The sequence below is a fragment of the Sitophilus oryzae genome, unplaced genomic scaffold (genome assembly GCF_002938485.1).
Source record: "Sitophilus oryzae breed Bouriz unplaced genomic scaffold, Soryzae_2.0 scaffold_1063_pilon_pilon, whole genome shotgun sequence".
In the NCBI taxonomy this organism is placed as follows: Eukaryota; Metazoa; Arthropoda; class Insecta; order Coleoptera; family Curculionidae; genus Sitophilus; species Sitophilus oryzae.
Window position 1 is genome coordinate 511,485 of NW_022145686.1, and position 288,358 is coordinate 799,842.

The following is a 288,358-nucleotide window of genomic DNA, read 5'->3' on the forward strand; positions in this document are numbered from 1 at the left end:
AGTTTTTATAGCGGAGAAATTGTGTTGCGAGACTTGGTATTTTTTTACATTCTATGTTTTTGATGGGATCTTACTTCTTTTTGTAAGTTATCCTTCTATTTTTTTTCGGGTTATTCAAAAGAATACTAAAGAAGTTTGACTATAATTCATAAACTTTGAATTATCGTATAATTAAAAGTCAGTATATAAAGTCAGATAATATCAATTGAATTAATTTTAGTTTTGAAAAGTTTAGTTTCGGAGATATAAATTTAACCGGACCTTTTAAAAAAAATAATTTTATTTTTCAAAAACTATTTCAGACAGAGTTTACCAAAATTGTTTTTTTATATCTACTAGTGGGTAAATGAATTTGTAGATATAGTATGACTTTTTTTGAAACTTTAGTTTCGGAGATATAAATTTAATCGGACCTTTTAAAAAAATTAATTTTATTTTTCAGAAACTATTTGAGACAGAGTTTACCAAAAATGTTTTTTATATCTACTAGTGGGTAAATGAATTTGTAGATATAATACGACTTTTTTTGAAGCTTTAGTTTCGGAGATAATCGGACCTTTTACGATTTGTTTCCGATTTTCGTTATAACTCAAATATCAACTTTAAAAATGTTCAATTCATAATTTTACCAATGCTTATTCAAAATTATTTTTTTGTCAATTTTACACATATTTTATTTTTTATCTCGAAAACTATAAGAGATAAATCCTTGAATTATTGTTTAAGATATGTATTTAATATTTTACAATCAGAATATTAACGAAAATAAAATAAAAAAAATTATGCCCCCATGCAGCCTCGAACTCGGGCCTCCCGAGTTCGGCCTTCCGAACTAGCGGAACTTTGCCGCCGCGCTATCAAGCCTTGGTCGAAATATGTTCAAGCCTAGTATTTAACATATTAAACTAAAAAATAAATAGGGACTTCATTACAAGTTAAAGTCCGAGTAGAAAAATTCATAATCCTCGAATTATTGTTGGTACATTGATATATAAATAAAATTAGAAGAGACCGCTCCGATTAATTGTAGTTTTCTATCTTTTTCTCGACTGGAAAGCCAGTTACGGCTAGACAGCTAACTTTTAATCCATATTTATATATTTCGGGATATTTCGAGATTTTTAATTTTTTCCTTTGGTTATAAGCTTAAAGCTACCTAAAATTATAAATTTGGAGTTTGTGACACATCTAGAAGTACCTCAGAATTTTGATGATCTGTCAATGAGTCGAATGTCGAAATTAAAAAAATTTGACAAGCGATAATTCATAAACTATGAGGGATAATTACTAGATATTTTGGTAACCTAGCCAGCTATATATAGTATGTCTTCAAGTGTAGTGAAAATTAATATTCTTGCTTTATCCATAACGAAGTTACAGGGTGGTCAAAAGTGCCGCTAGTACCTTCGAGGAAAGTGTGGTACTTGGCGGGGGACTGCCGTGCCCTCAGATAAATTATTTATTTTAGAAAAGTTATACTTAAACCATTAAATTCTCCTTAAAAAGGTGCTTTGGAAATGTTTACATAAAAATACAAAGTTTTCCTTAGCAAAAAAGGCAAAAACAGCGTTTTGTTAAAAATGCACATTTTTGAAAAATACTCCGATAAGGTAACAGATATCGATGTGCGGTTTTTACCATCACGTTTTTGATAAAAATTGAGCTCCAGACACCGATATTAGTTTTCGTCTATGTCATGTAGAAAATGACGTTTCCCTTTAAAAGCGTCCAATTTGACCCACCCTGTACTATAATGCAAGAACCACCCGGGGGGGTTTCACTTGCAACATATTTCGTATGTATGGGGTATAGACATGGGTAGTTGACGTCTGTATTTTGCAGTATAAAGGAGAAGCAGATGGTATGTTCGATGATTTGGAATATTATTGACTGTATATACTAGGATTTGGAAAATACTTCATATTTGGAGTAATGTTAATGCTTTCTATTTAAAAAATAATTATAAATATTTAGGATTGTCTTCTGTTCTTCTTTACTTGTACCGCTACTGTTATCATCTACATCGCTTATTTCCGAAAATTGATCAGATGCTCAGAACAGATCAATATAAAAGTGTGTGACCTCTGTTTTCTTTCAGGTATTGAGTCAAATCTTCTAGTTTGGCTACTTTTTCCCGAAGGATGTGGATCAAAATGAGCTACATATAAGACTATATTAGCTAATATAGCCTTATATATAGAGCTAATACCGTATGATCGATAAATAACGGCGTCCAGTTGGCTGGGAAATATAATCAATGACTGCCATATTAATTTACATATAAAATGATACCGATTTTCATGTCATAGCCATCGCTGATGCCGTTTTTTTTTCGATCATACGGTATAAGGGCTATACAAATTTAAGAGGTGAAGGGGGAAACCTGCAACAGGTACTCGCCTGGTAAAACCTCCTATGTGCCAGACGAGTTATGTGGGATTTTTACCTCACTAAAACCTAACCTACACCTCTGTCCTCTCTCCAGGAACGTTCTTTCCCCGGCGGCACTCTTTGTAAATACTACTTCGCCGGGGCGTTCTTATTTGGTGTTACTGCTGTCTATTCTTCGTAGGTGGTGCGAAGATCCTAGAGTATGGTCTCAGCATACTCCGCTACCTTGTTCCATGCCGATTGACTCTTCAGCATGCAGTCCACTATATTTTCTGGGCTGATGGACAAGCCTAGATTTCTCTCGAGTTCCGTCCTTATCTCCTCGTATAGAGGGCATCGGAAGAACACGTGCTCCGCATCTTCGGTCACCACGCGGCAATGGTGACAGTTCGGGGAGTCACTTCTCTTGAATCTGTGCAAGTATGCTCGAAAGCATCCATGCCCAGTCAAGAGTTGGGTGATGTAGAATCCAACCTCCCCGAGCACACGGGTGATCCATTTGGTGACATCCGGGATTAGTCGATGTGTCCACCGACCTTTCGTCGAGCTGTCCCATCTCACTTGCCAGAGACGATGACTTTCAGGCCTCTCTTCTTAACAGAAGACCTGTCGCTGCTCGGCTTTCTTATAAGTGTGATTTTTCCCAATTGTCTCTATGTGTCTACCTCGGCAAAACTACTGCAGAGTCTATGTTCATTAAGCAGACTCTATTTCTAGTATGACAGAAATCAGTTATTGTTTTCTGTCATTCTAATTCCTTAGCAAACTGTTTTTCTGCCAGGGTTTTGATGTCGACTCTCGGAATCGTTTTTCGCGCAGGGGCGGTCACAGAAGCAGGTTGACCGTTTGGGAAGTGATGACCCCACGTACCCGAGTTATTGCTAAGCTATACAGACTGGAGACCAGCTTGTACTATCGATGGGTATATGTATCTTTTATATGTATCTTTTTTATATATACCACCATCTTGGGGGTATTAATGTAAAATTTTTACAAACATTGTTACAAATTAAAAAAAAATATCTGTGAGCTATACATATAATTGTTATACTGACTTTTTCCACCTTTCCTTCTCGTCTTGACTGTTATTGGTCATTTATATACCAGGTAACTGCTAATTAGTAACCTGCACATAAAGTATTTTGTATTGGAGTCTCATTCTATTTATTTTTTGGGTAGTCAGTATTTACTTGTTAGGATTGATTTATGTATACTACTATGTTTTTAAAATAACTTAATTTTTTTCTGGTGATTTTCAAGCCATTCCTGATTGTAACTATATTCCATTTCTTTTGTATCTAGAGGAGTTTTACCCATAGTATGCTTTAATTAAAAAAATACATATTTTTTTTTTATTGGGAACCATTTTTATTATTCATACTAATTTTAAGTGTTAACCATTAGCTATACAGACTAGAAGACCTGCGACTATACAATTGATGTAATTCTTAATCTAGGTTCATTAAGCTAGTATGACGTAAATCAATTATTGTTTTCTGTCATTTTAATTCATAAGGATACTGATTTTCGGTCAGTCTTTTGATGTCGATTCTCAGAATCGTACATACTGCAGAGGCGGTAACAGAACCAGATTGACCGTTTGTGCATTGGTGATCCGACGTACCAGAGTTATTGCTAGCTGTACAAACTGAAAGACCAGCTGGTACAATGTGGATGGGTGTAATTCTGGGTCTATCTCTTTTATATATACCATTATCTTTGGGTTGCAGGTTACTGTTTCCAACGTTACTGATCGGATACTGTCGATAGATATCGATAGTTTCCAGCAATAATAACAAACATTTTCAATATTATGTTACGCATGATACAAAAATGTAATATTGTCACAAACATTATTACAAATGTAAAAAAAAATAATTTTATCTGCGGGCTATATAATTGTTATACTGATTTTTCCTACCTTTCCTCTTCCTCTTGACTGTCATTGGTCATTTTTGTACCAGGTAACTGCTAATTAGTAACCTGTACATAAAGCATTTTGCTCATTCTATGTATTTTTGTGGGTAGTCTCTTCTTTTTCTAATTTGTTTACAGCACATTCTGCATTTACTCTCAAATACTGATACTATATTCAACAATCGTTGATGGTCTTTCGTTGACGTTAGTGCATCAACTATGGTTGATGGCATCGTTTTGTTTGAGTTTTAGCCATCGTCGGCCTTTCATTTTCCAATAATTATTTTAGACTTACTTTAAACTTTTGTTTCACCATTTTTTAAGTTTCCATCTACTTCAGCTTTAGGAATATATTTTTAGTTATCTTGCAAAAGTTCCAGCTAAGTGAGTTTAATTTTGATTTAACTCATGAGCAAAGTCAAGGCATCGGATTGTACACAGGTCACCTTACTGGCAAAAGCGTACATTTAATGAAGCGGCTTTATATCAAGCAATAATATATTTAGCAGTCCAATTATGGGAATTTCTACAATTTGGCAACAACTTATAAAACGTACAAATGCAGTTGTTTTCAATGAACAACCTCATGTTGATTGCACTCAACTCCGTCACGGGTGATTGTCTTGCTCTAGTCTATAAGCTTAGTAGTTTTATTTAGGATTAGGTTGATTAGTTCGTACTTGAAAACGGCCAGTGATACAACATTGCGTAAGATGTCCGAATTGAAGATGTAGCACTCCAAGAAGATATTTTATTTCATAACTCATCATTGTCTACAAGTTTCAAACAAGCATTGGTATAAACCTTGTGAGTGTAAAGGAAATAAATAGAATAAATAAATAGAATGTGTCATATATATAATATTCTGATGTATTGGGAATTCTATTGGGAAGATATTTTGAAGGATATATATTATTTATTTAAAATAAAAATTATTAAGATATCATTGCCTCTAGCCTCTACTCATATTAAGAAGTGGTTGCATCTACTCATATTAAGAAGTGGTTGCATAAGTTCCAATACTACCTTGGATGCTATAGATTTACAGATTGGTAGCTCCTTTGCACCATAAATTTTAATTGAGTAGTGTAGCCTTGTATAGCACAAAGCTTGAAAAGTTTTATGCCGCGCCGTATTTGTGGCATTTCCCTCCTCCTCTTGACTGTTATTGGTAATTTTTGTACGAAGTAACTGCTAATCACTAACCCGAGCATAAAGTATTTTGCTTTGGAGTGTCATGCTATGTATTTTTGTGGGTAGTCTATTCTCTTTCTAATTTCTTTAGGTACAGCACATTCTGAGTTTTTATATTTACTTTTTACAACTGATTTATATATTATACAACAATTATGTTTTTTTAAAACAACTCATGTTTTCACTGGAGTTTTTCGGATTATTCCTGATTGTAATTCCATTACTTTAATCCATATTAGAAAATACATCATCTAGATTTTCATTTAAAGTCATTATTTTGATCCTTTATTGGTTCCTCGTTGGGAACCATTTTCGAATTGTTTTTTTTTATTGATGGGTAGTTCTGTACTAATATCCAATCTTTGTCTCTTACCAAAATATTTTTTTACTATATTCCAACTTTTAGTATTTAGAGGAGTTTTACTTATAGTATGATTTAATTAATACTAATTTTAAGTGTTAAGTTTTAGTTATACAGACTAGAAGACCAGCTTGTACAATTGATGTGATTTTATCAAGATCTCTGGCCACAAGAGTAAACGGTAGTGGTCAGATACTGTCGATAGTTTTCAATAATATCATTCTTTATTTGAATATTATGCTACCAGTGGCGGATCTAGGGTAAAATACGTCGTGAGCAAAGACAAAATTTGGCGCCCCCTCAATTGAAAAAATGTGTAGACCCCCCCTCCCCATTATGATGTTTGCATGGTGATTAGAGTTTTTACTACTAGTTTCGGACATACTTATATTTTGCCGCCCCTGTGCCGAAATTTTACTTGTAGGTATGGTGTTTGCAGAAACTACTAACATACCTTATGTGTGAATGCGGTGCGTGATTAGAGTTTTTATCTATTGATTTCGGACACATTTTGGCACCTCTGAGGCGCCCCTGGCGCCTGGCGTCGTGGGCAGGTGCCCACCTTGCCCACGCCTAAATCCGCCACTGATGCTACACATGATACATAAAATGAAGCATTGTTACAAACAATTTAAAAGTAAAAAAACTTTCCTACTCTAGGTATTTTATTTTTATCGGTCATTTTGGTAACTGGTTATTAGGGTGCGTTTATGTTGAAGCTGCGATAAACGATTAAAGCAGTGATAAAAGCGACGACCAGAACTGCGCAAAATTCACTTCTATAATGTGCCGTTCATAGTGGAGCTGTGGTAATAAAAACGATCTCTGCTTTGCAAGTAGACGTTGATACCAAATAAATCGATTGAAAATATATTTGTCTAAAGTTAGTGCTTCCGAAGAGGAATTATTTTTAGCTTCAAATGCTGTTAAATATTATATTGTTAAAACTGCAGATAAAAAACGCAAATGCTGTGCACACCCTATAAATACCAGAAGGTACAAGTTTGGAGAGTTTCACAATTTCAGTATTATGATGGTTTTTATTTGTTTGGTCCCACAAGGCAGGTGTAAGAAATATTTTACTTATTAAACTATCGGTATCCATGTCGATCACCCTTGATATAATAGCAAAGAAAATAGCCAAAACAATTAGCGCTGCTCTTATCGCTGCTCAGCTGCCAAGCGTGTCTCGACGCGTTGCTCCAATATAAACACCTTCATATAAATTAATATAATAATCAGGGGCGGCTCGTAGCACTGGAAGATGGTGAGGCACATTAGAAGAGAATTTTTATTAGTATGTATATAATAGTAGGTAGCCATTAGTGCGAGGAAATCCAATATCGTCGTAGTTGACTATGAAAAAGAAGTTCTATATAAAAAAGTGCATATCCTAAAAAAATATTTTCTTTAAAATTGGAATCGCATTACCATTTTTCTGTACAGAATTGGGTTCAGTATAAAATTCAGCATACATCACACTATTGATTTATAGTTCTTCAAACTATATACAGGGTGCTACAAATTTGAGGTACGAGCATTGGTATCTCGGTAACCGTAATAGATACGAACATGGTTAAATTGGGGCAAAGTTGCGCTATGGGATGTTCACCAAGATGTCATCAAAAAAGTTTTAAAATTTTCAAAGAATGCTGAGTTTTTTGGAAAAAACTGATTTTTTTGAAAATCAATTTTATTTTTTCCTGTTGTTACTTTTTAGAAAATCAAAAAACTAATTGCACATTCTCATAGCCACTCTGTTAGCGCTATCTAATAGTATTTTTAGACTTTCAAATTAGCTTATAAATTTTGAGATACAGAGGCGAACTTAATTTTTCTAAATACGGACCTGCATTTTTTATTTCAGATTTTGAAAGAACTCGGTCTCCTGAGTACAATGATATGCCACACTTAATATTGTTTTTTGTTTAAACACTTGAACACAATTTATTTAAACTAATTTCAAGTCCGGCTCTGTTTTTTTTTAATATTTGATCTATTCATCGTTACAATATTGATAAGCTTTTAAACTTAACAATGACGTGGTGTAAAATATTGAATACGGAAAATCAAATGCAATCAAATAATATAAAATAAATTAATATAATTAATATAATATAATATAAACAATCAAATAATTTTCCCGGAAGATGGATTGGAAATGGTAGAGCAGTATAGTGTCCAGCGAAGTCCATAAACCTATCGCCAAGGGGCTACATTATTTGACGTCATTTGTAAAAGTAAAATACATTCATCTCAACATTTACAATAAAGAGTACAAAATGCAATCGAAAGTATAAGGAGAGGTTCAAAGAGCTATAAATAAAATTGAGCGAAAAATAAATTCGTGCAATTGTAAGTGGTAGCCCTTTCGAACACTTAGAACTATAGAACATTAGAAAATGACATACAACTCGACTTTTTGGAAAATCAACCCTCCATTTCACCCCCTTCACCTTAACGAATTTTTTTCAAAAACAATCTGAAGCAGTGTTTTGTGAATTACACTCTGTATACAAAAATTTCAAGTCGATAGCTCAACTCCTTCAAAAGTTATTGCGTAAACTAACAGACCGACCGACCAACAGACAGACACAAACATTTTTTTTGCTGAAATTGTTTTTATTTTATGTTTTAAGACATTTTAAGTCGATTTAAATAAAAAAAATGCTTTTTTATTGCCGATACTATACTTCCCCATCTGGGAGATGTGGAAGTAATACACTTATATTTTTTTAATATGTAATAAAAATAAATAATTATTAATTATATGTACCTACCTAAATATGAGTTTATAGAGAAAAATGATCCAGTAATTGAGGATTGTCGTGACTTCGACCAGAAGGCGCTGCTATGGGAATGGGCTGTACTTCCCGAAGAATTTGTTTATCTTGCTTTTTCGTCTGATTCTAAATTAAATGTTTCTAAGGAAGCACCACTTGAAGTCGGAGGTAAAAACTGCATTTCATTACCTCTTTCACTGGTGTCGCTCTCGTCCTCATGTGCATTTACCTACATAATATATTATGGTTGTTATATTCATTATTGTCTTTATATTATGGTTTTTTATCCTTTTGCATTTTTTTACTGGGCTATGAAGCATTATTAATAAATAAATATATGTATGTGCATTATATGCATCGATGGGTTCAATTAAATCATATAAAATTACTTCTTCTTCCGAGAGGTTTTTCTCTTTAGACTCATGACATCAGACATGCCTTACATTTTCCCCCTGATCCAGTTTTTATAAAAAAATTCCAAACCTTGCTTCTTTAGGAGGCATAGTGCAAAACAAAAACAGTTAGAAAATAACGCTTGCTCTTGCTAATTGCTAAATAAAATACGAACACAATACGAATGGCCGAATAGCCTAACTAGGGGATTTACAGATTTACAATATTTAGTAGGGAGTTTTCGTTGCATTAAAAAAATTCAACGGTACGATTAACGGATACGTAACCATAACCTCTATTTTGACAGATAAAAAAAACAGTTTTCGGACTTTCGGTTCATCGGTTCGGAGCCGACATACGATAGGATAACCGAAAACTGACAGCTGACTGAGAGCACAGCCCGTAGCGTAGTGTTTTGATTTTTGGTTTTTGTATTGTTGTTTGATTTGAAAGTGCTTTATATGACTTTATTGGGTATCGCTATATATTTTTCAATGTTGCGTTCTTCTGCGCTAGTGCGCATGCGTACCGCTATGTTAACGGCTTTGGCTAACGTCCCTAAAATATCGGCAGTTAGCGGTTACGATATACGATAATCGAAATTGAAATGTCAAAGTTGCCAATTAGCGTTAACCGGAATTGCATTTTGAGACTCTTGACTTTGACAGATAATCAGACAATAACCTCAATTATTTTCCTCGTCGCAAAAGCCGTAAAACCTGCGTAAAACCTAAAAAGGAGGAGCAGAGGAAGAGAGACAGCGTGTGATTAAATAGAAGAAGAGCGATTAAATAATACTGCAGTTAAATACTAGATGCCGCCACTATTCTATAAATTTCCATATTTCTTGGATGATCGTATGGTATCGATACACAGGGTAAAGTATCGATATGTAGAAAATATCGCGTTAAGAATATCGATACAAAATATCGAGTATCGAACAATAAAATATCGATATTCATAACAATCGTATCGGATCGTGCATCCCTAACAAATACACAATATTTACCTTTGAACATTCTTCAGATTCAGAATTATCTTATTTTTGATATTTTCAGAGTATTTTTCATTACTATGTTTTCTTTTAAGATGCAAGATAAGGTTGGTGGCAGAGAGAACACTAATAACTAAAGTGAGAGAGATCGGTCAACGTTAATTTTTGAAGACTCTGTTAGTGGCGCGGCGTCGGGCGTCTAACTCGAACTATGAGCGCATTATCGATATAGTAGGTTGCATTCATACCTATATACTGACGCCAAAAATTTAAAATTTGTATATTTGAACCGAATCTTAATCTTTCAAGTTTATAATAAGAAATCTTCGTAGTTTTTTAGATTATTTTGTTGACAACGAAAATTTATTATTAGACTTTAAAGCATTAAAACCTATAAATAAAATACTGTGTAGGAACATAATAATTTATTTAACTCTAGCAATAAAAAGAAAAAAATATTATCAGTTTTCAAATAAATTTAATTGCAGTAGTGACTATCACACCTTTAAAATGTTTAAGGAATTCAAATACCTACTAGAATAAATAAAAACTACTCTGCATTACGTTCTATTTATGGTTGTAATATGTGTTTTCTTTTGATGATGAGCATGTTGGGTTTTCAGTTTTTGCAGAATTCATTTACCAGGTTTTTGGTGGGTTGTGGATTGTCATGCCTTTTCTTGAACTAAAAATAAATAAGTTAAATTTTTCATTAAGGTTTAATTTTATATGCTTACCAATTTAGGTAATCCATACTCCTTGCCATACTCGATCTCAAGACTGCAATCTTCAATATATTTTTTATCTACCTTGGTTGGGAGTGAACAGGGTAGCACGGTTGGGAGCTCGCACAGAGTATCAGTAGGTATCCCGTAGGTATTCAATGTTTTTGATAGTCTTTATTCTATAACAAGAACCTATCAGTTGAAGAAAATAATTTGTATTACTGGTAATAATATCAGGTATAATACCTAATCGTTCCATAGGTATCAGAAAAGAATGTGATGTTTTACTTTTACAATCGGACTTATCCTATAGGTTATCTATATGTAATATATATTACTATATTACCTATGTAAATTAGCAATGTGCGATTATTATGTGCACTCACTATTACTATTAGGTATGTTAAAATAATTACCGAGATAAAACTGACCTTTAAAGGAAACGTTTTGTCTGGATCTCAACCACAAAACAAAAATTACAAAAATGCCGAATAATCGTGGAATCTCAAATAATCAATAATGACAATAATCTTCTCTTCTCACAAGCAGAACAGGCACATTCAGTTAAAAACAATTTATTACTCCGATTATCAACAGATTTTAGTTATCTCCTTCTAGAGCTAAGAAATAGAAAAAGCTGCTGACAATCCAATTAATCCTGTCAAATGTCTAACTTGCAAAGTTGAAAACTTCCTTTTTGACCGCTTAAACGCTATGCGCGTCTGGAAAGGGCGGTGACAAAATAAACTTGTCAAAATGAACTTTTACTTTGGTCTTTCCATATTGGATAGACTGTATGGAGGTGGCTTTGGGACTAAAATCACGCAGTTTCCAAAGAAGATCGACCATTATTATACAGGGTGGCGCACCTCATTCGCCTCGGTTGATTAAACGGAAAGATGTAAGGTAAGGTGGGGTAAGTGCGAAAGGAAATATCCATAGTTGATATTTGATTAACTGTGAAAATTGCCTTTTTTAAAGTAACGAGTTTCCGTGTTTTTGTCATGTTATTGCGATCATTTACCTAACTATTAATATTATTTTTTCAACAAAAATACATTATATGTGAATTTTACATATTTTTCTTTTTTATTATCACATCTTACGCACTTGCCCCTGTGGTTCGGGGCAAGAGCATAATATGCCATTATTTTGGTTACTATTGCGTTGTTATTTATGCGGGGCTACTGCGGAGTTCTTACATATATGTAGATTGTATATTTCTAATTCAACATTGAGTAATAACTGAAGAAAAAAAGCTACGAAATTTGTTTTAGGAAAAAGTCAAAACAAGCTAGGATATTTTTTTGCAAAAATATTTATTGAAAGTATGAAACATCAGTCATGCGAACAAATATAAACAAATCTTATTAACGTTTATAAATACAAAAAAAACACATAGTTTTTAAGTCTCAAACACTTCAGGAGCTGTCTCAAATATATACTTCTTGTAATCAGCTGTTACTGATATTTTTGGAACGGGCAGTTTTTTTTCTATGTCCGACAGTGGTACGGTGCAGACATCGTCGTGCTTCAAAATAAAATGGCACTTATTTGTGAGCCTTTTTAACCCTGTAACTTCGACTTCATCGTCATTGATAAGTTCTTTTACCAAACAAACATATTTGTACACTTTTCTTTTCCCAGGAAAATTCACTAACACGAAATCCCCAATTTGTATTTTGGTAAATTTAGGTTCGTCGTTAGCTTCGTTCACATCGAACTCGTCTAAATCACTTTTACTTAGATTTTCAAATTCAGTTATTCTTCCTTCACTTGAATCGCTATGCCAAGAATCACCATCATCGTCAGAACTACTTTCAGTTACCTTTCGCTTATAAACACTTTTATTTTTTGTACTTTTATTTACTGGCTTACTTTTTGTTGTTGTATTCTTACTTAAAATTTTGTCAACTTCAGCTCTTGTTACTACCTCAGCTCCTAAGCACACTCGTTTTCTTTTTTTCGATTCAGGATTGTTTTCACGTTTGGTTGACCTCAATAACAGCTCATCAAATGACACATCCGGAATCCTTTCTTGTTCTTGGGATGTTATGGAGATATTTTCTTGCGAGCTTGAACTTGGCCCTGCCTCGATGATGTTTTGTACTTCATTAATGTTTATGGAGGTGCTAGGCATATTTAGGTCTAAGTCAGGTTCCTGAACACTCGCCACTTTATGGTTGTTTTGCCAACGTTGGAAAACTACTGGATCAAAAGAATCTTCTTTGATAACACCCCTATTTAAGGGAACTATTCCTGCTTTGGTAAAACCACTTACTAATATTTCTGGCCTGGTTTCCAACCATATCTCTCCTATCATCTTCGAAAATACACTCTTCGTTACGGCAAGCCCTACATTCTTTCTTTGCCATTGGACGAGTTTGGCATCCCAACGGGTCTTGAGTGATTTAAAAACGCACAAATCTAGGGGTTGGAGTATGTGGCTGGTATGAGGTGGAAGCTTAAGTATGGTAATACCATTTTCGATAGCTATGTTTATAACATCTGCTCCAAGATGACTGGCGTGTCCGTCATAAATGACTAACACTGGTCGGTCTGGACCAATATTCTTAAGAAAACTGTTTTGGAAATAGTTTTTAAATACAGTTGTCTCCATCCACCCTTTAGATGTGGCAGCGTAGGTTGTATGTGGAAACTCTGTCCCCCGTGGAGCAGTCCACTGTTCCCAAACATGTTTACCTTTAAAGATAATGAGCGGAGGAGCTTTTTCGCCACTTGCGCTACAGCACATAAGAACAGTTGTGTTTTGTTTGCCAGGTCCACTAATAGTTCTTGTTGATGGAGCCCCTCGTTGTCCAACAATTTTTGTCTTTGATGGATCCGTGCAAAAACTACTTTCATCCAGGTTCCAAATTTGCGATGGACGTTCTTGCAAACCAAGTTCGTTGATAGTTTTCTCAAGTAGATCAAAATAGTCGTAGATTAAGAAAGGATCAAGATTTTTTTTTCTGGCGTATTCAACACTTTGGGGTATTTTAAGCGAAAGGTTATGTCTACGCTTAAAATTGAGAAACCAATCCTCTCCCGGCTTTCCATCTTTAAATTGTGTTTTTAAGTGGTTTTCTTTCACATAGTCGGCTACAATTTGTAAGACTTCTTTTCGGGACAGACCAAAACCCCATTTCTCCATGGCACGAAGGCCAGTTGCTAGTTTTTCTTCTTCATGTTGAGAAATATCTTGGGGCCTCCCATAGCTTGAACTTTTTTGTCCTCTTCTGCCTTTGAGGTGATCATGAAGGGTAGCTAGCGGAATTTTGTAAACTTTGTTAGCTCGGTATAAAGTGATTTGTCCTGACTTTATTGCCGTCAGGGCAATTTTCAAGCTCTCTTTTGTATATCCTTTTCCTCTGTTACTTTTGCGAACGTATTTTCTCACCATGGTGGAGCTGAAATTAAACAAAAAAATAATTATGGGGCAACTGCCGCTCTTGCCCCATGTTTATATTTCGCACTAGCCCCAACGTCAAAAAACTAGGGGCAAGAGCGGCATAATACAAAAACCTGTCAAAACAGTAAATATTCAAAAATATATTATGTTGAACGTAAACTACTATATCTAACATGTTTACTTACCAAAAATGGTACAAAAATCACTCAGGATTCGATAGATACAAATGGATTAGTTTTTGCCCGTGACCTCGACCCAGAAATTACAAAACACATGTAACACTTGCACGGTCGAAGCAACAGCGAAACCAAATAAATGAACTCTGTTTTGTTTTAGATAGGTGACAGAGGTATTAAGAATGTCAAATAATAGATGGCAGCACTTTATTCAATACCAATAGATTTTAGCACCCATGTTTTGCACTTGCCCCGGAAATGCACTTGCCCCACCTTACCTTAACAGAAACATTTTCAATGTTAAAAATGGTCACTTGGCATTAGCAAGCCTCCAAATAAGTAGTCTTCATCGTTTTGAAAAGCTCTAAAGTGTGAATATACTTTTGAATTGAACATTAATTTTGAATTGAATTGAAAATTAAACAAACTATATTTTGAATTATTTGTGCAACTAGCAGCCGCACATCCCGGAAAACCTTTTCCCATTCCATCAATAAAAATAAAATTGAAATAAAAGCACAAATACCTATGGTTAAATATAAGAAAAAAAATCGAATTAAAATCTTCCGTAATACGGCCCTACGCGCCACCGGTGGAGGCTATGCATCGACTGAATGAGGCTGACTGTCGGTCGGTGACTTTGAAGCCAGAGAAATTAACTTTACTAAAGCAATGTATTGCTTTCTTAAATGTATACAGGGGTATCAAAAATTGCTGGTCTATTTTAAATATTTATTTTACATAAAAACTTCGTTATTTCTATGTATGACATAATTTTTGATACCCCTGTATACATTTAAGGAAGCAATCAAATTTTTTAGTAAGGTTTATTTCTCTGGCTTGAAAGTCAGCACAAAAATTAATTCTGAAAAGTAATGTACAAGATGTTGACAAACTTTTATCATAGCATGCATATTTAAATATCTTTAAATATCTCAAAAACGAAAGCATTTAAACATATTAAACCCTTATAACAAATGCCTTATTTTATGTTCAAAAATCCAAAAATGAAATAAAATACCTGGTGTTCCGTAAGAAAAAATATAATTTTGGTATGGATCTTTGTTCTGACACACCTTGTACATTTCAAAATAATTTTAAATTATTTTGAAATGTACAAGTAATGTATACTGTGTTACTGAGCCGCCACGACACACGGAAATCAAACAAACAAAGTGTCAGACTAATATTTTTATAAAATAGGCGTTTTCTTAACATTTCACGCTGGTCCTAAAAAAACGATCAAATATTAAATAGGATAATTCTGTGGTCATTCCTAAAAATCAAAGATTTTAATAATGGCGTTTATAACATGTTAGTGTAATCTGCATTGTCCTTAAAACATTTGCATGATGCTGGAAAGAATATGGCAGAACGTACCACGTTTTAGTCACGGTTGGCAAAACGCACCAGCAGCGTTTAGTCTCAACCAATGAGAGCAGGGAAAATCACATTATGGACTATATAACGGTACATTTTGCTTAAATGCTTCCCCGAGGTTTTAATTTCTGCTAAACACAGTTTGCATTTACTACTGCTTTTATTCTTTATGAAGTAATTCCAAACATTTGAAACCTTAGGCATATTGCGATATTTTGTATCTTTAATTGATTAATCAAGTTAAAAAGATTGCAAAAACTGGGAACGATTAGAGCCGAGTTTAGGAACATAGAAAATCAAAAATGGAATAAAAAAAAATCGTTAAAAAATTTAGGTTAAGTACACCATTCTTCCTCTTTTTAAAATGTATGGGGCACAGATTGACGGGGGTTTAAAATCAAGGTATGACACAATGGTAGGAATAAAATTATAAAAACATATTTAATATTTCCTTTATCTTTGTTAAATCAAATACGACATAAATTTGATGTTACATTTTTTTTCGAAATAAATAAAATAGCGTATCGTTTAACGATATATCAGTTTTTTTATATATCGATATTATCAAAAAGACAAAGTATCGATACAAAATTGACAGTATCGGTATGTAATGTATCGATATGTATCGGAACAACCCTATTTATGAGTCATTTTTTACCACCAAGGTAAAAGGTTCAAGGTCAAAAAGTGAATAATGAGGTACGCAGAATGTCATTCTATCGAGGTCATTTCCGGTTGAACTGGAAGTGATAACAAAAAACTGAATGTGTTAAACAATCCATCTTTATGCAATATACTTATGTACCAAATTTCGTTTTTTTATATTTATGAATGAAAAAGTTACAAGGGGGAACCACCCCCAGAAACACTCGGTATTTCTTTTAATTTATGACAAAATTATCAGTTTCTACTTATTTCAATAAATTAGCTGTTTTTTTTAACTAAATAGGTTAATTTTAATTATTTTGTATTTGTTGTATTTTTGTTGTTTTTGTTTCAAATAAAAAAGTATGTTCTCTTCATTGAGTTATTATAAACTACCGTTTAAAAGGTCTATGGTTCTATTGTTCTATTATAATATAATTTCTTTATTTTTATTCTTGACAAGTAGGTGAACACAACACATATTCATGAAAAAACGATTACATTTAAATTTACCGCCACCCGCCACCTGGTGGATATTTTCGTTTTCGAGATGATTTGTATTATTCCGTGTTCCGTGGACAAGTGGACATAATTTTAGAAAACATATTACCCGTATTGGGATTCGGCATCACTCTGCGATCGTAATTTGTTAATACAACAATCAAAAAATCATCCGTATTCCGTATTAAAACAAAATATTCGGCATATTACGTATTAATTTAATATTCGGATTATACCGAAATTTTAATACGTATTCTCACATCACTACAGTAAACCGGAAAATTGGAAACAGCTCTGGCGCGATCCTACCCAGGCAGAAAGCATGGCCCAGAGAGAATTAATAACATAATAACTAAAGTGAGAGAGACCGATCAACGTTAATTTTTGAAGACTGTGTTAGTGGCGCGGCCTTTGGCGTCTAACCCGAACTATGAGCGCATTATCGATATAGTAGGTTGTATTCATACCTATATACTGGCGCCAAAAATTTAAAATTTGTATATTTGAACCGAATCTTAATCTTTCAAGTTTATAATAAGAAGTCTTCGTAGTTTTTTAGATTATTTTGTTGACAACCAAAATTTATTATTAGATTTTAAAGCATTAAAACCTATAGATAAAATACTGTGTAGGAACATAATAATTTATTTAACTCCAAGAAATATCTAGCAATAAAAAGAAAAAAACATATTCCCATAACACAAAATAAATTAAAATCTTTGTTAAAAATGTTAATAACAAATAAAAACGAAACGATACATACTAATGTTTTGCCACAGGCTTTTCTTGACCTGTGGGTGAACCGTTTGTCAACCCAGGTTGACGAAATAAAATGATACGGATAAACAGAAAAAACACATTCTATAAATAAACAAAAAATAACAACAATAAATAAAACAAAAAATATAAAACTAAAATAATATATAAAATCTAATAACGTAAAATATGTCTTAATTCAAAAGTCTAAAAATTTCGAAATATAGGAACTACAGGTTATAAAACAAATAATACAGGTAGGTACTACAGGTAAATACAGATTGTTTGTCAATTTGGAGCACTCTCTAATTAGGTTTTGAATTATCATAAATAATAGGTATTTTAAAGGTGTTTCACCTTCCTCAGTCTTTTCAATTCATAAGTTTTCCCTAATTGTCTTGATTTGTAAATATCATTATAATATTTTCTTATTATTAAAGAAACACTAGCCTTATAAAAGAAAAAGGAAAGCTAAAGAAATGTTTGTTTTTATACTCTTGATCCAAAATGGGTGAGTAATAACAATTTTCACAGTGGGTTGCTGCACACTTGTACCTAAATTTGCCTATATTTGAAATTTTTATCAGTTTCCAAATAAATTTAATTGCAGTAGTGACTATCACACCTTTAAAATATTTAAGGAATTCAAATACCTACTAGAATTAATAAAAACTACTCTACATTACGTTCTATTTATGGTTGTAATATGTCTTTTCTTTTGATGATGAGCATGTTTGGTTTTCAGTTTTTGCTTTGGTGGGTTGTGGATTTTCATGCCTTTTCTTGAACTAAAAATAAATAAGTTCAATTTTTCATTAAGGTTTAATTTTACATGCTTACCAGTTTAGGTAATCTGTACATGTCGTAGTGGAGCCCATACTCCTTGCCATACTCCAACTAAGGCTGTAATCTTCAATATCTTTTTTATCTAACTTGGTTGGGAGTGAACAGGTAAGCACGGTAGGGAGCTAGCACAGAGTATCAGTAGGTATCCCGTAGGTATTCAATGATGTAAAAAACAAAAACTTAAAAAAGGAACTGTAAAAAGGACAGTAAATGTTACACATATAGGTATATAAAAATATAAATAACATTAATAACATAACAAAAATATTTTTATAAATTTGCATTTAAAAAAATAAGCATCGAAACTTTATTGCCATAAAGATTACTTCTTTTTTAAGTTAATGTCTGGACTGCATTCGAAAATATTCTTTCACTAGGCACTGAGGTTGCTACTACGCAAAGTCTTTGTCTCAGTCTTTGTATACAGCGTAGGATACACTTTTTTTCGCTCTTCCCACCAAATAAACGGATCTTCTTGTCTTGGTAAGAACCACTTCAATGATGCCTGCCGCTATGGGGTTTGAATTGGAAACAACTGTGGAAAGAGCAAAATCAAAATCTTGCCATAGAATGGATGGGTTCCCTGATTTTTTTTTCAGATTCGCTTACTACTTCAGTTTCAGTATTCTCCATTCTGATGTCGGCAATAGAACTTTTTACATAATTAATTAAATGTTGCTTGATGCTATCAAAAGCAGTTTTATCTGAAAAGTCATACTTTTTGAACCTTGGGTCCAAAATGGTAGATTCAGCAAATATTTTATTTTTCTGTATATTACTGAATCGCTTATGAATATTTGCCTGCAAAGACGCCACCAATACTTGGCACATTTCTGTTAAGTCGGGATTATCGTTAACAAATGTATGGCAAAATTTGGTCAAGGCTGCACTAAAAAGAATAACTTTTGATATTGTTACCTCCTTTTCCGAACTTATTTCTTCGGTCACATCTTTAAACACTTTAAGAACTTCGCAACATTTTTCTAAAATATTAATGTCACTGTTTGTCAAATTATCGATATTTTGATAATGAACTCCTATTACGTACATTAAGGGTTCTTTTATATCTAAAATTCGCCTAAACATGTCGTAGGTAGAGTTCCACGTAGTAACTACATCTTGTTTAATTTTAAGTTGTGCCATTTCTAGTTGTTTTTGCATTTGTTTCAACTTCTCAGCAGCACGTGAACTCCGTCTAAAAAAGTCCACTATCAGTTTTACTTTTTGTCTAATGGGTTTTATGGTATCTAGCGAAGACTGCACAATTAAATTTATTGTATGGGGCGAAACACCGAATGTGTTTCCACCCAGTTTGTCTAATCGCAGCAACATGTTTGCCGCATTGACAATCACCACGGCTACTATTTTGTTTATTATCTGCCAATCACGAACAATTCTTTGTAACTCGTCGCACAAATTGGAAGCAGTGTGACTCTCAGTGTATTTGTAGCAGTCTAATAAGCTCGATTCTAGTTTATTTTGATAAAAATAATGTGCTGTATCCCGCTAACAAAATTGTTCTATAAATGTTTTATTAAAAACATTTATATCCGATTAAAGTTTTATAGTTGTATCTAGGACACTAAATTACTGTATTATAACGTTTTTTTTAAACATTACCACTGCGAACGGCAGCTTTTCGTTGGTAGATCAGTCGTGGATAAGGTATTTCACTGGAAAGAAACTAACTAACAATAATAAATCAAAAATACAAATATTGGGCGCCAGGCATGAACAGAGAAAGAAAACACAGTTGTATATTACTTAAAACTAATGACCATATTTATTCATGATGGACTCTATTGATAGTAAATGACATTGTAGAATTCTAGTAATTATAGTGGTTGTATGTCGAAGAAAGTTGTGTTAAAAATAGTATTTAATATGTTCTATGAAAACGGCTATGATAAAATACAATACATGTAAAGTTATAGAAAATATATGAAAGGTAGCACTACTTTATTTAATTTGTTATATTTCATACGATTAAAATCTGATTAAATCTGAGATGTTGCAACCCGTAGATTCTAGAATCTATGTTTGGTTATTCATCTGTTAAAATAGCGCAATAATAATATCTATAGAAAGTAATACTATTACAAGACGTAATGTAATGAAACCTAAGATCTAAATCATATTTTAAATACTAAATCGACATGAATAAGTTCTTAATGATCTAACCCAGGGGTGGGCAAATATTTTAAAGCGCGGGCAAAAATGAAATTTTCAAAATGTCCCCCGGGCCGGAGGACTATACCGCATATGCTTTGCACAAGCGGATGTTTTGGATGGAGTTTTTTCCCTGCCAATTTTTTTTTGACAAAAACACTAAGTATCATTTCAATTTGAATAAAATATGTCACGTAATTTTTAAAGAAATATTTTTATAAATAAATGGCTATTAGATAAACCAGTCAATGAAACATTTTACTTTGTTACTTATTTATGTCTTAACGATACAAATTATTTTATATTGACACATAGTTATTACAATTTAACATTTATATTGCATTTCGTAAATATAATAGTAAATAGAATTAAAAAAAAAAGAAAACAAAACATCAAACGTTAAAATAAATATTTAAAGTTAATGCGAAACGTGAAATCTCGAATGTTCATCTGACATTATTTCTTCAAAATTGGGTTCCAAATCACTTGTAGCAATCCTTAATACCGAGTGTAGATTTTCGTCAGTAATTTGTGATCGATATTTATTTTTCGTGGAAACCATTAAAGAAAAAGTTCTTTCACAAATATATGACGAACCAAATAAAACAAGGTATTTTTGAACATAGTTCAAAAAATGTTTGAAATGTTCGTTATTCAAAGCGCCATAAAAAGCACTCAATTCGTTTGAGTGAAAATTTTCTTTTAGTAAATTATTTGATTGTAAGTCAATTAGTTCTAGTTGAATTTCAACAGGAGCCTCTTGCACATCGAAATTGAAAGGTTGGCTAATTAATGATAAAGGTTTTTCAATAGCTTTGAAATCTTGAAATCTTCTTTGGAATTCAGAATGCAGGTCTTGTGTTATTGCACTATATTTAAAAAAATCTGTATTTTTCAATGATTCTCGCCGTGCTTGCAATGAGGGGAAATGATTTAATAATTTATTATTAAAGTTTTCAGTAAATAAATTGAGTTTTGTCATAAATGCTTTGACGTTTGAGTGCATATTGAAAGCGAATTGGTTTTTCCCTGTAGATTTATATTTAGTTCATTCAAATATTTTACGATATCTACTGAAAATGAGAAATCGTTTAGCCAAGCTCTATTTTGCAATTCATGAAAATCATGTAGTTTTTCTTTTATCGACAAGAAGGATACTATTTCATCAAGCAAATATTGAAATCTGTCCAAAACTTTACCAATGCTAAGCCATCTCACTTCAGTGTAATAAGGAATTTTGTAGAAGTCACTTTCAATTTCTTTCAAAAATTCAACAAACTGTCGATGGTTTACGGCACGTCCTCGGATAAAATTCACAACTTTGGTCACAACAGTAACGACGTGATTCAATTTTAAAACTTTTCTGCATAGCACTTCTTGATGAATAATGCAGCAAAAAATAATATATCGTGTTCTGTTTGTAACTCTTTTACTTTGTCGCGAATTCGTTTAAGTAAGCCTACATTTTTCCCTGTTAAACTAGGACAACCATCCGTAGTGACGCTTACTATTTTATTCCAAGTTAAACTTACTTTAACTAAACACTCTTCAACAGCGAGAAAGAAGTCTTCACCAGTAGTTGTATCTTTCATTGGATGCACACTAAGAAGATCCTCGCTAATTTCACATTTCTTGTTAATGCCGCGAATAAATATTAATAATTGACTTGTATCAGTAATATCGCAGGACTCATCTAAAGCCAGAGAACAATAGGTAAAATCAGCAATTTTTGTTCTTAGCTGGTGAAGTAAGTTTCCTGAAATATTTTCAATCCGTCGTACTATTGTTCTTCTTGAAAGGCTTACATTTTCAAAAATATGTTTCTTTTCAGGACAACATATCTCCGACACTTGTACCATGCATTGTTTAACAAATTCTGCCTCAGAAAACGGCTTACAGAACTTAGCAATTTTGTGTGCGACAACATAACTTGCTTTTGTGGTAGATTTCTCTATATTACTTTGTTTGGTAAAAATATTTTGTTGCTTATTCAAGTTTTTTGCTAAGTTTTCTGCTACAGTTTGAAGTTCTTTTAAAGAATGTGATGCATATTTTGGATGTTTTGTTGTAAAGTGCCTGTTTAAATTGTATTCTTTAAAAACAGCAATTGTTTCCTGACAAACTAAACAAATTGCTTTCTTATTTATGTTTGTAAAAAGATATTTTACCGTCCAAGCTTCATTGAAGATTCTGCATTCCAAATCAACTTTTCTTTTTTTAGATTGACTCATTTTACAAAGGTCTACAAACCTATAATTTAATTAATACAATAAAATAAAACCAGTGTTTTAAAATTTTACTTACAAAAAGTCCACTTTTTTCAATTTTATATTTGCAAACTAATATTAGACTCGAACAAAAAAGAGTATGCGATCAGTACTAAATCAAAATTAACAATACGCGTGGTGCGACCTGTCGTCCCTCGAAAAGTGAGAGGAGTGCTGAATACCTTTCGTTGCAAATGCAAAGGTCCGCTAAAATCTCTCTCGTCTCAAGATTCCTTAAACTTGGGTGTTTGCGGGGAGTGAGCCGCAAGGAAAAGGAAATCGGCGTTTGCTGGTTGGTCAAAATTCGTCCGGATGAGGCGATATCGGTTTTAGCTGAATAGACCCGAATTGAACCGATGTATTACAACAGGTCTAGTAATGAGAACATTGGGAACTATCGATATCGAAAAATTTTTCCATTCTAAAATTACCAAGCGGTTAGTTTTCTTATTTTTCCGATAATTTAAAAGAAATTAATTTATTACCTATATAAATAATGTACTACTGTCAAATACTATTGTAAAATAATTTGGATTAACTATCTAATCAAATATTTCGATAGTTTTTATTTGAACGTAGACCTTAGTTCCCATTATTAGACAGGTTGAGAGGACTGAATTTCTAGGTTAGGTTCGTTTTAATTTTGTTTCCGTTCGATATCATCGATCTCGTTTTTAAAATCTTGAGTGAAAATCGGGTGGAAATTGAAAAATATGATGTGAGTTGGTATTTTAAAAAGGTGCTTATTTTAATTATGGGTGATGGCCTAGGTAATTCATGTAAATTTGTAAATAGTATTATTATTTTATGTTTCATATTAACAAGAATATAATAACAAATTACTTTGCATGTACATCGGTATGTGTATTTTATATTTTCGCCTCACCTATGACAGCACCCCAGATCCGCCACTGATATGCCGTCCACACATGTATTTCGAACCTAGCGCGATCTCCTTTGTGTTCAACGAAAAAACCACCTTGAGAGCGATCGTCGTGAGCCACCCACGTGAGAATCACACGAGGATTGTTTCAAGATCGCGACATCGTCCACACTAGTGTAGTTAGCCGACCGCCCATTTTATTAAGCCTATTATATATACAGTACGCACACTAATAATGCTGATGTCAACAAAATCTCATAAAAGAGTTTGCGTGCGGAATTTTTCAACGGGCCGGATAAAATTAGCAAAAGGGCCGGATCCGGCCCGCGGGCCGGCTTTTGCCCACCCCTGATCTAACCACTAAACATAGTCTGTACGATATTATTTAAGATGTACGTTATTATGTTAAGACTGAAAATGTTTTAAATGTAAAACGTAAAACCAGAACTTAAATCTACACTTAGCTGTTTGTTCTTTAGGAACAAGTTGCTTCAACCAGTAACAGTAAGGTGGGACTCGTATCTCTGTACTGTCTCTCGGCTATGCTATTGGCCAATACAATAAAAGGGGCCAGGATGAGGACACCATGAACCAATACAGCCGTAACTACTGACTAGGCTTAAAAATAGGAATGAAGCACCATGGGGCTTAAGCTACATCCACGCTGGGGCACTCTATACATAAGATAAACCATCCCTACATGGGACATGTAGGGACTCGTCCACAGGACATCCATACATAGGAGTCACTACCCGTACATAGGGCATCCAACTATAGTCTACTGTCCGTACCTTGGAATACTACCCGTACCTTGGAACACTACTAGGACCTTGGATAATGCCCGTACCTGGGACACAGTCCCTTGGACCCTAAAAACACGAAACTCTCGTTTAAAACCAAACAAGGTCTAATAAACAAAATAAACCTACCTCGAAACACTTCCGAGGGCTCAATAATAAATAAAGAAACTGTCCTTTCTTCCATTTAACATTCTGGAGGACAAAAGAAAACCAATGTGCCAGCAAACACCAAATACAAGTTGAGTTGAGCCAATCCAAAACTCTACCCTAAAAATACTCAATAATAATATCGAATCTACAAAAGATAATATCTCATCTTTACCTGTAGCTTCGAAATAGCAGCCGATTCAAATTATACAGCAAGATAATAGTAATGGGGGTTAACAATAATCACCATTTCTCTAAGCCGGGCTCTGAAGGTGACTAAAAGTGAGGATAAAGCGCAGAGAGGCGCCTTGAAACGATCTTGACAGCCCTAGAAGTGACCTCCACAGTAGCAGTGAAACGATAACAGGGTTGTTGACTAGAGAACGTAAAAATTACGCCAAGCGTTTCAAATAAAATATCAGGCCTGAACGATACGGAGTCCGGTGACAATACGCCAGACATCATATATCATATACAAAAGACATGTAACGAACTAAAAACGTTACAGTATTAATGGAGCATATGAGACTATTTTGTTTTCATGAACTGAATTGTTCTTTAAACTTATTGCAAGAACGTTCTTAGGGCATAAATTATACAACAGTTATAAGACTAGTGTAAAATTTGCTCTATGAGGATGCTCTGTGACATAATTTTACAGCAACATAAAAATACAAACATATATACGTTTATAGTCAACATTTTTTTTTATAGTCAAAATTCTATCTCACATAAGTTTGAAAGCTTTTCTGGCTTTCAAATATATTGCTCTTTTTTTTTGTCTCAACTATTGTAACTGGGAAGTTTGGTCTCCGAAAAAGTCGCAAATTGCTAGAACTTGAGTGTGCTGACAGTAGCTGAAAATTAAATCTCTGGTAAGAACCTCATGAGCAAATATATTATAAGAATATATTGGCCACAGATTAGGTATCCTGTAAGTATACAGATAAAAATTTTGTCCCTAATTCGTGGTACGAAAATTGTTTTTTATGACGATGAGCAAACGAGTAAATTTTCTTGTGCGCAAAAATAAACTCCCATTGAAACAGCGTCATAACTGGGCCGGTCACAAGGCCGGTCAGGCGTTGTGCTCAATTTTAGAGACCATAAGTGGGCGTGCTTGTGCGCAAACTAGTAACCTAACTAGCGCGCGACTCCGAAAATTGGAACCACGAAAAACAATGTTTTTAACTATAAGTTTATAATCTGCATAATCTGTGATATTGCTAGTACCGCATTGGCACAATGAGTGAAAAGTGAGCCAAAGAAAAGAAATAGGAATATCAATCTTGCATAAGTCTATCCTTTTGGTTCAACAGGATTTTCGTGCGCACGCGCCAAGTAAAATGATCTGATTCGTCTACTTCACCGCCGAACGCTGTTACCTGCCCGCGCACCTATTTTTAACTCTAAATATTAATAACGTACCTATAATAAATTATTTTGTTATTGGTAATGGCATTGTTTCAACCTGTTATTTTAGATATTCATCATATCTATCCGTTTCTTGTTTTTGTTTAAATATTTTTTACGTAAAAAAGGTCTCTTGGTAAAAATCGCTATGAGTTATGGTTCTCGAGATATTTGGAATCGAAATTATTAATATTTCTCTTCATTGACATAAATTAAACATACGATGACTAAATAGTTATTAGACTGAAATTATAAATTTGAAATGATTCTGTGCCAAAAATTGAACAGAAACTGTTTTATGATTATTTTTTCGGAGAAAAAATTATGATTAATTTAAAAAATTAAAGTTTCCAAATTTATAATTTCAATAAAATAACTATCTACTCGACGCGACATGCTTTTTTGTTGTCAATAATGACACGTATTAACTATTTCTATTCTAAATATCTTATATGTTGCTCGTGGCGATTTTTACCAAGAGACATTTTTTAGGTAGAAAATCATGGAAATGTATATGTTTTCACTCAGTAGTTTTATACAGGTTCGGACGAAAAGTTATTACTCTTCAAAACAGTTAAAACACATGTTGGTGGCGCCCTCTACAAATGGGAGTCATATTGACTCAAAATAAAATTTCTCATGTCAAAAATCTCCAAGACACCAATTTTTATCCAAATATTGACGTTACTTCAGAAATGATTTCGAAAAAATCGAAATAAAAATGAAACTTCTAGACCCTGTATCTCCGAAACTAAGCATTTTAGGACATACATTTATACGAATTTTTTACTTATTTTTATCTGCAGAATATGCTGCCGAAGTTTCTGGAATACAAATCGGACCACCCTGTATATAATAATAATAATAAACTGGTCTTTATTTGTAATAAAGTTGGACTTATTACATTATTGTGATTTGAGCATTATGGCGAGGTTTAACTTAAGCTACTCTTACACCTAACCATAATACACCACATATAAAATAGTGCAAACTACTTAATACAATGAAGAATTTTGGTTTTTCGGGTTATTAGGCCGTCGTCGGTTAGAATTGCTTCCTAACGTTTCGCTAGCACGAGTGGCTAGCATCTTCAGAGGTGTGTTTGCTCCGATTGCAAACACACCTCTGAAGATGCTAGCCACTCGTGCTAGCGAAACGTTAGGAAGCAATTCTAACCGACGACGGCCTAATAACCCGAAAAACCAAAATTCTTCAAACGATGGCCGCGAAAGCCTAAACTACTATACTTAATACAATAATTTAAAGAAATACAAAATAAGAAAAAAAAACACAACAAAGTAAAAATACAAAAAACAGAAAAAAACACTCTAAATACAATATAAAAATTATAGCCTAGGTATCTAATAACATATCCTTAATCTTCTTTTTAAAGAGGTCTACCGAAAGAATTTTAAAAGCTGATGAGATATTATTATAATGCTTGATGGCATTAAAAGAAAAACTACGCCGAAATAAAGTGGTCCTGTGCTGAGGGATGGAGAGTGTTGATACATGCCTAACATTCCAATTGTGAAGTTCACTCCTAAAAACGAGTTTATCCCCCAAATACTTTGGCTTAGATGTTATCAGCAATTTATGAACAAATAGAAGAAGGTGGTATTCTACTAAACTATTCATTTTCAACCATAATAATTCTTTATATTTAGGCGTAACATGATCAAACTTTCTCATGCAAAATATAAACCTGATACAACTATTCTGCATTATTTGTACTCTATTTTTAGTTCGTGAATCTAAAAAGTTATAATACACTATATCGCAATAATTAACTACAGGTAAAATCAAAGCTTCACATAACTTTTTTCTCATTTTAAAATTGAATAGGAATTTATTGGCATAGAGTACTCTTAGGCGCAAATACATTTTTTGAATTAACCCTTTCATATGTTCAATAAAGTTTAGATTTTCATCAATGGTTAAGCCTAAAATTTTTACAACTTTAGAACACTGCAGCTTGCACTGATTAATCTGCACATTAAATAAGTTCTTAAGAATTGGTCTCTTTTTTTCATGACAGAATAACACAACATTACATTTTTCCAGATTTATTGATAAGTTATGGTTAGCAGAATATTTACAGAGCTCCTCAATATCACTGTTCAGCAATTGAGAAGAAACTTCAGGTTTGTCAGGTTCAAAACTATGGATTATTTGAGTATCATCAGCAAAAGATTGTATATTAGAATATTTTATATAATTAGGCAAGTCGGCAATGTACAATAAGAAAAGTACAGGACCCAAAACGGAGCCCTGTGGAACACCTGAGTGAATCACCTGGCTATCAGAAATTTGACTCTTCATACATGCATGCTGAGACCGCTGTTCTAAATATGAGGAGAAAAACTGTACTGCTCAGTCACTGAAACCATATTATTGTAGCTTTGAACACAGCAAAGCATGGTTTATCTTATCAAAGGCCTTGGAATAGTCAATAGATACCAGAGCCACTGCTAGTTTACGATCAAGATCTCTTAAGATATTATCAGTTAGATTTAATACGGCCGTATTTGTACTATGGACAGCACGAAAACCAGACTGACTGCCAGGTATGATTTGATATTTCTCAGCATAGGCCAAAACTTGGGATTGGACCGCTCTCTCTAATATTTTTGATAAGATGGGTAAAAGGCTAATAGGTCTGAGATCTGAGAATACGTTTGGTTTGTTATGTTCAGCCACTGGTATGACAATGGCTTGCTTCCATTTATCTGGGAAATAATTTAACTCAATACACATATTAACAATGTGCACGTATGCAGCAAGATAGCCGGTAGACATATCTTCAACATGTGAAGACTTAGTCCATCTATACCCTTTGCATTCGATTTTATTCCTCTTATAATACCAATGATGATTCTAGATTCCACTGGCAAAATCTCAAAACAAGGATGACTATGATTAAATTTATTTGAGCAGTAAAAGTTAATTACATTGGTATCAATATTACCAGGATCATATACGGACATAAAATAATCATTTATAAGGAAGGGGTTACATATAGTTTGGGGAAACTCAGGATTTCCAGAAAATTTCACATTAGTTCTACCAATCTCTTTCCACAGGTCTTTTGAATTTTTCTGAGATTCAAGATAAGTAAAATATGCCTTTTTCTCTCTTCTTATTGAAGCCAAAGTAAAATTCCTTAGATCGTGATACCGTCTGTAATTGTCAGGCGATCGATTTAATTTAAAAGCAGAATTAGCACGATTTTTTTCTTTAATTAGCTGCCTTAATGTATAAGTTAGCCATGACGCTTTAGGTTTATTGATACGCACTGTTTTAATAGGAGCATGCATGTCAAACAAATTTATTAATGAATTTGTGAGATAATCCACCTTTTCATCAATGGAATCCATACTATATATTCTATCCAAATCAAATAAAGAGAGGTCAGAGAAAAAATAATTTTCATTAAAATTTGTAAAACATCTATAAGTAATGAATTTTTGTTTCTTACTAATTGCCGGAACAGTCATATCAGTCATGACTAACATATGATCCGATATATTACAAGTGTCTAAAACAGTACAATCCCTGAACAACTCCGGCTTATTTGTAATAATAGGATCGATAAGAGTTGACGTGAAAGGCGTCACTCTAGTTGGTTTCTTTACAATTTCAGAAAATCCAAAAAAATCTATACATTTACTCAATAAATTTTCTTCATATAACAAATTTACATTTACGTCACCAACTATTACTATGTTGTACTTACTTAATAACATCGGCAGTAATTCATCAAGCGCTTGTACACATTCAGGTATACTTTGTGAAGGTGGACGGTATACTATACCCAAGATAAAAGTGAAACTAGAAACTGAAATGTTCACCCACATGTGTTCTAAAGAGGGTGTATTGATTGAGGTAATATTGATTACACTAGCAGATAAATTTGAGCTAATATAAACACCCACCCCACCTCCTCGAGTTTCTCTATCACAACGAAAAAAGTTATATCCAGCAATACTTAATGCATCATTGGAAATGTCTTTGTTAAGCCATGTCTCCGTGACAGCAAATATATCAACCTCCTCCATCCCAACAATATCGACAAATGCATCAAAATCTGATAATGATCGGACATTTAATAACCCCAACTTAAGCGTGTTTAGTGTAACATCAGCCATAATCAATTCGTCTCTTTAAGTTCTCTATTAAATTTATATAAACAGGACAGTCTTTATCTTTAGCGGAATGATTTACAGATAGTTTAGAATTATATTTATCATTAAAGCTACTGCAGTTGATACATTTAAACTGCTCAGAAGTACAAGACCCTTTAGAATGATTTCCGGTACATTTAAAACAAACTAAAGTATTATTACAGTTTTTTTGAATATGTCCAAACGAGGTACATTTGTAGCACTGAACAACAGATAAATAATCGGTTATATTGCACTTTTTCCATCCTAACCAAACAAAGCCAGCTCCAACTAGAGATTTTCTAATTTGCGGAGGTACTTCAATTATTATATTAGATCGGCCATTTACATTAATTTTTTTAATTATTTTTACAGCACTTTTACTTAATACATCCAAGTCATGAAGCAAAAATAAATTCTCAATAATATCATTCTCTGAAAAATTATCGTATAGCATAACATTTTTAATTTCTAATCTAGGATTACGTTTGTTTGGTACACTGGCTTCATACTTGTTCCCTAGTTTAGATTGTAACACATTTTTGAGTTTATTCAAGCTGTCATTATCCTTGTAATAAACTGCAGCTCCATTTCTAATTTTCTTCGTTCCATCAACACATATTCCCTGCTGCGCCAGATCAACAGAATGCATCATAGTTTTAACGACATCTCCATCGGAACATTAAGTCACTATTTGCTTTGATAAGCAAAACATTTTCATTTAGTTTTTTTTTCAGCATTTTACTGTACGAGGGTTTATTGGGTTTATCATCCGGCAAGTTTATCGAGTTCGTTTTTTCTACAATTCCCTTATCACAACTGCATTTTTTTTCTTTCAGTAATGCGTTTGAGCATTCCATTTCTTCCACCAATTTATTTAAAAGATTCTTCTCGCGTTCTAAACATTCATTTTCTTTTTTCAGTACAATATTTTCTACTGCTGCACTCCCAGGGCTAAGCTTCGATGGCACACTTTCGAAAAAATTAGTCTTGCAAGTATCACAAAACCAAATCCTACAGGCAGAAATCTACGCTATCGAGAGATGCGTACAACTTATCTTAGATAGGAACTATCGGAAACAAGAAATAGCCATCTTGTCTGATAGTCAAGCAGCGTTAAAGGCGATCAACTCAGTATCAATCAATTCGAAATTGGTCAAAGAATGCATAGAGAAGCTGAATAAATTAGGCAAAGAAAACAAAGTCCTCCTACACTGGGTGCCTGCTCACCAAGGGATAGAAGGCAATGAAAAAGGAAATAATCTAGCTAGGAAAGGAGCGAACACTCCACTAACTGGACCAGAACCGTTCTGCTTTCCAAGTGGTAACCAACTCAAGGCGGAACTCAAGAACTTGGAAGATTCCATCCGCAACCTGGAATGGAAATCTTGCAACGGTCTAAGACACTCGAAGAAGTTTCTGGGGGCTTATGATCAAGAAAAATCACAGATCTTCCTGGGTTTAAGTAAGAACAACCTTTGGATTGTGACGGGGTTTTTAACAGGACACTGTCTCCTCAATGAACACCTCAGTAGATTGAAACTAAGAAGAAACGGCGAATGCAGATTCTGTGGGGAAGATGGGAAAACACCACTACACCTCATCACTAAGTGCGCCGAGACGACAACCATTCGTGCCATGAATTTTGGTACGACTGATATTGGAGATGGAGAACTACCCTCTATAAAACCGTCCCAGATACTGGCTTTTGTCAAAGCCCTGGGACTGTATGATGAGTTATGATTCAAGAAAGGGGGACACAATGGATCTGTAAGGTCGAAGTGATTAACCCCCTCCCACTCATTCTAAATTCTAAAAAAAAATCACAAAACCAATACACATTATTATTTTTGGGAATTAGTCTACAAAGTTCATCTTTAATATTGACGCAAGTAGGGTGAAATCTCATTTGGCACACAGCGCACTCAATATATTTCGAACTAACGATAAAATTATCCGAGCATCGCCCACAGACGTGTACAGGGACATCATTTTAAGTATCTCACTCGATTTATAATTTTCCTGTTTGGTATTTAAAGATAGTAGAAAGATTTTCTAATGTAATTTTTCGCGAGGATGCCGATTCTCTACACCAAAATTTTTTAAAACGTCAATTTTGACAGATACGACGCCATTTTGATTTTTTTTAAATGGAAACCCCCACATATTTTAGCATGGTCCGGTAGACATATTTTAGCTAATTTCAAAAATATATAGTTTAGTATACTTTGCACTTACCATTTTCGATATACAGTGGATTTAAAAATGAATTGTTCCAGAATCATTTTAAGTGTCTCACCCAATTTAAAATTTTCTTCTTCTCTATTTTAAGATAGTAAAAAGATATTTTAATGTAATTTTTCGCGAGGATGCCGATTTTCTACATTAAAATTTTTTACAACGGCAATTTTGACAGATACGACGCGATCTTGATTTTTTTTAAATGGAAACCCCCACATATTTTAGCATGGTCCGGTAGACATATTTTAGCTAATTTCAAAAATATATAGTTTAGTATACTTTGCACTTACCATTTTCGATATACAGTGGATTTAAAAATGAATTCTTCCAGAATCATTTTAAGTGTCTCACCCAATTTAAAATTTTCCTCTTTTCTATTTTAAGATAGTAAAAAGATATTTTAATGTAATTTTTCGCGAGGATGCCGATTTTCTACATTAAAATTTTTTACAACGTCAATTTTGACAGATACGACGCCATCTTGATTTTTTTTAAATGGAAACCCCCACATATTTTAGCATGATCCGGTAGACATATTTTAGCTAATTTCAAAAATATAAAGTTTAGTATACCTTGCTCTTACCGTTTTCGATATACAGTGGATTTAAAAATGAATTGTTCCAGAATCATTTTAAGTGTCTCACCCAATTTAAAATTTTCCTCTTTTCTATTTTAAGATAGTAAAAAGATATTTTAACGTAATTTTTCGCGAGGATGCCGATTTTCTACATTAAAATTTTTTACAACGTCAATTTTGACAGATACGACGCCATCTTGATTTTTTTTAAATGGAAACCCCCACATATTTTAGCATGGTCCGGTAGACATATTTTAGCTAATTTCAAAAATATATAGTTTAGTATACCTTGCTCTTACCGTTTTCGATATACAGTGGATTTAAAAATGAATTGTTCCAGAATCATTTTAAGTGTCTCACCCAATTTAAAATTTTCCTCTTTTCTATTTTAAGATAGTAAAAAGATATTTTAACGTAATTTTTCGCGAGGATGCCGATTTTCTACATTAAAATTTTTTACAACGTCAATTTTGACAGATACGACGCCATCTTGATTTTTGGAAACCCCACATATTTTAGCATGGTCCGGTAGACATATTTTAGCTAATTTCAAAAATATATAGTTTAGTATACCTTGCTCTTACCGTTTTGGATATACAGTGGATTTAAAAATGAATTGTTCCAGAATCATTTTAAGTGTCTCACCCAATTTAAAATTTTCCTCTTTTCTATTTTAAGATAGTAAAAAGAGATTTTAATGTAATTTTTCGCGAAGATGCCGATTTTCTACATTAAAATTTTTTACTACGTCAATTTTGACAGATACGACGCCGTCTTGATTTTTTTTTAAATGGAAACCACATCAAATTTTAACACCGCCCGGTAGACAAATTTTAGCTAATTTCAAAAATATATAGTTTAGTATACTTTGCATTTACCGTTTTCTATATACAGGGGGTTGAAATCAAGAATTCCACTAATTTTTATATATTTGAATATGAATGCCATTCACTTACAACTGAGTGGCATTTGTATCCAAATGCATGAAATTTACGTAAATTGAGCTATCTTATGATAAATGACTAGCAGTTTAAATTTTCATTTTTTATATACAGGGTGATCCGAACTGTATTCCGAAACTTCGGTAGCATACTCTGCAGATAAAAATAAGTAAAAAGTTCGTATAAATATATGTCCTACAATACTTAGTTTCGGAGATACAGGGTGTAGAAGTTGCATTTTATTTCGATTTTTCCAGTTAATTTCTGAAGTAACGTCAATATTTGGCTGAAAATTCGTGTCTGGGAGTTTTTGACATGAGAAACTTGATTTTATGTCAATATGACTCTTATTTGTAGGGCGCCACCTACATGTGTTTTAACTGTTTTGAAAATTAATAACTTTTCGCCCATACCTGTATAAAACTACTGAGTAAAAAATATACATTTTCTTGACTTTTTTACGTAAAAAATATCTCTCGGTAAAAATCGCTACGAGCAACCATTCTCAAGATATTTCGAATGGAAATAGTCAATACATGTCATTATTGACAAAAAAATAAACACGTTGAGTAGATAGATATTTGGCTGAAATAATAAATGTGGGAAATTTTAATTTTTTTAAATTAATTATAAATTTTTCTGCGGAAAAATGATCATAAAACAGTTTCTGTTGACCTTTTGGCAAAAAAACATTTCAAATTTATGATTTCAGACTAGTAACTATTTAGTCCACATGTTTAATATATGTCAATGATGACAGGTATTGATAATTTCGATTCCCAATATCTCGAGAACCCTTACTCGTAACAATTTTTACCAACAGACCTTTTTTACGTAAAAATCGTTATAAATGAACAATTTTTCACTCAGTAGTTTTATAGTACGTATACTCAGTAGTACGGACGAAAAGTTGTTACTCTTCAAAACATTTAAAACACGTGTATGTGGCGCCCCCTAGAAATTGGATTTATATTGACATCAAAATCAAATTTCTCATATCAAAAATCTCCCAGACACCAATTTTCATCACAGTATTTACGTTACTTCACAAATTATTTGGAAAAAATCGAAATAAAAAAGATACTTCTACACCCTGTATCTCCGAAACTAAGCATGTTAGGACATTTATACGAACTTTTTTACTTATTTTTATCTGCAAAATATGCTGCCAAAGTTTCCGGAATCACCCCGTATGTAAAGGTCATATTGAAGAAGAATCAAAGTATAAAAAAATAAAAAAATTTAAGCGTAGTAATTGTCAAATTTGACATTTTCAAGAATTTTAAAATTCGAAAATTGTAAACTGGATGAGTCACTTAAAATAATTCTAAAGATTTCATTTTTAAATGCACTGTATATCGAAAACGGTAAGTTCAAAGTATACTAAACTATATATTTTTGAAATTAGCTAAAATATGTCTACCGGACCTTCTAAAATATGATGGGCTTTCCATTTAAAAAATCAAGATGGCGTCGTATCTGTCAAAATTGAAGTTGTAAAAAATTTTAATGTAGAAATTCGGCATCCTCGCGAAAATTTACATTGAAATATCTTTTTACTATCTTAAAATAGTGAAGAGGAAAAGTTTAAATTGGGTGAGACACTTAAAATGATTCTGGAACAATTCATTTTTAAATCCACTGTATATCGAAAACGGTAAGTGCAAAGTATACTAAACTATATATTTTTCAAATTAGCTAAAATATGTCTACCGGACCATTCTAAAATATGATGGGCTTTCCATTTAAAAAAAATCAAGATGGCGTCGTATCTGTCAAAATTGAAGTTGTAAAAAATTTTAATGTAGAAATTCGGCATCCTCGCGAAAATTTACATTGAAATATCTTTTTACTATCTTAAAACAGAGAAGAGGAAAAGTTTAAATTGGGTGAGACACTTAAAATGATTCTGGAACAATTCATTTTTAAATCCACTGTATATCGAAAACGGTAAGTGCAAAGTATACTAAACTCAATATTTTTGAAATTAGCTAAAATATGTCTACCGGACCATGCTAAAATATGTGGGGGTTTCCGTTTAAAAAAAATCAAGATGGCGTCGTATCTGTCAAAATTGACGTTGTAAAAAATTTTAATGTAGGAAATCGGCGTCCTCGCGAAAAATTACATTAAATATCTTTTTACTATCTTAAAATAGAGAAGAGGAAAATTTTAAATTGGGTGAGACACTTAAAATGATTCTGGAACAATTCATTTTTAAATCCACTGTATATCGAAAACGGTAAGTGCAAAGTATACTAAACTATATATTTTTGAAATTAGCTAAAATATGTCTACCGGACCATGCTAAAATATGTGGGGGTTTCCATTTAAAAAAAATCAATATGGCGTCGTATCTGTCAAAATTGACGTTGTAAAAAATTTTAATGTAGAAAATCGGCGTCCTCGCGAAAAATTACATTAAAATATCTTTTTACTATCTTAAAATAGAAGAGAGGAAAATTTTAAATTGGGCGAGACACTTAAAATGATTCTGGAACAATTCATTTTTAAATCCACTGTATATCGAAAACGGTAAGTGCAAAGTATACTAAACTATATATTTTTGAAATTAGCTAAAATATGTCTACCGGACCATGCTAAAATATGTGGGGGTTTCCATTTAAAAAAATCAAGATGGCGTCGTATCTGTCAAAATTGACGTTGTAAAAAATTTTAATGTAGAAATTCGGCATCCTCGCGAAAATTTACATTGAAATATCTTTTTACTATCTTAAAATAGAGAAGAGGAAAAGTTTAAATTGGGTGAGACACTTAAAATGATTCTGGAACAATTCATTTTTAAATCCACTGTATATCGAAAACGGTAAGTGCAAAATATACTAAACTCTATATTTTTGAAATTAGCTAAAATATGTCTACCGGACCATGCTAAAATATGTGGGGGTTTCCGTTTAAAAAAAATCAAGATGGCGTCGTATCTGTCAAAATTGACGTTGTAAAAAATTTTAATGTAGAAAATCGGCGTCCTCGCGAAAAATTACATTAAAATATCTTTTTACTATCTTAAAATAGAAAAGAGGAAAATTTTAAATTGGGTGAGACACTTAAAATGATTCTGGAACAATTCATTTTAAATCCACTGTATATCGAAAACGGTAAGTGCAAAGTATACTAAACTATATATTTTTGAAATTAGCTAAAATATGTCTACCGGACCATGCTAAAATATGTGGGGTTTCCATTTAAAAAAAATCAAGATGGCGTCGTATCTGTCAAAATTGACGTTGTAAAAAATTTTAATGTAGAAAATCGGCATCCTCGCGAAAAATTACATTAGGAAATCTTTCTACTATCTTTAAATACCAAACAGGAAAATTATAAATCGAGTGAGACACTTAAAATGATGTCCCTGTACATCACTCGACATCTCGATAACGATCGTTGTCTATGTTGTCTATTGTTAAATTCTCTAGTAAGTACAGGGCCGAGCCTAGGGTATCTGCCGCCTGGGTGCAAGAAGTAAATTTGCCACCCCTATTAATGTAAAAAATTAGGTTGTCGGTAAGGGAAATAGTTCATAATTTATCATTCTCAATAAACAAATTTTATAGTAAGATAACAAAGTATTTATTAACAAATACATAAAAGAATAAAATAAAAATATATTCAGGAAAAAAATAATTAAACGGGTTTAAATACTAAAATCTACTTTTCTCGTTTTTTTAGCAGTAAATTCCCTAATCAAGTCGCCTACATCCAAGTTGTTAGAAATATCTTCTTCAATACTTATAATTGCTAAATTTGAAAGCCTGATTTGATTCATATTGGATCTTAAATAGGTGGTGATTTTTAGAAATTTTTTTGCATTTTGCAAGGTGGCTTTTTTTATTCTTGATAATATGATAAAAAAATTTTGATGATGATATTTTGCCGCCCTGTGTTAGTGCCGCCCGGGTGCCATGCACCCCTTGCACCCCCGGCACGGCTCGGCCTTGAGTAAGTACTAAGCATGGAACACTTACCTAACTTTGTACCCGTACCGTCCCAAAGAGCGAGCAGTACTTTGATTTTATAAAATACCATCTTGTCTACAATAGTCTGGCTGTTTCTAAAAGTTGATAAGAAATTCCATCCCCCATTACCCTCTTGTACACCATCACAATAGAAGCTCACCTACAAATAATGATAGAAAAGCATTTTTTTTCTTATCTTGTTTTGCCATTCCCCAGCCGTCTTTGACGCCGTTTTTTTCGATCCCTTGGTACTACTAACCATCAGTTATTATAAAAAAAAGACGTCAAAGATGGCTTGAAAATTAACTTTTTTACTGTTGTATGTAATAATGTTTGCAGCCTCATTAACACTATGAACCGACGTCTATGACAGTTATGGCAGCCAGGGAGTCAATACACAGTATTGCTAGAGGCTGTTGGAGGATTTTTTACATGTTTTTTGTTTGTTTGTACACTTAGCTAGTACAGTTATTATTTTTAGCCGACCATACCAACAGGTATGGTAGAGTATTAAGATCGGTAAAAAAACGTTTTTTTTTTAATTTCACTCAGAGGGCAATTAAACCAAACAAGGTTGACAAAGGCAACTTTTTAAAAGATAAGGTTTGATATCAAAATATTATAGGAAACACCCTATATATATAAAATATACCTAATTTAAAGATAAAAATTAGAACCCAATGTATGTAGAAAATTAAATATTTCATCCTATTTGAAAATCACGTTCATCACTTGATATCGCGCTAAATACACGCATCAAACAAAGTAAATAAATTTTCATAGTAGGCTTTGGAAAACAATTTTTCGAGCGCTGTCAAACAAAGTATTGACATTTCAAAGCATTGCAGTTTATTTTGCTGTTTTGTATTTTATCCGTATTAGCAAGAGTTAGTAATTATATTCTTAGCTGGTAAGGTAAGTGGCAAAAATTTATTTTATTTTGTTTAGGAAAAAAGAACTTACAGAGTACCCCAAAGTACTATAATAAAATCAGTATTTTTAAATGTATTAATTCCTGTTGATTATAAATCCGAGCCTACTTTGTTGCGATTTTTTGCGATAGAGGGTGTTTTCATGGATTTTTGTGAACTCTGTAGGTAAATATACCCATATATGTAAAACCATCAAACGAACTCCATGGATGTCTTATCTATTTGGCATATTTTTGAATTTAAAAATGTTTTTATATCGAAAGAATTTTCAGCTAATTAAAAGATTATGTTGTCAAAAAAAAATAGCATCTGTCGAATACAGGGTGGGCCAACGAAAAGTTTACACCTCGATTTTCTTGCCTTAGATGTTTTTTTTTGTAAAAAATCCTCGGACCCGTCGATTTTTATTTCCCGGGGGAAAGATTTTTCTCATATAATGAACATTGCCACTTTCATCCCCTCGCGGGAGTGGCACCTCATTTAGAAGGTAGTAAAATTCTCTTTTCACTTCGAAAGTTTGAAATATCTGTCATTTTCCAAAACAAAATGCCGTCATGCCAAAATTTCCAGAATTTTCCTTTTCGATTTTTGGACTTTTAAAAAACAGAAGTGAACAAAGTGAATGTTTGTTATTAAAAATCACTATTTAATCCATTCTATGGATTGTATTGATTTTGTGACAAATAATTGTGTATGGATGGAATATTTCGTAGCGAAAAAATGAGAGCAAAAGTGCGTTCTTTCCAAGTTTTTGATGCTAAAACTTGAAGTTAGGAAACGCCAAGAATCGCAATAAATTAATAGGTATATCTTTAAATATTGACTTTAAAAAGCTACTAATTCATAAAATGATAGAAATAACAATGCTTTAAAGCTTAAAAATGCTACGTACCTACCGCTTTTATCACGGTATCAACTTTTTAATATCCTAATCTAACCCACTCACATAATTTAACAAATAATTATTTCAGATAATATGGGCTCGGTTTCTAGAAAATCATTTTTTTAAATTTGGAGCACTTCTTCAAAAAAGAAAAGGAATGCTGACATTCTAAATCATGTAAAACGTATCCTAGATGCTAATAATATAATTTATCTACAGAAACAGAAGGCAAAGCACGATTAAAATGTTCTCGCAAAAAATTTCGAAAAGATGGGAAAGGTCATCGATCAGGTTGATTTATTATTTGAAACCAAAGATTCGGATTCTGACAACGGGGAAAGAGAAAACGTACCCATACGTCAAGAACCAGGACCATCAAAGGATTTTAAAGACTCTTCGTTTAGAACAAAGAAGAGAAGGGTTCAAAATCTACTAACATCAAACTACGAGGAGTTGACGTTTGCAGCAGAAGTGGTAATAAGAAAGTCGGGAAGAAGAGATGCCGCTAAACTTGTCAAAGAACTCTCTTCAGCATCCCCTCAACGAGCAACTTCGATTAAAAAATTAAGGGCAGAAAACATAAATATAACGAACAATATGCGTGCATACAATAGTGAAGAGGCTTTAGCCTTATATTTAGATTGTAAGCTAACAAAAAATTCATATATTTTAATGCGAAAGCGAGCTATTGAAGCAGGTTATTTACTCTACCCTTCATATTATAATATTCAAAAAGCCAAATTAGAATGCTGCCCTCCTATCGAACAAATCTCGGTTTCTGAGACACGTGCTGAACTTTCACTACAGGGGCTTTTAGACCACACGGCAAAATGTCTAGTGGTAATTCAGCAAGAAGTTATTAATAGGTTAGTTTTAACTGGTATAAATGAATTTAATTTAATTAGTAAATGGGGATGCGATGGAAGTTCTGGTCATAGCAGATATAAGAAAAAATTTGAAAATCCAGATGCCAATGATGAATATCTTTTTTTTTTCTTTAGCTCCCATTAAAATGCACCCTAATAATAATCCTGACATATATGTCTGGCAGAACCCAAAAACTTTGTCAACTAGATTTTGTAGACCCATTAATTTTTTATTTGAAAAAGAAAATGATATAATGGTTAAACGAGAAACTGATGTTATTAAAAATGAAATAGCTAATTTACTACCAACTACAGCAAATTTGGGCCCAACTACTATTAAAATAAATCATCTACTTCTCACAATGGTTGATGGGAAGATATGTAATATACTAACTAATAGCAAATCTTCCCAAACTTGTTATATCTGCGGCGCAACTCCTAAAACTATGAACCTGGAATATCAAGCAAAGAAAGATTTCCAAAACTATGACTTTGGTTTATCTACATTACACTGTTGGATACGAACATTTGAATGTCTTTTGCACATTAGTTATAAATTAACTGTAAAGTCATGGCAAGTAAAAGATGAAGCTTCAAAAAATGAAGTAAAACAACGTAGACAGGAGATTCAAAGAAAAATGAAAGCAGAATTAGGTGTAATTGTAGATATGCCAAAGCCAGGTTTTGGAAATCCAAACGATAGCAATACTGCTAGGATTTTTTTTAAAAATCCTCAAAAAAGTGCAGATATAACAGGTTTGGATCAGAATTTAATAACCAGATTTGGTGTACTTCTTCAGGCATTGGCATCTGGATATCAAATTAATCTTGAAACCTTTAAAGAATATGCAGAAGAAACCAGAAAATTATATTTAGATTTGTATTCTTGGTACTATATGCCAGTAACAGTCCATAAAATTTTAGTTCATAGCGTAGAAATAATTAAAAACTGTATTGTGCCAATTGGACAGTTATCAGAGGAAGCCCAAGAAGCACGCAATAAGCCGAAGATTTAGAGAATTTAATTGCCGAAGAATTTAATTGCCGAAGATTTAGAAAATTTAATACTCAAAAAACTTCTCGGGCTGCCTCTAATAATGACCTAATGAGAATGTTGCTAATATCTTCGGACCCTCTAGTAAATAGTTATAGACAGAAAGCTACAGCAAAAAGTAAAGATTCCTTTTCTCCTGATGTTTTAAAATTATTAATATGCTCCGTTAAAATTCCGTCCTCAGCTATGACCAGAACTTCCCGCAATAATTCTGATGACGATGAAATTTTATCTGGAAGTGAATATGACTAGAATAGCAAAGTTGGTAGGTGGTTGTTATTATAGATAGGATATCCAATTAAGGTCCATTTTCCAATTTAATTCGCATTAAAATATATCGCATCTATAATCTTTAACATTTGATGTTGTATATTTTTGTTACACTCTGTATACTGGATAGCCCAACGAAACCGTACCACAACTCATTACAGAGTGGGCAAGAATTTTTCGAAAATATCGAAACTTTGTTTGAGAGGGACACATTTTGAGACAAAAAGTATGCAAAGTTGACGTATTTGTGGATATTGCCGAAAAATTTTTGCCCACCCTATAATGCCTTACGGTATGTTTTCGACGGGCCACCCCGTATTTTTTTATGTAAGGTTAGATAAATTACAATATTTTCGATAATAATAAAACATTAGATATTGATAAGCAATTTTGAAATCGTATATTATGTGCCCTAAGATGGGATAACACCCTGTATATTATACTAATCGGTCGTTTTGAGTCCTAGTTAAGAATACTAATGGGGTTCATCCCTAACAAGGAGCTGAGTCCTCGGATTTCTCCGGCGCTGACCTTCTCTGCCACAAATGGGTCCTGGATCAGTTTGACGATCTGGGCTAATGTTTTCTCGGAACAAACGAACGATAATTGGATTAAGGCACCAACAGCGATTAACCTCGACTCCAGCGTTTCGGTGAATCACTTTTGAGTTTAGCGAGCTCTCTCCAGAATGCCTCCTGGCAAGAACTCGGATCACAGTCTTCTTAATTCTATTAAACTTACTATTATATCTATATTTTTTCTAGAATGTATAAACGAATTTGATGAACTCGCAGCAGTTCTCAGTCTTCTTGAGGAAATGTCCATGTCTTTCCAAACCTTGTACTTACGAACTATTGGGCCCGTCACAGCTTTCGTAAACGAAATTTTTTCATTTGAAGTGTTAAGTGAAGAATAGTTTTTTTTAATTGTTGCCTCATTGCTTCACTAAACAATAAATTTCTTGTGATTTGCTTTTTAGCCTATTCAGTCGGATTAGCTAAAAGTTGCTTAATGTTTGACAACATTTTCGTATTGGGAGTTATCGGATTGTTCAATTGACGTTTTTATCTTGCGCGCTGTGCACTTTTTCGGTATTTTTCTATTTTCATTTTAAGGCGTTTTATTTCTTCGTCTTTTTTTATTTCTTTATTTCTCTTTTTTCTTATGGCTTCTGAATTTTTTTTCGGAACTATTTTTCTTTGATCCACAGTCACAATCTGATTGTCTGAAGTGTTTGAATTTTGATCAGCATCTGAAGTCGTTGGTGAGTTTTCTCTCATAAACCGTAGAGTTTCTTTTTTGAGACTAGATTGCTTTGCTCGGAAAGTTTTGATATTTTTTCTCCAGCGTTTTCTAGCCTCTCGATTTTCCCTCGGGGTCATATCTTTTGCTGCCTTCACTTTTCTTTCACCTAGCCCTTTCTGCTATTCTTTTCTTTCCTAATCTTTCTTCTCTGCTCTTTTTTGGTTGTCTAGCCATTGTGACATAAATCTGCAATAAGACTGGTATTATATATTTGGTATATTTACAAAATATTCACAGTAGATATTCTCATAATGGGTGAAGTAATTCCCCCGTTAAAGGCGTAATTCCAGGCTTACGCCAGGGGAATTACGGATCTGCAAGAAAGCCCTTATATCTATTTAAAAATTATAATAAAAAATATAGATACTACTCTAATATATCCTACAATGTTCTACGAAATAACATTTAGGTAGTTTTAAAATTTTACTTAATTTTCAAAAAAATATGATGACACAGTGGAATTACAAAGTAAATGGCACCCAAACTGCTTTACTACTTGAAAGCCACGCGGCTACTGATGGTATTCGACCGTTACATTTTCTTTTTCATAGCAACAATTTGATATTGCATTGTTGCCAAAGATATCACATACTTGAAGAAAATATAAATTTTGCATCTAAATTCAGTAAATTTGATTTGGCAGGGGAATTACACGAAAAGTTGAGGATGACATAAATATTTGTTATATTTTCGAAAAAAATATTTTTTTTGTGTCTTCAAGGTCCTTGGTACATGGAAAATACTTAGATAAATCGGTATTATACTGCTGGTGAGATACTTTTACACAACTTTAATATTACGTCCGTTTTTAAAGATATGAATGGCTCAAGGACATGCCAGGGTAATTACAATTTTGTTGTTTGAGCGAAAATTTTTAATAATAATCTTCTTTCTTTCGGAAAAAAAACTTATTGTCCCGTAAAGATAATCATTTCTCATAGTTAATATAATTTTAATGATATGAAATATTTCTTTTTTGAAGAAATTAGGAAGAGATGCGTATGTCGCTTTAATCCACGTATTGTTCAAACAAATCATTTGCCCTTTTTTCTTTGTTTTGTTCAATAAGATCTTCTAATCTTTTAAACCTTTTCTCCTGATTTTCTTCTAGGCGCTTCAATGTCTTGTTGAAATCTTCCAACACCGATTTTGGACGCGCTGATTTTCTCGGTGTAGTGAGAGAGGCTCTATCCTGCTCACTATTTTCATTTCAAACCAAACTGCAACAGTAACTGACTCATTCTACATCTGAGATGTAGATGGAATCTCTTCAGATGGAATTGAGTTTTTTGTTATAAGTGTATCCTTTAAATTAGGTTGTGATACACCTTATGTTTATCTCCCAGTATGTCAAATAAGAGACTGTAAAAAACTGGCTGGTTTATTTTCCCTGAGCCAGTTTTTTTCTTATTTGACTCAAATTTTATAAATGCTTTTTCAAGGTTCCGCCACTTTTGCTGAACCCTGTCTATACCCGTTGTCGTGTTCTCTGCTACATTAAACCCTTCCTTAACCAAACATTCATATACTGACTGAAAAATATCTAGTTTTCTTGTTTTTTTGTCTCTTAATTTAATTTATATTTTTCATCTTTTAAAAAGAGTAGCCTCTTCTCAGTGGCAGTTCTATCCCTCTCTGTAGGTATCTTTGTAGACCAGATAAAACCTATTTTTTTTTAAATTATTAATGGCAATTTTGCAATACTAAAAGTAAACAGTGCGTATATTTTTATATTTACCATTCTTTGAGCCAGATTCTTTATTTATACTTTCATCTTCATCGTTTATGTCATCGGGACTTTGACTAGATAAAAAACCCTCCTCTATGTTGCAAATGTTAGAACCCATTTTATTCTCTTGCAAATGCATTTCTATGGCTAATTTTCTGTTTTGCATCTCCACGGCCCTCATGTAACACTCTTGAATTGTTAATAAATCTAGGAAAACATTTTTATATTAAAAACATAAATTCCAAAATAGATTAAGAAATACTTACTTACTATTATTAGAAATTTCTTGGTATTTCTCATTCGACACTGGGCCTCTACAGATTATGGGGATTTTCGGGGTCTTCAAAATCGACATACAAGATATTTTCGTCACTCATTTTAATAGATATAGATCTTATAAATCTTATATATAAATAATGGAATATATATATATATATATATATATATATATATATATATATATATATATATATATATATAATAATAATAATAATAATAATAAATAGTCTTTATTGTAATCCATAAGTATTACAAAAGGCGAAGTTGAAGCATTGCTTCCTATCTTAACCTATACATTTACAAAAAAAAACATATAATATACAATGCATATTCAATCCTATAAATTCATAGAGAAAGAAACCCTGCTACTTTTTCCAAAAAAAAGAGCTACAATAAATTCAATTACAAAAAAAAAAGAAAACAGTCTATCTTAAAGTTTACAATTAAACCGCTTACATCCAACAAGCACCAACCAAAAAAAAATAATAAAAAATATAGATATGTAATATAATGTACTTATCAAGAAACGTGGCTTATTATCAGTCTTTTAGCTTCCAATCTGAACTTTTCAGGCGGGGCACTTTTTAAATTGATAGGGACATCATTGTAGAGAGCTGCTATGTTATAGCTAAATGACCTTTCAAAAAGGGTCGTTTTATGCTTAGGCGGTGTTAACAAGAATTTATGCCGGAGATCTAGATTGTGCGCCTCAAATCTAAATTTTATTTTTTGGTACAAGTATTCAGGTTGTTTTTTAAAGATGATTTTATTATAAAGGACTAGACTATGTAATCGTCTTCTCTCACTCATATCTAGCCACTTAATTTCTTTCAGTTTTGCGCTAATGCCTGTATCGTATTTTCTCAACCCAGATATCATTCGCACACAATAATTTTGAATATACTGTATTCGCTTTTGGTCACGTGACAGTAAGCATGAACTGTAGAGCACGTCACAAAACGTGAAATGTGACAGAACAAGGCTGTCACAAAGCATTTTCTTCATGTTACTGTTCAGCAGGTGTTTACTCCGATATATTAATTTTAAATTAATGAACGCCTTCTTAATACAATTGTCAATATGCTCTGTAAACCTTAAGCGAACATCCATGAATAACCCTAGGTTTTTTGCCACATGAGTACATTTCAACACTTCATTCTCCAGGCTTATTTTGACAAAATTTTCATGTCTATCTCTGCATTGGGACCGTCCAAAAAGTAGGAGTTGGCATTTTTTTGGATTTAGTTCCAGGGAGTGCGCCTTAGAAATATTACAGAGGAGAGCCAAATCAGAGGATAATTTCTCATTTGCTACTAAAATTTCGGAAGGAGGGAAGGACAGGTACAATTGTGTGTCATCAGCATATAGATGAATAGAAGCATATTTTAAATTGCAGGTGAGCTGAGACGTGTATAGGGTAAATAGCAATGGCCCAAGTATGGAACCTTGAGGCACACCACTTGTAACGCATTTAGAGGTAGATTGTTGTCCTTGGATTTTTACTGCTTGACTTCTTCCAGTGAGATAACTTTTGATAAGTTTACAAGCATCGTTTTTAAATCCCAGGTGTTGCAATATAGCCAGAAGTAATTGGTGGTTTAATCTGTCGAAGGCCTTAGAATAGTCAAGCAAGACAAGTGTTGTGAGTTCACCACGATCCGCTGCTTGCAGTATGTCATCCGTCACCTTTAACAGAGCTGTGGCGCAGCTATAATCTCTGCGAAAACCGGACTGAAAAGAAGGTAATAAATTATATTTATCAACATAATTTCTGATCTGTCCCTCTAGAATTCTTTCAACTATTTTAGACATAGTGGGCAATATGCTTATAGGCCTAAGCTCCGATAGTTGGGTGGGCGATGCAACCTTAGGAATTGGTAATAAAAAGGAACTTTTCCAGATGCTCGGGAAAGAAGCCGTTTCAATGCAGTAGTTTACCAAGTGAACAATAAACGGAATAATGTAAGGACAACAATTTAATATCATAGAGAGACCAATTCCATCCATTCCTATAGCCTCTGATTTAATAGAAAAGAGAGCAGAACAAACCTCATCAGTTGTGGCTAAGGGGAAATGAAAATCTCCGCTACCTTGTTTTATATTATGTTGGTAGAATGCCAACATGTCAGGATCCGGGGCTGAAGAGTTTGAAGAGTTTATGAAGAACATATTTATTTCTTCAGCGTTACCGAGTTGGGGAGGGATAGTAATCCTAGCAGATTTAGTATGAATGTCAAGTTCTTTAACAATTTCCAATTATTTTTAGAATCTCCCAGCTGAAAGTTATTTTCAAGATAAACTTTCTTTACATTTTCTATGGCTATAGACACCTGGTTACGGAGTTGTCTGTAGCATTCCCAGTTATTGGACGTTTTTTGTTTTTTATATTTGGTTAATGCCTTATCTCGAAGACGCATAAGGCATTTTATATTTTGAGTCAGCCATGGTGTGCGTTTTTTGGTGATTCTAGAATTTCTAATAGGGGCATGTTGATCATATAAATTCAATAGATAGTCATTGAGTAATTTTATTTTGTCATTAATATTTTGAAGATAGAAAATATTATTTAAAGGCAAATTCACTAAATCTGAGTAGAAACGGCCACGATCAAAAAGTCTAAAATCCCGATAAGTGACTATGAGAGGCGGTGGTTTTAGTATTCGCAACCGCATACGACATTTAATAAGAAAGTGGTCAGCTATTTGACAGGAGGGATCGACACTACTGTCCAAGAGCAGCCGATCATCAGAGCAAAGAATAAGATCCAAAAGAGAGGCGCAGTTATTGTAACGCCGTGTTGGCTCATCGAGAATTTGAGTGATATTATATACTTGTAATACAGCAAGAAAGCGTTGTGTATATAAACAATCCAATCTCAGCATATCTATGTTAAAGTCGCCCAAGCACATAAGATTATCACATAATAATAAATTTCTTGAGATATTTAGTTCAAATTCATCAATAAAGGCATTAAAGTTAGTATAGTTTGGAGGCCTGTAAAGAACTCCTAAAATATTTTTTATGTTATTAATTTTAAATTCTATCCACAACTGTTCAGAAAAGTTATATCAATGTTATCCAACATAGAATACCTTATAGCGTTGCTGATGTAAATGAGAACTCCCCCGCCCCTACCCTGCTGGCGGTCGCATCTTACTATAGTATACCCGTCAATCTCAAGAACTTCATTGTCAATAGCACTGGAAAGCCACGTTTCCGTAACGGCAAATACATCAAACTTATTTAATATAATACAATACTTAACACTATTCATCTTATGTATAATGGAACGGGCATTAACATGTCCGATATTTAAATTATTGTTTATGCTATTCATAATCATTTAGTCTATTCTTCTTCATACAAAACTATCGACTTCTCCAACTCCACCAATCTGCAGTATATTGGACATTTCTGATTAAAGACGGTATGGCTGGTGTCAAAATTTAGATTGTTCTTAATATCATGTGCTCTAGGGCTTCTGTTGGTGTTGATCTGCAGTAATTTCATTATTGTTGACTTTGTATAGTGCCCTTACAAGCCCGGCTACCAGTTTGATGGCCCTGTTGCTTACACTGCAGACAGAAAGATGGGTTACTGCAGGATCCCGCTTTGTGGCCTTCTTCTCCACATCTCATGCATAGGTGTTCTCGATCGGGGCCTTTACATTCCGTCCTGACGTGTCCCGGCTCCCAGCACTTGTAGCACCTTTCATCTCTCTGGCGTTCGACGATACGGCAGTCTACCCATCCGATTTTCAGGACTTTCATCTCAATCAGCCTATTTGCTTCTAGGTCGTTAGCAATGATGGTGGCGTTCTGTTTGTTCCTGAACGTTGGACGTAGAGCTCTCACTTCTACTTTATCCAGAGTGCAGCCTGTTGCCTTCACTATATCCTCCCTGATCTCCTCCGCCGTTGTCAGCTCATCCATACCTTTGATATGGAGTATTTTCTTAGAGCTAAGCGTTGAAGCTGTTATTCCGGGTAGTCTACCCTTTATCTCGGTCTTGAGGATATCAGTCTTATCAGACCCATTGCTAACCTTAATCATGAGATCTCCCTTCTTAGTTCGCTGAATGTCTTTAATTTCCACTCCAATTTCTCGTGGATTTATCGTCTGCTTGACTGTCTTGAGCAGGTCCGCATAGCTACAGCCTTCCATTTTAAGTAACAAATCGTCCTTTGGTCTTCTAGGCGTAGTGGGGTTTACATTTATCTGGGTCAGGTCCTGTTTCCGCGTCCTGGTATCTCTTTTAAAAGTAGAGGCATAACTTACAATTTCCAGTCCAGAGTCTGCGAAAATAAAGCCGGCCATCCTGTGAAGTATGGTACCAGTTACCCCCTCCAGAAGAGGAATTGCCATCTTTACTCTCCCGGATTTCAATGCACTCTCCTTGACTTGTTTCAGTGAATTGAATATCCCTTCATCTGAAGAGGCTTGATCTGATCCATTCTCACTTATTATAGGATAGTATATTGTCCTCTTTATGGACGTGTAATTTCCCTTGCCATCGGGAAACTCCAGCGCATGTCTCATGGTGGCAATATCCCCAGTACTTCTACACTGTTTTTTGAGAACCTCTACCCCGCCGAATTTATTTACTGCGGCTCTGATATGATTGTCAACGCCCACGATATCTTTATAACAAGGTAGGATCAAATCAAATTCAGCTGGTGCTTCCCATATATTCTCCTGTTGAGTTGGTACCTTGGGGAAAATATCATCAGTCCAGATTTCTTCATGTACCTCCTGGAAGGCTTCATAGGTCTCGTTTCGACGAAGTAACCTTCTCGTCTCGACTTTTTTACAGGCTTCTCTGCATGCTACACATTGGGTCGTATCGTTTATACTACCCTGTTCTCTGGTTTCTTGCGTGAGCTTTATTTGCTCCCGGAGCGCTTTATTTTCCTCCTGAGATTTCTTTAGCCTCTCCTCCATGTTGCCAGTATGACCAGACGACAGCCATTCCTCAAATTTCTTTGAATGGAGTATTTCAGCTTGAAAAGCAAGCTTAGTTACTGCCTCTTTTACTTCCCTTTTTGGGTTGTATGAGTCTCGGATCACTTTGTCTAGTGCCTTAATCTGCTTATATATTCTCTCAATCGTTTCCCTCCCATCGAATGCTTTAGTTCCCGTTATTCTAGTAAATTCAGAAGCTTGATCCATACGTTTACGTTTACTAGGCTGTTCTTGTTCGCTCTGTACATTGCCAGGCACCACTATGCTTCGATAATCCGGCAGAGAGTTTGTTCGAGATCTAGGTGGAGTTCTACTTATTGAGTCTCTTCTTACAAAGGGGTCCACGTTGGTCGCGATTTCAAGTTCAGTCTCCAACTGTGTCGATGGTAGGTTACCATGCCCTTCTGACAAACCACTAACGCCCGATTTTACACTCGGCGATTGACTCTTTACCATGTTTCTATTATCAATATTATCCATGCTTTGAAGTCAACAGCGCATCGTACGCAAAGGGGCGGGCCGAAATTACTGGGAACGGGTATACCCTCGGAGTAAGTTCCTACCCCAGTTCCCTGAGGCCCAGTCTTCGTTTTCCCCGTCCCGGAATCCAGACGGACGGGGACTCGCCCGGAGCGATGTGAGGTCCGATCCTCACATTCAGTGCGTACTTCCTGGTCAGGGTCCGAAGCGGCTGCTCACTGTTCCATACTGCAGCTTACGCCTCGGCAGAGCAAGCTCACATCAACTTTTTCCGTGGAAGGCGGTACTTAGTACTCCCAGCGCAGCCACAGCATGAAACGACCTTTGAGGAAAAGGGTAGGTCAGGGATACCCTTTGCTCAGAGTAAAGGGTTGGATAAAGATGGGAAATTAAGGAAGCTTGGAAAGGATCCCCCTGGGAGTGGGAGAGAGCCTAGCTAGGGCACCTCGGGTTCACCGTACCCGTACCAGCATTGCCGGTCCCTGAACGGAACGCTAAAATTATGTTATGCCAAAACTCTTCATTAGTTTCTTCTGGATCACCAGGTGTCTCTAAATGACGGACCTATTTGTTTTATATCAGTGCCCAATCTATCTCTAATAAATGACATTAATTGTCATGTTTGACATTTTATGTCAGGTTAATAATATATTTTTGAACTTTTGCTTAGGCGTAAAAATGCTTTACTTTTCGTAAAAATGAGTGTTTTATATTGTCAATGACGTCGCAAAAATTAATACTTTAATGACGTTTGAAAAAAATAGTATATTTTATTAGGAGTAAAAATTATACTTTTTGTGGAGATGGCTGTACGCACTTGTGTTTGACGTAAGCATCCACGGCGACGATTTGATGCAATCGAACAGTCCTTTAGAATATATATAGTTCTAGAATAATAGCTCACATAACATTCCAAATTCTGTTGGTGTACCTGGTAAATTTTAAAAGTTTATTCCCACCTACCTTATGTTTAACCAACTGTCGCCCGTAAAGCTCCATACTTGTTCATACTCACTATGCGATGATGTGGTTTGTTAATGCCTCGATGCGATCGGTTGTGCGGCTGTTTGACGGAATTTCGGTTTTTGGACGAACCATCAAAAGAAATATCACGAACACGATCGATGAATTTCCAAACGAACTGACGAATCGCATCGATGAACCACATCATGCTCACTATGGACGCATCAAATATATGAATGAGCGCATAGTGAGTATGGGGTTTAACAACCGCATTATTGTTATCTTTGTCTTACTTGTTATTACTGCAATTTAGAATTCTTCTACGCAATTACAATACAATTTAAAACTGATTTTATTAGGTCAGAGGATGCGCAGAAAACCATTCTAAGATGTTCCATTTGTGGCTACCAAACAATACGTAGTACACGTTTTGAAAAACACCAGAAAATTCACTTGGCACCGGTAGATCGAGAGATGTTTACTTGTGCGCACTGTGACAAACCATATATATCAAAACAGGGCTTAAAACATCACATTGAGGATAATCATATTGATTCCAGGTAAATTTATTGTTAGCTAAGAATTAAAGCGTACGATATTCGACGACACGATGATACAATATTAATTTTATTAGTTGAATTTAAAGATTTCGATTGGTTAGGAAATTCCGTAGTTTCTAAATTTATTTAATTTTCATGCCTCCATTTATCGGATAATATGAATCGCTTGTGATTGGTCAACAATATTTGACAATGGCAATTCAAAATATGTCATTTTTTGTTTTCATTTCTATAACCGTTTCCGTCAGTTTTACTTTTCGGTAATTTTTTGCAACTCCTTAAAATGCAAAATTATACTGTAAAATCAGAACTGAAAAGAGAATTTACCACTTCTCGATACGAAATAAATACCCCAAATTTGTCAACAAAAAAGTATTGTTAGGTTAAATTTGTCAAAAAATTGTCAAAACATCCGTTATCGTACGAAAAGTTAAATTTATTTTAACATTCTTTGTTGACGGGCATGAATTAAAAATTTTCAGATGAAAACTGGCGCGAAAATACTCAATCAGTCCGTCGCGTCGTCGGATGATCGTATCAACGGAGGACGTATGCATGAAAATCCACCTTTATTCCTAAATCATATATGTATACTTCTTGTATAATTACCCTAACATTGTACAAGGTAATACAAGGTGACCCAGTATTCTAAAAAAAGTTCAATACCAGTTTTCTTAATTAATTTTCTTCCAATCCTTTTTATAAAATATGGGACAGGGTAGGTAGAAAAAATTATTTACTCTGCCGTATTTTCTATACGTAGAAAATTAATTTTCTATACCAACTAAATTTCTACACTTTTTACATATGTCCAGACGTAGAAAATTAATTTTGTATATTATAAGCGGTTTTTTGAGTTTATATTTATTTCAAATACTTTAATCACGATTAGTACAAGAAATCCTTCATATACATATACCGTATGATCGAATAAAAACGGCGTCAGCGATGGCTATGAAATGAAGATCGCTGTCATTTTATATGTAAATTTATATAGGAAATGTCATCGATCGTCATTTCCAAGCCAACTGGACGCCGTTTTTATTCGATCATACGGTATAAAAGCTCAAAGGGTTTCTTTGTTACATCCATCCCGCCGACCGCTTCACCAATTTTGATGATTCTTTTTTTAAATAAAAGGTATAAATATCTAGATTTGTTATAAAACATTTTGGTATTGTTTAATCGCCATTTCTTTATATAAAACGAATAAATGTTAAAAAAATACCTGATGAACACCTACACACAATTGCACAATACCTTGAGAGATTATTTGTCATTGTCACTGATGTGTCAGCTGGATAACTTGTAGTTTGGACCAAGTTTGAACTTTTGTTAGTTTTTATTTGTATTAGCGGTCAGTTTACACATATAAATTATAAATGATGTAATTAGTTTATTAGCTGGACAAAGCGATTTTAGGAAATTCCTCCTCAGGCTGTAAAATTGTATTGAAAAGTTTGTTGAATGAAAATTCCTTGCTATCTGGTCTAGAAGTGTGAAACTTTGCACAAAACGATCCTTGAGTGAACTCTTTTTCAAGAAGAGATTTTCGCAATTTGTCCCCTACATAGGTAAAGTTAGTAAAATTTTATATAAAACTTCGTGACCGACAGATTATGAATTTTATGAATTTTAAAAGACATTATTAATTTTAAAATTACAAAATATTTTTGAGGCGAAAATTGATCTGCAAAGAAGATCAATTTCATTTTTATAATTTATCAGAACTATTAAGATTTTGTATTTTAGAGTTTATTTCAGAGCGTTTATTCAAGAATATTATCAAAATTTATACTTTTGATATGTAAAGTTTGATAAAGTCATATAAAGGGTATGAAAAAATAAACAGCGGTTTATACATTTTCAGATTGTTTTGTTAACGTAAAAAGATTCGAGGTGTAACGCAAATGAGGTTCCGAGGAAAAGCTAGTAAACTAATAATGATATATCTAATTGTTATTTATTATTTAACAAATGGATAGTATATAGTATGTCAAAAAAGCTTAACTATTAATATCCATATTTAGGCCACTTGGAAAAAAGTGTTGGAAAGCTAATTATGGTTTTGCTTTGTTCAGTTGACATGAAAGATAAGTATCCTAGTTTTGAACAATTGCTCGACTGCCGCTCGACTCAGGAGGATCAAAAGATGGTAAAATTCTTCGACTTTTTTCAGATTTTCGTATATAATTGCGAAACGTTGCGTTCTAGACAATATTACACTATTACAAAAATTAAAGACCATTAAATTCTGCGTATAATGACTTTCAATTCGTTAAATTCGGTCCAGTAGTATGACAGAAATCGAAAGAGGAAGCATGGTAATATTTACCAATTTTACTGATAAACGCATTAAAGTGACATTGACATTTTCGTCACACGATCGTTCTGAATAATAAACCGTACAATAAAAGTTGCAAAAAAGCATCACATTAGCCTTTTACGTGAAGAAATACATGCGGAGGAATGAACTTTTTCGCGTTCCGGCCAACTCTTTATGTAATTACTTAAGAAGTGGTATTCTGTGAGTTTTTTGAAAAAAAAACGGATTTTTTTGAAAATCAATTTTATTTTTTCCTGTCGTTACTTTTCAGAAAATTAAAAAACTACTTGCGCGTTCTCATAGCCATTTTATTAGAGCTATCTAATGGTATTTTTAGATTTTCAAATTAGCTGATAATTTGTGAGATACAGAGGCCAACATAATTTTTTTAAATACGGACCTGCAATTTTTATTTCAGGTTTTGAAAGAACTCGGTCTCCTGAGTACAATGATATGCCACACTTGATACTTTTTTTTGTTTTGGGTACCTTTACAGTAACAAAAGTATTTAACTGTTATTTAAAATAATTTGAAGTCCGACTCTGGTTTTTTAATTTATTTAATCTGATTATATTCAGCACAACAATATTGATCAGATCTAATTAACATTGAATAAGGAAAATCACGCCAATTGAAAGATTCAAATAATTAATATCCAGGTCAGCAAATCTTACATTATCGATGTTGGTATCGATTTACAAATTTTTGAAGTTGACAATACGGAAAACGGCCACCTTATTTCATTTAATGGTGCCGTTTCGGCGTTAAAGGCGATTTAACCTATTTTAGATGGGTAGAAACTAGAAACGTAAAATCGGTGTGTACAGGGACATCATTTTAAGTGTCTCACTCGATTTATAATTTTCCTGTTTGGTATTTAAAGATAATAGAAAGATTTCCTAATGTAATTTTTCACGAGGATGCCGATCTCTACACCAAAATTTTTTAAAACGTCAATTTTGACAGATACGACGCCATCTTGATTTTTTTTAAATGGAAACCCCCACATATTTTAGCATGGTCTGGTAGACATATTTTAGCTAATTTCTAAAATATATAGTATACTAAACTTTGCACTTACCGTTTTGGATATACAGTGGATTTAAAAATGAATTGTTCCAGAATCATTTTAAGTGTCTCAACCAATTTAAAATTTTCTTCTTCTCTATTTTAAGATAGTAAAAAGATATTTCAATGTAATTTTTCGCGAGGATGCCGATTTTCTGCATTAAAATTTTTTAAAACGTCAATTTTGACAGATACGACGCCATCTTGATTTTTTTTTAAATGGAAACCCTATCATATTTTAGCATGGTCCGGTAGACATATTTTAGCTAATTTCAAATATATATAGTTTAGTATACTTTGCTCTTACCGTTTTCGATATACAGTGGATTTAAATATGAATTGTTCCAGAATCATTTTAAGTGTCTCACCCAATTTAAAATTTTCCTCTTCTCTATTTTAAGATAGTAAAAAGATATTTCAATGTAATTTTTCGCGAGGATGCCGATTTTCTACATTAAAATTTTTTAAAACGTCAATTTTGACAGATACGACGCCATTTTGATTTTTTTTAAATGGAAACCCCATCATATTTTAACTTGGTCCGGTAGACATATTTTAGTTAATTTCAAAAATATATAGTTTAGTATACTTTGCTCTTACCGTTTTCGATATACAGTGGATTTAAATATGAATTGTTCCAGAATCATTTTAAGTGTCTCACCCAATTTAAAATTTTCCTCTTCTCTATTTTAAGATAGTAAAAAGATATTTCAATGTAATTTTTCGCGAGGATGCCGATTTTCTACATTAAAATTTTTTAAAACGTCAATTTTGACAGATACGACGCCATTTTGATTTATTTTTAAATGGAAACCCCATCACATTTTAACTTGGTCCGGTAGACATATTTTAGTTAATTTCAAAAATATATAGTTTAGTATACTTTGCTCTTACCGTTTTCGATATACAGTGGATTTAAATATGAATTGTTCCAGAATCATTTTAAGTGTCTCACCCAATTTAAAATTTTCCTCTTCTCTATTTTAAGATAGTAAAAAGATATTTCAATGTAATTTTTCGCGAGGATGCCGTCCGCGACATTACATTTATTTTCTACATTAAAATTTTTTAAAACGTCAATTTTGACAGATACGACGCCATCTTGATTTTTTTTAAATGTAAACCCTATCATATTTTAGCATGGTCCGGTAGACATATTTTAGCTAATTTCAAAAATATATAGTTTAGTATACTTTGCACTTACGGTTTTCGATATACAGTGGATTTAAATATGAATTGTTCCAGAATCATTTAAAGTGTCTCACCCAATTTAAAATTTTCCTCTTCTCTATTTCAAGATAATAAAAAGATATTTCAATGTAATTTTTCGCGAGGATGCAGATTTTCTACATTAAAATTTTTTAAAACGTCAATTTTGACAGATACGACGCCATTTTGATTTTTTTTAAATGGAAACCCTATCATATTTTAGCATGGTCCGGTAGACATATTTTAGCTAATTTCAAAAATATATTGTTAAGTATACTTTGCACTTGCCGTTTTCGATATACAGTGGATTTAAAAATGAATTGTTCCAGAATCATTTTAAGTGTCTCACCCAATTTAAAATTTTCCTCTTTTCTATTTTAAGATAGTAAAAAGATATTTTAATGTAATTTTTCGCGAGGATGCCGATTTTCTACATTAAAATTTTTTACAACGTCAATTTTGACAGATACGACGCCATCTTGATTTTTTTAAAATGTAAACCCCTACATATTTTAGCATGGTCCGGTAGACATATTTTAGCTAATTTCAAAAATATATAGTTTGGTATACTTTGCTCTTACCGTTTTCGATATACAGTGGATTTAAAAATGAATTGTTCCAGAATCATTTTAAGTGTCTCACCCAATTTAAAATTTTCCTCTTTTCTATTTTAAGATAGTAAAAATATATTTTAATGTAATTTTTCGCGAGGATGCCGATTTTCTACATTAAAATTTTTTACAACGTCAATTTTGACAGATACGACGCCATCTTGATTTTTTTTAAATGGAAACCCCATCATATTTTAACTTGGTCCGGTAGACATATTTTAGCTAATTTCAAATATATATAGTTTAGTATACTTTGCTCTTACCGTTTTCGATATACAGTGGATTTAAATATGAATTGTTCCAGAATCATTTTAAGTGTCTCACCCAATTTAAAATTTTCCTCTTCTCTATTTTAAGATAGTAAAAAGATATTTCAATGTAATTTTTCGCGAGGATGCCGTCCGCGACATTACATTTATTTTCTACATTAAAATTTTTTAAAACGTCAATTTTGACAGATACGACGCCATCTTGATTTTTTTTAAATGGAAACCCTATCATATTTTAGCATGGTCCGGTAGACATATTTTAGCTAATTTCAAAAATATATAGTTTAGTATACTTTGCACTTGCCGTTTTCGATATACAGTGGATTTAAAAATGAATTGTTCCAGAATCATTTTAAGTGTCTCACCCAATTTAAAATTTTCCTCTTCTCTATTTTAAGATAGTAAAAAGATATTTCAATGTAATTTTTCGCGAGGATGCCGATTTTCTACATTAAAATTTTTTAAAACGTCAATTTTGACAGATACGACGCCATCTTGTTTTTTTTAAATGGAAACCCCATCATATTTTAACTTGGTCCGGTAGACATATTTTAGTTAATTTCAAAAATATATAGTTTAGTATACTTTGCACTTACCGTTTTTGATATACAGTGCATTTAAAAATGAAATCTTTAGAATTATTTTAAGTGACTCATCCAGTTTACAATTTTCGAATTTTAAAATTCTTGAAAATGTAAAATTTGACAATTACGACGCTTAAATTTTTTTATTTATTTATACTTTGATTCTTCTTCAATATGACCTTTACATACGGGGTGATTCCGGAAACTTTGGCAGCATATTTTGCAGATAAAAATAAGTAAAAAAGTTCGTATAAATGTCCTAACATGCTTAGTTTCGGAGATAGAGGGAGTAGAAGTATCATTTTTATTTCGATATTTTCCAAATAATTTATGAAGTAACGTTAATACTTTGATGAAAATTGGTGTCTGGGAGATTTTTGATATGAGAAATTTGATTTTGATGTCAATATAAATTCAATTTCTAGGGGGCGCCACATACACGTGTTTTAACTGTTTTGAAGAGTAATAACTTTTCGTCCTTACTACTGAGTGTACGTACTATAAAACTACTGAGTGAAAAAATATTCATTTATAACGATTTTTACCTAAAAAAGGTCTGTTGGTAAAAATTGTTACGAGTAATGGTTCTCGAGATATTGGGAATCGAAATTATCAATACCTGTTATCATTGACAGATACTAAAGATGTGGAGTTACTAGACTGAAATCATAAACTTGAAATGTTTTTTGCCAAAAGTTCAACAGAAACTGTTTTATCATCATTTTTCCGCAGAAAAAATTATAATAAATTTAAAAAAAATAAAATTTCCCACATTTATTATTTCCGCCAAATATCTATCTATTTTTACTACCAAATATCTATCTACTCAACTCAAGAAAATGTATATTTTTTTACTCAGTAGTTTTATACAGGTATGGGCGAAAAGTTATTACTTTTCAAAACAGTTAAAACACATGTAGGTGGCGCCCCCTACAAATAAGAGTCATATTGACATCAGAATCAAGTTTTAACATTGAAAATGTTTCTGTTATCCTATATATGGGAGCCCAAATCGAATTAAAATGCTACATTTGCTACACCATGACGTCATATATACAAGGGTATAGGAAATCTCGGCACAGCGGCGGCAGTCGGCCAGCGCGCGCAAAAACCATTACATCGCTAATTGTTTATTGATATATCTTTATTAGTTTAAAAGCAAAAAATATGGGGTTTGCTTTGATACCTTGTCAAGACATAAGCGAAACTTTTAAATTGTTTCTTTTTTCATTTAGGCCTTCGTTTTTCGTTAAATGAAAGTTATATTAAAAAAGGCTATTTTAAACCAAATTTTCGCATGATTGAAATGAGTTATTCATATTTAAAGTTTTTTGGTCATAAGCGCTAATGGAAATGCTTTTTGTAAATAATTATAAAAATTACTCCCTACGAAGACTTTATTGTGTACTGGATCAAAAAATAAGTATTTGTTTTCTCTATACGGTGGTATTAATATATCGATTTTTGATGATAGTGCCCTTTTACCCGGTCTAATTTTGTACTACTTTCGGAATAAGGGTCCCCATATCATGTACTATACTTCCATCCCTGAAAAATTCAGGTTGTGACACCGAAGTGAGACGTAAAGTCAAAATAAGCTTTAATCTACCTACATCATAGGTAGGTGTAAGTACTCTAAGTATATTCTACCTAGACAGTAGCTGACAGTAGTAATTAATTTGTTATCCGATAAGTAGTTGTCATTATATAAGTTTAATCATCTTATACCTCCTATAACGGTAGGTTTTGGATTTTCTCCTGATTGGTTTGTTAAACAAAAATATACTGGGCCATATAAATGTCTAACACAATACATGTATTGAATGTACTTATTTTAACCAATACATTGTTTTGTTTTTTTAATCTCACAAATAAGAAATGTTTTATAGTTTTTATTATAAAAAACAGTGATTATACAATTTATTTGCACCCCTTACACTGTTTTCTGTAAGGGGTGTAACCAGGAGTATATTTCGTAACCTCTTACGATATAAGAGGGCCACAAAGTGTTTTATTACTTAATGCTTAGATTAAAATTTAATAATATATTTGTACATAAAATAAAATAGACTAGAAAGTCAATTAATTAATATTGACGTAATTACTAAATAATTAAAAAAAAAATTCTAATTATTTTAGTGTATTTTTAGTCACCTAATTATAAAGGAGAGATAACCAACCATTGCATTATTTTACTCACAAATAAATGTTTTATGGTTTTTATTATAAAACAAGGATTAATTTTTTATACACCCCTTAACCCAAACACTCCAAGGAGGATATTTCGTGACCCCTTATTTAAAGTGGACAAGCTATATTAGTCAATGTTTTAATTACCCAGCGTCTTTAATAAAAATCTAATGTAATTTTTCATAGAAATGATTTGACATAAAAAGCAAATTTTATCTAAAAACTTTTTGATTATCTACAAGGAGTAAACCGCTGACAAATGTCTGTATACTAGTGCCAAAGTAATGCCAAAAATACAAATTAAATACCAAAATTTCTCATATAATGCCCCGCTAATGCCAAGCTGATTCCAATATAATACCACTAATGCCACGAATAATATGTAACACATTTGTTTAACGAATTAACCTGTAACAATAGTGGTAGGTACGTGCACAGATTTTTCCTAAGTAACTCAAAAGTCGTTAAAAAGTCTAATTATATTTAAAGAAGATATAATTGCAACTAATTGCATTATAAGGCCAATAATGCACAAGTAATATCATTAAAATTTTAGCGTTTTTAATTTGTGTAACATATTTCTTTAAAAAATTAACCTGTAACAATAGTGGTAGGTACGCGCACAGATTTTTTCGCTAGGTAACTTATTAAGTCGTTAAACAGGCCTATAAAAGCTATAACAACATAGGTAACTAATATTTATAATTTCATTCGAGTTTTAATCGCAAATAATAAATGTTTTTACTGGTGTATTTCTAAAGTGTTCATTATTAAAAGTAGATATTCTTCAAGTTATGTGAAGTAATAAGTAATGTTTCCGGTGAGACCGCGTATATGTCACCGGATTCTGGTTAGTATAAAGACTTTTTTCTATAGATAGAATTTTTTCTATATTTTTCTTTCAAAATAAGACTAATTTCTTCTTATTCTTTTAAATATTACAGTGTTTCTTTTTCCTAAAATGTTATACTTAATTTTCGCTTAAAATTAAAAAATCAAAAATGGAGGAAAATATACGTTATTGAATAAAGTTTATACAAATCACTTTACCATAACAAAAAAGTAAAAACATGTCATGGCGGAAGATATTCAGGTGGCATTTCACATATTTATCTATTAAAATCGAGATTAAAATAATAAACTTGCGTAACATGTTATACATGAGATAGAAAGTTTCAGAATCGATTAATACGCAATACGCTACGCAGTCAACTTGTTCCTATGCGCAGATGAGCGTCTTCAAGACTCTTCCATCGGCCAGGGAGAAGTGTCTAGCCCTAGCAGTCAACTATTAAAAGCTTGCCAATCAGGTTGGTTAGCGTGGTTATTTGAAGGGTGTTAATTCATTTGTGTTTGTCAACAACTCTAACGTGTTTGGTCGGGCTTAATAGTTGCCTGCTAGTGCTAGACACAAGTGGCCAGGGTCACGACACCGCGCGCCGCCGAAGAGGAATCGGCCTACGTTTGGCTAAACAGGCTGGACACGGTGGACTACGATATTGGCGAGTCTGAATATTTATAAAAATTTGCAAAGTAAAATATGTTGGAAAAATAATTAATCCATACATATATAAAAGCTCAAAGGGTTTTTTTGTTGCATCCATCCCGCCGAAACCGCTTCACCAATCTTGATTCTTTTTTTAAATGAAAGGTATATATGTGTAGATTTGTTATGAAGTATTTTTATAGTGCTTAATGGCTATTTCTTTGTATAAAACGACTAAATACTAAAACATACCTGAAAAACACCTACACACAATACCTCTAGAAATAAATTATTTGTCATTGTCAGTGGTGTGTCAGTTAGATTATATATTAAGTTTTTAGATATTTTAGGAGTGAGTTCATACCGCCAGCTATAGATACATAAATATTAACACAAAGGTTCGTATAAACGACATTAGTGAATTAGCTACACAAAGCGATTTTAGGAAATTCATCCTCTTAGAGAGTAAAATTATGTCGGAACAGTTTTTTGTATGAAAATTCCTTACTATTTGGTCTAGAAGAATGAAATCCTACAAAAAGAATTAGAAGAAATTTTTGAAATTCATCAACCAAATGCGTAAAGTTAGTAAAAATTTATATAAAACTTGGTGACCTCTGGATTATACACATAAAAATTGGCCCAAAGATAAAGCGAATTTATGAAATTTATACACTTAGGGAGTAGAATAGGGAATGAAAGTTTGCTGTATGAAAATGCAATACTATAACATTATAAACCAGACAGTATAAAATTTTATACAAGGGTTTATTTAGTGACATCATAACGAAATATATCTTCCTCAATTATCCTTCAAAGAATAAAAAATAACCTATAAAGAGAGTATTAGTGCTCTTAATAAATAAAAAGAAGATGAAAAATAAAAAACATCTATGCTCACTACTAGCTCTCTGTTTATTAGTAATTATTATCATTAGTAAAAAATCATTTAAATCAATGCATGAACGATTCGAGGTGGAACGCGAACGTAGTCGCGGGAAAAAGCTAGTAATTTATTAAATTATTTTATTTAACTGATTAATTTTCATTGAAAAGGATTTTTTGTAATTCGCCATTATATTAGTTAAAAACTAAGAAACTCATATCAAATTTAAGTTTTGCGATTTTGACTTATACTTTTTACAAAATCTGAACACATTTTAAAAGAAAAAAAGCTTTTGATAATATTTGTGTAGATTGACTACAAGTTGTATAACATAAATTTCTACGACCGGTCTACCTAGTGGTCTGCAGCATTGCCGTGTGGTGCAAACGTATGTCTTTTAGATACAGTAGTAGGTATTAAAAAGTTTTGTGTTTAAATGGGGTTTGCCTTTAACAGTTAGAAAAATTATATCGTAAAGTGTAACTTTCCGTAAGAATTCTTTATCTGTCATCGATCATGATCTGTCATCATGTTAACCTGATGTTTTGTATGCTATTTTGTTTTTTTGCTTGTTTGTTTTACGGATAGGTGCGATCGCATAATTATTATATATTTATTATATTTATTATTGATAATGTTTTATTTAATGTTAACATTACTACTTTTTCAGTGAATCTTTACTGTTGTTTTTTGTTAAGTTCGTTATTTAAACATATGTATGTACACTCATATTAACACTAAACATATTTTTACGTTTTTATTCATCATTTTTAATGCCCCCCGGTTGCATCTTTGTAAAGGACTGTGAATTTTTCATGTCAAAAAACTCCCAGACACGAATTTTCAGCCAAATATTGACGTTACTTCAGAAATTAATTCGAAAAAATCGAAATAAAAATGAAACTTCTACACCCAGTATCTCCGAAACTAAGTATTGTAGGACATATATTTATATGAACTTTTTTACTTATTTTTATCTGCAGAGTATGCTGCCGAAGTTTCCGGAATACAGTTCGGACCACCCTGTATATAAAAAAAATGAAAATTTAGTTTTAAACTGCTAGTCATTTATCATAAGATAGCTCAATTTACGTAAATTTCATGCATTTGGATACAAATACCACTCAGTTGTAAGTGAATGGCATTCATATTCAAATACATAAAAATTAGAGGAATTCTTGATTTCAACCCCCTGTATATAGAAAACGGTAAATGCAAAGTATACTAAACTATATATTTTTGAAATTAGCTAAAATTTGTCTACCGGGCGGTGTTAAAATTTGATGTGGTTTCTATTTAAAAAAAATCAAGATGGCGTCGTATCTGTCAAAATTGACTATTTAAAAAAATTTGGTGTAGAAATTCAGCATCCTCGCGAAAAATTACATTAGAATATCTTTTTACTATCTTAAAATTTTAAATTGGGTGAGACACTTAAAATGATTCTGGAACAATTCATTTTTAAATCCACTGTATACCGAAAACGGCAAGTGCAAAGTATACTAAACTATATATTTTTGAAATTAGCTAAAATATGTCTACCGGACCATGCTAAAATATGTGGGGGTTTCCATTTAAAAAAAATCAAGATGGCGTCGTATCTGTCAAAATTGACGATTTAAAAAATTTTGGTGTAGAAATTCAGCATCCTCGCGAAAAATTACATTAAAATATCTTTTTACTATCTTAAAATTTTAAATTGGGTGAGACACTTAAAATGATTCTGGAACAATTCATTTTTAAATCCACTGTATATCGAAAACGGTAAGTGCAAAGTATACTAAACTATATATTTTTGAAATTAGCTAAAGCATGTCTACCGGACCATGCTAAAATATGTGGGGGTTTCCATTTAAAAAAAATCAAGATGGCGTCGTATCTGTCAAAATTGACGTTGTAAAAAATTTTATTGTAGAAAATCGGCATTCTCGCGAAAAATTACATTAAAATATCTTTTTACTATCTTAAAATAGAAAAGAGGAAAATTTTAAATTGGGTGAGACACTTAAATGATTCTGGAACAATTCATTTTTAAATCCACTGTATATCGAAAACGGTAAGAGCAAAGTATACTAAACTATATATTTTTGAAATTAGCTAAAATATGTCTACCGGACCATGCTAAAATATGTGGGGGTTTCCATTTAAAAAAATCAAGATGGCGTCGTATCTGTCAAAATTGACGTTGTAAAAAATTTTAATGTAGAAAATCGGCATCCTTGCGAAAAATTACATTAAAATATCTTTTTACTATCTTAAAATAGAAAAGAGGAAAATTTTAAATTGGGTGAGACACTTAAAATGATTCTGGAACAATTCATTTTTAAATCCACTGTATGTCGAAAACGGTAAGAGCAAAGTATACTAAACTATATATTTTTGAAAGTAGCTAAAATATGTCTACCGGACCATGCTAAAATATGTGAGGGTTTCCATTTAAAAAAAATCAAGATGGCGTCGTATCTGTCAAAATTGACTATTTAAAAAATTTTAATGTAGAAAATCGGCATCCTCGCGAAAATTTACATTAAAATATCTTTTTACTATCTTAAAATAGAAAAGAGGAAAATTTTAAATTGGGTGAGACATTTAAAATGATTCTGGAACAATTCATTTTTAAATCCACTGTATATCGAAAACGGTAAGTGCAAAGTATACTAAACTATATATTTTTGAAATTAGCTAAAATATGTCTACCGGACCATGCTAAAATATGTGGGGGTTTCCATTTAAAAAAATCAAGATGGCGTCGTATCTGTCAAAATTGACGTTGTAAAAAACTTTTTTCTAGAAAATCGGCATCCTCGCGAAAAAATTACATTAAATATCTTTTACTATCTTAAAATAGAAAAGAGGAAAATTTTAAATTGGGTGAGACACTTAAAATGATTCTGAACAATTCATTTTAAATCCACTGTATATCGAAAACGGTAAGTGCAAAGTATACTAAACTATATATTTTTGAAATTAGCTAAAATATGTCTACCGGACCATGCTAAAATATGTGGGGGTTTCCATTTAAAAAAAATCAAGATGGCGTCGTATCTGTCAAAATTGACGTTGTAAAAAATTTTAATGTAGAAAATCGGCATCCTCGCGAAAAATTACATTAAAATATCTTTTTACTATCTTAAAATAGAAAAGAGGAAAATTTTAAATTGGGTCAGACATTTAAAATGATTCTGGAACAATTCATTTTTAAATCCACTGTATATCGAAAACGGTAAGAGAAAATTATACTAAACTATATATATTTGAAATTAGCTAAAATATGTCTACCGGACCATGCTAAAATATGTGGGGGTTTCCATTTAAAAAAAATCAAGATGGCGTCGTATCTGTCAAAATTGACGTTTTAAAAAATTTAGGTGTAGAGAATCGGCATCCTCGCAAAAAATTACATTAGAAAATCTTTCTACTATCTTTAAATACCAAACACGAAAATTATAAATCAAGTGAGACACTTAAAATGATGTCCCTGTACATAAAAGTGTAAATAGTAATTACATTTATTATAATAACATAGTACTTTGGCTTTATTAATTACTTACACAAAAACTTTAACTCAAATTGGATACATCATATCCAAAAAATTATACGTTGCTTACAGATATGCTGCCAAACGATTAGGCAGACTATATTCGCAATGCAGAAAACAAAACAGAGTTATTTCATTATTTGGCAACATGCTCAGGTGACAGAGCAGAATTACAAGTGGTAACCAAATCAAGTGGACTGCACCCACCAACAAGAGGCTGATGGCCGTATTATTTGGCATATGAGGGACATGGCAAATTATGGTGCTAAATCAGTTCTAATCCGATGCTCTGACACAGACGTTTTGGTTTTGGTAGTGTCATTCTACCATCAATTAAATGAAATTAGCCTTGAAGAGTTATGGATATTGTATGGAACTGGAAAATCTTCGCATTATATTCCAGCACATTTAATTGCTCTTGCCATGCAAAAAGAAAAATCAGAGGCACTAAGAGGATTTCATGCCTTCACTGGCTGTGATACGACCTCATTCTTTATAGGGAAGGGCAAACGAACGTGTTGGAAGATCTGGACCGAGGAATTCAATGAAGCTTTTGCTGCAATTTCCGAGCCTTCGAAAAATATCGACAATAGTCTTAAAAGTCTGGAAAAGTTTGTTGTCAAGCTATATGGGATTCAGGAAGTAGACAATGTGAATCAGGCTAGAAAAAAATTATTTATGTCCCAAAGTAAGCCATTGAATTTACTGCCTCCAACTGCAGCTGCTATATACCAACACGCAATGAGGGCAGCATATCAGGCAGGGCAGATTTGGGATAGATTGGCTGATATACCGCAAGCTGAGACCTTAACCTCACCTTCTTCTTGGGGGTGGTTTAAAGAAGGGACAAAGTGGAACACTTTGTGATCTGCGCAATCAAATATATGACAAGCTTGTCGTGCATTGGTTAGGTGTGGATGCACGACCCAATGCGCCACTTTAAGGTGTCTCTGCAAGAGAAGTAACCTGCCTTGTAGGCCTGCATGCAAGAAATGTATATAGAGAGAATTGCAGTAATGTAGGGTAAGTGAACTATCGGCTCTTAATTAGCAACCACACTACCAAAAGACGTAAGAATACTTGTAACTTATTGTTTATACTTTTTTTATGCAGTATTATAAAGGATCCGATTTGCCGAATTGCAGTGATAGCGAGAACGACGACGATTTGGAGTTGTAAACAATAAATAAAATGAGTTAGTAAATTGAAAAAATATTTTTAAAATTTAATATATTTATTTTATTACTTTTTAAATGCCTTGGTTGCAATGCTCGAACGGTGCGCAGGGTTTTAAAAAAGCATGGATATAAGTCCTACAAAATCAGTACCACGCAAGAAAATTTTCCCGCAGATTGTAACAGACGTCTGGAGTTTTGCGAGGCTGTAAGAGAAAGAGCCGATAATACTCCTCCTCTAGAGTGGCAACTTGGAAGAGTGGTAGGAGTGCATCCTGGAGCTGATAACGTTATTAGAGCCGTATCTATTAAAACGTCAAGGGGAACCATACAAAGACCAGTCATGAAAATTTGTGTCCTACCAGAACACTGTCAAGCAGAGAAGGTTGAAGCCTGAGAGGTTTCAAGGCGGGCGGCTATGGTGAAATAAAACGCACAACGGCAACGTCGCTTCATTTCCTTGTGACGCGTGCAGCACCCCTCCACCGTCGGCGACTGGCACCGAAAGACGAAGACGAAGAAGCCGCGGCCATTACATTCGCCTGTACTGTCAGACAGGGCGCATCGTTTCATTTTACTTATTTACGTAATTAGTTGTATATTGTTAAATATATTATTAATAAAACCACACACAAAAATCAGCGTTTTAGTACGTAACAGGTCTCATCCCGCCTCTCTAAAATTTGGAAGCCATGCATTCCTGTCGTCACGTTTGAACCATCAAACTCTTCAGTCATAGGCGTTTACTTAGATAAATGAGAAAAGTTACATGATGAAATATTTGACATAGAACTAGGTATAGTGCCCGATACTAACCAGCCCAAATGAGTTTTTTGAAGTGTTGATTAATTTTTGCCTAATTTAATTTGTCCTACACAAACAAGATCCCAGAAAATTTGAGCACCTAACAAAATATATATCAATCTGACATGGCATGTTGAATGCAGGACCAGCAAGTGCACATTTTTTAGGAATTGGAAGTTCTTCGATATCGAAATAAGTTTGTGGAATTTTATTAGTAATGTTTTTAATAACAAGACATGGAAGTTTTACTTTAAAATTATTTAAACGTGATTGCATATTTACGGAAACTCTATGAATAATTTGAAAAGCAGACTGGCCTATCCCGCTTATAGTGATATCTGTCAGAGTTCTAGGCAAATTTAATATGTTGCACAATTTTTCTGTTATGAAGTTGGATTCTGAACCGCTATCTAACAAAGCTCTGCATTCATGAACTTTACCTTGATTATCTGTGACTTGGACTATAGCAGTCGAAAGTAAAATACTATTTGAATCTTTATGACTATGAAAAGCATGACTTTCATTACCCTGAGGAGGATTTGTGACAGATGATCTATTTTGCTGAAAATTTGCAAAATGCAATAAACTATGATGTCGTATATGACATTTAGGACAAGGTTGACACTTGCAATCTTTTGACAGATGACCTTTACGAAGACAATTAAGACAAAGTTTCAATCGGATTGCTTCAGATAATCTACTATTACCATGATACAAAGAATACAAGGTATGATATTGCGCAGGTTGGTCACTACGTCACAGGTGATAAACGGTACCATTGGTCGGCAAGCTCCGCGCGCCAATTTCAAATTGTCAAACAGATGACAAAAAAAATGTGAAAATAATTTTTCAAATGTCAAGCTCCATGATTTGACATAACTTTTGGGGTTATATCCTAATTCTTCCCTATTTTAGGTCTTTTTTTATTAGTGGCAATTGAACAATACGGATATTTTTTTGTATGGCGTATGACGTCACAGGTGGTATGCGCAAACTTATCGAAATTGGAGCCGCTATCGATCATACCTTGTTTTCTTTGTACCATGTACTATTACCATCAAGTTTAATAAAATCCTTACAGTTATAAATAAGATGTTCGTTTTGACACAAGGAACATTTTAAAGCAGTTACACTGTTGTATGTATTCTTTTTTCCTCCGCGTATCGACTTAGAAGAACTTTCACTTATTGCTTCTAGTAAACGACATTTTTCTTGTAAGAATTCTTTGAACACGCGAAAAGTAGGCAAAACATTAGAACTATTTTGAGCTTCCCAAGCTCTTCTAGAAACACCATCTAATTTTGAAATTAAAATATGAATCAACAAAGTATCCCAAGAGTTCACAGGTTGGCCTAAAACTTCGAGCGCCCTAGTATGTTGTGTGACACCATCTAATAATTGTCTAAGCCCCACGTGAGATTCCTCATTTAGATTAGGTAAATTAAAAATAGCACGTACATGATTTCCGACAAGTAAGGGTATGTTTTCATAACGCTCATTTAATAGAGACCAAGCTGTGTCATAATTATTTGCCGAAACGCCTAACGATTGCACAACTTGTGCAGCTTCGCCCTTAAGTGAAAGTCTTAAGTAGTGAAATTTCTGAATTATATCTAAACTTACATTTTCGTGTATTAGAGATTTAAAACTATCTCGAAAAAATAACCATTCACTATAATCTCCATTGAAAGTAGGTAAGTTTAACTGAGGAAGTCTTACTTGCTGTTAATTATCAAATACTTTATTATCAACCGTACGTATATCATTATCAGTGATCGAATGTTCATGATTTTGTTCAGTTATTCTACATTGATCTGAAATATCAGTAGCTAAACTTATCGTTGAATAAAAGTTACTCTCAAAAGAATCCCGTTCGTTAATATCCTCTAAAACATCGCACGACTCGTTTTCTGTTGATAAAATTTCAATTTTTAATTGTATATCTTCAAATTTCTTTAAATGATCTTGAATTTGAGACAATCTAACGTCTAATTCTGACAGCGCAATTTGTTCTGACGAATTTTGTTTATCTAAAAAGTGTTTAAATCGTGTTAAACTAGATTTAAGCCTTCTTTCAGCTAACAATGCCTTTAGTTCGGCCATGACAGTTATATTCTTAATATAATATGAGATATGACAATATGAAATTAAAGAACGATAGTACTAACATTTCTCTACAATACCCTGACAGGAATTGACATGAAAATGATAAGGAATATTGTGGAAAATAGGAAAAAACCCACCTGATCTTGTCTTCTTTCAGCCAAATATTCGTCAATTGCTCTTGAAATCCCATTCAATCCGGCTCGAAGGACCATATGTTGCGTACTAAAACGCTGATTTTTGTGTGTGGTTTTATTAATAATATAGTTATCAATATACAACTAATTACGTAAATAAGTAAAATGATATGATGCGCCCTGTCTGACAGTAGAGGCGAATGCAATGGCCGCGGCTTCTTCGTCTTCGTCTTTCGAGAAGTATCTAGTCCTAGCAGTCAACTATTAAGCTTGACCAATCAGGTTGGTTAGCGTGGTTATTTGGAGTGTGTTAATTCATTTGTGTTTGTCAAAAACTCTAACGTGATTGGTCGGGCTTAACAGTTGCCTGCTAGGGCTAGACACAAGTGTCTTTCGGTGCCGGTCGCCGACGGAGGAGGGGTGCTGCACGCGTCACAAGGAAATGAAGCGACGTTGCCGTTGTGCGTTTTATTTCACCAAGACCAATTAGCTAAGACAAATCAAGTGGTGGGAAAGAATATGGCCATAGATGCCAGGTCTAGGAAATATTCCCTAACATTAAGGTTTCTATCGAGGAAATACATTTTTAGAAAGCATATTTTTGGACACAATTTAGTGTGTGTATTTAATTTGTTTTCTCAAACTTGGCATTTATAAAAGTATCATCAGATAAATATTTAAAAGAATATTTTTTGTTGGTAGATTGACCGTACCAACCAGGCTTCAGGAAATTTTCAAAACTTCATCTGGCAACAATGACAGTATCGAAGTCGTAGAACGGTAGACATACTTTGACACATTTATCAAATCAGTCGGATTTTGAAAGGGGTTGGGTGTACATCATTCTAGAATATATTTACGATTTTGAAGGTTATCCATACATCTCGAGATGTTTAATCTTTTAACAATAAAAATAATTAAACGTCCGGTTGTATCTACACTGCTCATGTTTTTGTTGCTGTTTCAGCATAATTTAAAACAAGCATTAAAAAAAATACTAAAAATCAACTTTAAAAAAGGACAATTAGCATAATAATTATAAAAAAATTAAATCAAAGGTTCAAAAATACCTCCCTGTTGTGCTTCGCAATAGCCAAGAAGGTTATAAAACTCTGACCTAACTTTAGCTAACATAACAGCGGGGATATTTTCTAACGACTGAACGATTTTTAATCGCAGCTCGACAATATTCATGGGTCATTCATGGTTATGGTCATAAATGGAATTTTTTACATATCCCCACAGAAAGAAGTCATTGGGCGACATATCAGGAGAACGTGGTGGCCAATTAATTGTGCCTTGTGTGGAAATTAGCCAATTGGGAAATGTGGTTTGAAGGAACAGATGTACGTTCCGCGCGTTATGCGCAGGACAGCCATCCTAATGAAACCACACTTCCTCAAAATTGATTGGCAAATTTCGAAGTGCTGGTACAATTTGGTTTTGTAGCATATCCAAATATTTGGCAGCTGTTAACATACCATCAATAAAAAAAGGCCCAATGATATGATTTTGCAGCATGCCAGCTCAAACATTTAGTTTTTGTGGATATTGTGTCCGCAGTGCCATACTAAGGTGCTTATTTTCTCGAGACCAATAACGTACTATCGAAGGATTGTGGTAGCCATGTAAGGGAAACGAGCTTTCATCTGAGAATAATAGAGATATTTTCCAAAAATAAATTATTCCGATCGGCTCTTTCTCTTACAGCCTCGCAAAACTCCAGACGTCTGTTACAATCTGCGGGAAAAATTTCTTGCGTGGTACTGATTTTGTAGGACTTATATCCATGCTTTTTTAAAACCCTGCGCACCGTTCGAGCATTGCAACCAAGGCATTTAAAAAGTAATAAAATAAATATATTACATTTTAAAAATATTTTTTCAATATTTACTAACTCATTTTATTTATTGTTTACAACTCCAAATCGTCGTCGTTCTCGCTATCACTGCAATTCGGCAAATCGGATTCCTTATAATACTGCATAAAAAAAGTATAAACAATAAGTCACAAGTATTCTTACGTCTTTTGGTAGTTTGGTTGCTAATTAGGAGCCGATAGTTCACTTACCCTACATTACTGCAATTCTCTCTATATACATTTCTTGCATGCAGGTCTACAAGGCAGGTTACTTCTCTTGCAGAGACACCTTAAAGTGGCGCATTGGGCCGTGCATCCACACCTAACCAATGCACGACAATGGTGTCTGTCTGTCTGTCCGTCCGTCTGTCCGTCTGTAACACGATAACTCAAAAACCGCTTAACCGATTTTAACCAAATTTGGCACAAAAATACTGTGGCACCCGAGAATCTGGCCATTAGTTTTTGGTGGGGCTGGGCTGGGGGGTTGGTAAGGGGTTATGGGAGGGGGTTAAAAATTTTAAAAAGTCGTAACTCCAAAATTACAGTAGCTAGCGAAACGCGGTTTTCAAATTAAGATTAGGAATAATATTTGCAACAAAATTTGTAATAACATCAAAATCAGTCAAAGTCGCAGTTTTCGAGATATTAACATATTTTAGTATGGGCGGCTATACGTGCCTCCCGGCGACAATTTTTTTAATTACTATAATTTTAGATGTTCATAAAAAATTTAAGCACTAGTTGATTAAAACAAGTATACCATTAATATTGCAAATTATAATTATTTATCCTCTGATAGTATACGCCTCTTTAATTTTTTGATTATGTACCTAATAGGCACTATTACATAATTACTATTAGCCTGTGGTTACATTTGATGCGTGTCCGTTCCTTTTTTTTTGGTCGTACGTGCTCGGACGTGCACGCAGCAAAAAGAATGGTATCTACGACTATCAAGTCAGTTTTGAAAAGTCTTAAGTCTTAAGTCATTTCTAAAATCAAAATGATTTAAGTCTTAGGTGAAATTCAACATAAAGTTCAAATGATTTAAGTCTTAAGTCTTAGAAAAAAGTAGTGGCCTCGGTTTTGACAAACTCGACACACAGGACATCTTGAATGCCCATCTAATGTAACCATTAAAATAAAATAGTCGTGCGAGTAAATTCCGTCAGAGCTCGCACATAAAAAAACGCACGTCCTCGCGTCCAATGTAACGGCGGGTTTGGGCTCCTTGTTTACTCACTTGTTCCGTCGAGCTGCTTGAATCCATTTTTGTCCTATTCAAATCGGTGTAAGAAATTGTGAAGCTATAAAATATTGTTTCGGGAGAGTTGAATATCCGGGAAAGTTGAGTTATTCGGCGTTATTGCACCCAATAACCACGTAATTACGCCCTCATTTACGTGCTAACATTTTTTCGACAATTTTATTAACATTTGAAATAGTTTTCTTAACATTTAGTTTATTTTTAGTAACATTTAAGTTCACTTAATTTTTACTACCCGAAACAGCGTTACATCACACAAACCTCGTACATGAGTGTTTTGTTGTTTTAATAACTGCACTATTAAAAACTAAAATACTTAAATATTATGGCAAAGCCACGGTTTTAATATTATTTCAATGCGGTCAACATCGGAACTGCGTGAAATACAGAGAAACGAAAACTTCTAATTTCTGCCGTCTCGAGCGCTGTGGTTGGATTTTTTAAAATCAACTGAAATGCACCAAGCCTGTAGAATAGGGATTTTAGCAATCTATTTAAAAAAAAATAGAAACGTCGTGTAAATCTATGCAATATTTTTTACTTGAGCGCTCTCTTTGCTCCCATATTTTGTGAAAAAGATTGGACGAACATTTTCTCAGAAATCATGATATGAGGCTTTTTCGGAACAGGCTGTATTATTAAGTATATATTTTATTAGAAAAAAGAAATCGCAGGGAAAGGTCTATAAATGTGCAATATGTGACTATGAAACACTATGTCGCTCAAATCTTGAACGACACAACAACGTTCACTTGGCACCGGAAGAACGACAGATGTTTGCCTGTGAGCTGTGTGATAAGAAATGTAGATCAAAAAAGGGTTTACAATACCACCTCAAGAATGCTCATGTTGATTTCAGGTAAATTAATAGTTAATATAAGAAATATACTGATTATGATAATTCCAATATTTCATATTTGATTTTATTTTAATTGAAACAATGACCTATAATGGAATTCAATAATATATATTCTTTTGACAAATACAAATAGTAAAGAGCCCGATGGATTTAATGTTACCTGTAATTAAATGAGTTGCAAACGCAATAGAAAAAATGACAAACCTTAAAAAATCCTTATCTAAAATGGGCCTAAAAACTATTTTTTTATTCTGTCCGCAGATCTGAGATCTTTTCTATTTGAAAGATTTAAAAGTAAAATAAAGTGGATACCTGATACACATAAACTGTTATTATTATCATATACCATATGATCGAAAAACGCGTTAAAAGCGGGCGGCCACTGCGAGCGAAACTAAACTAGCTAAGAATATACAAAGAAACGGTAAGTATTATTACTTATCGACCACTGGGAACGATTTTTGCTTAGTAGTCAGCTGCGTCTTTGTACTGTGTCTCTGCTAGCATAGAACTGGAACCTGTCACAAACTAAAACGGGCGATACTAATCTACGATTTGAATCTTCGTTCGTATATTTTCGTTTAGTTTCGCTCAAGTGGTCGCTGATGCATTTAAGAGTATGGGAGCTGATTTTTACAAATCTTATCTTCGCTTAGCTTATTAGTTTAGTTCCGCTCGCAGTGTCCCCTTTAAGGCGGGCGGCCACTGCGAGCGAAACTAAACTAAGCGAAGATAAGATTTGTAAAAATCAGCTTCCATACTTTTTAATGCGTCAGCGGCTACTTGACCGAATCAAACGAAAATATATGAACGAAGATTCGAATCGTAGTTTAGTTTCGCTTGTTTTAGTTCGTGACAGGTTCCAGCGAATTTTTCGCAGCGATTAGTTCTATGATAGCAGAGATACAATACGAAAACTTAGCTGACTACTGAGCGAAAATCGTTCCCAGTGGAGTTCCCATTTAATTACCGTTTGTTTTCATATTCTTAGCTTTAGTTTAGTTACGCTCGCAGTGGCCGGTCGCCTTTAGAGTTCGTGTGAAAATGAAGATCGCCATCTTTCTCAAGTAAAAAAATAGATGATGACAACCAAACTCAAACCATAGTTTTAAATATTAAGATGGAACTCTCTTCATATGAGCTTCATGGGCCTCACTGCTTATTTTTCTATAACTAGTTATTTTTCGAATTTTTTCTAATATCTATCACTAATAAAACTTATTGAAATATATTGCTATTAGGACAGAAATGTCCAGGCACATGTTTTGTCATTTTATTTATTTTTTTTATTGTTTCCAGAAATGCTGATTGTATACCAACTGATGAAGTCATATTAGATTCTTTAAAAATTGAAATGGATGAACTTACTTCCCTTTTGGATGATACTAAGTATGTTTTTAAGTGTATTTTTACTAATATAAAATAGAAAACAAATTTCTTGTAGTATAGGTATATAATAAAATTATAATAAGGATTCTTGCCACTTAACTGCTGATATAGAAATTTAATTCTATGCTGTGTTTGTCATAATGTGGAAACTTTCTATTTTATAATTTGGCTTGCCTGAAAAAAAAAGCCTTTTACCATCTTTTTACTATCGATAGTTTCGCCTCGGTGGTACGAAAGTACTACCATTGCACGCAGGCCGATATCTCCCGTTCGGGACTTAATATGTAACCGACACTTTCCGACAAGTCGGAATTAACTATCCCTGCGCTGTGGTTGTCATTTTGTGGATCTGCCCAAACTCACCTGATGATGAAGTAGGGCTCCGAAACCGGTAGTGAGAGCAGGTTGATCCACATTATGACAAACACAGCGTAGAATTAAATTTCTATATCAGCAGTTAAGTGGCAAGAATCCTTATATAATTTTATTATTTACTAATATATTGATAATAATGTAATTCATTAATTCCAAAAGTTCTCAACGTATATCTGTGACTAATGAAATAAAATCGGAAGATTTTATAAAAACAGAACCTGATGATGTCACTCCAATTCTGATTAAAGACATGCACGATGACTTTAAGTATGTTTTTAAATGTATTTTTATTAATTGATACAATATTGTGTTTTAAATATTTTTTATTGTTTTCAGAAATACCGAATATGTAGCGAAGATCGAAGATTTTATAAAAATGGAACCTGACGATGACGTTCTGTTTCTGGATAAAGATACGCATTTTTAAACGAAGAAAATGTTCATGACATTGAAAATTTTGCAAAAGTATAATTAATATATTTGTGGTATAACAACCCAGGGTCGTTCAACAAAATTGAGGAGATAATATTTTAACCAACTGTATAACAAACAATTTAAATTAAATAAAGGAACCTACGTTGTGTTAAATATTTTTTTATTGTGACTTACCTCGCCCGATTGCCCCTGATTCGCCCGACAGAAGCAATATTTTGTGAAATTTGAGAATAGGTTATGTAAATCAAACGCTAAATTTATTTAAATAGCCCTACTTATTTTATTAAATGAAATGAAAGGAATGTAGTCTGCCTGTTACTCACATGTAAAAGAGCATGGCAGAGAAGTAGAGGGAGATGGCCAATTCTGCGCCAGGAGGAGGAGGGACACTGCGCATACGCGAGGAGGAGGGGCTGTCACCTGTTAAACGTCAAATCAGTCACCTGTCAAATGTCAAACCTGTCACCTGTCAAACGTCAAACCTGTCACCTATCAAATGTCGAACGTCAAACCTGTCAAATGTCAAACGCCAAACCTATCTTACGTCATCAGTCAAACTTCTTCAGAAATCTTAATTAAAAGTGTGCGCAAACCTTTAAGTGTTATATATTTTTTGAATCGGTACACTGCAGGGAGTTAGAATTTCGATAAATAATACTGTTTTCATAGATTTCTTAATTACTAAAGCCCTTATGGCTTACTAGGAATATTCTAGATCAATTTTAGCGATAAATATTTAAGTAAAAATAAAATAAATCAAACTTAGTGTTATTACATTGTACTGTAAACTAGTCATCGGTTTGTGGTTTCCGGTAACAGCAATGATATCATACTTTTTCTGGAAATCTTTTGTTATCAATTTAGTGATAAATATTTAAGTAAAAATAAAATAAATCAAACTTGGTGAAAAATATATTGTACTGCGAACTGGTCTTATCACTTTGTGGTTTCCTGTTTGTTGTAGAACATATGTAGCAAAGCGTTTACCAGAAAAGATAATTTGGCAAGACATATGAGGATATGTAATGGTGAGTTTTTTATTTATTGTATATTTTTCAAAAATTTTAAATATATTATTTTCTTAGCTGAACAAATCCATACTGCCACACCCCAAACCAGCTCTAACAATCGTAAGTAAATATTTTTTATTTTATATTCTGCGTTAAAAATGTTTTTTATTTTTTAGTTATATGCAAAAAATGTTTGAAATCCTTTGGCAATTTAACAAGGCATATGAAGATATGTGCTAATGGTGAGTTTTTATTTATTTTATATTGTGTAATATTAAATATTTTTTTCTATTATTTTAGTCGATCATCCCGAGCCTCAAAATATGAAGACAACGCCCCAAACGAGTTCTAACATATTTTTTATTTTATATTCTACGTTATAACTACCTTTTTATTTTAGATACGTGCAACATATGTAGTAAAACCTTTTCAAAAAAAGTAATTTGGCAAGTCATATGAAGATTTGTAATGGTGAGTTTTTATTTATTTTATTTTATTTTGTATTAAATGTTTTTTTATTTTTAGTCAATCAGTCTAAACCCCCAAAAATGAAGACAACGTCCCTGAAAAGGAAGAGCTCGGGCACTAACAGTAAGTGACTATTTTATTTTATATTGTGTAATTGTAATTGTAAATATTTTTTCTATTATTTTAGTTGATCAGTCAGAGACAACGCCTCCGATAGCCAAGAGTACCAGACTTGGTTTCAATAACGGTAAGTTTTTTATTATTGCTCAACACCTTTTAAATTAAACTATATATTTTTTTAGAACACTTGATAATGCAGGAGGAGGGTGTTTACGTAGTAAAAACCTCATAACAAAACCGAATTGCTACATACCGGCTTTTATCGAAAAAAGATCCTACCAGCGTTAATGATTTTTTGAATAATCTGCGCGAAAAAATCATTGCGCTGGTAAGGTTGTTACGGTTATATATTTTAAAGGGGAGTGTCAAAATTTCAAAATAAACTAATTTTAGATGTTTACAGAAAACCCGCAAACACAGATAGATACTTAAATTTCACATCTAATCATAGTATAAGTGTAAAAAAGGTGTTATATGATAGGGTAAAAATAATATGTACAGACGACATTTCACTAAACAAAGATATAAACCACATAAAAAATACATTAATAAAAAACGACTATCCACCATATTTTATTGACAAAACATTAAACGAAATACAAACCCCAAATCATAGACACAAAGATAACAATACACAATATATACAACTTACAATTCCATACATACGAGGCGTTTCTGGAAAAATAATAAGAAGGATAGGAAAACAATATAACATACAAACATCTTTCAAAACACAAAATACACTTAGATCAATTTTATCACATACTAAACCAATGAATACAGAACAACAAACAAAAAATGTAATATACCAAATACCCTGCGAATGCGATAAATTTTACATTGGTGAAACATCTAGACCCTTAAATGTTAGAATTAAAGAACATAACGATTATTTAAGAAAGGGAGATTTTCACAAATCTAAGATTTGATCAGTGGCAAAAAACCCATAAGGATTTTTTTGGATAGATGAATCCGCCACATAGGTATAGACATTTTTCATATACTTACTTTTGGTATTAGTTTACTTCTGTTCAGGTGGAAATATTCATTGCATTTTGTTAGCTGTTTGGTTGCTACAAAGAGAAATCATATTATATTAATTATATTATAAGAAACGATGTACATACCTTTTAATAACAATAATACCTTCAATAATTATTAATAAATAATCTGATTGTGATTTTTGTTAAGATTAATTAATTTGTGGTTAGAGCAAACGTCAAATCGTCTACGCGCCTAACGGTTGCCAGCTTCTTGAAGTTTTCTTAAATCATGCTTCACCTCATTCATATTTAGTCTCTAAATAATTAATTTTAGCATTTAACTTATTTTAATACTTTTATTTATTAATGATCTTAAACTATTATCAATTGTATCTAATTGTAATTGCATTTAACTTATTTTTTTTTGTCACGTTACACGGTAAGTAAATCTATTGTCGGCCCCAAGGGGCAAGACAATAGTTTTTAGCTATCTCCTCAAGTTTAATACTTTTCTCATTATGTTGCATGTTGCGAGAATAACTGACTTCTGATGTTAGTTTAACTCAGAGAATAGGTACATTAAAGAAATGCTAACTTCATGTTAAAAAATGGAAACAGACGCCACCTGGTGTCGCCTGGCAGTACTAGCTAAATTGAGGGGAATTGGAGGGGCGGGGCTTAAAAGAGGGGAAATTTAAAAAAAAATATTTTTATAAGTATCACTGACTTACTGTTTAAAGTTAATAAACATATTTTTTATTACTTTAATATAATTTAATGTATTAAAAAATATGTCTATTAAATTTACACAGCAAATCAATGATATTATTAAAGACTTATTATTTTCAGAGAAAATTCATAGTAAATAAATTACACATTAGTAAACAATATCATTTATTTTTTAGAGCTGCGATTTATATTACAATAATATTGAAATATATATTTTTTTAACAATGAAAAGAATATCCTGGAACCTGAAAAAGAAAGATGATCAATTAATGACTTAAATTAGTTCAAAATACATTTTGCAAATAACTAGTGAATTGGAAAGATAAACATACTATTAAAAAGACATTTTAGTAGTATGTTATCATCTATTTACTGATAATACATTACATAAGTATATAATAGGTAAATAACATGCATAAGGCACTATGATCCAACTACCTGTATCATGCGATAACACACTAATATGACAAAAAATATATGCTAATTTAAATTCCTTTGATGATCTAATGAAACACTATCTAGCCTCAATGCATGCCATTCCAAAGGCAAAAAAACTGTTATACCAAATAAATATAAGTTGAATAAAACATAAACCAAGCCAACGTGCATAAACAACCAAAAAATGCGTCCAAAAATACTTTTATCAGATCATACCCTTGGATATATTATGTATTTTATATATCGCACATCCCGTTCAAAAGTTTACTAACTCAAAATAGAGAATATAGAGAACATTGTCAGGAGAAGTAAAAGAAAATTTAAGTTAAGGCAATATGCTCCTTTTTGCATATTAACGGCCAAATAATATAATGTTGATTTAATAAAATTTTACTGGCATCCTTCTGAGGTATAAATCAGATTAAAAGGACATTGTTTTTTTAATAATTGTTTGTTTTGTAAACATTTTTTGAAGACAATACAGTTTTGAACGGGCTGTGCGATATAAACAAGGATCTTACTATTATTTGAGGTTAGAAAGTATTTAAATAATATAAAACATTTTCATCATAAATTATAGAGGTACTTACGTGTTTTGATATTATTATCAGGAAATAATACGTTTAGTTAAACAGGTACGCTGCCAGGCAAGTTCTATCGGCGGGTCTTTGCAAGAGTTGAAATCTAAAAATACAAAAATACGTTTACATCTTAGTTGTATTTACGAATAAAGTATTTGTGTGTAATTTCTGACTTACCGGTTAACTGAATAATCGCATTAAATACATCCAAATGGTAATTTAATATTGTAAAAAAGCAAAATTGTTTTAAATCACTTGCCAGGACAGCCGGCCAGCTTCTTTGTTGGCAAAATGGCCGCGGTATCATGTTTCATCGGCTCACATTGCTTAAATGTGAGTGACAAAGAAAGCCAATGCCTGGCAGATGTTGCTTTCTTTGTCGTTGGTCCTGGCACGTTTAAATTTGACTGTTGCCTGTTTTCCCATACAAGTGACACCCCCGTGGTTTAACTTATTATTATTGTTTGATTTATTATTAATTTTCTTTGATTATCGGATTAATCCTGGCAACATTGGTACTTAACTGGTTGCGGAAGTACCTAGGGATTTTATAGCTAAATTTATATCAGGAGGGGGTTTCGAGATTAAAATTCCAAGCGCCCAACTGTCTGGTGATTTCCTTTCTTTTCTTTTCGGCACGCTGGCAGTGAAGTCACGTATTGAGTTGAGAAATCCTTTCAGTTGATTTTGGGAAAGGTTAATAATTCTCTACGGTTAATTGATATTAGTTATATCATACAGCTATGGTTGAATTGAGACGAAACTAATAGCTTTGCATCTTTTGTATTATTTCCAAGGAAATCGCCCACAGTAGGTAAGTTAATTTTGGGTTATTAATTATCACGTGGGACAAATTTTTATTGGGTTAATTTTAAATTAGGCACCTTGGTTTGGATTTCCTTTTACACACCGACTTGGTTCCACGAGGGTTTTCACGACTGGCTAGCGAGGTTCCTGTTCAAACCAACTGATAAGCTAAGGGGAAGCCACGTGGTTGGGCGTTTTGTATCTTAGCGTAGGGGATTTTTTGGGACCCTTACGACTAAAAGCTAAGTACCAAACTTTTATTAGCTAACTCGTTCCTGCGTACTTAAAATAAAGATTGTTGTACCTATTTTTTATTGGTTCTGCGTTATAATTAGTTTTAATTAGTAATTATCATTTAATTCGTAATTATAAGTAAGTCATTTAGTGGGTACCCCGTTTTTCTTTTGTATTAAATTTTAGTAGAGTAGGTAATCTTATAGTCTAGGTTACACTAACTGGTAACCAGGATTACCAATTGTTGCAAATATTTAATTTATAATAATAGTCATTTTAATTTCCCCATATTATTATAATAATTATATAAACCTTTTAAATTGTATTGTTTCAAATGATGAGCTACCCTACTCTGAATAAACGTCTGTCTTGTTAATCTGTGTTTTATTGTGTGATTACATTGAACTAAAATTTTGTGTTTTATATAGGTACAATTTGAACCCACCTCCCAGACGGGAAGGTAGCAAGGTGCCAAATCGAAAGGTTTGGTAACGTGAAAGTCGGTCTGGAGCTTTTTGGTCGCTTCCTCCTGCAAACGAAAGAAGTGGAGGAAACCAAGTCCTTTGGCTGTCGGTTCAGGGGAGCAAGCCAGGGCACTGATTTGGAGGAGATGTTTGAACAGTTCACCACTATCATTAAGCGGAGATTCCAGGAATTTAATGAAAAAGATAGTGGTAAGTATATAATTTTTCTGTTTTTCACCGTACTAATTATTTTTTTTGGTGTTTAGGTTGGACTCTTCAGCAACTTCTCCACGTAGATGTAAGGGTAAATAAAATCAACCTATTAAAAGCCTCATCCTACATACCATTACCGAAGGATATAGAAGCGAAAAAGACTGTGTTGAACATACGAAACTCTGACCAGAAATGTTTTGTATGGTCGGTTTTAGCTGCCGTTCACCCAATTCATCGGGTTCAACATGCTAACAGAGTTCAGAATTATTAGCCTTTTGAACAGGAATTGGATGTGAGAGGTATAGATTTTCCGATATCTTTGAAACAAATTTCAAAATTCGAACAACTCAATAATATTTCTATTAATGTTTATGGACTCGAGAAGGGTTATAAACACGATAGGAATATTGTTAAAGTTGTGGGTCCTTTGTATTTTACTAGATCTCATAAGGTAGATAGACATGTGAATTTGTTATTAATCAGCGATGATTCTGGCAATAATCATTACTGTTTAATAAGAAATATGTCTCGCCTAATCTCAAACCAACTTTCAGGCAAACAACATTTAAAATTCTTATGCGATGGTTTCTTGGTTTATTTTTCTTCAGATATTAAATTAGAAAATCATCAAAAATTCGATTTTGGTCATGTTATAGTTGAAACTCCTTCGGATAATTTAAAGAAAAATAAATATGGTGAAAATATTCCCGAGAATATCCTTAAATTTATAAATTTCGAACTAAAATTAAAAGTACCCTTTGTTGTATACGCTGATTTTGAAACTATTTTGGAACCTATACAAACAGAGCAAAACGAGCTGGATCCTGAAATTTCCTATACGGTGAAAATGTAGTGCGACCTGGTTACCCAACAATTGTTTGTTTAATATTTCATTAATTATTGCAATAACAAAAGCATAGCATACCATGTTTTGTAACTAGGTTAGCTAATTCGAATAAATGTATTCAAAGTGTGAACATGTGTTTGATTTTCCCGTATTGGAATGAGACGACATCACATGGCGATCCTGCCTAAGGGCCTTAATTTAAATAATTTAAGTAAGTTTAGTTAAACTATAGTCAAAAGTGAATGTGAAAAAGTGAAAATAGTGAAACAAAATAAACTAATTTACCATGGGAAAGACAAATTCTAAACATTCGGAACTAACCGATAATGGTGTGGTCAACTCCAACTTCATCGTAGAACAGAAGAGCATACAAGTGCCAACAGATGTTTGAGTACTACTGTACATTGTAGTAGCAGTTCTGGTAATTTTACTTCTACTAAAATTACATAAAGCGTACCGAAGGGGGCTCCGAAAAGACTTATCTAGAAGCATGGTCCTTCGAACCCAAGCAGCAGTAGATGTTTAGTCGAGCAGTACTTATTGATGGACAGTGTTGATGGTATGTGAATATACAATTATTTGCGTTGTTTTTATAGCCTTTATTTAACATTTATACTCGGTGTGAACGTTTTGTTTTTATTTTTTACGTAAAATTACATAAATTTATTACAATATGGAAATTCTTACGTATATTTAATTATTACCTACACAAAAAAAAGACTTCGCTATTTTAACCAAAAATGTACAACATTTTTTATTTTTTTAATTAAACAGAAAGAAATTCTATTAGTTATGAATTAATTAATGACTTTTTGTTATGTTTATAAGGATAAGAAGTTTTTTTTTGTTTTTGGTATTAAATAAGGGATATTGTGTTTTTTTTTTGTTTTTGTATAATTTTTTATTTCTTACTTTTGTATAATTTATGTCTGATCATTGGGAAGGGATCCTTGCCAAGCTACTAAGTTTACGTAATCTCGTTAGAAACGAATCAAAACGCGTTCATAAAAAACAAATACCTAAGAGTGATACAATTAAAAATGAAGTCCAAGCAAATTTATTGGAGCACTTTAATAATTTTGTTAAATTAGTACAATTTGTTTATCCATCACTTAATAAAGAACAGGAAATTACCATTAAAAAACTTTTTACTTCGTTGAGAGATAGGGTCATAAGATCATATCAGGTTTTAAAAGTACCCTACAAAGTTCCTTTTGGAATATATAAATCTAGAAATATTTGACGAAGAATTCGAGGAAAGTGAAGATAAAGAAGAGTCCTCTGAATCAGAGGCAATCCCAGAATAAAATATTCCTAAAATAAAACTTGAAAACATGGCTATGTCAAAAACAGAATTTTTCAATTTTGCGAGTAAAATTCTTCCCAACGAATTCGACGGTTCTCCAAGTAAATTACAGTCCGTTATAGACGCCTTAAATCTACTGTGCGTAAATTGCGAAAACCAAGAAAATAATGCGGTGGCCTATGTGAAAACGAGACTGGTTGGAAAAGCACGTGATTTAATAGATTATAACGATAATCTGGATACCATAATTAATAAGCTACGAACACGCATTAAAACAGAAAGTTCTCATATGGTAACGGCAAAAATACTATCTTTAAAGCAGCAACATAAAGATTCCACAAGATATGCCACAGAGATTGAAGCTCTAGCAGAAACCCTGAAAAGAGCCTATGTAAACGAAGGAGTGCCCATAGCAGTAGCTGAATCCTATACGACAAATACGACAATCAAAGCTCTAAGAACAAACAGCAATTCTGAGAAAGAAAAACTAATAATGGAGGCTGGTAATTTCACCAACTGCGAGGAAGCAATCCCTAAATTTATAACTATTGGTGGAGATACTACGCCAGATACTAGCACAATCTTTTATACAAAAAATCAGCGTTACAGAGCTGGAAACAGGCATCATAGAGGGCATCAAAGTCGCGGAAGAGGACACTATTCAGAGAACTATACTAATAATAATAGTGACTATAGACCCACCCAGAGATATTTAAATGCAAATCAACAGTACCATAATCATCATGGTCAATATAATAGAGGTCGAGGAAACTCTAGGCCTAATCATAGAAGACAGTTTCCTAGATATGTCAGGCATTACACTCAGGAAGAGTCGGGAAACGTAGAGGACCCCCAGCCAGGTCCACTGGGGTCGCTATAAAAATATTCCATATGGACCTATCACTTTCGAACTTTGTTGTAGTCCAAACTAGCATGACAGATAATAGCATAATTACTTTATTAGTTGATACAGGTGCGGATATATCTTTATTTAAAAATTTTGAAATTTCTCCTAAACAATTTATTAATAAATATAACTTAAGCAATATTAAAGGTATTACAGATGGCTCGACGAGTTCTTTATGCACAACTAATACCCAAATTTTGATTAATAATTATGCAATAAATCACTCGTTTCATATAGTTGAGCAAAACTTTCCAATACCAGCTGACGGAATTTTAGGGCGAGACTTTATTTCGAAATATCAATGTCAATTAGATTATGCTAACTGGACATTAACACTACAAATTTTTAACGAAAAAACAACATTGCCAATATTTTCAAGTCCAGAAGAGGAATCTTTGGTAATCCCACCTAGGTGTGAGGTCATTAGGTATATTAAAAAATTCACGCAACTAAAGACTGATTCTGTTATTTTGAATACTGAAATCGCCGACGGAGTTTTTATTGCTGGTTCAATTGTTTCAAAATCAAATCCAATAGTTAGACTTTTAAATACAACATTTGCAAGTGTCACAATAAAAAACGCTGACATACAGTTTTCCAATCTAAATAATTTTTATGTTTACTCAATTAACCCCAAACTAAATAATAGAGAATCAAATTTATTACAACAGTTAAACAAAAACATCCCTGACTTTGCAAAAAACGATACTTTTAATTTATGTAAAGAATTTTCAGATATTTTTTGTTTACCATCTGATAAATTAACAAAAAACAACTTTTATGAACAAAAACTTAAATTGTCTGATTCTGCCCCGGTTTATATAAAAAATTACCGCACGCCGTACTCACAAACAAATGAAATAAATTGTCAAGTCAACAAATTGCTGGAAAATAAAATAATCGAACCATCAACAGCGGAATATAATAGTCCGATTTTATTAGTACCTAAAAAGTCAACTGATGACCAAAATAAATGGCGATTAGTCATTGACTATAGACAGGTAAACAAGAAGCTAATTGCAGATAAGTTTCCTTTACCTAGAAAGATGACATCCTTGATCAACTAGGTAGAGCAAAATATTTCTCGACGTTGGACTTAAAAGCCGGATTCCATCAGATTTCTTTGGAAAAGAACTCCAGGGATATCACGACATTCAGTACAAATAATGGCTCGTATAGATTTACTAGATTACCATTTGGACTAAAGGTTAGCCCAAACAGCTTCCAAAGGATGATGTCGATAGCATTTGCTGGAATTACACCAGAAAAAGCATTCTTATACGTGGATGATCTAATTGTTATAGGCTGTTCAAAAAATCATCAGTTGCAAAATTTGAGGAAGGTTTTCTATACTTGTAGAAAATACAATTTAAAACTTAACCCAGAAAAGTGTAATTTTTTCCAAAAGGAGGTCACATTTTTAGGCCATAAAATAACAAGTCATGGCATTTTGCCTGACGATTTAAAGTTTGAAATCATAAACAAATTTTCTACACCGACAAATACTGACGCGGTAAAACGTGTTGTCGCGTTTTGCAATTATTACCGTCGTTTCATTCCAAACTTTGTTAACATTTGTAAACCGCTTAATAAGCTAACTAGGAAAAATATAATTTTTGTTTGGTCACAAGATTGTCAAAATTCTTTTGCAAAGTTAAAAACTGCTCTGGTCCAACCTCAAATATTTCAATACCCAGATTTTAACAAACAGTTTATAGTAACAACAGATGCATCAAAAGATGCGTGTGGAGCTGTGTTATCACAAGACTTTAATGGTAAAGACTTACCTATAGCATTTGCATCAAAATCATTCACAAAAGGCGAATCCAAACGCAACCATTGAACAAGAATTGCTGGAATCCACTGGGCAATAAATTATTTTAGACCTTATTTGTATGGTGTAAAATTTTTGGTTAAATCTGATCATAAGCCGCTAGTATATTGTTGCGAGCCGGTGTGAACTCGACCTAACCTCACAATATGGCCCGCCCTCGGATGACCTTAACATCGCATAGACACCGCAATGATTCATTCGTTCGAGAAGAATCGAGACCCACTAGAATGGACTCGTACATACGAGAACATTCGAAAACCTTCTCTATGCGCCTAACGATCTTTGGACTATTCTAGATTTCTTTTACCTGTCGGTATAAAAGCCGGCGGCAGTGGCCTAGAGAGGGCAGTTATAAATATACAGTTGACGCGCTAAAATTCAAAATAAATTCTTAGTTATAAATCGTTTGTAAATAGTTCTATAAGTCGTTTATCGTTATTAGTTTTGTTAATTAAGTAGTGTTAAATAAATAGAGTTTAAATAAATTGTGACTTTCTATCCACACGGAACCGACGAAAAACGTAACAATTGGTGTCAGGTGTGGGGTGTGTGATAGACTAGAAGAATAAAAAGACTGACCATGGAAAACCTGAAAAAATTGTTGAAAGACTTGAAAGTGTCCGAACTGAAATGCATATTGGAAGAGAGAGAGTGCGAGACAGATGGAAAGAAAAGCATTTTGCAAGCTAGACTGAGAGACGTTTTGGTGGAAGAAGGTGAGGATCCTGACACATTTTACTTCGAGCTGGAAGGTGACCTTGACTCGTCATTGAAAAATTTACAAGACAATTTAAACGACAATTTGAATAGTAAAATAATTGACTTGGAAGTTAATTTAGAAGATAAAATCACAGAGAATTCTCAAAAATTAGAAGACAGTTTGAAAGATAAAATTATGGAAAATTCCCAGGATTTAATTAATATTTTAGAGGATAAAATCATAGAAAATTCTAAAGATCTACAAGCCAGTTTCAATGACAAAATACTTAATTTAGAAGAAAGTTTAAACAATAAGATTATAGAGAATTCTACGGAACTACAAGACAAAATAACGGAGATTGAGGAAGATGTAAATAGAAAAATCGAAATTTTAAAACAAGAAATAGAAAAGGCCAATTCACCAAAATGTCAAGAAACATCGGAGGCACCGAAACTAGTCGAAAATAAGTATATCTCAAAGTCAGTTATTAAGCCTCCACAGTTTGACGGAAAAACCGCTTGGGCCAATTATTTTTGCCAGTTTGAGGCCGCTGCGAGAGCGAACGGATGGACAATCGCTGAAAAGGCTACCGCTTTGACTGTCGCACTGCGAGAGATGCAACTGATATCCTGCAGACATTGTCACCATCGGAACAGGGAGATTATCAGCAATTGGTACGACATTTAGAAATGAGGTACGGCCAAGCTCATTTGGAACATGTCTATCATTCCCAGCTAAAAAATCGCATTCAAAAGTCAAATGAGTCTCTGCAGGAGTTTGAAGCTGACGTAGCCCGCCTCGTTCGTCTTGCGTACCCTGCTACGCCCGAGAATGTTATGGAGCGGTTGGCAGTACAGGCATTCTCCGATGGCTTACGTGACAACGAGACAAGACAAGCACTTCTCCTAGCCCACCCATCGCACTTGGTGGATGCTTTAGCACGTGCCCTAGAATTCGAGGCTGCGAAACAAAGTTCTCGGTCTCTAGTGAGAGTACGGGCGGTCAACCAATGTTCCGACGAATCCGTGGAAAGCATTGTACGGAAAGTCATGGAGGAGTACATGGGCAAGAAAGGACCGACTTGTTGCTGGAATTGCGGCCAGGCAGGACACGTAAGAAGTCACTGTAAAGAAAAGGACGTGGACCCGGTTTCGCCAAGTGTCGAATCAAAGGGACACATATCGAGCAGTACCCAACAGGTTCCAACGAAAACTGCTCAAGTCGCATCGCTACAACACAAGTTCAACAGCATTTTTGTGGATGGTTTTGTTGATGGAGAGTTCCGGACCATGCTGTTGGATACAGGTGCGACGAAAACTATCATCAGACCGGACATTCTTAAAACATCGAAGAAGGTTAAAACAACACAATGGCGACTACGTACTGCTACGGGGGGCTCCGCTGCTGTCCATGGAGAAGTAAATCTTAATTTTGTTATTGGGAGCACCAGTTTTGAACATCCAGTGTTAGTAGCAGATATCGAAGATGAACTTATTCTCGGAATGAACATCATGACCACTAAAGGTTTTGACCTAAACTTCAAAGAGGGAATTTTGAAAATAAATGAGGAATAAGTGGTTCTACATCGAAAATGTGAGGAGACGCTTCGCGTGGTAGTAGCAGAAGATGTTTCGATCCCTGAGCGCTGTGAGGTATTTTTGGATGGTTGCCTGGAAGGTAAAATGAATAATGGGAGTATTATTCTGTTGGAGCCAAGGAACCATGACAGCGAAATAGGACGAGGGATCGCTGTTGGAAAAGCCCTGCTACGAGCGAAGAAAACTGTACCGGTGAGAGTAATGAATACGAATTATTATTCTGTATCCTTGAAGAAGGGAACCCTGTTAGGGTACTGTTGTTCGGTCTCCTCAGTCATTCGAAGCGTGGAAGCCTCCAAAGTTTCGACTTCAAAAATTCCGGACAAAATGGTGAAGGAGTTAGTAAACGTTAAGGGATTATCTCCCGAAAATAGTAGAAAATTGGGAAACCTGATAATCAAGTATCAAGATGTGTTTGATAAAGGAGAAGCAGGACACAGAGGTCGTACCAATTTAGTACAACATAAAATTGATACCGGAGAAGCACGACCAATCAAACAAAATCCGAGAAGACTTCCGCTCGCCAAACGTGAAGAAGCTGATAAAATCCTTCGAGAAATGAAAGAAGAGGGTGTCATCGAACCATCTAACAGCCCGTGGACATCGCCGGTAGTACTAGTAAAGAAGAAAGACGGTACCACCAGATTCTGTGTTGATTATCGGCAGCTCAATAATGGTACCAAGAAGGATAGCTATCCCCTGCCGAGGATAGACGATACTCTAGACACACTGGCGGGGTCAACGATATTCTCTACGTTAGATCTGAAGAGTGGATATTGGCAAGTCGACATGGCGCCGAAAGACAGAGAGAAGACAGCGTTCTCGGTGGGCTCCGGACTGTGGCAATTTACCGTCATGCCTTTTGGATTGTGCAACGCGCCAGCTACCTTTGAGAGACTAATGGAGTCTGTGTTAAAGGGACTATCCTGGACTACCTGTTTAGTGTACCTGGATGACATCATAGTGGTTGGGAAATCCTTTGACCATCATCTGAAGAATTTGGAAGAAGTTTTCAAGCGACTAGGGAGTTCTGGTTTGAAACTTAGCCCCAAGAAATGTCATCTGTGTCAAGAAAAGGTACACTACTTGGGCCATGTAGTCTCCTCCCAAGGAGTTGCGGTAGATCCACAGAAGACCAAGACAGTGGAAGAGTGGCCGATACCTAAAGATAAACATGAACTACGAAGCTTTTTGGGACTATGCACATACTATCGACGCTATGTACAGGGTTTCGCCACCATCGCAAAACCATTGACCAGACTTACCGAAGGCGAGAGGCGTTTCTCTTGGGACTCAGATTCTGACGAGGCATTCCGAAAATTGAAGAAGGCCCTGACTAGTGTGCCCATACTTAGCTACCCTCTTGGCAACGGAAACTTTATATTGGATACCGACGCTAGCAATGTTGCATTAGGCGCTGTTCTGTCTCAGATCCAGGATGGTCAAGAAAAAGTCATTGGTTATTTTAGTAAGACCTTGTCAAAACCGGAAAGGAACTACTGTGTAACCAGACGAGAATTACTAGCAGTAGTTAAAGCAGTGGAACACTTCTACAAGTATCTCTATGGAAGAAAGTTCTTGTTAAGAACAGACCATGCTGCTTTGAAATGGCTGTTGCAGTTTAAGAATCCTGAAGGGCAGGTAGCTAGATGGATTGAACGATTACAAGAATTTGACTTCGACACAGAACATCGAGCTGGGGCAATCCATCGAAATGCCGACGCACTTTCCAGAAGACCTTGCGCTAAGGACTGTAAGCATTGTTCCCGAGCAGAAGAGAAAAAGTGAAACTCCTAAGAACAACTGTGGTTAATGATAGTTGGCAACCCGAAGATCTTGCAAATGACCAAACCAGTGACCCAGAATTAGGTTTAGTAATTAACTGGAAAAACACAGGCCAAAGACCAACGTGGGAAGAAGTTTGCAGATATTCGCCGAACGTAAAGTCGTACTGGGCCCAGTGGAATTCCTTGGTAATAGATAACGGACTACTTCGCCGTGTGATCGAGAGACCGGAGGGACAAGAAGAGAGAAGGCATCGTCATTCCAAAGAAGAGGGTCCCAAAAGTCTTGGAGGAAGTTCACAATGGAACCAGCGGAGACATCTTGGTGTTACCAAGACACTTGGCAAGCTGCGTGAACGGTTCTACTGGGTGAACTGCAAAGAAGATGTGAGGGCCTGGTGTAAGAAATGTGACATTTGCGCAGCCATTAATGGGCCACAAAAGCGTGGTAAAGCCCCTATGCGCCAGTACAATGTTGGTAGTCCCTTCGAACGAATAGCGATCGACGTGGCTGGTCCTTTCCCGGAGACGAACGATGGCAACAAATACATTGTGGTAGTAATGGATTACTTCAGCAAATGGGTCGAGGCCTACGCGTTGCCAAATCAAGAAGCGTCCACGATTGCTGATGCCCTTGTTAAAGAATGGATCTGCAGGTTTGGTGTTCCCATGGAGCTTCATTCAGATCAGGGAAGAAACTTTGAGTCCAATCTGTTCCAAGGCGTCTGTGAAGTCCTGAACATCCGCAAGACCAGGACGACTGCTCTACATCCACAATCCGATGGGATGGTTGAACGCATGAACAGAACTATCAACCGTTATCTGGCCAAAGTAGTCTCTGACCACCAAAGAGACTGGGACAAATTTCTTCACCTGTTCCTGTTGGCCTACCGTTCATCCGTCCAAGAATCTACAGGGCAAACTCCAGCCAGCATCGTTATGGGACGGGAAGTGCGCCTACCCTGTGATCTGAAATTTGGTTGCCGACCGGGAGAAGAAGTCGCCGGAGAAGATTATGTCCACACACTACGTCAAAGGATGGACGACATTCATCAGAGAGTCCGCCTAAATATTCAAAGTGCTAGTGACCGAATGAAGGAACACTACGACATTCAAGCTGAGCATGGAGGATACCAACCAGGGAAGTTGGTGTGGCTATATAACCCGCAGAGACGTCGTGGGTTATCTCCGAAGCTACAATCCTCGTGGGAAGGGCCATACGAAGTCATGGATAGAATTAATGACGTCGTATACCGTATCAGAAAATTGCCAAAAGGAAAACCGAGGGTAGTCCATTTCAACCGTTTGAGCCCCTACCAAGGCGAAATAGAAGATCGTGCTGGGACCGTGAGAACCTGCAGCTTTGATCCCCCTGATTCGGAGATGTCCTTTGACGATTTCATGGCCCGATACAACAGCAGTGAGAAGGCTCGCTATGGTGTAACCAAAGAAGATCAACGAGACCTCTTTTCCGTGCCTCCTGATTATTCGCTCGCTCATTGTGTGGCTCGAGATTTGCGGATGTCCAGAGGAATCGCTGCGACGTTCAATGAGAAGTTTGGGCGTGTCGGAGAACTACGCCGACAGGATCCAGAGGTTGGAAGCGTCTTGAGGCTAACCGACAATGCACATGGTCAAGCAAGGCACATCTTCTACCTGGTCACCAAGGAATGGTCCCCGAGTAAGCCGACTTATCTCAATCTATGGAAGACCCTGATTGAACTGAGAGAAGCCCTGCTAAACAACAACATTGCACGATTAGCCATTCCGAAGCTGGCGTGTGGACTCGATGGTTTGAGTTGGCGTACAATCCGGAACATGATTGAAGTCTTGTTCAGATTTACGGGAATCGAGATCCTCGTTTGCTGCTACAACCCAAAGCTGAGATCGGGAGAGAAAACTGTAGACTGCTATTTCTACCAGACTTCGCAATGTACCAGGGGCCAGCTTTGCAAATACCTCATTCACCGTATACATCTCGGGACGAGCATGTGCCTAAGAAGGGGGCAGTGTTGCGAGCCGGTGTGGACTCGACCTAACCTCACAATATGGCCCGCCCTCGGATGACCTTAACATTGCATAGACACCGCAATGATTCATTCGTTCGAGAAGAATCGAGACCCACTAGAATGGACTCGTACATACGAGAACATTCGAAAACCTTCCCTATGCGCCTAACGATCTTTGGACTATTCTAGATTTCTTTTACCTGTCGGTATAAAAGCCGGCGGCAGTAGTAGCCTAGAGAGGGCAGTTATAAATATACAGTTGACGCGCTAAAATTCAAAATAAATTCTTAGTTATAAATCGTTTGTAAATAGTTCTATAAGTCGTTTATCGTTATTAGTTTTGTTAATTAGTGTTAAATAAATAGTGTTTAAATAAATTGTGACTTTCTATCCACACGGAACCGACGAAAAACGTAACAATATTTATTTTCGATGAAAAATCCTTCATCAAAGTTAACTCGCATGAGACTCGATTTAAAGGAATATGATTTTGAAGTCGAGTATATCAAAGGGAAAAACAATGTAGGTGTGGACGCACTGTCAAGAATAACAACATCTGATTTAAAAGATATTTCTAATCAATCGGCTAAAATACTAGCTGTAACAAGGTCAATGACTAAAAAACAGGAAAATAAAAACTCTGACACATATGACTCTTCGCAAAATAAAATACTTATTCTACCTAAAATTTACGAAACCTTAGACAATAGCAGTATACTTAATTTACAGTAAGTTTTGAAATTAAATCATTATATCTTAGGATAATAATGAGATTAAAAGGAAGATTCAGCGCTGAATCAAACATTCCGATCATTAATGGTAATTTTTCTCTAGAGGAAGTATTGCCTAAGCTTGAATCAATGGCTAATGATCATAATATTGAAAGTTTAAAGTTAAAATTAAATGACCAAATTTTTCGAATGTGCACAATAAATGAATTAAAAGAAATTGGTCAAGAAAAATTTAAAAAGGGTAACATTTTGTTATTTAAGGAACCACAAGTTATTAAAAATAAAGATGAGAAACTCGCTGTAATACAAAAATATCACGATGATCCATTAATTGGTGGACACTGTAGACAGAAAAAACTACTTAAAAAGTTAAGAGTCAATTACAGATGGAAAGGTATGTTGAAAGAAGTTGCTGTATACATTAAAAACTGCCATAAGTGCCAATTAAATAAAGGCAGAGTGAAAAACCAAGAGCCAATGGTAATAACCCCTACTCCTCAAAAAGCATTTGACTTCACATCAATCGACACAGTAGGTCCTTTTATGAAAACACCAAAAAATAATGTGTATGCAGTCACAATTCAATGTGAATTAACCAAGTACATAGTCATCATTCCTTTACCTAATAAAGAGGCCGTAACGGTAGCAAGAGCTATAATGGATCATTTCATACTTATTTATGGTTCAATGAAGGAAATAAGAACAAATTTAGGCACCGAATACAAAAATGAAATTTTTGCAAATCTAACTAAAATGCTCAACATAAGTCAAAAATTTTCAACTCCTGACCATAGTCAAACGATACGAGGATGTGAAAGAAATCATAGAGTTCTGAATGAGTACCTCAGAATGTATATAAATGATGTAAAATCTGACTGGGATAACTGGGTACAATATTACAGTTTCTGTTATAACACAACGCCCAGCATCTATCATGATTTTTCACCGTTTGAACTGGTATTCGGACGGAAGGCAATGATTTCTGAAACACTTTCAGGTGATACTGTAGATCCTGTATATGACTTAGACGCTTACTATCATGAAGTAAAATATAGAATGCAATTAGCCAATAAACGCGCGAACGAATTCATTTTCAAAGCTAAACAAAACCGTAAAGTAATTTATGACAAACTTTCAAATAAAACTAATTTTAAACCCGGCGATTTGGTTATGTTATCTAACGAAAATAGAACCAAATTTGATCCTTGGTATAAGGGTCCCTACTCAATTATTAGTATTGAAGGTGTAAATTGTGTGATCAAAAATTGCGCGGAAACTAACGGAAAGCAAATGAAAGTGCATAAAAACAGAGTGCGTTCGTTACAATAACAATTAGCAAAACTTTATTCGTATTTCTAAGAATTTCATAGCATAGACAAAAAGCTCGTGTATAAAAATAGTTAAGTTAGGTCAGTATAGAAATGCTGAGGTAGATAAATTATTTTTAAGTCATTATGTGTAAATCTCTATTTTAGAAATATTTTTTTTTTAATTTTATTGTGAAACATGTACTTATAATAATTTATAGTCTTATGAAATGGTACACTAATAATTATACTTTTATTTTTACATTTTTTAACCAAGACCAGGTATATTAATGTAAATAGGATAGGTAATATTTTATTATTATATACAGGGTGAGTTTCCTACGATGTTCTCTATGGGTATCTCGGAAACTACTGGAGATAGAGAGTCGGTTAAATGGGGAAAGAATTGCAGTTTTGTGGGGTCATAAATATGTGCCTTTCAGATTTTTGAAAAAGTTCATGGCTTACTAGATATTTCGAAAAAAACAAATTTCGGCTATTTTAAAAATTGTCCCTAATTCCATTATAAGCTATTTTAGACAAAAAGTTTTCAGATAAAAGTTGTAGATAATCACATCCTTAATGAGACTGTGTCCTCCGTTTTTTTCTAAAGCCTGTCATTTTTGACATATGACACAAACATAGGTTTTTTTAAATGGAAACCATAGTTGGCCATGACTTCATAAAAAGCGCCATTTTTTAAGCTTTTTAGTGATATAAGCTATAATATCTTTTCTTCAAAAAATTACTGAGTTATAGTCAATTCTTATCATTTGAAACAATTTCACTTAGGTAGCCATGGAAACAAGTTCAATCGCAGTTGCTCTCAGAAATGTGAAGCTGTCACATCCAAACTTTGTAAATTGAAATAAACAAAAATTTTAAATATGAATTTTTAAAATGAAGAAAAGCGTGTAGATACTCGCGCATCAATAGAGTGGTTCCAACATGACCTTTCATTATGACACACCACCCCTCACCAGCCATAATGAAAGAAATGTTAAAAATTATTTATATTATAATTATACAAACGCAGGGATAGGAAGAGGCGGACTACTCGTAATTGCATGGGCCTCCTCGATCACCTGACCTATCCATTTTATATTTTTTTATGCGGTATAGTTAACAATAAGGTTTACAAAAGAACTTATGAATTAAGAGAGGCACTCGAAGTGACGGTACGAGAAAAGTTTAATTAAGTCGACCGGTCCTTCTGTGAGAATAGGTAGTAATTCAATTTTAAAAACATGCAACTCAAAACAATGGCGGATTTTTTGAACATTTTCTAAAATAACTTAAAGTGTATATAGTGATATTATTTTTTTAAGTTTTAGTTTGTGTAATGTAAATTGTAAAGAACCGTTTAGTAATATATTCTGACTTTTTATAAGTTATAAATCATAACAGAATAAGAATACCATGCAATCTAAGTGAAATTAGTCAAGAAAGATAAGAATTGGCTATAACTAAATTTAACTTTTCTAACATATCTTGAAAACCGTTCTCTAAAAAAACGTAACATTCACCGGTCAACGTATCCTCGAAAATGTATGGTCAAGAAAAGTTGAACCAATAATCCTACACGCTTGTTTTCATTTGAAAAATTCATATTTACAATTTTTATTTATTTTAATTTGCAAAGTTTGGATGTGACAGCTTCACATATATGAGAGCAAAGACGATTAAACTTGTTTCCATGGCTAACTATGTGAAATTGTTTAAAAATGATAAGAATTGGCTATAACTCAGTAATTTTTCGAAGACAACATGTTATAGCTTATATCGCTGAAAATCTTAATCAATGGCGCTTTTTATGAAGCCATGGCCAACTATGCTTTCCATTTAAAAAAACCTATGTTTGTGTCGTATGTCAAAAATGACAGGCTTTAGAAAAAAGCGGAGGACACAGTCTCATTAAGAATGTGATTATCTACAACTTTTATCTGAAAACTCTTTGTCTAAAATAGCTTATAATGGAATTAGGGACAATTTTTAAAATAGACGAAATTTGTTTTTTTCAAAATATCTAGTAAGCCATGAACTTTTTCAAAAATCTGAAATGCGCATATTTATGACCCCACAAAACTGCAATTCTTTCCCCATTTAACCGACTCTCTATCTCCAGTAGTTTCTGAGATACCCATACAGAAGAACATCGTAGGAAACTCACCCTGTATATGGGTTCTATAGATATAGATTTTTTGTCGTATTTTTTATGTTTGTTATTTTTAATAATATCTAGTTAATAGGTTAGTATATTGGTAAACTTAATTAAAGCAACAGTTTATTTATAAAATTGCGACACTCAATGGATATCATATAATTATTATTGTCAATTTTTGCTTACGCCGAATGTCCTTTATTTGTGGCCAGAATAAAGTTCATTCTACTGATCCTGAAATGCTGGATCCTGAAATTTCCTATACGGTGAAAATGTAGTGCGACCTGGTTACCCAACAATTATTTGTTTAATATTTCATTAATTATTGCAACAACAAAGGATAGCATACCATCTTTTGTAACTAGGTTAGCTAATTCGAATAAATGTATTCAAAGGGTGAACATGTGTTTGATTTTCCCGTATTGGAATGAGACGACATCACAAAAATACACCAATACGTTCCTTATTCTTTTGCCTATTACATTAAATGCGATTTTGATAATTCTCAGTCGATTTTCAAGACTTTTAGAGGGCTCGATGCACATAAAGTTTTCATAGATTGGTTAGAGGCTGATTGTAAATCAATCTACAATCGATTTATGAAAAATATTGTATCCATGCCTCCTCTCAATAGCGTACAAGAAGCTGAGATTTATCAGGTAACGCATTGTCATATTTGCGAAAGACCATTTAATGTAGAAGATGAAAGAGTAAGGGACTACTGTCATTTAAGAGGAAGATATCGAGGTGCGGCTCACTCTGTTTGTAACCTAAATTTTAAAGTACCTAATTTTATTCCTGTGTTCTTCCACAACATGTCAAATTTTGACAACCATCTTTTTATAAAAGAACTGGCCGTTGAGGAAGAACAATTAGACGTCATTCCCCAAAATAAAGAAAAGTATATTTCTTTTACTAAATATATTATATGGTGGATGGTGACGTCACTCAACAAGAACAGGAAAAGCGACAGCAAAAGGTATTTTTAAAATTAAGATTTTTAGACAGTTTTCGCTTTATGGCATCGAGCTTGGATAAAGTAAGTCAAAATTTAACGTCTCAACAGTGTTGCGAAGTTAGAAAGGTTTTTCCTAACGAAGAAGAATTTAAGGTTTTTCGTATGAAGGGTGTTTTTCCATATTCGTACGTAGATTGCTTTTCCAAATTAGACGATACCAAGCTTCCACCCATTGATGGCTTCTATAACGAACTTAGAAAAGAAGCCATCAAACAAGGAGATTACGAGCGTGCATTGAATGTATGGAATTTATTTAAATGTCAAACTTTAGGTGAATATTCAGATATATATTTAAAATCCGACGTACTATTATTATATGCTGATGTTTTTGAGAATTTTAGAGAGGTGTGTCTACAAACATACGGTCTAGATCCTTGTCAATATTTCACAGCACCATGCCTATCGTTTGATGCGGCTTTGAAAACTACATCTATCGAGCTGGAATTATTGACAGATTTAGACATGATACATTTCTTTAAACACGGGATTCGCGGCGGTGTCAGTCAATGTAGTGTTAGAAAAGCTATCGCGAATAATACATTTATGTCTATATACAACGCTTCCAAACCTACTTCCTACATTATGTACTTGGATGCTACCAATTTATATGGAGTAGCCATGTCGCAATATCTACCAACACGTATCTTTACGTGGCTAACAGAGGAAGAAATTTCAAACTTAAATTTTATGAATATCGATAAAAATTCCAATATAGGTTATGTTTTTGAAGTTGATTTAGAGTATCCGGAACATTTACACGATTGGCACAACGAATTACCCTTTTGCCCAGAGTCCGTTCAACCAGAGGGATCTAAAGTTTCAAAATTAATACCCAATTTTAATTCTAAAGTTAGATATGTAATTCATTATCAAAATTTACAACAAGCGTTGAACCATGGTCTGAAACTTGCCAAAATTCATCGCATTTTATCCTTTAACCAATCTCCCTGGTTGAAAACCTACATTGATCTAAATACAGCAAAGCGTAATAATGCTGAAAATAAGTTTGAAAAGGATTTTTTCAAACTTATGAATAACGCTGTATTTGGAAAGACAATGGAGAACGTGGAGAAACGGGTAAATATTAAGTTACTTACCCACTGGGAAAATATTGGTAGAAAGATAGGGACAGAAGCGTACATTTCCAAGCCGCATTTTAAAGACTTAACGATTTTTAGCGAGAATTTAGTCGCAATACATATGGCTAAACAGAAAATCGTATATAATAAACCTATTTACGTAGGCTTTTCAATTTTGGAAATTTCCAAAACTATTATGTACGATTTTTGGTATAGCTATATTAAACCAAAGTACGGTAATAAAGCTTCACTGCTCGACACTGACCGATTCTCTAATTTTACAAATTCAAACCGATAATTTTTATGATGACATGCGCGAAAATTTAGATAAATTCGATACGTCAAATTACTCGCAAAGCAACCCACATAATATTCCTGCAAATTCATCTGTGTTAGGCCGTATGAAGGATTAATATACAGGAAAAATTTTGTGGGAGTTTTATGGAACTGGGGCTAAAGCATATTGTGTAAATGTGGATGGTGAGTTAACGAAAAAGGCCAAAGGCGTGCCTGACTACATCACCAAACAAGATATTAGTTTGGATGATTATAAAAACACGGTCGATGTAGCAGGTACGAAAATCCATCGCTCGATGACTACTTTCCGTTCACATTTACACAATATGTATGTAGAGCTTAAAAATAAGATTGTCTTATCATACGCGGACGATAAGAGATTTCTTATTCCCAATTCCGAGTATACGCTCGCATGGGCCATAAACATCTAGGAAAATATAGGGATGAATAATCGGAAAATCCATAGGTTGAAAACAATGGCAGTTATTTTTTACTTCTATTTCCTTTGATATTTATTTATTTATTTATTAATATTTAGTTACTTTCATGTTTAAGAGGATGGTTTAATTTTATTTTTATATTTTTAGTGTATTTTATTTAGAGTATTATTTTCAATATATTTTAGGTTACTATATTTAACATATTTATATTGTATACAATTTTTTTATATTATTATTATATTTTTTATGTTATTATTATATTATTTTTTATTTAGTATTATATTCAATATATTTTAGGTTGCTATATTTAACATATTTATATTGTATACAAATTTAGACGTTTTCTACTATGTCTACTGTTTGATTTAAGCTTTTCAATGGCTGTATTCAAATTTAGTAATTTTTCCTAACAGAAGTAATTATTTTTATTATATATTTATTTTACACATGTATTTAACAATACTGAAAAAAAAATTCAAACTTTTATATTGTACAGGGTGGTCGAAATTGGTCTGTTTTAACAGAGAAAACCTATTTCCTGACTAGATAGAGCAAAACCGACATAGATGTCATGGGCTCGATTTCAGAGGCATGTTTAATGGCGTAAACCGCCTATTGATATTTTCATTGCCAACTGAGATATGGGGACTTTTTGAATTTTTTACCATTTGAAAAATTGCTCATAACTTTTGTATTTCGCGGAATAATACAATTCTGTAAAAACGTTCTTAATGCACTTTTTTAATCACAATTCAGTGGCGTAGTCAGTTGTTTTCTATACTTTTGTCAGTTACGCTTTTTGTCAGAAATGATAAAAAATAAAAAATTTAAATGGAAATTATAGTTGGCTATGAACTTAAAAAAATGTTGGCGTTTAACCTTTTCCAACGATATAAAGTTATGTGTATTTATTTCTAAGAATGAGAGAAATATTAGGTTTTTTATCTTTGTATCGAAGCGGGCCTTGATTTTGTGTTGACCTAGTTGCCTAATTTTTTTTGTCACAATTTAATATTCTATATTTTTATTTATCTGCACAATTAAAGACTTTTGAAAAGGTAAATCAACATTCTATATTAGTATAACCAATTACAATTACAACGCCAGGGTTATAACGGAACTATTAAATGGAGAATTTATAGAGAGAATTGGATTGGAAAAAGGGGCCCCATATCTTGGCCTGCTAGGTCCTGTGATTTAACCCCTTTCGACTTTTTTATGGGGGAAATTAAAAAACCTTATATATATGGGAAGAACCATTGGGACGAGAGAAGAATTGCAGAAGGCTCCTAGGCAAACTTTTGGACTTATTACACCGGTTCGTCTAAGAAATCGCTGTAACTCTGTGCGCAAAAGATGTTTATTGTGTATTCAACAAGTAGGTGCTGTTTGAACATCTTTGATGGTATTTTTTAGAAAATTATATTCGTCACTCAAAAAATAAGTTTTATTGGTTTTGTTCATTGTCTATTGTATCGATTTCAATTGTAATTAGTAATGCTAATATAGAATGGTAATTTACCTTTTCAAAAGTCTTTAATTATGCATATAAATAATATAGAATATAAATTGTGATAAAAATATCTAGGCCAATAGGTCAACACAAAATCAAGGCCCGCTTCGATATAAAGATAAAAAAAAACTAATATTTCTCTCATTCTTAGAAATAGATACTCATAACTTTATATCGTTGGAAAGGGTTAAACGCCACCATTTTTTTAAGTTCATAGCCAACTATGATTTCCATTTAAAAAATTATATTTTTTATTATTTCTGACAAAAAGAGCAAACATAGATTGTGCTAAAAAAAGAGTAAACTGGATTGTGCTTAAAAAAGTGCCTTAAGAACGTTTTTACAGAATTTTATTATTCCGCCAAATTAAAAAGTTATGGACAATTTTCAAAATGGTAAAAAATTCAAAAAGGTATCTCAACTGAGATACGGGGTGACTGCCAACTGGCAGTGAAAATATCAACAGGTGGTTTACGCCATTAAACATGTCTCAGAAATCGAGTCCATGACATTTATGTCGGTTTTGCTCTATCTAGTCAGGAAATAGGGTTTCTCTGTTAAAACAGACCTATTTCGACCATCCTGTACAAGACTGATTTTATAAAAAAAATATTTACAGTATTCTAAATAAAACAATTTTTCATTTCACTGTGTATTTATTTTCCACATTTCTCTCATCTAGTAAATTATAAAAAATCGGTAAACAGTATTTAAATAACAATATACAATCATCTTCCCAATCAATATAAGTTTCCATTTCCTATCTTGAATTATCAGCACTTTCACTTCTTCTTCAAAAGCATAAGTTATGGTTAAATGTCCATCAATTTCTATAGATTTATCACACCAACCACTATTAACGTTTTCATCAACAAAGTCTAGAAACGTTGAAAAACCTTCATATGACATTTGAATCTTCTTCTTCTTGTTTGTAATTTGGAAAACAATTTGCTTTTCTGTCAAGTTCTCGGCAATGTTTAATGCTACATTAATTATTGGTTCTAATACACTTGATTGATCCATAACGATTTGTTGAGGGCGATGTGAACAAGACAATGGTTTACAGTAAAATGAGCTAATATTAATCTACGGGGCTAATAAGTAAAAAAAATATTGGATATTAATAGATTTAAATTTATTGAGTTAAAATGTCTATAATATAATCATATAATATATGAGCATTATTTACAGTACAAGAACATATTTCCAGTTTATGATCATTACAATTACTGTATGATTGTTCTAATTTCGGTACAGGTCCAGAAGTAAATTCCAAGTTCACTATACAGGGTGGATCAAGATTTATTTCGTAGTACGTGCACAGCAGAAATTCCTTTTTAATATATCCCTTAACGAAAACCATATCGACACCTTCCAATTCCTCTTGTATTATGTCATACATCGCCTTATAGGGTAAATACCCTGAATTATGAGGGATTCCATGAACATTGTGAAATATATAATTTATCGTCTTCTTATGGTGTATCGGCAGATGGTGGTAACAAATCTTCGGTTTAAATGCATATGTTTTCATTTCTTTTCCATCGTATATGGATAATTCCTTAACCTTAAATTCGGGTATGGAAAATCCTTGTACATATATAACAACGAACTTCATCGTATCAATGTCTTGCAGCAACTGATTAAATTAGCGTTCTAACATATCCTGATAAAGGTAAATATTCCATGACTCGATCGTATATGATGACACAAAATGCTCGGGTGTTTTCGGGGAAATTTTCCGAACTCTCAAATTCTAGCTTTACATCTATCACATTACTTTTCAGAGCCTCGTTTTGTTTTGAGCAATCGATTACATATACATAGTAAACTGTCTAGTGCTGAAATTTAAATCTAGGGATTCATATGGGTAGGCTTCGGAATTTAGATAAAGCTTAACGTCTGTAATTTTCAAATTATCGAAATATGTGCCGTTAGCTTTATAGTTATCTTTTCGATCTTCTTGAAAGAATACAATAACATATCTCGCTCGTTCAGATGCTGCCTTCACTGTCCATACATCTTTTCTCGCTTGTCGTAGAGCAGGTAGTTCATGAATTTCCCATTTCCTAAATCCAATAAATATCGGTTTATCCTTGGAAATTGCTTCAAACAATTTTAATTTCACAGAATCGCTCGGGTAGATATGTTTTACTCTTAACTCGATATTCAAAATAGTGATGTCTACTTTCTTGTTTCCCTCTGAATTAACATAGCAATTGTCATCCTTTTTGGCACGTACAAGCTTCAATTTCTGCGTTTCCATAATAGCTGCGCTAGTATAATCGGAGAAGACATTCAACAGGAAATTTAATGGTATTAGGAGACTGAAATTATCCGTTTATGGTTCATATGATTTCACAGTTCCGCTCGGCCAATTCCATCCCGCTACATCAAGGGCAGTACTTTCATTTTGATTGAGGTATAAAAGACTTTTAACGGTACTTATAAGCCCTGGATCTCGTACTTTATCGATTACGTTTCTATTAATTCATATGTTATCGATTCAAACAGAAATGCTCCAACGTTATTTGTTAAAGAACATTTTCCTGTTTTCACAGCTGCCGATACTTCTTCCAGAAATTTGGCTTCAATGTATAATTCGACTTGGCTAATATCCATAAACACATCCTGTTGATTAATAACAATTTCCATCTCATCGCTGTTCTTAAATGATTTGGTGAACGGCTGATAAGTATGCCATTCTCCTCGAGCAATGGATTCATCTACGTTGACCGGTTGGAATATTTGAAGTTTTTCTGATACGGAGTCCATATTTACAGAAAAAAATATTTCTTTTGTAGATTTTCTCAAATAACTCGAAATCTGTTAGAGATATCGGAAAACCGTTTTCAGCATTCAATTCTACATAAAATGAACTATCAATGGGTATATTTTAGTTGCGATCTGACAGATTTCGGTTTTTGACAAAATCGACAGGGGGGTACCGAGGAATGTTTTCGAAAAATTTTGGAAAAACGAAATAAGCAAAATCGATTTTCCAATATTTTTCGAAAAAATTCCTCGGCACCTCCCCGACGATTTTGTCAAAAACCGAAATCTCCTCAGATCGCAACTAAAATATGCTCACAGATAGTTCATTTTGTAGATTGACTGAAACCGTTTTCTGATATCTCTAACAAATTTCGAGTTATTTGAGAAAAACTACAAAAGAAATATTTTTTTTCTGTTTTTCGAAACATTTAACAAATATAAAAAAAAAAAAAAAAAAAAAAAAAAAAAAACAATACCGTTTTTGTAAAGTACACATTCAGGGCTACAACATATTACGAAATAAGCAAAATCGATTTTGCAAAATTTTTCTAAAAAATTCCTCGGCACCTCCCTATCGATTTTGTCAAAAACGGAAATCTCTCAGATCGCAACTAAAATATGCTCACAGATAGTTCATTTTATGTAGAATTGACTGTCGAAAACCGTTTTCCGATATCTCTAACAGATTTCGAGTTATTTGAGAAAATCTACAAAAGAATTTTTTTTTTCTGTTTTTCGAAACATTTAACATTCCCATTGTTCTATTAATTAAACTACAGCAAAAGTCTTTAAAACTAAATCACAAAATTGTCAATAAACGCACAAAGATTAAAATACAAACGAAAACACAGTACACGTGGAAAACACTGAAAACAAAATCCACGCCGACGACGCGTCCAAAAAAAAATAACCCATCTCGACACCATTCGGCCAATAGAAAAGTAGCATTTCGGCGCATGTGCATTACATCCAGCTACTGAACAAGGATGGACTTATGTCAAACTCGATCTTCTGTACTTCAATTCTGGGACATAAATTCTCTCATTGCTCTTATGGTGAGGCCGCGGTATAGGTAAATTTAAACGTATTTGTTTGTCCTCATAGTCAAAATTCCTCAAGGCTGTTCGGGTGGAGTCGTCTACCCGAACGCGTTCCGACGTTAAAAACAGCGTTGTCAGATTGTCAATATTTTCGCATTTTCAAGAAGCAATTAACGAAATTTTCTATATCGGAAAAGGGAGTGTATGCTACTTATATTATGTAAATATAAAATAAAAATAGACTAGAGACTTAATTAAGAATTTATTGATATATTTACTAAATAATTACAAGGCTTTATCCTAATTATTTTTCTTGTGTATTTGGTTGCCTATGCCTAATTCTAAAATAGTTGTTATATGAAACCAAGGCAATGCATTGTTTTGTTTTTTTTATAAATGTTTTATATTTTTTATTATAAAAAAATGGTTATACAATTTATTTACACCCCTTACACTGTTTTTGTGTACTACCAGGAGTATATTTCGTAACCTCTTATGATAAGAGGGCCCCACAAATAGTTTTATTACTTAACGCTAATAGATTAAAATATTTAATCTATGATTAAAATTTAATAATATATTTGTGCGTTAAATAAAATAGACTAGAGACCCAATTAAGAGTTTATTGACATACCTAATTACTAAATAATTACAAAATTTTTTCTAATTATTTTAGTGTATTTTTGGTTGCCTCTGTTAGGGTGAGTCAACGATAAAGTCCATTATCTCATTTGCTTCGAAGTTTACAAAAAAATATTGAATACAAAAGTTATAGGGACGGTTAAGATATACATTTTAAAATTATTATAGAGTATACAGGGTGCTTAAAAAAAGTGTGGCGAATATAACATACCTTTTTTAAATGTAACACCCCGTTTTTTTAATTTATTTTTAGATTCTGCGTAAAATTCCATAACTTTTTTTATATATAATGTTATATACCTAAAATTAATAGTTTTTGTAATATTTAAATTTGTTTAAACACTTGTTAGATTGCAGTGTAGTAAAAAATTACCAGTGATGCTATTCTTTCTGAAGTTGGACGACTAAAATTTGGTAGTAGAATTTTATAGAGATGTAGAAAAAGACACATGCAAAGATATTTTAGTTAGATAAAAAGTGTGTTTCCACAATATATATTCAACAATATATTTATGAATTTCAACTACTTAAAATTAAAAACAATTATTTTTTTTAAATGGTACACCCTACCTATATAGTATATAAAAATATTTGAATTATTTTCGTTTCTTCTGATATATTTTACAAAACTCTTATTAAGTATGTCATATACCTATTTTTAATAGTTTGTGATTTATTCCTTTTTTTTCTATTTTTACCCATATTTTTAATACGTAATAATTACGCCATAACATCATAGTTGCCATGACAAAAAGTAATAATTATCAAAATTTCATGTCTGTTAAGCAAGTTCAGAACAAAATTTGAGTTTTAGTTTAATTTGTTATAATAAGTATAAATGGTAAAGAATTGTTACAGATTTTCATGAAAATGAATTATTCAGACCGATATACACGAACAAGCTAAAAAAATATATCTTTTCGTTCAGTACTATATATTATATTATAGTACTTTGTTAAGTACTATAAGATTAGATGTATATTATCTAGAAAACATGTTTTGGTTTAAACAAATTCAAATATTACAAAAGCTATTAATTTTAGGTATTACAACATTATATATGAAAAAGTTATAGAATTTTATGCAGAATCTAAAAATAAATATGGTATTGCATTTAAAAAAAAAACATATGTTATATCCGCCACACTTTTTTGAAGCACCTTGTATAACCTTCCTTATAACTTTTATATTTAACATTTTTTGTAAACGTCCAAACAAATGATATAATGGATTTTGCTCTATCGTTGACTCACCCAGTACAGCCGTTTTATATCCAACCATTGCATTATTTTACTCACAAATAAATGTTTTATGGTTTTTATTATAATACAGGGATTAATTTATTATACACCCCTGACCCCTTCACAAAGATTCCAAGGGGGATATTTTGACAAGGTTTATTAGTGAATGTTTTAGTTATCCAGCGTATTTAATAAAAATTTAATGTATTCTATCTAGTGTATTTTTCATAGAAATGATCTGACAACATAAAAAGCAAATTTTATCAAAAATTTATTGATTATCTATATTGTTTAACTCGTAGTTTAACCTAGTTTACACATAATTTTTAAATTTAAAAGAAATAAATTGTTTTCTTGACAATTTGGCAAACTTTTTTATAATTTAATTTTGTAATATTTGTTTTTTAGTAATTAGAGTAAAAATTCATTCAGATATAATTTCTAAGTTGAAAGATATATAAAATTTTATCAGTTTTTCCAATTAAATATACAGGTTATCTAAAAATATCTAATTTACTTATTATTTTGACACACTAACTTAAACATTTTTCCTTTCAGGTATTTATGTCCTTTTTTAAAAATAAATTAAGATTGATTGAGAACTGATTAAAAATATTTTATTCCAAAAATATATACATATTTAAAAAAATATTTATTACATAAAATAAGTACATGTTATATGTTATTGATAGTATAAAACACAAGTTTTTTTACTAGGTACTCTTTATATTTGGCAGAATAAGTAGTGGGTTTTGTTTCTGAAAACAATAAATTTATTATATTACGACTTTGCTGCACATATGTAAATAATTATTATTATTGTGGATAATTTATTTACCTTTATGCTTTAATGTTCGGACTTTACTGTAATTTATGCTGTATCAATCTAAATTGTTCCCGAAGGGTACCCTGAATATCTTCCATCCTTTAAATTCTTCGAAACCTTACAGAATATGTATTTATTTTATACAACGCTTTACACACTTATATAAAAATATAAAATACTTTATACATTTTTGACCTACGTCAGGCATTTTTCTGTAATCTTATATCATTGTCCTATCAAGATCTTCTAAATAAAGTATTCGAAAATACCCAAGTTGTGTCTATGCAGGTTTTTCTATCCTAGATCTTAATTTTCAATAACTCTACAAAATAAATGAGTTAACGAATTTATAAATAGCAAAACAAAAATAAATGCCTTTAAAGAATCAGTCCTCTTAAATGTGCCTTGTGGCGAAATTCCATCCATGACATTGGTACCGATTTTCATGTATATGAAGAGTATGGTCAATATGCTTATTATTAACATAAGATGTATTGAATAAAACATATGAAATCATCAGATTGAGTGGTTATGTAATAAATACTTGGCATTTTTCTATCTCCGACTAGATCACCACATGATCACCATAGCGATTCACACCATGTAAACACTGACCTAAGGCTTGCCGATATGTCCTTGTGCTAGAAGTCTAATAAATAGAGGTCTGTGGTCTAGCAAAACTGACACTTATATCCCATATGATAAAAAAAAAACGACCTCCAGTTGGCTTGGAAATGACGATCCATGACATTCCCCTGACATTCCCTATATAATTTTACATATAAAAGACTCTGTAAAAGACATCGATCTTTATTTCATAGCCATCTCTGGCGCCGTTTTTTTTTCGATCATATTGTACCTACCATGTACTGTCTACCTATCTCATATATCATATACCCTATGGCTATGCCTTATGGTTTTAAAGATGATAAATTGTTTTTTGTATTATGCGTTAAGCTGTAATTTAAACGAAATACATTTTGTAAAATACACAATGTTATACTAAATAGATTCATAATAAAATACTTACTAGTTTACCTTGTCAGTTTAATGGTACTTAGTTATCAGTTTTTAATCAGTTTTCCTGTTTCCCTTTGAGTTTGAAATTTCCTAACCTTAAAGTTTTCACTCTTTTAAACCATCTCATTTTTGCTCATATTTTTACAATTACTTGTTATGCCTAATGTCCGTGCTGCTTCCTGAAGAATGAACTTTTGTAAGCTAATTACATATAGATCTTGAAATTAGAACAATATCACATACCTGAAAGGACATCATGCGGGAAAAAATAATTAAGAACATTTTTTCTGAAAATCACGGCTAATTTATTTTCAGGAATTTATGGATGGCTTAATGTTTTCTAAAAATTGTTAATCGTTTTACAGATTATGTTTGAATACCTACCTATTTTTATCTAGATATATACCTGAGATTTCAACCTTTGTAGACGATATTTCTTATATAAAAAACTCATTATCAAAGATAATTGTGTTGCTATCACAATCATTTTGTTTATGCTTCATTTGTAAAGATTTAAGGATTATTTTATATCAGTTCTATAACATTATTCATAACATTATTCGTCAATGTTTATAAAAATTACAATTTTAAACTTTTTCTGAGGCAGAGACAACCACGAGACGATCAAGCGCATACGGAAATGAGATCTGCTGGATCTCTGGCCAGATCAAACTTCCTTGTAAAATTAGCAGCTGCAGTGAGAGGGCGCTGTTTCGCAAATTTAAATCACCCGGTACATATTTTACTGTTTTTATTTCCGCTTCCGTTTAGTCCCCGCCTCCCGCTAGTCCCGCTCTACGCGATGCCGCGGCAGCCATTGCTCATATTCTCATATCATATATCGATTGTCGATTTGATTTTTTCGCTTGCGAATTTCCAAATTATTTGTGTTGTATTAGCAATATTATGTGTGTTTAAGTGATCACTAATATCCTATATATTGCGCGAATTACCCAGAGGTGTCTATTAACCACTATAATTAGTATATTTCAACGCAATTAGTTAATTTTTATTTGAAGACCAACATGGGAACAAGGCCTATATTTCGCTCAAGAAAAATGTTGTATTGATAGATCTATGGAGGAAATAACAAAGATGAGTCCAGAATTTAGTCAAAATGCATAATTTTCCAAAAAACTGAAAAGTAAGTACATATTTTAAAACGTCTGTTTAGTCTTGCAATAAAACTGATAAAATTTTCTTCTCCCGGTGATGGGAGAAGCCATTACAAAAAAGACAAAGATAATTCTACTACGAAAATACAATATTCTTTGACTAAGGCTACCCAGCTTAGCTTGTTAAAAAATGCTATATTAAAAACACATTTGTGAATTTTATTTGTAGATCGACATTTGCTGTTTATAAACTTTCGAGTCAGATATTAACTTTCTTTGAGTATCAGCTATATTTTAATAATTGAGGATTAAAAAAATTAATAATGTTTTGTATTTATTAGATCAAAAATATGACAAGAAACTTTGAAAATATAACACAATGCAAGGTGCCTTTTGTAATTATGTTGTTTTGTGATGATAGTAAAATTTGGTTGATATAGAACTGAAACATAACTATTTCTGCTCTATGAATGACTCTCTGTGATGCCGTTACCCAGTTATTTAAAATACAGGGTTGTGTAAATTAGCTTCATATCTCGTTTTCAAGTGTTATATAGTTTCACTTCCATTTTTTTATAAAATATGCAGGGAATATTACACTAAATTTTAAAATAATATTTTATATGTCAAATAATACCAATGTTTTTTAAAATATGGCCATTTTTAAAAATTAACTTTTCTATACATTTAAAAATCACAAAATTGTAGATATGTATAAAAGTGTCCTTACATTTGATTTATACAAAGGTACTGTATATTGCAGGGAATATATAAAGTGCGTCAAAACTAGATGAATATTTGTCCACTTTATCAAATGGGAATAGTTTTTATCAAACTACATATATCGATAAATAATTTATATTCAAAATATTTATTGATATTTTGCAGCTCCATCAGCACAATAAATCATGTTATGTAATTTTGTAGAGAAAAAATAAATACAGAGTTACGTAAGCGTCCACCCACATTACCGCCGTGGAAGTATGACTTTACTTCGAATATAACTTACCTTAATCATCAGTTTAAATATTATAAAAGCTCTCTGTGAAAAATTATATTCATTCTTTTGTCACTCTTTTGCCAACCAGAACGCTGTTAGTTGTAGTAGTTTTTGAAAATAAAATTTTTAAAAACAGAGTTCGTCATTTGAGTTATTTAGGTGGCGCAGTCGGTAGGATTGTCCGGCAGTGTTTTTTTTTTCGAAAAAACAAGAGTAGTGCGACTGTTTATCGGACATTTTTGGACTCGAAAAGGTGCTGCTGGAGTTCTCCAATTCCCAAGGCGCAATCCAAACGAACCAGGACGAAGAACAACGCTACAACCAAGGCAGAAAAGGGCGAAGAATCAGGGAAGGAACGGAAGACTACACAAAGGTAGGTGCCATTCCTTTTGCTCCCTCTGATCCTCTGTTCAAGGAACTCAGTTGGGAATAATTTAAGCGGTGTACTGCACACAAAATTAATATTTAGGGCAGTCTATAGTAGACATTTAGTTTATTAACAAGGAAAAATATATATTTTAATTTTGAAAGCGCAAATAATTTCAAAATTATTTTATAATATAGCTAGTATTATGAGAACAATAAAGTTAAATATCATAATAATTATCGTCCTCGAATCTTGAAGAATAATAGTGATTGAAGGAGAATACGAAGAGACTTTCTAAAATATTAATTTAATTTATTTATTTGATGTACTTTACTTCATGCGTGAAGTGGACGATCTCGTAAACGCATTAAATACATTATCCGTTAGTAATAAACAATCAATTAAAATGCCTAATAACGATACAATTACTATCACCATCGATTGGGATCTTTTTAAATCTCGTTTAGAAAATATTAAGCCTTTCGACGGCGATAGTAACACCCTAAATAAGTTTATTTCAAAATGCAATAAATTAGTAAACACATATGCAACACAGAAATGCTCGGATTTGGATTCTCACATTTTTGATTGCATTCAAGAGAAGCTTATTGGAAGAGCTGAGCTTATGGTAGGGAACAGATCAGAGCTATCTGATTGGAACTCTTTAAGGGCAGCCCTCCAACAATGTTTCGCGGATCGTAGAGATACCGATTGCCTCGTCCAAGAACTAACCCGAACACGTCCGTACGAAGGCGAACATTTAATAACTTTTGGTAATAGAGTTCAGTTGCTCAGGAGCAATGCAGCTCAAAGAGTTAGTAACGATTTAACTTTATCGCAACGACAAAAAATTTGTCATATACAATACTATGAAAAGAGAGCTTTAAATACATTTATGGCTGGCTGTAGAGACACATTGAAAAATAATATGCATCTAAAACAGCCAAACTCTCTCGAAGACGCGATGGCATACGTCACAGAATTTGAAAATTTCGAAAAATTATACGGAAATTTGAATAGTGCACAAAATCATAACAATTCTAACGTACAAAATAAACAAAACATTTTTGCACAAAACAATTCAAATAATCCATATTTTCCAAATTTTCAAAACCAAAAATCTGTAAACCCAAATTACAATTTTGGAAGTAACTTTAATAGAAATCCTAATTTTAACGTAAACCCCAATTTTAATAAATATAACAACCAAAATTTTAATAACCCAGGAAATTTCAACACGTCAAACTCAAATCGATTTAACACACAAAATTTTAACACTAAACCAGCGTTTCCATCACAGCCAATAAATTTACCACCACCTAGACAATTACCTCCCCAACGATTTTTCACAAATAGGGAAGTTTTCGGAGCACCGAAAAATGTCTTTGCACCAAGATCCATAACCCCTAGTCAGAGAACAAAACCGACCCCCATGTCGATAAGCGTTAAAAATACAAATGGATTTTCAAAACAACAAAATTTAAATCAACCCTTCCAAGGACAATACCAACAACCCTACAGATACAATCCACCCCAACTCATTTTCGAGGAATTGCATTCGAATGAATGTACTGAAAACGAACAAGAATACTTACAGGATTATTGCGATCAACAATACTACGAGTCATATCCGGAAGAAGAAGCAAATTATCCCGGACAGGAAAATAATATCGAAGAAATTCAAAACATTGACCCAAACTGTGGAGATAACCCAAGCGGAAATTTTACCAACCCGGCCCAGGCCGAAAACCAACCTTGATCGACATAAACATATCGTCTCACAAGGCGTTACCATGCATTGAACTCGAACACCCTAGAATCAAATTACTAATCGATACTGGTAGCTCGCGTTCAATACTTAGACCCACGGTAGCCGAAAAATATTACCCAAATTATATTTACAGATCTAATAACACTATTAAAACAGCTTTAGGGAGTAAGGAAACTCAGTTCGAAGCCAAAATACCCGCTTTCTCAGAATTTTCTAAAGATAACGAAATAAATTTTATCCTTTTCGATTTCCATGATTTCTTTGACGAAGGGCTAACCGATTTATATAGTCATAGGGCTAACCGATTTAATTAAGATGAAATTAAATATCGATCTAGTCAATCAAACTTTAAAGTGTCAAAATTTTGAAATCCCTTTTAAATATCGAAAACCAAGCGAAACAAATTTTTCTATAACAATAAATCCAAATGAAAAAATTTTAAAACGTATTCCTGTATCAGTATAGGAGGGCGATGTGATAATTAATCAATCGAACCTAGGAAATCTAATAATACAATCTAGTCTTTCCAACGCAAAAAATGGCTTTGCTGTTGTTGAAATTCAAAATCCAACAGACAAATCTATTTCTATTACTCTTATTGAACCTTTAGCAGTAGAATCTTTTGAAAATAATTGTTTCGAACTGTTTACTTTAGATAACTTTAAACAAAATTTAGACCAGTCAAATTATCGCGAATTAGATAAAAATGTATCTTCTTTACTACGTACTGAACATATGAATAAAGAGGAAAAATCTGAAATTCGAAAACTCTGTCAAGAATTTTCTGATATCTTTTATCAACCAAGCGATGATCTAACATTCACATCGAAAATAAAACACGAGATTAAAACTACAGACGATATCCCTGTATATACTAAGTCCTACAGGTACCCATTTGTGCATAAGGAAGAAGTCCGCAGACAAATAAACGATATGTTGGAAAAGGGAATAATAAGACCATCATGCAGTCCCTGGTCGTCCCCTATATGGATCGTCCCTAAAAAGATGGACGCATCAGAAAAACAAAAATGGCGAATCGTAGTAGACTACAAGAAAATAAACGAAAAAACTATCTCAGATCGTTACCCAATACCCAACATCTCGGACATACTAGACAAGTTAGGAAGAGCTCAATATTTCTCTACCTTAGGCCTTGCCAGTGGATTCCACCAGATTGAGATGCATAAGGATTCCATTGAGAAAACGGCATTCACTGTTGAAAACGGGCATTATGAATATATTATGCGCATGCCTTTTGGACTGAAGAACGCCCCATCAACGTTCCAAAGAGTGATGGACGAAGTCCTAAAAGATGTCCAAAACAAAATATGTATGGTATTCATGGATGATGTCATAGTCGTAAGTACAGGTCTAACAGAGCATATACAAAATCTTAAGTTAATATTCAAGAAATTTCGAGAAGCTAATCTAAAAATCCAAATTGATAAATGCGAATTTCTACGAAGCGAAGTGGAATTTCTCGGACATGTTGTGACGCCAGACGGTATCAGACCCAATAAAAAGAATTAAATCATTTTTAAGTCTTCTAGGATACTATAGAAAATTTATAAAAAATTTCGCCAAAATCACCAAACCAATGACTCGTTGTCTGAAGAAAGAGTGCAAAGTAGAACACACTAAAGAATTCATAGAATGCTTTAATACTTGTAAAAACATTTTAACTTCGGAACCCGTTTTAGCATACCCGGATTTCTCGAAACCATTTGAGTTAACTACTGATGCATCTAACTATGCCATTTCAGGAGTGCTATCACAGAACAACCACCCTATCTGTTACGCATCCAGGACGCTAAACCCCGCCGAGATAAATTACTCAACAATAGAAAAGGAATTGCTAGCTATTGTTTGGAGTTGTAAGTACTTCAGACCATATCTATTCGGACAAAAATTCATTATTTACACAGATCATAAACCACTTCAATGGCTTATGTCACTGAAAGAGCCGAACTCTCGTTTAGTACGATGGCGACTTAAGCTAGAGGAATTTGATTACGAAATCAAATATAAAAAGGGTAAAAACAACCAAGCAGCTGACGCATTGTCAAGACACCCTGTAGATATACATGCATTAGACGCAGAACCAGTCCATAACAAACCAGGCGACACGAACGATGTTATTAATGAATTTCTATTTGGTAATAACGACTTACCAGACGAATTACCAACTGATTTACCATATTTAGATCAAAAAACAATCAACGAAATTTTATTACCAAAAATCAATATAATCTCCGACATACAAGTTCGACCACCAAGAACACAAAATCCAATTGAACCACCGAAAACACCGGAAGAAGAAATTAGACCACCAGAGGTACAAGAAAATGTCGAAACTGACATAGAAATTGTACACTCATCTGCCGAAGATCCTATACTAAATATACCTATCACGGAAAAACCAATAAATATCTACAAAAATCAGATAATTATAACAACTGGCGATATTATAACCGAAAATCAAATACGACGCGAAAAAATATTCGAAAACAACCGAATATATATAACAATTCCATCAAGAGACCCAACACCAAATATAGTTTCTTTTATGAAAGAATATATTAAGCCTAAACAACTTTACGCAGTATATTCTAAGAACCCTGAAATAATGCGAATAATAACTGTTACACTCCAAAATATATTTAAAAATTCGTCATACAACTTATTACACTGTACCAACTTTTTAGAAGATGTAATAATAAGAGATGACCAACTAGAAAAATTAAAAATGTATCACACGACCAAAACCTGTCATAGAGGAATGACTGAAATGAAGGCAGCATTAGGTAGACAATATTATTGGCCTAAAATATCCGACGATATCGAAAACTATATTAATGAATGCGAAACGTGTCAGAAAAACAAATATGACAGAAATCCACCAATAATTAAGTTCAATTTAACCCCCACAGCCTCAAGACCGTTGGAACACATACATATCGATACATTTAGAATAAATTTTGATGCATTTGTGACAGTATTAGATTCATTTTCTCGTTACGGACAAGCCTATCCGATGAAAAGTATAGGTAACCGGTATGGAAGTTGTCGAAAATTTATATAATTTTATTACGCACCATGGCCTTCCTTTAAAAATAACAGCTGACCAAGGAACGGAATTCAAAAATAAGGATTTGGAAGATTTCTTTAAGCTCTATAAAATAGAACTTCATTTTACAACACCCAAAAATAGTAACTCAAATTCTCCTGTCGAACGATTTCACTCTACCATCATAGAAAGCTATTTATGCGTAAAAGAAGAACATAAAGATTTAAATATTCAGCAAATAATGGAACGTGCTGTAATGGGCTACAACAATTCGATACATAGTGTGACTAAGTTTACACCGTTCGAAATAATCACTGGACATATAAGGTCAGTAAACCCTTTCGAGTTGAACGATAACGCTATAATATCGAGTTACGTGCAGTCACATAAAGAAACATCGAACATGCTTTACGAGAAAATAAAGACCACCAACGAGCAACAGAAAGAAAATGTTATCAATAAAAGAAACGAAAATCGAAATGACCCACCCGATTTCGAAGAACAAAAGGTCGCTTATATAAAAAATAAAACACGGGCCAAAAATAAGCCGAAATTAAAAAAGGTACCACTATCTGGTCAAACAGATATAAAAGTTAAAACAAATAAGGGTACTTTTTACCATAAAAGCAGCGCAAAACATCCTAAACGTAAACCTAACAAAATAAATGTTTTTCAGGACGAAACGGGCAACAATGACACCGATACTGCTGTTCCTGGTACTTCTAGCCAGAGCAACGCTTGAGACCGATGTCCAAATAACAAACATTAAGAACCCCATTCTTCCTATCCGTTTAGGAGACGCTAAATTAGTATATAATAGGCATACATTTTTGCACTATGTAGAATTTAAGGGCTTAATCAATAAGTTGCAAAAGATTGAACAATATTTTTCTATTTTAAAAACTCATTTAAATTTTATAAAAGCTTCTAATAGTCTATCTTATCATGGACTTGCCGAAAATTTACTCCTGAGAACAGAATATTTAATACGCACGACCTCCGATAAGCTTGGAAACTTACAACCACACTTCAGGAATGAGAGGCCTGATTAATATAGTAGGGCACATAAATAAGTGGTTATTCGGTTAATTAGACTCTGAGGACGGCAAGCGTTATGACGAAACGATCAAAGCGTTAGAATCCAATCAGAAAAATATAATCAATGAAATAAAATTACAAACATCACTTTCTAAAGGCTTAATCGATAATTATAATAAAACTATTTCAACATTGAGTACAAATCAATATATGTTAGAAACTAGTTTAAAATCATTCCAATCGACTACATTAGGGACAATCAATAACTTAAATGAATATCTTAGTTTTCAAGGCGTAATCACCCAATTAAATCTAGATTGCCAAATTTTAATTCTATTTTTAGACAATCTGGAAGACGCAATAATGTTCTCAAAAGTAAATGCTTTACATAATAGTATTCTTTCGAGTTCAGAACTTCAAAAGATGTTGAATTATCTAAGACATCTGTATAATCCTTTAGAAATACCAAAATTCAAAAACATTCTTTCTTATTACCAAATTTTTGGGACTCAAGTGAAATTTTCCGAAAATAAAGTAATTTTCGCAATACACATTCCAATATTGAGACCCGAAATTTTATCCTTTTATCACATCTTTCCAATAATCCAAAATCAATCCATTTTTATACCAAACTACCCTTACTTGGCACACACCGAAGAAAGAAAACAGTTCGCCGCCGAAGTATGTCCAATGGTTGAAGAAACATATTTTTGCGTCGAGAAGTTCCACCCACACGATCAATGCGTTGAAGATTTACTGAATGGTCAACAAGCGAAGAATTGTCCAACGATAACAGTCCACATCGAGGAACCCATTGCCGAACAAGTGACTAGAGAAATGGTCCTGATCCTACCGACGAAGCCTGAGAAAATCATTGCCAAATGTGAATCCGACCGATACTTTGAAATAAATCAGTCAATATTGGTGAAGATTCCAGAAACATGCGAGATTCAGATCAACGAAAAGAAGTTCTATAATGACATCAAGATAACGAAAGGGAAGCCATTGATTTTACCAACAATTGAATTGCCAATAGTCAATAATTCAAAGGTTTTGGTGACACCCAACATTGCCAAAATAAACTTAGAAGAAATTTATAAACTCAAAGATATGGCGAATCAATTAGTTCCACCGGCCGACCCTGTATATACAACCATGCAGAATGAAACACCCTATATCATCGTAGGAATATTACTAGCAGTCATAGCCTTAGTAATATTCAAGTATAGAAGCAAGTTGATGAAACTATTGAGAACCAATCGTAGAACAGAGCCGAAGAAGATCGAAGATACTGAGCCAATCGATTCCATTGATCTACATCAATTCCATCAAAGTACTTCGAACATAAATTCGGTTATTTTCGATGCTTGAGGAGGGAGGAGTTACGTAGGCGTCCACCCACATTACCGCAGTGGAAGCATGACTTTACTTCGAATATAACTTACCTTAATCATCAGTTTAAATATTATAAAAACTCTCTGTGAGAAATTATATTCATTCTTTTGTCACTCTTTTGCCAACCAGAACGCTGTTAGTTGTAGTAGTTTTTGAAAATAAAATTTTTAAAAACAGAGTTCGTCGTTTGTGTTATTTATTTAAGTACAGTATTTTATTTTCTAATGGAACTAATAACAAAATTGAACATTGCAGCATAATCAGGTTTCGCTAGACAAGAGAAATATATGACCATGAAAATGTATGGAAGATAGGCCTGAAAATAATAATATTCACTATTAAAAAATAAAAGTGTTTCAAGTTATAAAAGAACTAACCAGTGTAGAAAATTCACTTTCAAAAAGAAAACATAAAAATGGTTGTAAGTAAAGAAGCTTATATTCTATTATTTCTTTATATAAACTATTTTGTTTTTATTTATAACATCCTAGTTTAAACAAAATATTTCCTATTACTACTTTGGTACATAATTTTAAGTAATCGGGTCTAATCAATTTTAAAATAGTTAGAAAATAAATTTGTTATATTCTAACGTATATTTTTTTATATTTTATATTTAATTTAATAGGTAATTGTTTATATTAACTTTTACACATGTATTTATAATCTCTTTTAGTTATAAGTATTTATAAAAAGATCGTGTTGCAGATAGAGGTGATCAGCAATATTGTTACGTTTTTCGTCGGTTCCGTGTGGATAGAAAGTCATATTGTGAGGTTAGGTCGAGTCCACACCGGCTCGCAACAATATGTAAAATTTGTAGGTACAGTTAAAGTGGAATGAACTGATATTTTTATAGAAACAGAACAAAACTACTAAAGGGAAAAGAGGTGAAGAGCTGTATGACAAATGAATCCGTCACTTGTCTTGTGGAAAACATGCTTTTCTTATGGTTAAGAAGTGGTATATCTTCTTCATGTTCTGTCATAATTGAAGCACCATCATTCTGTATCATGTAGAAAAACTGCCGACATTCATAGGTAATCCCAAAGCGTAATATAAAATAATTTACATCCTATATTCCCTATATTTGTAGGAAACGTCAGTCACAAGATCTGAAATATAGGGTAAAGGAGCCTCACTGCAACTTCTGTTAGGACTATCAGAGAGGATAATATACAATCAGAGAGGGTAAAACATAAAGAACGGACTATCTGGTAAATTATTTTTTTTGTCTTCCAATATTGGTTTTCATATATTGGAGAAAAATCATTTATTAAATTACCTTTGTTTTAGTGACTTCAAGGTAGTGAAAATTCACACAAGAATATCTATATACTTATTTACCTTATGAGTCTATACCCAACAGAAAAATAAAAGTGCTAGTAGATAGTGGGATAAATTTAAAGGATAATATAACATTAACTCAAAAATTAGGTAAAGAACTAACAGCGCTTTCAGATTAATACCATCGAAGGTGTAATCTTGCTATACAGGGTTATTCACCTCATTCGACACGGAGTATTGTAGCCAAAGATTTTGAAATTTTCCAAATTATAAAAGTCTTGGGTTTGTTTAAGGACTATTAGAGCTACAATTTAAACGTATTTTTGTAAGATACAGATTGTTCCGTATAAATAAAAAATATCAATGTTGTATTTTTTTTAATGGAACACTATGTATATTATGAAATTTTTAGTTTCTACAATTAAAATAAAGATAACTTTGATTAAGGTTTATCTCACCTAAAAATGCAGTAACAATTTTAATACTTTATTTCTCTAGGGGTATTTAAGTTTTTAAAACCAAATATTGTACTGAAGTTTTTCTGTTTTCTAAATTTTGTGTTGCAGTAATAAAAATAAACCTATCTTATACAGAGTGTCTAAAAATTTTATTTTATATTAAAATTTATTTTAAATAATTACTAGCTTTAAACGGCAATAACTTGTTTAATTTAAATGGAACACCCTGTATATTTTATGTCAATCAGATGCACAATTTAATTGTATTATATAACGTTTTACCGATATCTTCAAATTCTCATAGAAAATGCATTTTCTTATAATATTGACATTTTAGACTGTACCGATGCTAAAAACGATAATATTGCTAGCCCATTTGTTTACAAAGAGATAACTATTTAAATCTATGCAAAAGAGTGTACCATTAATTAAATAATATACCACCATTATTTCCGCCCAAATATTAATTAATCACATTTAATTATGTTAGTTAATAAATTATTATAAATAAATGTAGATTTGAATCAGAAAAATCAATATATTAATAAGTTATGAATATGAACGTCTCTGTTATTATAAATAAGCATTTATCAAAAAATGACATAAAATTTAGAAGGTGTTACTTTTACCACATTGTCTAATACACATACAAAATTCAGTTTTTTAGTACTAGAGCAATTATTAATCAACGCAAATAGTCAATTAATGTATGTAGTTCGAATACTGAGATCGTATTAATTAGTCCTCTTTTACATCTACTTAACTAGTGTTATATTTTTATTTATTTAGTACACTGTACTTGTTGCAAATAATTATAAATAGTCCTACAACAAATCCAAAACTTGCAATTTGTAAAAATCTAATCGTTTGGCTACAGTACATTACTCCGTGTCTAATGAGGTGAATAACCGTGAATTAATTAAACAAACATTTATATTAAGAACGAACAATAAATTTTATAGAATTAATCTCAAATACTAAAATACCAAATAAATATATTATATTTAGTATTGTAGAAAATGCTGATGTTCATACAACCATCTGTTCTACACTGTTCCAACGCACTATGATTTTCTGAAATAATGCTACAATCCAAAATTCGATATTTTTCATTGGACTTTGTAGATTATAATATTTTTTCAAGAAATACTAATAGAAGTATTTAAGTATAAAAATATCCTTGGTGTAGCATATAAAATATCAGTATTCTTAATAGATGGCTATTTTCTTTTAATATGATATTTAGTCAACATTAACAACTATCAAACTAAAGATTTCAAATTTTCATTGTTTATGTTTGTTTATATCTTAAACCAAGAGGAATAAATTTTTAATTTGTCATGAAAACAGCTCACATTACAGAACACATTACAGATCAAAACATATCACAATTACATAAAAAAAATGACATAACCAGTACAATATTTTCTAGGTGAACTATGTTCTAAAACAAATTGCAGCACCATCAGGGTTAACATAAACATATGTCATCAAACAAATATACGCTCTTGAGTTTTTAGAGCAACATGACCAAGAAGCAATTGTAGGATAGTATTGAAAAGGAATATGCACTCCTAAGGAAAATGACATGGGGTAATATATCCCAGCAATTTCAATAAACAACAAATTAATATGCTGAAATAAAATATCTATTAGTTTCAAGTTTCATTGTCTTTATTTAATGTTGATTTTTTGTACAAAATTTCAACATTAAATATAATATTAATTAAAGAAGATATTTTATTTCGTAATATGTCTTTGTCTGCCACTTTCAAATAAAAAAATGTATTCCTCATATGGTCTTATACTAGAATTCATATATGGCATACTGCAATTAATTATACTGTTGCGAGCCGGTGTGGACTCGACCTAACCTCACAATATGGCCCGCCCTCGGATGACCTTAACATCGCACAGACACCGCAATGATTCATTCGTTCGAGAAGAATCGAGACCCACTAGAATGACTCGTACATACGAGAACATTCGAAAACCTTCTCTATGCGCCTAACGATCTTTGGACTATTCTAGATTTCTTTTACCTGTCGGTATAAAAGCCGGCGGCAGTGGCCTAGAGAGGGCAGTTATAAATATACCAGTGCAGTTGACGCGCTAAAATTCAAAATAAATTCTTAGTTATAAATCTTTTAAGGTGTCTGATCGATTTTAAGGGTAATCCAATCGGAAATTGAAAGAAAATACGGTAAATCTGATCATAAAAACTAAATAATTTTGTGAAAGAGTTTAATCGCATAATACCCCAGACACCATAAAAACTCAAACATGCCAAATCCGGATGTATGGAAACCCTAATTCATTCACATCTAATAATACTTTTTTTCAAGGATGGACACTGGATAAAAATTTTTCAATGTATTGAAAAGTTTTCTTTGGAAGGAGTTTCGGATGCGGCCACGTTGTTTCGCCGTGCTGAATGTTTGTGTCTTTCCACGTGGACCCTAACGTGCGTTAAGCATATGGCACGTGAAGCTTTTTCCCTGATGTCATGGTTTTTTCATATGAAAAAAAAGCGGATATTCCATTTTTTACTGCAACATCTGTATCTCAAATGTTTGTTTTATTTCCTTGTACCATTTATTTATTATTATGTATATTTAAAATGATCATTTTATTGTAACATATGTGAAAATATTATTTTTTTATATCTTAATAAATAATTTAATTCTTATATTAGTCTTTTATTTGGTATTATAATATATATATATATATATATATATATATATATGCTGCTATATATATATATATATATATATATATATATATATATATATGAAATGAACAAAACTCTTACAGCTTTAGTGTATATTAATAAATAATATTTTCTTGCCCTTAGCTGTGTATTTTTTCTAATTTCGAAAAATCGAAAGTAGAGAAAAAATTAAAAAAAATAAATAAAAAGTAAAAAGAAAATTGTTTTGCTTGTCGTAAAGGGGGGAACCAAGCTCCACTCCCACAACCGGTTTCTGGGCCTACCCTTCATCAGGTGGGCTGACCAGGGGCTGGCTCTCACCGATACGGCAAGCAAAACTTCTTCTATATCAACAGACGATGTCGTAAAGTGTCGGTGAGATATTAGTGCATCTCCCGTCAAAAGATGGTAAAGAGCGTTTTTCGGCCCGCTTAAATATATGAAATGAACAAAATTCTTACAGCTTTAGTGTATATTAATAAATAATATTTTCTTGCCTTTAGCTGTGTATTTTTTCTAATTTCGAAAAATCGAAAGTAGAGAAAAAATTTAAAAAAAATAAAAAGTAAAAAGAAAATTGTTTTGCTTGTCGTAAAGGGGGGAACCAAGCTCCACTCCCACAACCGGTTTCTGGGCCTACCCTTCATCAGGTGGGCTGTCCAGGGGCTGGTTCTCACCGATACGGCAAGCAAAACTTCTTCTATATCAACAGACGATGTCGTAAACTGTCGGTGAGATATTAATGCATCTCCCGTCAAAAGATGGCAAAGAGCGTTTTTCGGCCCGCTTAAATATATGAAATGAACAAAATTCTTACAGCTTTAGTGTATATTAATAAATAATATTTTCTTGCCTTTAGCTGTGTATTTTTTCTAATTTCGAAAAATCGAAAGTAGAGAAAAAATTTAAAAAAAATAAAAAGTAAAAAGAAAATTGTTTTGCTTGTCGTAAAGGGGGGAACCAAGCTCCACTCCCACAACCGGTTTCTGGGCCTACCCTTCATCAGGTGGGCTGTCCAGGGGCTGGTTCTCACCGATACGGCAAGCAAAACTTCTTCTATATCAACAGACGATGTCGTAAACTGTCGGTGAGATATTAATGCATCTCCCGTCAAAAGATGGCAAAGAGCGTTTTTCGGCCCGCTTAAATATATGAAATGAACAAAATTCTTACAGCTTTAGTGTATATTAATAAATAATATTTTCTTGTCCTTAGCTGTGTATTTTTTCTAATTTCGAAAAATCGAAAGTAGAGAAAAAATTTAAAAAAATAAATAAAAAGTAAATAGTCATGGTCAGCCCACCCGATGAAGGGTAGGCCCAGAAACCGGTTGTGGGAGTGGAGCTTGGTTCCCCCCTTTACGACAAGCAAAACAATTTTCTTTTTACTTTTTATTTATTTTTTTTTAATTTTTCTCTACTTTCGATTTTCGAAATTAAAAAAATACACAGCTAAGGGCAAGAAAAATATTACTGTGTATACACTCAAAAGCTGTAAGAGTTTTGTTCATTCATATATTTGAGCGGACCGAAAAACTCTTACCATCTTGACGGAGATGCATAATACCTCTCCGACACTCGGCAGCATCCTGTTCTTTGTTATTTTGAGCGGGCCGAAAAACGCTCTTTACCATCTTTTTGACAGGGAGATGCACTAATATCTCACTGAGACTTTACGACATCGTCTGTTGATATAGAAGAAGTTTTTGCTTGCCGTATCGGTGAGAGCCAGCCCCTGGTCAGCCCCACCTGATGAAGAGGTAGGCCCAGAAACCGGTTGTGTGGAGTGGAGCTTGTTTCAGCCTCTTACGACAAGCAAAACAATTAATCTTTTTACTTTTATTTTTTTTAAATTTTTCTCTACTTTCGATTTTTCTGAAATTAGAAAAAATACACAGCTAAGGGCAAGAAAATATTATTTATTTATATATTTAATATATTTTTCGTATATATAATATAATAACTAATAATATATATATATATATATATATATATATATATATATATATATATAAAAATATTTAAATTCAAATAAAGGCGCGCTTTTTGAATCGCTCAGCGCCGATCGCAGCGCCAAGGCTCTCCAGCTTCAACGGGTCCGTCATTGGATTTTTATATATAGTTATTAGAGAACCAGTTATACACATTGACTTGGGCATCTCGTAGTTATCTCTGTCTGAGGTTAATCCTGTCAAATTCAAAAACAAAACAAGATTGAAAAGTATGCGGCGTTGACAGATTTAATACGTTAACCAGGACAAAGTCGGGCCAAACTTCTCAAAATAGGAATTTTGAGGACAAACGAACATGCCCGAAGTGACGTTCGGTTTTGAGTATTTTTGTTTTTTAGTACAAATACCGCCACCTCATGTGTCGGCGAATTCCGAATATGCGTCCGGCATACCAGGCACGCTCTACTGTCTGTGGTCATGTATCACGGGTGGTGTGGGAGTCATATCTTTAAAGTCGCAGTAATTAAGCCCCCTTCCACTCATTCTACATTCTACATTAGAAAAGTATAAAAAAACTATTAAATTATTATCTTTATTTTTATTATTCACAAAAATAATTGATCTGAACAAAATAATTATATTTTATGTAACGACATTCTATTTACTAAAAATAGACTGTAATTTCTTTGTTTAACATTAATATTTTGTTACATTTACCATATCCAAAAATAGTAAATTTGTTGCAAGTTTTATAGAAAGAATATTATATTATATATTATAATATACTGCAGGAATAACAACAACTTTAATATAAATCACAGCAACTGGAAAATATTTATGTTTAAGAAAAAGAACGGATATTCTTTGAAATAATACACTAAGTAACGTATATACCAGTGGCGTGCGGTCCATGGAAACGGGGGAAGCGCCGCTTCCCTAAACTTTTTAAAGATAAAAAAATAAATAGTTAAACGTTAATAATAGATACTGTTATTTTATAACAAAAGATTAATTTAATTTATTAAAATTATTTATTTGAAACCTTACATAAACGTAGTAAATTTAATTAGCCTTTTACTGCATTGATGCGCGCCTGGAAATCGCCGCCGGAAATTTAAGCCGGAAAATCGGGCACAGCTGCTAGCCACGGCAGCGATCTTTATGCCGCTTTCCGCCTTCCGCGACTTTTAATTTATCGGGACGGGTTCACTTGCGATTTTCTAGGTAACTAGTTGAAGCCTGGCGCATCCGCCACGACATGAGAAAAAAAAACTTTTTATTTTTTTTTAATTAAATGAAAAACAAAAAGTCCGGCGACGACAGTTTTTAGAAGAGCCAATTAGCTATCTTTTAATAAAAAAGCAACCTAGAGCAAGTCGTTACTTCAGTAGAGACGACACAGATAAACATTAGGATTTTATATATGTAGATATTGTATTTTTTTCGGATATAACTTAGTGCTTACTATTTGGTTTGTAATGGAGGGTCAAGAAGGACAATTTTCTGCTTCTGCTAGCGTGGACAGTAATTTAGACTGTGTTTGTGTTGTATGTGTGTTATTAAAAAAGGAATTTTCTAGTCAGAACTTCCAAGAAAAAAGTGACATTAGTAGAGGAGAAGCTACAAATATGGGCTAGGCATGTAATATGGGCTACACTGTCATTTTTGATATAAGTGGAGGCATCTAACGGTAAACGTGCCAACTATTTATGTTTCAATGGAAGATACCGATTATTGAATACTGTAATTCGCTTCCCGCGTGTGGAACTCTGGCAGGGTTATTTTGACATTTTGCCATGTTCGGAGATTTAAGAGTGTTGATTGTGAAGCGTTATAAATCCGCACTTTTAGTGGTTCACTTATTTTTTATTGATCCAGATTTGACGTAAGGTTCGTATTTTTAGATTAACACTTTCAAATTATGGAATCTTAAAATATAAAATATTTATGAGACAATTAATTTTTGTGAGGTTATTTTTTAATATGGGCTACCTTTCCGCTTCTAATATGGGCTAACCCATATTTGAAGCAGTATTGAAAACTGATGTCTTGTTTCAGAATGCCACGCAAAACAGCTGTAGTATCACCAGGTTCAAATCCAAAAAAGAGAAAAACATGGGATGCAGAGAATATGAAGAGGGCTGTTCGTGCAGTAAGAGAGAAAGCTATGGGTACTCTAAAAGCAGCCAAAACATTTGGGGTCCCAAGAACTACAGTGTAACGATTAGCAAAAATGGAACATCTTAGTGTGGACGAGGTTGTTAAAATCAAGCTTGGTCGAGGAACAATCCTAAACACAGATTTGGAAAATAATTTAGTTCAGTATATTCTTGAAATGGAAGCCAAATTTTACGGTCTGACACGCAAAGATATCCAGCGTATGGCATTTTGCCTAGCAGAACAAAATGGCTTCAAACATCCTTTTGGAATTACGCAGGCGGCAGGAAGAGGCTGGTTGGATCTATTCCTTCAAAGACATAAAAATATTCTATATATATCAATTAGAAAGCCAACATCTTTCGCGCGAGCCAGAGGGTTTAATAAACAATCTGTTCACAATTTTTTTACGCTTTTAGAGGAATTGTATGCAAAATATAAATTCCCAGCTAATCGTGTTTTCAATGTGGATGAGACTGGTTTGACTGTTGTGCAGAATAAAATCGCAGAAGTAATTGGCCGTAAGGGTAAAAAACAAATTGCCTCATTAACATCCATGGAGAGGGGCTCTTTAATCACGCTGATAGCCTGCATGAGTGCTGGAGGAGATTTTGTGCCGCCGATGTTGATATTCCCTCGGAAAAACATGAATATTCAACTAATGAAGGGTACTCCACCGGGGTCCATTTCTGCCGGTCATCCTAGTGGGTGGGTTCAAGCTTCATTATTTTCCCAATGGTTTAGACATTTTATAAACACGGTAAAACCATCTCCAACATCACCTATGCTCCTAGTTTTGGATGGACATTATAGCCATACGCGTAATTTGGACGTTGTCAACATGGCAAGAGAGAATAACGTAGTGATAGTCTCGTTACCCCTCCAATCAACCCATAAATTGCAACCACTGGACAAAACTTTTATGGGGGCTTTAAAGACTTACTACAGTGAGGAGATTAGGCAATGGATTCGTCACAACCATCGGGCCTTATCGCAATTTGATATCGGCGAACTTTTGGGAAAGGCCTATCTTCAAACACAGACTGGAGAAATTGCAGTGAAAGGATTCAGTGCAACAGGAATTTTCCCGTTGAACCGAAATATCTTTTCAGACATGGACTTTCTGGCTGCCGAAATTGAAACAGAAAAAGTAAACTGCACTGCTGAAAACGACTTGACTGGCTCGTTGATCCGTTCAGCCGAATTGCCTTTAAACAAACATGATTAACCAGGTACATCTAAATCAGATACACAGCCACCGACCAGAGTCGACGCACAACCTGGGCCATCTGGGATGCAGAAGAAAGTGATATCTCCCTTTAATATTTCACCAGTGCGAATATCTAAGAAGATTAGTTCCAATAAGGGTAGAAAATCTTCAGGGGCGACGATAATTGCCTCTTCTCCTTACAAAAATGAATTGCTAAGCACTGCCGAAAAAATGAAACAAAGTGCTATGGGCGCTAAGAAAAAGTGTTTTTTCTCAGTCAGCCGACAAAATATCTAACAAACGGAAACCAAAAAAAAATATCTGAAAGTGAAGACGAGGAAACAGAGTTTGTGCCAGCGGATGATGACTTAGATTCAGATGATATTCCTGGACAGAAGAAACCAGATGACTTAGATGCTGAGTGCATATTTTGTGAAGGAAATTTTTCAGAAGACCGCAAAGGTGAACTCTGGATTCAATGCTTAATGTGCAACATGTGGGGGCATGTTGACTGTGCGGATGCCGATAAGGACGAATATATTTGTGATTTTTGCCGTACTGTATGAGCTTGTAATTTTTTTGTTACTTTTTGTTTTTTTTTAATTTTCATTAATATAATGCTTAATTAAACGTTACATTTTTTTTTTATTTTTTTTTTCAGAGTAGCCCATAATTGTATCACTTTTATGGTGAATGGTTTTTTGGTATATGAACAAAATTAAAATCTGAGAAAGTATTGAGAATAAAATAGCAAGCAGTTAATATAATGTTAGGTTGGTTTTGTTTGCATAAGAAAGAATAAAAAAGTGCCAGATACATAAAAATTAAGCAAAATATGGTAAAAGAACAAAATGGTAGCCCATATTTGTACCTTCTCCTCTAAGTCTGGTAGGCCAACGGTTCCTATCAATTTAGAGACCAGAGTCACAGCTTAAGTAAAAGAGTAGAGTGGGTGTGCCAGAGTGGAGAAGTCGGTAAAAAAATTCACAAGACGTTTTCATGTTGGGTTTTACGACAAATATGAGTGGTTAACCGGCTGCAATAAATTATCCAAATTATTTTGTTGGCCCTGTTTACTTTTTTAATATAAGTGAGAAAACTAACTGGAACGTAGTCAGGATTACAGATTTAAATAATTTTCACAAAAGTGTAAAAAGGCATGTCAATAGTAAAGGACATTTAACTGCTACTATAAAAGAAAAAACTTTTGGAACAATTCAAATTGAACATAGTTTGGATAATCGTATATAATATGTACATATAAGAAAAAAAGAAAATGTAAAAGTAATGTCTCGAAATAAGTTTTTTTACCGATTCGCTTCCCCGCCTATGATTGTCACCGCACGCCGCTGGTATATACTTTCATAGACAAATTATTAATAAAATTTCTAAACAAAGTTTGACTACAGATACACTAAATATTAATGTCTGATCTTAAAAAAATATATACATTATGCACAATAACGAAAAAAATAAATATACATGAATTAGAATTAAATAAATTGGTTAGGTAAATAATATCTACATATCCATATAACCTTATCTTTTAGTAATTGTAATGTGTATATAATTACTGATTTTTTACTAAGTTTGTAATTTGTTCAATACATTTCGTAGAGTTTTAGTAAAATATTATAAAATAATTAAACGCAACAAAAGAGGCCTTTTATAGTTTATAACCCTGTATGTTTTAATAATGACGATCAAAATTGGAAAATCTTTGTACCTACATATTTTATTTCACAGCTACTATTTCACACATGAAAACCAATTTCGTACCGGAATAAGTTTTTGTTTGAAAAATACACTTCAACCATAGTCGCGATTCAACTACAGTAGTATACTAATAAATAGTTTTACAAATCGTGTTAGCGTATAATCAGCTAATAATCGGATATATGTCCCCATATAAAATTAATACAATAATGACTTCTTATTTTCTGATAAGAATGGTAAGGAAATTGCTAAAACATAGATCTAACATTACAAGAAAATATTTTGGTTCAGTGGAATAAAGATGTGCATTATTCTATTTTTATTTCTTACCACCAAAGCTTCTGAAATAGAGTGCATTTTTATTTTATTGAGAAAATAGGTCTTAACTTTCCTTTAGCTGAAATCTGTTATATAAAAAATGACTTTATATATGCGTTCTAGAAGGCGTTAGGAGTACAAATATACAAAAAATTTCCTGCGGAAATGCGTCATTTTCATTTTTCGGACTTTTAGTATAGCCGAAATCAGTTACATGAAAAATGAACTTATATTTGTTTTATACGAGCCTTTACGAGCAAGGCAATACAAAAAAAATCCTGCGGAAATGTGTCAATGTCATTTTGTGCACTTTGTTTTTCATATATTTTGCAGTTTAGAAGCTTACGGAACCCGGGAGCAAATAGGGGTGCTGGGTGGGGTAAAACATCTTTCAGAGTAATAACAATTCTTGTAGAATAGATATATAATATAAGTTCTTGTAAACTATAAGCACCTCGGAATGTTGCTCTTATTCTTGTGTTTTATTAAAGATTTACGTAAATAGGGCTGATTCAAAACAAAAAATCATTGGATCATGCAGTTTTCTTTTATATTTTAATAATAAACTGTGATTTTGCAAAAATATTAGATTGGTTAGCTCTTGGGTTGCTTTGGTTAGCTTTTCTTTGTGGAGGGTGTTAAGCTGTGGTTTTTATATTTTAATAATTAACTGTGATTTTGCAAGAATATTATTTGATTGGTTAGGATTTGGGTTGCTTTGGTTAGCTTTTCTTCGTGGAGGGTGTTAAGCTGTGGTTTTTATATTTTAATAATTAACTGTGATTTTGTAAAAATATTATTAGATTTGTTAAAAATAATTTTTTTGATTTGTTAAAATAATTTTAGATTGGTTAGCATTTTAGACACTTTTAAATGATTTTTTTTCTTTTAAACTGTTCTATAAGCATAGGACTTTCTGTCAAAAAAAAATTGCTAAATTTGTGGGTACTTATACTTTACAAGACCCGATAATACAGGGTGTCCCAGAAATAAGTGCAAATATTTAAACTGGTAGTATAGTTCAACCCCAGAAACATGCCTATGAGGTTTTTTTCGCAAAAAAAAATTTTGAAAATTCGAAATTTTTTGAAAAATTTTTTTGGAAATTTTTTTAGTTTTTAGGTAAAAAACATAATTTCTTGATAATATGGCAACATAGGTATTAGATTAAATTTACAAGAAAAAAAATCCCTCAAAATTTTAGCAAAAAATCATTTTTTTTTGGAAATTTTCAAAGTAAAATAACTCCGTTATTTTGGACTTATTTGAAAAACGATAAAGAGAAATTATGTTTCTTTTATCGAGATCTACCACCCCTTAAAATATTTGCACTTATTTCTGGAACATCCTGTATAATAAGGAACAAATGGAAAATAAAAATCAAGCATTTCCGCAGGAAATTTTTTATTTTTAAATCGCTTGAAAAGCTTTGGTTGCCTTATCGCTCTGCGAATTCCATGTTTTCCAGGCAGACTTTTTTCCTTTGTAAGAAAAGAAAGACACCGTGTCACATGCTGTAAAAGCATGAAACCCAGGAAGAGCGCTAGCCTTGTCGCCAAGAGCATCTAAAGTATGATTTTTTAGGCCAATTGTGTTATTTGTGTATTCTGGAGACCAAGAGATTTAAATTGTAAAAAACGTAAAAAACTATACATAGTACTAGTGCATCAGTATGTTCGCACTGATCGTTGTTCGCCTACCACGTTCTGAGACCCATGCTGCACCGCATCCTTTAAATGTAATATTATTCTGCCATCTGCTTCTTCTTTAGTACTAGATTTTACACCATTAAGGAATGCGTTTGCCTTTGCTGATAAGTAAATTATGTCACGTATATTTGATACATATACTATTTTGCTTTCTACTGCAATAAAAGATTTTGCTAAAAAAATGAAGAGATCAATTTTGTTTAATGGTTTGTTTTAATGTTATGTCCAATTTTTTTTTGTTTTTTTAAGAAATCTGGCCAGTTTGGTGGAAGTCTAGTAAGGCCGGTTACTTGGCGGCGAATTCCATGTCCTCGTTCGTCACGGACACTATTTTTAAGGCTATCAATTACATATTGATCCCAAATAATATCAATGCGCATTGCTCCCAATTTTGCAGCATCTTTTTCAACATAATATTTAAGCTCCAGTTCAAAATATTCTTGAAATGTTTTGCTAAAACGGGGAATGACAAAGTGTACAAGAGCTGCACCACCGTAAACAATGCCATCGCATGATTCTGGATCATTCTGGATCACTTCACTGACCAGTTCTCGGAAGATAAAGGCGGACGCGTTTAGTCTTTAGTTAGTTTAAGTTTTTACGTTGTACAATAAAGTTATGAATAATAATTGAGATATTGTAAAATAATTATTGTGGATTTTTAATAATTGGATTTAATAAAGTCAAGTCGTTGTTGTAATGAGTGTTTTGAATTATTGGGACCCACGGATAGAGTAAATTCGTAACAATACTTAATGTAAAAGGTTTATATTTTATATGAAATTTAATATTTTTTCTTCGGATTTTTTTTGTTTGGGGGACAGGAGGGGAAGGGGGGACGGAACGGGGTCTTCTCACAATTACTTTCTTGGTGCGCTGCTGCTCGTAATAAATTTTGGATTTGAACCAAAACTTATATCTCGCGCGTAGGTGATAGAGAATTATCTCGCAACTACTAATTAATACAGAACTAAATTCCGCCATTTTGAATTTTATTTACTTAGTGTAGTATTAATCCTTTATTTAATTATTATTAGCATTTGAATTCAAAATACGTTTATTAATTTAATCGGTTAAAAAACTTAAAAAAACCAAAAAAAAACAAAAAAAACAGTAATTCTAAAAAACGCCGCCATTTTGAATTTGCCTCCACTTGCAATAAGGTGCTGCGGGTCAAATCGATTGTTTATGTGTATATACCACCTATACCAAGTGGTTTGCTTCTATCATTATTTGAAACGTTTTTCGTGTATTTGGGTTCTACCGCTACGACTAATATTAGTATATGATAAATTAAGTGACACAGAACTAGAACTGGGCGTCGCGTTATGTAATGACAATTTCAAATGTTAATAAAATTGCCGAAAAAATGTTAATGCGTAAAGGAGGTCATAATTAAGTGGTTGTTGGGCGTAATAATATTCAATAACTCGACTTTCCCGGATATTCAACTCTCTCGATTATCACTTTTAAGCTTCTTCATTTATAACTTCACAGCTTCTCATACCGATGAAAAGCAAAATGGATTCAAGCAGTTCGACGAAACAAGTGAGTAAACAAAGTGCCCATTACATAATCAAAAAGTTAAATGGGCATATACTATGAGAGAATAAAATATAATTTGGCAATATTAATGGTATACTCTTTTTAATCAACTAAGTAGTGCTTAAAATTTTTATGAATATCTTCTAAAATTAGAATTATGTAACTTCAAAAAAATTTCGTTATAGCCCAAATAGCCCAAGATATGTCCCCACTAGCAAAACCGGTGTGTAAAACTATGCTTGCTACCGTAGTTGAACTCATCTAAAAAGTTTTATTAGGTTAAACCTTTTAGAATTTTCACAAATTGTACTTCCTAACACTTTTAGAACAATTATATAACTTTTTTTTCGTATACTCGCTATTTATTTATACGAGTGTATTTGTATATACCGATTGTTTACGATATTCTCCGATGGTGGCAGCACCGGCTGAGAATGCACCAAGCCTATATAGAGAATAAGTTAAATATACATGTAATACCCCTCCATTTGAAATGAAATCAGTGGCGGACCTACGGAGGGGGGGGGGGCTTCGGGGGCTCAAGCCACCCTTTGGGTTACCAGACAAATTTATCTGCTACTAAAATTAACAACTACGATGTATACCGATGTAAGATGTAGCTAAAGATTATAATTGTAAAAATTGAAAGTGAGTTAATAAATATTGATATTCGATATAAAAATTATTTATCATTTTTATATCGTATTATTTATCATATTTAATTATGATAAAAACTACATTTATTGTAATTTTTAATAACAGTCGTTCAATTTTTTAAAACCAAATTATAAAAGTAAAAAATAAAACTAATTCTAATCACCCTTTATTAACCACTATTTAAATCTATTAGAATATATTTAAATAGTGCTTATCACTGTCCGCATATTTCGTAAAAGTATTGGTGTGAAAATATCAATAAAATCTGATTCAGATCTATTTTAGAACAACGAGTCACTCTGTATAATCTTCTAGTTCAACCAAGAATTAGAAAACAAGTAATTTTTTTTAATTTAATAATTCTCCTTCTGCTAAAACTTTTAAATATGGTTTTAACTGCCGTATTAACAAACTGATAACACTTTATACACTTATATGGGAACATCTATTTACGAATGAACGCTTACTAAATCACTGTTTAGCCAACTTTTAACACAAAGACTAATACACGTCAATATCAATCTGATATTTTAAAAACCTAATATAAATTACATTAAGCAAAGAAAATAACACCACAGAGCAAATTGGTAGCTATGATAGTTTTTTTTTTCATTTTAGTCCCATCTTAGTAAATTAGTCAGTCCAACATGTAGAATAACCAATAGGCAATATTGAAAATTAAAAAAGTAATGGGGAAAACTATACGAGAATATGTGTCAATAATATTTACGTCCTTAATTTTTGGCATAGATGCTCTCAAAACATTTGCTCCTTTTCTGAGTGCACGAAGAAACCTTGGTTTATTGACTGCATTCCCTGAAAATAGAAAAAACGGATTCCAAATTGTACTACCATCATACGCATTTTATGTTTAAAAAAATAAGTCATTATTACTACATTAATAGTTCTACAAAATCGATCGGGTATTTCGCGTGCAATCTACCGGGTGCGTCTCAAGAGTGGCTCACCCCTATAACTTTTTTATTTTTACAGTTAAAAAAACGAGATTTGGTTTGTTAGTATATGACATAAATTAGGATTGAATTACGTATTCAATTGCTTTCGGTCACTTCCTGTTGCACCGGAAATGACTACAACTTTTGATTTTTAAATGGCATCCTCGGTATTTCTTTACTTTATTCGATAGAAAATAACACTCTCAATAGAATGACATACCATATGTCAACTTTTGACATTTTCGCATATGGTTTATTTGAAACTATAACTTCCGGTTCGTAACGAAAATTTGACTCGAAATACCAAGTGTGTGGTACCAAATTATTCGTAAAAAAATACTTTTTCCAAATATGCTAATGAGCCACTCTCGTTCCATTTGAAAAAAATTGAGATATGATTAAAAATACGGTTTGAGCATTTTCTAACTGGCCAGGACAAGACACTAAAAACATTAGACAATCAAATCTATTTTTTCAAGGCTTCTTGATTAAGAATTAGTGTTTTTAACATAACCATGGATTAATCACTCTAGATTGAATTTTAAAATTCAATTTTGTTTTAAGCGAGAATGTCAAAAGTTGACATATGATATGTCATTCTATTCAGAATGTCATTTTCTTTCGAATAAAGTAAAAAAACCGAGACTGCCATTTAAAAATCAAAAGTTGTGTTGCGTCACTTCCGGTGAAACAGGAAGTGATCAAAAACAATTGAATACGTCAATCAATCCTAATTTATGTCATATACTAACATACTAAATCTCGTATTTTTATCTGAAAAAATAAAAAAGTTATAGGGGTGAGCCACTTTTGAGACACACCCGGTATAGCAATCTATAAAGAAAAAAAACTTACACCAGAAACTAACCAACGCAATCAAAATACACCTACGCCGTATTTTGATCGCTCTTACCGACAGCTCTAAATAAATAAAAAAGTAAAAACAGCTGTAAAAAAATAAGAACAGCTTTAAGAAATAAAAACAGCTTTAAAAACATAAAAAGGGTATCTCTGCCGGGGTTCGATCCACCCCGTTGCTCTCGAAACGGCAGCTTCAACCACGGAGCTACACCAGAGTACAGGCCCCCACAGACGTCGTTCTTTTTCGGCAAGATTACTCGACGTGCAAAACTGGTCGGGTAATCACGAACTTGGTGGCGCCCACATACTATTCAGTATTTTATTCAGGCTTTCTTCAGTATTGTCGTGATTATGGATACAACAGTGGCGTTAGCAATGGTTTTAGCTATAAAAGCTAAATATGCTAAGAAAAAACGCTCATAAGCCTTATTCTTCTTGTCTTTGTCAGCGTATTGACTAGATTTAATTTTCCAAAGACATGGAAAATTTCTGTACATTTCTATAAATTAACTTAATAATTGTTTACTGCATTGCCTCAAATCAGCCATTTTATAACATACATAAATCACGTACAACACTGCCAATTTTTAGAAATATATATCGTGATTACCGGTACGCATACCACACACGGGCCGACTTGCACGATCACGTTCAAAACCGACGAGAAAAATCAGGTCAAGACAGATTATTTGGAACGCCGGCAATCACGACGGTTTTCAGCCACACACCGACTGGATTACCCGAACAGTTTTGCACGTCGAGTAATCCTGCCGAAAAAGAACGACGCCTGTGGGGGCCTTAAGTGGATTACTTGCTCTGGCTACACGCTGCTTTCGAAGCGGGACTATATTGAAGCATTACTTTCTTCTGCCATTCCAATACGCATGCGCCGGAACTGTGGGTTGAGGTTGAAGTGTTGCACGGGACGGCTAGACGCAAATGCAACAAGTCAGTTTTTCAAAGACTTAAGTTTTAAGTCATTTCTAAAATGATCTAAATCTTAAGTCAAATTTAACATAAAGGTCAAATGATTCAAGTCGAGTCATTTTTGTAAAGGCTTAAATCAATATAACGTTATTTAAGACGTTTTTATGACTTAAGTTTATATTTTTGATTTAAATCATGATGATCTGCAAGTTAAGTCCGTAAAATGTCTTAAATCAATGTAATTTCCAATGTCAACACAACCAGATTTCAATTTAAGTATCTTTTTTTAAATGTTAATATTAATTTTCTTGTATTGCCAATTAGGATTTTATTATTAATTACGTATACGAGCCCTAGCAACTAAATGTTCGGACAAACAAAAATTTATTAAAATTTTTTATTTTCATCAACTGAATTATTTACATTTAAGAATACATTAAAAATATATTAAAATCTAACATTTCTAATGAAAACTTAAATAGTTTAGTTTCTTTAAACATTAAAATAAACTGTAAGCCAATAAATAAACAAAAAGATTGCACAATATCGTGACAACTAAATGTTCGCGCGGACACTTTAAAAAATAACTGATCTAATATGGCGTTACATCGGCATGAACTTTTGCAACCACTGCAAGCCTGTTTGGTATTGCTTTTATTAATGATTGACATACGCCAGAGTAAAAATTTTGCCATAATTCACTTAATATCATCGTCAAATGGGCAACGGTTTCTTGGGGATCGTGGCACAATTTTTGTTTTGTTTTATGCCACATGTCCCGATAACATTAAGGTCCTGACTGTGCGAAGGCCATGAGGGGACCTTGATGTTCATGTCCCTAAACCATTTTTTAGTAGTTTTAGCTGTATGGTATGTCCCGCCATTATGTTGAAATATAAAATTATTGTCCGGCTCTTTACAAGAACAATTCGTTACAAGGACCTTTGTCTTTCCCACTTGGCACAAGAATATTTTTCAAAATTTTTTGATTTTTTGACGCATCAATTATGCCTTCTACCACCTCATACTTTTCTGGGCCTATTTTGGACATACTCCTTCAAATCATAATGCCTTTAGGAAATTTCACTGTCCTTTTGAGGCAATCTTTATCAAATAGACACTCTAGCGGTATTAATTATATCGATATTAAGGTGGCTCATGTGCACATGTAATCCGTGCACTTGCCATTTGCGATTGGAATTATTAGCGTCGGATTGGGAAATAATTAAATATTTTACCTTAATGTCATTTTTGTAGTTTGTGACATCAGAAGTTCCAATCCGACGCTGATAATTCTAATCGCAAATTGCAAGTTCAAAGATTACATGTGCACGCATGCATGATCTTTATGAAAGATGGACAGTGGAATTTCCTAAAGACATTATGCTTTTAGAGTTTATGTCCGCAATGGGTCTAGGAAGGTATGAGGTGGTAGCGCACAACTAATGTGTCAAAATATCAAGAAATTTTAAAAAACAGTTTTGTGCCAAGTGCGAGAGACCTTTACCAGGATATAAATTTTATATTTCAACAGGATGGCGGGGCATACCATATGGCTAAAATTACTAAAAAATGGTTTAGGGACATGAACATCAAGGTCCCCTCATGGCCTTCGCACAGTCCGGACCTTAATGTTATCGAGACATGTGGCATAAAACAAAACAAAAATTGTGCCAAGATCCTCAATAAACCGTTGCCCATTTGACGATGATATTAAGTAAATTATGGCAAAATTTTTACTCTGGCGTATGTCAATCATTAATAAAAACAATGCCAAACAGACATGCAGTGGTTGCAAAAGTTATTTTTTAAAGTGTCCGCGAACATTTAGTTGTCACGATATTGTGCAATATTTTTGTTTATTCATTGGCCTACAGTTTATTTTAATGTTTATAGAAACTAAACTATTTAAATACTCATTAGAAATGTTAGATTTTAATATATTTTTAATGTATTTCTTAAATGTAAATAATTCAGTTAATGAAAATAAAGGTTTTTAATAAATTTTTGTTTGTCCGAACATTTAGTTGTTAGGGCTCGTAATATTTCATTAGTAATTTATTATTAAAAACGTATTATTATTAATTTATTATAGGTAGAGATGAGAATAAAACCACTTAAGATAAAACGATTTATTTTCAGAATAAGTAGAATAAACAATAAAAAAAATTAAGGCCTAAAGAACATGACCCTTTTTCTGATTTTTTTTAATTTCTAAAATCAAAATAATTTAAATCTTTAGTCAATTTCCACATAAAGCTTAAATGCTTTAAATCTTAAGTCTTTCACTTAAATAATTTTCAATCAAGTCAGGTCATTTTCACAAAGACATAAATCAGTATAATGTAATTTAAGTCGTTTTTATGACTTTAATCTATATTTTTGATTTAAATCATGATGATCTGCGACTTCAGAGCGAAAACGCACTTACGCATGACGGCCAGGTCATGCGCCAATAGCCGGGCAGCAACCTGGCCGTTAGCTGGTCGGATATATCGAGTACATAGTTTTTTTTTTTTTTTTTTTCTGAGGTGTAAAATACCTTTACGTACGGAGTGTGGGACTCAATCTCTCCTTAAGCTGCCTGGAGGACACTACCCACTAAACGTCATCCCCTCGCTCCTGCCACGTCTACCTGGATCCGCTGGACGCATCTCCTCAAGTAGACGCCGGACTGTTCCTTTTTTGTCATTACCACTCTTCGCTGTATCTTGCCTCTAGTATATTTTGGGCCAGTTTTGAGATGGCTTCAAAGTTTTCTCTTCTTTCTGTTACCGATTTTAAGAAGGTATCTGCGGAGATGTTGCCACCAATCGTCATGCGTGCCTCACATCTTTCCTCTTCCCATCTTGGACAAGCAAACATTGTGTGTTCTGGAGTATCATTGGGTTCAGCACATTATCGGCATTCCGCGACTTCCCTCTTTCCAATTTTACACAGGTAACTCCCAAAATTTCCGTGGCCACTCAATATTTGAGTAAGATAAAAGTTTACCTCTCCATGCTTTCTTTTAATCCACATATTTATATTTGGGATGAGCTTATATGTCCATCTTCCTTTTTGTGATACTTCCCATTCTGCCTGCCACTGCTGCACTGTGCGGTTTCTCTCCATCTCTCTGCTTGCCCTGGTTTGTACTTCACCCTTGAGAAAGAGTCGTTCTCTTTCTCTTGAGAGAAGATGCAAGGGCACCAGACCCGAATACATAGGTGCGTCCAGATGAATGACCAGTTTTAGCAGGGCTGTCAGATTTAACTGTTTTTAACATTTTACGAATTAGAAAATACTGTTTTCAGAAATGTTAAGATACCCGAGTTAACTAAAACGCAAAGTTCCTATCCATGAGTTTATTAAATATTCTAATATTAAATAATGCATTTAAAATATTAATGGTAATTACAGTAGGGTAATTGGTATAGTTTTCACTCATTGTAGAGGAAGAACAAAAAGATGATTAAAAAGGGCAGATCAAAAAGAAACTTTAAATATGCTTTTTTATTTTTTACCATCGAAACTCGAAGGTATAATAACAGGTATTATACCAACCATAAATAGAGCATATCATATAAAAATGTTTTGAATTTTTACTAGAATCGACCCTTGATAAAAAAAGACTAGATTTAAGTTTCCCTTTGATCTAGTCTGAGTCAGTCCCCCCTTAAGAGTGAGTCCCATGGGACCCTCCACTGCGGCCGCGAGGGCCTATCGTGGCTCAGTTTCTACAAACTCTTTAAAAAAGAGCGATAAAGTTCACCCTCCAGTCCCAGCCTTTTAACATAGGCCGTTATGTCCGAAGGTGATATGTCTCTTAGGTCTGATAGGTCTAGCATGGGTATGCCAAACATTTCAAACCTGGTACACATAACATGCTTCATTGTTTCGTCATCCTCCATACAGAGTCGGCATTCGGCGTCTTCCACCAGTCCCATCCTCTGTAGGTGTAAGATCTCTAGGCGTGTACACTGCAGTGAGTGTACGCGCTCCATTCCTACCAGCCTTTAGGAGTTCTCCTGTTCTATGTTCGGATGGCTCTGCTAGGATTTTCTTGGCATGTTCCATTCCGGGACTGTCATTCCAGTCCCGGAACGTCGCACCCCTAACCCATTCGCAGATCCTGTCTCTTGCGAAGTTTTTTGGAACACTAAGTGTCGGTTCTGGGCCCACGAATGGCGAGCCTGCACCAATTTTGGCGAGGGAATCAGCACGTTCGTTTCCCGCTAGGCCGACATGTCCCGGTATCCATATTAGCGACACTTTGTTCCTATTTCCTAATATATTGAGGAGTTTCTTATAATGAAGAATCGTCATAGACGTGCTTTTCGTTGCCTCAAGTGCTTTCAACGCGGCTTAACTATCCGAAAATATGCATATTGTTTTGCCAGTATATTGCCGTTCTACCAGCAGTTGCACACAGGTTTCAATAGCATATAGCTCAGCTTGGAAAATTGTGGTTTGTTTTCAAAGACTGTGATAGATCTGTCTTTGGACTACTGCAGTAAATTCCTGCGCCAGATCCTTTATCGATTTTGGATCCGTCGCGTCCGTGTACCCACACAGTTCCGCATGTAATAAACCGTTTCTCGGCTTATCCCATTCGTCCCTCTTCGGAAACAGGACGTTGTAGATGCGTATCAAGAGTTGGACTGGTGGTGTGGGATCCGAAACCATTCCCAGAATCTCATCCGACTGTAGTTCGTCTACTAGTCGTGTGAACATTTTTTTGTGTGAACATGATGGCGAATCAATTCAGATTTCCTTCGCTTTCTCGTGCCAGATTTAGAAACCTATATGTAGCCCATCTCGCCTCTCTTTCTAAAGTAGAGTTTCCATAACTTTTGATGGCGTGGAATAGAAGGCACCAGTCACCGCTAAGCATGCTTGTCGTTGTAGTTTCGACAATTTATTCTTTGCCGTTGTTTGGTTGGCTTTCTGCCACCAGGCAACTGCACCATACCTGATAATAGGTCTGATGTCTGTCACGTATAGCCAGTACAGATTTTTGGGGTTTAATCCCCAGTTTCTACCACAAATTCGGCGGCATGCCCATAGAGCCAGCCTTTTTTGATGTTTTTTTTTTCAAATGAGAGGTCCAGCTAAGTTTTTTGTCCAGGTTTAATCCTTGATACTTAACCTCCTCCGCAAACGGAATTGTCTCACCAAGAAGAATGGGCGGTTTCAGTTTGTCTATTTTCCTTCTTTTGGTCAATGGTATGATCACGGTTTTCTGTGGGTTTACACTTAATTGTTCCAGTGTGCACCAGCTGTGAATGGCATCTAGGACTTCCTGTATTTTTGAGATGTCCTCCTCTTTATGCCCTTTTACAAGGATTACCAGGTGGTCCGCATATGCTTGTGATTCAACCTCGTATGCATTGATAATCGCCATCAGGTCGTCCGCTAACAGGGTCCACAGAAGAGGAGAGAGAAAACTTCCTTGCGGGCATCCCCTGCCCGGATCAAACCTGACGGACTCACCGCTGAGCGAGGTCGTTGCTATTCGACTTTTGAGCTTTTGTCAATCCATTCAGTTATGGTTCCTCGGACTATAGACTCCTCGGGCTTTTACAGCTCCTAGGAGCGATTGAGGGGTAACATTGTTAAATGCTCCTTCAATGTCTAAGAATATCCCTACCGCAATTTCTTTGCGATCAAAGGTACTCTTAATTTCCCCTGCCAAATTGTTAAGGGCCAGCTCTGTTGATTTTCCCTGTTGATAATCATATTGCCGGACATTCAGGGGATTAGACTTAAGAATCCTCCTCCTAATGTGCCCAACCAATAACTTCTCCAGGGTTTTCAGCAGAAGTGATCTGTTGATTTTTCCTGTTGATAATCATATTGCCGGACATTCAGGGGATTAGACTTAAGAATCCTCCCCCTAAGGTGCCCATCCAAGATCTTCTCCAGGGTTTTCAGCAGAAATGATGTAAGGTCGATATGAGCCAGGTTGTAGGTTTTGTTTCCCCAGCTTCGGTATGTATACCACCTTTGCTCTCATCCGGTCAGCTGGCAGATATGACCATACCAGACCTGCTCTAAAAATCCTTAATAAGCGAGGGACGACAATGTTCTCTGCAATAAGGCCGGAAACACCCCGTCCTCTCCTGGAGAAAATATAAGGGTATAAAATATATGGGGGGGGGATAGTTCTTCATCACCTAGTATCAGACAGCCTGGGAAGTGTTTTGGGCCAAAATCTCTAGCGTCTCTTCCCTGGACTCCGTGAAATTCCAGCAGATGCACGAGTGAGCGGTTGTATCCTACCCAATATGTGCACTTTGGATCCCTATATTGCAGGAGAGTTCTTTCACCTACATTTATTTCAAACTGTATGTGTCTATGATCGGAGCACGATGGCTCAGATGATACCCTCCAGTTGGATATCCTATTGCTCAAATAATTAGAGCTGAACGTAATGTTTAAAACCTCTTTCCTGTTACAGGTAACAAAAATTGGTTAAGGCTCCGAACCTTCAGAGGTAAATTAATTCTTAATTACTTAATAGGTGAAGGGTTAGTAGTTAACAACAATTAACTACCGTGAATGGTTAGTAGTTAATAACAATTAACTACTACAGCCATCCCTGCAGTAGTCAAATTTTAGGTTTTGCTCCCACCATCAAACGGCCTACGCCCCCTTTTTGTGGGAAACTTACATTCGTTCCGCCTGCCTTTCCGGGTGGGTTTGTTCCCACTCGAGTTGCCAGGCTTCCCCGAAGTTCCGGAGGATTTAGCTTTAGGCCTTTTCATAGCCGGGGTTTTCCGTGTGACTGCACTGCCTTTAGCTTTCTCCTCCTGGACGGAATATTTATAATTTATGTTCCTTGTGGCGTCAGTTTTTTCTCGAGAGGCTGTTGGATGATTCCCACCATCTCCCGAGATTAACGCCTTGGTCTGCTCCGTATTGGCCTCGTTCTACTTATCTCTAGGTCGGAAGGTAATCTGCCCGAACCCAAAATAGGCCCTGAATCCGTTGCGGCGAAGGAGCTTCATGGATCTCTCGTCGACCGCAAAGGTCCATATTTGTCGCGGCCCTGCATCACTCTGGTGGAGGATTCTCCACTCCTGAATTAGCAGGCCGAGATTCATTCTTCTAAGTCTGATCAGGGCCACATTCCCGCTGAGCCGTCATCATCGGGAATCATCGGGAATGTAGGCCGTACAGACATGAGGCTTGGGTATATCTCGCCCCCTTACTGCTCTGAGTTCCAAGCCCTGCCACGGCAAAAGGTTGTTGATCATCCTTCCTAACCACGCAGCGCTAGTCTTGTCGGCACAGATCACAAGCAGCCATCCAGGCCGAATCGAGCAGCCTTGGAAGCGTACCTGTAGCTCTTCCTCTGTGATTGCGTCCACGGCCTTCAAAATGGCACGTTTCAGCAACAAGAGTTACTCAGCGGATAGGCTGTTCTCTGGGTGGTTAGGTCGGATTACTCCAACCCTTATTTCCCTAGCAGCCTCCACGTAGCTTTTTGCGCCCTCCCTACGTATGTTATCGAATACATATCTATTAAGAAGTGGTAATGCGTTTTGATCACTATGAAATATCAGTAAGCGTTCAGCGACCCAATGTGAGTACATAATAATTAGTTAAAATCCTCTACTGAGAGGCAGAAGACCTCTACCTAACCTAACCTAACTCACAGTTTTGTATAAAAAATCTTTATTTAAATTTCTACTTAAAAAAAACAACAACAAAAGGCAACATGTTTCGAGAATAACAATGCCATCTTCAGGCCCGGAAGCTAAAATGTTATAAATAAAAAACATACATACTGCCATTACTCGCTGATGAGTATTCGACACACATCAGAAGATCTATTGTGAGCTGCTTCTTCCCACTCATTCTGCATGTTAATTCCCTTTAAGTTTTTGTGGAAAATGTCCTTGTACCTTTTCAGTTGCCCACCCGGCCTCCTCTTACCGTCTACAACCTCACCGTAAAGCAGAGATTTTGGTATGCGGTTTTCTTGCATTCTGCATACGTGACCAGCCCATCTTAAGCGGGATTTTGTAACTATGACTTCAATGACTTGACACTCTTGACTTGTTGTTGTTATGGAGGCTTTTAGACACCGTAAGAAATTTTTGTTGGGTACTCCGAACTTTTTCATAATTGCCCAAAGCGCATCTCTGTTCACAGAGTCGAAGGCTTTTGTTAGATCGATGAATGCAACATAAAGTTTAAACTGCTACTCTTTTACTTTTTCCTGTAATTCGCGGATGGAGAATATGGAATCGACGGTACCGCGGTTGGTACGAAAACCTGTTTGCGATTCTGGAAGATTTTTTTCTATATGGGTGAAGGCGGTTTGACATAATTTTTGCAAGAATTTTTCCTCCGATAGCCAATAGTGAAACTCCCCGGCAATTTCCGCAGTCTGATGCACTTCCTTTGTTCTTAAAATATATTCACTATACTCGCGTTGGGAAAGTCCTGAGATACCTCTCCGTTTTCCCATATGACATCGAAGAGAGCCTTAAGATGACCAATAAGTTCTTCACTTGCACACTTATAGATTTCCGCCGAAATCGCGTCATACCCAAGTAACATTTCAAGTTCCTTTAGGTTATATATTCTCAAGGTTAGTTATATAAAGGTTTAATAAATGTCTCATTGGTATCTTACAGTGTTTTGATTTATATAAGTGTAGCGTTGATTACTTTTCACTAATAGTAACCTCGAAATGTTGTTTATCACTTTCCTTATAAAACTAGAGGTTCTTGTTACTAAAGGTTTCATAATAAGGTTTTATTAAGGTGTTCACATCTATTTTATATAACTTCTGGTATTAAGTGTTATAAAGGTACGCAAGATATACACTATATAATTAAAGGTGTTATTAAGAACCATTATGTAACCAATAATACTACAAGTTATATAATTGTTCCCTCAAATCGTTTTTTTGCACCTTTCAAATGTGTGCATGCTTTATATAACCTGTAGTTACCGAATATCAAACCTAATGACATAACCTCAAATTTTTAATATATTCAAAACAAATAATATATTAGCAAGCAAAGCAATTCGGTATTATAATGAATAATAAAAAAATAAACTGGACAAAACACAAAAATACTCTACGTTCAAAAGAAAGGTTCTTCAAAATTTTTTAAAAAATAGGAATAATCCAAACCTCATTCAAACTACATCTACCAATATTGGAAGCCAACATGCAAATTTACCATCCACAAGCAGAGATCAGGATCAACCTGAGATATTTCCAACAGAAAGTTGCCAAAACGATCAGGAACAAGAAGATGCCTGGTTAAGGCATCCTCTAACATAAGAGAATGAGCTTTGCGCTCTAACATTACACATTCTGCACTTAAAGAGCTTTTTTCTATAGTCAATTCATTCATAACTGTTCTACCAAAGTACCAAATGACCCTAGGACTCTTTTGCAAACTCCTACCACTTTAAATATAGATCAAATTGAACCAAAACAGTATTATTTCAATTTTATGAGGTTATGTTTTGTTTTCTGCCAATTTTCTGTCAAATTGCTGTAATGTCAAACTTCGTTCGCAGGGAGTCGCTACAGTCGACACCACGGGTTACATAAAGGTTTTCTGGGTGACTAAAAGTAGCCATAAACACTCCGGTTTGGTTGTGAGAAGAAGAATGTTAGGGGTGCAAACAGTGCGTAGTACCAAAATAGCATCCACAATATACTTAAATCAGCAAGCTATATACAATAAAACATAAAGATATACATAATATAAAATGCAATTGAATGTAATATACTATAAATGTAAACGTAATATAGTATATGTATTTTTAGAGGAAGAAAGCCTTTATAATTTTTTTAAATTTCAAAAAAGACAACGAAAAAATGTCTATGTCTACTCTAGAACTTAACTCATTAAATGAATTCTGCATTCTAATCAATGGAGAATGATTATTTTATTTCTAAGATAACGTTGAAAACTGGTACAAAACTATATTTTGGCCAGTTGCCAATTATTTCTATGTATTAGAAAAATCGTATGTTCTATTATTTATATTAATAAATTTGACTTTCATTACAAAAATTTTACCATATTTTTTTGTTTATAAAAAAATCTATTAAATAATTCTGCTTTTGGGGGCGTATGTGTTTTTTGGAGGTAAAATTTATTTTCACACAGTAAATTTAATATCGCATATGTATTTAGTACTCTAGCTAGGCACAATAGATTTTATTAAGCCAGTAATTTCTATAAAGTCATTTGCATAACGCAAACGCTTTTGTAGGCTATGAGAGGGATGGCATCATTTTGTCTCTTGTGTCTGGTCTGGATTATCTGCGTAGGACAACTTGGAGCAATAAGATCATATATCTGCTTTTTATGTTAAAAAGAGGCAAATATTAAAGTAGTTAGTCAGAAAGAAACAAGTTTATTTTCAAAAAACTCGCATGCGCTATATGGAGGTAATCTCTGGGAACCTTCTCAACACCATTACATAATTATTATATACCCTTCTTCAGTTTTATAGCGGTAACTCGATACGATATATAAAGGTGTTGAGAAAGTTTTCAGGACTTTGGTTGCACACCTTGAGTGTTGAGGATTACCACAGGAACAGTTATAAAAGGCACCGTTTAGGGCATATAAGTGTTATACATATAATGGTTAACAATAACTCACGACAACCATTCTAGATGCGTTTAGGTTGTATAATATGGTGTTGGTAAGTTTCCTAACACACTTATAAAACAAAAAATGTTTCTTGGGTAGCCAGCTGATTTGTTGTTTTTAAGCTGTTTTATGGAGGTCTTTATTTTCTGTTCTGTTATTGGGATGTCTAATATATCGAGGCTGTTATACTGAGGTATTATGTTTAGTGCTTCTATATTGGGGTTGTTGTCTTAGTTAAGGATATGGCTGTAATGCTTTTTCTAGCGATTTCTGATTTGTTCTTCCTCTTTTAGAAGCTCGCCATTTTGTGCCATGATTGGGCAGCTTACCTTCTTGGTTGGACCGTATACTTCTTTTACAGCCTCGAAGAATTTACGATAATCGTGATTCGTGGCGTACTCTTGAATCTGATTCGCTTTTTTTTACCACCAGTTATCCTTTAGTCGGCGCAGTTCTCTTCGAAGCGTGTTGTTGGCTGCTTTAAAGTTATCTACCAGTCTTGGATTGTGTAGATTTGCAGTGACTGCTTGATGTGCTCTATGCTTTTGTTCCAACAAAGCCTGTATATGCGGTTGATTTTCGTTAAACCAGTCTGGTTGTTTCTTTTTGTTTGACTTCCCCAGTACTGATTCGCTGGTTTTATGAATCGCATCCCTTAATTGTGTCCAGCCTTCCAAGAGTGAGATTGAAGTTATCGGTGGAAGTGATTCTTTGATGGTTTCCCGGAGGGCGTCGCCGGTATTGTTGTTCTCTAGACCCCGCACGTTCAATCTGGTCATGTTGTTTTGCTTTTTTACAGTGTGTACCTTTGGGTTTTAACTGGATTTTCATTTTTGAAATTAAAAGTCGGTGGTCGGTATCTATTCTGGCTTTTGTGAGTCTGACATCTTTTAGATGCATTCACCACGTATTGGTGATGCAAAGATTATACTCTGCGCATGTTGTTAATAAGCGTTCACCATTGTTATTTACGTTTCCTATTCCATGTTTTCCCAATACGTCAGGCCATATTTCTTGTTGTTTACCAACACGGGCATTAAAGTCACCTAGCAAGATGATTCGTTCGTGCTTTGGAATTCGTTGGAGGGCATTTTGTAGAGCTTGGTAAAATTTATCCTTATCCTCAATTTCAGCGTCTAGGGTGGGAGCGTAGGCACTTATGGTGTTGACGTAAGTTTTGTCTGATATGGGATACCTTAGGGTCATAAGACGTTCGGAGACACCAATAGTTACTTCTGTTAATTTGGTGGCGATTTTGTTTTTGATTGCAATGCCTACGCCATGAATTCTCCTGTGTGTTGCGGGGTAACCCTTCCATAAGAAGGTGTAATGCTCCTTAGTGAGACTACCTTCATCCGCAAAGCCGGTTTCGCTAAGAGCGGCAACATCTATATTTAATCGGTGGTGCTCCTGTGAGACCAGTGCTGTTATTCTCTCTGGTCGATCTGAATTTTTCTTGTCCAGTAGAGTGCGGACGTTCCACGCCGCCAACGTGAATCGTTGATGTTTTTTGTTTCTCCAATGATACGCTCGAGTAGGCACACCTCCCGGAGATCCTATTGAGGGGGTATTTTACCTCCGGACGATGATTTTGTCCCACTCGAATGTTCCATCATTGCTGTGTGTAAGTTGCGTAAAAAGGTTTTACTGTGGCGGTTACGCTGCCGCACAGTTTTAGCTGCAACTGTAGCACGGGATGGCTATGGCACAGTGTGGACCGCGACGATAGTTCCCTTGTGCTACGTTCTCGGCCGACTAGGTGTAGTTAAGTACTCCTCTTCCCCAGAAAGATGGTAAGTCTGAGGGTTGTGTAAGGTTATACCGCCTATACTCGGACGTCAGAGCCTCGTTTGTGTGCACCACGTAAAGAGTGCACCACATGAAATAAAAAACAATCAAAGTAAGTCAAACAAACAAAGTCAGGTAACAAAACAATAAAATACTATTAAAGTCATAAAAGTTAAAATTATCTAAATATTTGTACAAAGAAATGTTACAAAATGTCAAGATGAGCTTTTAACAAATAAATTACAATTACCATCGCAGCATTTATCTATCTAAAATTTTCAAATGTCAATGAGGAGTACATAATACTATTTCTAAATGAAGAGGGAAAATTGAGATTTAGGTGAGAGGAGCTAAAATATTTGTTGTAGTATTATCATATTAACTGATTTTTTTTTCTATTTCGGAGTAAATATTTAAATCACAAATCATTTTGAAAAAGACTTTAAGACTTAAGTCATCTTTCGAAAAATGACTTAAAATCAAAGTCATGTTCTCTTCATTAACCCTCATTAACCCTCAAAGTCATTAACCCTCAACTGGCGTGGTGAATTTTTGTAACGTTTATTTTTTCAGTTTAATATACATGATGAAGACATTTTATAAAAAGCTTGTTATTTTAACACTGTATACAATATATTCAAACTTGTGAACAAATAATTTCATTAATTTTCAACAGATTAATAAGAACGGCCACAAAAATAAAGTAAAACGCATTTTTTAGTAATTTTTGACAACAAAAATATAAATTGGCTAAGAAACCGATTGAAATTAAAAACATATTTATTTTATGATTTTACCTATTATTAAAAGTACAAAAAACTGAAATGTGAATCTAGTAATAAACATAAATTATTTTCAACAAAATTGCAAACCTTGAATGTACAAAACTTTTTCAAATACAGTTCATGCTAATATAGGATCTGCATTTGCCGCACATGGATCGTGCACATTTGATTCATGAGATTTTTGTTTTTTGTCATATCTTCATTGACATATGGTTGCCATATACCACATCTCTTTCTTTTCTGGTATTGATTATTTAATTTTCTCTCTTCTATAAGTAAGAGATTCAGAATCGGAGTTATGGTTACTCTTCGGAGAAAAATCAATGTCTCGATAGCAGGCTCGATGGTCTTCATCTCACTTAAGCCTCTTTAAGTTCATCAAACCACTCAATTAATGCTTCCTAAAATTAGCGTCCCAGTGAGGCACACTTTTTAGACTACCCACCATCCTAATAATGAAACATTCTTGGCGTTGTGGTGCCACACAGACCCCAATGAAACTTTAGCCCCCGCTGGTAGGAACAATACTTGATAAAATCAAATGCGCCTTTAACAGTTGCATATTGGTATCCTAACTTAAAGGTAAATGGCGCGGCGAAACTTAATTCTTAAACGTAAACATTTTACAGAGGTTTAAATAGTGCTTGGAGTCTGCTGGACTCTATCACGCCAGTTGAGGGTTAATATGATTTAAATCAAAAAAACCAATAACTATCGCTTACCTCTTAGTTTGAACCCTGGACCACCAATCCTATAATTAGACATGTATGCAGCAGATCTAGTATATCGGAAACTTGGAGGAAAATTTGCTGAGTCTATATCAGAACACGCATACTGAAGCGAAATTTTTCGATTACGAATAGATGGGAGGGGACTCATCCTAATATCTTGTAATTCAATTATTTCATCGTTTCCAGGATTTTTCTTTTCTAAATACATAATAAATTTGTTATTTTACATTATACCAGTTGGTGTTCTATTTCAAAATTACCATTTTTTTTCGTTTCGTTTGGTTTGACCTTCTTACTTTTCTTTTTAGCTCTGGCACCCCAATAAGTATAATTGACGGCGGCATATTCCAGTAAAGCAGCAAATACAAAAACAAAACACATAACCAAGTAAATATCTATTGCCTTAACGTAACTTATTCTTGGCAATGAACTTCTTACTCCTGTGCTGATGGTGGTCATAGTGAGCACAGTCGTAATACCTAAATATAAATATTTTAGTATCAGATCTAAAAAGTAAATTTGAAAGATGGTTCCAGAAGAGGGTAACTAATTAAAGAGATACTACTTATACTAAAATATTGATTAAATGATTTAATTGATTTTCCTTTGTTGGTTTGTAGAAGGATTTATGAGAAAAGTTTAAAAAATATGGGTACAAAAGATATTTGACTATATTTAAAGCATGTTAATTATAAAATGAAATAGTATAAATTAAATTATGGTACAAAATATTAAATAAAAAAATATGTAAAAATAATTTAAAATTTGTAAATGGAAAATAGGATTTTCAAGAAGTTTATAATCGAAGTATATAAACTTCATATTATTCACATTCATCATAAATAATATATTACAATATTATTTATGATGAATGATTTATAATATTATTTATAAATAACATCAATATCATTATCATATATGATAGAAATATGTAAATTATTTGAAAACTATATTACACATAGTAATTACCATCGTCATATTGAGCTGCGTAATAAATTGCCGTAGGTAACGGTGTCAACAAATTATTTTCGTATCCCTGCGTTCATTTCAAAATTTAATTATTTTGTGATTTACCTTAAAATCGACAACATTTAATGTTGAGTAGTAAAAATTAATGGCAAATATATTTAAAAATTTGGAATTAAATAAATATAACATTTTTACCATTTTACATCTTCGTTTTTATCCAAAGCATCACATTTTTAAAGTTTAATTTATCTACATGTACAGAAAAATATGAGGCTCCGTATAGGCCAGTAGGTATACAGGGTGTCCCAGAAATAAGTGCAAGTATTTTAACTGGTAGTATAGTTCAACCCGAGAGACGCCTATGAGGTTTTTTTCGCGAAAAAAAATTGAAAATTCGACATTTTTTGAAAATTTTTTTGGAATTATTTTAGTTCTTTGTTAAAAAACATAATTTCTTGATAACATCATAGGTATTAGATTAAATTTACAAGAAAGAAAATCCAGAAAAGATTCAGTGGTTTCAAAATTTTAGCAGAAAATCATTTTTTTTGAAAATTTTCAAAGTAAATTAACTCCATTATTTTGGACTTATTTGGATAACGATAAAGAGAAAATATGTTTCTTTTATCGAGATCTACTACTCCTTAAAATACTTGCCCTTATTTCTGGGACACCCTGTATATAATTTTATATATATACAGGGTTGTTCACCACATACGACACGGAGTGTTGTAGCTAAATGATTAGATTTTTACAAATTGTAAGTTTTGGGTTCGTTGAAAGACTATTAGAGCTACAATTTAAAAATATTTTTACAATATACAGAGTATCCCAAATAAATAAAAAATATCAAAGTTTTATTTTTTTAAATGGAACACCCTGTATATTATTACATTTTTAGTTTCTACGATTAAAATAAAGGTAAATTTGATTAAGGTTATTACACTTAAACCTTACCGTTTTTGAAATATTTTCAATTTTGTGAAATTGCAGTAAAAATTTTAAGGCTTAATTTTAAGCCAAGGGTATCAAAGTTTTTAATACTAAATATTTACTGAAGTCTATTTATTGATCAGTTATTGTGTTGCAATAATAAAAATAATACTACCTCATAGAGTGTGTTTGAAAATTTTCAAAGTAAATTAACTCCGTTATTTTGGACTTATTTGGAAAACGATAAAGAGAAAATATGTTTCTTTTATCGAGATCTACTACCCCTTAAAATACTTGCACTTATTTCTGGGACACCCTGTATATAATTTTAGATAATATACGGGATGGTCCGAACTGTATCCCGGAAACTTCTGCAGCATATTCTGCAGATAAAAATAAGTAAAAAAGTTCGTATAAATATATGTCCTAAAATGCTTAGTTTCGGAGATACAGGGTGTAGAAGTTTTATTTTTATTTCGATTTTTTCTAAATAATTTTTGAAGTAACGTCAATATTTCGATGAAAATTGGTGTCTAGGAGATTTTTGACATGAGAAATTTGATTTTGATGTCAATATGAGTCCTACTAGTAGAGGGCGCCACCTACATGTATTTTAACTATTTTAAAGCGTAATAACTTTTTGTCCGTACCTGTATAAAACTACCGAGCGAAAAAATATACATTTCTGTGACTTTTTACGTCAAAAATATCTATTTTTAAAAATCGCTCCGAGCAACCGTTCTTAAGATATTTAGAATGGAAAGAGTCAATACATGTCATTATTGACGAAAAATAGACAGGTTGAGTAGATAGTTATTTCACTGAAATAATAAATTTGGAAAATTTTTATTTTTTTAAATTAATCATAAATTTTTCTGCAAAAAATGATGATAAAACAGTTTCTGTTGAACTTTTGGCACAAAAACATATCAAATTTATGATTTCAGTCTAATAACTATTTAGTCAACATGTTTAATTATGTCAATGATGACAGGTATTGATAATTTCGATTCCAAATATCTCGAAAACCATTACTCGCAGCGATGTTTACCAAGAGACCTTTTTCACGTAAAAAACGTCGTAAATGTACATTTTTTTCCTCAGTAGTTTTATACAGGTACGGACGAAAAATTATTACTCTTCAAACCAGTTAAAACAAATGTAGGTCAAAATCAAATTTCTCATGTCAAAAAACTCCCAGACACCAATTTTCATCCAAATATTGACGTTATTTCAGAAATTATTTGGAAAAAATCGAAATAAAAATGAAACTTCTACACCCTCACTAAGCATTTTAGGACATACATTTATACGAACTTTTTTACTTATTTTTATCTGCAGAATATGCTGCCGAAGTTTCCGGAATACAATTAGGACCACCCTATATACAGGGTTGTTCACCACATACGACACGGAGTATTGCTATCTAAATGATTAGATTTTTACAAATTGTAAGTTTTGGGTTCGTTGATGGAATATTAGAGCTACAATTTAAAAATATTTTTACAATATACAGAGTATCCCAAATAAATAAAAAAATATCAAAGTTTTATTTTTTTAAATGCAATATACGCTCCATTAGTGGTGACGTCATATTGTGGAAGGTCAGTGTCGCAAAATCTAAACAAAGCATGCATTAACCCGTTTTTTTTCTCGTTTATTATTATATTACTGTTTTCTTAAGGATAATTGTATTTTTCCAAGTAAGTACATTTAATTTTGAACCGTACCAGTGCACTTTATAGTTAATAAATTCTATAATACTATGGAAATTCGTGTTCTTTATTGTTTTAACATAACCTCATATTACTTATCCCTATATGTATCCTTTTATGTAATTATACCTATAGTAAACGCTTATATACTTACTCAGAAAGACACAAATATCTTTTGAACAGAGTAACATAATAAAAAATTAAGAAAAATTAGATTATCCCATTATATTCTTGCTTTGTTTGGATTTTGCGACACTGACCTTCTGCTACATGACGTCACACTAACGGAGCATTATGTATATTATTACAATTTTAGTTTCTACGATTAAAATAAAGGTAAATTTGATTAAGGTTTATTATACTTAAACCTTACCGTTTTTGAAATATTTTCAATTTTGTGAAATTGCAGTAAAAATTTTACTTCATTTCTCAAAGGATATCAAAGTTTTTAAGGCCCCATATTCACACTTCGCTACTTCACTTCGTTCCTTCCTCGCGTCCCTTCGTCCACAAAAATCCTATATTTACTATGGGAAATTGTCGATTTTATGCGACTGTGTGTTCCTTCGTTCCTTCGTCAAAACGCTCCTTCGTCCGTTTACTTCCTCAAAACGCTCCTTCCCCGTACTGTCAGTTTTTGGACGAAGTAGCAAAGGAATTATCACAAACACAAAAAAATATTAAAGTATATAAAATATATAAATCGATCTTGGATTTCATTTGTAGTTGATTTCTTGATTTGGCATTACGTCTACAGGGTGTCCCATTTTCGTGTGTTTTGCAGGGTTTCTCGTTTATGTGTCGAGATACAAAAATGCGGTTTTCACATTACGATGTTACTTTCTTATGAAACTAAAGATGCTACATATAGATATGTCCTAGTTCTTTTACTTCCTAAAATACAGGGCGAATCTGAAATTATTGCATTTTTCGATCCCCTTTGTATCATAACTTATCGAAAAGGTGAAAACGGTCTCCCGTACAGTTTTTCACGTAGAATGCAGTGACTTAACTATTTCTTTGTTGGAATCTGTCTTTTTTCAATTGACTAAAATTTATATGTTTTTTAAATGCGATATTTTGTATATTATTTTATTTTCTTTGTTACGGGCTTTCTAAAATACTTATTTTCATAAACGGGGTAAAAATGCGTTATTTAACTTTATTACATAATCGGCCGGTTTAAATTAGGTAATCAAAACAATCAACTAATTTATTCGACGTAAAATGTTGGTTATTGGCATGTTATTTAAAAGCAGCACAAGTTCGGTTTCCTTTTAGTTTATCAAAATATCACGATGCAAAGCAAAATTATTAGCAAATGGCGCCTTGTGCCTCGTTTGCTTCCCTTCTTCTTTTTTTTCAGAATCGCTAGTTCATCGTTGCTGATTCCTCCCGTATTGACGAAGCCGGAAGGCAGAAACATTGAGTGTCTACGGGTAGTCTGTTTTAGTCATGTCTCATGACTAATCTTACTGTAGACTTGCCCAATAAATTATTTCTTTTTTTCATTATAGTCCCCACGATAACATCTTTTGTTTATTGTTATCTCTGGGCCAAGGTGATAGCGGCGAGGTGTGTTGGAACGCTTCCGCAGCGGTTTTTCGGTGGTAACGCTTCAAATTGTAAGCTACTGCCTAACCAGGCTGCAAATGGCGTCTTGTGCCTCGTTTGCTTCCCTTCTTCTTCTTTTTTCAGAATCGCTAGTTCATCGTTGCTGATTCCTCCCGTACTGACGAAGCCGGAAGGCAGAAACACTGAGTGTCTACGGGTAGTCTGTTTTAGTCATGTCTCATGATTAATCTTACTGTGGACTTGCCCAATAAATTATTTCTTCTTTTTATTATAGTCTCCACGATAACATCTTCAGTTCAATGTTAAATAAATAAATATAGAGTATATTATAATTTTATAAAGCTCATAACAAGGCAAATAAAGTAAAAAATAATATATAGAGTGTCCTGTTTAAAAAAAGAACATAAGTTTGAAACATTTTTCGAAATAGACAGCTCCCAACGAAGAACTAGTTTCGTCACTGCATTCTACCTGAAAAACGAGACGCGGGCGGTGGGTAAGTACTCAATGGGTAGAACAAAACGAAATCAGGGTATCCGGTTTATACCTGTACATTTAGATGAACAGTCTAATTTTATAAAAGGAATTTCCAACGACCACATAGTAAATACCCGGTATAATACCAGTAATATCAGGAATACGAGTATATCTACAATATTCCTTATATAATATTGGTATATTTCTATTCCCGGTATTATACCGAGTATTTACTATGCGGTCGTCGGAAACTCCTTTTATTAAAATTAGGATATTCATCTAAATCTACAGGTAGGTATATACCCAGATTTTATTTATCTACTAATTGGGTACTTACCCACCGCCCATCACTGATCCTTTTCACCTTTTCGATAAGTTATAAGATAATCGAGATACAAAGGTTATCGAAAAATGCAAAAATTTCTACTAATTAAAAAATAAAAAGTAAAAGAAAGAAATAAGAAATAACTTTGAACTAAGAAGGCTAGGATAAATCTGTGTGTAGCATATTTAGTTTCATAATAAGTAGAACAATGATGTGAAAACGGCATCATCTCTACTCATAAACCAGAAACCCCATAAAACACACAAAAATGGGACATCCTGTACATCTAGCAATCGCCAGTCGATATAAAAATAATTCACACACAGTAGTCTAAAAATGGAAGAAAAAAACAATATTCTCTTCATATTTGTGAAAAAATACATGTCCATATTTATGTAATCGTAGCGACAAAAATAAAAAAATAGAAATAGTGTGCATGATGCCTTTACAAAAATATCTGAAGAAATGGGGATTGACATCACAACGTTTAATTAGTATGTCATATTTCATAGTATCGATATAAATTACATAATAAACTTTACTGTTGACTCGTCTTGTACTTTCATACTGATATACCTTGTACATGATACTGAAATATTCGGATTTGTTAAAAAAATATATACAATGTGTCCACGGATTGACTCCCAATGAGGGAAAACTTTTTTATTCGTGGGTTTATGAAAAAAAGTTATTCTTCATAAAAACTCCTGCTTGAGCTTAAACGACCAACAGGCATATTATTTTTACAAATGTATATACCGAGTGTTAAAAAGTTTAAAAAATATGGGAAACGCTAAGAACAAAGTACTTGTATACTAAGGGCTCGCAAAGGTTAGTCTTGGGTCGAGATTTCCGTATGTAAGAAGAGTAAAATGCGTTTATAATGTACTAAACAAAGAGAGGACAGTAAACACGTTGCCAAACATATGAAATACGAGAAACTGTGCACATCGCTAAGAAACGTGGAAGGGGATAAAACAGATTTGTCACAGTTGACCGGGCGACCCAATCAATACCTCTGTTAGTACTTTAAGTTCTAGGGAAAGGTGTACGCCATGCGTTCACCTTCACGATTTAATTACGTCTCGTAATACTTAATTTGTTCGTTTATTAACGAATCGTTGTAATATTCCCTATAGCTAGAATTTTTTTAAGTGCAAGCTAGAAACACTTACATATTTGGTAAAAATAAGTGGAATTGAGTGGGTGTTCGATAGTGGTCGCGCCATTAGAACTCTGAATTCAAAAATCGATATCTCGGAATCTATTAGAAATAATAAATTGTAGTTTTTTCAAGAACTTTGTTAATATTTCTGCTGTATTTTCTTTGTAAAGAGCATGTGAAAATCTTTATCAATAAAAAAATTACACGATTGCTGAAAATTGCTATGCTCTAAAAGTAAACGGATGGATTTTTTGCAATTTTTGAATAGAAAACAACCTTATCGAATTTTTCTTATGTAAACATATTGTAAAATATCCGATCTTAAAAATAAAAAAAAGTTTCAATATCTAAAGTGGTTCTTGAGTTATGGCCTGTTATATGTTAAAAAGTTGAATTTTTAAATTATCGCGATTATTGACGTCTTCTCGTTATAAAAAAAATGACACCCTAACGATATCCTTTTAATTCCATTTCAGATGCTCAGAAACATGTCTAATGATTTTATCTAGTTATCTCTTGAAAAAAAAGTCTTTTAAAAATAAGCGGTTTGCGATCGTGATTTTTTGGCGTATCGGCAACGCCGCAACAGCACACCGCCGCGCGTCGCGTCGGTCGGTCGCATTTCTCTCACTCCGACTTAATAAGATCCCTATGCGATTTACTTCCACACATGTAAATGCCGACCCAAAAGTATCCGTTGCCAGCACGGTATGTAAAAATACGATGAAATGTTATTAATAAAAGTTCTAGAGATTGAAAAACTACACCGCGTTACCAAATTTTATCTCGCTACCTAAATGTACAGGGATTGGTAAAAGATTCCTCTCCACATAAAATACCATTTACTTAAAAAAAAAGCTTTTTGTTTTTTTTTAAATTGACAACCTGTTTTTATTATCTATTATTTGTTTGCGCAACAATATTTTTTTTTATTTTTCATTCGTTTTCTAAAAAAAAGTTTAATAATTAATCGTGTCCGAGTTTTATTTTTTACCAATTTATAGTCTCCATTGGTTAATTTAAAAAGGGAAGTAAGGAAAAGGTAAACAAGGACTTAAAAGTTAAGTTAATTTAGAGTAAATGGTATTTTATATGGAGAGGAATCTTTTACCAATCCCTGTACATTTAGGTAGCGAGAAAAAATTTGGTAACGTGGTGTAGTTTTTCAATCCCTAGAACTTTTATTAATAACTTTTCATCGTATTTTTACATATACAAGTACTTTGTTCTTAGCGTTTTCCATATTTTTTAAACTTTTTAACACTCGGTATATACATTTGTAAAAATATAATACCTGTTGGTCGTTTAAGCTCAAGCAGGAGTTTTTCTGAAGAATAACTTTTTTTCATAAACCCAGGAAAAAAAAGTTTTTCCTCTTTGGGAGTCAATCCGTGGACACACTGTATATTATTAAATTTCAATTTTTATTTTTACACGACAAAGAATTGCAGTTTTATAAAATAAAAATTATGCGCCTTTCGGATTTTTTAAAAATTTTAGAGGTTACTAGATATTTCGTAATAAACATGTAGCTGCTATATTAAAAATATGTTGTGGTGTATTGTTACATAATCGACTAATTTCCAAGCACTGAATGGACGAAGGAAGAAAGCGAAGGGACGAAGGAACGAAGTGAAGTGACGAAGTAACGCGAGGAAGGGACGAAGGAGCGAAGTGTGAGTATGGGGCTTAATACTAAATATTTACTGAAGTCTATTTATTGATCAGTTATTGTGTTGCAATAATAAAAAATAATACTACCTCATACAGAGTGTGTAAAAAATTTATTTTAAATTATTTCTAGGTTTAAACGGCAATAACTTGTTTAATTTAAATGGAACACCCTGTATATTTTATGAGAATCAGATACACAATTTAATTGTCTATCAAATTGTATTATACCACTTTTTACCTATACCTTCAAGTTTTCGTAGAAAATGCATTTTCTTAGAATTTAGACCTCATTTATCAATATACCCATGGAATATTGACATTTTAGATTATTTTTAAAGCAACAAATGTACAAAATGTACAGGCTAGTAATATTATCGTTTTTATCAAAATGATAATATTACTAGCCCATTTGTATGCAAAAAGAAAACTATTTAAATCTTTATAAAAGAGTATACCATTAATTAAATATACCACCATTATTTCCGCCCAAATACTGATTAATTACATACTTAATTATGTTCGTTAATAAATTATTCTAAATAAATGTGGATTTGAATCAGAAATCAATATAATAATAAGTTTTGAAAATGAATGTCGCTGTTGTTATAAATAAGCATTTGTAAAAAAATGAAATATCATTTTTAAGGTGTTACTTTTTACCACACTGTCTAATACACAGAGAAAATTCAGTTTTTTAGTATTTGGGGCAATTATTATTAATCAACGCAAACAGTCAATAATTAATGTGGTTTGAATACTGGAATCATATTAATTGATCCTCTTTAACAAATATTTAAACAGTTTTTTTATTTTTTAATGAAATAAACAAACTATATCGACCATATTAGTATCTGTACTTTTTAAAAATTTAGTACATCTTTAAAAATGAATTTGCTAAATTTATTTTTAGACAGTATATCTGACATGTTTCGGTTAATTTCACCTGAATATTAAAATTAAATTAAAATTAAATTACTTTTGACAATGACAAAGTTATATAGTTTGTAAACCTAAGGTATGTCAGTTTTTGACTGGTGTTTGATTGTTACCTGTTCGGTTTTAATTTAAAAATGCAATTTTTCTTAAATTACTCAAAATCGGCTGGTCCAAAATTGATCGAATTTGGCATGTGTATTTACCATACATAAACCTTTAAAAAAAATATTTACGACTTAGCTGTAAAATCAATAAACGAGCCAATATTTGAACAGTTCAAAATTTGCATGGGATTTCCTATGGTTCCAATGTTCCTATGCACCACCCGGTATATAATATTAGTATTCAAGCAAATTATTATACTATAATTTGCTTAAATACTACTGTTACACATATTCATTTAATACTACCTCAAATTTACTGTAATTTAATATTACTACTAAAAAGAAGGATAAATAAATGGAGCAGCCCTCAACAGTCCGTAACCGTATATACCAGTATATACTAGTGTAAATACTGGTGTATACTAGTGTAAATACTGGTGTATACCTTGTGTATACGGTTAACGAGTTGTTGAAGGTTGCGCCGATTATTTTTCCCTCCTTTTCTCGGTGTTTTTTGACATGAGAAATTTGATCACAATATATGACTCCTACTTGTAGGGGGCGCCATGCCTTTTTTTTGCATTGTAATAACAATGTAATGACTAATGACTCCTTATTTTTTCACACGCAATCGCTTCCCGAAATGTTTCACAATTTTCTAGATACACCCTATAAAATAAATAGGTACGTGTATTGAACCAATTAATTATAAAACCAACAAATAGCTAAAGCTAACTAATTATGTTTTAGTGCTTAGATTTTCGAGCTTATTACTTTATTAAAAATAATAAAGATGGTAAATTTGCTGTGTTTAATTATTAACATTTATTCACCTCATGTAGTAAAAACAAGCAAATTCAGTTCCACTTTATATTTTAACATGTTAAAAAAAATAACGGTTCTAATAAAACAGAATTCAGGACATATTATAACACTTCCGCAGTCTGTCTAAATTTGCTGTTATAGATACTCTTTCAATAGCCCTTTTATTCAGTAACGATTTTAATAAAACAAGCAGCTTACCTAAAGCAACTCTTGCGCTCGTAGCTTCATGATTAATCCAAAATGAAACCCATGATAGCATAACAATGAGAATACTTGGTAGATATGTTTGAAAAATGAAATATCCAATGTTCCTCTGAAGTTTGAATGAAAGAGATAATCTTTGGTAAATCCCTAAAATAAAATTAAACAAATAATTTTTGGCTTTATAGTTATTACAATAATTTAGTTAGGACAATATGAGACTTAAATGCACTTAAAAAATATATAATAAAACTTAATAGCATAAGAGACTTACAATTTGCACTATTATCACGGCATATAAATCCCACGGCAGGCCAAATCGCTGTGGCGGGAACGCTAGGCGCATATCCTTGCGCACGCCGCCATTATGGGTGCCAGCAACAGACATACAGTTACGGCAGCTTCGAGTCAGTAGCGTGCGGCTTAATTTATTTCATTCTTTTCTTGAGTGATATATTTTGTTTTTTTATTTTTGTTTATTGTGTGATATATTTGGTTTTTGTAGTTTAGTAGTACAATGGAAGTACGGCATTCAAAGTAATTTTTATTATTAGGTATCCTACAAAATGACAAACAAGATTTATTTCTAAATTGTTTTTCTGTTTAATCTGTTTTTCTGATTATCCGTATCTATTTTTAATTTTTATTGATAGCCCATGACAATTCAGAGAGAAAAGAACAGAGGTCTCGTTGTTTTTTATAATAAGATGTTTGCCAGATCATTTTGGCAATTTTCACTACCAGTGTGTAATATTCGGACACAAAGTTTTTTAAATGTTCTTCTAATCTGGATGAATTTATCCTGGATGGGAATAATGATAGGTTTACAAGATATTGGAATTACAAGAATTACAGGAATTACAAGATAAAGTTGTCGTACCAGATTTTTATGAGTGAAACTGTACACTCAAATCTCGCGACAAGCTTTTATATAATATAAAATTGTGTAATGATGTTATAAGTTAATAATAAAAGTTTTAAAGAAAAAGTTTATTTTTTTCTTTTTAATGTATTTACATAAAAGCTTGTTTTTAAAAAGTTTTTTTTCTTAAATTTATTTTTTACTTTTTAGTTATGCTGGTTTCTCAGTGCCACACACTTAAACTCAATTCTTTTTCTTAAATAACTTCCTATGAGCATCCTAATAATATGTACATAAATCGATTTTCATTAAAAAAGGAGAACTTAAAAAAAACGACAGCTGTCAAATTTGACAGTTCAAATGTGAGACAAATAAAATGAAAACCGACTATGGGGTAGGGAGTATCCAATATATCGATTTTTATCAAAATCGGACAACTTTAAGATTTTTTAGACAGCTGTCAAATTTGACAGCTCAATTTTCTTTTTCATTTTAAGCCATGGCCATCCTATATATAGATTTTTATCAAAATCGGACAACTTTTGAAATTTTTTTGACAGCTGTCAAATTTGACAGCTCAATTTTTTTTCTTTCATTTTAACCCATGGCCGTCCTATATATAGATTTTTATCAAAATCGGACAACTTTGAAATTTTTTTGACATCTGTCAAAAATTCGGGTCATGCCAAGAAAATGTATTGTCATCGGGACTGAACCTACATGCCAAATTTCAATTTCCTACAATGAAAGGAAGTGCTTCTAATTTAGCTTACAAGATTTGCCCCGAACAAACATACATACAAAACAAGTTAAATAAAAGCTTGAAAATAAGCTAGGGACTGCTTCCCATTGGTAAAGATACCTCTCACCATAACAACATTAGACACTCGAGCTGGTTTAAACTCTCTGTTCCCCTTCTGGTCCTCAAAACCTACAATATTATCACGACCACTATTATAAAATAAATTGCACTTGATTTTCATATCATCAATACATAGAACACAATATCGATTAAGTTCATCCGGTTCATTGAAACTTTCAACTTTTCTTTTTTAGAGTCTCAAATACACTAAGATTTTCTAAGCCAGGTTTGATATAAATGTCATATATTCATTATCTTAGTGTCTGTGGGTCTCTGGACGTGGAAGGCAAAATTGATTTGTCAAAAGCGTCTTGTATATTTTTGGCCCGGAAAAGTATATAGCCAAACATTTATATTTAAATTCATCAGTTACTTTTCTTCCTTTAGCTGATTTGTTAATTTGTGCAATTTGAATATTAACAAAATTTGCTATGTCCATTGATAGACATAATTTGTACATAGTCTCTTTAGATTATTCAATAGATCTTTTATTGGGTATTTCTTTAATTCTTAATTGTAACTCCTGGCATGTTTTTTAATTTTAATTGTCTATTCTCTACAGTTAAATGTTTAATTAATTTTTCATTTTTACTTTACGAGTAGTGTGCGCGGTTAACGATTCATTTGTTTAGAGAAAAGTATTGGTGTACATAAAATTCAGTTTCAGTCAATTACAGTAATTTTTTTAATACGACCCTGTCTAATCAATAGTTTATTTTCTGGGAAATTTTTTAATACGTTTTAATCCGGCCCTGACTCAGCACCCATAATGGTGATTTCAAGGTCAAATTTTATAGAAATTTTAAACAATGGGATCTTGGCAGAGTTAGCCTGCCGTGTGATTTATATGCCGTGCTATTACCATAGAAAAACATAGGCGTTTTAAGCCAAGTATAGACATCAAGGGATAAATCTTTATTCTATTGCAAAACGCTAGCGGTAAAATACATAAAATCCTCATCATAACTCTTAATACAATAATATATTTTGAATTTTCTTATCTATAAAATGTGCATATGGAAGCTCACAGTGTACAGACCTCGTAAGTAATATTGAATATGCTTTAATTGGACACACAAAATTAAAAGAATGAATTTTTTTCCAGTTTAAATAAGAGTAGATACAATATAGGGAGAGGTAGAGATATTTCACTAATAACTCGGATAATATTTTTTCTTCAATTCCCATGACATTTCTAGATTGTAAGGAGGCTTTAACCTATCGCTTTTTTTCTAATGATCTCTTCACATTTAACTTATTGTTTCATTATTATCGCTAAAATTAGGGCTATAGTTAATTATAATATTCTTTCTTTTACCAAATGCTATAGTTACATACTTTAATTGCATAAAATTCTAAATTTAAATGTAGATAAATAAAACTGATATTTTACAATTACAATTTCAGAATTATTTTCTCCAGAAATATTAGTGGAGTACACAGAGACTGTTACCTCAAAATTCAGTTACTGTGAATGTATTAATGTGAAACCTTCTGTATTGTGTTTTATAGATAAAATACTAAAATGTTTACTCATTTTTTTGCGTTACTTTTAATTTTTTATTTTAGTAATTTTAGTAAATTCTTAATTATTTCCTTTTTAATGTTTTGATTTTTTTTAATTCTTTTTCTAAGTAAATTTATTGAAATAAATAAATATAATGCATAAGCTATACCTATTCTGCTTATATTCTAATCATTGAAATTTTGATTGAAATCGACTGATACAGGGTGGCGCGTCATATACGACGCGGTTTTTGCAAGGAGAACAAAAGTTTCTATTGAAGTGAAATTTTGTGAGCTTATGTAAATCAATTTAAAGCATTTTCTAAAATTATATAGAGTTCTACAGAGTGTCGCCAAAAAAAGTTACACATCAAAGTTATGTTTTTTGTAATGGAACACCCTATATATTAATTGATTTTTGGATTCTAATAAAAAAAATGTTTGTTTTATTAGAAAAAGTATATGACTAAAATGTATAGTTTTTGAAATACATTATCAGGCACGAAAAATGGGCACTTTAAAACTTTGATGTATCTTAAAGGTTAATATATTTTGTTTTAATGGGCCGATTTTGATGATTTTATAAGCAGTTCTTGACATAAGATTTGCTTCATTTAATCTTCTTATAGTCCGTTAGTTAATATGTACGCTCCTTAAGTGTAATTCATTATCAATTTGAAAAGCTGGCAAACGGCGGTTTCTTAGCGATAAACTTACAATAAGTCGATCGTCTCGATTAGAAGTTGTCATACGAAGGTTCCTGACGTCTAGATTGACGTGCTCATGGACTTGCTCATAATTCAAAAACCACTTAATATACTCTATGGAATTAAGATATTTTTAAAACTGGAATTTTATAGCAAATTCGCTGAACTAAACAAATATAGATATACAGGGTGGCCCATCGAAAACGTTCCTCAAGGCATAACGGCCAGGGTAATTTTTTTTTCAGAAAATTCAAAAACACGTCAATTTTGTTTGTGCGGGGGACAACTTTTGCCCCAAAAATTATTGCAAACTCTTCAACCCTCTAAGCGGGGGTGTCATCCCCCAATTTTTTTCAAATGGAAAGGGGGGTCAAGTGGTACCGCAATGAAAAGGGCTTTCTATTCTCTATACTTTCCCGCTTCGTTTTTGAAAATCGGTCGAGTCATTGAGAAAATATGAAGGATTGAAATTTGAAAAGTTTATTTAAACATTTATCAGAGTAAATGATAAGGATAAAATCCTTCAACCAATTTGCTGTTTTTTCTTATTATTTCTAGATGTTTACGCATTTTTTCACTTGCTACAAGGTTGAACGATCAGGTGGGGTAGTTGCTAGATAGCTGTTCTGTGACTTGTGAGTTGAAGTTCTTCTCAATATCGTTAAACTTTATGACAATTATGGTGTACTCACTTGCAGAAAAAGTGAAAATAATCGAACTAAATTTTAAAAATAATGAATGTGGCAATCGGGTTGCACAGATATTCAATGAACGCCATCTTGACAAACAGGTTTATGGCAAAATTGTTCGCGAGTTAGGAGCAAAAAACTGGTTTCGTTATGAATAAAAAGAGGCAGAGGGAAAATCCTGTAGTAAATGAAGCTATGGAGGTATTCGTATTGGGGCAAGTTGCTATGGATAGTACGCTGAGTACAAGAAAATTAGTCAATGAGTCCGGCGTGAATCGTACAAGTGTTCAAAGGATATTAAAAAAACACAACTTCCATCCGTACAAAATTCAGTTGGTACTTGAACGCAACAAAGGCGATTTTGATCGTCGCTTGCAATTTTGTAAAACTATGAGTGAACGAGTGGCCAATGATAATAATTTCCTATTTAATGTATGTTTTTCGGATGAGTGTACTTTCTTTTTGAACGGTGTAGTTAATCGGCACAACTGTCGGTACTGGGCTGAAGACAACCCCAGGGTTTTTCACGAGGTGCACACACAAAACCCTCAGAAATTGAACGGGTGGGTTGGTATTTTTGGAAATTCTATTGTGGGTCCTTTTTTTCTTCCTGGAAATCCAACAGATGATATGTACTTGGATTTACTGGAAAATACCATCGACCCAGCCCTAACTGACATCATAGAGAACAATCCTGGATACGTCGAAGAGTAACTAATATTTCAACAAGATGGTGCACCTCCACATTGCTCTCAAAATGTGCGTAATTTTTAAACAATAACTTACCCGGTCGGTGGATAGGACGAAGGGGTGCAATTGAGTGGCCTTTCCGGTCACCCGACTTGACTCCTTTAGACTTTTCTCTATGGGGAGACATAAAAAGTAAAGTATATAGCACTCCACCCGCTTCATTATTACATATACATATTAAGTCCTGCGAAGACGAATTATTGATGTTTGTCGCGAAGTGACCCCGCAAGTTCTTCAGAATGTTCGAGAACGGTTTGAAAATAATTTGTATTACTGTATGGAGGTGAACTACCATTAAACACATATTTTGTAAAAAGTTTGAAGAGAAAATCTTAAATAGGAATCCTGATACAGAGCTTTTCCGGAATGTGGAGCCATCTTGGATGCATGCATTTGTATACTAAGGGCTGGCAAAGGTTAGTCTTGGGTCGAGATTTCCGTATTTAAGAAGAGTGCAATGCGTTTATAATGTACTGAGCAAAGAGAGGACAGTAAACACGTTGCCAAACGTATGAAATAAACCGAGAAACTGTGCACATCGCTAAGAGACGAGGAAGGGGATATAGCAGATTTGTCGCAGTTGACCGGTCGACCCAATCAATACCTCTGTCAATACTTAAAGTTCTAGGGAGAGGTGTACGTCATGCGTTCGGCTTCACGATTTAATTACGTCTCGTGATACTTAATTTGTTTATTTATTAACGAGTCGTTGTAATTTTCCCAATCGCTTGAATTTTTTTAAGTACAAGCTAGAAACACTTGCATTTTTGGTAAAAATAAGTGGGATTGAGTGGGTGTTCGATAGTGGTCGCGCTATTAGAACTCTGAATTCAAAAATCGATATCTCGAAATCTATTAGAAATTTGTGATTGATTGTAGTTTTTTCAAAAACTTTGTTAATATTTCTGCTGTATTTTCTTTGTAGACAGTATGTGAAAATCTTTATCAATAAAAAAATTACACGATTGCTGAAAATTGCTATGCTCTAAAAGTAAATGGATGGATTGTTTACAATTTTTGAATGGAAAAAACAACCTTATCGAATATTTCTTATGTAAACATATTGTAAAATATCCGATCTTGAAAATAAAAAAAGTTTCAATATCTAAAGTGGTTCTTGAGTTATGGCCTGTTATGTTTTAAAAAAATTGAGTTTTTAAATTATAGCGATTACTGACGTTTTCTCGTTATAAAAAAATGACACCTTAACGATATCCTTATAATTCCATTTCAGATGCTCAGAAACATGTCTAATGATTTTATCTAGTTATCTCTTGAAAAAAAGTCTTTTAAAAATAAGCGGTTTACGATCGTGATTTTACTTTACTTGATAGGGAAAGGCGTATCGGCAACGCCGCAAGAAGCACACGGTCGCGCGTCGCGTCGGTCGGTCGCATAGGGGGTACGGTAGTGCCTCCGCCAAGCCGAGCGCAGCTATACCGTCCCTTTCTCGAAGGTAATAGCGGCACTTTTAACCACACTGTAACTTCGTTATGGATAAAGCAAGAATATTATTTTTTTCTAAACATGAGGACATACTATTTATAGCTGGCTAGATTACCAAAATATCTAGTAATTATATCTCAGACTTTATGAATTATCGCTTGTCAAATTAATGTCTCGAAAAAATGAAAATCGAAAATCTCTCAAAACATCCTTATGGATTAAATTTTAGCTGTCTAGCCATTACCGGTAACTGATTTTCCAGTCGAGAAAAAGGTGGAAAACTAGAATTAATCGAAGCGGTCTCTTCTGATTTTATTTGTATAATATACCAACAATAATTCAAGGATTATGAACTTTTTCTAGTCAAACTTCTTTAACTTCGCCAGTGACTCACTCGCCGTCATCAAAATTCTAAGGTATTTCGGTCTCACTCCGACTTAATAAGATCCCTATGCGATTTACTTCCACACATGTAAATGCCGACCCAAAAGTAACAGTTGCCAGCACGGTATGTGTGTTTATTTAAATACTAAAGTGAAAGCAACGAATTTAAATGGGTAAACACGGTGCCTCGTTGCATCGTTTGCTTCCTGGTTTTTTGTGTTTTGGGATCGGTTTCATCGCTTCCTGGTTCCTTACCGTACTGATGAAGCCTGAAGGCAGTAACATCAGTGTGCACTAGTGTAGGTGTGTGGTTGTGTGAGTGTGTGAGTGTGCGTGTCTGCACTGGTGTACACTGGTGTATACGGTTACGAGTTGTTGAGGGCTGAGCCATTTAATCTTTTTCTTCTTTTTTATACATTTCCCTCACTATTTCTTTCTTGTAGAGATTTTTACCTCAAAGTTATAATATGGTCGGGCAATGCAAATAAATCAAAAATATAAAAATATTCCAGTTATTTAAACTTGTCGGAAGCGCTAAAGACTAAAGAGTATTTCTATGCAGAAATCAGCACGATACGATAATTATTAACGAAATGACGGCAGTTTTAAAATTGTGCAATCCGGACGCTCAATTGTTCTCTATATTATCTTTTAATTATGTCATATACTAATTATTTTCTCTGATCTTATGATTTATGTAACGAGACATCCCATGGAGAGCCAATGAGTAGTCATAACTTTTTATGACTTGCTTGAATAAGTTAAATGTCAAAAGTACATTTTATAGGTATCTATACTAGGATAAAACATCACTCATAGATATATTTTAAATCGTCTTAATTTTGCGAAATTTTGCCTACCTGTTGCTAATTTTTCTTTTCGATCGTTGGGTTTATATCCTAGTAATGTAAATTGTGGAAGTTCTGCTTCCTCTACGCCCCTTACTGGTCTATCTTTCCAATACATCACCACGTCCATTACAGTATATCCATCTACAAATTAAAAAGCAGTTGCATTTAGGCCACAAAAAAGGTCAATACAAAGCACTTACAACTTTCAATTTCTACTGTACAATTCTGAGAATCGAGTGGATAATAATGAAGATCCATCATACATGCTAAAGTTGTTGTAAATCTCATTCCGTATGTTATTGAGCCATCTCCACTGAGTCTGACTAATTTATTTCTCTCGGTCACATCATGGAGAAAACTATTGATAAGTTATTAACAATATATTAAAAAAGAAGGCAACAGCTCTGTATCATTAATTCTTGGCAATTTAGAATTATACAGGGTGAGTCTTAAACAGGGGTGGATGGGGAAGTGGAAACCGGCCCGGGAACAACAGGCAACCGGCCCGAATCCACAAAAACAAAATGACCATAACGAAGAAACATATTTTATTTATTAATATACAAGGTGTCCCAGAAATAAATGCAAGTATTTTAACTGGTAGTATATTTCGGCCTCAGAAACACGACTATCAGTTTTTTTACGAAAATTTGGAATTTTTTGAAGAAATTTTTGAAAATTTTTTTAGTTTTAAGTTAAGAAAACATAATTTCTTGTGATATTTACATGAAAGAAAATACAGAAAAGATCTAGTGGTTCTTGTTTAAATTTTCAAAGTAAAATAAATTGGTTATTTTGGACTTTCTTGAAAAACGGTAAAGAGAAAAAATGTTTCTTTTGACCAAATCTACCCCCCTTAAAATACTTGCACTTGTTTCTGGGACACCCTGGGTAAGGGTCAAATCACCCCAAGTAAGGGTGATTTTCGCTCGGTCGAACAAAATCTCTTTCGCCTCCGATTTTTTAAAAATATTGAAATTGTCTTGATCAAAATTTTTATAAAGATCAATATCGGGTCGGACATTTGAATTTTCACTAGAAAATAGCTCAGTTTCACAGGGTTCTACTGTTTTATTTCCATTATCGATAACGGTTATTTGATCTTAAATATGCTACGATTTTGAATCACGGTTTTAAGACTTTAAGACTTTCTGATTCATTCAGTTCAGCTGGCCCAATCCTCTGTGAAATACAAATACATTATTTTTAGATTTTCAGGTATATACTTTCTTACAATCTGTAGAAAGAAATTCTCTCTTTTCTGGTACAGCAGCAGCCTCGTCATGTATACGTGTTTTAATTTTGGTATAATTCTCATCACGTAACTTTCCTAGTTTTTACATTTGGCATCTTGTATGATAATGCCATGACTCAAACGAAAAAAACCTAGGCAATACCTAAACAGTGGATATAAATGTGTTTTTATAAAAGAATAGTGATAAAACTATACAGAATGAGTCTTAAATAAGTGCAAATATTTTCAGGGATGGTATATTTCGACCCCAGGAACACGTCTAGGATTTGTTATTCTAAAAAAAGATGTTGAGAATCGTGCTTTTTCTTTTAAATTTTCCTGTAAATTTTAGAAAAATTTATAGAACGTCCTGTTCACCGCAAATTTTCCCACGGTATAGTTTCTAATCTTTGATATTACGGCACAAAAAGAGATGCAAATACAGAAATATTTAGGTGGCAAAATTTTTTAAAAATAAATCAGTTTTTTTAAATTCAAACTGGTTATTTTGGACTTATTTGAAACACTGTAAAGAGAATATATTATGTTTCTTTTATTCATATCTACCAGCCCTGAAAATATTTGCACAAGGCAGCACAAATAAGGTGCACTTATAGACTCACCTTGTATAATAAAACATTTCAAATGGAACAACAAAAAACAGATGTTTATTAAAATTATAAGTGTCTCAGAGGAATACATCTAACAATAGTTATTTTACAAATTGGTGTTTATGTTTAAAAGCAACTAACGATTATATTGTTGCAAATTGATTAGTTAGTTAGGCAGTCACTAAGAATTTTACGTAACTTTAGTTAAAAGATTAACCATTTAATTTTTGCTAAATCAATCTTTTTTTGAGCTCTGATCGGGACCGGCCCACCGGCCCATCTTCCCACCGGCCCACCGGGAATTTTCCCGTTTTCCCATATGGCCCACCCACCCCTGGTCTTAAATAAGTGCAAATATTTTAGGGGTAGTATATTTCGACCTCAGAAACACGATTATGGTTTTTTTTCGCGAAAAAAAAATTGAAAATTTGGAATTTTTTGAAAAAAATTTTGTATTTTTTACAACATAGGTAGTATATTAAAATTTAATTTAAAAGAAAAAAAATACAGAAAAGATCCAGTGGTTAGATTAGGTTAGGTTAGGTTTTTATTTCATTTGACAGCATTAATATACAATACCTATTTTATAAAATCACACATATTACATTGTCAAATTCTTTGATAAAATCTGGATAAAATAAAATCTTTGGCAAAGAAATTTGATAGTGTAATACTGGTCTAGTCCTAAAAAGCAAAAAGCGTTTCTATATGGTAATATCTAATTCGATTTCATTCTTTGATAGATGGTTATTATTAATTTTGATTAATGTATAATAATTATGCATATTCTATGCTGTTGTTTGATTGATTTTTATGTTTTTCTTAATTTTCTCTAAAACGGTATGAAAATTTAGGAAACTATAAACGGGATTAACCATTTTAGAACAAGCAACATTTTTTATAAAGAATGCTTTTTTCTCAAAAAGTCAATATTAAAAAAGGTTTTCCTCTTGTAAAGACAATCCGAGGACATACTATAGAGTCACTGATTAATGTTTTTTTTTTGGGTTTACAATTTTGGTTTGCCTTAAAATATTTAACTGTGTGCCAGTGGCAGGGGCGTCTAACGTTAACTTAACCTAGCCGGTTTGGTAACTTTATTTATTGGATTTAAAATATTTATCTATTTAAGAAAAAAAAAGAACATCAATCCAGTAGTCACATTAAGCGAGGCAATGGGAAATGTTCTTAAATATAATATACATATGTACCTTTAGTAGGTACAGGGTGTCCCACTAAGAATAGCTCTCGGCTGTATCTCGGAAAGTATTAGTCGTAGAGCTTGCGGAAAAAAATATTTAAAGCTAAAAAGACCTTGAGAAATTGCTGGAAATTATTTTCAAGTTTGTAGGAAGACCGCTAGTGGGCCTTAGATTACCTTATTTTTCTAACACAGTATCACTAGCCCCTCTTGATTATGACCATTTTAATAAAAAATAAAATAAAAAATATTATTTTATTCAAAAAAATCGACAATAAACCAGAATACCATAATACTAGGTGTATTAATATCTAATAATTATGATATCAATGACGGTGGACAAGAAACGACACCTCAATGAATTCATGGTAGGCTTGGGAAAAAAAATGCTTTTAGAGGGATAGTTTAAACATCAAAATATTATTATATCAACATTTTGACAGTCTCAGCAGCGTTTTTTTATCTTTTGATTGCTTTTCTAAAAATACCTTTCTTCAGTAGAAAAAAACGCTGCTATGACGATCAAAATGTTGATCTAATAACACTTTGACGTTTATACTATTACGTCAAAAGCAACTTTTTCCAGAGCCTACGGTGACTTCACTGAGGCGTCGTTTCTTATTAACTGTCATTGATATCTTAATTATTAGATATTAATAGATCTGGTATTATGGTATTCTGGTATATTATCGATTTTTGAATAAACTAATCATTTCTATCTTATTTTTTGTCAGAATGTTCATAATCACGAGGGCTACTGTAACCGTGTTGTAAAAATATGGTAATTAAGGGCTTCATTTTTCGTATCCATACATATATAAAAGCTCAAAGGGTTTTTTTGTTACATCCATCCCGCCGAAACCGCTTCACCAATCTTGATGATTCTTTTTTTAAATGAAAGGTATATATGTCTAGATTTGTTGTGAAGTATTTTATATCGTTTAATCGCTATTTCTTTATGTAAAACGAATAAATATTAAAACATACCTGAAAAACACCTATAGATACACACAATACCTCCAGAAATAAATTATTTGTCATTGTCAATCGTGTGTCAGTTAGATTATATATCAAGTTTTTAGATATTTTAGGGGTCAGTTCATACCGCCAGCTTTAAATACATAAATATTAGCACAAAGGTTCGTTTAAATGACATTAGTGATTAGCGAATTAGCTACGTAAAGCGATTTAGGAAATTCATCCTCTTAGAATGTAAAATTATGTCGAACAATTTGTTGTATGAAAATTCCTTACTTATCTGGTCTAGAAGAATGAAATTCTACAGAAAGAATTAGAAGAGATTTTTGAAATTCACCAATCAAATGGGTAAAGTTAGTAAACATGTATATAAACCTTCGTGAGCTCTGGATTATACACATAAAAATTTGCACAAAGGATCATTTAAAAGATATGAATTAATTATTTGGAAAAAGCGAATTTATGAAATTCGTACCCTTAGGGACTAGAATGGAGGAAATGAAAGTTTGCTGTACGAAAATGCATTACTATAACATCTAGAAGTATAAAACTTTATACAAGGGTTTATTTAGTGACATCAGTAATATGAACGAAATATTTCTTCTTCAAATCATCCTTCTAGAAATAAAAAATAACGTATAAAAAATATAAAAATGGAGTATATCAAGAAAAGCGACAATTGAAAACTTTATTTGTCAGAGCTATTTATTTTAGTAATACAGTTTATATGGGACCATAGGCAGGGGTTCTATCCATAAAGGGTACATAATCATTTCACTATTTATGTTTTTCGACAGATTTTCTTTTTTCAGAATTTGCAAAATTTCGACTTTGGTTTTAGTCAAAAATAACAAAATCGATTTTTTGAAAGGATATACAGAGCGAGTCTTAAATTAATGCATTTATTTTTAGGGGTAGTATATTTTGACCCCAGAAACACGATTATAAGTTTTGTCGCGAAATTTTTTTTGGAAAATTTGGAATTTTTTGAAAAACTTTTAACATTGAAAATGTTTCTGTTATCCTATATAAGGGAGCCCAAATCGAATTAAAATGCTACATTTGCCACACCATGACGTCATATATACAAGGGTATAGGAAATCTCGACGCAGCGGCGGCAGTCGGCCAGCGCGCGCAAAAACCATTACATCGCTAATTGTTTATTGATATATCTTTATTAGTTTAAAAGCAAAAAATATGGGGTTTGCTTTGTTACCTTGTCAAGATATAAGCGAAACTTTTAAATTGTTTCTTTTTTTTCATTTAGGCCTTCGTTTTCGTTAAATGAAAGTTATATTAAAAAAATCTATTTTTTAAACCAAATTTTCGCATGATTGAAATGAGTTATTCATGTTTAAAGTTTTTTCGGTCATAAGCGCTAATGGAATGTTTTTTTGTAAATAATTATAAAAAATTACTCTCTACGAAGACTTTATCTTTATTACTGGAACAAAAAATAAGTATTTGTTTTCTCTATACAGTGGTATTAATATATCGATTTTTTGATGATAGTGCCCTTTTTCCCGGTCTAATTTTGTACTACTTTTGGAATAAGGGTCCCCATATCACGTACTTGTCGCTTCCTTCCCTAAAAAATTCATGTGACACCGAAGTGGGATGCATATATAAAAGATCAACGGGTTTTTTTGTTACATCCATCCCGCCGAAACCGCCTCACCAACCTTGATGATTTTTTTTTAAATGAAAGTATATATGTCTAGATTTGTTATGAAGTATTATTATATCGTTTAATCGGTATTTCTTTATGTAAAACGAATAAATATTAAAACATACCTGAAAAACACCTACACAAAATACCTCCAGAAATCAATTATTTGTCATTGTCAGTGGTGTGTCAGTTAGATTAGAAACTTGATATATAGTTTTTAGATATTTTAGGGGTCAGTTCATACCACCAGCTTTAGATACATCAATATTACCACAAAGGTTCGTTTAAAGGACATTAGTGATTAGTGAATTAGTTATGCAAAGCGATTTTAGAAAATTCATCCTCTTAGAGTGTAAAATTATGTCGAACGATTTGTTGTATGAAAATCATTTACCATCTGGTCTAGAAGAATGAAATTCTACAGAAAGAAGAATAAGAAGAGATTTTTGAAATTCATCAACCAAATGGGTAAAGTTAGTAAAAAATTATATAAACCTTCGTGACATCTGGATTATACACATAAAAATTTGCACAAAGGATCATTTAAAAAATATGAGTTAATTATTTGGACATAGGGATTTATGAAATTCATACTAAGGGTATGAATTGGGAATAGGGTAGAATAGGGAATAAAAGTTTGCTGTACGAAAATGCATTACTAAAACATCTAGAAGTATAACATATTATACAAGGGTTTATTTAGTGACATCAATAATATAAACGAAATATTTATTTTTCAAATCATCCTTCTAGGAATAAAAAATAGCATATAAAGAGAGTATTAGTGCTCTGGAAAAATAAAATAAAATCAGGGGAGTATATCAAGGAAAGCGAAAATTAAAAACTTTATATATCAAAGCTATTTATTTTAGTAATACAGTTTATAGGGGACCATAGGTAGGGTTCTATCCATAGAGGGTAAATGTCATTTCACTATTTATTATTTTCGAGAGATTTTCTTTTTTCAGATTTTGCAAAATCTCGACTTTGGTTCGAGTTCTAAAACACCTTATATATAATTATTAAGAAATATAAAACCGCCACAGAAGAGCGCCATAAACCCTCTATCCAAACATACATAATTAGTTTCAGTCAATGGAAGTGGTTAGAAAAATTTGAAAAAGAGTTTTAAAAAGCAAGATTTCAAAATCAGTTTCGGGCCAAAATTGAACTTCTTTGAAATACTTTGACTTCGATAACTTCTAGAATTATTAAGATTATTTATTTCAGACGGGTCTAATTAAAAGTTTTTATTTTTGATATACAAAGTGTGTCCTAAATTCATATACTGCGGGATGAAAAAATGGTTTTTAAATTTTCGGATTTTTTACATACATAATCCATATCCATACATATAAAAGCTCAAAAGTTTTTTTGTTATATCCATCCCGCCGAAACCGCTTCACCAATCTTGATTCTTTTTTTAAATGAAAAGTATGTATGTATAGATTTGTTATGAAGTATTTTTATATTGTTTAATGGCTATTTCTTTGGGTAAAACGACTAAATACTAAAATATACCTGAAAACCACCTATACAAAATACCTCCAGCAATAAATTATTTATTTGTCATTGTCAGTGGTGTGTCAGTTAGATTATATATCAAGTTTTTAGATATTTTAGGGGTCAGTTAATACCGCTAGCTTTAGATACATAAATATTAGCACAAAGGTTTGTTTAAATGGCATTAGTGATTAGTGAATTAGCTACGCAAAGCGATTTTAGGAAATTCATCCTCTTAGAGTGTAAAATTATGTCGAACAATTTGTTGTATGAAAATTCCTTACTATCTGGTCTAGAAGAATGAAATTCTACAGAAAGAATTAGAAGAAATTATTGAAAATCATCAACCAAATCGGTAAAGTTAGTAAAAATTTATATAAACCTTCGTAACCTCTGGATTATACACATAAAAATTTGCGAAGATCATTTAAAAGACACGAGTTAATTATTTGGACATAGCGAATTTATGAAATTCATACCCATAGGGAGTAGAATAAGGAATGAAAGTTTGTTGTACAAAAATGCATTATTATTACTGTCCTCCATTCATGCAGTTGTGCAGCTCTGAACTGTTCAAGAACGCGATACTCTCACTCCATTCAATTGAGTCATAAAGTTCAGAACTGTTCCGCGCCATATGGACACCCATATCCTAGGCTATCGCGCTCAGCTCCTTTCAGAACCGTTCTGAGTAGCCCAGGGCGTAAAGCTCTGGAACTTGAAATTCGCGAATGGAAGACAGCATATAACATCTAGAAGTATAAAATGTTATACAAGGGTTTATTTTGTGACATCAATAATATGAACGAAATATTTCTGAAGTGTTCAATATTAAATGTAGATATTCTTCAAGTTATGCGAAGTAACAAGTAATGTTTCCGGTGAGACCGCGTATTATGTCACCGGATTTTGTTTAGTATAAAGACTTTTTTCTATAGAAAGAGTTTTTTCTATATTTTTCTTTCAAAATAAGACTAATTTCTTCTTATTCTTTTAAATATTACAGTGTTTCTTTTTCCTAAAATGTTATACTTAATTTTCACTTAAAATTAAAAAATTACAAATGGAGAAAAATATAAGTTATTGAATAAAGTTTATACAAATCACTTTACCATAACAAAAAAGTAACAACATGTCATGGCGGAAGATATTCAGGTGGTATTTCACACATTTATCTATTAAAATCGAGATTAAAATAATAAACTTGCGTAACATGTTATACATGAGATAGAAAGTTTCAGAATCGATTAATACGCAATACGCTACGCAGTCAACTTGTTCCTATGCGCGGATGAGCGTCTTCAAGACTCTTCCATCGGCCAGGGTCACGACGCCGCCGAAGAGGAATCGGCCTACGTTTAGTTAAACAGGCTGGACACGGTGGACTACGATATTGGCTAGTCTGAATATTTATAAAAAATTGCAAAATAAAATATGTTGGAAAAATAATTAATAATTTATTAAATTATTTTATTTAACTGATTAATTTTCATTGAAAAGGCATTTTTGCAATTCGCCACTATATTAGATAAAAACTAAAAAACTCATATCAAATTTAAGTTTTGCGATTTTGACCTATACTTTTAACAAAATCTGAACACATTTTAAAAAAGTTTTTGATAATAGTTGTGTAGATTGACTACAAGTTGTATAACATAAATTTCTACGACCGGTCTACCAAGTGGTCTGCAGCATTGCCTTGTGGTGCAAACGTGGGCCTGTTAATCTGTGACGTGACGCCAAACCAAACATTCAAGAAAAACAGAAGCGTGGCTAATAATTTAGTAATTTAAAAAAAATGTCTTTTAGATACAGTAGTAGGTATTAAAAAGTTTTGTGTTTAAATGGGGTTTGCCTTTAACAGTTAAAAAATTATATCGTAAAGTGTAACTTTCCATATAAGAATTCTTTATCTGTTCATCGATCATGATCTGTCATCATGTTAAACTGATGTTTTGTATGTTATTTTGTTTTTTTGCTTGTTTGTTTTACGGTTAGGTGGCGATCGCATAATTATTATTGATTATTGATAATGTTTTATTTAATGTTAACATTACTACTTTTTCAGTGAATGTTTAAATCTGTTGTTTTTTGTTAATTTCGTTATTTAAACATATGTATGTAATACACTCATATTAACACTAATCATATTTTTACGTTTTTATTCATCATTTTCAATGCCCCCCGGTTGCATCTTTGTAAAGGACTGTGAATTTTTTTTAGTTTTTAGTGTTAAAAACCATAATTCCATGATAATAACATACCTAGGTAGTAGAATAAATTTACTAGACAGAAAAACACGAAAAGCTCCAGTGGTTCTCAAAATTTAAGCAAAAAAAAATAACTCGGTTATTTTGGAGTTATTTGAAAAACGGTAAAGAGAAAATATCGTCGGTGAAATGTGCTAACTCCATTATTCCTAATTTTACAGGAGAGCAAAAAAACGGTACAAAAAAATATGTACACATGTAGGAAGTATTTTCATGCGTTAATATGATAAAGAGATACGAATTTTATTTGCTGAGGAACAATAATACTCAATATTTCTTGTTACATCATTTTTTTCAGACACAATAGGGAGATAGCAGAACGTCTTGCAGATACCGTCGTCTTGCAGAAATAAGAAATAAAAATATACTTCTGGAGATAGCAACCTTTATTGTTTGAAATTTTGAAAATGGAATTGAATATTACCCAAACAGAGATTTAGAAATAATCAATTATATTTAAAAAATATGATATTCATGACCATATATTTATATGTAATATCGTCGGTCTAGAAGCGAAACATACAAGTCCAAAAACGAATAAATGTTTAATGCATTTTTAAAAAACTGAAGTAGCAGCATTTTGGACTTAATGAATATGAAAATAATTTAAAAATTAATCTTTATAATTCTTAGAAGATATTGTAGAATTCTTCCATGCTTATCCTAATTTTCATACAGCGGTATTTACCGAGCTTGGAAAACAGTGCGTGATTTTATTAAATTTTTATTACTATTCTCCTTATTTTTTTTAATTTTTATAAAAATTATGTATCATTTACGTGGAAAAACGTTGAAAAAAGTAAAACTGATTAGGTATTATGGAAATTCTTGTACAGGTAAGTAATGGTTATTTAAATTATTTATAGCATGCCGATGAATTGCTCGTATATACAGAATTTCGTTTTTCCCCTTACCCTTTACGGATACCCCGTATTTACAGAACGGATCGACGGAGGGTCGGACTGGCCATATTAACTATTAGGGGGACCCCAGGGCCTTCGCGGGCCCCCTTTATTGTTCATTATTTATTCTTAACAATTTTTGCTTTTGCATTGCATTATGACATTTGCATTGCATTGGTTTACCTTGCATTAGGGCAGTTCCCTAATTTCTATACAGGGTGAGTCTTAAATAAGTGCAAACATTTTCAGGGCTGGTAAATCTCGATAAAAGAAACATAATATTTTCTCTTTACCGTTTTAACATTGAAAATGTTTCTGTTATCCTATATAAGGGAGCCCAAATCGAATTAAAATGCTACATTTGCCACACCATGACGTCATATATACAAAGGTATAGGAAATCTCGGCGCAGCGGCGGCAGTCGGCCAGCGCGCCCAAAAACCATTACATCGCTAATTGTTTATTGATATATCTTTATTAGTTTAAAAGCAAAAAATATGGGGTTTGCTTTGATACCTTGTCAAGACATAAGCGAAACTTTTAAATTGTTTCTTTTTTTTTTCATTTAGGCCTTCGTTTTCGTTAAATGAAAGTTATATTAAAAAATCTATTTTTAAACCAAATTTTCGCATGATTGAAATGAGTTATTCATGTTTAAAGTTTTTTTTGGTCATAAGCGCTAATGGAAATGTTTTTTGTAAATAATTATAAAAAATTACTCCCTGCGAAGACTTTATTGTGTACTGGTTTACCTTGCATTAGGGCAGTTCCCTAATGCCGCCTAATGCAGCTCCCTGCGAAGACTTTATTGTGTACTGGATCAAAAATGGTCTAATTTTGTACTACTTTCGGAATAAGGGTCCCCATATCATGTACTGTACTTCCATCCCTGAAAAATTCAGCTTGTGACACCGAAGTGAGAGGTAAAGTCAAAATAAACTTTAATCTACCTCCATCATTGGTAGGTGTAGGTACTCTAGGTATATTCTACCTAGACAGTAGCTGAACTAGCTGACAGTAGTAATTAATTTGTTATCCGATAAGTAGTTGTCATTATATAAGTTTAATCATCTTATACCTCCTATAACGGTAGGTTTTGGATTTTTCCTGATTGGTTTGTTAAACAAAAATATACTGGGCATGTAAATGTCTGTTACAGGTTAATTCGTTAAAGAAATATGTTACACATATTATTTTAATAATAATAGTATAATAATAATGGCTATATTATGTTATAACACATACATATGTATTGAATGTACTTATTTTAACCAATGCATTGTTTTGTTTTTTAATCTCACAAATAAGAAATGTTTTATAGTTTTATTATAAAAAACAGTGATTATACAATTTATTTACACCCCTTACACTGTTTTCTGTAAGGGGTGTAACCAGGAGTATATTTCGTAACCTCTTACGATATAAGAGGGCCACAAAGTGTTTTATTACTTAATGCTTAGATTAAAATTTAATAATATATTTGTACATAAAATAAAATAGACTAGAAAGTCAATTAATTAATATTGACGTAATTACTAAATAAGTACAAGATTTTTTTCTAATTATTTTAGTGTATTTTTAGTCACCTAATTATATAGGAGAGATATCCAACCATTGCATTATTTTACTCACAAATAAATGACAAGGATTAATTTATTATACACCCCTTACCCAAACACTCCAAGGAGGATATTTTGTGACCCCTTATTTAAAGTGGACAAGCTTTATTAGTCAATGTTTTAATTACCCAGTGTCTTTAATAAAAATCTAATGTAATTTTTCATAGAAATGATCTGACATAAAAAGCAAATTTTATCAAAAAACTTTTTGATTATCTACAAGGAGTAAACCGCTGACAAATGCCTGTATACTAATGCCAAAGTAATGCCAAAAATACAAATTAAATACCAAAATTTCTCATATAATGCCCTACTAATGCCAAGCTGATTCCAATATAATACCAATAATACTATAGTTAATTTGTGCTAATACCACGAATAATATGTAACACATTTGTTTCACGAATTAACCTGTAACAATAGTGGTAGGTACGTACCTAGGAAAAAATCTGTGCACGTGCACAGATTTTTTCCTAGGTAACTTAAAAGTCGTTAAAAAGTCTAATTATATTTAAAGAAGATATAATTCCAACAAATTACATTATAAGGCCAATAATGCACAAGTAATACCATTAAAATTTTAGCCTTTTTAATTTGTGTAACATATTTCTTTAACGAATTAACCTGTAACAATAGTGGTAGGTACGCGCACATATTTTTTCGCTAGGTAACTTATTAAGTAGTTAAACAGGCCTATAAAAGCTATAACAACATAGGTAACTAATATTTATAATTTAATTCGAGTTTTAATCTCAAATAATAAATGTTTTTACTGGTGTATTTCTGAAGTGTTCATTATTAAAAGTAGATATTCTTCAAGTTATGCGAAGTAATAAGTAATGTTTCCGGTGAGACCGCGTATATGTCACCGGATTCTGGTTAGTATAAAGACTTTTTCTATAGAAAGAGTTTTTTCTATATTTTCCTTTCAAAATAAGACTAATTTCTTCTTATTGTTTTAAATATTACAGTGTTTCTTTTTCCTAAAATGTACCTGTAATGATACTTAATTTTCGCTTAAAATTAAAAAATCACAAATGGAGAAAAATATTCGTTATTGAATAAAGTTTATACAAATCACTTTACCATAACAAAAAAGTAAAAACATGTCATGGCGGAAGATATTCAGGTGGCATTTCACACATTTATCTATTAAAATCGAAAAAAAAAAATAAAAACACTAAATCACCACAATACACCAAAACACTTTTACTTTTACACTGGACGCGCGTTTCGCTAACCATGTTAGCATCATCAGCAGATGATTATAAACTCATCAAATAAAAACATCCGTTTATAATCATCTGCTGATGATGCTAACATGGTTAGCAATCACTGCATCCATAAAAAGTGTTTAGGTAAAACAATGTATGTGATAATTTTTATTTGCTGTGTAACACCAAAGGTTCCAACCCTCAACTGTAATATTAAAATCGAGATTAAAATAATAAACTTGCGTAACATGTTATACACGAGATAGAAAGTTTCAGAATCGATTAATACGCAATACGCTACGCAGTCAACTTATTCCTATGCGCAGATGAGCGTCTTCAAGACTCTTCCATCGGCCAGGGTCACGAAGCCGCCGAAGTCTACGTTTGGCTAAACAGGCTGGACACGGTGGACTACGATATTGGCGAGTCTGAATATTTATAAACATTTGCAAAGTAAAATATGTTGGAAAAATAATTAATCCATACATATATAAAAGCTCAAAGGGTTTTTTTGTTGCATCCATCCCGCCGAAACCGCTTTACCAATCTTGATGATTCTTTTTTTAAATGAAAGGTATATATGTGTAGATTTGTTATGAAGTATTTTTATAGTGCTTAATGGCTATTTCTTTGTGTAAAACGACTAAATACTAAAACATACCTGAAAACACCTACACACAATACCTCCAGAAATAAATTAGTTGTCATTGTCAGTGGTGTGTCAGTTAGATTATATATTACGTTTTTAGATATTTTAGAGTGAGTTGATGCCGCCAGCTTTAGATACATAAATATTAGCACAAAGGTTCGTTTAAACGACATTAGTGAATTAGCTACACAAAGCGATTTTAGGAAATTCATCCTCTTAGAGAGTAAAATTATCTCGGAACAGTTTGTTGTATGAAAATTCCTTACTATTTCGTCTAGAAGAATGAAATCCTACAAAAAGAATTAGAAGAAATTTTTGAAATTCATCAACCAAATGGGTAAAGTTAGTAAAAATTTATATAAAACTTGGTGACGTCTGGATTATACACATAAAAATTGGCACAAAGGTAAAGCGAATTTATGAAATTTATACCCTTAGGGAGTAAAATAGGGAATGAAAGTTTGCTGTACGAAAATGCAATACTATAACATTATAAACCAGACAGTATAAAATTTTATACAAGGGTTTATTTAGTGACATCATAAGGAAATATATCTTCCTCAATTATCCTTCAAAGAATAAAAAATAACCTATAAAGAGAGTATTAGTGCTCTTAATAAATAAAAAAAAGATGAAAAATAAAAAACATCTATATGTTCACTAGCTCTCTATAAAGAAGTAAAAAATCATTTAAATCAATGCATAAACGATTCGAGGTGTAACGCGAACGTAGTTGCGAGAAAAAGCTAGTAATTTATTAAATTATTTTATTTAACTCATTAATTTTCATTGAAAAGGAATTTTTGTAATTCGCCACTATATTAGTTAAAAACTAAGAAACTCATATCAAATTTAAGTTTTGCGATTTTGACTTATACTTTTTATAAAATCTGAACACATTTTAAAAGAAAAAAAGTTTTTGATAATATTTGTGTAGAGACTACAAGTTGTATAACATAAATTTCTACGACCGGTCTACCTAGTGGTCTGCAGCATCGCCTTGTGGTGCAAACGTGGGCCTGTTAATCTGTGACGTGACGCACAACAGCCAAGAAAAACAGAAGCCTGGCTAAGAATTTAGTAATTTAAAAAAAAGTCTTTTAGATTTGATTTGGTTTGGTTTGGTTTGGTAACTTTTTAATACCTACAGTAGTAGGTATTAAAAAGTTTTGTGTTTAAATGGGGTTTGCCTTTAACAGTTATAAAATTATATCGTAAAGTGTAACTTTCCGTAAGAATTCTTTATCTGTCATTGATCATGATCTGTCATCATGTTAACCTGATGTTTTGTATGTTATTTTGTTTTTTTTGAGGTTTTTTTGCTTGCTTGTTTTAGGATAACATTACTACTTTTTCAGTGAATCTTTAAATCTGTTGTTTTTTGTTAAGTTCGTTATTTAAACATATGTATGTAATACACTCATATTAACACTAATCATATTTTTACGTTTTTATTCATCATTTTCAATGCCCCCCCGGTTGCATCTTTGTAAAGGACTGTGAATTTTTTTCAAATAAATCCAAAACAACCGAGTTATTTCACTTTTAAAATTTCCAATTTTTTGCTATAATTTTGAGAATCATTGGATTTTCTTTCTTGTAAATTTAATCTACTACCTATGTTACCATATTACAAACAAAGTATGTTTTTAAACTAAAAATTAAAAAAAATCCAATTTTTTTTTTAAAATTCCAAATTTTCAAAAAGAAAAAAATTTCGCGCCAAAAAAAACACAATCGTGTTTCTTGGGTCGAAATATACTACCCCTAAAAATATTTGCACTTATTTAAGACTCACCCTGTATATAATAGGGAAAAACTGACCGAAACGTAAGCCGAAAAATATGCCAAAAAAATCCACACGGGCCCCTCCTTGCATTGCCACCCGGGCCCCTTTGGCCTAGTGCGACCCTGGATCGACCTACCTTACTAAAGAAACATACGAGTAAGAATCCGTGTGTTTGCTTTAGCGTGATCGTAACGGAAATTACGGAGATAGCAGCATTTCGGTGGCTATTTCAGATCACTGTGAGTTAGCAGATATTGATTTAAAATAACAAGTTTCCTTTAATGGGAAAAATGTATTTGCTTTCCCTACTTATAGAGTATTTTTTTTCTTTTTCTTATGGTATAAAAAAACTTATTAATGTAAAAAATGGAGTTAGCAGGTTATCACGTTTCACTGACGATATGTTTCTTTTATCGAGACCAGCCTTAAAAATATTTGCACTTATTCAAGACTCGCTCTGTATAATACCCGGAAAATCGACAATTGCTAACTTTCATATAATAATACTAATAATAATAATTTGAAATAATATGAAATATAAGTAGCTCTAAAACTCTTAAAAAATATAGTAATAGTGCATTTGTAAGGCTCACTAGCTTTATATATAAAGATAAATCAATGCATGAACGATTCGAGGTGTAACGCGAACGTAGTCGCGGGAAATAGCTAGTTTATTATAATTTTGCTACTATCTTCGGTTTGAAAGAAGATATGAAGATGCGGTTTTCGCTGACTTTTTAAGCTTTTATTACTCTTTGCTATCAGCTAAAATTACATATACTATCGCATTTAATTTTTTTGAAAAAACGCGCAATGTTTGTTAAATTGTAAAACAGCGCCCCCTAGCGTCTACATTCAAAAGCTTATTATTATTCTTTATACGGTATAATATAGAGTAAGAAACCCTCTTTTAAACGAGCCCCCGTTTGTTGGATTCTGTTGATCCAGTCCGGAGTTAATAATATTTAAATAAAAATAGATCTAACCTTCCCCCACCATTTTATTTTAGTAGATAGGGAAAAATGGTTCTATAAAAAATATTCAAAATTTACTGAATATTATGAATCTATTATTTATAGTACCTGTTATCTAGGCAAAATTGTGTAAAAACTCCTTTTTCTATTTTTTTATAGCAGTTGCGCCCTCTAGCGGCCGTTCTGCAAACTTGAAAATAATTTCCAGTAATTTTTTATGGCCTCTTTAGTTATAAATATTTTTTTTCGCAGGCTCTACGGCTAATACTTCCCGAGATACAGCCGAGAGCTATTCTGAGTGGGACACCCTGTACATATGATTCAGCGATCCAATATCATTCGATATATCCGGTATACTTGTGACAAATTATGTATACAACACAAGTACATGTGATGTCAAGTGCACAGCGCATCGTACTATAATTTAATAAAGACCATATTTCTCTTATCAACCCAAAAGATTGATGCGCTTTATTGATATAATGAGCAGCATCATGTATGACAAAGGTGTGATAAAATATCTGCTGGCCGTATTACTATATTTCTCTTTCATGGTATTAATGCTATTTATAAAATCCAGATTTTTCAACAATTTTAAATGAAGTGTCCAAGGAAAAAACTTGATAAGCGCCAATTTCTTAATTTTAGGATTTTACAATATTATTGTAGGTCTACTGATCCCTACAAAATGTATAAATTTTGCAGGGTGATAATTTATTAAATCCTATGATATATGCCTCGTAAAAATATAGAACGCAGCCGTCCAGTGCTCTCCTGTAAAATTACTTCAAATGGCGCTTACCATGGTTTTCCCCCTGGGCTCTTCAAATGTGTACAATATACAGGGTAATTCAAATTCGACCCGCGCCATTGGGATTTCGAAAACTACATGGATGATTACTAGGATGGTTAAATTAGACCAAAGTTGTTCTTTGATTTTCCATATTTGTATCATTTTCTTTTTTAATAGATTATTTGAAAATATATATGTCAAAGTTAGGCCGGCCATAGTTAGGCAGGCCGCGGCCGTAGCCCTAGCAGTAGTGTGTCGAGTTTCGAGAGGTACTGGGTTCGATCGTAACCACCGTAATAACAAGGCCGGACAGCTGTGACGTAAAAATCTCGTGACGTCACCAACTGGAGGCTAAACTCTATTTAGCAGCGTTGATAATTACCCGATAAAAGTTCAAATTGTGGATCTTTTTTCACTCACCAGATAGATTTGGAAGTTTTAAACTGTCTTTTTCCGAGTTTTTAAAAATATTATAGTATGTAAAAATAGTTTTAATAGAATACGGAAAAAATCATACCAGTGAATAAATGTTAATCTCTCACTTTTTATCATTCAAATTTAATAAAGGAATATTTTAAGTTCACAATAGTGTATAATATGAGAAAAAACAATAAAAAAATAGATATATTTTATAGTAAAAGTATGTATTTTATTGATATTTTACGCTTCCTTCTCCAGGGCGACGGCGAGAAACTACCTTTTTCCCGTTCATTAACTACATAAAAACTACTTTAATAAACTACGTATTGATATTACGAAAAAAATATCCTGTAGGTTAATTTTGATAGAAATAATGTAATGCATATGGTTTTTTATTTAAGTAAAGAATAAATTCATAAAAAAAACAGAATATAATGGTTAACACAATACAGGGTTGTTCACCACATACGACACGGAGTATTGTAGCTAAACGATGAGATTTTTACAAATTGTAAGTCTGGGGTTCGTTGAAGGACTATTAGAGCTACAATTTAAAAATATTTTTACAAGATACAGAGTGTCCCAAATAAATAAAAAATATCAAAGTTGTATTTTTTTAAATGGAACACCCTGTATATTATTACATTTTTAGTTTCTACGATTAAAATAAAGGTAAATTTGATTAAGGTTTATTATACTTAAACCTTACCGTTTTTGAAATATTTTCAATTTTGTGAAATTGCAGTAAAAATTTTAAAGCTTCATTTCTCCAAGGGTATCAATGTTTTTAATACTAAATATTTAATGAAGTTTATTTATTGATCAGTTATTGTGTTGCAATAATAAAAATAATACTACCTTATACAGAGTGTCTATTTTCAGAATTTATTTATTTGAGCTTTTAAGTTATTTTTCAATGCTTTCATTATTTATTTTTACTGAATAAACATTTTAAATTACAACCAATGCAGAGCATAACTTGTATTCTAGTTCCTTTACCGATGATGAGCAGTGCCGTCTTTAGTATATCGGAGGCCACGGGCCTAAGACAGCGAAGGGGCCCCTCGGGTCTTGGAGGACTTACAAAATCGCGATTTTTTGTCGCGGTATTTCCCTGGAACGGTCGCGAAAGTAACGCGGAACATATATGGAACCGGTATTTCCATCACTTTGTCATCATAAGTTGCCATTAAATACATGCGAACATTCCGTCGGGGATTTCCTCATCTAATACTCCATGGACCGTGATATATAACATGGTATACATACATAACCGTAGTATATCTAACATTAACCATTTTTGAGAAAAAAGTATCTAAAATTTTTGGACAAAAAAAACTACCTGTCAAAAAAATTTGTACAGCCTAAAAGTCAAATTTAATGATTATCACAGCCATTGTGACAAAGAAAAGACATGTGGCTATCTATTTCAAAAATTAAATTGTTCAGATGTCATATAATAATGGCGGTAGTTGTCATGGAATTGAGCGATTAAAAAATTGTCATAAATATTTTTTTTTCAAATGGAAACCCACTTTTTTTATTTCACTAGTGAAAAGGTTTTTCAATTCATTACGTTTTAACTATACATATTCCTATACCAAAAATAAATCGTTTTTAAGTTATTTAAGATTTAATTTGAAGTTTGAAAACGTAAATTTTTCTTGATTTTATCTAGCTTCCTCTGACAGACAATTTATTCTATTATATATCTGTCAGAAATCGAATTATTTGAATTTCTTATATTATAAAATAATAATATTTTCTTATGCCTTAAAAGTTTAAAAAGTGTATTTATATAAATATATCTCGTATTTTCGCTCTTTAGTGATATCTAATAGTTGATATTTTAATAATATATATTGTATGATCGAAAAAGAAACAGCGCAAAGTTGGCTTGGAAATGATGATCGATAATAAATACTGTCATAGGCTACTGGTTAAAATTAAGAAAAATATACACTTTAAAGCTAAATCTTAAATAGCTTAAAAACGATTTATTTTAGGTACAGGAACATGTATAGTCAAAAAGTAACAAATTTTAAAAACGAAAGTAACGAAAACCTTTTCACGAGTGAAATAAAAAAGTCGATTTCCATTTGAAAAAATGATTTATGATAATTTTTTAATCGCTCAATTCCAGATAGCTGCGGCCATTATTATATGACATTCGGACGTCTCCTCTTTATGGTACAGTGGCTGTGGCAATCACTAAATTTTACGTTTAGGCTATATACATATTTTTGACAGGCAGTTTTTTTTCCTCCAAAAATGATAAATACTTTTTTCTCTCAAAAACGGTTAACATTAAGTATAGAGTGATTAATATTAAAATTCATAAAATTTTACAGAGAATTTAAATATGTAATAAAAAATTGGGACACCCATTTAAAATAAGAAAGTTGCGGTACAACTTCCGGTACTTCCGTAAGTGCCGCCATATTGAAAATATTTTTAATCGATAGATCTCGTTGCGAAACAATGATATGCAAAAAATCTCCGATCTAGATATTTTAGTTCTCTAGAAACTTCTAATGCAGGCTCAGCCTGGGACACTGTATAAATATTTGAATTTTGTCAACCATTATACATACGTCATTCAATTTTTGCAAAATGTGTATTAGAAGTATATCTGAGTAGGCCGGGGGCCACATTTAGCTTCGCCACCCCGGGCCCCCGACGGGCTTAGTCCGCCACTGTAAATGATTATGTGAAAAAGGATTTTAAGCGCCTAAAATACTAATTGATGAAAATAAATGCAGCGTAACAATTTTACGGCCCAAAAGTAATTTAAAAACCGGACCCGGTATGCTTAGGATAGACGGATAGAAACGGTATAATATCCGCAGAGAAACTAATCCCTTTAGATACGACCGCTTGCAAAATTCAAACAGATTCTAATTTATTGATTAATTCAGCAAAATATTCAAGCTCGGAAACTTCGTAAACTTCTTTATACATACGTTTGCTCTAAATTAAATACATTATGCTGCAAAATAGAAGGTAGCACTTGAAAATTATTAATTGGGTGATATTTACAATCTTTATAGACGTTTATAAAAAACCACAAAAGCACCTGCTCCATTTATCTAAATTATATTTAGCAATACAACCCTTTTGTTGCCTCTTCATACTAAAAGTGTTAGCATCTTTCTTATTTTAAATGAAACACCCCTTATATTATTATATTTTTCGAAACTACTTCCATATCTGAAAATTTTTCTATTATACTAACCTATACCAATCTTCAATAGTATTCGAGAAAAAAAATCAAACAGTGAGCTCAGAAAAATAATTACTTCCGTATGTTATAAAATCGTTATTTTCATCAGTAAAGCCATTTAACAGATAATAATTCGCTATTATCTATATTCCAATTGTTTCATTAAAAGAAAATCGTTACCATGACATATTCAAACTTTATAAGTATCAATTAGAGTTTACTACGTGTAAATTTTTAAATAGCTCTACTGAAGAAACGGGAAGCTTTAAGTATAGGAACATGCTATATCGTTGAAAAGCAATTTTATTAGTCTTTTGATTTTTTAAATATTATACATAGGGTTGAATTTAAAATAACAAAGATTTGAGCAATTTTATAACAAACGAAAATAAATAATATTTTTGCCCTCTTGTACAATATCCAATGGGTTTATTTAGACAGATTTTATCGACTTTCGTTACCTTATAATTTCAACTTTAAAAATGTTTAATTCGAAAAAATTATGAGATATGAAAATAGTTTCCAAAAATGTAATAATATACCTGCTGGATGTTCCATTTAAAATAAGAAAGATACTACCATTTTTCAAATGATGCGGCAACAATGTAATGCTAAAATTATTTTTGAATGATGGAGTAGGTAGGTGTCTTTATATAAAAATTCAAATGTTCAAAAAAATCACCGGTTCTCCATAAACTTCTAACGTGCTATCGCCGTGAATCACCCAATATACAGAAAAACACACATAAGGGACAATATTTAAATTCTCAGTCGAACAATTCTGAAGCAACCAAAACGGGTGTAGTTAAAACACTTTGTCACAACATGTCATATGCAGCACGCACTATATGCTGTGACCAAGAATCTCTGAATTAACTAAGTAATATTAAAACCGATTTGATTCAGAATGGTTACTCCCTACCCTAGACAATATTGTATCAAATTACAAGTCTGACTCATTGCTGCGCTAGCCTGATGAGGATGCTCCTCTCTCTCTTGACGATTCCATATGTGAAAGGAACATCGGAGAAGATCAGGCGAATAACTAAGCAGTATAAAATTAAAACTGTTTTTAAGTCTGGAACTACTCTTAGAAGTGTCCTAACAAAAACAAAACCGGAATCATCAAACCGAGAGAAAGTGCATTTACCAGGTACCTTGCGAGTGCGGGAGTCGTATATTGGAGAGGTTTTTTATTAGTGATGTTTTCCTTCAGTTTTATAATTCATATTTACAAATATGTTTGGTAACAATAGCGTCAATTTGACATATTTTGAGGTGTGATGTTTGTTATTCCGGATTCCAGGGCCGCATTATTTTTATAATTAATAAAAAGAACTAGGTGTACTAACTCCTAAAAATAGTAAAAAAAAGTTCCTATAAGTATAGGGCGGAAAATGCATATTAAGGGCGTTAGGGGCACTGAAAGGGTGAATTTAAAAAACGGTTGTTTTGAAATTGTAGGTGTGTTTTAAAAAACGAGATAAAATTTCGAAAAAAAATGCTTTGCCATAAATTTTGACCCTAAATCAAATGATGATACTGAAAAAGTATTTGAAAAAGCGGAAAGGGTAGTTTATGCAAGGGTAGGGGGCTGTTTCGTGAATAACTTCTTAGAGGTTATTTTTTTGCAACGTGGGTTCATTTTTTGAAAACTACATACTTTTTCCTACAAAAAAGGTACTCTTGTTGCACATCGCCCAGAGCGATGGCTTTCGAGAAAATTGAAGGCAAAGAGTTTGTTCTGATGGGTTGGTATCAATATAAACTTATGAAAGTTATGGCGGTTCAAAAGTAACCAAGTAGTTATCAAATAATTAATTGAACAATCAAAATTTTATGATTTTTAAAATATCTTATTGGTTTATTAAAAAACGAAATAATCCACTAGATTTCTACTTCTGAGGCCACTTTAAAAGCTTTGGTTTACTCAGTGGCGATTAATACTGAAGAGCAACTACGGCAACGCATTATTGACTGTTCCAATCAAATTCGGACAAACACCAAGGATATCCCGCAGGGTACGCAGATCTTGGAGAAGAAGAGCAGATGTCTGCATTGAAATGAATGGTGGTCACTTTAAACATTTACTATGAATGAATTAAGGAATGCATTATTTTAATAAGGAATTTTGGTAATTGGTTTATTTCGTTTTTAAAGCAATAAGATGTTTTGGTTTGGTTTGGTTTGGTTTGGTTTGGTTTGGTTATAATTAATAAAAGGAACTAGGTGTACTAACTCCTAAAAATAGTAAAAAAAAGTTCCTATAAGTATAGGGCGGAAAATGCATATTAAGGGCGTTAGGGGCACTGAAAGGGTGAATTTAAAAAACGGTTGTTTTGAAATTGTAGGCTTAAAAAACAAGATAAAATTTCGAAAAAAAATGCTTTGCCATAAATTTTGACCCTAAATCAGATGATGATACTGAAAAATTATTTGAAAAAGCAGAAAGGGTAGTTTATGCAAGGGTAGGGGGTTGTTTCGTGAATAACTTCTTAGAGGTTATTTTTTTGCAACGTGGGTTCATTTTTTGAAAACTACATACTTTTTCCTACAAAAAAGGTACTCTGGTTGCACATCGCCCAGAGCGATGGCTTTCGAGAAAATTGAAGGCAAAGAGTTTGTTCTGATGGGTTGGTATCAAAATAAACTTATGAAAGTTATGGCGGTTCAAAAGTAACCAAGTAGTTATCAAATAATTAAATGAACAATCAAAATTTTATGATTTTTAAAATATCTTATTGCTTTAAAAAACGAAATAATCCACTAGATTTCTACTTCTGAGGCCACTTTGAAAGCTTTGGTTTACTCAGTGGCGATTAATACTGAAGAGCAACTACGACAACGCATTATTGACTGTTCCAATCAAATTCGGACAAACACCAAGGATATCCCACAGGGTACGCAGATCTTGGAGAAGAAGAGCAGATGTCTGCATTGAAATGAATGGTGGTCACTTTAAACATTTACTATGAATGAATTAAGGAGTGCATTATTTTAATAAGGAATTTTGGTAATTGGTTTATTTCGTTTTTAAAGCAATAAGATGTTTTGGTTTGGTTTGGTTTGGTTTGATTATAATTAATAAAAAGAACTAGGTGTACTAACTCCTAAAAATAGTAAAAAAAAGTTCCTATAAGTATAGGGCGGAAAATGCATATTAAGGGCGTTAGGGGCACTGAAAGGGTGAATTTAAAAAACGGTTGTTTTGAAATTGTAGGCTTAAAAAACAAGATAAAATTTCGAAAAAAAATGCTTTGCCATAAATTTTGACCCTAAATCAAATGATGATACTGAAAAATTATTTGAAAAAGCAGAAAGGTGGTTTATGCAAGGGAGGGGTTGTTTCGTGAATAACTTCTTAGAGGTTATTTTTTTTGCAACGTGGGTTCATTTTTTGAAAACTACATACTTTTTCCTACAAAAAAAGGTACTCTTGTTGCACATCGCCCAGAGCGATGGCTTTCGAGAAAATTGAAGGCAAAGAGTTTGTTCTGATGGGTTGGTATCAACATAAACTTATGAAAGTTATGGCGGTTCAAAAGTAACCAAGTAGTTATCAAATAATTAATTGAACAATCAAAATTTTATGATTTTTAAAATATCTTATTGCTTTAAAAAACGAAATAATCCACTAGATTTCTACTTCTGAGGCCACTTTGAAAGCTTTGGTTTACTCAGTGGCGATTAATACTGAAGAGCAACTACGGCAACGCATTATTGACTGTTCCAATCAAATTCGGATAAACACCAAGGATATCCCACAGGGTACCCAGATCTTGGAGAAGAAGAGCAGATGTCTGCATTGAAATGAATGGTGGTCACTTTAAACATTTACTATGAATGAATTAAGGAATGCATTATTTTAATAAGGAATTTTGGTAATTGGTTTATTTCGTTTTTAAAGCAATAAGATGTTCTAAAAATCATGAAATTTTGATTTTCCAATTAAATATTTAATAACTACTTGGTTACTTTTGAACCGCCATAACTTTCATAAGTTTATGTTGAGTTAACAACCCATTAGAGCAAACTCTTTGCCTTCAATTTTCTCGAAAACCATCACTCTGGGCGATGTGCAACAAGAGTACCTTTTTTGTAGAAAAAAGTATGTAATTTCCAAAAAATGAACCCACGTTGTAAAAAAAATAACCTCAAAAAAGTTATTCACAAAACAACCCCCTTCCCTTGCAAAAACTACCCTTTCCGCTTTTTCAAATAATTTTTCAGTATCACCATTTGATTTAGGGTCAAAATTTATGACAGAGCATTTTTTTTCGAAATTTTATCTCGTTTTTTAAGCCTACAATTTCAAAACAACCGTTTTTTAAATTCACCCTTTCAGTGCCCCTAACGCCCTTAATATACATTTTCCGCCCTATACTTATTGGAACTTTTTTTATTATTTTTAGGAGTACTATCACCACGGATTTTTTTACACCATTTCAATGACACCCTGTATAAAAAGAATAATATTGAAGAGAATCACCGCTAAATAATTATTAATGAAAATGAACTAAATATTCTGTTATATGGAAGATGAAAATCAAGTACCAAAATACTTGGAGAAATAAATCGAAAAGTATCGTACCATTGCTAGGCCAATGAAGAAGCATAATTTTAAATCAATTAAATATTCCGAACACCAAGAATTATAGGACGGGGCTGAAGGACGTAGGGCAAGAGCCTTGATTAATAATTAAGGGTTTTAACACAGCCATGACACTCAAATTATTTAAAATACAATTTTTTGTCAGTAAAACAGTCAAAAGTTAACGTATGATTATCATTCTATTCGGAATGTCAGTTTCTATCAAATAAAGTAAGAAAAAATCGTGGGTACCATTTAAAAATCTAAAGTTGTAGTAATTTTCGGCGAAACAGAGAGCGACCGAATGTAATTGAATACCTTAATCAATCCCGATTTATATCATTTACATAATAACATACCTAATTTTACATACTACATACATGCGAAAACTTAGAAGAGGATATTTTTGGCGACGGATACAAAGAAATACAAAATAAAGGTGGGCTTAACCCTAACCAGTTTGGATTCATAAAAAAAGTCACAACAATAAGTGCAGTTGATCTTGTAACAAAGACTGTCAAGAACAAACCCGAAAAATGGCATACGCTGATCCTAGTAGATGTGAGAAATGCATTTAATATGGCAGCATGGCCTATAATATTGTCAAAGTTAACAAGAAGAAACATCAGCCCATATCTTATAAATATTATAATATCATATTTTACACAGCGTACTGTAAACTTGGATAAAGACCACCAAGAAGAGGTTGGGGGAGGCGTACCCCAGTGATCGGTTTTGGGTCCTACCCTTTGGAACATCCTTTACGATGACGTAATGGAAATAAGGGTGCCTCAAGGAGTAAAAATAATCTGCTACGCAGATGATCTGGCTGTATTAACCAGATCTGAAACCTCCGAAGGAATGATACGCAAAACCGAAGAGGCTTTACACTATATATACTTGTGGATGAATCAAAACCAGTTGGAAGTTGCACCAGAGAAAACAACTGCTATTCTTCTAAACCGAAAGACAAAGATAGGTGGTATACAGTTTAAAGTCGGTGGGAAGTACGTTAAACCAACTAATACAGTGAAATACCTCGGAATAATACTAGATAGAGGGCTAACTTACAGTCAACATGTAAAAGATGCTTGCGGAAAAGCAAACAGAACTGTCAAAGCTATATGTGGACTACTTCTGAACCTAAAAGGACCGTCCTCAAAAAAAAGAAAAGTTCTTGCGGTATCAATGCAAAATATAATTCTATACGGCGCTCCTGTATGGGTCGAGGCATTAAAATTCCAACGGACGAAAAATATATTGCTTTCCACACAGAGAAAAATGGCCCTAAGGATCTATTCAGCGTATCGTACGATATCAACAGATGCCGTGTTGGTTATAGCTGGGCTGATCCCGCTGCATTTAGCAGCTGAGGAAAAGCGAGAGTTATATGTCAAAGCAGAGATTAACGATGAGGTGAAAAACTGTCAACGACGGGGTACCTACCAAAAATGGCAAGAGGAGTGGGATACATCCGACAAGAGAAGGTGGACTAGAAAGTTAATACACAACGTGGAGGACTGACAAGTAGAGAAACACACAAGTAAACACGGAGACGTGGACTGTTACATTACGCAGTTTCTTTCCGGGCATGGAGTCTTCATGGACTTCTTGCACAGAATAAAGAAAATACCAAATGGCAACTGCATGTACTGCGACGAAATCGACGATGCCGAGCACACGTTGTTCTGTTGTCCAAGATGGGAAAACGGAAGGTCTGCCTTATTGTCGGATGTAGGAATGTTAACTTCGGACACCTTGATTATGAAAATGACCAAAACTAGCGAAATATGGGGAAAGGTAGGGGCATTTATGAAAGAAATAATAATAGAGAAAGGAAAAGATGAAAAGGCAAGAAATCCTAAAAATAAATAGAATAGAATATATATAAAAAATAACATAGATAAGATAAACCCCAAGATCACGTACGAACCCGAAGTAATGCCATGCGGCGGTTCCGGGTAAGGGGGAGAGGAGGAGCTGACTCCTCGGAGGTGGACTTTTTTAGTGGGTAACAATTCGACTCCCACACTGTTTGGGGTTCGTCTCTATGATCGTTTCTCTCGAGATGGTGATGGGAACGAGCACCACTCGCCTATAAAAGGTTTTTTACCACCCCCTCAAAAAAAAAATAATAACATACCAAATTTCGATTTATTATCTGAAAAAATAAAGTTATAAGGGTGATTCAATTTTGAAAAACACCCGGTATATGAATTTTTTATAACTTAATCTGTTACAAAAACTATCAAAACTAACTTGCAGAATATTATATAATTTTATATAAATGAAATTCTCAGCAAATATTAGCAATTAAGGCAACATTACTAATGACTTAATGGATTTAAAGGTCATTTAAATAAATTAAAAAAAAGATAAATTCTGATTTTAAATAAACATGAGCAGAATATATTTAATTTTTCTAATCTGGATATGAATATTCATAATCATATATACACACGTTTAATTATATCATAATATTTTTATGCAAGAAAACATAAATACTAAAAATAATCCATTAAATACCACACACTGGAAGCATTTTTTAAACAATTGGTTTTGTTCCAGTACTGCTTTTATCCTTTTGCAAATTATTTTCAACTAAAAAAGATTTATTATAACAAAAAAAAAACGCAAAATAAATTAATATACAATTCAAACTCAAATTCTTAAATGCATGATTCTAAACTATTTTTTTATATTTGCCAGTATTAGAATTATTATTATAGATTATAAAAAAAATATTTTATTTTTATAGAATATAAAAAAAATGAGTATAATGTGTTCTAAGTGTACAATGGCACTAATACCGGTGCTCTGCACCGATGATGTAGTTACAGCTATTCTAACACTAACCACGGAAGAAGGAGAAAAGAGAATGGTGATATGCTCAGCCTACTTCCCTGGCGATGAAGCTCAATGTCCACCAAGCATTATAAGCGACGTACTTGCATTCTGCATAGAAAAAGGAATACAGCTCATTATAGGATGTGACGCTAACGCACACCATACCGTGTGGGGCAGCACTAACATCAATAGGTGAGTCTGTTTTAAATTTCATCTTATCTGAGGGTTTACTAATATCCAATAAGAAACAATAAACCTACGTTTGTCACTAGGACTCGTAAGGAAGTTTTAGATTTAACTCTTTGCACAGGCAAGGTAAGTGATAACATAACAAACTGGCATGTGTCGGACGAACCGTCGTGTTCGGACCACAGACATATTCGGTTTGACGTTAATATCTTTCCGTCAGAAATCAAATACCGTAACCCAAGAGATACAAACTGGATAGGATTTAGAATGTCTCTAAGTAGGTATCTAGACGGTAATACGGAACAGATAAAGGGCGTAGAAGCACTAAACTCGGCAGTGGAAAGGGTAAACGAAGCCATTGTGGCGGCCTATCATGAAAACTGTCCAGAAAAAATTAAGAAAAACACGGGTAGCAATACAGTCTGGTGGAGCAACGGCTTAAAAAGGTTAAGATCGGAAGTTCAAAGCCTCTTTAACAAGGCCAAAAGCAACCAAGATTGCGCTACCTACCGGTATAAGCTCACGTAATACAATAAAGAAATTAGAAAAGCCAAAAGAAATTCATGGAGAAAGTTTTGCGAGGAAATTACAAATGTCCCGGCATGCTCTCGTATCCATAAAGTCCTGGGGCAATCATCAAGGAAATAGGTTTCATTAAGAAAGCTGATGGCACTTATACAGAAACTAAAGAGGAAAGTTTCTTAAAGAATTAATAAACGTTCACTTTCCGGCCTCGCTAATTCTGAGGGACTCTACTAGGCAAACCAACCTAGACCCAAGGCTGGCCAGGCCAAGGCCTGTGGATTGGAAAATTGCCACAGAAGTTACCAGACCAAGTAGAATTAGACAGGCAATAAATAAACTCCAGCCGTATAAATCTCCGGGTACAGACGGTATATATCCCATACTATTACAGATGGGAATAGAGGAATTAATACCTCACATATGTAAGATTCTCAAATCTCTGGCATGGGGAGTCATACCAGATAGATGGCAAATGGTTAAGGTCATATATCTTCCTAAGGTAGGCAAGGTATACAAGGCTTACATGGAATACTCACATAGCGAAGGCAACACAGAAGGCTGCCATCTCTTTAGGTAGGTGCAGAAGGATGTTTGGAAAAAACTGGGGACTTAACCCTAAAATGACTCTATGGCTATACACAAGGTAGTAAGACCCATGATAACCTACGGGTCGGTGGCGTGGTGGACAAAGACATCGTAAGTGGGTGCGGTAAGGCTGTTAAGTTCCACACAAAGGCTTGCGTGCCTGTGTGTAACTGGGGCCATAAAAACCACTCCTACAAATGCGATGGAAGTCTTGTTGAACTTACCACTACATATTTTAATACAAGGCGAAGCCAGATCTGTCATGCACAGGTTAATTCACGGTCAGCAGCACATAAGCCAAACGCATAGTGCTGCTAACCAGAAGCTAATCGAAGAGCTAAAAGCAGACAAAGTATTGGGATTACCAATTGATGCAACAGTTACTCGGTATAGCTTCAACAACAAATTTAATATAACCATACCAGGAAGGGAAGACTGGAGTAAAGGTGTACCCATTCAAGCTGATGCAACCTGGTATGCAGACGGCTCAAAAACGTTAGAAGGCGTAGGAGCTGGGATAGTAGGGCCGAAACAAGGGAGATCCTTCCACGTAAGCCTATCCAAGGATAGGTCACAATTTTCCAGGCAGAAATAACGGCAATCGACTATTGTGTAGAAGAAATAATAAGGCAACAAAGAACAAATCGTTCTGTGGCCATCTTCACAGACAGCCAAGCGGCGCTAAAGGCACTCGGCTCCGCGGATGTCAATTCTAGACTAGTGTGGGACTGTGTGCGTGCTCTGAATACTTTGGGCGAACGTAGCACTGTTACGTTGGCCTGGGTGCCAGGGCACGAGGGTCACAAGGGTAACGAAAAGGCAGATGAAAGGGGCCAAGCAAGGCTCATCAATGCCATTCATAGGCTCAGAACCCTTCTGCGGCGTTGCAAAGGCGGTCACGAGAATGGCCACGGAACGATGGGTGGCCAACAAATCTCTAGAATGGTGGAGAAACTCACCAGGGTAGAGACAGGCGAAAAGGTTCATTGTAGAACATTCGCCAAAATGCACGGTAGACTTTATAAGCAAGGACAGAAAGACAGTCAAAGCTGTAGTAGGTCTACTAACAGGGCATTGTAAGCTAAATAGGCATCTAAAGCTGATGGGATTGACAGACGAAGCTATGTGTAGGTTCTGCCAATCTGAAGAAGAAACGTCAGAACACATTTTATGTCGGTGTGACAGCCTGGCAAATGTGCGGTTCCCGGTAATATGCAATGATAGGCCATTGCCAAGGAGTTACATGGAGGGTTCAGTCTCCAAGTTGCTAAACTTTGTGAAAAGGATAGGACTGGAGAATGTAATCTAAAGATCAGAAGAGTACCACAATAGATCTGAGAAGGTCGCAGTGGATCCTCCTAAGATTATATTATAGAGCCACCTCTAAGAATCTAATCTAATCTAAGTGTACAATGGACTTAAATAAAAAAGTATTTATGTGTCAAAATAATAATTCTTAAAATTTATTAAACATAACAAAAACGTTAAGTATAAACATTATCGACCTTGGAAGTATATGTATAAAAAAGTTGATTTTTTAACTTATGAGAAACTACCACAAGATGCATAGACAGATATTTTAAATTTACATTTCACATTGACAAAATCATACACAACTTAAGGTATGTTGGCATTTGCTTATTTCTGCATTGTTACCAATGTGCAATAAATTAGGTAAAATCGGATTGTCCAAAATTGTTCAAATTTAATCATTCGGGATTCAGCATACATAAACCTTTAAAAAACCTATGCACAACTTCGCTGTGAAATCAACAAGAGAACCAATATTTGGACAGTTAAAAATTTGCATAGAATTTCCTGTGTTTCCAATACCGATGCACTACTCGGTATGGTATACTGTGTCCGACAGCCGCTGGGATAAACCCAAAATTTTGGGATTAAGTTTTTTTAAAAACGGATTTATCATCTATGGGTGTCCTACTTTTGATATCCGAGTGATGACAAAGTGGCATCTTTGGGGAAATTAAGATACGGGGTGATTCATTATCAATTATGTGAAATCGAGTGTTATTCGAGTTATCGAGTTATTTTGTGTGTTTTTAACATGAAAAAATGTGTTTTACATTGATTTAATAATGTCGTTTTTTTCATAGGTATAAGTGATAACGAAACATCTTATATACAGGGTGATAAAACATAATATATTTTCACGTTAATTGAAGGTAAAGCGAAATATAAAATTTTTGCATTTTGTATACTTTGTAGGTATGTATACAGGGTGGTGACAATTTCGATGCTCAACATTGGCATCTCAGAAACTACGAGAGATACGCAGTCGGTTAAATGGGACAAAAGTTGCGTAATTAGAAGTTTGACACACACCTATGAAGAAAACCCCGGTATCTTGATTAGTTTCGGATTGATGTCAAAAAAATGAAAATAATACGTTTATTTTAAATGACAATATCTTCAAAACTATTGTATCTATTGCAACGTAAGTTGGTAGTTTTATATTTTTGACCTCGGCCAGTTAAATGCCGTTTTCAGAAAATTTCTAAGCCTTCTAGGTTTCGCACAACAGCCAAGTTTTTGTTTTCTTATGGCCGCCATTTTGAACTTTTACACTATTAGATAGAGCGAAAAAAAGTCTATACGGTGGTATCTAATTTTTATTCATTATTATGTAAATTCACAAAAAAATAGATGTTTTAAAAAGATCAAGTAAATTCGCCGAAGTCTGCCTTGGAAATCCAGTTGACACTTTATATGTCAGCAAATTATTTTTTGTTTGTTCTATTACTTGTGAAAGTGTCAAATCTGGACGCACAAAAATTGTATAATAGAGTTCAATTCAGGTCAATACAAGCAATTATTGTATTAAAATGACTATCAGATATCAGTATCAGATTATTTGTAGTCTGGTTTCTCTAATTAAATGACAAGTTTCTTTTGCATAATAATGTCAATTTTTTTTCGCCCGTCCATAATATTTTTCTCTAAAAAAGGGGGCTTTCTTGAATCTTCTCTTGTGATCACCAGCATATAAAAAATGTAAATTTGGTACACAATTAAATTTTGTAACTTATGTTTTTTGACAATTTTCCCTACATAAGAATCGCTTATACAAACCTCGCGACTTATTTTACGGCTAGAAGTTTTCTTCGACTTATTTCAATCTTTCCTTTAAAATATTTCCCTCTTGTTTTTTAAAGCTACCAGCTACTGCTAAATTTCTTGAAATCCTTGCGAAAATAGTACGATGAGGCTGTGTCCTTTCAGGATACAATGTTCTATAAATTGCGGTATATAATTTTTTTCCTATATCGGAATTTCTATTATTTTTTAAGTAAACATCATACACATCTCGTGTTTCCTCACTTCTAAACATATTGTTGACTGTTAATACACTTTACACTATCTATTATAAATTTTTGTGTCCAGATATGACACTTAATAGTGTAAACAAAAATTAACTTGCTGTCATATAAAGTGTCAATGGAATTTCCAAGGCAGACTTGATCTTTTGAGCGAATTTTTAAAAAATCTATTTTTTAGTGAATTTACTGTATAAAAATTAGATACCACCGTATAGATTATTTTTGGATCTATCTAATAGTATAAAAATTCAAAATGGCGGCCATAAGAAAACAAAAACTTGACTGTTGTTGTGCAAAATCTTGAAAGCTTAGAAATTTACTGAAAACGGCATTTCATTGGCCGAAGTCAAAAATATAAAACTACCAACTTACGTTGCAATAGATATAATAGTTCAGAAGATATTGCCCTTTAAAATAAACGTATTATTTTCATTTTTTTGACATAAATCCGAAACTAATCAAGATACCGGGGTTTTCTTCATAGGTGTTTGTCAAACTTCTAATTACGCAACTTTTGTCTCATTTAACCGAATTCCTATATATCTCTAGTAGTTTTTGAGATGCCAATGTTGAGCATCGAAATTGTCACCACCCTATATACCTAATGTATGAGTAAAAGAATAACAAACACATTTTTTATACAGGGTATTTCAAAAATAACATTACTTCCGTTGAAGGACTAGGGTAAATATTTTAAACACGCATATCATAAAACATTAAAGTTTATCAGTAGGTATCAACCTCAGAATCAACTTCTTTATCGGAAACCAAATCTTCATCCTCATTATCATTAACCGGTACAGCGAGGGTCAGTTCGTTGCAACAATGTTCGTTCCCGTGGCACATACAAAACATTGTGCAAGGCAATCTAGCACCTTTACACCCACATCTTTTTGTGCTACACGGACTGGCACTTGAACAAGAGCAACGAATCAATTTGTAATATATCGGAAGGTGCCACCTCGGCCCTTTCTGGTAGGGTGACTGGTAACAAATGCTTTCCGTTAGCATCTACGAAAAATCCATAGTCCGTCGCGTCTTGTAGGTTAGGCGGATTAGGTTCTAAAGCATTTAGCTACATGGAAGTCTGTAGGTGCACCCGTTTCATATTTTCTACGCATGCCTCGTTCGTTGGCGGAAGCGAGCGTAAAAGAGACAATTGTGACCTTCCGCATGAAGTTCTTTCTGCCCAAAGTTGTACACGAGACTCGGGTGTGGAATAACAAGATGCTCTTCCATAACATGCTGTTATAAATTTAGCAGCCTGACTTGCAATTTCATCCATATTTTTGTTTCCTTGGCCTAAGACAAAGAGTTTTGATAACCTTGTTTTTGCCTATTCCATAATTCTATGCGTTGTGCACCAGCAACTGAAAGTTTTTCACTTTTCTTCTGACAGGAAAACTTCCAGTCAAAAAAAACACTTTTCACTCATGTTTAACGAGGTATTATTGTTACAATCAAATTTTATTCTGAAAGAGAAATCACTATTATCTTTCTGCCTTGGGATGTAGACCTTTAAGTCTAAATTATAAGATCTGCAGTTTGCAGTCAGTAGTCGCAGTCGGTCGTTCCATCAGATTTAAAATTTCATGAACTTGGAACGGCCAACTACAGCTTGCAACTGCGAACTGTAGGGCTTATAAAATTAGGCTTTAATGGACAGGACACTGATATCGGCAAACTAAGCATTTTCCTTCATCACCCTGAAAAAGATATATTTAGTATAACATAATTATGTAAGTAATAAAATTGAGTTAATGGAGCCCTAATGAAAACGTTTATGATATTTATATTTTCTTTTTACTGATACTTTAGGTTACAAACTAAAAGTATCAGCAACTGTAACGAAAAGTCCTATATTTCTATGCTAACGTTTTTGTTGAGGTTTTTAACTCAATGTTATTGCTTAATTCTAAATTATTAAAAATGTTTGTTCACAAACATTTCACAGAATCATTGAAATGGAAACACAAAATCATCGGTAATTCAAAGAATTTCGAACCTTAACCTAAAATTATTAATACCAACAATGATTGTTGAATTGAATTTAAGATACAAAGTTCTAAATACAAAAAAAATATTAATCGGAAAAATGTAGGTATAAGTTTTATTTTTTTAAATCACCCTGTATATTGCAAATAATAATGATTATTATTTTTATGCTATAAAGGTAAGCCTATATTTAGTATAATTACAATAAATTGACCAACCCACACAAAAATTAAGGCCTAAAGAATAAAACCTATCGAATACATGTTTATGTCTTATATTTTGGGACACCCTGTATATCTGGATTTCCCCAAGGGTGACAGCTTGTCATTAGCCGGATATGGAAAATAGACATATAGACATATAATAATCCGTCATAAAAAAACTTAATCCCACAATTCAGCGAAAAATCCGGGTTCTGCTGCCGGACTCTATAATATTTTTAAATGTGCACTATTAGTACCTGCATATTTTGTAATCAAAATTGCACTGAAACTCTCAAAAATTAAGTATCGAAACATTGCTTTGCCCTGTAGAATCATAGTTAAATAAATATTGAATTAACCACTTACCTATTTTTATCATTAGCAAAGAAAGTATCTGGGACCCATATTTTCTCAGCAAAATCACCGGAGAGCGTTAAGCACTCATATTGGTTACTAAAAGCTAGTCGCTCATCTTTCCAATATTGATTTAGGTATAGTGTGATAGTATAATCCTGAAAACACAGAAAGAATTTTTAAATAATGAGCAATACAAAAAAATATACACAATTCTACAATTTGCGTGAGGTTTGCCACTCGGGGAAAAATGTACATGAGCTGACAAAATATCATTTTATTGCCAAGCGCCTACCAATGACGGCGAAGAAGACTGCCTATGTCTGCCATATAATTATAGTCGACTGTCGTGAGACTGATGCCAATGACTGCCAGCGACTGTCAAGAAAACATACATGTAATTTCAACAGTAAGACATCCTTCGACAATTTGTCTACGTATTGAACGAGGGGTGTCTCACTATTGGAATTACATGTACAGGGTGGTCGAAATTGGTCTGTTTTAATAGAGAAAACCTATTTCCTGACTAGATAGAGCAAAACCGACATAGATGTCTTGGGCTCGATTTCTGAGAAACGTTTAATGGCGTAAACCGCCTGTTGATATGTCTTTTTGAATTTTTTACCATTTTGAAAATTGCCCATAACTTTTTTATTTTGCGGAATAATAAAATTCTGTAAAAACGTTATTAAGGCCCTTTTTTAGGCACAATCCAGTGGCGTGGTTAGTTTTTTTATATGCTTGCTGTTTTTGTCAGAAATAATAAAAAATATAATTTTTTAAATGGAAATCATAGTTGGCTATAAACTTAAAAAAATGCTGGCGTTTTACCCTTTCCTATGATCTAAAGTTATGGACATCTATTTCTAAGAATGAGAGAAATATTAAGTTTTTGATCTTTATATCGAAGCGGGCCTTGATTTTGTGTTGACCTATTTGCCTAATTATTTTTTATCACAATGTAATATTCTATATTATTATTTATCTGCATAATTAAAGACTTTTGAAAAGGAAAATTAACATTCTATATTAGTATTAGTAATTACAATTGAAATCGATACAATAAACAAAGACAAGTACGTAAAAGTATTTTTTGAGTGACGAATATAGTTTTCTAAAAAAAATCATCAAAGATGTACGAACTGAGCACCCCCTTGTTGAATACACAATAAACATCTTTTGCGCACAGAGTTACAACAATTTATTAGGCGAACTGGTGTAATAAGTCCAAAAGCTTGTCTAGTAGCCTTCTGTAATTCTTCTCTCGTCCCAATGGTTCTTCCCTTATATATAAGGCCTTTTAATTTCCTCCCATAAAAAAAGTCGAAAGGAGTTACATCACAGGACCTAGCAGTCCAAGATATGGGATCCCTTGTTCCAATCCAATTCTCTTTAAATTCTCCATTTAATAGTGCAGTTGTAACCCTGGCTTTTTAATTGTAAATGGTAATATTAATATAGAATGTTAATTTACCTTTTCAAAAGTCTTTAATTATGCAGATAAATAATAATATAGAATATTAAATTGTGATAAAAAATAATTAGGCAACTATAGGTCAACACAAAATCAAGGCCCGCTTCGATACAAAGATAAAAAACGCAATATTTCTCTCATTTTTAGAAATAAATATACATAACTTTATATCGTTGGAAAGGGTTAAACGCCAGCATTTTTTAAGTTCATAGCCAACTATGATTTTCATTTAAAACATTATATTTTTAATTATTTCTGACTAAAAAAGCAAGTATAGAAAAAAACTGCAAACGCCACTGGATTGTGCTTAAAAAAGTGCCATAAGAACGTTTTTACAGAATTTTATTATTCCGGGAAATACAAAAGCTATGGGCAATTTTCCAAATGGTAAAAAATTCAAAAAGACTCCGTATCTCGGTTGGCAGCGAAAATATGAAAAGGCGGTTTAGGCCATTAAACGTTTCTCAGAAATCGAGCCCATGACATCTATGTCGGTTTTGCTCTATCTAGCCAGGAAATAGGGTTTCTCTGTTCAAACAGACCAATTTCGACCACCCTGTACATACAGGGACATAATTTTAAGTGTATCACCCAATTTCAGATTTTCCTGTTTCCTATTTTAAGACAGTAAAAAGATATTTTAATGTAATTTTTCATGAGGATGCCGATTTTTATCTGAAAATTTTTTAAAACGTCAATTTTGACAGATACGACGCCATCTTGATTTTTTTAAATAGGAACCCCCTCATATTTTAGTATCTTCCGGTAGACATATTTTAACTAATTTGAAAAATATATAGTTTAGTATACTCGAAGGGTGTCTCACTATTGGAATTACATGTACATTTTCTGGGCAGTCGCTGGCAGTCTTATGGCAGTCGCCTATAATAATTACATGGCAGTCGTAGGCAGTCTTCTTGATAGTCACTGGCAGTCGCTTAGCAGTGGAAGGATATTTTGGTAGTACGTGTACATTTTTTACCCGAGTGAGACACCCCTCGAGTATACTTTGCCCTTACCATTTTCGATATACAGTGCATTTAAAAATGAAATGTTCCAGAATAATTTTAAGTGTCCCACCCAATTTAAAATTGTCGTGTTTCTTATTTTAGGACAGTAAAAAGATACTTTAATGTAATTTTTCGTGAGGATGCCGATTTTTTATCTGAAAATGTTATAAAACATCAACTTTGACAGATACGACGCCATCTTAATTTTTTTAAATGGAAACCGCTGCATATTTTCCAACTTCCGATAGATATATTTTAGCTAATTTCAAAAATATACAGTTTAGTGTACTTTGCGCTTACCGTTTTCGATATACAGTGCATTTAAAAATGAAATGTTCCAGAATCGTTTTTAATTGTCTCACCCAATTTAAAATTTTCCTGTTTGCTATTTTGAGACAGTAAAAAGATATTTTAGTGTAATTTTTTATGGGGATGGTGATTTTTTATCTGAAAATTTTTTAAAACATCAATTTTTTTTAAATGGAAACCCCCACATATTTTAGCATCTTCCGATAGACTTATTTTAGCTAATCTCAAAAATATATAGTTTAGTATGCTTTGCACTTACCGTTTTTTATATACAGTGGATTTAAAAATGAAATCTTCTAGAATTATTTTAAGCGACTCATTCGAAGTTTTCGAATTTTAAAATTCTTTAAAATGTTAAATTTGACGACGCGTTAAATTTTAATTTATTTATACTTTGATAGACTTCTTCAATCATCATCATCATCATTTAGCTTATTCCGTCCACTACTGAACAAAAGCCTCCCGTAGCCTGTATTCTTCAATATGACCTTTATATTTATTTAATAAAATAAATAGCCTGATGGTGATTTCTCAAACAAAATAAATAACAGCTCAACCAACTTATGTCATGTTATACATTTTAAAAGAATTCTATCTTAGTTGCTAACTTCGGGAGATAATTTCTCTAAATAAATTAATAAATCTTTAAAGTTGATAAATTGAATAACACAAGACTAGCTCAGCTCCTAAACGTATCAATTTGGCTTTATCAATTTAGGTGAATCAAATACGGGTTTTTGCAGAAAAAAATAAAGTTTAATTAAAAGAGAGTTAACAATACAATCGCCAGTGTCGTAGCATATTTTTCACAAAAGTGTCTTTAGATGAGTATCTAGACCACAAAATTTCATAAAACCAGCTTAACTCATTGGGAAATAATTTCAAAATGATTTATTTTTGCTAGCATTTCATTCAAGTCAACAAGGAGTTTTATTATTTATAATAGATTTGCATTAAAAATAATGCCAGCAATCATATCCGAAATTTGTGAATATTTCTTGAATCACTAGTAACTGTGTAATAAGGGACCACAGTTCGCCAAGAAAGGTAGACTGTGCTGTGGAAAATAAAAGCACATTTACATTTTTATTGACAGTCGGCTATTAAAATGTTAACTTAATAGCAATTTGATATTCTTGTCTTAGTGTATTGGTTAATAAATTATTACCAAAACTTTTAATATCTAACTTCTAATATATTATTATCTTACAATTTTGTGCTTTAAATGTTCTTTGGGACGTAAGAACGTTACAATTTAAATACAAAAAGATAGTATCGTCATATTACTAGATTGACTTTAGTATACTAAAGTTATATTTTGTTTGCTATTTCTTCAATTATTGTTTTAGAAATAAAAATGTTAATTTTGATTGTGTTTTCATTTGCGTATCTCCAGTGGCGCATATAGGATAAAATACGTCGTGGGCAAAGACAAAATTTGGCGCCCCCACAATTGCTTTCAGAATTCTTATATTTTGCCGCCCCTGTGCAGAAATTTTACTTGTAGGTATGATGTTTGCAGAAACTACATACCTTGTGTGTTCATGCGGTGCGTGATTAGAGTTTTTACCTATTGATTTCGGAAACATTTTGGCGCCCCTGGCGCCTGGCATCGTGGGCAGGTGCCCACTTTGCCCACGCCTAGATCCGCCACTGATCTGTTTCCCATATTACCTGCACCGCACAATCTCAAAGTGGATACATTTTTAAAAACTCTGTACTTCGTAGGGGACTCAAAATTTACTATTAAAAATAAAAAATGAATATACTTAAATAATTATATTCTCCATAAAAAGATGCTTTGAAATATTTTAATAGAAACACATAATTTTCGAAAGGAAAAAGTTAGTCAGCTAATTTTTAAAAATGTACATTTTCGAAAAACACCCTGTATCTCTTAAACTGTAAAGCCTGGTTGGCACAGTCAAAGTGTACTTTGATCAAATACAGTTGGACTGCATTATGTGTATTATGATTATGTAGAATAACAGCTTCCGCAGAATGACATCGTTAAATACAACCGAACCCATCGAAACTAATTAAATCGAATTGTTTAAGTGATATTTTTAAAAGTCAATAACTCGGAAACGGTTGCTTTAAGGTACATTGTGTGTATCTCAATTTTTGCTTAGAATTGAAGGAAAAACCGAAATATGGCAATAATATGGGGGGTCATTTAAAAAAATAAAACTTTGATGTGCCACAATATAATAAATATTTAAAAACCCTATAACTTTTATATTTAATTTTTTGCGGTACCTCTTATATTTTACCTAATAATCGACCCTTCCCATACATATCAGCGACCCTGAATGAAAACAAATCAGTTTGTTTTCTGTAGCGTCTTTAGCGATTGTATATTTCTCTATTGTTGGAATTATAACAAGTATGTATTAAAAAATCAACATTTTCCTCTGTATATTAATCATAATTAATGGTTATGCTTATCAATTTTTTGACAGAAATATATTCCAATATACTACAAGTCAATTATTATGTACATTTTCTACGTCTAACGATATATTTCCAATAAATATAATTACTTTGCCGTTCTGTTATTTTTTTCATTCCAATAAATGAGATATCATTTTTCATATATTCGTCAAAAATAATGGTTATTATTTATAATTCGATAAAGCTTAATTTATGTAATTTAATGAATACATATTCAATACAATCTTGCAATATGATAACAGATGATTTTTATACAATTCAAATAATGCTATATTTAGAATACATTATATATTTCATATTATAATTATGTTAGTAACGATAAAACAAAGGAAATAGATTAGGTCAAAATTCTAAATATTTCAAGAAAAATAATGAACAGTAGGATAATAATTTATTTTATCTGTAAGCAGTTTATTTCAGCAGTCTGTAAACGCTCCATTGAAATCATTTTTGATTTTTTTGAAGATAGGTACACAGCAATGCAGCCAAATCCATACTACCCCCCCCCCCCATAACACTGTTAAAAGGAATAAATTCTAAACGGTCCTCTGAATATATGGTGATTCACGGCGATGGCACGTTAGACGTTTATGGAGAACCGGTGATAGAATATTTTTGAAAATTTGGATTTTTGCCAATTTTTGGACTGCTCCATCTATCTAAAATATTTTCAGCGTTACCGCCGTCATTCATTCAGCGAGTTGCCGCATCATTTGAAAATTGGTAGCATCTTTCTTATTTTATATGGAACACCGGGTGTATTATTGCATTTGTGGGAACTACTTTTATATCTCATAATTTTTTATTATACCAACCTACACCTATCTCTGACATTTTTTGATGTAATTAATAAAACATGTGTTAAATTGACAAAAACATGGTCTTGAATAAGCATTGGTAAAATCATGAATTGGACATTTTAAACGTTTAAATTTGCATTATACATTAACGAAAGTCGATACATATTTATATTCGATCTGTCTAAAGGGCACAAACATAGTAAGGCATCTCGATGCGATGCTCGCCAAGATGCTGGCCGCGCTGCTCGCCAGGATGGTAGCCGCGATGCATCCTACGCGCACTGTTTTAAAAAGGTTTTAAAACGGCGAATAGGTGCGCGTAGGCATACTGAAACATTTACCATCGCCGTTTTATTAAGCACCAGTTTATGTAATAATAGCTATTAATTAGTATAGGCTTGGTGCACATTTCAGTTGATTTCAACAAATTCCTACCGCAGCGAGTCAATGGCAAAAATCAGAAATTATCCCTATCTATTTCACGTCGCCGTCATGTTGATCGCATAGAATAATATTGAAATCGTGGTTTTGTTATAATATTTAAGTATTTTAGTTTTTTGCTAGTGCAGTTATTGATACAAAAAGAGAGAAAACACTCAGGTACCAGGTTTGTGTGATGTAACGCTGTTTCGGGTAGTAAAAAATAAATGAAAAAGAATTCGAACTAGGCGTCGGCGTCGTGCTGTGTTGCGACAATGTCAAATGTTAATAAAATTGCCGAAAAAATGTTAACGCATAAAGGAGAGCGCAATTAGAGCGTTGGTTGGGTGCAATTACATTCAATAACTCAACTTTCCCGGATATTCAACTCTCCTGAAACAAAATTTTATAGCTTCATAGTTTCTCACACCGATTTGATCAAAAACAAAAATGGTTTCAAGCAGTTCGACGAAACAAGTGAGTAAACAAAGTGCTCGTTACATAATCAAAAAATTAAAAAGACATATACTATGAGAAGATAAAATATAATTTGCAATATTAATGGTATACTTTTTTTAATCGACTAGTGATTAAAGTACTTGCTATAAATAAAAAAGTCCATAAACTAATTTCGACTTTGAAAATAGCTACTGTCACTAGAAACTTGCCATGACGACATCAGCCCTCTTTGTTGCCATTTTATTGAAAAATTGCTCTTTATTCAAAATCTGAGCTAGATAGATATAGGACACCCTAATATATGTAGTTTGAAAGAGCATTTGAATCTGTTTCGATTTATTTAAAAAAATAGGTTGTCGTATTTGAAATAACAAAGTTTTTATGTAAAATAAATATTTAAAATAAATCATCAATTTTTGGTACCCCTGTATAAATTTAAGGCAGCAATACAATTTTTCAGTGAAGTTTATTTCTCTATCTTTAAACTTAGCACAAGAATTATTTCTAAAAAGTAATGTACAGGGTGTTGATAATCTATTCCATTGTAGCATGCATATTTAAATATCTTTATATATCTCAAAAACCAAAGCTTGTAAACATATTAATATATAATAACCCTTATAATACATGCCTTATTTTGTGTCCAAGGATCCAAATAAGAAATAAAATATCGGGTGTTCCATAAGAAAAAATATAATTTTGTTGTAAATCTTAGTTCTGACATACCCTGTACATTTCAAAATAATTTTAAATTATTTACATGGTCTTCCCACATATGCCCATAAAATATTTTGTTTCTACATATTTCCGTTTTCGTATAATCAACCGACGCGAATGAGTTGCGCCACCCCGTATATAGGTGTTCCGTTTAAAAAAATATTCGCGATCCACTCACACTTTTTTGAGCCACCCTTTAGAAGTTCAAATATTTTCCTCAAATACATCCTAATACATACTTTATGTCTGGACTACAAACTTCATAAGTTTTTTATTATTAGAAATACAGATGCCCGACGCACTATTGCCGGACCCTGTAGAATCAAGGTTATTACATTGTTGGTGATAAATTAAATATTAGTATTGTGAACATTTTATTCCACCCGACTCTAGTTCGACATATGCTCAACGAATTGTGATCCTAAACCGACCAATCAAATGTAAAGTTTCAGGCATCCGCGTCCGCTTCTCGCAAAAAACAAAAATTTTGTTTTTTAGGAAGCATCGCGCTGAACATCTAGGTGCGTGGCGAGGTGCGAGGCTCCAGTATGTTTTGACGCATAACTTTGTACATGTTTGATTCAGCATCGCCGGATGGCGAGGTGAATGGCGCGCATCGCATCGAGATGAAATGCCCCGCACTATGTTTGTACGATAGCCGTGATGCATCCTACGCGCACTTACTCGCCGTTTTAAAACAGTGCGCGTAGGATGCATCGCGGCTAGCATCCTGGCGAGCAGCGCGGCAGCATCTTGGCGAGCATCGCATCGAGATGCCTCACTATGTTTGCGCCCTAAACCAACTCACTGAATAATACACATGGAGAGTAAAAAAATTATTTATTTCCGTTTGTTATAAAATTGCTCAAAACTTTGTTATTTTAAATTCAACCCTACGTATTTTATTTAAAAAATCAAAAGATTAATAAAATAGTTTTTCAATGATATACAGGGTGTCCGAATTGTATTCCGGAAACTTCGGCAGCATATTCTGCAGATAAAAATAAGTGAAGAAGTTCGTATAAATATATGCCATTAAATGCTTAGTTTCGGAGATACAGGGTGTAGAAGTTTCATTTTTATTTTGATTTTTTCCAAATTCATTTTGAAGTAACGTAAATATTTTGATGAAAATTGGTGACTAGGAGTTCTTTAACATGAGAAATTTGATTTTGATATCAATATGACTCTTGTTTGTAGGGGGCGCCACGTCCGTACCTGTATAAAACTACTGAGTGAAAAAATATACATTTCTGTGATTTTCTACGTAAAAAATATCACTTGGTAAAAATCGCTGCGAGCAACCGTTCTCAAGATATTTAGAATAGAAATAGTCAATACATGTCATTATTGACAAAAAATAAAAGTGTTGGGTAGATAAATTATTTGACCGAAATGATAAATTTGGGAACTTTTTTTTTTTTTAATTTATCATAAATTTTTCTTCGAAAAAATGATGATAAAACAGTTCCTGTTGAACTTTTGACACAAAAACATTTCAGATTTATGATTTCAGTCTAATAACTATTTAGTCAACATATTTAATTTATGTCAATGATGACAGGTATTGATAATTTCGATTCAAAATATCTCGAGAACCATTACTCGTAGCGATTTTAACCAAGAGATTTTTTTTACGTAAAAAAACTCATAAATGCATATTTTTTATATAGTCCCATTTCAAAAATCCTCCATAGTCTCATTTCAAAAATTTAGTTACAATGACAATTTTAGAAATTTAGCAAGTAAAGTCTAATTGATACTTATAAAGTTTGAATATTTGTCATGGTAACGGTATTCTTTAAACAAAACAATTACATACAGGGTCCGGCAATAGTGCGTCGGGCATTTGTAGCTCCTACAATAAAAAATTTGAGAATGTTGTTTAAGTACAAACCTAAAGTAAGTTCCAGGATGTATTTCCGGAAAATAGTTTAACTTCTATAGGGTGGCTCAAAAAAGTGTGAGTGGACCTGGATTATTTTTTTAAATGGAACACCCTGTATATTATTGCATTTTTGGCTTTCTTTCCGATCACTTTACATAAGCCTAAGATATGTATAAATACATTTCGATAGTTTCAGAGATATTAAAAAATAAATCAAAAATATATATTTTTCACTTCTTAAAAAATATATAAAATACAAGAACTGTTCTGAAATCAAAACTATATTAGATATTTACTTCTGATGGTCTGCTCTTACTTTGCTATAAATATGATAATCGTAAATCATACATGATGTTCAATATTTTACGCCAAACTTTCAACAATATAAAATAATATTTCTTCGTTTTTTTTTTAAATGGAACACCCTGTATATTATTTTTTTATTAAATAGAGAATTAAAAAATGAACATTTTTTGTATTTAAAGTATTTCAAATTTTTTAATAGTTTTCCGGATACACACAGTATGATTTAATTAACGCTTATTCATGATCATATTTTTATCAATTTTACACATGTTTTACACATCACCGTTTCTCCATAGACGTCTAAGTGCCTTGAATTACATATATAGAGCATAGAACTAATGAGTAAGGCACTGAAAACTCTATTGCATATTTATATTGAAAACTGTATTCAGAATAGGATATATGGAAATTTAGACTGGATATACGCGATGGGCGGCTGGTGTTGATAAGAAACACAAGAAAACGCAAGTTTTTACGCGTTTGGTTTGCAGATAAAAATAAGTAAAAAAATGTATAAAAATGTATGTCCCCGTTTGGAAGACACTGGGTGTTGAAATATAATTTTTATTTAGTTTCTACAAATATTTTCTGACCTAACTTCGATATCTAGATGAAAATTGGTATATAGATATTTTCTTACATAAGAAATTCGATTCCGATGTTAGTAAAAACTCCCACTTATAGGGGGCGCTACCTATATTGAAAGCATATAAAACTGTATTAAAGTGTTAGGTATAATTTTTCACACTATGATTAAACTACCGAGAGAAAAAATATAAATTTCCGCCGTTTTTTTACCTTAAAGGTATCTTGATGAAAGTCAATCAATACATGTCATTGTTGACGAAAAATAAACATGTTGACTCGATAGATAGTCTGACAATAAATTTAGATTTTTTTGTGTCAAAGCTTGAACAGAAACTGTTTTATCATAAATGTTTCCCAAAAGAGTTATGATTAATTTAAAAAGATCAAATATATTGATTATTTTGATTTCAACAAATATTTTGAGAACGATTGTCCATAGTGAACTTTTTACGTAAAAAACGGCTGAAATCTATATTTTTCTCTCGGTAACGTTATACAGATACAAACGAAAAATTATTACTCTTCAAAACAGTTCGAAACAATAACTAAAGAATACAAGGACCAATAACTCCCGATACCAAATGGTTACCATGGCTCCAAACAGTGCCGTGGCCACATATTTTTCTTAACTTAGATTATTTATTTATATTTTTCATGTTTTGACTATGCCTATGTTGTATGCTTCTTATTTAGGTGGTATCATACTAATTATTTATAAAAAAGTACTAAAATGTTAATAAAATTTACAAAACTAGTATCGACGTATAGCAATAGTAGAGGATGTCCCAATAAGAGGCTATGAGAAATTGCTGGAAATTATTTTCAAGTTTGTAGAACGACCGCTAGTGGGCGCAACTGCAACAAAAAATAAGAAAATGGAGTTTTTACACCATTTTGCCTAGATGAGGTGTACTATAAGTAATAGCTGTATAATAGTCAGTAAATTTTGAATATTTTTTGTTAGATCCATTTTTCCCTATCTACCAAAATAAAGTGGTGGGGGAAGGTTAGATCTGTTTTATTTAAATGTTAATAACTCTGGACTGGATGATCGAAATCCAACAAGCGGGGGCTCGTTTAAAAGATCGTTTCTTACTCTATATTGTACCATATAAACAACAATAATAGGCGTTTGAACGTAGACGCTAGGGGGCGTTGTTTCACAATTTAACAAACATTGCGCGTTTTTTCAAAAAAAATAAATGCAATAGTATATGCAAATTTAACTGATAGTAAAGACTAGTAAAAGCTTAAAAAGTGAGCGAAAATCGCATCTTGATATCTTCTTTCAAACCGAAGATATTAGCAAAATTATAATAAATACCAAAAAATAAGCCCTTAGTTAACTTATTTTTACAGCACGGTATCAGTAGCCCTCTTGATTATGCCCATTCCAACAAAAAAATAAGATAGAAACAGTTAGTTTATTTTAAAATCGACGAAATACCAGAATACCATAATACCAGAGGTATTAATATCTAATAATTAAGATATTAATAACAGTGAAGAAGAAACGATGATTCAGTGAAGTCATAGTAGGCTTTGGAAAAAAGTTGCTTTTCACGTAATAGTGTAAACGTCAAATTGTTATTAGATCAACATTTTGATAGTCTGAGCAGCGTTTTTTATCTTTTGATTGCTTTTTCAAAATACCAACAACTTCAACTACTGCAAATAATGAAGGTATTTTGAAAAAAGCAATTAAAAGATAAAAAAAACGCGGCTAAGACTATCAAAATGTTGATCTAATAACAGTTTGACGTTTATATTATTACGTGAAAAGCAACTTTTTTCCAAAGCCTACTATGACCTCACCGAATCATCGTTTCTCTTGTGTGTTCACTGTTATTAATATCTTAGTTATTACATATTAATACATCTAGTATTATGGTATTCTGGTATTTCGTCGATTTTAAAATAAATTCACTGTTTCTATCTTATTTTTTAACATTGAAAATGTTTCTGTTATCCTATATAAGGGAGCCCAAATCGAATTAAAATGCTACATTTGCCACACCATGACGTCATATATACAAGGGTATAGGAAATCTCGGCGCAGCGGCGGCAGTCGGCCAGCGCGCGCAAAAACCATTACATCGCTAATTGTTTATTGATATATCTTTATTAGTTTAAAAGCAAAAAATATGGGGTTTGCTTTGATACCTTGTCAAGACATAAGCGAAACTTTTAAATTGTTTCTTTTTTAATTTAGGCTTTCGTTTTCGTTAAATGAAAGTTATATTAAAAAAAATCTATTTTTAAACCAAATTTTCGCATGATTGAAATGATTATTCATGTTTAAAGTTTTTTTTTGGACATAAGCGCTAATGGAAATGTTTTTTTGTAAATAATTATAAAAAATTACTCCCTACGAAGACTTTATTGTGTACTGGATCAAAAAATAACTATTTGTTTTCTCTATGTGGTGGTATTAATATATCGATTTTTGATGATAGTGCCCTTTTACCCGGTCTAATTTTGTACTACTTTCGGAATAAGGGTCCCCATATCATGTACTGTACTTCCATCCCTGAAAAATTCAGCTTGTGACACCAAAGTGAGAGGTAACGTCAAAATAAGCTTTAATCTACCTACATCATAGGTAGGTGTAGGTACTCTAGGTATATTCTACCTAGACAGTAGCTGAACTAGCTGACAGTAGTAATTAATTTGTTATCCGATAAGTAGTTGCCATTATATAAGTTTAATCATCTTATACCTCCTATAACGGTAGGTTTTGGATTTTTCCTGATTGGTTTGTTAAACAAAAATATACTGTGCATATAAATGTCTGTTACACGTTAATTCGTTAAAGAAATATGTTACACACATATTATTTTAATAATAATAGTATAATAGTAATGGCTATATTATGTTATAACATATACATATGTATTGAATGTACTTATTTTAACCAATGCATTGTTTTGTTTTTTTAATCTCACAAATAAGAAATGTTTTATAGTTTTTATTATAAAAAACAGTGATTATACAATTTATTTACACCCCTTACACTGTTTTCTGTAAGGGGTGTAACCAGGAGTATATTTCGTAACCTCTTACGATATAAGAGGGTACAAAGTGTTTTATTACTTAATGCTTTAAATTTAATAATATATTTGTACATAAAATAGAATAGATTAGAAAGTCAATTAATTAATAATGACGTAATTACTAAATAAGTACAAGATTTTCGAGTTTTAATCTCAAATAATAAATTTTTTTACTGGTGTATTTCTGAAGTGTTCATTATTAAAAGTAGATATTCTTCAAGTTATGCGAAGTAATAAGTAATGTTTCCGGTGAGACCGCGTATATGTCACCGGATTCTGGTTAGTATAAAGACTTTTTCTATAGAAAGAGTTTTCTTCTATATTTTCCTTTCAAAATAAGACTAATTTCTTCTTATTCTTTTAAATATTACAGTGTTTCCTAAAATGTTATACTTAATTTTCGCTTAAAATTAAAAAATCACAAATGGAGGAAAATATACGTTATTGAATAAAGTTTATACAAATCATTTTACCATAACAAAAAAGTAAAAACATGTCATGGCAGAAGATATTCAGGTGGCATTTCACACATTTATCTATTAAAATGGAGATTAAAATAATAAACTTGGGTAACATGTTATACACGAGATAGAAAGTTTCAGAATCGATTAATACGCAATACGCTACGCAGTCAACTTATTCCTATGCGCGGATGAGCGTCTTCAAGACTCTTCCTTCGGCCAGGGTCACGATGCCGCCGAAGAGGAATCGGCCTACGTTTGGCTAAACAGGCTGGACACGGTGGAGTACGATATTGGCGAGTCTGAATATTTATAAAAATTTGCAAAGTAAAATATGTTGGAAAAATAATTAATCATACATATATAAAAGCTCAAAGGGTTTTTTGTTGCATCCATCCCGCCGAAACCGCTTTACCAATCTTGATGATTCTTTTTTTTTAAATGAAAGGTATATATGTGTAGATTTGTTATGAAGTATTTTTATAGTGCTTAATGGCTATTTCTTTGTGTAAAACGACTAAATACTAAAATATACCTGAAAAACACCTACACACAATACCTCCAGAAATAAACTATTTGTCATTGTCATTGGTGTGTCAGTTAGATTATATATTACGTTTTTAGATATTTTAGAGTGAGTTCATGCCATAGCTTTAGATACATCTAATATTTATGTATACAAAGGTTCGTTTAAATGACATTAGTGAATTAGCTACACAAAGCGATTTTAGGAAATTCATCCTCTTAGAGAGTAAAATTATGTCGGAACAGTTTGTTGTATGAAAATTCCTTAGTATTTGGTCTAGAAGAATGAAATCCTACAAAAGAATTAGAAGGAATTTTTGAAATTCATCAACCAAATGGGTAAAGTTAGTAAAAATTTATATAAAACTTGGTGACCTCTGGATTATACACATAAAAATTGGCACAAAGGTAAAGCGAATTTATGAAATTTATACCCTTAGGAAGTAGAATAGGGAATGAAAGTTTGCTGTACGAAAATGCAATACTATAACATTATAAACGAGACAGTATAATATTTTATACAAGGGTTTATTTAGTGACATCATAACGAAATATATCTTCCTCAATTATCCTTCAAAGAATAAAATAACCTATAGAGTATTAGTGCTCTTAATAAATAAAAAAGATGAAAAATAAAAACATCTATACTCACTAGCTCTCTATAAAGAAGTAAAAAATAATTTAAATCAATGCATGAACGATTCGAGGTGTAACGCGAACGTAGTCGCCAGAAAAAAGCTAGTAATTTATTAAATTATTTTATTTAGATCATTAATTTTCATTGAAAAGGAATTTTTGTAATTCGCCACTATATTAGTTAAAAACTAAGAAACTCATATCAAATTTAAGTTTTGAGATTTTGACTTATACTTTTTTACAAAATCTGAACACATTTTAAAAAGAAAAAAAGTTTTTGATAATATTTGTGTAGATTGACTACAAGTTGTATAACATAAATTTCTACGCCCGGTCTACCTAGTGGACTGCAGCATCGCCTTGTGGTGCAAACGTGGGCCTGTTAATCTGTAACGTGACGCACAACAGCCAAGAAAAACAGAAGCGTGGCTAAGAATTTAGTAATTTAAAAAAAAGTCTTTTAGATACAGTAGTAGGTATTAAAAAGTTTGTGTTTAAATGGGGTTTGCCTTTAACAGTTAAAGATTATATCGTAAAGTGTAACTTTCCGTAAGAATTCTTTATCTGTCATTGATCATGATCTGTCATCATGTTAACCTGATGTTTTGTATGTTATTTTGTTTTTTCGAGGTTTTTTGCTTGCTTGTTTTACGGATAGGTGCGATTGCATAATTATTATTGATAATGTTTTATTTAATTTTAACATTACTGCTTTTTCAGTGAATCTTTAAATCTGTTGTTTTTTGTTAAGTTCGTTATTTAAACATATGTATGTAATACACTCATATTAACACTAATCATATTTTTACGTTTTTATTCATCATTTTCAATGCCCCCCCCCCGGTTGCATCTTTGTAAAGGACTGTGAATTTTTTGTTAGAATGAGCATAATCAAGAGGGCTACTGATACCGTATTGTAAAAATAAGGTAATTAAGGGCTTATTTTTTGGTATTTATTATAATTTTGCTAATATCTTCGGTTTGAAAGAAGATATCAAGATACGGTTCGCTGACTTTTTAAGATTTTACTACTCTTTACTATCAGCTAAAATTACCTATACTCTCATATTTAATTTTTTTGAAAAAACGCGCTATGTTTGTTAAAATGCAAGAAAGTGCCCCCTAGCGTCTACGTTCAAAACCTTATTATTATTATTTTTATGGTATAACATAGAGTAAGAAACGCTCTTTTAAACGAGCCCTCGTTTGTTGGATTCTGATCATCCAGTCCGGAGTTATCAACATTTATATAAAGATAGATCTAACCTTCCCCCACCACTTTATTTTGGTAGATAGGGGAAAATAAATCTAACAAAAAATATTCAAAATTTACTGAAGATTATGAAGCTATTATTTATAGTACCCATTATCTAGTTAAAATTCTATAAAAATTCTATTTTCTTATTTTCCGTAGCAGTTGCGCCCCCTAGCGGCCGTTTTACAAACTTGAAAATAATTTCCAGCAATTTCTCATAGCCCCTTTAGTTATAAATATTTTTTTCCGTAAGCCCTATGGCTAATACTTTCCGAGATACAGCCGAGAGCTATTCTTAGTGGGACACCCGGTATATATCACGTACGTATACCCAAGTAGCATTTTCACGACTTGCGACCACATGTTTACTAAACACAACGTTGGATTAGTTACAAAAAATAGTTAGCTCCCTATCTTAGGTATTAAAATAAATTTTAACGTTTTTATAACGTTGTGCCGACGTTGGACTTGTACTACAGCAAAGTAGAAGCTTCTGCGACGTCGAATAAACGTTGTCTTCTTACCTTTTTTGCTTAAGTGAACTTTAGAACGTAGCTACAACGTTGGACAATATAGAGTTTTCCGACGTCAGTTTCAGGACCTATTCCAACGTTATGCAAACGTCGTCTGTTTTACTAATTCCAACGTTGTTTAGATTTCCTTATTCTTACGTTGGTAGGACGTCGGGTCACTACCTTTTTGCAACTGTATTGAACCATAACCTTAAATCTTAAATTTTCACTTCATTGTACTGTTCAGTCAGACAGTTCAGTGCTGTTTTTGTTTTTATAAAAAAAAAATAATTAAAATGGGACATAAGAAAGGTACATATAAAACTAAATTTAAATATACATCGACATATATTACCGATAGTTTATCCACTCCCTCGTTTATTTAGATTATAGGGCGGCACAAAAGCTAGACTCTAGGATGACTAAATTAGGCAATCTTGCGACTAGTATACTACCTGTTAAGGCCGAACTGCGACTTTATTAGACCAGTATGCGACTACTCGAACTACTCCATCTTAATCTCCAAAACAACAAAGTGCAAGCCGCCATGTTGTTAAATAAGAAAATGTTTCGTTTCTAAAATAGCAATTCCTGCTTTTGAATACATTAACTTGAAATATTTGACCCTAAAAACACGCGGAAACAATTTTTCGACTGCGAATGAATTATTCTCATTTTACTAAAAAAAATTCAAGCACATTTTTAAAACTTCTTTAATTTTAAGGCCCATTAGTATTTTTCAAAGTAGAAACAATACATTTATCAATAAAGTTGTTTGCGTTTAACTTTTTGCCTTGGGTAACGAGTTACAGAGTCGGTTAAAGTGTTTCAATAATTATGATCTTCAAACATCCTCCACACTTAAATACTTTTGTTTTGTTTTCCTTCACTGCCATCTGACATATGTCTCTAACTAAACCATAAAAAATAATATTTTTACTATAATTATCCCAATTTAGGATAAAACGCGACCTAGACGCCATATTAGTTTTGTATTTCTGTGAATTAGGATTTTAAACAACGTTGCAGATTGTACTAAATTAGGCTTCTAGCCAACGTCGGCATCCAACGTCGTTTCGACCCAAAAATTATTCTCCAAACTAGTGCAGACTAGGGTTGGCACGAGGTTGTGCCGACGTTGCGCCCCGACGTTTGGTCGCGTGACACAACGTTGTCCCGACGTCCAAATGCTGCTTGGGTATCAGAAAAATAATTATTAAATTCAATAAGAAAACGCTAAAAACGAGTGTACTGTTCGTTTGCCTATGAGACGTAACTCCTTAGTCTTTCTTATCGTTGCGGCTTTTACACTTGAAAGCTGAACATATTACCACTGCAATAAAGTTTATACAAACTTCACTACATACAACAAGCTACTAAAATTCACTAAAATTATCGCTGTTGACGAGCTGCTGACATCATCATCCGTAGTCTCCAAAATGATGGCGTCTAACAACACAAATTCTGCTCCAGCCCGTATATGGGCGTTACGCGTCCTTGTATTCTTTAGTAATTATTCAAAACATGTAGGTGACGCCCTTTACAAGTGTGATTCATACTAACATCGGAATCGAATTTCTTATGTCAAAAAAATCCAGACATAATTTTTTATCTAAATATTTAGGCTAGTTCGGAAGATATTTTAAAAAAATTATAAAAATGAAATTTTACACCTTGTATTTTCGAAACGACGCATTTTTGGACTACATTTATACGAACATTTTTATCTGCAGAATATGTTGCCGACGTTTTCCCACTACAATTCGGACAACCTTGTATATTGAAAAATCAAAATTTTCGTCGGACATATATTCTTTCTTTCTTAAAAAAGTTTCATTAGCATTAATACTTAGGTGGTAGTCCCATTCACCAGAAAGCGAAGTCTGAAAAACTTAAAAAAATTCATCTAGGTGGAAAGGAAATACTGCCATCACTTGAAATCAAATATCTGTGAATAACCCTAGACAGTAAACTTCTCTGGGACATATTAAGAACATTACTAGCAAAGCCACAAAGGCTCTCATGATATGTAGAAGACTGGCAGGAAATAGATGGGGCTTCGAATAAGACCCATGATTACTTATGGAGCAGTTGATTGGTACACAAAACTAGAGCAACGTACAGCAAGGCAAACACAAAGTACAGAGAACATCTCTAACACAAAGTACAGAGAATGGCATACATGTGCTGCTTGAAGAGATATTTATATTTTTCATGTTTTGACTACGCCTAACCTAACCAACAGTACCAATGGAGTTCATACTAGACCTAAGACCACTGCACATTGTCGTCAGTATTTATACCATGACAATGATTAGAATGGTCATTGACGGAAACAGTACTGGGAGAATTTACAGGTGGATGACGAAGAATCTACGACTTTAAGAAGCCCCTCACTGTGGTATTGAGTAATAAAAATGATTTGTGGAAGAAACGTTTGCTCAGCATGTGTAAAAGACCATACCATACGTGGTATACTGATACTTCCAAAACCAAAGCAGGGACAGGGATAGGAGTATTTAGGCCGAAAACCAAATACTCCGAAACAATGGGCACCGACCCCAGCATCATTCAGGCAGAAATCTACGCTATCGAAAGATGCGTACAATTTATCTTAGATAGGAACTATCGAAAACAGGAAATAGCCATCTTATCCGATAGTCAGGCATCACTAAACGCGATCATCTCAGTAACCATCAATTCGAAGTTAGTCAAAGAATGCCTAGAGAAGCTGTACAAATTAGGCAAAGAAAATAAAGTCCTGCCACTCTGAGGCCCGCTTACCAAAGGATAAAAGTCAATGAAAAAGTAAATGATCTAGTAGAAAAATAGCAAACACTCCCACTAATTGGATCAGAACCGTTCTGTTTTCCAAGCGAAAACCAACTAAAGACGGAACTGAGGAACCTAGAAGACTCCATCCGTAACCTGGAGTGATAGTCCTCCAACGGTCTAAGACACTCGCAAAAGTTCCTCAGAACTTACGACCGAATAACCGATTGAAAAATCAAAGATTTTCCTTGATTTAAGTAAAAACAATCTTGAGATTGTTCACGGGGTTTCTAAAGAACACTGTCTCCTCAACGAACACTTCAGTAGGTTCAAGCTGAGGAACAACGGCGAATGCAGATTCTGTGGGGAAAATGGGAAAACACCAGAACCCCTTATCACTGAGTGCGCCGAGACGACGACCGTTCCTGTCATGAATTTTTGTACAGCTAATGTCGAGATCAACCGAGTTTTGGTCTCGGTCTCAGTCATTCTGTAGATTGTGTTGGTTTCTATTAGTGATGTGTCGGTATTTGAGTAACGCGATTTCGGAGCGGTATTTTTTTGTAACGCCGTGTCGCGCTCCATAACGAATGGGGAACCTGTTACTGAAGAACAACGATCATAATGACGACAAAATTATAAATTATTTATAATTTGCAAATAAATTATTTATAATCGTAAAGAAAAAAAAAGGGAAAAACGAGTGTTGTAAGTGTGTTTGATTTAATAGTTTAATTCAATTACAATAATTCAGATTTAGCATTATTATTCAAATTATAATTTGTAATAGCTTAGGTATGGTTAAGTTCAAAAAAATACAAGGTGATTTTTAAACACTCGGGTAACGGGACTTACGGTCAAGGTAATACCACTAAATTTTTATTGCAGCCCTAAAAAAAATTGTTTATACCTTTATAAAATATTTTGATGTAAACAGCGCATCCTTGCCGGTTTGTATTGCAATTTTTATATATCTTCAATCAAAGTAATCAAAGTAATTTAAAAATTTTTCATCATACATTCTTAACACCGAATAAAGTTTTTGGAACTGGCTTTCATTTTTATGTTCTATTATTGGATGAACCCAATAAATTCTTTTTCTGCGGTTTTGCCTTCTTTTGCGAAGCAAAAGCCACAACAGTGCTTCTTCTTCAAAATTAATTTTTGACTGAATCAAAAATTTAGTTGTGGTTCGGGTGTCGTCCATCAACTCACACGGGCGACTTCTCGACGACATATTTGTCGCGCAGTTGTGGTTGTAACGTCGTCGATAGCTGTGACTGCTTAAACACCGTTTTGTCGTTGGAAAGTGGTCCGTGTGAGCGTAGCCCTACTTCGTTCCAGCAGTCGCTGGAGCGCATCTAGGGTTTCGTTTTCGCCTATAGCGATTGGGTCGGTTACTATTGGCGTTAGTGCTCCCGTCGCCGTCGCTACGTTACTTTTCAAATAGCGGTTTGGTTTGGTTTGGTTTTGTTTGGTTTGGTTTTGTTTGGTTTGGTTTGGTTTGGTTTTGTTTGGTTTGGTTTTGTTTGGTTTGGTTTGGTTTGGGTATAAAATAGCATTGGTATAAAATAGCATTGTTTCAAAGATGAAACGTAAAAGCAAACAAAATAAAATGAAAATTTTATTTGCTTTTATACATTTATATAAGTTTTATTGTTTATATCTATTTTTAAGGTCTGATGATGGCTGGAATTGCCGAAACCGGTCACCAATAAAGAATTTTTTTGACAGCGGTTTGTGGGACTAGGTAAGTAGTATAAAATAAAAGTAGGTACCAATGCCAGAAATGCTACATAAGCGAGGACCGCGACACGAAGTTGGAACCTCGATTACAAAATCGCGGTATTTTTCTGGAACGGTCGCTATTGTAACACGACTCATGTGGAACCGGTATTCCCATCACTAGTTTCTATTTCTTCGTCTTGCTAGGTCAGCATACATACATAATGTGGTATATATTGATACTTTTTTTGAACTCATTTTCTATGATCTTTAAGTATATTTGTGAATTGTAATCGATGACTTGTAAATTTGTAGGTATATCTAATTACTCATAATTATAAGCAAAATGTAATCACTGCAGCAAATTTTTATATCTAGTACATTTTTTCGCTATGTATAATTAATAATTGATCCGCCATTTTGAGGGTCTGGTATATTGGATTAAAATCCAAACATGTATATTTAGTTAGTTTATAATTCAAAGGTTTGTTTCTCACATGCAAGTTAGATAAAAGCTTGCAATACAGAAAATGTCATAATTATGCATACTCTATATTTTGGCTTAAAAATGTTAAAGTACTATTTAAACACATTATTTGCTTATTTCAACGTAGTTACATGGCCAAGAAAAAAGGTCTAGGTAAAAAGAAAAGGACCAAACATAAAGTATACAGACTAGATCAAAGGGAAACTTAAATCTAGTCCTTTTTATGAAGGGTCGATTCTAGTAAAAATTCAAAACATTTTTATATAATATATTCTATTTATGATTGGTATGACACCTGTTATTATACTTTCGAGTTTCGATGGTAAAAAATAAAGTTTCTTTTTGATCTGCCCTGTATAATCTTTTTTTTCTTCCTCTACAATGTGTGAAAACTATACTAATTACCCTACTGTAATTACCATTAATATTTTAAATGCATTATTTAATATTAAGACATTAAATAAGCTCATGAATAGGAACTTCGCTTTTTAGTTAACTCGGATATTTTAACATTTCTGAAAACAATATTTTCTAATTGATAAAACGTAAAAAGTTGTTAGACGTGACAACCCTGTTGAAACTGGTCGTTCATCTGGACGCACCTATGTACGCAATATATTCTACCACCCAACGGCCAGGTCGCTACACCTGGCCGTCATGTCAGTGCGTTTGAGCTCTAAAACTATGCATTTCCATACATGTTTATAGAAACTTTTTTTCATATTTTTTGATAAAAAATCAATGAGTACTTGTACTTAAAATTAAACTTTCGAGAAATCAATGGACTTAATATTAAACTTTTGCAACCTTTAAAAAACTTTTAATAATATTAAGATTTTTTAAAGGTTGCTATTACTTGGATCAAGGCAAATTAATAAAATTGCGTTTATCTCATCAAGGAGGCAGAAATCGACAAAATATTAAGAAAAAACTTTTAATCGGCATTAAACTGCTTACATTATTTCGCTAACGAGAGAAAAAAATTCAGGGGCGTTTATGTATTTTTTAGAAAAATATTCCAATAGTAACCCATATACACGTCACTGGTGAATATGTCGACATTTTTTTCGCTGTAAAATATGTTTCGCATTTATAGTAACTTTTACTCTCAAAATTTCACTCGAGACGCTAAAATTGAAACATGCTTTTTGAAACACCATGTATATGCATATAAAATTGGCTTGAATAACTTTGGTATTATACAGGGTGTCCCAGAAATAAGTGCAAGTATTTTAACTGGTAGCATATTTCGGCCTCAGTTACAAGCCTATGGGGTAATTTTTGCGAAAAAAAATTTTGAAAATATGAATATGAAAAAATTTTAGAATTTTTTTTAGTTTTAAGTTAAAAAACATAATTTCTTGATAATATGGCAACATAGGTAGTAGCTTAAATATACATGAAAGAAAATCCAGAAAAGATCCAGTAGTGGTTCTCAAGATTTTAGCAAAACTACTTTTTTTGGAAATATTCAAAGTAAAATAACTCGGATATTTTGGACTTATTTGAAAAACGCTAAAGAGAAAAAATGTTTCTTTTGACCAGATCTACCACCCCTTGAAATACTTGCACTTATTTCTGGGACACCCTGTATAAAAAGAAAATATTAGCAGTTTAAGCAAAAAAATATTTGAATAGGAAATTATTATGTATATTAACAAAAAAAATCAAGAATTTATCATTATGTATAAATATTATTTCAATACTATATCTAATATTTGGTCATTTTTTATTTTTTTTGTTTATTTTAAATTTCTACACGTTGGTTTCCTTCGTGAAAATTTAGAACCCATTTAGGAAGTCGTGGAAATATTACATTTCCTGTTAATTTCGATCAGCGTACCTACTAATAGAAAGTTGTTATGTTTGATAATTTGTTTATATCTGACACAGAAAATAATTTTTAACTTAAAAGTAAGTAACAAAATCAGCTGTCAGTGCTATAAATACTTTTAATGCATTACCACTCAATATAAAATCTTTGTCATGTAAAAAAGCTCTAAAGAAAAAAATATTAAGTTGGTTGAAACAAGGATAATTTCAAAAATACTCAATAGATTAAGATATAATGTAGTATGTTGTATTATAAGATTAGTAATAAGTAAATTTTCTCTTTTATGTTAATTAAGTTTTAATTATTATATTTAGTTTTTGTTGTATCCAGTCCGCTTACAGAGACTGTCTCTCTGCGGTTTTGCAAGACTATGTAATAATATGTATTGTAAAATTTACTGGTAATAAATAAATAAATAATAAAACAACTAAAAATTTTCATATTTAACAACATAATTACTAAACTATTTTTTAATATAATCCTTTGACGAGTAAAAATGTAAATTCACGACTAAATTATATGAAAGATATAGAAGCGAAAATTTTAATTATTCTAAAAGAATGTTAAACGCGCGATAAAATGTAGAGGACAGCATTTTATTTTAACCTTAAATTTTTACTTATAAAATATACACTACATAAAATATTCTGTGTTATACCGCGTTACACTCACCATATTCACTTCCGAAATTGCATCAAAGCTAGCTATAGTTAAATCCATTCCCACTAGCAAAGGATCCCCTAAAATAGAAAAGCAAATCAATCGAAATTCATTCTGCTTGAAACTTGTTTAACGAACTTTGAATTTCCATTATCTAAGACATTTCCCATCCAACAAAAATAAGACCTTTATTTTCAATTTCAATTAGATTAAGATGTACCAGTGGATAAATTAACATTTCTTTTGGTATTCTTTAAAATCAGTTAAAATAATTTAATTTGCATTGGAATTGTCGGTCAGAGAAAAACTTAATAATATTAAAAGAATTGAGTAATTAATATAAAAATAGCACTATACTAAAGTATATGTTTAATATAGAAAATGTTAAATGTGAAAAAACAATCTTATTCATAAAGTAAGATAGTAGGTTTATAAACAATTTCTATACATAGATATTGTAAACAAATACTAATCTTTTAAATATAAGGGTGAATAAATTAATCTATTTATAATTTATTCAGATTTTGAAAACCAGTTATTATTAGGATTTTGCAAGTCCGAATCGCCATTTTAAAATACGAGTAGAAGCGAAAAAAAATGTCACATTTTTTAATTTTAAAAAAGTTAAAACTGTTATGACAGAAGCAAGATTTGCTATACAATATGTCCCTGGATTGTCTTAACAAGAGAATATTTTTTTTATTATTCACATTTTTATAAAAATTTTGGCTTGTTTTAAAATGGTTAATCGCATTTATACTTTTCCAAATTTCCATACCATTTTCGAGAAAATTAAGAAAAACATGAAAGTATGGTTGAATTATGAAGTCCTAAAAATTAAAACGCGTTTCTATGGTAATATACTTTGTTTCCATTTTTTGGTAGATTGTTATTTACGTTAACGTAATGTTTTTGTTGTTTTGAAATGTTAAAGAAGCACAAAATTTATTTAGTTCAATGCTACGGAAAGGGTTATGATAGTTATAGGAAAATATAATACTTTAACAACAGCAAAAAATATGACATTATCCAAAATTAAAAATAACCATCAAAGAATGAAATCGAATTAATCTTACTATAGAAATACCTTTTGATTTTTAGGACTTGATTTCAACCATATTTTTATGTTTTTTTTTAATTTTCTCTAAAACGTTATAAAAATTTTGAACAATATAAACAGGATTAACCATTTTAGAACAGCAAAATTTTTTGAAGAATGCATTTTTCTTAAAATATAAATAACAAAAAAGTGTAAAGACAATCCGAGGACATACTGTAGATAAGCTAAGTGTTTTTTTTTCTCTATAAACAGCCATATTAAATAATTTCCTGATATGCTAGATATTTTATAGAAGACAATAAATAACAATAAAAAATATTACTTTATGTACCTCCAAAATCTGGTCTAAGTCTAATATCATAACCTTCCAGAAGTTTTGCAATAATATGTGTAACATTATTTAGTCTTTCAGATGGCATATTCACTTGAGCTCTAAAAATTAAATTCTAAATTTAAATTTAAAATTTAAAATCACTAATGCAAGAATTATTAATACTTATGATATTAATTATGTTACTTACTCAACATATATGTTTGACAGTAAAACTGAAATCACTATAAAATTCGTTTTCCTGAATTCCATTTTTGAATACTTGTACGTCATACACTCGCAGATTATGCCTAACGTTTTTTTATGGAAACAAATTTAAATTTATATTTTTGAAATAATAAGCACTTAAGTTTTAAAGATAGAGGCGATGAAGAATTAAAATTAAAATATATATCTCAGTTTAGTTAAAAGTACTACTGTTGATGTATCTGGAATTTTTATTGCGATTTTGAATGAGCGAAACTGTTGTCGCTTATTCTTTCAGTTTCATTCTGGCAACTGCAAAGGGAGTAAGGGCGCTTGCGTCTAAACTAAATTTCAAGCGAGCCGGATAACGTTTTGATCTTGTTATAAAAGCATACACGGCGAACAACTTAATTTTACATTTTCAATTCGCTTTTTATTTAAAATCTTCGGTATTAATAGAAAGATGCTGTTGTGTACTTTAAGGCGCACTGTTTTATTACTGCAAAAGATCATTACAGAAAAATATGCATGTGTTATTTTTTTTAAATATAACCTTACCGCGTTAGTACAGCATAGATTAAAGAATAGTCATAACCTTTATTTTCACAGCAAGGCCATTTAACAAACGGAATAAAATTATAAATAATGGTTAATTGCAGAGATAATCGAACCCTACACCCCTAAACGTTATAGCTTTTGCAGAGGATGCGACTGCAATGAAAAAATTTCGTAATAGCGATTAAGTCGTTTAATGTATTGTCGGCACAATTTATCATTGCAGGCAGTGCAATATGTTTAGGCACAGATTATTTCCTACCAGCTGATCGTCCTTCTTTGTTATGGGTTATTCTCGTTTTATATTGATCGCCAGTCCCAATGTTTTTTTTTAAACGCAGTGTCAATAGTGCTCAGAAGCCAGCTTGTTACATAAGATAGGTAATAAAGCTAGGTAAGCAAATTTTAATGCAAATGATCGTAAGTTGACAGGTTGGCCATGAATAACCAATATACAGGGTGTCCCAGGCTGAGCGTGCATTAGAAGTTTCTATATAACTACAATATCAAGATCGGAGATTTTTTGTACATCATTGTTTTACAACGAGATCTATCGATTAAAAATATTTTCAATATGGCGGCACTTCCAGAAATACCGGAAGTTGACAGCAACTTTCTTATTTTAAACGGGTGCCCCCATTTTTTATTACACACTTAATTTCTCTGTAAAATTTTATGAATATTGATAATACACACTCTATACCTAATATCCACGCCATCGTTTTTGGAGAAAAAAAATATTTAAAATTTTTGGACGAAAAAAACTGCCTGTCAAAAATATGTGTATAGCCTAAACGTTAAATTTAGTGATTACCACAGCCACTGTGCCATAAAGAGAAGACATGTGGCTATTTATTTTAAAAATTAAATTTTCCGAATGTCATATAATAATGACCGCAGCTGTCATGGAATTGAGCGGTTAAAAAATTACGATAAATCATTTTTTTCAAATGGAAACCCACTTTTTTTTTATTTCACTAGTTAAATGGCTTTTCCATTCGTTACTTTTTGACTATACATGTTCCTATACCTAAAATAAATTGTTTTTAAGTTATTTAAGATTTAGTTTTAAAGCATATATTTTTCATGAATTTAACCAGTAGCCTATGGCTTTAAACGTCAAGTGATGTAAAACAATATATCTGGCTATGTCATATTGTGACACTTTGTTCAAATTTTTTTTATTTTACCCTGTATAGCATGTAGTAATATTTAATTATAATAAGCATTGTATGTTAAAACAATTTAAAATTTGACTCGAAAAAGTATACAGGGTGAGACAAAATTAATATGGAATATTGGTCACTTTAAAAGCAAGTTACTCCTTTATTTTAAATAGAACACCCAGTATATTATTCCGGTGTTCAATGGGGAATTTATATATCTTCAAAATATTATCAAGGTTGCCTACCCCTCAGACTAAGATTTAAAAAACGGCGTCCAGTTGGCTTGGAAATGACGGTCGATGACATATACTCCATATAATTTTACAGATAAAATGACAGCGATCTGCATTTCATAGCCATCGCTAACGCCATTTCTTTTCCATCATATTGTATTTTCCCAGTTAGCGGAGTACTCAACATTTAAATATTTAGATGTTTGGTAAATATAAAAATTGTAGTACATAGTCGCATAGTATTCTGTATCATATAAGCTTTTAATATTCATTTTCAATAGCGAAAGAATAAAGAAGTTGAAAAAAAGTAAAAATCAGTAGTCAGACATAAGTAGTTTAGACATATTCTTGCCACAAGGGTAGAGACATCATTTTTGCTATATTATATAAATTTAAGGCAATAACCGAATAACAATTACATTAATAATAATAGTAATACCAAAAACAATTTATATGCGAAACAACATAAAATTGGTGTTAATTCAAAATATCATATACACCACCTCGCTATGTCCCTGTTGATATTGCTTGATTCACCCAATATTGTTTGAAATAAACGCATGTGCTCTGTACGTCATCGGTGAAACCAGTTTGAAAGTTTCAAATGGCGCAACTCAAGAATTTTCTTGAATTTTAGCCACTCTACGCTTATCCGAAGAGATTTCCGTTTAACATTTAACGGCGTGATAAGTTTTTACCAGCCATGAATGCTATTACCGAAGTAAAAGTTTTCTTTCTCATTTTATTTATGTAAGTAATACTTTTATTATTTTATCATGGCGTATATTTACATTTTAAAACTTAATGCAACATTATTTAATACGTCTAGAACTTATGTTTTTATTAAGCTTCTTGTTTAAATTTAATGCATGTCAAATTAAAAAATTCTAATTCTATGTCACATATACGGTATGATTGAAAAAAACATCATCCAGTTGGTTTGAAAATAAACATCCCTGACCTTCCCACATAATTTTACATATAAAATGACAGCGACCTTCATTTCATAGCCATCGCTGACACCGTTTTTTTTATCATATTGTATTCTAGTAAACTGATACAATCTTTAAATTAAATTAATATAACATAGTTTTATAGATGATGTTTTAATTATTGGAATTAGTGTTTTTTTTCTAAAAAAATTATTATGCTTTATAAAATTAATACAAAAAAGCATAGATATAAAATTGTATTGTAAACTAATATGCAAATCAACAACTACTCCATTTGCAATACTGTAAAATTTTTTATCTACTGAGTAACTATCAAATAGATATATTTGATTTTATATAATATTATTGTGGCATAAAACTTAAAATAATATCGTCAATATTAGTAATAGCATTAGAACTGCATATTAAATCACAATATTATCGACTTTTTTAAATGTGGCTTATACTTGGAGGGGCCCTTTGGCGAACTTAATATTCGAAAAAAAGATAGTTAAAAATATCTGAAGTATGTTATAATATATAGAGAGTTTTTTTTAGAATAATTAAACTTCAATATGAAAATTATTAGTATAGTAGAAATATCTGTTTGAATAATAAATAAATCATTCTACCTAAAAATTTGAATCAACCCACCAAATTTAAATTATATAGTGTAAAACGTTTTTTTTAAGATATAATATTGGTATTTTAATGTCAGTAAACTGCCATACCGTCAGTGAAACGCGATAAGCTGCTAACTCCATTTTTGATTCTGAGTAAATAATACTTTTAATAAATCATTTTTACGTAAAATTTTTAACAAAATTTTAATTAATTTTTATTGTTACCCAACAAATATTATTCTTATCTCTTTATCATATTAACGCATGAATATACTTGCTACATGAGTACAGGGTGTCCCACTAAGAATAGCTCTCGGCTGTATCTCGGAAAGTATTAGCCGTAGGGGCTGCGGAAAAAAATACTTATAACTAAAGAGGCTATGAAAAATTGCGGGAAATTATTTTCAAGTTTGTAGAACGACCGCTAGGATCGCAACTGCAACAAAAAAAATATGAAAATGGAGTTTTTACACAATTTTGCCTAGATAAGGTGTACTATAAGTAATAGCTTCACAACCTTCAGTAAATTTTGAATATTTTTTGTTAGAGCAATTTTCCCCTATCTATCAAAATAAAGTGGTGGGGGAAGGTTAGATCTGTTTTTATTTAAATATTAATAACTCTGGACTGGATGATCGGAATCCAACAAGCGAGGGCTCGTTTAAAAGAGCGTTTCTTACTCTATATTGTATCATAAAAACAATAATAATAAGCTTTTGAAAGTAGACGCTAGGGGGCGTTGTCTTACAACTTAACAAACATTGCGCGTTTTTTCAAAAAAATTAAATGCAATAGTATATGTAGTTCTAGCTGATAGTAAAGAGTAGCGAAAGCTTAAAAAGTCAACAAAAACCGCATTTTGATATCTTCTTTCAAACCGAAGATATTAGCAAAATTATAATAAATGCCAAAAAAATAAGCCCTTAATTACCTTATTTTTACAACACGGTATCAGTAGTCCTTTTAATTATGCCCATTCTAACAAAAAAAATAAGTTAAAAACAGTTAGTTTATTTTAAAATCGACGAAATATTAGAATACCATAATACCAGAGGTATTAATATCTAATAGTTAAGATATTAATAACAGTGAACAAGAAACGATGATGAAGCCAGTCAACCAGTGAAGTCATGGTAGGCTTTGGAAAAAAGTTGCTTTTGACGTAATAGTATAAACGTCAAATTTTTATTAGATCAACATTTTGATAGTCTTATCAGCGTTTTTTATCAAAATGCCTTTATTATTTGAAATAGTTGAAGTTGTTGGCATTTTGAAAAAGAAATAGAAAGATAAAAAACGCTGATAAAACTATCAATATGTTGGTCTAATAACAATTTGACGTTTATACTATTACGTCAAAAGCAACTTTTTTCCAAAACCTACCATGACTTCACTGAATCATCGATTCTTGTTCACTGTTATTAATATCTTAACTATTAGATATTAATACCTCTGGTATTATGGTATTCTGGTATTTCGTCGATTTTAAAATAAACTAACTGTTTCTATCTTATTTTTTTTTTTGTTGGAATGGGCATAATTAAGAGGACTACTGATACCGTGTTGTAAAAATAACGTAATTAAGGGCTTATTTTTTGGTATTTATTATATTTTTGCTAATATCTTCGGTTTGAAACAAGATATCAAAATGCGGTTTTCGCTGACTTTTTAAGCTTTTACTACTTCATCAGCTAAAGTCACATATACTATTGCATTTAATTTTTTTGAAAAAACGCGCAATGTTTGTTAAATTGTAAGACAACGCCCCCTAGCATCTACGTTCAAAAGCTTATTATTATTGTTTATATGGTACAATATAGGGTAAGCAACGCTCTTTTAAAGGAGCCCTCGCTTTTTGGATTCCGATCATCCAGTCCAGAGTTATTAATATTTAAATAAAAACGGATCTACCCCCACCACTTTATTTTGCTTGATAGGGGAAAATGGCTCTAACAAAAAATATTCAAAATTTACTGAAGATTGTGAAGCTATTACTTATAGTACACCTTATCTAGGCAAAATTGTGTAAAAACTCCATTGAAAATAATTTCCAGCGATTTCCCATAGCCTCTTTAGTTATAAATATTTTTTTCCGCAGCCCCTACGGTTAATACTTTCCGAGATACAGCCGCGGGCTATTCTTAGTGGGACACCCGGTACATATCCTCCCTTGTGCCGTTTCTTTTCTCTCCGCTAAAATTTGGAATTATGGAGTTAGCAGTTTGTCACATTTCACCGACGATACACATAAAAAATGTCTTGAGGATAAACAGAATGATGTTCAATTAGCTACTCCGCATGCAAAAAAATAAATAATAATCTCCCCACGCGAGATGGCACATGTTTTTGAAACACCCCGTATAAGTATTCATGCCTTGAACTGCTAATATAGAAATTAATTCCACACTGTGTATGAGGAACACAACAAAATATGTTCGTACAAGGTTGGTTTAATATTATTCCGTTGTTGAGAAACATATGAAATAAAGTATAAGGCAAATATTATCAAACAAACTTATAATGTAATAATTCAATTATAAAAGGAGGATATAACATGCATATCTTGCATCAATATGAAATAAAATATAAAGCTTTGTTTCATATCAATAATAAAAGCCATTTCTAAGATACGCAAAAGTTTTGATATTAGATTAAAAAATGTTTTATTTTCTACTGAGCCTTTGTATTTATAAATAGCAATTAAATTTTGAGATAGATGGATGTTAAATGAAGTTTATAAGAATTAGAATTTCCCCTTAGCCGTAACCTACAAAATATTTTCTGTGTATAATATAGTACGAAAAATTATGAAACTTTGTAAATTTGTTGTATATTTTTTTATATAAAAATGTACAGGGTGTCCCATTTTAGTTGAAATCATACGGTATCTCCGTTATTAGTAAAGATGGGAGGATGCGGTTTCCACAAACCTGTCCCACTTTTTTGTAAAACGGAAGATGCTGTCAACAAAATTCTCATACCCCTCTTAGTTTGTGAGCTACAGGGTCTTTTCAAAAAATTTGCAATTTGGGACAGCCCCCGTATCTCCGTTATTATGGATGATATCGAGAAGATGAAAACTGATTCTGGTAGAACTTTTTACGTAGAATACAGTGACGTAGTCTGTTTTTCTACGAAAAAAATATTTTTGAAGATATGAACTAAAGTTATGTTTTTTCAAATATAACACCCTGTATATTTATAAATAATATGATCCGCCTTGCAATGAGCTTCTCAAAAATATATATCACTCTATATTTATTTTCACTATTTACCGCAATATTTAAAATACATGATTTTCTTATTAGTAGGCCTTGATAAATAACAAAAAATTCAAATGGTATTTACTAAAAAAATCATAAAAATATTAAAATTTTATTTGAAATTGATATAATTTACTTTTGAACTGTTACCTCTGAATCTCTGAATATATTTTTCTTTTTTATAACGGAATTTATTATAACGGGATGGGTTTGCAAATATCTAAAAAATTGCATTATTAATGTATTTTCCAGGTGTTCTAAATTGTGTTAGTTGCCACGATATATTTCATATTTCCAAAATCCCCAAAATCAGAAATCAAGAACGGACAAATCCGGGAATAAGGGAGGCCATCATATGGATTCATTCGTTCCAATTCATTGATTTGAGAAATAATAATTTAACAAAATTTTAATATTTTCGTTGTAAGTTAAGTTGTGAGAGGGAGCCCCATCTTGCTGAAAGTATATTTCACGTAAATTAGCTAAAGGAATATTTAAAAGTCCCGATACGATAGCTTCCAAGATTTACAAACAGCGGTAGAGAGTTAAGTTTTCCTAATATATAAATAATTTATTAGTGGCTCTCAAAATAAAACGAGACAGATAGCAGTATACTTTTAATAATTCTTTAGTTTCTTTTATTATCAATCATGGCCTACCAATAAATTTGATCGTTTATTTTTTTTTAAATATTGCACTAAATAGTGAAAATAAATAGAGAATGATATATATTTCTGAGAAGCTTATGGCAAGCCAGATCGTATAATTTATTAATATACAGGGTGTTCCATTTAAGAAAACATAACTTTAGTTTATATCTTTAAAAATATTTTTTTCGTTGAATAACAGACTACGCCACTGTATTCTACGTAAAAATGTCTACAATAAACAGTTTTCACCTTCTTGATACCTTTAATTGTTAAAGTTACACTCAGTTATTGAACTGAGATACAGGGAGTGTCCCAAATTGCAAGATTTTCAAAAATACCCTGTAGCTCAGAAACGAAGAGGGCTATGAAAATTATAAAAACGGAGATACCCTATGATTTCAACTAAAATGGGACGCCCTGTACACTATATACAGGGTTGCCAACCGTAGAACGTTTTTCCTCGAACATAAAGAGCTAAAAATCTCGTATTTCGCTATAAAAAAGGTAAAAACCTCGTACATTTAACAAGCATTTAAAATAACTGCCATAAAACCAAATACCTCTGCCATAAAACTAAAACCCTCTACAATTTGCACTCATCATATTAAACTGTTAACTAAAGTTAAATGAGAAGACATCAAAATAAAAATACTAAATCACCACAATACACCAAAACACTTTTACTTTTACACTGGACGCGCGTTTCGCTAACCATATTAGCATCATCAGCAGATGATTATAAACTAAGTAAAATCTACAAGTTGAGCGTTTATATACTCGCTCAGGGGGCACCGAGTGGGCGTGGCAAAATCTAGCTAACCGAATCAGAGCCAACTGAGCATAACAGTTAGATTTCCGCCACTAGAGTAGTAGGAACAAAGAACTTGAAGGAATTGGACCGTTGTCTCTGTTCATACTATCTTTACATTTCTTAATTCTGATGCTTTCATATGCATCTAACTGTTATGAGAATACATGTTAATAAATAATTTAACAACCGGATATAAAAAATAGATAATAATTTATTAGTTAGTTTATAAAATTACCTGTGTAATTTACTTAATGTATAGGGTGGTCCGAACTATATTTCATATTATAAGTTTCATTTTTATTTCGATTTTTTCCAAATAATTTCTGAAGTAACATCAACATTTGGATGAAAATTGGTGTCTGCTAGGTTTTTGATATGAGAAATTTGATTTTGATGTCAATATGACTTCTACTTGTAGAGGGCGCCACCTACATATTTTTTAACTGGTTTGAAGAGTAATAACTTTTTGCCGTACCTGTATAAAACTACCGAGTAAAAAAATATACATTTGTGGAGTTTTTTACATAAAAAAGGTCTCTTGGTAAAAACCACTACGAGTAATGGTTCTCAAGATATTTGGAATGGAAATTATCAATACCTGTCATCATTGACATAACTAAACATGTTGACTAAATAGTTAATAGACTGAGATCATAAATTTGAAATGTTATTGTGCCAAAAGTTCAACAGGCTGTTTTATCATCATTTTTTCACAAAGAAAATTATGATTAAATTAAAAAAATAAAAATTTTCCAAATTTATTATTTCAGTCAAATAACTATCTACTCAACGTGTTTATTTTGTGTCAATTATGACATGTATTGACTATTTTTATTCTAAATATTTTGATAATGGTTGTTCGTAGCGATTTTTACCAAGAGACCTTTTTTACGTAAAAAACTCCATAAACGTATATTTTTTCACTCACTAGTTTTATACAGGTGCGGACAAAAAGTAATTACTATTCAAAACAATTAAAACGCATGTAGGTGGCGCCCTCTACAATTAGGACTTATATTGACATCAAAATCAAATTTCTCATATCAAAAAACTACCAGACACCAATTTTCATCTAAATATTGACGTTAGTTAATAAATTATTTGAAAAAAAATCGAAATAAAAATGAAATTTCAACACCCTGTATCTCCGAAACTAAGCATTTTAGGACATAAATTTATACGAACTTTTTCACTTATTTTTATCTGCAGAATATGCTGCCAAAGTTTCCGGAATACAGTTCGGACCACCCTGTATTGTTCGCACAGAAAAACAGACGAAAATGGGACACCCTACATTATTCCGTAAATATCACTCGCTACAATTCTAATTTTTGTGTCTTCATAATAATGATAATATAATATAATATAATATTAGCAAGTTTATTTAATGGAAACTGATATTTACATGAAGAATGTTGTAAAATGTGCCTTTATCACAGACTGTTTTTCACTTTTTTCTTAAGTTACTTGGTTAAGAAGTAATAAATAAGTTAAATTTATTTATATGTGTCAACTACTTATAAAATCGTAGGCGTTTTTAATTAAACTTCCTCTAATATTAATAATACTGAAATTGTATCTCACCTGAAATAATTATGGTCACCGTTTTAATCGACAATTTTAACTGTAATGTTGTTAAACTGCTAAACGCTCATCGGAAAATGTATAATATGGGCATCATTATTAATAATCGCCACTCTGCATGGGGTAAAGTTGATGAATTGATATTTACTGGTTTTATATACTTGGTATATTTAAAAAGCAATCTATTTGCCACTAATATTTATTGGGTATAAATAATATCCTGTTCATTTAAAGTCAATTTTGCGATGTTTATTGCATAAAATTAAATCATGTTTTTACCTTTGTGGTAGGTATCCGGAAAAAAGTCTGCGTATTTTGCCACTGGAAAAAAAATCAACAAAATAATATACAGGGTTGTCTACCACATACGACACGGAGTATTGTAGCTAAACGATTAAATTTTTACAAATTGTAAGTTTTGGGTTCTATAAGGACTATTAGAGCTACAATTTAAAAATATTTTTACAAGATACAGAGTGTCCCAAATAAATAAAAAATATCAAAGTTGTATTTTTTTAAATAGAACACCCTGTATATTATTACATTTTTAATTTCTGCGGTTAAAATAAAGGTACATTTGATTAAGGTTTATCACACTCAAACCTTACCGTTTTTGAAATATTTTCAATTTTGTGAAATTGCAGTAAAATTTTTAAAGCTTATTTCTCCAAGGGTATCAAAGTTTTTAACACTAAATATTTACTGAAGTTTATATATTGATCAGTTATTGTGTTGCAATAATAAAAATAACATTACCTCATACAGAGTGTCTGAAAATTTATTTTAAATAATTTCTAGCTTTAAACAGTAATAACTTGTGTAATTTAAATGGCACACCCCGTATATTTTAGGAGAATCAGATGCACAATTTAATTGTCTATCAAACTGTATTATATCATTTTTTACCTATCTCTTCAAGTTTTCGTAGAAAATGCATTTTTTATAATTTAGACCTCATTTATCACTATACCCATGGAATATTGACATTTTAGATTATTTTTAAAGATGTAATAAATTTTCAAAAAGTACAGTACTAATATTGTCGATATACTTCGCTTATTTCATTAAAAGATAAAAAAATTGTTTAAATATTTTTTGTTAAAGAGGACCAATTAATATGATTCCAGTATTCAAACTACATTAATTGACGGTTTGCGTTGATTAATAATAATTGCTCTAAATACTAAAAACTGAATTTTTTATTTGTATTAGACAGTGTGGTAAAAAGTAACACCTTATAAATTTGATTTCATTTTTTTACAAATGCTTATTTATAACAACAGAGACGTTCATTTTCATAAATTATTAATGTGTTGATTTCTGAGTCAAATCCACATTTATTTAGAATAATTTATTAATTTAAACAATTAAGTATGTAATTAACTAATTTTTGGGCGGAAATAATGGTGGTATATTAATAATAATTAGTAATAATTGGTATACTCTTTTAGAAAAATTTAAGTAGTTTTCTTTTTGTAAACAAATGGGCTTGCAATATTAATATTTTTACCACCTGTACATTTTGTACATATGTTGCTTTAAAAAATCTAAATGTCAGTATTTCATAGGTATAGTGATAAATGAGGTCTAAATTATAAGAAAATGCATTTTCTACGAAAACTTGAAAAGATAGGTAAAAAATAGTATAATTCAATTTGATAGACAATTAAATTGTGCATCTGATTCACGTAAAATATAAGGGTGTTCTATTTAAATTAAACAAGTTATTGCCGTTTAAAACTAGTAATTATTTAACATAAATTTTTGGACACTCTGTATAACGTAGTATAATTGTTATTATTGCAACATAATATCTGATCAATAAATAAACTTTAGCAAATATTTAGTGTTAAAAACTTTGATATCGTTGGAGAAATGAAGCTTAAAAATTTTTACTGCAATTTCACAAAATTGAAAATATTTCAAAAACGGTAAGGTTTAAGTGTGATAAACCTTAATCAAATTTACCTTTATTTCTACCCTAGAATCTAAAATTAGAATAATATACAGGGTGTTCCGTTTAAAAAAATACAACTATAATATTTTTAACTTATTTGGGACACTCTGTATCTTGTAAAATTATTTTTAAATTATACCTTTAATAATCCTTCAACGAACCCAAAACTTACAATTTGTAAAAATCTAATCGTTTAGCTACAATACTCCGTGTCGTATGTGGTGAACAACCCTGTATAATATATAAAATGTAAAAAATATATCTTAATTTTTTAAATGCAACACGCTGTCTATTATTTTTCTTTTAGACCCAGAATTAGAAAATTACATTTTTTTGTATTTAAGAAAAATGTTCCTAAATTTTTAACAGTCATGTGGCTCTTTCAAGAGTAAATTTTAATCAAAGCAATGATTTTTGTTTGATATTATACCATTGCCAGAGCGATGTTTATTATATAGCTCGAAAATCTTAAAAAAATAAATTATAAAAATGTTTACCACTTTAAACTCAAAGAAGGTTTATTTTTTAATTTTAGGTACAAAAAAATTGAAAATGCATTTAAAGAAATGAGATGTAGTATATTAAAATGTTGCGTTTTTGCCAGCGCCATAGAAAAATACACTATATAAGATAATTTCAATTTTCATTCTCGGACTTATTCTGTTATTCTCGGAGTTTAGGAAAATATAGTTAAGAATTAATAAAGTTGAATTAACTTTATTAATTAATTATAGTATTTTTAAGCATAGTTTCAGTAAAGAAGAATTAGAATGACCACATCACACAGTGCTTCAAATAAAAATAATGTACTATATACAGAATTTCATGCTAAATCAAATTCAGTACAGAAAAGGGGGAGTTGCAATTTTAAAGAAATAAAACTTTATCATTACTTTTTTAGGACACCCTGTATACAAAATATTTTAGCTTATGGACCCTTATAAACTATGAAACATTTATATAATAATGTTTTATATATAAACAATCCTTATACATATAAATTCACTGATTTGACTTTACAATATTAAAATTAACATAAAATATAAATATTATAGCTCTGCATACGTTGATTATATTTACTATAGGGCCAGTAATTCATAATAACTAATACTATACAATATATATAATATGTTATATTCTGGAAGCACGAAAAAAAATGATGAAAATATTTAAAATATTATCATATAAACATACATAAAAATAACCTAATTTAACTCAATAAAGTACAATTCATATGTTGTATGCATGTGTATGTATACATTATACATATAAGAGCAGTGCATAAGTTTATTATATTTACCGGTGGACAGTAATTTATAACATTATATACCGGGTGGTGTATAGTTGTTAGAAACATATGAAATCACACGCATGTTTTGAACTATCCAAATATGTTGTTGGCTATTTATTCCTGTTAATTTTACAGCTAAGTAGAAAATATGTTTATAAAGGCCTGCGCATGCTTATCCAATTTTGGAATAAAAATTGTGATTTTGCTATTCTGAATTTGGATCCTAAGTAACTTCGCCAAACAGATTGTTAAAGTAAAAACATTATTGCTATAAAAGCATTACTGCTTGGAAAATAAACATAATATTTCTCGAAAAATATGCAGACTATTCTATTAAAACAACTGAACATTGGTCCATATTTCAAAAACTGAAATATTAAGAAAAAAACTAAGCCACTTCTTCAGTTGTTCAGAAGTTCTATAAGATTCCATTTTTGCCATTAATATCTACTTTATCACACAAATGAGATCAAGATTCATAATGATGTATGAAATTGTAAAAATGCAGGTTAAAGAGCAAAAATATTGTTTTTGCCCTTCTTCTGTAATATCTAATCGGTTTATTTCGATCCAGCCTTTTATCTTGTCCACTGCTGAACATAGGCCTCCCGTAACAGTACCCAAGTATTTCGATTTTGGGCTGCTTGAATTCAATTTGTCTCGACTCCTTTTAGGTCGGTAAAAATGGCCAAATATTACTTTGTTTTGCCTGTGTTAATAAAGCTCTTATCTCATTTTCATTATGATATATGTAGCTGCATTTTTATTAAGTATTTCTTTAGATTAAATTTCTCATTCTGATAATCAATCCCGAGAGCGATTTTGTATAATATACACTATAACAGTGCAGACTCCGCCCAAGAGTATTTTAAGGAGCGGTATTGGTTGATGTTAATCATACAGCGTTCCGGTGTTCATAGTGATAATCTACACGACTACAGTGCAGACTGCACAAATGAACGAGCATATACATGATTGCTGTGTTCGCAGCGCAATATATACACGGTAGTAGATTCTTATAACTTGTTTAAAGCAATAAGTTAATACAAAATTCATTCATCAGTTTTTATTACCAAAAAGTAGTTTTAAAAAATCTTAATATTATACAAACTAAACTGTATTCAAATTCAAAATGCACCAGTATAAACAAATGCACAGTGCGTGATCAGCACGTGTCAGGCGAGAGCCAGCGGCGAAATCTACCCTGATTGGCCGGCCAGCCATAGAGCCGTTGAGGTAGGCATTTTTTACAGGGTCGGCTTGCATAGCGCGTTAAGGAATACTGTTTAATAAAATAAAATGCTTTTTAAATTTATTCCCAACCAAGCGAGTAAAATCAGAACGGTCAACTATTTCAATAATAATTGTTGATCACTTCGTACAAGTTACAAGTTACAAATAGAGAAAATAATATTTATGTTTGCATAAAATATTTTTACAATTAGTACACACGTACCTACCTACTAAAAAAAGTCAAAAGTTATATATTTTATATAAAATTATTATTTTGGAAATGTTAATAAAATTATAAATTTTCTAAATCTACTGTTAATAAATGTTATGTTTAAAAATAGAAGTTTTTATTTGACTAGTTTTTCAAAAAAAATGTCGTTATACTTTAAAACGGATAATACAGCAGGCTACGAAAGCAAGTTAAAACTAATTGCTTTTTTTGTCAACTAAAATGTATTAAATTATGTTATAATGCAATTGGTCTTTTAAATTATGTAAAAACGTTTACATCATTGCATTTTTTGCAAATAGTATTATAGAAACAGATACCTATTTATACCGATATTCAGATATTGCTGTCAATAATGGAAATAAAAAAAATCAGTAGTACCAAATAAAAAGATAATTATTTTAAAGGACAAATTAAGCCCTTTTAAAAAACACCAAATTTGTTAAAATCGGTCGTGCCAAAGAGTAATGTAATATTTTAATATTCCCGCCCCCTTCCCATCACATTATCTCTCTAATTATATGTAGTTAGATAATAATTAAAGGTAATTATTGAGAAAACTGGAAATCGTCCGATTTTCACCAAAATTGGTATGCACCCTATTTTGAGGTCGTAGATTACGAATCTGAACATTTTTGCTGGCGGTCTCTTACCGTTTTTCAGAAAAACGGAAAATAGTTTCAACATAAAATTTTACTTAATTTCTCATATTTTTAAGGTTTTCTAGCACATATTTTGTTAGGTATTCAATAAACAATGAGGTTTTTGCTATTTTCTGTTACCTTTTTTTAACCAATTCTATGCATAATAGAGGAAAATTTGCTAAAATAAATTCGTAAACAATCTGAAAATATTGGGTTATGTGTTTCTGGCATTTAAAGCAACGTTGCCAATGCTGAACGTAAATTTAGCGTGTTTTTTTCATTCTCAGATTACGAAAGGCGGTCGCCTGAGGAACGGCTCCTTCCCATAACTGCTATTTTACCAACGAGATCTGATTATTTATAACCACGAAGTGGCACGAAAGAGTTTTGTTTGCATTGGTTACAACTTCTATGCGGAGGGTGATAATCTTTTTTTGTTATATTATATAAAAAAAAAATATTATATAAAAATTATAAATAGTCTTTATATAACTTCTTTATATAGCTTCTTTGCGAAGGGGTTTAATCTTTTTTTAATATAATATAACATTAAAATATCAACCCCCTAAGCATAGAAGTTGAAAGCAATGTAATTAAAACTCTTCCGCGTAACTTTGTGGATATAGGTATATTTAACTATTGTCAGATCTCATAATAGGTAATTTATTTAAAATCCCTAATCACCCGAAAAAATTCAAATATTTGTCTCTCTCGTTACATAGGAGAGAGAAAGAAGAATATATGAAATGTCAAACTTCCATCTGGTCTCAATTTTCTTTGTTATTTTGTTAAGAAAAGTGTTTTTCAGTAAAATTTTGGACATTTTTCAATCCTCAATCAAGTGTGGCTTTTAGATAAACTATGATATAATAAAAATATAGTGAAATTATTACTTTATAGGGCTGAAATAAAGAAAAATTCAATGTTGAAATTATTTTCCGTTTTTCTGAAAAACGGTAAGAGACCGCTGGTTAGTTAGGTTTGGTCAGATTCGTAATCTATGACCTCAAAATAGGGTGTATACCAATTTTGGTGAAAATAGGCCGATATCCAGTTTTCCTAATAATTACCCATTTATATAATATAAATTTCCATCATAAAATATAAACAATAGTAAAAAAAATCATAAAAATATACATAACAATTTTATGATTTGAAATATCCGACCTTAGTGCGGTCCTGGTTATATTACTACAGCGTTCCTGTTCACGTGCTTGCCTCATGTCTCTGTTTACGTTTGGTGCATCTTGGGGTTGAATTTACTATAGTGCTGTTTAGCATGCGATACATTTTTATTGATGTTTTGTATTAACTTGTGACTTCTCTTCTTGGTTGCTTTTCCTTCAATTTTTGAAGGTCTTCCGCTCTGAATCCGTTTTCTGCCACATTTAAAATCAGACCGAACTTTTCTTCTTATGCATGATGTAGGTTGCACACCAATCATTTTTCCCTTTCTGTTTTCTTTAATCTTCGTAATAAAAAATTTTCTAACTGGCCAGTTGTTTTTATCTGCTGTAGTGACTTTGTAAATTTGTTAATAATTATCGTATATTTCGATAGTTTTGCAATTTCCACAATTCTTTCAAGTTCAGTCTCCATTTTATTTACTGCATCTATCGCCCTATCGTCCTTTTCATCTTAAATAAACAATAATTACATTTTAAAATATTCTACACTAAAAATGCAATGACTAAAGACTCATATGTATAAGACTTTCTTTTATATTTTGCACCCTAACTAGAGACTTTATTTTAGGAGTTACGAAAAAACTTTAAACACAAACGTTGCAGGTTTTCTTCAGCATATCTTTTAAATATATCAAAATAAACAAATGCGCATCGCAAAGTTAACAGTGTATTTAGAATTTTATGCGAAAAATCCAACAATATACAGGGTATTCCATTTAAGAAAACATAACTTTGTTTATTTTTTCCGCGTATTGTTGCGATGCGCATTTGTTTATTTTAATTTATTTAAAAGATAATATGGAAAAAATCCTGCAACTTTTGTATTTAAAGTTTTTTCCTAAGTCCTAAAATAAAGTCTCTAGATAGGGCACAAACAATAAAAGTAAACCCTGTACGTACATACCTTCTTCTAAGTTGTGCTTAAAACTTGTAAAATTTGTGTTTTCGCAGACATTCTTTGTACTGTCATTCTTGTTTGGTTGAATTACGAATGAAGTTGTTATTACTGTGTGCGGTGTCATCGTTTACAATTTCATTTTCATTTTAAACCGTGTCCATATCCGTATAAAACTGATTCTGTTGTTCCCCAGTTGCTATATACGTCATCATATTTTTGATTCGACGTTTCGTTTCCTAGCTATCATCAGCAACTAGCACTGATGATGGATTTTGACCTCAAAGCGTCGGATAATAATATCAAGTGTATTATATCATTAAATTTCGAATTCAAATTAGAGTTAAAAGAGCATAAAATGGATTTTTTTGCCTATTTAAAAAAACAAAGTTGATGATGGTAGCGCTAAGACGAAACGTCGTTTTGAAAATCTGACCATGTTATAAAGAAGAAAAAGTAGCAATGTGAAATTTATTTTTCTTTTTCTCTTCAAATAGAGACACAAAAAAATAAACGGAATAGGTACCTATCTAACTTCACAAGTAAATTAAATACCTACGGAAATAAACAAAAAGAAAAGGAAATTGGAAATGGCGTATTCATACACGCTGCAGAATGGCAAACTGCTACCGTGTATACTATTTTTCGTGGTACTATAGCCGTGTATATTTTACCATTCTTGATACGGCGAGTGATCAGCACTGTAACCGCGTATATTATTTCTGGGAACACTCTATCAGTGTATAATTTACCCTAACCAATAGGATTCAAGTAAAATCCAGTTAACACTGTATTTATGTATATATTACAAAATCGCATCCCGGGATTACACGTTTTAATTCTGCGATTTCAAAACGGGATCACGATTCCGAAAATTGAAAACCCTAGGTTAGTATAATATAAAAAAAATATGAGATATGAAAGCAGTTTCCAAAAATATAATAATATACTGGATATTCCATTTAATATAACAAAAATGCTACAGCGGATAATATTTAAATAGATGGAACAGGTGCTTTTATGCAAAAAATCCAAATTTTCAAAAAAATCCTATCACAGGTTCTCCATAAACTAATACTACAAATATACTCTATAAACAATGTTTAAAAAAAAATAGGGAAGAAAACCGTCAATTACCATCCAAATGGGACACTCTAGACAGTCTTTCAAACTGCTACTATAATTAAACAAAAACGGTTTTTGTCTATAGAAAAACGACAACTAGAATTTGCTTTTCGAGCTAAGAGATATCCGCCATTGAATACAAAAATGACGACACTTAAGAAATAATACTGGGAATGAAAGGGTGAATTTTATACGTTTGCAAAAATAAAGTGAAAATTCTTGTATCAGTACGAAATATAAAACGATCGTAAATTTTCATTTGCAGATTGCCGACCTCTTAATAAATAACACTTAGTCTTTTACTATTCTTTCACTTTCTTACTTGCCGTAATCATGTTTTATAAACCTAAAGGACGAGTAACCCTCGACAGGAGGGAGACGCGGATATTTTCGGTGTGTACGGAGTAGGCCAAATTTGGACACTTTTAAAGGTTGACCCCCTTTTATGTAGGAGATAGACGAAAAATAGGATTATGCGAAACGCACTGGAAGGGAAATGGGCATTTTGTTACAACCATGGGAAACTCCATATTTTTTGCGGGGAATGACTCGGATAGTCGCAATGGAGTGACACTTATGATGGCCAGGGCGGCGAGTAGATCTGTTCTGGGGTACAAGGCTGTCAAAGATAGGATTATGGTCCTTAAAATGAATGCACACCCATTCAACATTAATATTATACAATTATACGCCCCAACTTCAGAATCAACGGAGGAAATCATTGAATCATTCTACTAGCAACTAGAGACTACTATCAATGATCTGCCCACGAATGAAGTTCTTATTGTGCAGGCAGATATGAATGCAAAAGTTGGCGGAACAACCGCCATAGATCAGCAATTTAGAGACGTGGCTGGCCGCTTCGGCTTGGGCAGCAGAAATGAGCGAGGAGAACAAATGCTCCAGTTCTGCCAGGAACACAATCTAACAATAACAAACACCCTATTTCATCACCATGTCAGGCGACTGTACACTTGGAAGTCTCCTGGGGATCGATACAGAAATCAAATTGACTATATCATGGTTAGATCTCGCTGGAAGTCGTCCATACTAAACTGCAAAACATACCCTGGTGCTGAATGCGGGTCGAATCACCAACTGCTAGTAATGCAATTTAGATTACGTCTAAAGAATATCCGTAAACCACAAACAAAAGCTGCAATTACGGACGCTACTAAAGAGGTATTCCAACGGGAAATACAGCAAAAATTAGCTAACGATGTTACTAACATCATGAATATACAAGACCCAGACCTAGAATGGAAAAACGTTAAAAGTCTCATGAAAGAAACAGCAGATTCAGTTATATCCAGAAGTCATAACACAAAACGACCCAATAAACACTGGATAACACAAAGAACTCTCGACACAATCGAGGAACGGAAAGAAATAAAAAGGAAAGGGTTAACAACACAAAATTCTAAAGAAACCTACAGAAGATTGTGCAAGAAGATCCAGGAACAATGCAGACAAGATAAAAATAATTACGTAAAGAAAATCTGCAGTGAAATTGAAGAACACCAAAATTCAAACCAAACACGAGATTTATACAAGAAAGTAAGGGAACTCACTCGGAAATTCAAACCTAGAACAACTGCTATCGAGGACGAAAATGGAGAAGTACTGTGGAACAACGAGGACATATTGCAACGATGGAAACAATATTGCGAAGAACTATACAAGGAAGAAGTAGACGTAGTAAACGAAGTTCAAGTACCTCACATAATAAACGAACTGGAACCAAATATATTGAAGAGCGAAGTGGAAGAGGCCATAACTCACCTCAAATTAAACAAAACCCCAGGAACAGACGGTGTCTCAGCTGAAATTATAAAGTTGATAGGGGAGGAAGGTGTGAAAATAGTACATAACATCTGCAATAAAGTATGGCAGTCTCGACAATGGCCTAAAGATTGGACTAATTCTGCTTTCATCCCAATTCACAAAAAAGGATCTACACAAAAATGCCAGAATTATCGAACAATAATCCTAAGGTCACATGCAAGCAAGATCTTACTTAGGATAATTTACCGAAGACTTCAGAGGTACTTGACGCCTGAAATACCTCCTGAACAAGCCGGATTCGTGAAAGGAAGAGGCACAAGAGATCAAATACTTAACATACGTCAACTCATAGAAAAATCCCGAGAATTTAATTCGCCTATGTTCTTGTGTTTTATAGACTACAAGAAGGCTTTCGATTGTGTGAGGCGGAAAAGCCTATGGAGGGTTCTGAGCGAAATGGGAGTTCCGAATCATCTAGTGGCTCTTATTAACAATTTATATGACAATAATACGGCAATTGTCAACCTAGATAACAAAACTTACTTAGGATAATTGACCAAAGACTTCAGAGGTACTTGACGCCTGAAATACCTCCTGAACAAGCCGGATTCGTGAAAGGAAGAGGCACAAGAGATCAAATACTTAACATACGTCAACTCATAGAAAAATCCCGAGAATTTAATTCGCCTATGTTCTTGTGTTTTATAGACTACAAGAAGGCTTTCGATTGTGTGAGGTGGAAAAGCCTATGGAGGGTTCTGAGCGAAATGGGAGTTCCGAATCATCTAGTGGCTCTTATTAACAATTTATATGACAATAATACGGCAATTGTCAACCTAGATAACAAAACGTCGGAACCTTTCAAACCTAGAAAAGGGGTACGCCAGGGCTGTATACTGTCACCCAGTTTGTTTAATGCCTATGGTGAATACATCATGAGACGTGCTTTGGAGGGCGAGGAAGGAGGAATCCTAGTCAACAGTAAAATCCTAAACAACCTCAGGTACGCGGACGATACCACCTTGATAGCGAAAAGTGAGGAAGAAATGGCCCGGTTGCTGGAAAGAGTTACCATTGAAAGCAATAATCTTGGTCTAGAAATAAACATTGATAAACCAAACTCATGCTGATTGATAGAAGTGGTGCAGTTCGATTACACAACCTCCTCCCTAATATAGAAAGAGTAGATCAATTTATATACTTAAGGTCTTTAATAACAAATAATGGGGGCTGCGAAGCAGAGATAAGAAGGCGTATAGCTATTGCACGGACGGCTATGATGAGTCTAAGAAAAATATGGACAGATAGGAGCATTATAAAAACACCAAAAAACCCTTGTTCGATCTTTGGTGTTCTCCATATTCCCATACGGGTCTGAGTCATGGACCGCCAAGAGCGCTGATAGACCGTATAGATGCATTTGAGATGTGGTGCTGGAGGAGAATGCTCCGTATCCCATGGACAGCTCGAAGAACGAACCAGTCAATTCTTAATGAACTCGGCATCACAGATCGATTATCCACCATCTGCCGTAGACGCATCCTGCAATACTTCGGTCATATCACTCGCAGAGGTGAAGACAACCTTGAAAAAATCATAGTACAAGGCAAAGTAGAAGGTCGAAGGCCCAGAGGACGGTCACCATCGAGATGGCTTGACCAAATAGCAAATATTACAGGTCAGTCATTTCAATCAAATCTCCGAGAGGCGGAAGATCGCCAACGATGGAAGATCAAAATCACCAACTGCACATAGCCATAATGTCACGATTCTTCAGACATGAAGAGACGACGAAGAAGAAGAAGACGAAAACTAATATACAGGGTCCGGCAATAGTGCGCATCTGTAGTGTCTGTAGCTCCTAGAATAAAAAACTTGGGAATTCTAAAGTATGTACTAGGAAGATATAGTTTAACTTCTATAAGGTGGTACAAGAAAGTGTGAGTGGATTCGGACTTTTTTTGAATGGGACAACCTGTATATTATTGCATTTTTGACTTCCTTTCAGATCAATTCACATAATCCTAAGATATGAGTAAAAATATTTCGATAGTTGCAAAGATTTTAATAAATAAATAAAAAATACTATATTTGGTACCTATTTATTTTAGATGGTCTATACTTAGGCCGTAGCCCAACATAGCTACACGCGTATATAGAGCGGAGCGGAGAGGACAATAGAAAAAATACGCCTCAGTCCGCCTGTAATGTGGGACCACTTAAATTTACTTCCATGTATTCAAACGCTTCGCGGTCCTCTCCGCTCTACGCTACTGTAGGTCGTACCGTAACCACCGTAATAACAAGGCCGGACAGCTGTGACGTAAAAATCTCGTGACGTCACCAACTGGAGGCCCAACTCTATTTAGCAGCGTTGATAATTACCCGATAAAAGTTCAAATTGTGGATCTTTTTTCAGTCGCCAGATATATTTCGAAGTTTTAAAATATCTTTTCAGAGTTTTTAAAAATATTATAGTATATAATAATAGTTTTAATAGAATACGGAAAAAATCATACCAGTCAATAAATGTTTATCTCTCACTTTTTATCAATCAAATTTAATATAGGAATATTTTAAGTTCACAATAGTGTATAATATGAGAAAAAAAAAACAATAAAAAAATAGATATTTTTTATAGTATATATTATGTATTTTATCGATATTTCACGTCCCCTGCTCCTGGGCGACGCGACGGCGCGGCGTCGCGTGGCTGCGTCTGCGCCTGTCGTAGCGCGTAGCGGAGTGGTATTGCCGGTCAGGTAGTGGTATTGCCGGTCCGGAGTGGTATTGACAGTCATCGATTTATCGGTAGGTGTGCGGACGTGGTAATTATAATCGATAATAGAAGGGTGAAAACAGTTATAAATCTGTAAAAAGAGGTGTTTAAACTATAAAGTGATTATAAGTGTGTGCAATTATACAATTTAAAAGGTATAATGTCTAAATAATAAGATGTGAATATTATATTTAAAGCTATATTTCTTCTGTTTTCTCAAATATATTTATATGTATTTTCTAAAGCTTTTACTTATCTTTTACCTCACCTCAAACCTTTCATATTTGAAAGTTACATAAACTACACCCTCCACATCGATTAACTACATGTAATATAGTTTATGTAGTTTTTAAGAGTAACATGTAGTTTTCCGAACCCTGATAGTAATACTGATCAAATTATTAGTCATGCTTGTTATTTACTAAATTCTTTAAAATACGATGAAAATAATAAAAAATTTCTAACTTTTTTCTGTGTTCAATATTAAAGTTATTAACTTGAGTTGAGTAACAGGTTGAGCTTGAAGTAATAAAATATTGTCTTAATGAGTAGAATATGAGGTATGTTTTATTAGAGAACTTGCAAACTGATCCTTTTGAAAGTAGGTTTGGAAAATATAGACAGTTAGCTGGGAGTCAGTACAGTATTTGTGTTCGACATTTATAAGGCGAAAAGAAACTTAGGATTCAGTCATTAATATCCCTAAAAATAATTTAACATTTTCATACAACACTGATATTGAACAAAATTCAGTTATAAAAAACCTTACTAAAGGCAGTTTTGGGTTTCCAAAAGATGAAATAACTAATATAGTTTTATTTGAATATATAATTTTTAACAAACTCTTGCAAAGCTATTGGGAGTTTCTCAAAATTCACAATAAAAAAATATTTTTATCAAAAATATCTTTAGATTACATTAAAAGTAATAACACCATTATTAAAATTTCCGCAATGTACTATGTATAATGCTAAGTTATTGAAAAAATTGTCATAGATTCTATTAGAAATATACGTTTGAAAAACTACTGTTGTTAAAAAATAATGATAGACGTTATGATCCCGTTATAATCAACTTAATACATCAACAAAAATATTAAAACACTCAAACACGTTTCTTATTTATAGTCCCCGTTTCTACCAAACTATCGATCGCCGGCACGTCAGCTGATCTCCGACCTCGCCGGTAGTCGCGGCGTTGCCACTGTTCCCAGTATCGGTCTATGATACTGCTACATCCTCTCCTTTGCTGTCGAGATTTATTGATCCATCAGCGTGCACGAAGGGTCTGGACCAAGTTTAATCCTTAGCTTTGGAAGAAGTAGACCTTGTGGCAAAGTGCTTTCATTTTGGGCTTCTTTTTCACTATTGGAGGATGTTGGCGGATGTGGAGAAATTCTTTCGTCTTGGGCATCTTCTTCACTGGTGGGGGACGTCGATAACTTGGGAGCGTAGAGTTTTAAATATGCGATATTTCACCGTATTGTATTGCTTGTTGTATTTGATTTTAAGGTAACATCGCCTTGGTGTTTATTGATCACCTCGTATAGTTCATTTTGATACGGTGTACTAAATTTGTTTTCCTTTCTCTCTGCTCTTACTAGAACCGTGTCTCCTTCGTTTATATCCGATGTCTTTGCTCGTCGCCTTTTGTCAGCAAATTCTTTTGTTTTAGATTTCAAGTTTGTGTCGTTATCCTACACTTCACAGTGGTCAGGGTGTTGAATTATTTGTTCACCAATGGATGGTATTTTTGTTCGAATAGCGCGGCCAAAAAGAAGTTGCGCTGGAGAGACGCCAGTTACAGGGTGTGAGGTATTTCTATCAAGCCGAAAGTAGTTTTGAAGGTCCTTTTGCTAATCACTTCCTGAGGTACTTACTTGCACTTATGCGGAGCCTTTTTAGTATTGAATTGTTTTGTCTTTCGACCAGTCCATTTGCTTGCGGCCATTATGGTGGGGTTGAATATAATGCAATTCCATGTTCCTTACAAAAACATTTAAATTCATTGCTGATAAACTGTCGGCCATTATCAGCTGTTATAGTCTTGAGTAGTCCTAGGAGAGAAACTTCCGAAGTTGTTCTGTTGTGTCCCTCGAGGTGATGTTTTATGGCGATCACTTCTTGGAATCGACTATAATAGTTAATGATTACTAACAGGTAGATATTGTTAGGCATTGGCCCACAGAAGTCTATGGCTATGTCATTCCAGGGGGTAGTAGGGAAACTTCTCATCTTAAGGGGTTTGGGTATGTTCGTTACGGTGACTAAAGCACACCCATGGCACTGTTTTACATATTCGGAATATATCAATATATTTTCGGCCACCAGGCATAGGCTCGTAGTAAGCGTTTCATATTATCTCTTCCTGGGTGTCCTTCATGACTTAGTGACAATTCTTTGCCATGTAAGGCCGTTGGCATTACAATTTTGGTGTGTCCCCGTAGAAGTATATTTTCATGAAAACAATATTCTGTTTTGAACGGTTTATAAGTTTGTATTAATTTTTCAGATTCCCACAACTTGTCATCGTCTAGGCATTTCTTAATGTGACAATTGTCACTTTATCAATCCGAAGATTTTGAAGGTCCAAACGGGTAGAGTTGGCCTAATATGTTATTGTTCCCGGTACTTTGTAGGAGCACATGGAACTATAAAGTATTTTTCGGATTAAACGTCCATATTCTTTCATGACTTTTTAGATGAACATCCAAATGGCTCAAACATTATGCGTTTTCAAGCTAAATATACCTAGATTAAAAACTTTTTTCCTTAGTTATTTTGTTATTACTGACGGTGGACTAATATTTTAAAGTTTACCCCAGTTTCAAGCAAATTATTATTATTTTTTTTCATGAGTTTCTATTGCAAATAATATAAAAATTTGAAATATTTTGAGAGGCGCTCGAAAATTTTGTCATATAAACCCACTAATTTATTCAGAAAAGTCGATTGCGTTCTGGAATTTACCTACAAAAGACCTTAAAATCGCAGGATAAATATCGAAAAAAATAATAATGGCTTCCATAATAATTTTCCATCATGACATTTATTTTTATGAAATGTGAAATCGCCTGAAGAGGTCGCTGCGAATAAAGTTTAACAGTTTAACGAAAGTTCCACATGTCATGTCGGTGGAAAACACTTGGCTGCTACGAACCCGCGACTAGGCAGCTTCGTAGCAGATAAGTAGCATTCACCAGTAGACTACTTTATAGTAACACATCATAGTAACTCTTTTAGTGGCAAAACTACCCAAGACACTACCCGGCTACTCAAAATCTTTCCCAATTTTGGTCGCAGTTACTTAGCAGCTACGAATATACGACGTAGCCGCCGTAGGTCACTGCCCACTTTGTGGTGGCTTTGATAGTAGCAGTTACGTATCTGCCACCTGTCACTATAAATGCTAGTTTGGAATTTATGTCATATACTAACATACCAAATATCGTTTTTTTTTATCTGATAAAAATAAAAAAGTTATAAGGGTGAACCACTTTTGAGACGCACCCGATATATCAATTTGTACATATTATAAAATTTTGTTACCATTGGCTTTAGACACATTAATATTATCACAAAAATTCTTTTAAATGATATTACTTTATTAGCTAGACCAGTGATTTCATCCTCTTACAGAGTAAAATTGAACCCCTTGTAACATTGTTGAAAAATCTTAATTTTTAGTGATCAAAACTATATATTATAACTGGCTATATTGCCATTATATCTAATAATAAATATATAGGATAAAAAAAAACGGCATCAAAGACGGCGGGGGAATGACCCTCGATGATAATTTTGTCGAGGTCAAGCCCTATAGATGTCGCGTCAGTGTATTTGTTGTACCACCTGAAAAGTTAAATGGTTTTGTTGGTTAGACAAATTTTATTACGAGTAAAAAAAACCATTGACAAACTGGGTTCCATTTGGATTCTAAAACAGTGGCATTTTTCAAAAAAAATAACTTTTTTTTTAGATTTCTGTTTTAGTCACGGACTACCCAAGTTTTTTCAAAAGCATCTGCATATATCTTTTATTAGGGTTTCTATACGTCCGGATTTACCCAGACATATCCGGATTTTTAAAGTGTCTGAGAAACCTGACTGCAAAAACAATTTAACTTAACGTAAATATTTTACCAGTTACAGTTGAGTTAATTTCTCAGTTACTTTGTTGAATATTTTAGTCCCTACGATGCTACTGCTCTACTTAACCAGCTCTATTTAACCGACGCATGTTCGAAAGTAGCCATTTCTATACTTTAGCATGGCTTAATACTTCATGAAGTGGGATGCTTTGAGTTTGTCATGCTTCAAAATGAAAACTTGTAGTTTTTCATTGTTCGTTTTTGATATTATAATATAAATCGAATATACTCATCTACATCATGTGTAAAATTACATTTGTTTACCTGTTTCCTTAAACGATATGCGAATTGCTGTACTAGTTCCCCAGTGTTTTGGCAGAATCCAAAGAATACATGTCGTTCGTAAGCAGTGCTTCGTTTCGGAGATATATATTTAATCGGACCTTTTTTTAAAAAAATAATTTTATTTTTCAGAAACTATTTGAGACTGAGTTTACCAAAAATGTTTTTCTTATATCTACTAGTGGGTAAATGAATTTTTGGGTTGAATTTTTCAACTGCAATGTTCCTACATTATTTTCGACGGTTTTATCGACATTCGCGCCAGGTAATATGTAGAACAAGTCTTGGAGCTCACTTCCACCATAGTGTAAGAGTTTTGCTCGTTTTTTTTTAACATGAGTTATGGAGTTTGCCAGAAAATATATATCCAGACTGCGCTGCCATTTTTTTTTTTGCCAGTCGTCGTGCATTTGGTTTTATTTCCCTTTGTAAATCCATGTTGTCAAGTTGCCTCTGCAATTTGACAAACAACAATATTGGCATTTGGGAATTTGTTTATTACCAAATTGTAACGATTTCATTGGTTTTATGCATGCATATTACGCTTTACATAGTTTTATGCATACATATTACGATTTACATTGCATACAACATTTTATGCTTTTATAATCTTTTATTTTATGCATATATATTACGCTTTACATTGTTTTATGCATACATATTACGCTTTATATTGTTTTATATTACGATTTACATTGCATTTTTTTTACATTGCATACAACATTTTATGCTTTATTAACGACATTTTATGCTTTTATCAATCGTTTAGATATTACATTGCATACAACATTTTATGCTTATTAACAATATTTTATGCTTTATCAATAGTTTAGATATTATTTATTTAGAATACGTAACATATTGCATACTCTTATGCATATTTGAACTCCGCATTGCATACCTTTTATGCTTCCCCCTCTTTTATACACATACATATTATGCTTTAACAACTTAATGTTTATTATAGGGGCCCCAAACATATTATGTACATAAAGTAACAAGTAACATAATATTGCATACTTTTATGCTTAATTAAAACTTTGTTTTGCATACATTTCTATGCCTTCTTTCCTTTTCATCAGTGCATACATATTATGCTTTATTAATATAAATTTAATGCACCAAAATCTTATTTTGTTTGGTTAAAACTCGTAAGTCGTAACTGTCGTAAGTGCATTATTTACATACCTTTAGTTGTTTATCCTCGTCGCCAAAATGTAGAAATGAATACTCACAAGTCGAGTTTAAACAAACATAATTAACAATTATAATCAACTTAATACATCAACAAAAATATTAAAACACTCAAACACGTTTCTTATTTACAGTCCCCGTTTCTACCAAACTATCGATCGCCGGCACGTCAGCTGATCTCCGACCTCGCCGGTAGTCGCGGCGTTGCCACTGTTCCCAGTATCGGTCTATGATACTGCTACAACCTCGTATCAGAGCCATCATAATACGAGAAGAAGACCGAAAGTCAAATATTTTCTTATATTTTCAAAAAAACACAATTTTCTCATTAAAATAAATATTGATTTTAGGTATAGGAAGTTATTAATAATACAAGATTATACAACTATTACACAGTACTTCACAGGAAGCTATCGATTGCGAACTAACTAAATCGTTACTAATTACTAATTTTGAAAAGTTCTTTTCAAGATAAAAAAAGGTAAAACTAAAACCTAAAAACTAAACTATCATTTGAGATTAAACGGGAAGTTCTAAATAATGTTGCCTATTCTAAACAAGAAAAATTTATAAGTTTTATAACACCTCTAATTAAATTTGGACGAAAAGAATATTTCTGTTTGCTGTAGGTAATTTTCTCAGAGATTAAATGGGAAGTTCTAAGTTCTCTTCTTCTCCCAGGGAAAATACATAAATAAAAATGACTTTTTAAGTCAAAAAAAGTCAAAAGGACAAGTTATTCCAAAAAAGGACTGTCCTTTTCAAAAAAGGACAGGTGGCAACCCTAGGTATTTCTGGAATGGAAATTTAATGGCAAATCTACAACTTTAGTTTGAAAATATGTTCCGGCCACCTATGATTACAAAAATGTCTAAAACGTGCTTTACCATTGCCTCCATATTCTAAAAAAAAATGGAAGAAAAGTCACTAACCACAAACCTAATATAGAACTGTTTCGGAAGCCTGTGTCACCCTGTAAGTATTCAAAAGTAACTGAGTGTTTATATAGAAGTAACTGAAAGTTTAAATTGAATATCGACGTTGGAGCGATTTTCGAAAACTACCTACTAACGTTTCAACATAAGTACAGTTCGTCTGCTGGATCTGTGTCTATGAAAAGAATGCGGACAAAAAACATTTAAATAAACAACAATATATTTTATACGTCGACTTGACGACTTGAGTACGACACCGCAAATCGCTCCGCCCACTCATTTTATTGGCTACTTGCAAATTTGTCGAATTTTTATTGATGGGTCGCGTCGTCAAATTTTTTACGAAAAACATGGAGAGAATATCGTTTCCCCTCCTACGGATACCCCGTAGCTACAGAACGGTCAGACGTACTGTATACATATGTGGGATATTAATTATATTATTATATTAGACTTTATAACAAAACTCATCTAACGAAAAAGTGTTAATGTAGTATATTAATATGGAGTAAGAATTTTACTAATTACTTTACTTTTACTTTACTAATTAAATTCGTTCCAAAAAACGATACGCCACTGGCCATTAGAACAATCCAAATGCGCCTAGTTGCCGGGGTCGGAAATTTTAGACTTCTCTGTCTCTTCTGTCTTTGTTTGACACATTGGAATGTTTGATACACTACCAACGAGTATTTATGAATGAGATGTTCGGTCTATCTTTACAATGTCTTTGGGCCACGCACCTACTTTGCTATAAATTTCGTAATCTTGGGTAATACAGGGTGTTCCAAATTATACGCCAAACTTTCTAAATATAAATTCATTTTTCTTTATTTTTTTTAATGGAACACATATTAGGTTAGATGGAGAATTAAAAAATTAACATTTTTTGCATTTTAAAGTATTTAAAATTTTTTATTCAAAATCTGAGCTAGATAGGTATAGGAAACCCCAATATAGTTTGAAATAGCGTTTTCATAAAGGCCTTTAGAAATTACGGACAAGTGAACTTAGAAATCTGGACAAAATACGGACGTCGCAAAAAAGAAACTATAAATGTATTAATGAACTTTTATAGGACGCAAATATAATAGCCCCTTAATTGGTAATTAATCAAGAAAATATAAACCATTCCTTTTCCAGGAGTGCACCAAATGCGAAAAATTTGAGCGCCAAATAATAGAAATGGGTACTTTCGAACATGCATCGGTTAAGTAGAGCTGTAGTATCGTAGAGACTAAAATATTCAACAAAGTAACTGAGAAATTAATTCAAGTGTAACCGTAAAATATTTTACTAAATTAATTGTTTTTGCGGTCAGGTTTCCCGGACTCTTTTACAAATCCGGGCCAGACCGCACAGTACGCTTTAAAAATCTGGACATGTCCGGTTATGGAAACGTATAGAAACCCTAGTTTGAAAGAGCATTTAAATATGCTTCTATTTATTTAAAAAATAGAGGGTGTTGCATTTGAAATAATGAAGTATTAATGTAATATGAATTATTATATTATTTTAAGTATGTACCTATACAAATATGTATTTAAAACTAGCGTGTACCAGCGACTTCGTTCGCGTCGAATTAATCATTTGTAATGGTGATGATAAAGCAAAGCAAGAATTTCCATTAACATACAAACTGGATAAAATTTTCTAACATTTATGTCAGCATAAGAAAAACAATATGGCGATATTATTATATAACTTGGTAATATTTGAGGGGTAGTTTCATCTCGTTCGAATTTGACTTTCGAAAAATCCGTTTGCCAAAAATAAACTTTTTACGTCAAGCAGTTTAAGCAGAATCGTGGTTAAGAAATTACCGAACTTTTTGGAACACCCTGTATGATTTTTTAAAAAATTTCAAAATATGTAAAAAACCAAATAAATTATGCTTGTCCAAGCGTTTTCCCGAAAGACTAACCGTTTTTTAAATAACAAATATTGTAATATTTGAGGGGCGTTTTCACCCTCTTGGAATTTGAGATTCGAGAAACCCCTCCTTATCGAACCTCTACACCCCACAGTCAATCCGTTTGCCAAAAATCAGCTTTAAACGTCAAGCAGTTTAAGCAGAATCGTGATTACTCAATGGTCATATTTTATGAAACACCCTGTATAAATTTATAAAAAAAATCTTAAAATATGTAAAACAACAAACTAAAATATACGTGTTTAAGATTTTTTCCGAAAAACTCACCGGTTTTTAAATAAAAAATATTTTAATATTTGAGGGATAGTTTCACCCCATTAGAATTCGAGTTTCGAAAAATCCCTTGTTATCGAACCTCTACACCCTAAAGTCAATCTCTTTTCCAAAAATCAGCTTTTTACATCAAGCGCTTTAAGCAGGATCGTGATTAATCAATGACCAGATTTTTCGAAACACCCTGTATATATTTTTAAAAAATCTTGAAATATGTAAAAAAACTAAATAAAATATACGTGTTTAAGCGTTTTTTCGGAAACTTGACCCTTTTTAAATAAAAAATATTCCAATATTTGAGGGGTGGTTTCACCCTCTTGGAACTGGAATTTCGAAAAATCCCTTCTTATCGAACCTCTATACCCTAGAATCAACCTGTATGCCAAAATTGAGCTTTTTACGTTGAGTGGTTTGAGCAGGATCGTGATTAGTATGTCAATCACTTAAGGATTTTATATATTAGTATAGATAGGTCAGCAATTTTTAATACCCATGTATACATTTAAGGAAGTAATCATTTTTTTTCAGTAAAGTTTATATTTCTCTACCTTTAAACTCGGCACAAGAATTAATTCTGAAAATTGTACATGGTGTTGAAAATTAATTATTTATCGTTTCTATTATAGCATGCATATATCTTTAAATATCTCAAAAACCAAAGTTTTTAAACATATCTAACCCTAATAAGAAATGCTTTTTTAGGTCCAAGAATCAAAAAATGAATTAAAATACCAGGTATTCCATAACATTTGGTATGAATCTTAGTTATGAAACACCCGGTATATTTCAAAACGATTTTAAATTATGAACATTGCCTTACCGCATATATTGTTATAAAATGGTATTTGTACATCTTTTTGTTTTCCTATAATCTACCGAGACGAATGAGGTGCCACCTTGGTGCCACCCTGTATATAAAAACAGTATATTTGAATGGAACACGATATATTCTATAATTATTCTTTATAAGTTTTCCGATTTGGAGCTTAAAATTTGGTAATACCAGGGTGAATATTATTTTATAAGCAGTGTCTTCCATTTATATGGTAATAACATTAATTTAAGTATTTGAATTATTAAAAGGCAAACTTAGTATGGCAGAATGATATTCTTATGTTTGATATTTAATATATTTCTATTCTATTTTTTAATATTTGGAAAAAAAATAAATCAACGCACCTGTTTATAGGACAATGAATCAAGTAATTAAATCAATTACCTATTTTCAATTAAAAGCAAATATTGAATATTCGAAAATATATTCGTAGCTTATTTAATAGACATTATTAAAATAATTATTTTATGTTTCTGTGCTCTCTTGTCAGTTGTAGGATGACGCCAAAACTCATCGAGTTTTGACAACATAATTTCCACTTGTCAGGAGCATTTTACATTGTACATATGAACATTACACTAATATGAATACAATTAAACTAGTAAGGGCTATGCGTATTGCAAAATAATAAAGTTTAATTAAAATTGTACAATTTCTAATTTTTACTTAATTTCAATAAATTAAAAAATGGTTTATAATATAATATAATAACCATTGACGTTTTAATATATGTTGTTTTTTTTGAGCAACGACGTATCGGCTAAAAAAAGTGCTCTTGAATAAGTTGTATTTGGATATTTTAAATAGTTTTTTTCTTTATTCTTTCTGCATTTTTTTGCTTCTGACGACAGGAGGAGATATACTTTCTCAAACGTTATGCATTTTTTGTCGGATCGAGAAATTTATTTTACTAGCAAAATACCACTGAAAAATTGGTTTCCGTTTGAATCAAGGCAGCGGTGTTTACAATTTTTTTTATATACATTTTCTTCTAGAGACGAAAAAACATAATTCTTTTCAAGAAATTACTTACTTACTTCAGCGGCGTAGCTATCATAGGACAGTTCGATGCAATGCGTCGGAGCCCCACAGGAACTTGGGACCCCATAGATCCTTTCAAAAAATATTTAATAAAAAATATACAGTATTCTGGTTTTGTTCTTTACTCAGTGGCTCCCAAAAATATCTTGCACGGAGGCCCCCAGTTGTCAAGTTCCGCCACTGACTTACTTAATGCCATTACTCGCTGACGAGTATTTGACACGCATCAGAAGATGGTTATTCAACCAAGGGTAAGGCGATTTCTGTCATGAGCTTTTTTTGTGACTGAAAAGCCGGACACGTCATGTTATCTCTCTTCCGCACTCAAGACATTCAAAAATCGTATTACTTTCTTGCCTCTTTACTTTCTTGTTGTCGTTGTTAACTGAGTTTATAATTCTTCTCCATTCCATTCTATTATTGTGTGCTGTTTCCTCCCTCTTATGCTGCATGCTTATCCCCTTTAATTTTTCATGGAAAATATCCTGGTACCTTTTGAGTTCTCCACCCGGTTTCCTCTTACCGTCTACAAGCTCACCGTAAAGAAGATATTTCGGTAGGCGGTAGGCGGATTTCTTTGCATCCTGCATACATGACCAGCCCATCTGAAGCGGGATTTAGTAAACATGACTTCAGCGCTCTCGCAGTTAGCTTTTTCAAGTACCGTTTGAGACATGGTGGTACCACAGATTATACAGAGTATAAACTTAGTTTTTTCTTTATTGTTTTTTGTGGTTCCAATTTTCGGAATCAGGCACTAGTTAGGTTACTAGTTTGCGCACATAGTACGCCCACTTATGGCCTCTAAAATTGTGCACAGCGCTTGACCGGCACATACTTATTAGAGATATATCGGAAAAATGAATAGCGTCATGCAGTATTTACGCGTACCTTATCATGGTTACGATATGCGCGAGTCAATTTTTAACGCAACACTCGCTAATAACCTTACCGCCTGACGTAATTTGCGGATCAATTACACCAAGAGCTGTTTCTACATAACGTTTAAAAATTTCTTAAATGGGCATGTGCGGTTTTTGACAACCGGGGCCGGCCGGCGAGATCTTTCATTTTCGGTTATGTTTGAATAATTAATTTGGTTATCTTGAATTATTACTTTAGTTTTAATAGGTAATTTGATATTTAAATATCTGGGATTAGTTTTAATTAAATAAATATGGCCCAAAATATGGATTCCACCTTTTCCAATATTAAAGAACCTATAAAGAGGCTTAGGTTTACAGCAGATGACGACTTAGCCCTTCTAATTTGTTGCTTGTTGCCCTAAACCCACTGGCAGACGTTGAACAATAAAGCACTGGAAATAAGCACTTTAGCCATTTAGTTTTAAAATACCTAGTAAACAAAACAATTTCAAAGTTTTAAATTCAAAGTTAGGTTAAGTTTAAATAGCGGACGCGACGCGAACAGAATTCTTTCCGATCCGATAACTATAAACAAAGAGAGTTAATACCACCTCACGTAAAGGAAATAATACCCTGCCTTATTAACGTCCATGCACGCTATTCGGTTTAGCGATATCTCTCTATTACGCTGTTTATTGTTATTTTACGCGAGTTTATTTTTGCGCACAGGAAATTTTACTCGTTTGCATATCGTCATAAAAAACAATTTTCGTACCACGAATTAGGGACAAGACATTTATCTGTATACTTATAGGAGACCTAATCTGTGGTGGTACCATTTGATTCTTAACAGTTGCCTAAGGTGTCTCTGTTGCAATTTGTTTAATGCCTTCATGTACCGGCGCGGCGCGGCGCCGGCGGCGGCGGTACAGCACCCATGTTTTCAAGAAATAAATCTACCACAAAGGTGTATATGTTACGGGTAATACGCGAAATTAGTTAATTCGGGAATTATCCGGTTAAATCGCGAATTATCTAAATGCGATGGAAAAAAACCGAATTAGTCTTAGTTTCGCGTATTGTCCACCGTAAACCGGCTAAAACGCGAATTACCCAAGAGCAACTGTATAAAAAGTTTATTCTGTAAGTATTGTGCCATTTGTCAGTATGTGCAGCAATATAGAAAGCTTAATCAAGTTAAAGATTCGATATAATGAAGAATTTTAAAAAATCTCAGTTACAAGAAGTGCTATTACCGGCTATTTAAACACTGATGACTATAAGAATATAATTTAATGTGTAGGCGGCAAAAAAAAAGTAAAGCCCCATATTCACTAAGCGCCGAAGCGTCGATTTGATTCGCCCATGCGTCCATACATAGTGAGTTTTATGTGGTTCGTCAATTCGTTAGTTATTTTGGAAATGCAAATCGTGTTCGTGCTATTTCTCCATTCGTCCATTGTATTCAATAGTTCGTTCAAAAACTGCCATTCCGCCGAACCGCCACGCGCCGCACAACCCATCCCATCCACACTTGGCGCACCAAATCAAAGCACAGACGAACCACATCGACGAACTGCTTCAGCGCATAATGAGTATGGGGCTTAAGTGTCATTCAAGCCTATCCTATTACAATACGTAGTAGGTATCCGCCTGCTTTTTGTTTAATTTTTAAGTCAACATTTAAGGAAAAACTTGCTAGATTGATAAAGATTTGTTAGTTTAAGCTTACAAAATAAATGGTATTTGTATTTTTTTGTAAATAAATTTAATTCGTGGGAATTTTTTGAAAAAACCGGAAACTTTGACCGTCTTCGATCGAAATTCTATTTCAGATAGTTGGCAACGCTGTTCCTTAGAAACCTTGTGCAAAATTTCATACTCCTATACGATACTTCAAAGTGATATAACTATGGTATATAACTATCGTAAAAGACGTCATAACTGTACAAATTAGAAATATTTTATTATGTTTTTGGTAAATAAAAATCATTAAAATTTCAACATATTAAAAAAAATATTTACTTTATTTTATATTAAGTTAAAATAATAAAAAAGGAAATAAAAAGAATTAATTTAATAAAACGATAGTTGGATATAAAAGTTTTATTTAAAAGGAAGCCTCGACATTCGAACTCTTCGACATTAGCATTAAATGATTTACCTATCTTTAAAAAGGCACAAATATTTATATAAATATAGCACATTGTACCATTTTCTAACGCTTTAAGGAGGTCTTTTCCGTCGTCAAAAAAATACTGGAAACTGTTTGCCATTCTAATTTTTCATTTTTCGAATGAATTAACAATCAAGAGGCTGAGGCGCGCAGTCAGCATTTGTTTTGTTCGGCGAAAGAAGACGGTCTGAAGAGGGAAATCGCGAAACTCGAGTATGTTATAAGTCACCGCAGTGAATAAAAGTGGAAAGCGGGGACTTTGAAGAACAGATTTTATCTGGGGCGTCATCGAATTCGATTATTTATCTAAAGCTAGCTTTAGACTTTTAGCTAAACCGTTGAAAAGACGTTGAACAATATTCAATTCAAAGAGGTAAATTTAATCCAGTTTAAAACTGGTTTAAGTTAATATTTCAAACACACACAATGGGAACTAAAATATTGTAAACCAATACTTATCATTATAGATTATTAAAGCGATATACAGTGAAAGCTCTCCTTACGGATAGTTCCAATAAGCGGGCATCAACCTTAATCGGCAAAAAAAAGCAGACGCAGAACTCTTTTCTTCACAGATTTCTCTCCGCAGCCGGGCAATTTCTTAGGTCCGCTTACATTAAATTCCATAATTCCCCGTTTTATATTATACAGGGTTGTTCATCACATACGACAGGGAATATTGCAGCTAAACAATTAGATTTTTACAAATTGTAAGTTTTGGGTTCGTTGAATAATTTTGGGTTTGTCTATATTAATTTACAAAGAAACCTCTTCTTATGGCAATCTGTTGCGTTGCAGGCTCCCAGCAAAAGTACAGGTGCATCCCGCCGGTGTTGTCCCTCATAAGTATTTCGAATGCTATAACTTGGTTATATATAAACAGCATGTTAAATTTATATATATATATATATATATATATATATATATATATATATATATATATATATATATATATATATATATATATATATATATATATATATATATATATATAAGAGTTTTCTTGCCTTGAACTGCTATATAGAAATTAATTCCACGCTGTATTTCGACATAATGTGGATCAACCTGCTCTCACTACCGGTTTCGGGGCCCCTACCCCATCATCAAGGTGAGCTTGGGTATTTCCACAGCCATGTCGAGCACAGCACAGAATATATAAACACGACTTGCCGTAAAGTAGCGGTAAGATATTAAGTCCCGCATCATGAGGACAGCGGCCTGCGTGCAATGGTGCAGTACTTTTTACCACCGAGGCACAATCTATCGATAGTAAATAAAGGCTTTTTCATCGGCTATATATATATATCATAGCAGCATATATATATATAATATATATATATATATATATATATATATATATATATATATATATATATATATATATATATATATATATATATATATATATATATATATATATATATATATATATATATATATGCCTGCTCTGTATGCATAATATCATGTAGCATATATATATATACTATATATATATATATATATATATTATATATATATATATATATATATATATATATATATATATATATATATATATATATATATATATATATATATATATATATATCTTACCGCTACTTTACGACAAGTCGTGTTTTATATACTCTGTGCTGTGCTCGACATATTGTGGAAATACCCAAGCTCACCTGATGATAAGTGAAACCGAAGCTGGTAGTGGTGGCAGTTGATCCTACGATATGTCGGCAATGGCGAAGTGAAGTTCTATATTAGCGCTGGCTATGCAAACTCAGAAAATTATTATATACCTAAAAACTGCAAGAAATTTATTTTCCATTATATATATATATATATATATATATATATATATATATAAATTGTAAAATTTAACATGCTCAACAACAACAAGCAACATTTTAAATACTTATTTACTTTAATAGCACATAAAAAACTAAAAACATTAAAAAAATGAATCAAACGAAACATCTTTAGTATTCAAAATGATAAAAATATACCGGGTGTGTCTTAAATAAGTGCAAATATTTTTAGGGGTAGTATATTTCGACCTGAGAAACACGTCTATGAGATTTTTTTGCAAAAAAAGATGTTAAAAATCGAGCATTTTCTTTTAAAATTTTCTGTATATTAGAAAACTTTTTAGTTCCTGTAACTTCCTGTTCACTGCAAATTTTCCCACGGTATAGTTTCTTAATCTCTGATATTATGGGACTAAAAGAGATGCAAATACCAAAAAATTGAGGTGGCTCAAATTTTTTTTAAAAATAAATCTATTTTTTTTTTATTTCCGAACATTAATAACTCTATTGAACATATTTGAAACTCGGTAAAGAGAATATATTATGTTTATTTTATTGAGATCTACCAGCCCTGAAAATATTTGCGCTTATAGACTCACCTTGTATAATAAAAAGTCAGCATTTTATTTCTTAAATTTAAGTTAAAAAACATAATATGTTCATAATATGGCAAGATTAAATTTACAAGAAAGAAAACCCAGAACAATGGCTCTCAAAATTTAACCAAATTTTTTTTTCGAACATTTTCAATGTAAAATAACGAGTAGTAGTGTTCTTGGAAAAAACAGTAAACTACAAAATTTATTCTCCATAGGAAAATACACGAATCTAGTAGGCTTTGTTTAAAGTATGATAATTCAAGACATTATACTTTATATAAGGATTTTGTGACAAACTTGAATGTATACTTGAATGGAGGTTCTAATATAAATGCATCTATAAGGTTAATAAATAATTCGAAAGTGAATAGATTTTACAGACTAAATAAAAATAAAATTTGTAGTGAGATATCTCGATATGTTATGTTTTCTAAATACAATACTGTTGCGGACCCGTGTGGACTCGATCTAACCTAACTATATGTCCCGCTCCCAGATGACCTTAACATCGCATTAAAGAATAGACACCGTAATGATCTATGAATTATTCGAGAACTCTTTAGCTGTGGGTATAAAATACGACGGCTCGGGCCTGAGGAGGACAGAAATAAATAGACGAGTACAGTTGTCGCGCTAACTTCAAAATAAATTCTTTCTAGATAAATAGTTTTTATATAGTTCTTTAAGTATTTTTAATCGTTATTGTTTATTACTTAGTGTAAATAAATTGTGTTTAAATAAATTGTGACTTACTATGCACACGGAACCGACGAAAAACGTAACAATACAAAAGTGGTTTTAAAGTAATTATCTCAAGCATGACACGCCAAAACTATAATCATTCTATTCAAATTTTAACTGATAATTCTAAGACATGTAATAAAATAAGTAATTCTAATGAAAGTTATTGTTTGTTTGAGAATAAAATTGGTAATAATGCTGATGAGGTTGGCGGGTATAATACTGTATCTAGTCAAATGGGACTAAATCATTAAAATTAAAAGTATGCAGTATGAATGTTCAAAGTATTACAAATTAGATTGATATTATTGAAAATATGTTAATATCTGAAGATATTGATATTATGTGTGTAACTGATCATTGGCTACGGTCAACGTTTGTAAATGTAAACATCGATGGATATATAGTTAAATCGTGCTTTCCAAGATGTAGTATAAAACATGGTGGCTTACTGATTTTGGTTAAGAATATGTATGCGGATATATTGGCGCTCTGAGAACATTGAAAAATGTTCTATTGAAGGTCACAGTGAACTATCGGGTATAATTTTTAATACATACGCAATTATTTGTTGTTATCGTTCTCCTTCTGGAGATGTAGACATTTTTCTAAATTCTGTTAGCGGGGCATTTTCTGTAGCTCTATTGTCTGTTAAATATATAATATTTTGTGGAGACTTAAATATTAATTTTAGAAATGATTCTAAGAGTAAAAAGTATCTTTGTAACCTATTTGAATCATTTAAACTGAAAAATACCATATTTGAACCAACAAGAATTGTTATACTAATTCCAATGGTCGTACTACCGAATCGGTTAAAGACGAAGTTATAGATTATGTTGTTACAAATATCCCTAGTGACATGGTTAATTGTGTTATTTTTAATCCTCATATTAGTGATCACTTAGCTCATCTTTTATCTATAAATTTCGAAAATAACAGCGTAGTTTCATCTAACGACAGTGTTTTAACGAATCATAGAGATTTCTCAGACAGTAATGTCTCTATATTTTGTAATACGATAATGTCACAGGACTGGGATTTGATTCTGGATTTCTCACTTGTAATAATTTATGGAATAGTTTTATTGAGCATATTTCTTTCTGTTTGAACTGTTGTTGTTCATACAGGCAAAAAAAAGTTTCAACAACAGTTAAGAAGTCTCGGAATGTTTGGTTCGATGCGGATTTAATGAGTATAAAAGAAAGACTCAATGCACTTCATACCCTCAATCGGTTTGAAGGTAGCAGTGCAATTCAATTTAAACATCTTAAATCACTCTATAAGAAAGAAATTAGAAGGAAAAAGAAAATATTTTATACTAATAAAATATCAGCTTCTGAGAACAAGAGTAAAGGAATATGGAAAATTGTGAATAAAAAGCTAAACAAGAAAAGCAATAAGGGACAACAATCTTCAATAAGACTTAATATCGATAACGAAATGCTGTCAGATCCTTTTGATATTGCAAACCAATTTGCAACATATTTCAGATCTACTGCAATGACAAAAGTTCAGCAAAAATATAAAAATAGTAGTGCTATTATTAGGTACGTTCCTGCATATGTATGCAACACCATAGTTATTGACTTTATTACAAAGGATGACGTATTGAAAACAGTTATGGGATTTGATGACTTGAATATAAAAGTAGTAAAACAAATTATATTTTACATTCTAGACATACTCACTATATTGATTAACTGAACTATTATGGAGGGTGTTTTTCCCCAGATGCTTAAGACTGCGTTATTCCGGTTTATAAAAAAAAATGATAGCCGTGACATTGAAGATTATCGCCCGATATATATGTTTTGAGTATATTTTCTAAAATCTTAGAGAGAATTGTTTATGACAAATTAACAGGCTTTCTTGAACGGTAAAATATGTTGTCAATTGCACAGAATATATTAAATATAAAAAAAAACGGTTTATATGGGAATTATTAATAGGAAAATTATTTTAAACAAATTCCAAGAAGAACTTGATACAGAACTGTCAAATAAGAAAAAAAAAATAGGTTTATTTATTGATCCCCGAATGTCATTTGATGCGCAAATAGACCATGTATGCGCTAAATTAAATTCAGCTTATTTTGCTATATTAAGCTTAAGAGACACGCTCGACATACATGGTCTCATATCCCTTGCGTATAGTCATATGGCAGGTAACATCTTATGTTGGGGAAAAGCTGCTTTTAAACTTAGTCGAGTCTTCATTATACAGAAGCGAATTATTAGGCTTATTTTTAATGTTGGTTTTCGTGGGAGCTGCAGGGATGTTTTTTTTAACAGAAAAATTTTAACTTTCTAACTTTCGTATGTATCGACATTTAATTGACGTACCAATGTACAATATTTGTATGGCAATAAAAAATTATTATTAGTTATTATTATTGTTATTACTAAGTTATTTTAGAGTTATTTGAAAAACGGTAAAGAGAAAATATGTTTCTTCTATCGAGATCAACAAGCCCTGAAAATATTTACACTTATTTAAGACTCACCCTGTATAGCCCCCCCTTTGCCAGCTCATAAAAAATATACCATTCTGAAAATATTATAATATAAAGGGCCAAACAAAACTTTTTAAATATTCAAAAAAAAATAATAAAACATTTTTAACCACCGAATAAGACTAAAAACTCTAATGTTTATTCTTCAAGTATACTGTCCACCAACTTTTGATTCAAAGAAGTTTTTCGTTTATCTCTCATAGAACGGTATCCCAAGAAATTGTTTTGATGAAAAATGCGAGTTTTTAATTAACCTGTTCAAAAAAATGTTTAAAAAAAATGTATTCTATATAAGAAACTCAAATGGCATTCTGTTATATGGTATAACGATTTCGATATCACTCTATACAGGGTTCGGCAATAGTGCGTCGGGCATTTGTAGCTCCTGGAATAAAAAACGAATTTTGCTCAAATGCAAATCAAAGAACGTACGAGGATGTATTTCAGGAAAATATTTTAACTTCTATAGTGGATTGGGTTGATTTTTTTAAATTGAACACCCTGTATATTATTGCATTTTTGGTTGTCTTTCAGATCACTTTACATAATCCTAAGACATGCGTAAATATATTTCGATGATTTCAGAGATATTAATAAATTAATAAAAAATATATTTTTTTGAAACTTACTTAAAAAAATTATTACAAATACAAGAACCTGTCCTGAAATAAAAACTATATTAGGTATTTACTTTAGATGGTCCTATACTTACTTTGATATAAATATCATAATCTTAAATCATACAGGGTGTTAAAAATTCTACGCCAAACTTTCTAAAATATAAAATCATTTTTCTTTGTTTTTTTCTTAATGGAACACCCTGTATGTTATTCTTTTATTAGATGGGGTGTTAAAAAATAAAAAAAAATTGTATTCAAAGTATTTAAAAATTTTAATTATTTCACAGATACAGGCAGTATTATTTCATATGGCTCTTTCAACGGTAAAATACGGAGAAAAACATGAGAAAAATCATTAGATAGGCATTAGGCTTTGATAAAAATTTACTGTGGAAAATGCCATATAAAATATAAAACCGCGAATATCTGCGAAACCGTTAAAAATTTTGAGATACTCTAAATTCAAAAAATGTTCATTTTTTAATTTTTTATCAATTGAAAAAGTAATATACAGGGTGTTCGATTAAAAAAAAAACGAAGAAATATTATTTTATATTTTAGAAAGTTTGACATAGAATTTTGAACATCCTGTATAATTTACGATTACCATATTTATAGCAAAGTAAATACCTAATATAGTTTTGATTTCAGGACAGGTTCTTGTATTTTTAATAATTTTTTAAGAAAGGCTAAAAAATATATATTTTTTATTTATTTATCTCTAAAACTGTCGAAATATATTTACTCATATCTAGGATTATGTAAAGTGATCGGAAAGCAAACCAAAAATGCAATAATAGACAGGGTATTCCATTTAAAAAAAATCATTCCGATCCACTCACCCTTTTTTGAGCTACCTTATAGAAGTTAAAATATTTTCCTGAAATACATCCTAGTACATACTTTAAGCCACTTAAACAAAATTTCTAGTTTTTTTTTATTCCTGGAGTTACAGATGCCCGACGTACTATTGCCAGACCCTGTACAGGGTGCATATTTGTATGTTGCGCACAGATTATCCATTCGGAATTAGTCGGGTCTGCTGCGATTCGGCGGTATGTAAGTTATACTCGGGAGAGCACTTTCTTGGATAACACGAGTGCAACATACAGAGTAGTGTAGGCGTTATTATGAATAATTATGTTTTGTGAATTGATGACTTATATAGGTATTGTTATATTCTCCAACCCTTTTAACGATATAGCATAGGAGCAAAAATAAATTATATATGTGAATGAATAGGCATACTGATTCAAAATTTCGGGAATCAGAATAAAGAACACCGATACTCTAGAAGATCGATATCTATCGCCCAACATTACCTAAACAAAAGTGCTTTTTATTATCGTTTTTTAAAATCGAGTGTTCCGTTTCGTTTCTCCAAGAGTGTATAAAGTTTGTTTCCTTCTTATAGTATTCCCAGAAAAAGAGAGTTCTAGTACGCTTTGATGTGGTCAAATTAAATGTTTAGGCCTATGGTTTAGGTTTTTTTTGGCATCACAGAAAATTTTTGAGATATATCTTTAATGCACATTGATTTAGATATCGATATGAAGAAAAAATCATTTTTAAATGCTCCCTCAAATCTCCCAAAAACCTGAACAATAAACAATAATCATATAATTAATTACTTATTTTTTAAGTATAATGAGTGAAGAAGGAATTATATTGTTTTATTTAAATCTACCTCTGAATTTATCTAAAAAGAGGAAAAGGCTTAAATAACAGTAAAGTTGGATATCAAGTTTAGTAACGATTTTTTTCTCTGACAGGAATGGCTTGATACGCTTACCAATAATCACTTACCAAAGAAACTTGGAGAATAAAACGAACATTTCCACTTGCTTCCGAAGCCCCAACAAATATTTTTAAGCGTATTTACCATTGCCATTTCAACGTTAGACAAAGAGCTAGAACTAATAATTTAAAACAAAAGTCATCTAAAAATATGTTAAGCCTAAAGCCATATGTTACAATGTTTCTATATGTTGCACTCGGTTTATCAAAGGAAGTGCTCTCCCTAGTATAACTTACATACCGCCCAATCGCAGCAGACCCGACTAATCCCGAATGGACAATCTGTGTGCAACATACAAATATGCGTACAGGGTGGGTCAAATTCGACGCTTTTAAATGGAAACACCCTTTTCAATAACAGATAGACAAAAACTAATGGTGAAAACTGCATATCGATATCTGTTACCGTTTCGGCGTTACGAGGTGTTTTTCAAAAATATGCATTTTTAACAAATCGCTGTAACTTTTTTGCTATGGAAAATTTTGTATTTTTATGAAAACATTTCCAAAGCACCTTTTTACGTAGAATTTAATGGTTTAATTATAATTTTTTTTAAATTAATAATTTAAGAATTATCGACAGAAAATTTGATTTTTTATTTGGGACACCCTGTATATTTTTAATTTATTAAAAATAATTTAGAATTACCTTTCCAAAAATATAACACACTTGACATTTTGCTCGATTCCTCTTCGAGATATAGAGTATATAAAAATTCGCCCGCTCTAAATAAGTATATAGGCTTTAAACGGCACCGGCTGTAATGCAAAAAAATTCTAGCTGTGAGCATCAATTAAAACGAAAATAATATTTGCTATGAGAGATGCAGAATTTTATAACAATTTAAAATATATTTAACCAATATCAACACATTTAAACTATATCTAATAACAATAAACATAAATAGCAAACCAAGACATGAGATTTTGCTACAGGTGTTCGACATATCGACCGTCTTCTGTTATGGACAGACGGGGCAGTTTTTGAACATTTCTCGCGGATTTCATTAACTCAGTAGGGGTGAAAGATACCCTCTCATAACTGCTAAGTATTTCTAATTCTTGTCTAGATTATATGGAAGAATAAGGAACCTATATTCTTCCGCAAATATATCCATTATTATATTTGCGGAAAATATATCCATTATTGTGCCCATGGATTAGCTCCATGGGCACAAGTCAGGCGGCCTCGACGGCCAACGACTGGGATCTTGGTTAACTATTCAATTATTCTTGAAATTGGCTGCAAAAATTTGCTGATAGCTTCAGAGGCGGTGCGTCGTCTTGCTGGGAAAATATGTTTTCGAGTTCCATTAAGGACATATCATCAATAAGGGGTCCAAAGCCTACTAGTTAAAAGTGGCGAACTTTTAAAAATTCTGTATTTCGAAGAGGATTATAACAAAATATCAAATGTGCTACATTTTTGGAAAGGTACTTTTAAATTCTTTTCAGTTAATTAAAAATATAGAGGGTGTCCCAAATAAAAAATCAATTTTTCTGTTGATAACTCTTAAATTATTAATTTTAAAAAAATTATACTTAAGCCATTAAATTCTACGTAAAAAGGTGCTTTGGAAATGTTTTCATAGAAATACAAAATTTTTCATAGCAAAAAAGTTACAGCGATTTGTTAAAATGCAAACTTCTGAAATACACCCCGTAACTCCGAAACGGTAACAGATATTGATGTGCAGTTTTCACCATCATGTTTTTGATGAAAATTGAGCTCCAGACACCGATATTAGTTTTCGTCTATCTCCTATAAAAAAGGGTGTTTTCATTTAAAAGCGTCGAATTTGACCCACCCTGTACATATTATCGGTAAATAATAATGAAACTCTTCTGTGATTCGTAGATAAAATCTTACGAGATTACTTTAATGCAAAGTTTCGCATAGGCTTATTTTACCGCTTATTCTATTTCATTACTCATTAGTCAAAGAGATTATGTTTCTCATTATTTTCAGACCGATACCGATGGCTGCTTCTTACAAGATAAGGGGAGGAGTGAGATTGGAGTCTTCTGAATCTCAACAAAATGAATCATTAAGGAAGACGCTAATTGGATTTGACATCGACAACAAAAATTATACCATGCGCAAGGCTAGAGACAGTGGAACTAATGACATCGTCAGTAAAAATATTACTAACATCTTGGAGAACTTGTTGAAAAATTATGAAAGTTCCCAATTACCTAATCATGGAAAAGGTATGTGTGTTTGCAGATACAAGCATTATATGCTCGACCAAAAAACTTTTTCTGAGAACTTGAAAGTCGTTATGCGAGTCATAAATACAGGGTGGTCGGAACTGTATTCCGGAAACTTCGCCAGCATATTCTGCAGATAAAAATAAGTAAAAAAGTTCGTATAAATGTATGTCCTAAAATGCTTACTTTCGGAGATACAGGGTGTAGAGGTTTCATTTTTATTTCGATTTTTTCCAAATAATTTCTGAAATAACGTCAATATTTGGATGAAAATTGGTATCTGGGGGTTTTTTGACATGAAAATTTTGATTTTGATGGCAATATGACTCCTACTTATAGAGGGCGCCACCCGCATATTTTTAACTGGTTTGAAGAGTAATAACTTTTCGTCCGTACCTGTATAAAACTACTGAGTGAAAAAAAATATATTTCCGTGATTTTTTACGTAAAAAATGTCTCTTGGTAAAAATCGCTACAAACAACCGTTCTCAAGATATTTAGAATGGAAATAGTCAATACATGTCATTATTGACAAAAAAACAGACACGTTGAGTAGATAGTTATTTGACTGAAATAATAAATTTGGAAAATTTTTATGTAAAACTTGGAAAATAAGATTGTTATAATAATACTTTTATTTATTCACTATTCTAATAAAGAATATGCATTCCTTCGAAAACTCTCTATTTATTTATCTAGTAATGCTAAAACACTCTATACGAAAAAATGATGATAAAACAGTTTCTGTTGAACTTTTGGCACAAAAACATTTCAAATTTATGATTTCAGATTAATAACTGTTAGTCAACATGTTTAATTTATGTCAATGATGATAGGTCTTGATAATTTCGATTCCAAATATCTCGAGAACCATTCTTTGTAGCGATTTTTACCAAGAGACTTTTTTACGTAGAAAAAGTCATAAATTTTTATTTTTTTACTCACTAATTTTATACAGGTACGGACGAAAAGTTATTACTCTTCAAACTAGTTAAAAATATCTAGGTGGCGCCCTCTATAAGTAAGAGTCATATTGACATCAAAATCAAATTTTTCATGTCAAAAACCCCCAGATACCAATTTTCATCCAAATATTGACGTTACTTCAGAAATTATTTGGAAAAATTCGAAATCAAAATGAAACTTCTAAACCCCGTCAATTCTTTTTTATTTTTCTCAGGGCAATTGAAAAGGTTAATGTCATTCGATCTCAGGTATAATACACCACGTTTCAGTAAAGTTTAGCAACATGTACCTGCCTTTGGAATGCCTCACGCTAACGTGGCAAAATGTACCGCATTTTAGTCTCATGTTTGGCAAAACGCACCAGCGTTTAGTCTCGGCCAATGAGAGCAAGGAAAATCACATTATGGACTAAATAATGGTACATTTTGCTTAAATGCCGCACGGGTATAGGAATATGATATGTGGTCGAAAAGCAATTTTATTTGGGTTTTGATTTTTTAAATAATATTCGTAGAGTAGAGATGAATTTAAAATAATAAAGATTTGAGTAATTTTATAACAAAGTTGTAATAATTATTTTTTCTGACCTCGGCAAACGGAAATAATTATTTTTTCTGACCTCCCTGTTTGATATCCAATCATTTGATTTAGATAGATTGGATATGCCGACTTTCCTTAACCTATAAACCAAATCAGCTTTCAATATACCGAATTTATGATTTAACCAATGATTATTGAAGATCATATTTTTTGTCAATTTTACACATGTTTTTTTATCTCGAAAACTATCAGAGATAGGTAGGAGATAAGTTAATATAATATAAAAAGTATGAGATATCAAAGTAGTTTTCAAAAATTTAATAATATACCGGATGATCCATTTAAAATAACAAAGATGTTACTTTTAGTATGAAGGAGAAACGTGGAAACTAATTTTTATAACACGGGCTTATATTTATCGTACTATTTGGTGAAATAGCACGAGGCAATGAAGGTCAAACGTTGAGGTGGTTTCAGAAAAATAAGTAAACATGGAAAAACTGACATGAAAACAGTTACCGATGATAAATTAAATTGGCTATTCCTCGAAGGTTACACAAGAATATTTAGTTTTAATCATTGTCTAATATTATTAATTACAATATAGTAAAAAAAAATAAAACAGTGACTAACTAGCGGTCTACCATTTATCGGCTTATAATCCACGGTATTGCGCCTCATGAAGAAAATATACACAAAATTATTTAAAAAATTGTCTAATTATTTATTATTTCTGGTTATGGTAAAGTAACATTTATACTGTAGTCTGTAGCAAAGTTTAGTTTAGGTATTATTGACCACCTGAAGGAAGAAGTTGTGAAGACACCAAAAGCTGGAAGGAATGCAATATTTTCTGAAGAACAAGAAATGGAATTAGAAGAATATATCATAAAGAGAAGTAAAACATTTTTAGAACTTAACAATAGAGAAGGTGCGGAAATTAGCGTACCAATTTGCCGAAATAAATAAATTGAAGCATAATTTTGACAAGGTAACCAAAATGACAGGAAAAGACTGGTTTTACGGATTTAAAAAAAACGTCCTAACATTTCGCTATGTAAACCTGAGGCTACATCAATAGAATAACAGCTTTTAATGAAACCGAACTGAAACTTTTCTTCAACAACCTTGAAGCCTTGCAAACAAAACACCACTTTGATTATAATGTCGACGAAACAGGAATTTCTACTGTCCAAAGAAGAAGCACCGAACAAGTGGGTATGGCAACAAGTGGTGAAAGAGGCAGTACAACAACAGCTGTTTGAGCATTCAGTGCTTCAGGGCAGTATCTTCCTCCGTTTTTTATCTTAAGAGGAAGCGAATGAATGCTCAACTGTTGCGTCGAGGGAATGCCGATATGGTAGCAGTAGTTAGCGATTCATTACATCATTTCATTTCATTTGCTAAACCAACTGTTGAAAACCCCATATTACTTATTCTAGACAACCATGAAAGCCATATCAGCCTTGCTAACTATCAGCTTTGCCGCCAGAGTGGAATAATGTTGTTATCCCTTCCGCCTCACACATACATCATCGACTACAGCTACTAGACTTGACATATTTTGGGCCCCTAAAAGCTGCATATAACAAAGAGTGCGACTTGTTCATGGCTTCAAATATTGCCAGAAAAATTAAACAGTACAAAATAGTCGATCTTTTTACAAAAGCTTTCGATCGCATCAGCAATATCTAGAAAGGTATATCTGGTATTTAGCCATTACATACACAGATTATAAACTTATCGTCAAAAGCATTGATTTTCGTGGTTCCAATTTTTCGCGTACTAGTGAGTCGCGCACTAGTTTGCGCACATAACACGCCCACTTATGGCCTCTAAAATTGTGCACAGCGCCGGTCAGGTTATGGCCGCAGTGTTATGGCCAAATTTTATTACGCTGTTTAAACGCGGGTTTATTTTTCCGCACTTTTTTACTCGTTTGGTCATTGTCACAAAAAACAATTTTCGTACCACAAATTAGGGACAAGATTTTTATCTGTATACATATAGTATACTATTACCTAATCTGTGTTACATACAACTAAATTTAATGAATACTTACTACGGTGACACCTGTTACGCAGATAGCATCAGCTTTCCTGATCTTTGCTAAGATCACCGACAACTGATGAGCAGATAGTATCGTCACAACAACGGTATCGAACTTTCAAATAGTTGTGACTTCTGATGCGCAAATAGCATCCACATCGGAAGAACAAACACCAGTACCTAACTATATGCCCAAATAACTGTGCACCACATAACACAACAATACAACATGTTGTCAATGTACCCATACTGCCTCAACCAAAAAAGACACAGACGTCTAGAAAAAAACATTCACTTATAATAACCGGAACTCCCATGAAATATATTCTAGAAGAAACGGAACAAAAAAAAAGAAAAATCAGGAGCAGATTAAAGAAAGTAACGGAACAAAAAAAAAGAAAAATCGTATAGCAGATTAAAAGTAAGAAAGGAGGCAGAAATCTTAAGGATTTTGCCGATAACGTTAAGATGAAAACTTTAGATAGAAACATATCGCGCAAGAAACAAAATAATAATAAAAAAAGTATAAAGGAAAATGAGTATTATTGCTTAATTTCTAATGAAATGTACGAAGATCCTCCCAACGAAGATTGGATACAATTCTATAAATGTGGTTCATGGGCTCACGAAAATTGTACGAGTGGTGAGAGCACATCAAGGGGATTTGTCTGTGACTTCTGTGGCAATTAGACTGTGTTTGTGATTTTATTTGGAGCTTTATCTGCGTTGATTATGAGAACTTAAGATTGATTAGTTTATGTTATAATACACCATAAATATTAATTCTTTCATAATTTGTTTTCGATTTATTTTTTTTATTTTATTTTTCTCTTAGGTGTTTGCATTTCCCTAACTCCAATCTATATCTAATTAAGGGTATTTGAGTATTTCATATTGGTAAACTACTACTGGGAGATTACAAAGCGGATTTTGAAGTTCATAAAGTTATTATTACATCCGGTAAGAGAGGAATCTCGAAAGTATTTTACCTTAAGCAATATAATAGGTACTCCAATATGTTTTCGTTCTACAGTTTCCTCTATAGTATAGTGCAATATGTAAACATGATTGGAAATTATTATTTAAAATTAAATTTCACTGCTTGAGAGATGTTTATCTAAAAAGTAATTTTAAACAAATTGCTTTTAATAGAATGAGATCATGTGAGAGTATCTACCAATATACAAATAATAGCGTCTTTTGGGTGAAATGGTGGGTTTAGACGTTTATAAAATCGAGTGATAAGATTATTTAAAAAAAATTGGATTTTTAGATAATTACTCTGCTCTATCGATTTAAATTAGTTTTCCATTGCGGTGTTGCTACTTCTTGCATACAGTATAATAATAATATCAATTTTAGTTCACTTTATTAGATCCCAACAGGAAATCCCAATTAGTTCACAATGGTTCACAAAAAAATAAAAAAATACACACTTAGAACGCTTGCACACACACCGGCAAAATCGGTGCCTTTTTTTGATCGCTGTTTTTTATTCTTGCTTACTATCCCGGAATTATCGAAATTTTCGAAATTATCAATCAGGCAATCTAGACATAGGTACTGTATATATGTACGGTATGTTATAATAATTATAATAGCTCCCGTATATTGTTTTTTTACACTTGCCATACTAGTGCCGTTCGGTATACAAAAAAGATAATGTGGCTAGCATTACGCTTCAACCGCCTATTATTACCTCAGGGATTGTGAAGTCCAAGTACTCATTTAAGGCTGAGTCGACCTAGGTACCTAAACTATTTTTATTTTATTAAAAATAGTCGGCTGATGAAATGCCGGCTGTGGGATTCGAACCCACAAACCTTTGAATTGGTAGACGAGAGCTGTACCTCTACGCCACCGGGCACCTTTATATTTTTTATGATTTAATTAAAAATGTATAGTTTTCAGATTTTTTCCTATATTTGTAATAGAAAACAGTATTACTTGCAAAATTTCATGGTTCTAGGTCAACGGAAAATATCCTATAAATTTTGATTCCTTTGAGTGTGTCCAAATATACTCAATGCCACTTAAACTTTTAGCTTGGTTTGGAACAATGAATTTAAAAATCGCGTCCTCGATTACGTACGGTGCGATTTTTATATTCATTGTTCTGAACCATGGGCATATTCGAATATGTCCGTGCGGTACATCAACACTACGCAAGTTAATAATTGTACCCATACTATCGGGATAGTTATTTGACTACTTCTGACAAAAGAAGATACTGTTCCGTACCTCAAAATGTAAAAATGGTAGATTTACGTCCTTATATTGTAGATGAAATAGCGTTCGCAGGTTTAAGACCAGGAATTAAAAACCGTTTATTTAAAAAATTGCCGACGTTTCAACGTGTATTTTCATCTTCATCAAGGCTGCAATACAGAGAAAAAACCCTACTTAGAACATACATATTATTGTGGCTCAGAATTCTTATTTCTATTTTTTATTATTCTTATTAATCCTTTGATTTTTTTATTATTTCTTACTAATTTTAAAATAAAATTTTGCCCAAAAAAAATTTAAAAAAATGGGGGTGGACCACCCTTATCACTTGCGGTATAAGAATATATATACAACCTATTCTCAGACCTACTGCATATACATACCTATAAAATTTCATTAAAATCTGTCAAGCCGTTTCGGAGAAGTATGGTAACTAACAACTCTGGTACGAGAATTTTATATATTTACTAGCGTGTACCAGCGACTTCGTTCGCGTGGAATTAGTCATTTGTAATGGCGATGATAAAGCAAAGCAAGAATTTGAATTTCCATTAACATACAAACTGGATAAAATTTTCTCACATTTATGTCAGCATGAGAAAAAACCATATGGCGATATTATTATATAACTTCGTAATATTTGAGGGGTAGTTTCATCTCGTTGGAATTTGACTTTCGAAAAATCCGTTTGCCAAAAATAAGCTTTTTACATCAAGGAGTTTAAGCGGAATCGTGGTTAAGAAATTACCCAACTTTATGGAACACCCTGTATGATTTTTTAAAAAATTTCAAAATATGTAAAAAAAAACCAAATAAATTATGCTTGTCCAAGCGTTTTCCCGAAAGACTAACCGTTTTTTAAATAACAAATATTGTAATCTTTGAGGGGCGTTTTCACCCTCTTGGAATTTGTGATTCGAGAAACCCCTCCTTATCGAACCTCTACATCCCACAGTCAATCCGTTTGCCAAAAATCAGCTTTAAACGTCAAGCAGTTTAAGGAGAATCGTGATTACTCAATGGTCATATTTTATGAAACACCCTGTATAAATTTATAAAAAATATTAAAATGTGTAAAACAACAAAATAAAATATACGTGTTTAAGAGTTTTTCCGAAAAGCTCACCGGTTTTTAAATAAAAAATATTTTAATATTTGAGGGATAGTTTCACCCCCTTAGAATACGAGTTTCGAAAAATCCCTTATTATCGAACCTCTACACCCTAAAATCAATCTGTTTTCCAAAAATCAGCTTCTTACATCAAGCGCTTTAAGCAGGATCGTGATTAATCAATGACCAGATTTTTCGAAACACCCTGTATACATTTTTAAAAAATCTTAAAATATGTAAAAAAGCAAAATAAAATATACGTGTTTAAGCGTTTTTTCGGAAAGTTGACCGTTTTTTAAATAAAAAATATTGTAATATTTGAGGGGTGGTTTCACCCTCTTGGAACCGGAATTTCGAAAAATCCCTTCTTATCGAGCCTATACACCCTAGAATCAAACTTTATGCCAAAATTGAGCTTCTTACGTTGAGTATTTTGAGCAGGATCGTGATTAATCAGTATGTCAGTCACTTAAGGATTTTATATATTAGTATAGATTAGATTGACATTTTTAGAAAAATGCATTCTTCGTAAAAAAAATATTTGTTCTATAATGATTAATCCCGTTTATAATTTTTCAAATTTCCAACCGTTTTAAAGAAAATTAAAAAAGAAACATAAAAATAAAACTTAAATTTTTCAAGGTCCTAAAAATCAATGTTATTATATTAACAAAATTATATATTACCAAGTTTCTGGGGTAATACAATTTTGTTCTCATTCTTTGATAGAATTTTAATTATTAACGCCATATTTTTTTGTGTTTTAAAATGTTAAAGGAGCAAAAAATTTATTTAGTTCAATACTGGGAAAGAGTGGTATATAATTATCGAAAAATTTGATACTTTAATTACAACAAAAAATATAACGTTAATCAAAATTAATAATAACCATCTATGAAAGAATGAAATCGAAATTATATTACCACAGAAACGCCTTTTGCTTTTTAGAACTTATTTTTTAGGTCCATATATTCCTGTTTTTTAATTTTCTCTAAAACGAAATATGGAAATTTGGAAAAGCAGGTGCCCGGTAGCGGCGTAGAGGTACAGCTCTCGTCTACCAATCTCAAGGTTGTGGGTTCGAATCCTACAGCCGGCATTTCATCAGCCAACAATTTTTAATAAAATAAATATAGTTTGGGTACCTAGGTCGACTCAGCCTTAAATGAGTACTTGGGATTCACAATCCTGAGGTAATAATAGGCGGTTGAAGCGTAGTGCTAGCCACATTACCTTTCTTGTATACCGAACGGCTCTAGCATGGCAAGCTGTACCTTGCTACTCCCAAGGCTATATACGGGAGCTATTATTATTTAATTTGGAAAAGCATAAATGGAATTAACCAGCAAAATAAAACACTAATTCACTACCATACACAAAAACAATTTTCCTTTTGTACTGACGCGCATTTTACTAACCATGTTAGCATCATCAGCAGATGATGCACGCATGTTTGTTTTGTTTTTCCAGATTTTTAGTTTCAAATTTTATTTGATAAAAAGTAATGAAATGACGGCCTATGCAACAACTTTGTTAACACACGGTATATCTAATAATGATAATGAGGAATAATTATATTAAATCAATGAAACATATATTAAATGATGATAAAATAATAATAAGAAATTAAAGAAATTATAATATGTGTGTACGATAATAGATTTTTAGAGCCGAAAATCCTTGAAACTAATATCATTTATATTTTATTCTCCTTCTTTTTGAATTCAGAATCGGTACAAATATTTTAAAGCAAAATTCTTTCAGCAAAATATGTGGAAGTAACAGAGAGCTTTGTCAATAGGATCAAGTAAATTCTCTAATTCAAGAGACAT

General features: G+C 32.7%; 8 protein-coding genes and 3 long non-coding RNA genes across 13 annotated transcripts in view; 7 read left to right on the plus strand and 4 right to left on the minus strand.

Annotated features, from left to right (window-relative positions):
• Positions 1–12,163: 12,163 nt before the first annotated feature.
• On the minus strand, positions 12,164–14,161 carry LOC115878935. Its single transcript, XM_030895549.1, has one exon. It carries the CDS (start codon positions 14,159–14,161, stop codon positions 12,164–12,166), a length of 1,998 nt encoding a protein of 665 aa, XP_030751409.1.
• A 3,676-nt stretch (positions 14,162–17,837) lies between these two features.
• Positions 17,838–20,116, minus strand: LOC115878677. The gene is made up of 2 exons (XM_030895243.1): positions 18,469–20,116; positions 17,838–18,416 (listed from the first exon to the last, which is right to left on the minus strand). The coding sequence occupies exon 1, from the start codon at positions 19,804–19,806 to the stop codon at positions 19,027–19,029; it is 780 nt and encodes a 259-aa protein (XP_030751103.1). The 5' UTR covers positions 19,807–20,116; the 3' UTR covers positions 17,838–18,416; positions 18,469–19,026.
• A 1,879-nt stretch (positions 20,117–21,995) lies between these two features.
• On the minus strand, positions 21,996–22,874 carry LOC115878947 (general transcription factor II-I repeat domain-containing protein 2B-like). The gene has a single exon (XM_030895557.1). The coding sequence runs from the start codon at positions 22,872–22,874 to the stop codon at positions 21,996–21,998; it is 879 nt and encodes a 292-aa protein (XP_030751417.1).
• Positions 22,875–45,778: 22,904 nt separating this feature from the next.
• Positions 45,779–77,055, plus strand: LOC115878687 (RE1-silencing transcription factor B-like). 3 transcript variants are annotated; one of them, XM_030895265.1, is made up of 7 exons: positions 45,779–46,711; positions 46,767–47,332; positions 52,134–52,334; positions 74,509–74,709; positions 76,009–76,098; positions 76,633–76,740; positions 76,810–77,055. In XM_030895265.1, coding segments are annotated over exons 2-7 (693 nt in total). In that variant the 5' UTR covers positions 45,779–46,711; positions 46,767–47,330; the 3' UTR covers positions 76,901–77,055. The 3 variants fall into 3 exon arrangements, with proteins under 3 accessions (XP_030751125.1, XP_030751115.1, XP_030751132.1); XM_030895255.1 differs by having other exon boundaries at positions 45,779–47,332; XM_030895272.1 differs by lacking the exon at positions 76,633–76,740 and having other exon boundaries at positions 45,784–47,332.
• A 904-nt stretch (positions 77,056–77,959) lies between these two features.
• Positions 77,960–78,633, plus strand: LOC115878540. The gene is made up of 6 exons (XR_004049549.1): positions 77,960–78,038; positions 78,095–78,160; positions 78,219–78,263; positions 78,319–78,389; positions 78,444–78,509; positions 78,574–78,633. It is a non-coding gene; the product is annotated as an uncharacterized LOC115878540 (long non-coding RNA).
• A 20,434-nt stretch (positions 78,634–99,067) lies between these two features.
• Positions 99,068–100,534, plus strand: LOC115878972. Its single transcript, XM_030895584.1, has one exon. The coding sequence runs from the start codon at positions 99,068–99,070 to the stop codon at positions 100,532–100,534; it is 1,467 nt and encodes a 488-aa protein (XP_030751444.1).
• A 10,360-nt stretch (positions 100,535–110,894) lies between these two features.
• On the plus strand, positions 110,895–111,083 carry LOC115878546. Its single transcript, XR_004049551.1, has 2 exons — positions 110,895–110,989; positions 111,050–111,083. It is a non-coding gene; the product is annotated as an uncharacterized LOC115878546 (long non-coding RNA).
• Positions 111,084–120,104: 9,021 nt separating this feature from the next.
• On the plus strand, positions 120,105–122,982 carry LOC115878554. Its single transcript, XR_004049553.1, has 4 exons — positions 120,105–120,204; positions 120,607–120,823; positions 120,880–121,220; positions 122,961–122,982. It is a non-coding gene; the product is annotated as an uncharacterized LOC115878554 (long non-coding RNA).
• A 5,440-nt stretch (positions 122,983–128,422) lies between these two features.
• Positions 128,423–129,574, plus strand: LOC115878982 (tigger transposable element-derived protein 1-like). The gene has a single exon (XM_030895596.1). It carries the CDS (start codon positions 128,423–128,425, stop codon positions 129,572–129,574), a length of 1,152 nt encoding a protein of 383 aa, XP_030751456.1.
• Positions 129,575–135,701: 6,127 nt separating this feature from the next.
• Positions 135,702–231,209, minus strand: LOC115878989 (gamma-aminobutyric acid receptor subunit beta-like). The gene is made up of 8 exons (XM_030895608.1): positions 231,162–231,209; positions 206,817–206,962; positions 171,328–171,485; positions 171,137–171,268; positions 163,068–163,220; positions 152,432–152,650; positions 152,163–152,369; positions 135,702–136,317 (listed from the first exon to the last, which is right to left on the minus strand). Exons 1-8 carry the CDS (start codon positions 231,207–231,209, stop codon positions 136,139–136,141), a joined length of 1,242 nt encoding a protein of 413 aa, XP_030751468.1. The 3' UTR covers positions 135,702–136,138.
• Positions 231,210–235,384: 4,175 nt separating this feature from the next.
• The window catches only part of LOC115878702 (gamma-aminobutyric acid receptor subunit alpha-2), a 140,491-nt gene continuing 87,517 nt past the window's right edge, over positions 235,385–288,358 (plus strand). Inside the window, exons 1-2 of the mRNA XM_030895283.1 lie at positions 235,385–235,430; positions 279,390–279,631. Coding sequence (XP_030751143.1) covers positions 279,400–279,631 — 232 coding nt within the window. The 5' untranslated portion in view covers positions 235,385–235,430; positions 279,390–279,399. The remainder of the gene's footprint in view (positions 235,431–279,389; positions 279,632–288,358) is intronic.

Coding starts and splice junctions, on each gene's coding strand:
- LOC115878935 (XM_030895549.1), bottom strand. CDS start 14,161: ATGGTGAGAAAATACGTTCGCAAAAGTAACAGAGGAAAAGGATATACA.
- LOC115878677 (XM_030895243.1), bottom strand. CDS start 19,806: ATGTTGCTGCGATTAGACAAACTGGGTGGAAACACATTCGGTGTTTCG.
- LOC115878947 (XM_030895557.1), bottom strand. CDS start 22,874: ATGAGTCAATCTAAAAAAAGAAAAGTTGATTTGGAATGCAGAATCTTC.
- LOC115878687 (XM_030895255.1), top strand. Junction 74,710..76,008: donor AATGCTCATGTTGATTTCAG/GTAAATTAATAG, acceptor TATTGTTTCCAG/AAATGCTGATTGTATACCAA. Junction 76,099..76,632: donor TCCCTTTTGGATGATACTAA/GTATGTTTTTAA, acceptor TAATTCCAAAAG/TTCTCAACGTATATCTGTGA.
- LOC115878972 (XM_030895584.1), top strand. CDS start 99,068: ATGGTGGATGGTGACGTCACTCAACAAGAACAGGAAAAGCGACAGCAA.
- LOC115878982 (XM_030895596.1), top strand. CDS start 128,423: ATGGAACATCTTAGTGTGGACGAGGTTGTTAAAATCAAGCTTGGTCGA.
- LOC115878989 (XM_030895608.1), bottom strand. CDS start 231,209: ATGGATTTAACTATAGCTAGCTTTGATGCAATTTCGGAAGTGAATATG. Junction 206,963..231,161: donor CAATTTCGGAAGTGAATATG/GTGAGTGTAACG, acceptor CTGTGTTTTCAG/GATTATACTATCACACTATA. Junction 152,651..163,067: donor GAGCGCAAGAGTTGCTTTAG/GTAAGCTGCTTG, acceptor ATTTATATTTAG/GTATTACGACTGTGCTCACT.